General features: G+C 46.7%; 1 protein-coding gene across 2 annotated transcripts; it reads right to left on the bottom strand.

Annotated features, from left to right (window-relative positions):
- Positions 1–50,731: 50,731 nt before the first annotated feature.
- On the bottom strand, positions 50,732–211,230 carry COL5A1 (collagen type V alpha 1 chain). Of its 2 annotated transcripts, none has more exons than XM_074846323.1 (66): positions 210,929–211,230; positions 173,515–173,682; positions 167,219–167,432; positions 166,418–166,580; positions 139,194–139,325; positions 137,292–137,438; positions 136,919–137,167; positions 132,522–132,674; positions 132,157–132,213; positions 128,080–128,121; positions 127,748–127,810; positions 119,402–119,476; positions 117,772–117,864; positions 114,752–114,808; positions 114,539–114,592; positions 113,834–113,887; positions 112,952–113,005; positions 110,507–110,560; positions 109,534–109,587; positions 107,617–107,661; positions 104,733–104,786; positions 103,459–103,503; positions 102,774–102,827; positions 102,108–102,152; positions 100,861–100,914; positions 98,458–98,502; positions 96,832–96,885; positions 94,778–94,822; positions 93,612–93,665; positions 91,835–91,942; positions 91,160–91,213; positions 90,009–90,062; positions 85,411–85,455; positions 85,115–85,168; positions 84,134–84,178; positions 82,995–83,048; positions 82,383–82,436; positions 78,888–78,941; positions 77,274–77,381; positions 76,992–77,081; positions 76,847–76,900; positions 76,099–76,206; positions 74,256–74,363; positions 73,589–73,642; positions 72,917–72,970; positions 72,638–72,745; positions 72,488–72,541; positions 72,292–72,399; positions 72,101–72,154; positions 71,613–71,720; positions 70,466–70,519; positions 70,046–70,099; positions 69,535–69,588; positions 69,058–69,111; positions 68,236–68,343; positions 67,742–67,795; positions 67,590–67,643; positions 66,095–66,202; positions 65,569–65,622; positions 64,854–64,889; positions 64,005–64,058; positions 63,366–63,624; positions 62,837–62,949; positions 60,680–60,748; positions 56,555–56,788; positions 50,732–53,797 (listed from the first exon to the last, which is right to left on the bottom strand). In XM_074846323.1, exons 1-66 carry the CDS (start codon positions 211,026–211,028, stop codon positions 53,651–53,653), a joined length of 5,514 nt encoding a protein of 1,837 aa, XP_074702424.1. In that variant the 5' UTR covers positions 211,029–211,230; the 3' UTR covers positions 50,732–53,650. The 2 variants fall into 2 exon arrangements, with proteins under 2 accessions (XP_074702424.1, XP_074702425.1); XM_074846324.1 differs by lacking the exon at positions 60,680–60,748 and adding an exon at positions 60,557–60,625.
- Positions 211,231–276,924: the final 65,694 nt, after the last annotated feature.

Genomic DNA, 276,924 nt, shown 5'->3' with positions numbered 1-276,924 from the left:
TTGTATAAATTCAGTGAGGACGCCTTCCCATCTTTTTTTCCCTGAAATTTTGCTGTCAGGTGCACCAGGGTGAACCTTTACTGAAGACACAGATGTTGAAATGCTCCTTAAGCCCAGCTCTGCTGTTTGCTGCTCCATGCACGGGCCTCTCCTGCAGAAAACCATGGGAGAGCAGGTTCCCTGCCTGGTCCCCCCAAGCAGCGTATGATCATGCTGGTACTGCACAATTTCTCTTTGCTGGGATGCCAAGAGATGCCCCACACCGAGGAGGGACTCTCCCCAGGCTGCCAGCCTGGTGTGCTTCAGCTGATTCACAGGATCCAGGGTGGCTCTTGAGAAGAGCTGGGAGGTGAAAGTCAGCTCTGGCAGCACTGATACAACCAGAGGACAAAAGCAAGTGAACTCCATGGAACAGGAGAGATCTTCCACTTGCAATCATTTGGACAAAGTAGTAGGAGAATTTCAGCAGCCCCAGGCTGGATATGATGATGCCAACAGTCCTTCAGCCCTTGTATTTATCCTCATCCCCTGCTTGTGACACCAAGGAGGTGTGGAGAGCAATCTGTGCCTTCAGAAGCAACCACAGATAATTTGCACAGTCAAAATCCTCACTGGGGTGAAACACGCCACCAAATTCATGGGACAGGTTTTACAGCAACTCCTAGGGAGACATGGCTATTTTCATTTGCTTCTGCTGATGGTTGAACTTGGACGAGCCACCCAGCAGCACAAGCCACCCTTTTCCCAGCACAGCTCATCCTCTCCAAAAATCCCTCTGTTCTCCAGAGGGAAGGGCTGTGCTACCTGGTGGTAAATACCCAAACTGAGTATTGCAGTTGAACTACACTGGACAACGGGTCCACCAAACACGAACCCCAAGGAGACTACTTCATGGACCCATTTAGGGATATACATTTATAAAATCTTCCTGTCTCCTCCTTCCCTGTTCGTACAATCAGTGAGGCCAGATGGATCTTGTCCCCTCCTGGGGCCGCAGGCTCAGCTGATGTTTTGATGGTGGTCCTTCAAGGGCTGCCCAGTGTAAAATTGATTTTCCAAATAGACCCAAACTATTGATCTCTTTGTCAGAAAAATGTCAGGGGGAGAGATGCCAGGCACAAGCATCGCTGTCATGGGGCTTCAGAGTGTGTGACAGGAGGGCTCGCTGCGAGGACCCCTCTGGGAGCACTCATTCAGCATGTGACAATGGGTTAGTAGCATCTGATACTCGAGGAGCAGGCAATCTATCCTCAGAGGAAATCATACCTGTGTGATCCTCCTGAATAGCCCATTTCATCCAGACAGACTCAATGATAAACACAGGATGTTTTCTTCTGGCAGGCGGGATGCCACCGTGGCTGTCCGGCTGTCCGTGCAATTCCTCTTATCTTCTCTTGGGATCCCAGCTACAGATACTGGGGGTGAATTTCTCTACTGGTGGTTTTTACTGGCATCAACCCAAAAGAAGGCAAAACCTGGTGTTTAAATTGGCCCACTCTAGTAGAAGATGCTAATATGGGCAGTAGGGGTGGAGACACCTGAACAAAGCTGTACATCCAGCCTGCCTGGGGTCACTTAATGTCCTTTTCCTTCCCTTACAAAGTAGACATACTCTTGGAAAATATCCCCCTTTTCTTGCAACTTTATACAGCACGTAGTCCAAAGTGGCTCTGGGCCATGATCAGGCAGTGCTGTGGTTCAAACAGTAAAGCTAAATTAATGCACTTCCTCCTGTTAGGTTACCAACTTCTGCAGCATCCCTGGTGAGGGTGCGGGCTCAGCTCTGCTCCCTTTCCAGGGGGACAGGCACCACAAAGCCGTACGTGCTGCTTTAAGGCAGGGCTCCATGTACCTCGGGCAGAGCATCACCATAACATGATGCGGCAGTTGCTAAGGTAACAGCACCAACATATTTTTTCATGAATAGCAAAGCAAATTGTCATGGAACAGTAAAACCCACATACGTTGCCAGGATATATGGTTCTGTTGCCCCAGGGTTACAAGTATTTACAGGCTGGTTTTGGTTTTTTTTTTTGCCATCTTGAGAAATGATCCTACATGTGCCCATGTACTGTTTATGTCCAGAAACATCTTGTTTGCAGTTACCTTTGTCCGCTCACAACAGAGATACCAAACTCATGCGGTGCTTTTGGCCAATGTACGTGAGCGGACTTCATCTGGATCTTCCAAATCACCCCCATGCCTGAGCCTGCTCTTTGCTTTGCTCTTTGGCTGCCCCAGCTGAACACATCTTCAATAATTGGCCCCTTAATGCCTCCCCATTCATGTTGGTGGGTTTTCCATTTGGTCCCAAGGTGGGAAGCAGCTCTTGGGGGCTGGTTTCCAGCCCACAGCATCTTCCTGCCAGAGTCTCTGTTGGCTCAGCCCATCCTGAGACATCCCCTCCCCACCTTCACCACCTGCAGGAGAGCTTCTAGGGACATGCGGAGTCATGAGGATGGCATGGAAAAGCCATGGATTAGCCAAGACAGAAAGGTGATGACACCCCCAGGTGCCATGCAGAGTTGGGAGGAAGGAAGGACCATGAAGCAGGAATAGGGCTGGAAACGGGACCTGAGAAGTTTATGCTCTTTCCTCGATGCTGGGCACAGACAGGTGGCTCAGGGCGAGGGACTCAGTCGTGCCATCGTCAGCAGGTGGTGGGGAGCAGAGCTGTGGGGTGTCAGCAGCAGCCTCTCTCTAGGAGGGACATGATGCTTTGGCAGATGCCTTCCTGTAGGCACCGTGGCCGCCGTCTGCTCACATCTTGGCTGCATAATGAATGTCCACATGGACACTGGAAAAGCTGCCTCACTATCTATCGATACCCTGAAGTGCTGTAAACAACTTAGGCCTAATTTCAGCTGATTTCAGGCAAATTTCATGGATTTATCTCCTTCTCTGAGGACCTGATCTCTTGAGCAGTTGGTTTGGAGCCAGACGAGGCCACTTTCCATGCATTTTCACCTCCCATCTCATCACTGGGAATTCAAAATGTACCCAAAGGACAGAGGAGACAGGGAGGAAAAGCAAGATGCATGCATGCATCTGAAAACATGGCATGCTTTTTTTTTTTCAAGAAAACATCTCTCATTCTTTGCAGCTCTTCACCTTCCTGCTCAGAAGTGGGTTGAGGAGCAGACACCGCCAGACTTCAATTCATCCACTAATGCTTCAGGGAAACCAAGTGAGAACAGGTCAGAAACCAGCAGCATGTGTGAGGAATGGTAAGAACCAGCCTTTTCCATCAGAAAGGAATAATACAGCAGCTGAAGAAATGCAGAGATGCAGAAGACAAATAGTAGGAAGGGAACTGGAAAAGACAGACCTAACGGCAAGAGAAAAAACAAAGCCCATCCAGGTTCATTTTTGTATCATGTTTGCAGCTTGTCTCTTTGTTTGCTGCACTGAATCAGCACATGGCTGGCAGCGGTGAAGAGGACGAGGTGGTGGATGGATGTGTGAGACAGCAGCCTTGGTGGGATCCAGTCTCAGTGGGATCCAGCCTCGGTGGGATCCAGCCTCGGCACTGAAGGAAATTCTGAGATGCAGAGTCCTTTCCACACTGCCGCATGAAGTCTCAGACGACCCCAAGGCAAAGTCTGCCATCAACCGCAGTGCCCCAGGCAGGAACAGATTTGTTACAGTCTTCTCCCTGTCATTTATCTTGAGGTCCCTTTTCCCAGTGCAAACAGCATGCAGGTATTTTGCCTTTGTGTCCTAGTGACTTCCCAGAGCCTTTACAGGTGTATCCAAAATTTGCAGATGGTTGCACAGCTAGTTCCATTAGCAGCACTGTGTTTTCCTTTGCTTTCTGGTACAGTCGTATTTTTTCCCTCATCAAATGCTTCAGTCCAAGCCTCACAGTTGGAAATTTTGTTTTGCTGCTTTTAAAGAGTAGAACAGTGCCTTTCCTGGCCTCTTCATTATTCAAATAATTCAAGGACCTGAGCAAGAGAGATAAAACCCCATGCCAGGCAAACCTGGCGCAGGAGGGTTGAATTTTCTGAAGCAGCCGGTCACAGCTCCTCTGCAAACATCGCCTTCCTTCCCGGCACTTTAAAGTGGTTTTTGCACTTGATATATTCTCTCCGAAAGAAAGCGAAATCCACATTAGCAGATTTTAAAGGGCTTGAAGCTTCCCAGCAGCCTTGAACTCACACAAGGATCAATGCTTCATGATAACAAACTCGTCTGCTACCCAAGCCAGGCAAAACCTCCAGCATATTCCTGGTGTTTCTGACACCTGGAGAGAATCCTCACTTTATACCGTATTTTCATATCAACAAATGGGGTCAAGGAGGATAACAACTAACATCAGAGACTCAACGAGCCCAAGTCACACAGGGAAGATTGCCTTGTGCAGTTTAGCAGCCTGATCTCTTTCAGAATATCACTAAATTTTGCATCCTTGCTTGAGAAGCCCCTTGCTTGGGAGAGATTTCAGCAGGAAAAAATAGCTGGAAAAGGTGAGAGTCAAGTAATTTTGCAGAGTTTATCTCTTTCTTTTTATTTGTGGTACGCAGATAACAGGCTAGCTGACTGCTTTATGGGGCTTTGGTGTGCTCTCCAAGAGTTTCCGTGGTATTTCTGGAGGGCAGCTATTAGATGGAGAGCAGTATTTGCTACCATTCAGGGTTCTGCCCTTTCAGATTTTTACAAATCTTTACTAGAAAGATGCAAAAAGCCTCAGACAAAAAAAAAAAAAAAAAAAGAGGATAAAATAAAAACCAAAAACATAAAAAGAAAAACAATACATTCCTGAATTTCCAGAAGTAATATTGGCTCATAGGGAGAGAAGTGCAGACAACAGCTTATGTTGCTAAAAAAACAAGTTTGCACTGTTTTGGGTTCAGCGTTTTAGCCAACTGCTAAGAACTTTAGAGTAAATCTCAGCATTTCCCAGGGCCCAGATTGCATATTGGACCATATACCCTGAAATGTTTTTATTTAATTTGAGTCCACATTATGCTGCCTACATATGGTGACACACACATTTCATTTTATGTAGCAGATGCTGCTTTGCTATTGGGAATGTAATATACTGAGTACATTATAGTATCATTTGGTCTAGGGTAACTACAGGTTTTTTTTAACTCTGATTAGCCTTAATTTTAAACCTGATTTCCTGAAGAAATGAAGCCTATGACATCCCGCTCTGTATGCATGGTGGTGTACGCTGTACACCCATTCGCTTGTCCATCATTCTCCTATTTCTTTAGAGCTCGGGGGCCAATTTCAATGCAGTATGGGAAAACCCAGTTAACTTCTCCTCACGCTGCACAAAATGACTTCATATGGGAGATTAAGTTCACGGTGCAGGTTCATGAGTCCTGGGAAACCACGCTGACATAGCACTTTCCCCTAAACCGTAAGCACTTCTGGAAATTAAAGAACTAAGGGTAATAAGGCCATTCTCCAGCAGCACCTGGGAAGAGGTCAGGCAGGCTGAGCTATTCTGCTCTGCATAGCAACAAAAGCCCATCTCAGTTTTAATTAGAAGCTGATTAAAGTCTACAAGTGATTTCAGCTTTGCTGACCTGCCTTCTAGCTCACCCTGTAGTCCCCCAGTTTGATCCGCAGAGACCAGTTTGCCATTCCAGTGGCCATCGCACCGGGGCAGTCCCGAGTCCCGGCATCAAAGGGGTGATGTTTGGCCACAGCTCTGACTCCATCCTGCTGATTGCATTCAGCCCACCCACTCTCATTTTCAGACGATTTCCACGGACTCAGCAGAGCCCTTTCAGGAGGCAGCGGGGCGCAGCTGTGACTGAAGCGAATGGCACTGGGAAAGCCAGGAGATGTTTTTCTGCAGCTCATGTTGACGATGCTCCACACTTGTCTGACAGTCCTCAGCAAAATATCACGGGAGCATAAATAGCAGAAGAGCTGCACGCCCGTGCTCACCGTTCAGCTGGTGCAAACAAGAGCTTGGTCCTTCGTTAAGGGACCAGACATGTTGGGGGCCTCCCTCCATGGATCTCCAGAGCTCAGGGCACAGTGTTTGGGGAGCAGGCCTGTGTGCCACGGGCCAGCAAGGCAAGTGGGAGGACAAGAACTGGCAGCACCACCACTCTGACCTTGCAGGGACCCCCCTGCCCTGCTGCTGGGCTGCTGGGACCTCAGCTGGCCTGTTGGCCATGCCCACTGCAGCAGAGGCGATGCCCGGGCTGATGCCAGGCGCAGCCAACACCCCGGGCTCTGCACAGCCCCGAATTCATGAACTCTGCTGTGATACAGTACAGACTCTGCCAAGAATGGCCATAAACAGCACTTAGTGATGCATAATATATGAAAATGGCTCATGCTGAGCTTTTAGATACAGAAGGATTTTTTTTTCTCTTAATACTATTACAACATTCTCCTGCAGCCATGGAAGCACCATCATAAATATTTAAAAGAAGGTTTAAAAGACCCAATCTGTGCAGATTGAATATTTATGGCCACCAAACCCCTGACCTTTAGATTTAGGGTACGGCATACATAAAACAGCCTTATTAAACTGTACACCACAGGTCAACCTGGGGATCAAATCCAGGCTGAAATCTCCTTCTGAGCATTTAGCGTTTTTAAAGTTCCTAGTGGTAAACAAAGAGAGTGCAATAAATAGGAATTTCAGCTGGGGGAGAGGAGGGGTGTGCAAGGGTGCGCAAGACCTGTGAGGCTACCCCGGGCCAGAGACCTCCTCCCTTCACCTGGGGAGCAGCCCAAATTCCCCGTGGGCCTCAATTTTCCAGCATCTGAAGCAGAGCAAATAATAGCAATGGGGTAAACTAAGAAAAGTTGGCCAAGTTGTTGAATACAGAGAAAAAAGCACTATCGGGAATAACAGGAATTGCTTGTGTTTTTGGAGAGTTTCCCCCAGCCAGCTCTGCTGCCTTGGATTTGTCCCGCTATGGTGCTGAATCCCCCGTAACACAAAGCTGGGTGTGCTCAGCCAAATCAGGGCCTCAGCGCCTTCATTCAGGTTTTTCCAGCAGACCCGCTGCAGTTGAATACTTCAATCAGAGCCACTCAGAGATTTTCAAAACCACCATGCTTCCCAGCTGGCACATACGTTTTTTGTTCCGTTTCTTGAGAATTATGACTCACGCTCAGTGTTTTCAAGTTAAAGCCCCACATTCCCTCTGCTCGCTCAGCTCGTCAACCCAGCGCTTTCCTCCCCAAAACCCCTGCCCGAGGTGGAGCCAAACCCACCCCAGAGAAGGATGGAAAGGGGGACCCCGCTTCATGTGCTGCCCTGCACCCCGGGAACCTCCTCCCTGCAGGCAGGTGCCAGTGCTGGGCAGAGGGTGCTGGGGCTGGGAGGACAAAGGTAGGAGCTGCTGGGAGCCAGGATGGGACCTCACACCGGATCCGTCATGGAGGCGTAGCAGAGGGAATGCACAACATCCATGTATTTGGGGTTGGGTGTTTTTTTTTTTTTAGAGTAAGGCAGGAGCCTCTCAAGAGCTCAGAGACCCTTCAGATCTATTTGTAGTCAGGAATTTGAAATGCTCCTCTGATGTATTTGCATATTTAAAAATAAGAGAGAGGCGAGAAGCTAAAAGGGAAGAGTTTGTGCATGGCAAACACTGACCTGCAGAACACAGTGCCCACAGGGGCCACAGAAAGGTGGCACCTGATGAAATCCCATTCAAGCCACTGGAAAAGATGAAACCCATGAATTTTAAAATCTCTTTTTGTTTATTCTTGGCTTACTCCTGCCTTTTTCCTTTTCCTGATTTTTTTGTTCTTCCTCCCACAAGAGAAACCTCCCTTCCCCGCCAGAGCCCAGGGCAGGTTTGTGCTGCCTCACAGACAGGCAGGGCTGGGGCTGCAGGTTCAGGTTTCTGGCAGATCATGGTCTAGCTGGACCGTGTGTGCCAGAGCCCATGTGTTAAATAACCCAAGCCCAGCATGGAGAGCCCAGAGCAAGGCTCAAGTGCCATTTAAAGCTTAATGGGGTTGGTAACAAGTGCTGATGGTTCAGTTTGGACAGTCACATTTTGAACTCATTTGCAGTGCGATGCCAGATGAGCACCACTCAGATGCCACTTACAGTCCTGTGGTGAGAGGTACTGCAGGGAACGTTTGCAGCCAGGTCTTTGTCCGTGCTGCCGTGTTTCCAAGTGCAATTTTCAATTTTCCCATCTAGCCAGTGGCCAGTGATAATCAAAGGGGCAAATGTGCTTTTATTGTTTTTCTGATGACAAGTTTTCCATGATTCGTGTTCACTTCTGCGAGGCGTTCCTGTTCCTCTGCCATAGCGCTGCATTAATTGTGCTACTAACGACTGTCTACCAGGTGTATGTCACAAATTATCCATGGGAACTGGACGTCATTTTTCTGACATTCCCAGATTTGTTAGCTGGAGTCAATCTTACTGCTACTTTAGCTAGAAAATAAACAAAAGCACAGCCAAGCTGGCTGCCTGCCTATTGCTAGGAACCTGCTGGAAAAGACAGAAGATCCAATATTGCAATTAATAGGTCCACAGGGGTGTTTTGAGAAGTGCTTCAGTGTCTTCACTTTACTCTAACCCTTTGCAATGCCTTCAGTGCTTCCTTTCAGACTGAGCCAAAAGCTGCTATGGATAATCCCTGAGCTTCCCAAGCTCACTCCCCATGGAAACCCACCAGGATCTGCCTTTCTTCTCCTATTCGTGCCCTCCCAGCACTGCTGGAGCTCAGAGGGCTGCAAGGGGAAGCAGGGCCAGCTGTCTCCACTCGGTTCCTTGTAGAGACGCTGGATCAGAGAAGTCTTTCGCCATCCCAGGCCCCAGCCACGGGTCCTTTTGTACATAACCAGGCAGCAGTTATAAGTGCTCATGGGCAGCCAGGGTTTGAGCAAAGGAGCAAGCCTGGAGCTTTTGACTTGGGTCTTTCTCGATCCAACCCCTGTTTTTTGCAAACCCAAGGAAATATCCTTAAAATCTCTTTCCTCCTCTCAAATTTGGATGGTGCCAGAGTTCCTGGGGGTGGAGCTGGCACAGAGGCAAGGCGGCTGCTTCGCCTTGTTTCCCCAGGAAACTCTCCCGCCTGCCAAATCAGCCAGTGATGTTTCCTGTAGCCTGGGGAGCCAGAAGAGAAACTGTAATAATTATTATCTTTGTATGCAAATAGTTGAGAGATGTTCAGATGGTAAGAGCTGCGCAGACCACAGAAGGCCTTGGAGGGTGTAGGAAGGATTAATTATTGAGAGTGGACATAGGATGTAGAGAAATGTGTGCTGGCTTTCGTGGGTTAAAATTGTTGGGGTGCAGCTCTCACCTGGGGTGAAAAAGGCAAATAAAACATCTGAATAGGTGGAACCAGACCTATTCATGTTACTAAAGGATCTGTCCCTTTCCTGTTGCTTTTGGGAATCTCTTTAATAAACTTTGCAGAGGGAAACATTTTCTCAGAGCCATCCAAGGGGATACTCTGGGGAATCTTTGGCCCATGAGAATTTGGGAACGGTCTCGCTGCTTTGCTCCCTCATGTGTTCAGCAATCTGGTCTCCTATTCCAGTTGTTTTTACAGGCTTTCCTTCACTATATCCCCATCTCTGAGCCTAATGGTCTCCATGGCAGGAAGGGAGCTCAGGGAATCGCACCAGTCCCTGGGGAACCTCCTGTCCCCTCCTGCTGCCCCGGGGCTCGTACTGTCGGTGCTCCAGCTCCCTGGGTTTTTAGCACCTGCCTGGGAAAGGGCAAGGAGCTGATGGAGTTAAGCCATTTGCAGGAAGGGGGAAGGTTATATACCTCATCAAAGCAAACCTTTATGGGTGTTTGACTAGCAGCTGTTTGTAGGCACTTGGCACATTAGCAGAGATGCTGCCATTTATTGTGCAATCATCATTTTAAACCTTCTCATTTTCTTCCCCTCACTCCACAATAACCAAAATGGAGCAATAAAAATCCAACCTGAGGGGGACAACTAATCGCTTTTACAGTTTGTCCCTGGGCCTGATCTGTTGGCTGTTGGGAAGTTGGTGGGGAACGCGAGAGCTTGTTTGTGCTGCCTGGGGAGGGGGTGAGCAGCAGAGGGTCACCCCAGACCTCTGCTGCCATCCTGCCTGGGGTGTCAGTCCCCCAAGGTGGGACCCGAAGGGGAAGGGGCCATTTTGGAGCAATCCCAGCCAAGTCACCTGGTGAAACCTCTCTGGTTTGAAACTGGTCCTGCTTCCCTTTTCTGCCCTCGGGGAGAAGAAAGAGCCAAGACCATGAAGAGAGCTAAACTGTTGTTTTCACTGGCTCAAAGGCACTCCAATAGCTGAGTTTTTTAAAAATTAAATGCTTGCATCCAATTGTATTTGCACTGTGTAACGTCCTTACCCAATGCAATCACTTCAAATCACTGTTCTTCAAATCCTCTGGGGCATCTGCAGTGAACAGAGGGCCCAGGTCAAATATAAACCTTCTGGCTTATTTGGGAATGTGTGTGTCAGTGCTACCATTGCATTAATGAACCATGTAAATCATAGCCAGTTGTTAAATAACGGAGGGGAAAAGGAGGAGAAGGCAGAAAGGACTTTATACCCTTTACACAGAGAGCTTTGCAGCTACAAGAAAATCTGTGTCAGCGTTGCAACTTGCCAGCTTGGAGGACATAAGTTTCCCATCCAAATATTGCTTCTTCAGAGACTCTTGCTGCTCCCAAGAGATTCAGTGGGAACTTGTAAAGCTCAACTTTAGTCTGCCTTTAAAGGCATTTAGAGAAGGCTAATATGAATGTGAATATTTTTAGTTATTAAAAAATAGAAGAAAAAGGTATAGAGAGACAGGTTGCTTGTCTTCTCCTTTAAGCTTTCCCTGCAGTGCTGGGATGAAAGGATCAGACTCTACCGTCTGTCAGTGACTCCCAAATACACAGCGATGTTTCTTGGTTTGTCAATCACCCTCTAGCCTGCACATGATAAAAGCCCAGTCCTGAAAGGAGTTTCTCAGTTCCACATAATGAACTGTTATTACTTTAATATTAAAGGGAAAGAGAGGGGGTAACTGGGTAACTGAACATATTGCTTGGCTGGAAATGTATTTTTTTTCTGGCTGTCTCCCTTTCCTCTCCATCTGTCCCAAGAGTCAACGTCCTCTCCATTTCACAGCCCATAACACAGCCCTGCGTTGCAGACAGGCTGTTGGATTTGCCGTTTCATTCCTGCTTGGTGGGATAAACCCCTTCCCACCCCAGGCATCGGGGCTGACTGCTCATGGGCACCAGCTGAGGGGCCACACTGGAGCAGACACGTTATTTAACAGCCAGGGAGGTGTAAGATACTGCAATTAGAGCAGAATATGTCATCTTACCAGGAAACAACCTGTCCAGCCCTAAGACGAGCACCCACCGTTAACACATAGGTACTCAATGTTCAACAGTTACTGTATGGGAAGTGATTTGGGGTTTTTTTATGCTCTGTTTTTCACTGCTGCTCGTGTCACCTGTAAAAAGTTAATATTTCCTATCCATTTTATCAAGGAGACTTGACTGTGTTTCATCTCTGGTGCTTACCTGTCCAGTAGAAATCTTTATTTGCCGCAGATGGGTTGAAATCATAACGTAGCTTCAGTTCTCTCCTCTCGATGCTCCTTTCCTGAAAATACAAAGGGGATGGTATAAGGCAGAATTGTAACCATAGTTATCATTTATCTATGTCGTCTTTACTAAATTCATCGTGATGTCCCTGCCTGCAGTTTGGCTTGGGTTACTATTGGAAATGGTGTTTTGGGAGCTTTTTGTTTTGACACCAGGTGACAAAGCAGGTGAGCGAAAAAATAAACAGTTCATAATGATCCTCGTCTATTACAAAAAAAATAAATGGGTTCTTTCTAATACTAGCTTAAAATATTTCCATTTTTAAATGCTGTCAACAAAAAGGAAGGAATTGATTTTTTGCGCTTATGCAGATGACCATCAGCCGTGTCCCTCCCACAGCACCCACGCTTCCCTCTGGGCTGCGGGTGCCACCTAACACAGGCACCGCAGTAGCTGGTAAACGGAGCAGGAGCCTGCATTGCACCCCCAGGTATGAACGTGCCAAGCAGGGAACAGTTTGGTTCCGGATCTGGGTCTGCTGAACTGAAATACACTTGAAAAGCTTTGGAGAAACGGTGTCTACAAGACGTGGGTTGGGCTGACCAGTGACAAAAGGGACTCAGAGTCGCAATGAATCATCCCAATGCACGTGAGTAAGCTGGTAACATCGCGCCCACTACAGAGCTGTACATCATCTGTGCACTGGTGGACGCATCCTGCACTACCCTGAGCCAAAATATCCTGCTAAACACAAGAAGAAAAATACATTAAGCTCATCCAACAATACAGGGACTGTATTTTCACTTCTTTCCTTATTCTCAGCGTTAGATTGCTTACATCATTTACCAGAGCTACGGAGGAGATGTGTTCGCTTACACTGGCTTGCACTAGGTCAAATCTGGAATCAGTCATCCACGGGGTAAGGAGTGACGATATTTCATGCCCAAGTAATCTGCCTTGTGAAAGAAATGAAGCTTACATGGTGCTTGGGCTGATCTGATCCTTATTTCCTGAAGAGACATATTTCCAGTGCTCATCATCATTATTAACACAAATGTTCAGAACTGCATGCACCAGACGGCTGCTAGGAAACATCCGCTGCAACAGCAGCCTGAGTGAATTCAATTTGCCCTGCTCTAATAGCAGAGCAGGTCCTTGATTAGCCAAAGTGGAAGCTGATAGATCAGGGTGGCTGGGGGGATAGCAGCCTTGTTTCTGATTTTGGCTCAGCTGGCTGTGATTGCCCATGTGTTCCCGACTCCAGGGCAGGGCAGAGCAGCTCCACATTGTGAGTACAGCATCTGCAAATCCCCCCTTTTTGTGGGGACCAAAGAGAACGAGCAACAGAACAGCGATGGACTTGAGCTTCCTGGTCCATGATGGAGATGTTGGCTGGCCATCAGGTTTCAGGTGGTTATACCTGCATCAGGAAGGACATCAAAGCAGCGTGTCCTTTAACATGCTCTTCCAGTCAACTCCATACAAGAAGACCCACCAGTTTATGTCCACGTCAGGGCTGTGCAGTGCATGTTGGTGATTAGGTGGGAATGTAGGTAGAAGCGTGGCCAAGGTGTGGTTGTCCATAGTCAAAAAAAAGTTGGAAGAGCACTGCTTATTTCAGAGAGCTCAGAGCCAGGCAAGCGAAAGCAGCTGAAAATAAAAACCCTGCCCAAATGTTTTTTCCTAGTTCCTAACCAAGCCAGCCTGCTACTGCATCTCTGGAGCAGTGCTAATCCTCTAAATCATCCTCCCTTTCCCATGACAGATCCCAAGTGAGATGAATTGGTGATTTAGGAAGGAGGAGGAAAACAAACACAGGAACTGCAAAAGAAAGTGGTTTTACCAGTTTTCCCCTTGATTAACTAATGCTGCTTGTACACTAGTTTTCTACAGAGAACATGGCCCCAGTCTGAAGCCTAACGGAGCATGTTGGCATGTGGGACATGACTCGATTTACCCAAGTTGGCTTCATCACCAACACACCTGCAGCAAAGCCCCCATTTGTTTCCCTTAGCTTCCCTCTGACCAGTGGTGCCTCGCTGCATAAAACCAATCCATTTCCATCTCTGCCAGGCCCACAGTGCTGCTGCAAGTTTGTCTTCCTATTTTGAGGCTGACATTTGCAAATATATGTATTTATATATAATCCCTTCTTTTGCTGAGGTGTTTTTTTAACCAAGCTGGAATGAGACAGATATACATTTTTTTTATTTAATAGCGAGATGCCATCAATGCCTCAAGCTGCACATTTTGCTTCTGCAGGAGTCAGGTATTTACGTGCCGGAATAATGAACCATCAACTGAGTTGCTACAGAGTGACAGGGACATTCTGCATTTTATGGCTTTTTGTGAAAACAGTCCCCAGTCAATAAGTACAGATTTTCTCAGGAGGAGAAGACCCTATTTGCAATTGATATTTTCAGGGAAACAGTAAGCTCTGAGCTGGTATGAATCAGGGCAACAGCACAGGGTGAGATGTCGCTGTGTCGGAAATAGCCAACGATCAGTTCAATTGATCCTCATCTAGATGTGGTTCTCTGGGACCTGGAGTTGGAGAAATGTAATAACAACATAAATTTCTATTTTCCCAGCTGAGATTAGTGGCTTTGAAACTCCATTACCTTACCCTTTCGCTGTGATTTCGTTTTAGGGTTTTTTTGCAATGGTTGATGCCTAATGCCAAACACCTTGTAGGCATCATCCTCCACTCTGGCGTGTGTTGGTGGCAGAGAGACATCACCCCAAGGGGGTCACAGCTCCTCTGCACACACAGTCCAGACCCAAGAAGACATGAAATTTCCACTTCTTGAGTGATTCTAAGACTTGCAATGGAGCAAAAGAAAGGAAGGGCGGAACCAAGTTGAAGTGTAGCGCAGGGGTTAATAAAACCTGCAGCAATAAAACGTTTTGAAATGTTTAAGATAAGAAACTATTGTTTGCTTCCAGGCTTGCAGTTTCCCTTATTTTTCTCCCTCTTTGAAAGATTTTAGAGCAGTAAGAATTTTAAATACATCCACATAATGAAGCTTCAGACAGCAAACAGGATTAAAACCCGACTCCAGAAAAGGAAAGGAAGTCAGATTACTTGTCAAAATTAAATTTGCCTTTGGATGCCATTACTTTCTACATTAAAAAGCTCTGGGGATTAGGAGATAAAAGAGCTAAATCCAATCTGGAGACAGGCTCAGAGGAAAATGTCAGCCAGCCAGTAATCCAGGCTCTTTTCTCTAATAGGATCGTCCTGAAGTCAAAGAAAGTGAGAATAATTATTTAATTCCATTTTGGAGTCTGGCTTCTTTATCGACCCGGCTCAGCATTGCTGTTTCAGTGGTAAATCAACTGGTGGCACTGACTTCACTGCTCCCAGCAGCTCCACGAGCAGTTTGCTTTACCCTCCGTGAAAAACGGGCCCCGCAGGTCTTTGTGTCATTCACCGACGGATTTAACCACGAATAAACCATGCCCAGACGAGGAGCAGGGAATGGTCCATCTGGAGCCAAGCGGGTCGCCTAGGGGTAATTCTTCACTATAGCCCATGGCCAACAGTAAAAGTCGTCTCCCGGGTATTTTTTTTCTTTTTTAAGAGTAATAAATAAACATGCATATTATGCTGAAGCACAAATGTGCCGTTGCACGTCCTTGTGCCATAACCACCAGAAAAGCCCGACGCTTTCCATCTTCCAAAGACCCAGAGGGGCAGAGCCTTTTCTAGCAGATTCCCCTTCATCTTTTGAAGTACAGCCACGGAGCCAAAATTACAGTCTGCCCCAAATATCCTAGCACCTAAAAGACTGTAACCATGGTTGCACAGTTATCTGCAGGCATGGTTATCTATACAGACATGCATGTATTGACTCAGAGGATGATTTAATTCTTCAGCTTGGTACAAAAGACACAAGAAGCCCCGTGCCATCTGACACACTGATGGATTCATGCCAAAGTTTTCTTTAACCTGAGCACTGGACAAAGCTCTTTGGCTACCACTGTGGATGGGAATTAGCAATCAATAAACATCAAAGTGTGTTAGGGCTTAGTGAGAAACCGCACACGAGCAGGGCTGGTGGGCACGTGTTCTGGCTGCCAAACCCAGGGAGATCAGAAGATGGGCTGTATTTGGTCTTGTTTAATGCAGGCCCAGATAACCCTGGGAGTTCAGAGGTGCACAAGAAGCAAATGCTAGATATAAGAGTGTTATTTTTAATAGGAGGAGAGCAGGTGTCTCTGGAGAGCTAGAGAGATCCTGCACTGGAGTTCAGCTGAATGTGTGTGTCAAACTGCAGGTCAAGAATTATTTATCCAGAGACACTCTACTCTAAAAAGGAATCCAAAAATAGGCTTGGAAAGAAGCGGTAGAACTCTACCATCAAATAGGGAAACAAAGGCTTTACAAGACCCCAATGACTTTAGGGCTGGAAAATGCACCTTCTCATATAGAGAGGGCAGCTGTGCAGCTTGTAGGTGATACAGAAGATAAGTAAATGTCTAACAGGATGAAGAAAATTGCTTTTAAATCCTTCTATGTGTTTGCTACATACTCTTCTCATTCAGGCACACACCGGTACTCCTGCCCCTGTCAGGGGCTGCAGGGACGAGAGTTGGCGATGCCTGCAAGGGCTGCCTCCGAAGGGGGCTGCCTCTGAGGTGGTGGTGACTCTCAGTGGCTAGTGGTGGCCAAGAGATTGGTGCTTCCCGCACACCAGCCATGAAAAGCACTTTCTACCAGGACATCACAGGGGGCTGTGCAGGAGCAGGGCTGACACCCCCTCCTCAAGGCTCCAGCCACCATGGGCACACTGAGACAGGCCAAGCAGCTCCTTTTCATTCTTCTTCTTGTTTTCCTAACATGGTTTCTCCCTGGCCAGCTGCCTAGGGAAGCCTTGCTACTTCCCAGCAGTCAGCGGTGACAGGTAAGTGCTTGCACAGGGATGTGGAAGGACCAAATGTAGGTCACAAGCAATTCTTTGCTCCCCACAAGGAGCATCTGCCAGTGCTGCTGACTGCCTCAGGGCAGGAAAAAAAGCAAACAACCCTCCACATCACCTCAACCCCCAGCAAAGCCAGAGCCAGAGGACCTCCACCTCCTCCCTTCCAAAATTACAGAATCATCTAGACTGGAAAAGACCTTGAAGATCCTCCAGTCCAACCATGAACCTCACACTGACAGTTCTCAACTCCACCAGATCCCTCAGCGCTGGGTCAACCCAACTCTTCAACCCCTCCAGGGATGGGGACTCCCCCCCTGCCCTGGGCAGCCCATTCCAACGCCCAACAACCCCTTCTGCAAAGAAATCCTTCCTAAGAGCCAGTCTGACCCTGCCCTGGCGCAGCTTGAGGCCATTCCCTCTTGGCCTGGCGCTTGTTCCTTGGTTCAAGAGACTCATCCCCCCTCTCTGAACCCTCCTTTCAGGGAGTTGTAGAGGGTGATGAGGTCTCCCCTCAGCCTCCTCTTCTCCAGACTAAACCCCCCCAGTTCCCTCAGCCGCTCCCCATCAGACCTGTGCTCCAGACCCTGCACCAGCTCCGTTGCCCTTCTCTGGACACGCTCGAGTCATTCAATGGCCTTTTTGGAGTGAGGGGCCCAAAACTGAACCCACTCATCGAGGTGCAGCCTCACCAGTGCCGAGTCCAGGGGTAAGATCACCTCCCTGTCCCTGCTGGCCACACTATTTCTGATACAAGCCAGGATACCATTGGCCTTCTTGGCTACCTGGGCACACTGCTGGCTCCTGTTCAGCCAGCTGGCAATCAACACCCCCAGGTCCCTTTCTGACTGGCAGCTTTCCAAGCTTTTAAAGACCTGCCTCTATCCTTCAGATCTTAAATATCAGCATGTGCAAGTGAAACGGACAGCAAGGCCATTGCCACCACCTTGGCAGCCCAGGTCATGCCCACAATGTCTGGAAGGGCTGGACTCTGCCACCCATCCCTCCTGCAGACCAAAGCACACCCGTGAGCAGCGCAGGTGCTCGGCCCTGGGAGGACAGTGCAGGGAGAGACGTACTACTCGCCACATTTTTTTCTCCTTTTGCAACCAAACTCAGCATCTTAGATGTCTGAGCCTGATGGGTATGTTAATTTATACAAATAATAAAGGGCAGGGAGGAGAAAAACTGCAGCAAAGCTGGCCAAGTGGATGCACTGGAAGGGTTTCTGGAACCAGCAACGTGGATTTAATGACAGAAGAAATTGGGTGACACGGACCTACTGGGATGCCATGTCCCTGTGCCAGCCCTGCCCTTCCTGCTTTGGCGCAGGGAAGTAGGCCCTTCATGCCTGATGCATTGCTTTTTTTAATTAAACTAGCTGTAGGGAAATATAACATTTTCCTTCAGTAATTCATCCCCACGGCTTCCCTATTTTGTCATTTTAATTAAAGCCAGCCCCAGCCACAGTTTGGATGTTTGCAGCAATTAGTATTAAATCAAGCTCAGGCCTTAGGGACTGGCCCCTCTTTTGCTTTTTTGGGGGGTTTTACAGCAAAAAACAACAGGGTCTGAGGCTGAATGAATGAAAAAAGCAACACTGCCGCCAACACAGAGACTTCAGGCTTCGTTAGGGAAGATTTTAGCTCAATTTACTGAGTTCCCACTGGCTTTGCTCATGTGCTCGAGAGAGGTGGCCAGCTTCAGGGCTCTGATGGTGAATGTGGGGAGAACCAGCTCCCAGGGAACTTGGTGTTGGAGGCAGGGCTGTGACTGCCACCATCTCCTGTGAGCAGCTCACAGGTTTCTCTGAGATGGAGAGCAAGCAATGGGGTTATCATGCCCCAAAACTCAGCCTTGGGGCTCCCATGGCTGAGCTGAATTTTTAAATTAGGTATCTCAACTTGATTTTTCTTTGGAGAAGAGCCAGATCTTTGTTTTAATTGTCTTAGTAAATCCACCCTGACCCCTCATGTTGCATATGCAGAACAAAAGACAGTCCCAGACCTTAAAACATAAGGAGGTGAGGGAGCTGGGCGCTCCATTACCTGCTCCAGGCAGATGATATCTGATCCAGCTTTGGCCATTCCTCCCTCCCAGCACGTGCCCATCCTTAGAGCTGGAATTTTCCTTAATGCCTATCCTGAACCTTCCTTTCTCCAAGGTTAAATAATCTGCCCAGAGCTGCTTTGATCTTTGACAGTGTTTTAATCATGAGCTATAAGGTATTCAATGTTTTTCTTAAACCCACAGCTTTAAGGCTAGGTAGTTACTTGGAAATCACACATTTTCCTTTAAAAAAACCTTTGTTGTTAGCCTTTATCATGCCAGAGCAAAGGTGGTAAAACATGATCTGTGCATCAGCTAATGGCTCGGAAACAAAGACAAGAAGGAAAGAGAAAGGAACCCAAAAAGGATTTCCTAAATCTGATTTTTTTCACACAATTGTAAGATTTCCCTGTTTCTGATTCAGAGTATTTCTGAACAGTAGCACAATGGTGCTCCATGTTTCTGGCAACTAGCAGTTCCCAGAAGTTACTGTGCTGTCAGGGCACAGCTTCATCATTGCCATAATCTGAATTCCACTCCCAGCTGTTTCTCAGCAGGGAGCGACTGCTGGAGGTGAACAGGGTCGGAGCCACCTCCGCTGCCCTCCTGACCCACCAGCAATCAGTCACCCCTTAGCATCAGCACCCATCCCTGCAAACCCCTAAGGACTCAGATCATTTTAAGAGCCTGGCCACCCTGGTGGAGACAGCTGAGCCCTCACCTCCACATCTGCCAAGGAGAGGAGCGCAGCGGGACTCCAGCTGAAACCAGGCTGGCAGGATGCCATTACCCAGGTAATAAAACTCAAACCAAACACCACATCCACTGGCTGAAGGCTAAAACCAGGACTGTGCATGTGTGTGAATGTTAAACTCCCCGAGGATGGCAGGTACCTTCTTCTGACATTGCAGATAGGGGCATCTTCTGCAGCACAGGAGGATGCTCGGTGCTTCGCTGCGGCACGGAGGTAAGCACGCCGGCCAAGGGGGGAAGCGAAAGGGAGGCAGCGCTGCCAACTCCAACTATCTGAGCAGAAGCAGATGGAAGAAACAGGAGGAAGTATTGCAGAATGAGTCAAGATTGTGATTTTGCACAAGGGAAAACTGTTCTTTCCAAAAGCAAAAAAAAAAAAAAAAGTAATCTTGTCAACAAGTCCCTGGATCATGGAGACCACAAGCCTGTCACAGGCCCTTGCAGGGACACCTGAAATTGCCCCAGCTTTTTGCTAGATCCAAGCTGCAGTTCTGCTGAAAGCATGCACAGAAGTAAAAGTGATGAAAATCAAGGGATGCACAGGCAGAAGCAGGATTTGTGCTTCTGTTTCTCACCCCGTACATGGTACAGGGAGAAGAGCAGCCACAGACAGTGGTGGTCGCCCCTTGCCCCTGCCCAGCTCAGGCTCCCCCCTGCAGTTCTCACCTGCTTTAGTGAAGGTGCCCACAGCCAGCCACTGGATATCTACTTCACCTTGACCCCTAGAAAGTGAGACAGTATATGCAAAGGCAGCAGTTGAAACCCAAATACCAAGACCCCAGAGAAATAGCAGCCATGTCTAAATGCCAAGCAAAGAATGAAAATATTTCAGCAACAACTGTAGCCTCTAAAGGGAAGGACCAAAATTCTTGCACCAATCTAGAAGTGCAGAAAAACCTAAAACCTTCTGCTTTCAGCCACTCAGACTTATATAGCCTCCTTGGTAATGACTTGGTACTTAATTAATAGTCATTAAAGTTACTCATCACACCTGACTCAGGCTTGCCTCTGACAAGGCTGCAGAGGCTTTCTGCAATAAAAGGCGGTTTAACCCCTTCCCTCCCCAGGATCTCTGAGCTGCTCCCTGCTCTCATCCAGCCATCAGCAAGTGCCTCTCGGGGCCTCCTGTGCACCTTGGGGTGCTGCATGTTAGCATCAAGCTCCTTCCAGTTGTTGGGAAGGCTGTGGCTAATCTGGGTCCTACCCCATGTCTTGATGTCATATCTGAAACATCAGGCCATGAATCTGCCTGATGCAAATGTTTTTTCCCACGAGCTGTGTTTCTGCCTGTGCCCTTTTGCTGCATCACACCCAGCTTCCCCCAAGCCATGACTGTTCTGGAGGGGGGAAATGGGAGCCTGTAAAGCCAGGGAAGCATCATGTCAGAGCTCTTTCCTGCTGTCCTGTTTCTAAGAACAGTCGATCCCAGAATCAAATCACTCTTTGCTCTGCCACAGGAGTGCTGCAGCTGAGGGAGGGGGCAGATGCAGCCCCCAGAGCTGCAACAGGGCTGAGAATGCAGTGGGCTTGCAATGAAACACCCGGCACTGAAGAGCTTACTGAACTGACCTTCCCGGAGTTTAAGGGCGAAGGGATGCATCATGCACATCAGCACAGCTTTATGTGAGTGCTACAGAAATGCTTAAGAATAAATTAAATGCATCCAACTCCCCTTAGGACGACAAATCAATCTCATTTGCACGTCTCACCCCCAACTCTCAAAGTGCTGATGCTAGGAGAAATTTCCTCTGATTTTCCCGTTTTCTCATTGTCTGTCCTCGCAGACATCTCCCCAGACTCCCTCATCAGAACTATCCTGAACAGCCATTATGCCAATGCTGTGCTGGGAGGATGGAGCTGAACCAGACCCTGTGGAGGAGGGTGGGCACCTGCACACATTTTGCCACGTTCTTGGGGTACCACTTTGTGCACAAACTCATCCGCTGCTGCTCCCTCCACGCTGCCATCCCCAGCGTCCGAGGGTTGGCAGCTGTTGTTCATGGACTGTCCCACAGGATCTCTCCCCTCCCATCCAATCTAGCCAAGAGCTCACACATTTCCAGTGGGTGAATAGGATTCCGTGATAATAAAACTCAACTTCCTCCTGCTAAATTTGGATATTCTTGACAATGACATGGCAGGAATCAGCTATTCTCGTTAAATTAGCACTGGGACATCGTTCCCCTGTGATGCTACTGCTGACCAGAAGGGATATTTCAGTATCTTCCCATCTACCACATTAGCAGTGAAAGCTGACCCTCACATCAGCCACTGTAAAAACAAGTTCTGCAGAGACTTCAGCTGCAGGGACACTGTGCTTTATTGCAAAGGGATCAGTTTTGCATTACAAAGGCCAGCAAGGAGAGCTTTCCGTGCTAGGTTCTCCTGGTGCTAAGATGAGCTATAAACTCAAGCTGACTGGAAGTCTAAAATATTAATTGATCAGCCTACTTCTGCTGGCCACGCAGAAGTAATTGCTATGGAGTAAAACAGAGAAAAGATCCATTTATATCTCTCAGGGAGTATTATTCCCCAAAGGAAATTAGCACTTCTCTCCTAAATAGAGACTGTTATGATTTTTAGTCTCAATTTGTATGCTTGACACACTTTTTTTCTCCTTCTCTCATCCTAAAATGAGCATACCTGCTAGGTAAACAGAAATGCGTGAGAAATGCTAAAGAATGGGAAGAAACGTAAATGGCAAGTTCTTATCACACGTACTAGAGAAATGCCGGGAGATACAGCTCTCTGGTTACCCATGGAAGAAATCTGTAGGTGTAAACATGTGCACATACAGAACCAATTGAAGGTTAAAGCTGAGACTCTTCTATGTAGGTCAGGTACGTCTCCAGCGTGGGATTCACACCGGTGAGCCTCAGCGAGCAGCTGAGGTACCCACCAAACATAAAAGTGCTGCCTACGGCTGTGTGTGCCAACGGGACTGCTGGCACAGGAAGCAAACACCCAACTGGTATTGGATTTGGAGGGTGAGAGAAGACACCAGCGGGAGGGAGGATGCTCTCTGTGCTAATGATTAGCTTGGAGGAGATAAATGTAGTTGGAACCCCTGGGCATGCACCCTTTGGTTGAGGCACTCTGGGAGGTAAAGCAGACACATTTCTGGGATTTCATCCTAATCACTACCATTATTACTTGTCTACTTCCAAACTGAAATGTGGTTTATGGTCAAGAAATCTTTGGCCATACACTGATGAGGTCTCAATTAACTGGAGCCAGCTAGGAAAGGACTCTGGAACCCATTGTGATTATTTCCATCAAAACATCTGGTTGAAGCACAGCTGGAACAGTCTGAACCTGAAACACCTCCCTGGGACTGCAGAACCGGGCAAGAAGCATCCAAAGGGATGTGTGATATGAGCAGGGTGCAAATTTTGTCAGCAAAACTACTTTTTAGGAGCAAGAGTGAGAGAGGTCTTAGTGCCTTTCTCCTCGCAAGCTTAAGGCTCTGGGCACACTCCCCAGCTGGCACCAACTCCCATCGACAGCCCAGTTTAACCCTAAGAGACACAGGGGGGCATTTATATGCCACTTTCCATGGAAAAAATATTTACACACAATGAATAAAAAATGATGATGTAGTATCGGCTTTACGGGCTTGGCTCATTGGTAGGGAGTAGGAGGAAGCCTGCAAACCCCAGCGTTCATTACCAGCCATACATCCTCAGCTGTTGTATGTAATAGTCTGTTCCTAATGAAGCTTGAACTGAAGCCAACGAAGTTGTACAAATGTAAGGGAGAGGAAAAAAACCCAGGCCTTGTGCTTCAAGCCTGCATTAAATCTTGTCTGCTGAATAAATATTAAATATTACAGATCATTTTGCACCTGTGGGTGATGAGAGGCAACAACGCTGAATGCAGCACCTGCTGTATTTCATGTTTAGGCCTAGCACACAGGGTATCCAAGAGAAATGTATTGGAAAATATAGCTCTGCACATGTTGTTAAACATGATATATATCGTACCAAATTCTTCAATGCTTTGGCACAGTCTGTTGAACCGCTCTAATGAGGAGGAGGATGGTCCTTTACACAAAACCACTAGTTTATGAAGGTGGACTTTCTACACTAAACGTGACTGATATTTATCAGACTAGATCTGGCAGCTCTGAGTGTGATTTGGAAACTGCAAATCACTTAGTACATTGCCTCCAAAACCAAACTAAATAAATCCCTAAGGAATAACCCAGTCCACAGCCACTGCTTTCACCAAGCTCTTTGGTCTTGACATGTTTTTACCTGCAGTTATATTACACTGGTTCTACAGGAGTATCTGTCCCATTTTTAAGTGTATCAGCTTTCTAATAGCGATGCCCCAGTTTTATACTTTTCATTTCCCCCTCTGAACACCAGTAGAAAGGAAGGTGCAATGTTGTCAGAGATATGAGCAGAGAAAGAGTATTTTATATGGCTGCTCACCTACTGCTGTACATGCACATGCAGAGCTGGGAGTCACTGGATGTCTCTCTGCAACCCTTTTTTCCATCAGTCCTCGATGATGGGGGACATTTGCTGTGGGTTTCGGGGAGTTAATCAGAATTTCAGACTGGAAATATTTTTTGCTGATGTTCATGCTCTGAGAACTGAGCCAAAAGCTGACAAGCAGTTAATGTCTCCTGTCCACTTGAAACTTGAGTGGAGAGCTGTACCAGTGTAGCTTAACAGAGGAGAATTTAATTGTAAGAAAAACTCAGACTGGCTCAGGTTGTTCCTGGGGCTTCATCAGACACAACTGAAATCATTAAGAGCTTTGCCAGTGGCTTTATCAGGTGCCTTATTCAATTTTCAGCTGATCCAGTAAGAGCTGGCCTTGCTGCTGTTGGTTTCTGGTCCTACCTTGGCACCTCCTCACACTAGAGGGGTCCCTGGAGGTCTCAGGGATGGGTTCCCTACACCCAGGAGCTGGGCAGATTATGGGGGCCACAGAACACGGGTGCTGCACCGGCGTCTGCCTTTCCATCGCTCTCGAGAGGAGCAGACCCTTGAAGGCAAGACGCAAGAGCCCCGTGTTTACTCTGACCCATTTGCCCATCAGGTGAAGAGCAGAGCAATGCATAATCCTCTGTGACAAACAGATTTTCCCCAAGAATCCCATAAAGGACTTGGAAAGGACATTTATGGCTTCATAAAGCACTTTGCTAACGACTTGCTTTACCACTGCTAAATCAACTGAAATCATTTAGCGCTGTCCTCTTGTAACTTTCCACATTTGGTCTACAGGGGAAAAAAAAAAAGAGTGCTGACATTTGCAAAATACAGCTCAACCCATATTAGATGGTGTTAATTAAAATGACTTGCTGGGTAATGAGCTACAAAAAAAAAAAAAAAAGGAAAATCAATCAGAGTCTTAGAGCAATTAAAATCCAGCTAGCCCTGCTCTGCGCCGGCGTGGGCAGCACCAGCTGCTCTGGCCGTGGTGGCACGGGGCTCACCATGCAGCTGAGTCTGCACCGCTTCCTTCGATGAATAATCCTTTCCACACAACACCTCCTTCATCCCTGCAACATGATATGATGGGCCTCACGCCTTCCGTGGGATTAAACAACTCCCGCGGGTGTTCCCGCAGGCAGGAGGAGCAGCCAGGCGTGCTTCGGCAAGGCACTGGGCGCCGGTGAGCCTGCATTGAGGGAAAGGAAATGCTTCTGCTGCCCCTTTTTTCCCAGCATTTCACAGAATCACAGAATCATCTCGGTTGGAAAAGACCTTGAAGCGCCTCCAGTCCAACCATGAACCTCACACTGACAGTTCTCAACTCCACCAGATCCCTCAGCGCTGGGTCAACCCAACTCTTCAACCCCTCCAGGGATGGGGACTCCCCCCCTGCCCTGGGCAGCCCATTCCAACGCCCAACAACCCCTTCTGCAAAGAAATCCTTCCTAAGAGCCAGTCTGACCCTGCCCTGGCGCAGCTTGAGGCCATTCCCTCTTGTCCTGGCGCTTGTTCCTTGGCTCAAGAGACTCATCCCCCCTCTCTGCACCCTCCTTTCAGGGAGTTGTAGAGGGCCATGAGGTCTCCCCTCAGCCTCCTCTTCTTCAGACTAAACCCCCCCAGTTCCCTCAGCTGCTCCTTGTTCCCTCCATCCCCTCAAGCAGACCATTTCTGTCACTGCTGGAGACCAAACACTGGTCATGGAGGCGGCTCACAGCACCGAGCCCCTCGGCTGTCCTGGCTCAACCCCGCTTCACTCACAGCGCACGCTTCAGGACCTGGCTCCCATCAATACCAGCAGATGAGTCAAAGGATGTTCCAAGAACAAGAGGAAAAAAAAAGCAATGAGAGGGGAAAAAAACAGACATTGTGAACTAAATACACTGCTTCATCGCCCCAAAAGGGCCTTTCAGGCAGTTAGATTGTAGTGCAGATTAACAGCAAGGTGAGCATTTTATAACATCATTGCAGGCACTCTGTGTATCTGAAAACTGAATTACAGAATGAAATGTAACCACATCTCCAAAGTGGAGGATTTCAGTGCTGTATTGTGGAGCAAAGCTTAGCTGAGTATTCTCTAAGCATTTTGCAGCTTCTGCTCCAAAATTCGTGTAAACATCTGACTTAGTTTAAGTGCTTCCTTAATACCAGTGCTTTACTGAGCAGGGGCCTATTTCACAAAATGCAGTACAAGGCTTCTGCCTTCTAAAGCTCTTATTAAGTGTCAGAACAAAATGGGCAAAACTTGCTGGTAAAAGGAGCCCGACTGACAGCACTGGAGAAAAGTGGCCTTTATTCATCTTCTGAACAGGTATATTCAGGCAAGCGGAGAAAAAACTCTCTGCTTTTCCCAACCCAGCCCTGGAGGACAATATGCAGAGATAGAGAGGAAGTTTAGTCTCACAGGCTTGCCACCAAATCCATACAGCATATAATAAATAACAGTAATGGTCCTTTTTCATTGATTCTCTCTTGAGACCGTCATCTGAGTTACCAACCTGGGGAACCGCAGCAGGGGCTTGGCGGGGAGAGCTGGCAGCTACAGCTCAGCTGGGCTGAGCAGGGTCTCCCAGCAGTCATGAATTTTAGTTAATTCCCTCTCAATTTGAGTTTGGCTTTGAAGCAATGCTGCAGAACCAGAAGTTTGTATTTCCAGACTTATTTACGAGACCATTACATGATGTGTCACACACCGAGTCCAAAATATTCACATTTCACCATTTTAACTGTGTTGCTAAAAGAAGGGGGGAAAGAGTTAAAGCAGAACCAGAAGATGCACAGTTTTTTCCTCTCTCTAACTCTCATCATCCCTTGTGTATTCAGGCACACCCTGGAGATAACATACCTTTCAAATTCTGAAATAAATAAGTTATTACTGCACAACTATCTGAGAGCCTCCCCAGTCTCCTCCCCCTGTTCTTTCTTCCCCAGCTGTGTTTCTTGCCCACACAATGGGAGCTGGGGCAGAGCTGACCGAAATCAGCAGGAGGCTAAATAGGGAGAGGGAAGAGCATCTTCTGTTCCCAGTGCCCATGGGAGAGAGCTCTCCTCCCATCTTACACTCGTTCCCATTATTCTGCCATTAACAATGAGGCACAGCTGTGATAACTATGGAGGAGGAGAAGCCCTGGATGGGGCTCCATAAGAAAGCCTTTCTCCTGCTCGCACACACAGCAAAGGAGAGGAGAAAATTCCTACTTGTTGTCAACAGCAAAGCAGGCACCGTCAAGGGGACCCAGGATTTTGGCTGTCAGCCTTCGGGCTGTTCACCAGCAACAACTGGCATCATGGCATGGAGCCTTTTCCTCCTAATGTGGACCCAAATAACTGATAAGTGCTGTCAGAAAAGGTTTGAGTGAAGGCAACTCTACCAACAAGCCATAAGTAGAGGCTTTTATTTATTCCTGCAAAGCCTCTGGTGCGTGACCCTGTGAATCAGAAGGATGGTCACATATGCACTTCAGATTTAATTTTCTTAAATAATGTATTGTTAGAAAGGATGAGAGCTGTGGAAGTGCTCTGGCAAGTCTGTTTGTGGTGATATACTGAAGGCAGCTCTGAAATGTCATCGCTGCAATACAGCTCTTCAGAGGACAGGGCAGATCATCGATCCAGATTTAAGCCTATGTAAAAACTGGATCATGTGCAAGAACACATGTAGCGAGTTGTTATGAAAACTCCTCCGCCTCCCTGCTGACAGTGATAAATATCCCTGAATTTTCCCCAGCGAGTGATAGGAGTGCCAGCCTTCATGCTGGGGAAGGCACAGCCAGAGAGGCAAGTAGGATAGCAAATCAGGAGTGAAGTGGACGGGGTTTTTAGAAAGCAAGGGGGATCTAGCCAAGAGGGGATGAAGTGTTTTGACAAAGCTGGATACCTACACGGGGCTGGGTGAGCTCCGGGTGCTGTAGTCACAGGCTGGAGCGTGCTCCGGCAGCTCAGGATGGATGCGACCCCCCACACTGCAATATCACAGCGCATCAAGACGGGAGCGAGTTCGCTCTTCACACCTCAGGAGGACTGAAGCATCTCCCCCGCACTTTTACAGCCAGCAAAAATGTTCACATTTTCTTAAAGGAAGACACCGAGCAAACAAATGGAAGTATAAGCTATTCATCACTGTCTGAAAAGGATTCTCTTTGACTCTTACGAAGTTCAAAGGGTAAAATGCAGAAGAGGGCATGCTCGGCTGCACCTGAGCTGCTTTTGGAATAGCTCTGCTCTTGGGATGTGTGTGCATTTTTAATTATCTGTGTTGAGAGAATGTGTTTTGCTAACTAGAAGATAGATGGGAGGATAAATATAAATCCCTTTTCAGAATGAATTTTTACAGAAACCAAGCCAAGGTTTGTGCACACCATCACTTTTACATCCAGACTTGAAAGACTCCAGATCTAACACAGGGACTCCACAGTTGTCTCTTCCTCACTAGTTTTCATTTTTTGTCCAAAATGTAGCACAATCCAGTTCTGTATCCCCCCAAAGCACTGGGCACCAACATCAGGAGCAGCAGGGAAACTTCGGCATGTAACTACCATTGAGGGGGGAAAGGAACCATCCTTTCTTGTGAACTTGGCAGGACTCGCTTTAGTAAAAAGCAGTAAAAAAGTGCCTTTGTCATTAAAAAAAATGTATGGGTTAAAGAAATCAACAGAGATATAGATGCCAGAGGAGCCTATTGCCTTCAGAAAACACTTATCAGCATCTTTGTCAGATGGAAGCCTTATTTTCCTCTTTCTTCATAAAATACCAAAGATGATGGGATGCAGAAATAAATGATGAATGAAAGGCCTTAATTAAATACAAACCAAGAGGGACTTGGGGCACTGTATTTTAATTCAGTCTTCTGACAGCACTTCATAAGCCTGAGGACAATGTCTTACTCGCATTTTGTAATGCAAATGAACTGCTGCACTAGCAACCTTCACCCCCCCTCAAGAGAGAAGATGGGAGAGTTGAAAGCTTTGGAAAAAACACCTCTGAGGGGCCAAGAAGCATTAGCCATTTTTGAGAAAAATGCTGCAATGAGCAGTTTGCTTGGGCTCCAAAAGCAAAACCATGTGAGCTGTGAACATCTTCCCCAGCCCACCCTGGTTAGGTGGGATTTTCATGGGAGCCGTCTGGAGCAGCACAGGGAAATTCAGTCACCCTGAGAGCAAGGTCCAAAATGAGAGGTTGTGGGAGGAGACATCGGGGAGGAGACATCGGGAAAAGGGGCTTTCTGTGCCCATCTTTTCACATCAGAAGATGGGCCCTTTCTGTTGGGTGGGTCTAATCAAGAATTGGGTGCTCAGAGCCATGTGAACATGTTGGTCCCAGGCACCACAGTGCAGCTGGTGCTGTCAGAGCAGATGCCTGTATGTGCAACATGAATCCGGGCAAGATGCAGAAAAAAATATGTTGTTGCCTTCGAGCATGAGACATTCACCAATATTTAGGGTCAAAAAACCCCATCAAAGTGATAAGAAATGTCTTCCCAAATACTTTCAGAGCCTTCATATGTTCTACCCAAAACACCAAGCCTTTACACCCATCTGGGGCTGACTTGAACAGCTGCTCCCTGCAACTGAGACAGTAAAGACAAAAAGAAAAGGATCAGCCACTGGTGTTGGACTATTCCACTATAAACATGCAGCAGCCAATTAAAACATTAGCCCAGTAAGACTGCAAAGGTGTCTCCCAAAGTAGCATTTCATCTTCAGTCCACATCACCGTACAGCGCAGGAAGAGAACTGAAAAAGCATTCCCTCCGTGAGCTTTTTCTTTTCTTTCTCCCCTAGTCCTTCCAGATCTAATAAACAGGGCTAATAGACAGCTACATCCAAAGATTTACTGCATTTAAGCCTGACACAAGGATTCAGAGATGGAGCCCTTAAGCGCTGATTTGTATTCAGCACGAGCCGTCAGCTCGGGGAGCAATGCCAAACGCGGCGCTGAAATTCCCGATTTCACAGTGGAAGACTTAAAAGGCTACAGGCACAATGTCATCAGAGATGGTTTGAACTCATTCATGAGTTTTTTAATAAGACTCCAAAGCTCTCCATTTGGGTTATGGGGGGATTTATGGGTTTAGAGAGGAGCTGTTCTCCATACATCTTCTCAGAAGCTCAAACAGGAGGAGAATAACTCTGTGGGAGACAAATGACAGTGGCCATTGCTGGGGACAAGGGAGCTGACTCCTGCAGCTGGATGTGCTCCTGTTCCCAAGTCCCCATCAGGGCCTGAACAAGTCTCCTCTTTCCCAGACCAGCCTGGAAGATGGAGAAAGGGTGGAGAGGCAGAATGCTCATTCACAACCCATTTGGTGTTCTTGTTTGCCCCTGGTATGTTGAGCCTTTAGGCATTTCAAGAAGCCTAGAAGCATTTCCAAGCCTTTTTCTTCAGCTGCACCGTCAGGAACCAGAGCCTTTCTCCCATACAATCCCAGGAGCTCACTGATTTTGGGGCATCTCACAGAGCAATCAACGTCACAAAGCTTTTGCAGGATTGGGGCTAATTCAGGCTCATACAATACAGAGTCCAAGGTCCCACTGAAGGAAGGGCAGGTACCATTTGCATCCCAGCATGAACCCATCTCCATGTTCTCCTTGGAGGCTGGGCAACTGGTGTCCCTGTCGCTGCTGGCAGAGCACAGCTCATCGAACGCTGGAGTCAGACTCGCTACTCATCTCTGGCAGACAAACTGACAGCTTACTGCTCTATCATCAATATTAATCAGCTCATTAACAAAGGCTTGTAAAACCAGTCCTAGGGATAGGGGGAGGGGAAGGGGAAAAAAAAAGGGATGAAATCAGCAAGCCAATCTATCTTTGAGATTTTTAAGCTTTTGACTATAGATTTCTTTCTTCCACCCAGAGCCAGCCAGAGCAGGGAGGGGGCGAGACCTGTGCAGTAAAACAAATCAATTGATGAATTTTCTCCATGACATTCAGGGGCTGAGTCCTGGGCTAATCGTAAAAAGGCACTGCCAGAGGATTTTAATAAATCCCTTTAATTAAGTGATATGTTTTAGAATTAAATTATGATGAAAACTATAAATCCTTTCCCAACAAATGGAGTTCAGTGTGCACAGCAGGAAAAGGGCATTCCTCTTCTTTTATCTTTCTGGTTTTTCCACCCCTTAATACAATAGGATTCAAACAATTAATTATCAAACAATACAGGAAGCCATGTCATTTATCACCCTGCAATCCAGTCTTTTAAATTAGGGGGATTTACCCTTGCACTAACAAATCCTGTGCCAGCAGAATAGTTTACTTTTTTTTTTTTCTCCTCTCTGAAGGACTCTGGGGCTTTGCTCCAAGGTAGCATACCACAGCTGAGGATGGGGCAGCACTGCAACCACCTCTGAGTGCAGGTGGCCCAGCCTGGGACCTCACCATGGGATGCCTGAAGAGCGTCCCCTCTTCAACACAAGCAGAGTCCCTGCCTGCAGCTTGCCAATGCCCCCTCAGAAACCTCAGCTCTACACATCACCCCAGCGCGGTGTTCAACCAGCCAGCCCCAAGCATATACGAGCAAAAGTGTTACTCATGCCACTGAGCACAGTAAAATACCCTTATACACGAGGCATTTACATTGGGAGACCACAAGAAGCTGGCACAAGGTAGATGGGTCACTTGTCCCTGCCTCCAAGAGACTCTGCTCACACACCTCATTGATAATCACAGTCAGCAGCAGCACCAAGACCTGCTCAGCCCGGCTTTGGCAGGAACAGATCAGTGTCCTGCTCCTGCCCTCTCATTGATCCCTGGGCACGCAGCAGGCACTTGCTTGTTTTGCAGTACAAGGTTTCATGAAACGAGAAACATCCTTGTGGGACCAAGCTCAGCACCTTGCAAAGTCCCATGGGAGAAGTGGGCTGCCATCAAGCAGGAACGTGCAGGTAGAGCAAGAAGAATCCCCGGTTCATTCACCCCTGACCAGACCCAAAGGCACGGGGAGAGGAGCTCCTTGCTGTAGGAGGGTGGTTTGTTAGAAGGGGGCTGGTACTGAAATGGGAATCATAGGGGGATCCAGAGGAGGGAGAAGTGTGTCTTGCTGTGATGCTCACACCACCCTTCCCTTGCATCTGTGCCCCGTTGTGGCTCTGCTGATGTTGTGTCTCAATTTCTGGTTTATCTGGTAGATTGAATAGAGCTCATACATACAGTACAGGGAAACCTTGAATGAGGGCAGCTGAGAGCAGGAAAGAATGGAGTCGCATGAAAACAGTTTGGGAGAAAAAAAATAACGTATAGAGCAGTGTGCACAAAGCTTTACCTGCTCGATGGGTTGCTTTATCAATCACCATTTTGTTGTACAATGCAAGAGCTGTCTTAATGCAGCACAGAGAGTCAATAAGGATGGGAAAGAAACTTAAAAAGAGAGATTGTTCCCCAAGATACAGCCTTGTCACAGTCGAGGCAAACAGAGGCTCTTAGCATATTTACCTTGCTCCACCCTCATTAGACTTGCTGCATAAATAGAACTGTTCATTTTCTTCTTCCAGCCAGCTCACCTCCTCCATTGGGATATCAGTGCAAACAGCTCAGGGTACCAGGCCATTGTAATATCCTTTTCCAAAAAGGCTGACAGTGATTTCAGGAAGAAAGAAAGAGAGAACAAGAAAAAAATCCAATTGGAATAGCTGCTGAAAGGTAGTAACAAGGCAAAGGCAATACACAACTAAAATAATACAGTACTGAGAAAACAAAGAGACTAATAATAGGAACTTTCTTAATATTAACTTCGCTGTTGCTATAGTAAGATCAGTGCCCTGCTGTTATTTCTGTAATCCACAGAGACTGCACCAGGACCAACAATAGCACTTACCACACAGTCATTGCTTTCACTTTTAAAAATGTTGCTCCATCACTAAGCAATTTACTCCCAAACCAAGCAGTGTTACAGTCAGTTAAATTTTTGTCATGAATCTTCTTCAGACAAAAAGTACTTCAGGGTCTATAAACTCACAGAATTTTTTTTGTGTTCATTAAAAAAATACCGATTGCTCTAATTAAAAAAACCCAAACTAAATCTTGATAAGTTTTTTCAGCTTCCAGCACTAAACCTTCTGCCTTACCTCTACCTGACTTCAGAGGAGCAACGTACCTGAGGAGAGTTTCTTCTCAACCTTTCACAGTTTATAAGGAAAAAAGCCCCAGCTGGATTGTTATGGGGCAAAAGCAATCAGGATCCTCACCTGTTGCAATCCTGGTTTACTACCATGTGTCTCAGAACTGACCCTCTCAAATCTTGGTAAATACTGCAAGTCTGAATACTTTTCAAAAGGAAACAAGACACAGGTAGCCCTGAGGTCTCCCACCCTGGAAACGTTTTCTGGGGCTTTTCCTTTACTTTGCCATAGGGGCACTTTGCACAGGGACATTCACCAGTGTCACCTCGGGGTGGCATGTACATATGTAACCTCCTTATTGCTCAGCAGCCCATTGATCTGTTGCTTCTCTGTTTCTGGCAAGATGCAAAAACCTACAGGAATCACAAGAAACACTAAGGTGAGAGAAAGAGGAACAGAAGCTGCTGTTTACCTGTCCCTTAGTGAAACAGAGGGTCATAAATTTCCCAATTAAAATTCTCTTCAATGGCAATTGATGAAACATAACTTATTGCTGGTAAAACACAATTATTTTCAATAATTAATATACAAGACACCTCTAAGAAAGACAGAGGTCTCGTGGAGTGGAAGGTGCAATTATTGTTTCATTAAAGATTGATTACATGTGTGGCCAGTCATTTGAATAATGGTTCTGCTGACACCTTAAATGGAATGATAAATGAGGTTGGGTCCACTGCTGTGACTTGATGCACAAGTTGACTCATGAATGCTAGTGAACAACAGCAGCATCTTTCCAGCCCAAAAGGTCATCTGAAATATTAAAGAGCTGAAGATCAAGTAACTATGAATAAGGTCAAACAGAGTGTTATGGTGACAGGACTGAAATTAATTGAGTGATAATTGTCCTACATTTACGCATTCATTTTTATTTTATTTTTGTTATGAAAGGAATCCAAGGGGATGTTCTCACTCAGAAGGGAAAGGCAGGGTGTTTGTAAAGAGCCACAGCAGAACAGTTTCTCTGCTCAGAGGGAAAAGGAAAGTGCCAATTTTAAATGATGGGAGTCATCTGGAAAAGGGTGGTTGACACCATTGCTTGTGGGAAAAGTGCCATGAAGTCTCTAGGAGGGAGAGGAACCACCTCTCTCCGATCAGCAGAGCCTATGGGTCACCCTCCCGTCTCCTTGTCAAGCAGGACCAGATGTTTTGGGCTGGCTCCTCTGGGGAGGGCAGAAATGTGGTGGCATTTCTGAGGCTGCAGCATGGCAAAACCTGGCAAAGGCTCAGGACAGCAACCCCTGCGTGCAGTGCTCATTAGATCCTCCATGGGCAGGTCTTCCCCCACCTCAGCGATGAGCCTGGTGGGATACTCATCATTCCTGCCTGCACACTCTGCTGAGCAAGGCAGATCCAACCTCCCCGGGCTGGGGCTGGCAGCCTGGGGGTTTGCAGGAGATGGAGCCCTTGATTTTCTTTCAGTAGCCATTGGCAGCCACCTACACATTGCACATCCCTGTACCTCCAACTCCCCTCAAAGGAAACATGAAAGGAAAGCATCCAAAGCACATCGTCTTGGGGAACAGAGCGGGGGGACGCATTTGTTACTAAAAGCACAGCTCACAGTTCAGCCCCGTGCTCGGGGCCCGGGAAGGCGAGCGATGCTCTGTGGGTGTGCACACCGAGGGCTCGCTGCGGCACCGGTGGGAGGGAGAGCAGCCCGGGGGGTGTGCTGCAGAGACACAGGGAACCATCGGTGAGTCTTCTTCCCCCTCGCCCGGTGCTTCTCACAGGCCCTTGCACTATCATCGATACTGATTGTGCTTGAGACAAAAGGATGAAGCCCACGATATTTTGGCTGTAGCATCCTTGGATGGTTGCAGCTGGAACAAGCAGAATGGGAGGTGAAGTGGTCCCTTCTTTTCAACGGCAAAGTGGGGAGCAAGCCAAAGCCAACATCCCTCTGCAGCCAGCAAAGTTTGCAAGGCAGGAGTTACAGTAAGAAAGAACAAATATATGTTGGAAGTAAGTGTCTTAATTACATTCATGATCGGTTTTGCCCTAGACTATAGCACTAAGGAGACCCTCCTCTATCAAAGTCAATTAAATGGTTGCTATTCTCCTAAAACCCAGCAATAAAACAAGAGCTCTACATATCCATTAAACTGCAGTACACATCCATTAAACTTGCTTTTGCTGCTGCAGTTCATTTACTGCCAGGTTTGGACTTGATTCTGATCTCATTTACATGAGTTTTACCCTGGTGTAATAGCAGAGACTTTACAAAGTCAGTCTGGCTGATTTACTCCAGCCTGGTGCAGACACTGACACAGCTACAAAGGGGATGAGACAGATACTTTCGTTTCAAAGACCTGCAAATAATCTTTGTGCATCAATAAACCCAAGAGATTAATGATTTGATAAACAGCCAGGTTATTCTACACACACACACACACACATACACACAAATCTATATGCAACTCTTGAAACACATTTCTCCTGAAGATAGGAAACACCTTCAGGAAGTTTGTGCAGAAGAGGAGCACTGTCTGCATGCTCCTCCCATCCCCTCGGATGCTGGGAAATAGAGCTGGAGGTGGCAACAGAGGGTGCAGTGCTGGGGCTGGCTGGGCCATCTACACAAAGCTGATGTCCATGTGCAAAACAAGCTTCATTCCCAAGTTAGCAGCAGAGCAATCCTGAGCAGGGAGCCTCCAGGCCTTCAGCTGCACTCAGCTGTCAAACAAAATCACTTAAGAAGAACTACAGGGGTTTTTTTCCCCTTGTATGAAACTTGGCTGGGAGTTTGCCTGTGTCGAGAGGAGTAATGCCCTTAAGTTTGGGGCTAAGTTTTTCCTGTGTTTTATCAGATACCAAGAGCTTTACTAGGTCTTATACTCTGCTCCCAGCCATGCCAATCCTTTTACAATAAACCTTCAGAAAAGCATCTTGAGCTTCTTCCCTTTACCGAGACTGAAATCCCTGTCCCACTTCCATCCTCCCAGACCTCTAGTAGTGCCCCGGGCACAGTAACTGTACGTTTCCTTCTGCGTGTTCAGGTTTTATCATATAGACGGTGCTGGGGATGATGGCTGTGATGGCAGATATAGCTCAGCCACCAGACACGGACTGTAGCACATCCAGAAAGTTTAACTTTTTATAACTACTGCCGGTATTTCAAAGGGAATCTGCTCATGCAGTGCAAGACAAGGGGTTGAAATTATCAGCACTTTAAAGATGCCTTTGCTTTCTTAAGGTTTCCTTAAGAAGTCTCACGGTAGTTTTCTTAAAAGGAGCTGAAGATAACAGGGAAATGGTAGAAAGGTAGAAAAGGGAAAGGAGAAATCCATGTTCGCCTGTAGGCAGAGCACAGGGGAAGTCAGGCAGGCAGGGGGACACTGTCACAAGCCTCCACACATATTAAAAGCTTGTGTCCCTGTGGCTTTCATACAAAGTTGGGCAGACGCCTTTGAAAAGAAGATCCATACATCCCAGCGGGCACCAATACCTCCATCCCTTTGCCTCTCTGGAGACTGTCCACCATTAGCTGCCCTGTTTCTCACTCCCCTGCTCCAAGGAGCCGGGGATGCAGAGACAGAAATGCACACGTGAAGGTAGAAGCCAAGGACTTCTCAGTTTTGAATGTTGTGCTTGATGTGCCTTGGGGGTGACCCACGGTTATGGCTTTCATTTTGCCTTTAAAGCAGCTGCAAGCACAAAGCTATAACGCTTCGTGGCAATAAGCAGGGCTGTAATGAACCTGATGATAAAGAAAAGAAAAGGTCACCACGCCCTTGTCTATTAACATGGCCCTGCAGAAAGACCCAGTGCCTAATTAAAACTGTGGGCTTCACAGCCAGGAATACTAATCCTTACATCTGTAGTGGCCTTAATTATCTACCTCTGTGTGCTTCTTCATGAAGGGGAAAACCAACCCATATTCAATCTAATTGGCTTAATTTTTATAACTATGTTCCCCCCTGGGATCTCTTTCTAAAACAATTTGGACTGTTCTTTCAATATCCTTTTCTTATAGCCTTATGATCATCTCATTCATTCTAATTTGGAAAGAGACCCCATGAAAGAACAAAAAACCCCGAGTTTCTTTTGGTTTATGTAGTGCATGATGTGAATTTCCTGACAGAAAGACTTCTGGGTCTCTTCCTAATCAATCCTTTATCTTTTTATTCCTGACTAGGAATTAAAACTACATTTTTAAGGGAGAAGAAGAAGAACAAAAGCAGCAGCGCTCCAGTATCTGTGGTAGAGTCTTCTCGATTTTAAAATCAAGATAGGTTATTTTTGTAAATTAAAAGTTCAGCTTCAAAGAGGAATAAATTCATAATAAACACAGGAGGTCTCACTGGTCTCCCCCTGCCCTCTAGTCTGAATCTCGGTCTCCCGTTCTCTGAGCACTCCAAACCCTCCAGAAATACCTCCCAAAAACATGGAGTTTACAAAGGGTTTTAGTCTTTCTCCTTCTCAGTTTGGACTTTAATTATTAAAGACAAAAAGGGGGGAAAAAAAAGAAAAAGTGAGAGCTTTGAGATTTATAGCTTTCAATAAAGGCTCTGTACACAGTGATTTACACAGGCACAGCAGGGCTCTGACTCCTGAAAGAAAAATGTGTGGGACTGTATGATTTATGAACACCCACCTGGCATTTTCAAAATTCTTATAGCAGCGAACTATCAGGTCAATAACTCTGTTAGTGATCACCACTGGGCATTAGGTCAGGTAACAGACCCATAACATACACTTTTGTGTGTGTTTATTTACTTTTAAAAATCACATTACCATCAGCAAGGACACGCTACGGGCCATGGACACAGGGGTATGTATCTGCAGATTCCTGATCGCAGCTTTAGGCTTGTTTTCAGGGCCAGCTGCTTGAAAGCCATCAAACCCAAGTGTTTAATCTGGCTATTTCAGCTTCTCAGAGCAAAGTCTCCGTGGCTGGCAGATGCTGACCCCAGTCCTGAGACACACCACCAGATGGGGAGCTGGCGGATGATGCCAGAGGGCTAGATTTTACAGGTGCCTAAATCCCTTTCAAAATTCTGGTCTAAAAGTGTGATTCAATTCTTCTCTCTTCAGTTATCTAAAGGTAAAGCGACTAGTTTCAGGTGTGCTCTTATCCTGGAGTCCCTCAGCTCAGCAGGGGAAGGAAGCAGCTTCTGGAAGTGTTTGGTCCCACCTGTCTGAGGAGACTGCAAACAAACTCCAGTACCTGATGCCTACGCCAAAAAGGATGTATTCCCTTTTTAATCAATTCTGCAACATTTCCATACCCTTGCTGTATAGGGGACCACATCTGGGAGTGTCACACCGGTAAATAACAGCAGAGGGAAAGAATAATTTAGTGTGCGAGGCACGGGAGCTATGAAAAGTTTCCAGTGAAGAACTGAAAAGCAATGGGGAGTTGATGAAGATGAACAGGGAGGAAAGCTGACTCAAACAGAGGTGTGATGGTGTGGAGGAGACATGTGGGATGTTGAAGGAAGAGGAGGGCAAAATGCCCCAAATTTCTCTTCCCCTCTGTGGTGATGGGCAGGAGACCCATTCCCTGGAAATACACACTTCTGCAAACGCCCCGGTTTGCTGGAGCTGGAGCGATGACAAGTTATGGTGTGTGAGAAATCTTTAAAACATATTGATATTTATGGGACATAATTTCATTTGCAAGCCATTACAGCAAACCTCAAGCTGGGCACCAAGCTGAGCGCTGTAATACTTTCTCCTTCTGCTTCTTTTCCCTTTCCCCCACCCCTCCTGAAATACAAGGCACGCCTTAGTGCTGAAATATATATAGGCAGCCTAAAAGCAACAGAATAAATGAGTCAGCAGCATCCGAGTTCAGGAATGAGATAACTCCTTCGAGCAAAAGATGGTGTGAACTACGTGCCATAGTTAAGCTCTGAAATATCAGCCCCATGCCGATGGTTCCTCTCCAAAGGAATATTTTATTTTGTTTTCTTGGAGGGAAGCAAGCGCTGCTGGTCCTGCCAGCGTCGACGCGGGGCGGAAGCTCACGGGTGGGGACAGATGGACCCGGCCGTGAGTCACGGCGCCGAGGCTCCTCGCGGCAGACGGCGAGAGGGAAAAACAACTCCGCGGCGTGGCAATCTGCCCGTCTTCCCATCCACACCAGCAAAAAGTGGGCGAAGCTGTGCAGGAGCAGCCCCTGCGAGCTGCCTGTCCCCCTCGCTGGCTGCACCCAGGGGGCCACCCCCCAACTTGGGGTACCCAGGAAAGGAGCTGGGTCAGGTCCTTGCATTGTCCTCGGAGGGAGAATTCTCCGGGTGGATGGAAGATGAGCTGCTCTCAGCCCTCGTCTCTGCAGCGCTGGATTCAGCCCTGGAGTTTCAACCAGAGGAAATTGTCCCAGAAAGTGTGGGGAGATGATAAAAAAGTCATTTAGCACCACGCTGGGGTACACGCACACAGGGGGAAAGGTGCAGGGGAAGAGGTAATCAGTTAGAAATCATTTTTAGCAGAAGTTTCATGATCGTTAGCATATTAATGAAGTTTTTAATAATATGTTAACCTTTCCTCGTTCCTCCACCCTGGAAAATCACACCACTTCTTTGGTTCAGTGAAAAGGGCTGCCCTGGGGGGTGGCAGTTCTTCCAGATCATATAGTCATTAGATTCAGCATAAGAAATAAGATCCTCTGAAAAATGCTTCTGGCAGCTGAAGGTCCCCTCAAATCGTTGGGATCCTGTCTGCAGGGCGATTCCCCCCTCTGCAGCTCAAGGCCCAGCTCCCTTCTCAGGATAATCTCCTTTTTTATTTATTTTATTTTGTCACTGGCATTTATTTATTTTTGGTGGATTTTATTTTCCATAAGCAAACATGACTGGGTGAAAACTCAGCAGGGATAATAGATGCTTTATAGGTGCCAAAAATAAAATATCAGCAGATGCTACACAGGAACTAAAGGTGTTAAAGAGCTTCCGCTGCTCTCATGCTCCTCAGGAAGCGCCGTTCCTTCCTTCTCTCTGAAACTGTATTTAGTGAATGAAACTGTAGTTTTCTCATACAGTATTTCATACAGAAGACTCCAGTTACTAACCAAGGACGTGTGCTAAGGCAGAGGAGATCTCTTCCTCAGTCTCGGAGAAAAATAGCTTCGGATAAAATTGATTCCTTCGCTCCTTAAAGCCTTTTATTTCACACAGGTGGCTCCTCCAGCCTTTCCCGAAGCAGAGTCAGTCCAGGCAGACAGTACAGATGATTACATATTATTTCTCCTCGCTACCATCGTTGCCACAGGCTCAGAAATATCTCCTGCATGCAACACCAGTCGTAAAGGTCTAAGTTGAATCCTAAGCTCCGGACATGCCACAGGATTGATGAATTCAGCATCGGCCCTGGCCTGGTGGGTCGTGTAAGCTCCTATAATTTCATTTTTCCTGCTGTGATTTATGACACAAGGTGGAAGGCCCTGCTTGTGTTATTTTCGAGGAAGGTGCTGATGGTTTGAAAACAGCTTTGCACTTTGGGACTGAGTTGACAGGGAAAAAGAAAACTGCACTAACATCATCAGCAGCAAGTTGTGAGATGCCGTGCAGCTTTGCAGAAAGAAGGGACGTGAAAATTTCTCACCAAGTCTCTTAGAGTTGTTGATGGCAACAAAATTTCTAATCTTTTCTTGATTGCCTGTCAACCAGAATTATTCATCCTGGTTGAGCAGATATTTGCAAGGATGCATTTCTTAGGTATATAAACATATGGTCAGAGGATCCGTCATAGTGATAAATTAATCTCGACAGATTTAGAAAATCAGCTACACCCCAAATCTGGACAGAGACCAGGAAATTCTCATCTTTGGGGGAGCCGGAGCCTCCTCACCTCTGTGCACCACATCGCAAGAGGAACCTGCCCTGCAGCCGGCACATGTGAAGCAGAGCCCGTCTCAGACAGGAGATGCAGTCTGGGCTCCCACCGTCACCACCAAAATGGGTTGGGGACCACTGGGACCCGGCGGTTCGGACAGCAGTAAATAACAAATAAACCCAGTCTAAACAGAAAAAGATGTTTATCCCCTGTGGCATCCCACATAACCTTTGTCACAGCTGGACCTCCTGAACATCATCCTGCTTGATTAATATAGACCTGGGAGGTGATTCACCTCCACGCACTCTGATTCTGGAAGCCTGGCTCTGAAAAACAAGGGGAGCAGCGAGAACCCTGTCACAGCCAGGATCCATGGGCCGATAAAAACGCAACTCCGCATCCTGCGTACGGGAACAAAGTCCTGTTCTAATGAGACTAGAGGAGGCCACGAAGATGCTCAGGGGGCTGGAGCACCTCCCCTGTGAGGACAGGCTGAGACAGTTGAGGGGGTTCAGCTGGAGAAGAGAAGGCTCTGGGGAGACCTTAGAGCGGCCTCCCAGGACTTAAAGGGGCTACGGGAAAGATGGGGAGGGACTCCTTATCGGGGGTGTAGGGATAAGATGAGGGGTAACGGTTTTAAACTGACAGAGGGGAGATTTAGATTAGATATAGGGAAGAAATTTTTTACTGTGAGGGTGGTGAGACACTGGCACAGGTTGCCCAGAGAAGCTGTGGCTGCCCCCTCCCTGGAAGGGTTCAAGGCCAGGTTGGACGGGGCTTTGGGCAACCTGGGCTAGTGGAAGGTGTCCCTGCCCGTGGCAGGGGGGTGGGACTGGATGGGCTTTAAGGTCCCTCCCAACCCAAACCATTCTGTGATTCTATGGTCTGATCCTCAGCTGGTGCAATGGGACATGGTGCCACTGGTGTCACTAGAGCATCAGTGCTCTGCACCAGCTGGGGAGACGTCTAAGACTGGCTTTATCGAGTGCAGTCAAGAAAGCATCTTTATGTGATCCTCTCTATAAATCATCTATACAGTGCCTATAAATCTCATCAGTCAAAGGAAGCAATACTCAATGATTTATTTTTACAGCTGACTGAAAAATTTTCCTCAAAGCATCTCTTTCAGGAGAAAATGGCTTTTTAACAATATGGACATCTGGCAAAGTTTCTTATTTTGAAGTTTCTCATCCAGAAAAGAGCAATTTCTGAAGATTTCTGGAATTTTAATGATGAAAGGAAAATTGAATATTTTGTCTTAGGTTTTCTCCCTCTTTCTCACAAGAAAAGGGATAAATGTATTTCAAACCCATTTCATTTTTATTGTCAGTTATGTTTAGGCTTCTACCACACTGGGGCTGCATTACAGGGCATCCATAGCATTGCATCATGCAGAAAAATCTCTGACCCAAGAAGTGTACAGTCAGGCTTGAAATTTAACAGATGAATTGTGAGGAAAAAAAAAAAAAACAACAGGTAGAAAAAGCTGGAGACTTGGGGAGGGCAACAGGCTGGGACCCAACCATGCATTGAAGCCCCTTTATCCACTCCCAACTCCTTGTGCCCTTGACCGAGGCATTTAAACCATCCTCTCCCCAGCTGCTGCGGGAAGGGGTAAGGCTGTTACTCACATCTGCTGCACACTCATTCTTGCTCTCATGGCTTCTGTCTCTATTTCCTTGTCCACGCATTGGCCCCTATTTACAGCCAAAGTCTTTCAGGGCTGCTGCAATAAACGATAATTGTAACTATATAATGAGATTCCCACTTCCCCCCCCCCTTAATTTTATTTTTCAGGCTTGATTACTGAACTCATATTTCTTCCAGATAATTTACACTATCTTGGCTTCAAACAAATGGGCAGTTTATTATCTGCAATTGGCCTCTGCAGGAGGACTGTGGCTGTTCTTGTACTGATGGGTTTGAGCTCTGGGTTTTTTTTACCTCTGAATGATATTTCTAAGCCCTTTCCTGGGTGAGGAGAGATAGTGCATTTGTTATTGATAGAATTTCCATTTAAATTGAGGATGTTGCTCAGTGCAACACGTGTACCAGTTAAACGAGACTCTTTCCTCCAGCAAAAGGCAGCAAATTATATGAAGAAAAAAAAAATGTTGGGAAGGGGAGGGGGGGAAAGGGAGAAATCATAAAACTTAATATGAAATCCAGCCGGGTATACGCCTGCAATAAAACATCTAGATCTTAATAAGGCTGTGGGTAAAGCTTGGATTACACGCCCAGCTTTATATGCTATCTGCTATTCAGCAGCTGCTTCTCTTGAAAGCTCCCTTCTCTGCTTGCCAATCTGATTAGCTCTCTAGAAAATTAGAAACAAAACAACATGAAATCTTTTGCTTTTAAAAAATAAATAGAAACGCAGCCATGAGAAGGGGTTTGGATCAGCCCCAGAAAAGCCTTTTCAAGTGGATAATGACTCCACGGGACAGACATTTCAGGTAGATTTCCTTTTAGCCACAAATTGTTATTTGTACTGGAAATTAAAAGGAGGGATCCACTGAACAATAGGAAAATGGATCCTGACGGGGTCTGTGAGTCCTTTCCAGGGCTCCCCCTGGGCAGCAGAAAGGTGGCTCCAGAGCAGCAAGAGGAGGATGAGTCTCCTCTCCTCCATGACCACACACCACCAGCTCTGGAGTGATGCCTGGGCTGGGCAGCTTCTTGCAAGTGGATTAAAGGGGTTCTGACTCCCCACTCAGCTGGAGCCAGCTGGGCTCTTCTCCTGAGTTAAAACACACCAACACAAACCGGACCCCGCAGCTCTGCCCTTGCAACGTGCAGCCTTCCACTGGGTCACATACTGCAGCCCCCAGAACGGGTTCAGGCTAATCCCAAGCTCAGGTCCAGGACATGGAGCCCACTTACTTCAGCAAACCAAAGCCAGGCTGGTGTAACTGGTGGCCTAAAGATGCTCCTGTCTCTGTTGACTGGCAGCCCTGGGTAACAGGCAGTGGTTATCCAGAGCACAGAGGGTGTAAGAAGCAGCTTGGTTTGCCAAGGGTGGTTTCTAGCCACCAGGACCCTGTGCTACTCGGTGGGATGGCTCATCTCCACCCACCCTCAGCTGCTTTCTACTTCTAATCAGGAAAAAAAAAAAAAAAAAAAGTCTTGCAGTGAACCAGACTTACCCATCTCATCTATCTCCTCAGCTCTGGGCAGCTGGGGCAGGACATGTGCATGCCAGTACAAGTCCCATCATCCTGCCAAGTAGAAAATACCCATGCAAGCCACTTTAATCCCTGCAAAAAGTGAAAAACAGCCTGCATCTGCTCCAGAAATGCGTTTAGGCGTGGACTCAGCTGGCCAGGCTGTCCCTGCTCTGGGTGTGTGACCATAAGTTGCTTTCTAGGACTAATGTGCTGAGCCATGTTTCTGTGCTGGGCTGGTTTGTTCCTCCCAGGCAGCACAGGATCCATGAGAAAGGCTCTTTTTTTGCCATTTGCAGGGTCACCTCTAAGTCTAAATCACAGGTGTGAAGTAATCAGCTCCATATTGTACGTTGGCGGTTGCTACGGGGGAAGCAATGATTAATTTATCACCCATTCCAAGATCTGAAGAAAGATAGAAAGAGAAAGAGAGAGGAAAAGAAAGAAGAAGACGGGGAAAAAAAATTCAGAATAATTCTGCCCAAGCTGCACAGGAGCATTATTTACAATCCAAAACTTCCACAACCATCTGAATGTAAAGCAGAATCACATCATTGATAACATTGTGCCCTGATCAGAGGGAAAAGACATCTGAGAAGGAAGAGGAGGGAAATGGCATATTTTCAGCTAGCTGGGGAGATTGCAAAGGGATTTTAATTCCAAAGATGCTGAACAAATTGCAGATGAGACTCTATGAGAATAAATTGTGTCTGCTCATAGATCAGCACAACTTGATTTTCTCCCCTTTGAGTGCAACGGTATCAATCTTTAGAGGGGAGGGAGTGAAAAAATCGAGGTGGCAAATGAATTATTCCTCACACCTTTCTCCTTACATAGGAGAAGAAAAAAAACTTGCACTCTCACAGCGTGAACCAGGAGTGCTGTTTTGCTGGGCAGACAGGCTTTGGCAGAAGAAGCAGCTGAAATGCAAAGCAGGAAAGAAAGCGGGGAGGGGAAAGGAGATATTTATATACAATAAATATTTAATACTGCTTAGTGTTTCCTCCTGAAGAAACTTATAGCAGGGATTAATTTTTACACATTCTGTCTGCTCCGCTAACGCCCTTCAGCAAGGTTAATCTTTGGCCAATGCAAGTTTGAAAATTAAATCCACGGTGGTGTACAAACTTCCTGAGTAGTTTGATTCAATTTCTTTCATTTGCCACCAAAATGATATATGCATTTCAAATTCACAAACGCTTCCTCTTAGAGCAGATAATTCATGAATAGACGTTCCCCTCCTTCCTTCTCCCCCTCTCTCCCTGTTGTGTATCTTAATTAACGTTTCAAGTCTGGCAGTTTTTTGATTTCCTTTTCAACAGGGTCTCTGATCAGCCTGCTTGAAAGGAAAACCTTAAAGAGGGACAATTTTCTTCTGGTGGCTGCTCCTGCTTTCTCCTGAAATTCAGCATCGTGGTGGTAGCAGCAAGGAGCAGCTCTGGGCTGGGGTCCGACCTGCAGCGGAGATGCTTCAGCTCTTGAGGAGATGGGGGCTGAAGGGAGGCACTTTTCCAACCAAGATTTCCTTCGGGGACCCCCCAGCAGACATTTGGATGTGAATTAGCACTGCGATCCCAAAGAGACCACACTCTTCACCACGCTTGTGTGTGTGAACAAGAGACCACCCATGGCAGAGGGACCCCACTAGCAGGTCACGGTCCCTGCTCAGCTGCCCGGGTGAAGTTTTTGCGTTCAAAAAGGCACAGTCAGGGCATCTTTTCCCTCTGGGTCCCCAGGCGATGGCACAACTGCAGCAGTCCCCATCCCTGGGGCTGCGGGGCAGCGCTACAGCCCAGCATTCAGTTTTTGCAAGGCTGAGACCATGGCTTGGCCACACTAGGGGATGTCCCCAAGGTCAGGCTGGCAGTCAGCACCAACACGATGCTCAGGGAAGGGTCCCCCAGGTGCAGCCCACGGCTCTGCCCTGACTGAGCTGAGGAAATGGAGAAAAGGGAGAATTTGCCGAGCTAAGGAGCAGCTGACAAAAAGCCAAGCACAGTGCAGAAATTTTTCTGCAAAGAAGAACATCTCGTTGTCAAATTAACATATTAATAATTAGGCAGAATGAGAACGTTAAGTCCCAATGCAGGGCCCGAAGATGGCATGTTTGCTCTCTGCATTCAGCTGTGTCAAGCAGCAATTCCAGGGGTGCCTCTGAGCATGACAGCCTGTGCCTTACAAGATGTAATTTTAGTGCTTCAGAGCTCTCTTAGTTATGCATCTCTTAAAAAACAAGCATGTTGGCTTTTCTCTGAAGGAGAAAAACAGCTTCTTCTTTAGGGTTTTCATGTGTTTGATTTCTTTGGGGTGTTTATTTTTGCTCTGGGCTATTTGAGAAAACCTGTTAAATACAAGCATAAATTGCTAAGTTTTGTTTGCTATGAAGGTAGAAACACATAGGGCCTGTCTGAACTATTGAGTTTGTGCCTCTGGAGAAAATCACTTTGCTGCCATGATGCCCCAGGATGGAAAAAATTTGCAGCCAGAGAAGTTACAAGGAATAAATGAAATGGCAATAGGTGCCATAAATAAAACTGCAGCACATTAACGCTCCCCCCCGCTTTGGAGATCAAAAGAAAAACCAGCTTTCAGTGCTGTGACTTGGGGAAAACGCAGTGAGAGCCCCAAATCCAGCAGGTTGATTATGTGCCCAGAGAAGATGCTGGTACTGAAGCTCTCCGTGATGCGAGAGGGGACCACCATTCCCCGAAGCTGGAACCGCCGAGGGAGGGAGGAGTTAAGAGTAAATCATTTCCAAGGCTGTAGTGATCCAAAGGATTGCTCCATGGTGCTTTTGCCAGATAGTCCTGGTGGACCTGGTGATTTTGCAGGGATAATCCCCAGGTAGTTGCGAACTGTGGCGCAGCATCCCGCTGCTCTGAAGGAGAGAAGGACACCAGCCCAGGGGGGAGCACCACAGACCTGTGGCCCATCCCGGTACTTGGCTGCAAGCACTGAATGCCAAGGCTGTTATTCAAGCTTTGTGTTTTCCTGTCATTGCTCAAGTCATGAAGCTGCACTTTTGTACTCTCTAGCGTCAGTAGTGCTTCCTGGTTGAAATCAAAGCTTCGATTAATTCAGATGTCTTGAAAAGCGTTAAAGCTCCACGATTTTGGGTCATTACACAATGGCAGGAGAGCAGCACTGGTTAAACAGTGACAGACAGATGTTGTGAACATCAGCCCAGGCTGGATTCAAAGGTTGCTCCTGCCTTAAAGAAAAATACATGGAAAGAAAGCAGAGGAGAAGTAAAAAACAGAAGTCCCCACTGCAGTGACACGATGATTTATGGGTAATTATGATAAAACATTGCTTCCCACCTGCTGCTGTCGCACTGTGCAGCATGGCAAGGCAGAGGGGAAAGTGGAGCAAAAAGGGAAAGCAGAGAGGTGGCTGTCAGACGAGCTCAGACTCAGCCCTCAGCAGCACCAGGCGGCTGCAGGGCCGCATCCTGCCCCACCACCCACTGCGGCACTGGGCAGAGCCTGTGCATGGGCTGTCCCAGCCGTGTGAAATGCAACTTTCCTCTGGAGAGAAAGGGACAGGTCGCACAGTGCTGGCAGAAGCAGGGGTTGTTGAGTATTACAGAGCCTGAGTGCGCCTGACAGCCCTTGCAACGATAATTCCTGTTACTGCTGCAAGCTGAGACGTCGCTGAGCGTTTCCAGCCACGCCGGGGGTGAAGGTCCTGGGCACCGCTGCTGCCACAGCCCTCCCCCAAGCCCCGGCGGAGGATGGGACGCGATGCTCTTGGCAGAGGGACCCCAGGCTTGCAGTGCCCAGTGACACAAGGATCAGCCTGGTGCGACTCACTGCTGCGGCAGTGGTCTGTCCTGCTCAGGTCACCCATGAGAAAATAAAAATATCTGGAAATTGTCAGTCTGGTGGAGCGCCTGGCTGGCAGGAAAGCCAGAGCAGTGAATTTGCAGTTCCTGTGCAAGGTGTTAAGAGAGAGGGGATACATTTGGCTTGCACTGTATTAGCTTTTGCTGGAGACTCTGTAGCTTAATTTACAGGTGGTGGTGAACTGTCAGGAGGCATCTCCAGCTCACTTGCTCTTTCTTATAGAAAATCATGGAGAGCTTTTGTTTTTTTCCCAGAGCTCTGGGTCAGATCAGTTCTAGTCTTTTGATTGAGACATTAATAAAAAACCCAAGTCAAACCAGGCCCAGCTGGGGAGAAGATGCTGGACAAAAAGCAGCTGAACAATGAAAACAGCTCTAGCTTGCCTTGTATGCTGCAAAAGCCTCACTCTACCTATGCTTTACATATTCTCTTCATGCTAAGGCACATTGCTCTCCCCTTCTCATTACAGCCTCCCACTTTGTCTTGCTGTTCCTCTCCTTCCAGTAGAGCTTTAGTCACACTAAGGAAGCCCAATACTTTGTATAAATCACCCATTCACAGTTTGTCTTCTAGGTTGTCTGCCCAAACTCACCTAGCCCAAAGGGAAGAAATGCCCAGGATCTGCTCTCTAAATTTCATCACAGCCAACACCTCTTTTTTTAGCTGATTTTATTTTTACCAGTCTCATGTAAACATGGTATTTAAGGAACCTGGGGGAGCATCGCTTTGACAGATAATAATAGAGCAGGGTGCATCCCAACCAAAGCTGTTGTGTCTTGCAGAGAACAAACGGGGTGTGAGCACGGCGTGTCCCCGCACGGCGCAGATTGGGCTGGGAGCGGTACATGGCAGAGCTGCACCCCCGGGCCCCTTCCCCACCCGCTCCGAGGAGCAGCAGGAGCGCGTCCGTCACCATCAGCACAGCCCCAAGTTCAAGCCTGACTGGAGGGAGCTGCCTTCTGGAAAAGCTTTGCACCGTGCGAGCGATGGGTGCAGGGAGCTGCGCTCCCCGCGGCCTCCTGCCCCACAGGTAACCTCTCAGTGGAGTCTCAGGTGGCTACTACATGGCTGAGCTTACCCTGAAGCCTTTTTTCTCTGCCCCACTGCTGACTCTTACAAACCATGTAGGGATGTGCTGTTTTAAGGGCAGTCACTGCTCCACCAGCTGAAGCAAGCCAAGGGGCTCCGAGAAACAAGACAGGGAGCCAACAGATGCACAGCTAGCACGAGGACCTGTGCCCCTTCCTCCAGAACAGGACTAAAAAATAAACCAAAGAATAATTCCCATTTTACAGGCAGAAAGTGAGTCATGTAGCAGTCCATGTTTTACCTTTGGAAACAGCCGGGAAGCAAATGTACACATCCTTGTGCTTGGGTCAGCTCAGGTAACTGGATGGGAAAAACTCTTCAGGCTTCACCTTCTTTCTTAATACAGAGAAGTGCATAAATCCCAGCCTAGTTAAGCCCCTGCCTGTTAGGAAAAAAACCACAGGCAGAGCAAAGCAGACACTGGTAACCTCACAGCTACCCCTTTCCCTGCCCAGGCTGCCTCAACTGTTTTTAAAGGCTGTTGGAAACACAGTTGGGCTCAGCTGCACTCGGTTAAGTCTCAGCCCCCTGAGTTGTACCGGGGGTGGGTGCTGCTCTGCTCCCCCCAGGGCTGATGCGGGTGCTGAGCTCGGTCCTTCTGCTCTCCCTGCTGCATCCAGAGGTTTGAGCTGCTGACCCTGACCTTGTACTGTTTCAATAATCTACTGCTTTCTGTTGTGGATCTTCCAAAAATTACCCTCTGTATTTCACCTGGCAGAGTCACTGCATTGTAGCTCTAGCACTGAATCACAGACTTTCTATTATATGAAAAGAGATTAAAAATATACCACGGCTTTTGTATCTGGCAGTGCCAGAAACAGTCAAATCCTTTCTCAGATCTTTGCTTTTTCCTAATAGCAGATCAAAGCTCCTCTCAGCAATGAGACTCTGAGGCATTTGCTAGAAGCATTTGCTGCAACCAGCAATGATCCAGTGCAAATCACAACTGGCAAGTCAGCAGGGATGAGGTTAGTGTCACCTTGAAGCATCATCAGAATCTAAGTTAAATCTTTCTAGCCCAGTCTAAGTAAATAAAGCTATCTTCCCTCTAATTTATTCCTGCAGCTGTGGTACCTCTGCATTTCTGAGGTCCATTTGGGTGAAGATTTAGACATAATACCCCAATATTTCCCCAAACTACTGTTACAAGCTAATTATATACTTAGACTAAAGAACTTTGGTTCCTTATCTGAATATCTCAATCTGAGATCTACCACTAATTGCAGCCAGGGAATGAAAGGGAGAAGCTGAGGGGACACACAACTTGGTGTGGTCATTGCAAAACTCTGTGGATAGAGGTGGGTTTGTGTACACGTGTGTGTTTGTACTGTACGTACCTGCGATGTTGCAAATATGGACACGTTTTCGAGGTGCAGGCATCTTCTTGAACCTGCAAACCAGCAGCACCAACTGAATGATCTTTGCAAGAAGCCCCTGAGAACTAGAGCGATGCAAACCCAGCAGCAGTGGCTGGTGGTGGCAGGCAGATGCGTGCAATTTCTTGCAATTTCCAGAGGAGCCATCATCTTCTTGCACATCCCTAGAGTGAAACCCGCAGGAGGAAAGGAGGAGAGGATGAGCCAAGCATCCCCCACGTTGCTTCCCCCAGCACGTCCATGCAGCAGTGCCCTGGGGCTGCGACGTGAGTTTGGGTGTTGAGGAGCTCACCAAGAAGCTGGAGAAATAGCTTGTTTCCTGAACTCGTCTCAGGGTGTGAAGATCAGCCAGAGCAAAGCTGCGGTGCCAAGCAAAGACCCTTCAGGTGCCGTTGCTGCTGGGGTGGAGATGGTGGAGAGCTGGTGGCCACCGGATCTTCTGGTCTAGAACCCAGTCGCTGTTATCCCCAGGTTGGATTTTTGCACTGTTGGGTCAAATAGAGTTTCTCACTGAGAAAAAAAAAGATTCCAGGCCTGGAAATTCTCTCTCTGATGGGTTTGGTTTATTATTTTACAGTATATATTACCTTTAAGCACTTTCACCACTCCTCCGATGAACTCTTCAGGCTCCAGTGAGCAGAGGGGTCGTGGGGAAATCACGCTGCAATCAACTTGAAGAAGACATTCACATCACGTTGGTTTAGGTGGAAACAGTAAACTTGATTTATTGAAAAAAATCTATTACATTTATTCCTTTATTACACAGGTTTAAAATATTTAAAAATAGCTCTTATGGGCATTACACTTAAATTTTATGACATGTTTATTGGACTTTGAAGAAATGTACAATATGTCATTTGACACTATATTTTAAAAAGGGCCTTATGTACTAAAATTTTTTTCCATAGGTTTTATTTTTCTTATCAACATTTGTTCAAGTCATATATATTAAGGGAGGAGGGAAATAAAATTACACAAAAAGAATGTCTGCAAATACAAGTAGTAATTTTATTGCAATATACCGTAGCTAAGTGGTCTGGGGAAATCGGAACAGTTTGGAGCTCAGTACAATTACAACACTGTGGAATTCAACAGAGGAATTTTTTTTTTTTTCTTAAAGCAAAGAAATAAGAGGAAAAATAAAAGAAAAAAGCTCCCTTGATGAAAATTTATAACAGAATCACATGACCTAGACAGACGCACACGTGTGTACATACATCAATATATGGCTTTTCTGTTGCAGAGGAACGTGCAACCTTTTCTGACCTTCCCACTGTTCCTGAACAAGGCTCTTGCCAAGGTGACTGAAAAGCTGAATTCTCCTATATATTATTATATACTCCTTTTCACTGCTTTGCTGCCGGAGTCTGCAGTTTTTAGGGTAGCACCTTTTTTTTTTTTCCCCCCCTTGAGTGGAAAAAAAAAATTTGAGAGAACACAACAGAAGAAGGGAGATGGATGGACACGGCTCTCCCAAACCGAAAAGCACCGCGCGGCATCGCCGCTCCCTCCAGCATGGCTTCACCTCCCTTCCTCGCTGCTGCTGCTCTCTGCTTGGGAAGGAGGAGGGAAAAGACATCATATATAGGCTTTTCTTCACAGTAAATGTGATGTCTTTTCCTTTATGGTGAAAGACCCCCCTTGGCTCAAGCGTTGCTGTAATACTCCAGGCCAAATAATAATAAAAATAACATCCTGCAACATCTATTTTCCAGCTGAGAGGTCTAAACAAGGAAAACGGCCAGGGAGAAAACAAACAAACAAACAGAAAAAGAAAATGGTGTCAGCAGGTTGCGAGCTGAAAACGCTGCATGGAAATAAAAAAAAAAAAAAAAAAGCCATCCTGGCAGAGCCACCGTGGGAAGACCAAGAAAACTGCAGACTCCCGGGAGCGCTCGGCGGGCAGGCACCCCCACGGCTTCAGCATCACGTCAGGACATCCAACAAATACATAAATTAGCACCACAAACATTCAGCGACTGAGTACAATCTGGTATGGTTACCACCGTACAAAATGCATGAATATTCTTGGGGGGGAAAAAAAAAAAAAAGGAAAAAAGCTGTAAGCACATTTAATACTTTTTCTACATGGACTGTATAAACTAGCGCAATACAATTAAGGAAAGGAGCGGGTCCTCTACATAACAAATATGAAAGTGGGCATGCATTTATAAATCAAAGACTGTAGCAAAAGCCTGCAGTCTGTGTTGAAAGTGGCTAAAAAGCAAAGGCTGGTGGGAGATTGGCCAATGGCAGGGTATCACCAGTGTTGTATTAAAGTTATTCAAATAGATAGCACCACAGAGACATGTAAAAATAAAAAGCACCTTTTTTTTTTTTTTCTCCTTTTCTTTTTTACACTTTATATTCAGAGAGGACAAATGGATTTCCCCTGCCACTGCAATCTGCCGCTGGGAATGGAGTTTTTTAATTATTATCATTATTTTAAAAGAATGCCAAAGGAAAAAAAAGAAGAATTAATTTAAAACATGTATGTTAAGATAAGCAAGTGTATAAAAAGGCAGAGACTCAAAGCAGATCCTGCTTTTAGATCAGGGTTTTGGAGAAATCTTGGTAAAAAGTGGTTTTAATTTCCTTATTTTGAAGCAAATCATTCCAAAAGACAGCTGTGGCTCGGAAGGCTCATTTGACACTCACTGGACCCTCATCCTGCAAAGACTCATGCCTGCGCATAATTCCAAGCCCCTCCAGATCCAGGCTTGGGGTTGGGAAGAGGCAGGAGCAGTGGGGACGTGAGCTGCCGTCTTCATTCCCAGGTGGATGCTCGGCTGGGATGGTGGGAAGGGTGGTAGTTTTAATACAGACAGGGTCACATGCATGTTTTGAAGCCAGAAACATTCAAACATTTAAAATAATATACAATACAAATATTTACTTACAAACATACAAAAATATAAGCACCTTTAATACACGGGAAAGAGATGCCCAGTGTGACTTTTAGCTATCAAATTCATGGGGTTAAATTTTGTAAAATGTAGAATTACATGATTCAATGGAGATATTAAAAATTCTGGAAATGGCCATGACGTCTACTTGCTAGAGCTGATCCAAACCTCATGGAAGTCAACAAAATGCCTCCGATGAACTTCAGCAGGGTTTGGACTGGAGCCAGGACTGCTGGGACTTCAACGTCAAGCTGAACACAGGAGTTTCAAGTTTTTTCCATTTTTTCCTTAGAAACAAACAAACAAACAATAATCTATAGACAAGCGCTTGGTATTGCTTCATGGCAAGAAGAAGAAGAAGTCTTTGATGGCGGTGGGGTCTGCTGGGTGGCCGTGGAGCAGCAGCGGTGGGAGCAGCGGTGGCGTGGGGACAGGTCTCCAGGCCACGCGTGCGGCGGTTGGTCATGCGATTCTGCGTCTGTCGTGGGAACGGTCCTCTCGGTCGGCGGTTCGGTACGTGTGGGCGTGGTGGCACAGAGGAACTTGGGCAAAACGAGGAACAAAACAAAACGGAAAAAAATAACCCATCGCTGTCCAGTTTCAGAACGTGCATGTGACAAGGAATTCTTTTTTCTTTTTTCTTTTTTAATTAATTAAATGGCGCAATGAGGTTACGAGGTTGCTCATTTGGAGACTAGTTTTCAGGTGGCTCTTAGCCCATGAAGCAAGCTGGTCCCACCTCGAATCCAAATTTCTGTGACGCTTCTCCAAAGTCATTGAACATGATGTCGACTATAGGTACTTGCTCTACTTTGGGCGTGTTGATTTCCAGGATAGTCTTCTGATAGCCCTTCTTTGCCTGATGGGGAGAAGGAGGAGAGAAAGGAGCTCTGATGATGCCTCCAACCCAACAAGAGCAAGTTAGCATGAATGAGCGTTCACCAGTCAGCTGGGAATACGGTGACAATCTTGCCCAGGCATTTTCTGAGCTGAATTAGAGGCACACAGCACCCAAACACGTTTGCCCTGCAGCTTTAGCAGATCTGCTCTCAAGCAGGATGGTGACCACGGAGCAAACCCCTGGGAGATGACCGTCCTGAGCCCAGACTTTGAAGCAGAAGCTGCTGCCACGCAGATAAAAAGACACTAACTCTGCTGTCAGCACATCTCAGAGCTGGAACAGGAGCCTGGTAAAATTGTTGCGGCTGTGGTATAGTTGTTTTCCCTCCCTGAGGACACGCATGGGTTGTTGAGCAAATGTGAGCGATTTAATTTGAATATATTTGTTTGACTATTATCCGAGCTCTACCGAAAAGATCACATTTAAAGTTTGATGGAATTCACAAGGTGATGTTGTCTTTTTATCGTGCCTGGTAGCCATACAGTTATTTCCGAAATATAAATAATTATTAGAGGAGCAGAAGTGCACCCGAGGGCATACAAAGCTGCACAAACAAGTGAATTTATGGAGCAGCTTTTGGCTCTACCTCACCCTCTGATTTGTGCGTCTCAGAAGAACAGGCTATATCACAGCTACTGAGAAAGGGCTGTAAGATCAGGAAAAACACATTCAAATAATGGCCTGAACATTAGCCCTGGAGATCTGCCGGCGTCAGCTGCCACGGCCTCCATCACGGGTCCTACCAGCACCTCTGCGGCAATGCCGCGCCGGGCAGCCCAACCTCATTTTTCACATGGCAGGGCTCAATCTTAAATATCCTGCCTGTGATCCAGAAGGATGGATCTACCAGGGTAGCAGAGATGGTACAGGAGATGCAGAACCTCTTTCTGTAAAGCTGAAATAAGCTCCCTTGGCATATTTTACCTCCTTTTTACAGCCTACAGAACATCTCTTGCAGAGAGGAAGGACTGGGGCACGCCGATTTGGAAGCGATGCCCAAAGCTCTGAGCCAGGAGATGACATCTCTGTGCCCCACCACCACCCCGGGGCTCGTGCAGCCTCTCCCGGTGCTCCCGCACCGCCGGTGCCTGTTGCTCCCGCTGCTTTAGTTCTTCTCACAGTCGTTTATTTGCAACGCTGAGCCTGGCTGCGCTAATGGCCGCCTGTGAGAAGCAACCAAGCAAATAAACTCAAAGGAGCTACAGTCCTCTTTCCATGCAAATATCCCTCGTTAGGGAGAGGAACGCAGGGCACCTGAGCCAAATCATTTAAACCAAAAAGGTTTTCAGCAGGCACATTTGCCTTAAAAATGTGCAATGTGTGATCTTGCAGCATCCCTGAGACTGAAAAAGGGAAAGGGAGGGGAAGGCACTTTTTACCGAGGACACGTTGTGTTAACAGGAGATATGAAGTACTTGAGGATAAACTTCCCCATGTGGCTTCTGAGTGTTTCCAGAAGCGGGATGGATGCCCTTTCCCTCTCTGCGAGAGTGTTAAAAGAAGTGATTCTAACCTGATTTTTCTCATTGCTCCTACAGTAAAAAAACGTGTGTGTGCCAGAACTGAACCACCTTCATCGCAAATTATGTGGAGGGCTTTTTTCTGTCAAACATCTCAATCTTTCCGTCCCGTGGGCTTCAAGCACTGCAGTTGCAGAGGGTGAGAATTATGCACGCTTTTGCACCAGCAAGCTGGGCCTCAAAATAAATGCAAGCAGCACCCGCTTTGCCAAATTTTTAGCTCCTCAGGGCAGATTTTTCAGAGCTCAGTCCTGAATCAGCCACCCAACAGAAGGAGGTAGAAGCAAAGGAGGATGCTGGGCCCCTTTGGAAACTCTGGCCAAAGCAAATGTGAAGAGCAGCACAGGGAGAGGAGGGCTGCAGCATAACGCCTGCTTCTGCTCTCAGGGCAAGAAATCAGAGGGAACAGAGCTAGAGAGGAAGACGCTAAAGACTGCATTTGAAACGCGAGCAGAGATGCAAACCTCTGCCTCCTGCGTCCCGTAGCTTCATCTCATCTTGCCATAGAGTCAGGCCTTGCTTGGGTTTGTCCATTCCCAAGGGCACAGGTGGCTCCCATGAGGGGCAGGGGCTCACAAGCACAAACCAAGCGCCGTGCTGGGGCTCCTCCGGCAGCTCACGGGGACACTGGGCTGGACCTGGGGGCACCCCCATGACCAGCACAGCCCAGAGCCCTCCTGGGGCTGCACGCAGCAGCGTGCTGCAAAAAACCCCCAACCAACTCAATGCCAAACCCTTAACGCTTTGCCTCTGAGATTTCCCGAAAGCACTTAAAGAATTATTATCAAAGCCTGAAAAACTCACACGGAACTGGGTATCATCGCTCGCCTCTCGTCATGTGAGTAAACCGAGGAAGAGCAAAGGCAAGGGGGGACATTTAAAAGCAACCAGTGGTTTTAGGCAGGTCCCTCTACGCAGAGCCAGCAACAAAGCAAATCAATCTGGTTCCTAGAGGGGCTGCAGCCTCCCCTCACCTTGAGTAGAATCATGTATTCCCAGCACAGGGAAGAGCAAACTTGATGCCTCCCATGCTGTGGACAACCCTTAAATCAACTACATCAGCAGGCACAGGAAATTTGGAGGCAATTTGCTCCGAGGTAGATGGTGCTGGACACCCAGGGGAGGGGGACAGACACCTCCAGCTCTATCTATCCCCTTTTGTAGGGACCGGCCGAGAGCAGTTCTGCCCACGTACCGCGCAGCCGTCGAGGGTGGCTCGGATGTAGGGGTTGTTGTCGTAGGACATCTCCTCATCGTTGGAGCCCAGGAAACGGATGGCCTTGTCGTAGCTGTCAGTGGTGGCGTCGTGCCAGGCTACGGACTGGTAGCAGTTGTAAGTGATGTTCTGGTGGGCCGAAGCGCTCAGGAGCCGGAGGAAAGTCATCTGCACCACTCCGATGGGGTTCCCGTCCGAATCCACGTAGGAGAGCTAGGAGAAGTGGAGAAGGGGAAACACTGGGCAGTGAGGGGCAATGCAACAGGTCTGGGGGGCTCTGAGGAGCACCAGTCTCACCCATCTTTATTAGCCCATGTGTGGGGCTCGGTCTCACCACCCTGCTGCCACGCTACGGGCCCAGGGCTGCTCTGATCCTCCTGCGGCCAGGGATGGCTACCAAGGGCAGTTTGTTTCTCTTGATGGTTGCAAGCAAGGTAGGAGGAGAAAGGAAGGGGGATTTCAGTGCAGTGCTAAGCACATCTAGGGATATATGTCTCAAGTTTAAGCCAACACTGAGCATACTTCCTCAGCTTTTGCAGGAGAGAGAAAGCAGATTTCTCTAAGGGTTTGGGGCTTTATTTTTCTGTCCTATTTGACATGATTTTCTGACTGCTGTGAGTATTTTGTTCTGCACACACCAAGGTATTTCCCATTCATTTTTCCTGGCCACCAACACACTGGCTTTTAAGCAATCTTCGCACTTATCTGCAGCGATACTGTTCCTGCTGATAAGGACTCGGTGCTGCCCTGGTCGGCAAGGCTACGCTCAGCTAAAGGGAAAATGCATTTGCTGCCCTAAGGGCACGTCATGAAATGCAGGGCTGCACTGGCACAGGGATTTGCTCCATTCTGCACATCAGGCTTCTTTTCTCCCTTGGAGAACGGGATCTAGAAATACAGTTCTGCAAAATGCGATTTATGGAAACCCACTTCCAGCACCTACAGAATTTGGGACTTTCTGGGACTTCCTCTCACACCCCACCAAGGAAGCCAACGCACAGTAGCACGGTTAGTTTGCATGTATAAACTGACTGTACTTCAGGTGGCATCTCCAGCCATGGCCAAGTTACCAGAGCTGCTGTTCATTTCTGTCCTCTATGGACAGTGGGTTTCTTTAGAAATGACCAGGAGAAAAATACAGGCAACACACAGAGTGCAGTGTTCTTCAAGGTACCATGAAACATCGGTGCAAGCAGCTGCAAACAGTAGAAGAGATTCATAACCAGACAATAAAATCATGAGTAAAAAGATAATAAAAATAAATAAATATACCAACCGGTTGTCAGGATACTGTTGCTCTGTCCTCCTGAGAGTTAAATATGACTGACCATGAGAGTGCCACACATGCCAGAAGGAGAGCTACCAGAAAACCACCAGGACGTGGAAGGAAGGGGACACAAAATGCCGACGACTTGGCACACACCCAATGACACGTGGCATCACTGATCTGCAGGACCCACTTCTTTTATTTCTTATTTGTTCTTATTTCAAATCAGTGCTTGGTTTGGGAGCCTGACTGCATGTTACAGGGCCTCGGTTGCTGTTCTGCCTCCACAGATTGCACAAAGACCTGTCCCAGCTTTGCAACTGGAGCCCCTGGGAACTGGTTGTGTGCATAAGGCTTGCTCGCAGGAACACAGTTTTGCAAAAATCAATCCCTCTGTTTTCTCTGTGATAGTATTTCTCTGTGGCAGATGCCATACGGCTATGAAGGATAACAGGACAGGATGGGTGGCAGGCCTTGTTAGAGCTACTGGGAATTGTGTGTAACACACACAGAAGGAAAGCAGAGTCCAGAAGAAAACATCTGCGACCCTTTTACCTCTCTAAATGCAGTTTAGCTGCATCATGAGAAATGGTAAGAAATCAGCTCCAAGTACTCTGTGTCATTGATTAATGATGGTGTGGAAGCATCAAAACAACACAGTTTCTTTGTATTTCATATTTACTCCGTTCTTATTTTGGATATCCCCAGAAGAAAGCAAGCATCTTTACAGCTGTGCACCTTGTGCAAGCACTGAGATTCATACATCAGCAGCCTGCACCCTCAGCAGGGCTGAGCAGCCAGGTGGAAATCTTCCCCTCGGCTTCAGGGGTCCCTGTGGGCTCAGGGCCCCCAAGAGACCATGTTCAGGCTGCGTGGAAAGACACCAGGGACCTTCTCCATGGAGTAACAGGAGCAATCCTGCACCCGGAGGGGAAACTCAAACTCATTCATCCCGCCCATCTACACACAGATTTCAACTCATCTTGGATCCAGGCAAATGTCTCCCCAGTTTACCTGTCTCGTGGTTCCAAGTACTGTCCGGGGCAAAATGAGAGGTATTTAAAAAAAAAAAAAAAAAAAAAAAATCAAACTTTACTTTTATGGCTTATGTGTTTAACTGGTTTGTGGTTTGCTTAGGCTGATCTTCTACGTGCTGGTGGCTTTTTTCCAAACAGAAAATGCAGGACAGGTAAAAAAAAAAAGCAAGAAAATGGCAACACAGAAAGATGGAAACAAAGGGCTCCAAGTAGTACTGAAATTCCTATTTTAAAAAAACAGGCCCTAAGCTCTAGGTTGGCAGTTCAGCCTCTAACACAGCTGATAAACAGAGTGGAAAGAAAAAATGCAGAGAAGATGGAGAAATGGAGGTACTCATAATATGAACTGATGAAGTGCTCTGTAATTAAGCTATGAGTAGTTGCCCTCCAAGGAGCTGTGAGGCTGAAGCCTTGGCTTTGCGGCCTTATTCGATAATGCAGAAAAGCTGCAGAAGCCATGTCCTTCTTGTGGGCAGAATCACAGCAAAACGTGTTTAGTGGCGATGAAATGCGGCTTAGGAAAACAACGCCGTGATTCTCTTTGTTGTTTGCCTTTTAAGGTGGAAGTTTGGGGCACTGCAAGAAACCTCTGCCCTGGGGAGAGGATGACTGCACGAGGCAGCTCGGCGCGGTACGTCAGAGCATCTCCTGCTTTCAGGGACAGGTTGGTTTTATCCACTGGATATTTCCTTCTTCCCTAATTCTCCTGATTTGACTGAGCTCATTAACTGCATCCCCCTAATCCTACAAGAATTGATACACACGCAGGAGATTTCTCTTGCTTAAGGAGACCTGGCTTACACTGAGCCGTTGCTGCTCTGACATCCCTGACCAGGGCTCGGGCTTTGTGGGAGCAATCTATCCACAACATCAATGTCCTGTTACAGGACAAAATACCAGAGCTTTTTCTCTGTTTTACACGTTGCTGTCTTGCTTGCTTGCTGACATCAAACACTGTTTGACTATATGACAGTTCTCCTCCCTTGAAAAAAAATCCTTAATTGTGACTAAGTCAAATTCCTGTCCCCCAGGCTTGGCAAACACACATGGCTTGAAATCTTCCTTTAAACCAGTGACTTCTGCGAGTGGCAGGGGAGCCTCCAGTGTGGCTCATCTCCAGTGTGGGTGATGAAATTCGTATTTTGAGGAAAACCTGCCCCAGACCAGAGATGTGCAGACTCACCACCTCAGCCCAGGCACCAGCGAGCACCGGCTGCGACAGCACTGTGCCCAGCTCCGGGCTGAAGCATCACGTTAGTGGTCTCAGCTCTTGGGATAAGGCTACACATCTGGGGAACAGCAGCACGGGGACACCCAGTTTGCCCTTGCCATAACAAGAACTGCTTAGGAGACAGCAACAGCCCCACTGTAGGATGCACCCCGCTGCAGTGCTCTGCGGAGACAGACCTGAACCAGCTCCAGCTCTGCAGGGTCCCCCCCCAGCACATCAGTGTGTCACCTTCTAATTCAGGGGGAAGCTGTTACCTGCTCCTAAGTTTCCAGCAGACTGGAAAAAAGCATCCCCACTGGGTTTTGTTTCTTTTTCAGTATTCCACCTTAAATGTTTTTACTGCGACTTGTGATAGTTATTAGTCCAGCATGCAGAGCGCAACAGGTCTGGCCATACCAAAGCAGATGACACGCTCCGAGGCTCGAGGGCCGAGGTTAGCCACTTACCAAAGACCCCCGCTTGTATTGACTATACCATGTGGAAGGCTGTTCTTTGGGCCAACGAGCCATTTTACTCTGTAAAATATGACACGGGTTAAAGAAAACAGAAAGCACCAAGATGCATCTTACCAGTTTACCGCGCTTGAATTCACTGAACCAGGAGCCTGGGTTTTCCTTTGGCCAAGAAGTAATTCTAGCCTAGTTTGTGGACGGCAAGGAGGAAAGAGAGAAAGAAGAAAAAAAAAAAAACCAAGTTACATTCAGTTCCAGAAGCAGAGTTTGCATGTCGTATTGAAACTGTCTAACTTCCTTTAAAATATTGTCTTAAGCTTTATACATGAGTAACAAGACCAGTCAGCAGAGCCCAAGGTGCTGGCAGCCCCTCAAGCAGACCGGGACGGCGCGGTGCTGCCCAGCACTGCCTTGGCACCAGCCTCCTTTGCTAAGGGCTAATGGTCTCTGCCTCTTAGATACTTTGGATGCAAAACCAGCAGTGCAGTCTACTGGCAGGAGAGATAAAAGGAAAGAGAGAGAGGAAGAAAAGAAATATCAATGGTAAAAGATGCATTGATCTTCACGGGAAGGCTGGGGTGGAAAAGCAATGCTGGTAACGGAGAAGGTTGCTGTCACTCTAACGCCAAATCCAGATGCTGTGGGGCTGGGAAAGGCAAAGAATGTGATTAAGGAAAAGCCTCTGCCTGCCTCCTGTGTTTGTGCAGCAGTAAGGTGAGGCACAGGCAGCGCATCCTCTGCAGCCGGTGCTGGACCATCGCACGTGATGGACGCAGGGGGTGACCTTGACAAGAAATGAGCTGTCGGAGCATCCTTTATGGCAGCCCCATCTAAGCAGCTGAATCACTTTGAGTCAGAGCACAAGGAAGGAGCGTGGCTGCTGTCTGCTCCCTTACCCTCCCACAAGCTCCCTCACTTCTGCTGTAAATCTCCTCAAAAACAACTGCCAAGATATATGCAGGTGTCTTGGGATTGTCCTTCCCTTTCCAGTACGTGAACCATAAAGCAAGTCAGTGTGTTTCTGCTGGGTTAAGGATGGACTGAACGGGGATATGGCTTAAACTCTGCTGTGGCTTATAATAAACCCACTCAGCCAATACTTAATGCTGGTGTGGTAGCTGTTTTCTTTCCTCTACATGGAAAAAGAGCAGGCTGAAGCTTTTTCTTATTTACAACAGTATTGCAGAAATGTAGCGCAATTTGCATTTGAGGAGCATTGCAGCTCCACAGTGGACAAGACGGGGCCAAAGAGCCACTCGCAGAGTCAGTGCAGCAGGAGCCTGAGCAACTGTAAGATCATGGGCAGACTCCACTTTTTCAGCTGTCAACATTTTGAGGAGAGCCACAACAAATTAATGCAAAGGAGAAGACATTCATCTCCTATTTAAACAGCCCTAACAAAAACTCAAGGAAGATTTACGTTGCATGTTATTTGTCCTGTGCTGGCACATATTTCTGGGGGATGAAATTCAGCAAGCAAAGGGCTTTCACTGGAGTGAACAGCTTTGTCTGCACCTTTAACAAAGCTGGAGCACAACTGTGACACTGAGAGAGCTCCCCCACGCCACTTTGCAAGACTTTCTGCTTGGCCAGTGCGAGAGCTGGTCCCCAGGCATCAGGGAGAGCAGCTCTGGAAAACAGAGTGCAGGGGTACAGGACAAAAATTATGAGTATGCTTGAGCTAAGCACATCATTACCCAAATAACTTCATCAACCTTGTGCATTGGTGGCAGGAAGAGCACTGAGGCTAGTTGCAATCATTTAGGATCATTTACCCACAAGAAACCCGGGGAGAATGACAGGAGATAAACATTTATCTGCTCTGCCTGAAGACAGAGTAAGGGTAGAGGGATCAGCGGTGCTTATGCATGCAGGCAGCAGAGCAGCAGCCCAGCTGCAGGAGGGAAGACAAGGAACGAGTTAAATGAAGCTCATGGGGAGCTGCAGTTCCTGCACCAACACACACTTCTGCCTTTGTAAAGCAAAGTAAAAAAAATTAAGGTTTTCGCATTTATTATGCCTGGGAAATCATCAAAGACTTGTCCCACATCACAGTTTAAATCTGACTTGCTCAAAGAAATTCTCTTTGTAAACATATTCCTTATTATTTTAGAAGCCAACATTGAGTAACAAAGAAATGTTCTGGGTCTTTAATCCTTACTTGCTATTGTTCAGTTCTCCTGAAACTGACTGTCTATGAATATTCATATTAGGAAACAATCTCTTATCACCATGTAATAGGGGAAAAAAAAAAAAAAAGTTGTGTGGACTTACTCCTTCAGATTTCTTATCAGGGAAGATGCAAGTCTCTCCACCAGCTGTGAAATTACAGTAAACTTTGAAAGAGTCCCTGGAACATCCTTGGTTAGGATCAACCCAGTATTCACCTGGATGCACGAGAGGGAAGAGAAGGGAAGAAAGAATCAGCACTGCGAAGGAAGGATGATGGGCACTTCAGCAACCATCTTACCAGGGACGTTTCCTCTCTGTCATTGGCTACTATTTATACGTATTTTTTGGAAAACTGGTTATGTTCCAATTCTACCTAATACTGTGGCACCTTACAGGAATAACTATTTTTCATCATATATCCCCATTCTTAGAATATTTCAGTTGGAAAGGACCTACAAGGATCACCTAGCCCAACTCTTCTCTACGTAATCCTTTGTCAGCCACATTCCTCACGGGGCACCAGGGCCAGGGACTCCCCACATTACTCCTCTTCCTGCACTTGCTTGTATTCACTGTGTGGAGCTGGGAAACCCCCAGTGTTTTCCCTGCACCCCCTCTGCCCGGGACACACCGTCTGGGAAATCAGGGTGACAGAGCTGCAGATCCTTGCAGGTACGCGCTGGGTTATGTTGAGTGCCCAATGGATGCTTCATTTGCTCAATTTCCAGTTTCAAGGAATTCAGCGAGCCGAAAATTTCCTCCATGCCATCTGCATAGTCCATGTAGTTGTCAGCATTTCCATCGTCCACCAGCTGGCTGGCGTCAATGTTTCTCCTGGTCCTCTTGGAAGACTGGATGGGCAGTGGCTGGATGACTTCTCCAGGAGGACCCTGATTTGTGGGGAAAGAAGATACAACTTCTCATTGCTCTGGCAGTGGGGAAGAGACAGAAGAGATGTCTGAAGTAGCCACCAGTGCTGAGAAGCAGCAGTACAAGATACACACGAGACAAGTAAAACACTCAGAATGCTACTGATAAAAACCCTGGCCACCAGCCTTGAACATTGGGTCCATTTCCTCTCATCATCTTCCCATTAGTATCTTCTCCCTTCGCATCCTGCTTTGCTCCCCAGCATCTCTAAGAGATGCCAATCCACTGCTAGGACTCCTGATATGCTGAATCTTTGCCCAGAAACCTTCTACTTCCTGACATTACAACACCCATTAAATCTGAACCTCATTTCACACTTCATGTGAAGGGTTCTACTTACAGGAGGCCCTGGGGGCCCAGGAAGACCCGATTCACCCTTTGGACCTGTTGGACCCTGGGTAGAAAAACAAAGGAAAAACATATGAGTCACTCAGGAAAAGCATTTGTCACTTATATCACAATCCCAAACGTTGTTTCTTTTAATAGTTTCTTATGGCAAAAACTTTTTTCCTGTCCCTTCAGGCACACAAAAGGAGTCTCCTTGCACACCCCCCCCCCCCCCCAAAAATGTTTATTTTGGTTATTTTCGATGCTTAGGTAAAAGAAATCAGCCAAATGCTTGGGGTTAAACAGTCAAATTTTGCTTAGGCTTCCTACAGAAAAGGAAAGATCTTCCAATGCATGAAAATGTTAACTCTCCCAGTCAATTCAACAGTTCTAAAAATCAAATAAAATCTTAAAATTAACAAAACATTGAATTCTGCATGGGAAAAAGACATTAGGAAGTTGCCCAAGAGGAATTTTTAGCTGCCTGCATAGGAGATCTGTAACATGAAGCTTGCTTCAGTGTCGCATTTCTCACAGAGCTCTTTGCTTTTCAGCTTGCCACCTCCCGCTTCACAGTCTATTTTTAATACCCTTCACTTTACAGCAGTAGGTTTTCTCCTAAGGACTATGCACTGGATTCCTCCATATGATCTTTGCTGCACTGATGTTCAACGAAGTACAGTGTGTGCAACAGAAACCTCTCCCAATTATAATTTCTGGGCTTAGACAGCCTGAAAAGGCTGCATTTGCTACAGTCATCTTTGGCTAATTGCCTTAATGCCACTGATGTGGAGGAGTCGCAGCAGGTTATGCACTTAATAAGAGCTCCTCAGCCTCTTCGTTTAACAATGTCTATACTCACTGATGATCCTTTAGCACCTTTGGGACCAGGTGGACCCTGTATAGAGAAAAATACAGACAGGAGTCAGTACATTTCCTAGCAGAGAAGTCAGTCTCTCCTCAGAGAGAGACAGAGTAGTGTTATACAAGGCAGGGTTTTTTTTAATCCACTTCCTTTCTGTTTCCACTTTTCACATCCACTTGAGTTCGGTATTGCTTTTATTTGCCAACATACAAAAAGCATTTGTGTCAGAGCAATCTGTGTCAGCGCTCCACACTCCTGCCCGGATGGGGACTGGAAAAGCTGCTGTGTGAACAGTGTAACCTGGGGCTGATCCTGGCGCTGTGCTAAGGACACCCAGCAATAGCAAATGCTGGTCGCCCAAGTGTGCAGGCTGCAGCCTTTGGGCACCCAGTAAAAAAAAATGCAAATAGAAAAAGTGCAAGAAATCACCGTGTGATTGTAGATAATCCAAAAGAAAGGGGGTGGGCTAATTTCCCTGCCTTGCTCATGCCATGCTCCCTGCACCCAGCTCAGCTCCTGCATCACTTCCCAGTACTCCCGTAACTCATTCAAGTGTTTTTAATGGGCTCAGCTGGGCAAAACCATTCCCGTCAGCATCCTCATACAAGGTTAGGCCAGAAGGACTGTGCTGGGTATATCTGGGAGCACCAAGGTGACTCCAGAAGGACTGTGTAGCTCCTGAGGAATTCAAAGATAATTATTTGTCACATACCGGTAATCCTGGTGGCCCTGGAGGTCCAATTGGTCCAGAAGGACCTGTGATACCCTGAAAAATAAAAGCAGGACAACATTGATTTGCATGCAGCAATGCTGGCCTATAACTATACAACTAACATCTGCTCACAGATGACCAACCAGTTTTGGAGGACTCAATTCGAATCTGGAGCTTTAACTGGTTTTTAAGCATGTGCACGATCCAGACAAGAGCACGACCAGGGAATCTCATCTCTTATTTAGGCACACAGTTACAAAAATCAGTCCTCTAGATGCATATTTAATGTTACCATCCCTCCAAGTCTATTCAACTCTTTTCATACAACCCTTGAGAATCTGCTTTCCACTAAAATGGGTCATTTTGGAGCATCTCTACATTTCACATGTAGAATAACCCACGTTTATATAGAAAATATTCCTCAAAAATTAGCAAGAGTCTCCTGCCAAGGTTGACCATCTCTGCTCAAGGGCAGCAAACCTCTCAGCTCAAAGCACGTTCCATGATGGTCTCATGGAATATTTACCTGCTCTCCTTTGGGTCCTGCTGAGCCCTGGGGGCCTGGGAGACCTCTGTCACCCTTTTCCCCCTGCTCTCCTGGTGGTCCAATAAGACCAATTAAACCTGGATGACCCTAGGGGAAAACAGCAGATGTTAATTATGATCCTTCACTGGAGGTAACTGAACACCAAAGCTACGCAGCAAAGACATTTCTAGATACAACCAAAATATCTAAGGTGATAGGAGTTTGCAGCTATCCCTGACACCTGGAAGTGGCAGAGCAGAGCAAAGCACTAGCTTTTTGCAACAGAAAATGCTACAAAAATAGAAAGAGAACTGCTGCACTGGAGCGCCTGCTCATTTTGTGTGCTAACGTATATTACATAAATTTCTACAAGACCGAGAATCACGCCCTACAGCAAGCCAGGTGTCTGCACTTCCCAAAGCCCTCTGCTAAAGTGCCTGAGTTCAGGCAGCCCCGACAACTAGAGCTGCCACGGACCGCAAGGCCTGATGTAGGGGAACGCAGAGATTCAGATCACAGAATCATTCAGGTTGGAAAAGACCCTTGGGATCATTGAGTCCAACCATCAGCCCTACTCTACAAAGTTCTTCCCTACACCATATCCCCCAGCATCTCATCTAAATGACCCTTAAACACATCCAGGGATGGTGACTCCACCACCTCCCTGGGTACCACTCTTTCTGTGAAAAGTTTTTTCCTAATGTCCAGTCTCAACCTCCCCTGTTGCAGTTTAAAGCCGTTCCCTCTTGTTCTATCGTTAATTCCCTGTGAGAAGAGACCAGCACCAACCTCTCTACAATGTCCTTTCAGGTAGCTGTAGAGAGTGATGAGGTCTCCCCTCAGCCTTCTCTTCCTCAAACTGAACAGTCCCAGCTCCCTCAATCTCTCCTCACAGGATTTATTCTCCAGGTCCTTCCCCAGCCTCGTTGCCCTCCTCTGCACTCGCTCCAGCCCCTCAAGATCTCTCTTGTATTGAGGTGCCCAAAACTGGACACAATACTCAAGGTGTGGCCTCACCAGTGCAGAGTACAGGGGGACGATCACCTCCCTACTTCTGCTGGTCACACTATTTCTAATACAAGCCAGGATGCCGTTGGCTTTCTTGGCCACCTGGGCACACTGCTGGCTCATGTTCAGCTGCTTGTCAATTAGAACCCCCAGATCCTTTTCTTCCAGATCCTGCGTGTCACCTCGCTGCCATCAGTGCTGGCGATATGGGGATGGGAAACCCAGTCTCAGATCCAGATGGGCAGCAGCACACGGCCACTGACAGCACAACCCGGTTCACCCCTTGGGCCACACTCACAGTTTTCCATCTCTCCTTTAAAGATATGTCCAATGCTTCCAGAGCACGACAGCACGCGTATGGGGCTGGTGGCACTCCTCAGCCTTGTCATGCCAGCTGCAGGACCCCTCTACATTGATTTTTTTTTTTTCCCCCACACCCAGACATAGACATCAGGTCATGCAGCGAGATCGTGTGTGCCATTCTCACCTTCTCCCCTTTAGGGCCAGAGTCTCCTTTAAGACCAGGCAAACCCGGTGGGCCCTTTGAAAGACAGAGGGGAAAACAAAAGAGAGAATGAATTAATGTAAAATGCATTCACCCATTTCAAAAACTCATGGAATTTGATGGTCTAGACATACCATTGGGCCTGGAGGACCATCTGGGCCAGGGGATCCTGGAAGACCTTGTTCACCCTGTAAAACAGTGCAATTCCCTCAAAACAATCATTCGTGACAGCAGTGCCCCTAGCTGGGATATTCTGATTATTCACCCATCCTCATCTGGTCCCTGTGCCAGGGAACATTTGCCCTGGCTTCTCAGAGATGGTGAAGGCAAAAGGATTTACGTTCCTTTCATGCTCAAATCTCTACTGGAAAAGGGACTTTGGAGGTCATGGAAACTCTCACCCATGGAGACAGGTGAGCAGAGACAAGACTCAAATAAAACACACTGGGAGATGACATGCACCATTATATTATTTCCGCTAAATATGCTTTATCTGCTGTCAGGCATTTAAGCATAGACAGAACACTGGGAGAAAGGCATCTTCCGAGGCAGATGGGTTACGGTAAAGCACCAGGAACAGCCCTGCCCAGAAGCTTTCGCAGACTTTGCTCAGTTTGGGAATACTCACAACTGGGCCAGGGATCCCTCGAAGGCCATCGGGGCCGGGCTTCCCTGGAGCACCTTGGGGACCAATTGGACCAGTCTTCCCAGGAGGTCCTTCCAAACCAGCTTCACCCTAGAAGCAAGAGGCAGCATGGTTTAATTTGCACTAGGGCATTAAATGATCTTAAATACATTATGGCTGCCACCAGGATGTCACTGCATGTAAAACTTTCTGTTCGTTGATTTTCCTACTGCTTCCTACCCCTTATGCGCTGAGGACAAGTCTCCAAACTCCTTCACTTTTCAGCCTTGCCTATTTCTGCTGATTTCCAGCAGGAACCACCCTTTGGCTGCGAGCTCTCTGGAGCAGAAAGCTTTCCTGGGTTTGGTCCTGGGAGATGAGCTAGCAGAGGGCATCCTCCGCCATCAGCGTTCCTGTGGCTGCCACAACAATTGGATCTATCATTTGCAATCCCACCCTACATTTCCCCACCACCCCTACGAAAACAATCACGCTCCAATAATGCTGTGTTTGCCCTGGGAAAGGATGTAGGGCTGTGCACACTGTATGCTTTACAACACATTAAATTGCCAAATATGGTACTTTGTCATTTCAAAACAAGAAAAACATTCCCATGACCTTACCAAGCCCTAATTATCTCCACAGAGTTCGTTAAAAGATGAAACATAAGCTTAGATTTGAGGCCAACGGCCCCAAATTCAGGCTAATTTGTTGTAACACACAGCAAAATCAAATCACTGTCTTTCAAACACCAACACTGTCAGAGGGTGATCCTTTTGGCACAAAAAAGGACATAATAGAAGTGAAATTCCATTCAGCTCTTACCTTGGCTCCTTTCTCTCCTTGCCTTCCTTCGGGACCAGCTGGACCAGGAGGGCCCTAGAGAAAGTACAGAATAGATGCAAAACACAATTAGATCACACCGATCTGAAATGGTCTATTGGAATTAGCAAAACGATGCTGCAGCCCCAGGGAAAAAGACAAAATGGAGACAAATATCTCTGAAAAGCTTTTTAAATTAGTTTCTTGCTAAATGAATCCCTGGGCTCTGCCAGCAAGGCAGGAAGAAGAGGAGCACCTCATACTTGCACTTTCTTTTGGGTGTTAAAATGTCAAAAAAAATCCATGGGATTCTGTTGACAACTTCCCATCAATTTCCAATAGCTGTGGATGGAGCAACAATTTTTTTTTGTTTATTTTACACGCTACTGCCTTGCATTTACTGTAGACCTAGTAATAACATCAGTTACAAAAAGTCAATACAAATACATTTGGAAAAATGCTCCTAAACAATCAGCTTACCCTTTTTCCTGGGGGTCCGGAGGGGCCTGGCTCTCCTGTGGGACCAGGGGAACCCTAGATGGAGAGGGGAGGAGAATAAGCCATAACTGCACCACAAGACACGGGAAGGAGGAGCCAACACGTAAAAGTCGAGTCAAGATCTAGAGTTTGTGCTAAGCCAAGGTGTGGGCGGCCAGTACAACTCCTGACACCTCCTCGGGGGTGCAGGTGGTATCTTGTTTTATCCCTTCCCACCATGAAATACCATAAGGCAAGGCGAAGTTAAAATGAAAGACTGGATTTTGTTTTTCCATAAGTTAATTTTTGCTTTCAGGATGTATTGCTAAGCAGCCTGGATGGATGGCAGCAGCCAGGCTGACACAGACAGGAGGGACAGGCATCAGGGGACCAGCGCAGCAGAAGCTGGTGGGAATTAGGTGCTGTATGTCCTTCTGTGTTAAAAGTCCTTGGACCCGCACATGGAAACCGTGGGGACTGACAGGGAACAGATCTCAGCTATCCAGTTACTCACGGTCTGTCCAGGTTCGCCATCATCACCTTTGTCACCAGGGGGACCATCTTGACCCTAAAAAGAAGAAAGAAAGAAACAAGCAGGTGTATTTAGGGTATGAACACAGTTAGCAGAGTACATCAGCAGCAGAGGTGGTTCAGCCAGTCTTCACATCACCGGGCACCATCCCTTCCCATCTCCTGTTGAGAACTCTGGCAACAGCAAACATCCTGTGTTAAATACTGTAGATAGCAGCATTCGTGTAGCTACTGCCCCAAAGGTTGTAGCATGGTCAAACAGTCTTTTGGTGGGACTTCCTACTCTTTTCCAAGTAAAGGAAGAGTAAATGCCAGAGGAGCTGCTGGTGAATGAGCAGCACAGTCACATTCCACTAAACCAAGAGGAGGAACCTAACTGCCCTCCTGAGAGACAAACACTTACAGCTGGACCAGGTTCTCCAGGAGGACCAGGATCACCAGGGAAACCAACGGGACCCTGCAAAGAGAGAAGAAGGATAACCCCAAGTCAGAGATATTGCATCTGGAGAACCGCAGAGCACTAGCGCCTGGTACCCCAGCGACAACACCGGGAGTCACCCTACAGAGCAAAACCCCAATTCCCCACCCTCAAACACAATCCCAAATCACATCCCATCTTTAGCATCTTCACTAATTTCATCCTCTCACAGCCACCAGTTCAGCTCTGCATCCCGACTACACAAAACTCCAGAGGCAACACTGGGAGTTTCATCTAGTTTTTCATAAATACATTGGACAAGTGACAGTGAAATCCTCGCAGCTTTGGGGTATGTGCAGATTAGAAGATTTTGCTTTTGCTTACTATATGATGTGTAACATTTTTCACACGAAGATCTTCTCAAAGCATTTAATGACTAAAACACTTCGCCATTCTTCTCCATACAATGTCTATTGTGTACTTCAAATGATTCCAAGACCAGCGTTCAGACAATAGGCTTCAACCAATAACACAGTATCCCAAAAACCCATCTGTTAAGAGAGATGACTAACTCCCCTGCCTCCTCTGCTGTTTCATGCCATCTTTGCTTATCGCATAATAAATGTCTTCAGCCAGCAAGCATCAAAGAAGCCGGCAAGATAAATACTGTACCATTGTCATCTGGTATAAATCAGTATAGCTTCTACTGGCTTCAATAGAGCTACAGCAATTAGCATCAGCAGGGATCTGACCCTAGAGGTACAACTCCCAAATTCACATAAATCTCCTCTATGCTGTTTTGGAGGTTTTGCTCTGGTGCAGAGGACCTTGGCAATACATAAGATCAAGCTCAAAGTAAACCTACTGCAGGCCCTCTCCATAGGGGTTAGTTTTCTGATAGCCTGCTAAAAGGACTAATAATTCAAGTATTGCTGGAAGATATGGTACAGCTGGGTCTTTTCCTCATTAGCAGCCTAAAGGAGCAGACTAAAATCCCATATCATTAGAGGCAATTCTCTGACTGGTAAACTACTTCGAATTTCCACAAAAATCTCTGGAAAACATCCTTTCATGCAGAAATCTTTGCTGGGCAAGACGAAGCAGCACTGCTTGGACAGGAGGGGGTACTTACAGGGCTGCCTTTGGGACCATCATCGCCTGGTGGACCTTTGGGGCCAGGTGGACCAGCAGCACCAGAGGGACCTGCTTCACCTTTTTCACCTCTTTCACCTTTAGGACCCTGTAAATTTAAAAGGGTGTTTCTATTATGCAGAAAAACAACTTGTGAATCTCTAATTAGCCTTTAATCAGTTCTGAGAAAGAAGCTCTATTTGTATCTCAAGACAGGAGGACATGATTTAGCAGTCCCCTCCCACAAAGATTAAATGGTGTTCATGTTGTTCAGTCGTGGGTAGCCCATATTCGGTGACTAAACGTTCTACTATAAATACCCAGTAACACGGCGATGTGTCACCCGATCCCCAAGCCAAGGACATGGCTAGTTCAGCCCCTGCAGCCCCATCCTTGCCTCTCTGACACCACTTCAACCCGCTCCTCAGGGGCACCACTGAAGAAAAGCTCTTCTCCATCAGAGCAAAAGCCACCCCGTAGCGTACTTACCGGGAGGCCAACCTCGCCAGGAAGACCAGGCTCACCAGATTCACCAGGTTCACCCTGCAGAGGGGAAAAGAGGATGAACACACTTATATTCCTTGCAGAGTGCCAAGTTTTCTGCTGGCATAGCAAAGTCCCTGCATGAGTGTTGTAGTAAACTCCTGCGGGCTTCAATCAGGTTGGTCTGGATGTTTTACCTTTTCTCCTACTGCACCAGGATTTCCTATTCCCCCGGGAGGACCCTGTGGACCATCTGCTCCTGGTGGTCCAGATGGACCTCTGGGTCCAGGTGGGCCTGGCGGGCCCTGAGAGAAAGGGGAGACAAAGTTAGGGCATGTTTCTTGGAGCAAGGTCTATGTCAGTGATGGAAAAAAAAGTACAAAAGCATCTTACCATTTGCCCAACATCGCCTGTTTCTCCCTTCTCACCAGGTGGTCCAGGTAAGCCCTGTGGAGATGGAGGGGATGAGTTTTAGCGGTGAACATCGCAGGTGGAGCCCCAGCTCTCACCACCCTAAGCCCCTCCCTTGATGCTGCAAATTACCTGCAAGCCCACCGGGCCGGGGGGACCAGGGAAACCTCGGGGTCCTTCATCACCTTTCTGACCAAAGAGGCCTTGCTGTCCTCTGGGACCTGGCTCTCCATCGGCACCCTACGAGGAAAGGGTCTATCAGCAAAGACACGAGGTAGATGCAAAGCCCCATCCCCACCACCTCCTGCTGCAGCCAGAAGCAATGTCCTACTCGTGTGGGGCATCAGCAGTGCTTCCCAGGAGATTTTATGGTAAGAAAGGGCATTTCTGCTAACAGGGGACAATACTCACAGCTGGGCCAGGCTGACCAATCGGACCCTGCGGGCCGGTAGGACCTGGTGGACCCTGTCATGAAACAGAAGTGCAATGTCACCATTAGGATCACAGAGTAAAAAAAAAAAATATCACCTGGAAAACGTGATGCCCTTCAACACAGCCTCCATTAAACCTGTATTAATTCCCAAAACAGAGAGGGAGGACAGGGTCAAGTTTCCCTGGACACATCAGCATCCCTAAGCCCTGGTGCCAACGGCACGGCAGACGTGTCTAAATGCATTTTTGCTCCAGCAAAGCAATATCACACCACTCGGTTCTCTCCAGATACTTACGTGTAATTTGTTTTTCATTCCTCAGGCTCTGAGCAGCACATAAAAGGTGCTTCAGGGTGCTGCAAGCAACTAGAAAAGGAACTACAGCTGAACACCCAACTTCAATGGCAAGGGCTGCTAATGTTTCACAGATTTACACAGTACATGGGTCACATGGAAACATCTCCGTGTGCTCCTGGGAGCTGGAGACTCACACTTCAGGCACTCACTCTTTCTTACATCTTGTGGGTATTCGATGAAGCAAAGGAGAAGATGAAGCAATGACAGAAAGAAATTATATCCTTTTTTCCAGCAAGTCACACAACAAAGCTATGCTCCTCCATGGAAGAAGCTATGACAGCTTCACCCCACTCACCTGCTCCCCTTTGTCGCCCTTGCTGCCCTTCTGGCCAGGCTCCCCGATCTCACCCTGCCAGGTACAAAGGGGCACAGTTAGTTCACTTGGTGACCACTTCCATATCTCAACATTCAAGCAATAGCCCAGTGTGTCTGCACCCTCATCCCAAAGATGCCAATTCCCACCGAAATACGCCAGGAAGTTCTGAAAAAGGCCAGAGATTTGGCTACTCTAGGTGTAACCAAACTCTTTTACATCCCAAAACTTTCCTTAGCTGCCAGGTGATACAAGAAGCATCATTTTGCAGACCTTGTTAGCAGCGATGAGTGATTCATTCCAGCTAATGTTTTCTAAGAGGCCTCCAGTCCAGAGGGGCTTAATGAGAGAGTGGGGAAAGGTAATTAATTTGGAAAGGCCAGGCACCCGTGGGCAGGCCACCTGCTACAGGCTTCGGGGGAGGCTAACTGGATTTCAGCAAGCGGTTTGGCTGGTGGAGCACACACAGCCCCGTTTGCCTGCTGCTCCCCAGACCGGACGCTGCTGATCTTGCAGGATTGCAAGAGCCATTAAATATCCTCGTGTTACGACCATCCAACCCAATGCGGTGGACGCATCGTGGTGGCAACGGGGCACGTGGCCCAATTCCTTCCCAGAGGGACCCTGCGCAGCAGGTTGCTGCTCCCACCTTGTCTCCATCCTCTCCGGGGGGGCCGACAGGACCTGCTGGACCTGGCAGTCCCACCGGGCCCTGGATGCCGTCCCGGCCGGCCGGTCCTTGAGGTCCCTTCTCGCCCTGGAAGCAGAACAAGCAGGCAGGTCACACAGAGCTCTCCTCCACCCTCCAACCAACCCATTACATCCCATTAACATTTTATTCAGCTGCTAATGACCCCTGAATATATGGGCATTTATAGCAAAACCAGTTTCCAGCTGATATTTCATCAGTCTCTCTCTGTGCTCGCTGTCTGAAACAAGACAAAATCTCTATCTCGAGAGATAAAGAAAGAACAAACAAATCTAAACGGTGAATACCCAGACCACAGCTGCAATTTCACTGCTATAGCAATATAATCAGATTTTATCTGAACTCTCTGCCATCTCTCTGGATGACAAACAAGACCCCAACTAATTTTTATTCCCATAAGCCAGTTTTTACTGATTCCGGTCCGAGCTGCTCGAGGACTCACTGCCTGCTCCCCTCCCTGGCTGATCCCCAACTAACGGGGGTTTCTCAGGAGGCTCTGAGCTCCCTCCTGAGCTTCTGGACAAAGGAAAACACCTGAAGTGAAAAAAGCAATCTCTGCTGGCCTCCTGCTTAAACATCGACTCGTATTCCTCAGACCTGGAGCCTTCAATCACATTTGTTTGTTTATAGGAACGGTATAGTGAATATTTTTCAGTTTCCTCGTACATAATTTAATTGTGGCTGAATCCTGGGTGCTCTCTTCTGAATAATCAGATGTCACATAAATTGCCTATTCATCTATCCACTGATACATCATATAGGTACTTAGCAGGACAGATGTTCATAAAGCTGATTCACCAGGAAATTCTTGCCTCTGGACTAGCTGCTGGAGTTTCTAATAAGCCAGCAAATGTGGAATACAGAGGCTGATAAACACTTTTGATATCACCATAAGTGTCCTCATGTAGTCTGAAATCACCGATGCCAGTATTTGCTCATTTTGCGGGGTCTGAAGCTGAGCTTAAGTTTGCGTCAGGCAACCCAAAAGTCCCTGCAAAACCATTTGGGCATGAATTCAAGTCTCAGCCTTCCTCCTCGGGACTGTCATGGTGCTGTGCTCTTCAGGGACAGAAATAGTCATCCCAGCCCACTCCCTCCTGCCCGCACGTGACATTTCACGCTCGTGCCTGGGGAGCGAAAGACGTGAGAGTTTGCGCGGGCTGGCTGGTGAACGCTCAGGAGAGGGACCATATGGCAGGACTCAGCCGCGCTCTGCTCGGGCTCCTGCCGAGAGCAGCTCTTTCCACGGGTGCCAGTGGGATGCCTGGGAACACGGATGCTGCGGCAGCGTCCCAGGAAGTGGAGCCGAAACCTCTGCAGCACCTTCCTGTGCTGCCCCTCGGCTGGGGCAGAGTGAGGGTAAAGATTTATTTGGGCTCAGTGGAAATTGCTGCTGCCACTGCATCCTTGTCAGCAGTGATGGGGTTGGCTCACTTCTCTGCCCAGAGGCCTGTCCTTTGGCTGTTGTCACGAGGAGGTCACACAGGCTGTCATTCCACCTGCTCAGTCCTCAGCCCTTCTCATTGCCTGAAGACATTTTGGTCCCTGAGATCACATCCATTTTTGATAGCACAGGTGTCACAAATGGGAGAGTTGAGCTGCTAACATTCAGTGGTTTGATGCACCCGTGATGAGAAAAATCCTTTCTAATTGAATTCCTCCTTTTTTTTTTCTTTTTAAAAATCTTTTATACACCTACCCCAGAGAATGTCTCCACGCTCAGCTTCCTACTGTGCACGTTTCTATTTGACCCACAGCTGTTAATCTATAAACTGGTACTTACTGGGGCTCCCTTTTCACCTGCAGGTCCCGGAGGTCCCTGCGGGCCAGGTCGCCCTGGCAAGCCTATTGGGCCAGCTGATCCCGCGGGGCCACGCTCGCCAGGAGAGCCCTGTTTGGAGAAGGAAAGAAGCATTAACTGAAGTGTTGAGCTTCATCTATATACAGACAGAAAGAAATCCAGCAGTAGGATGCTGAAAATGCATCGTCAGTAAGTGAGCACATTTGATGGGGTGACTGCCAAGGGATGATTTGGTACCATCAGCCTAAGGGGTCCTACAGATCTTTTTTTCAGTTAAAAATCCCTGGAAGGGCTGGGTTCTCCTCTGGATGGTGCTGGGAGCTCAATTCCTGGGGGCATATTATTAGCTTGGGAGCAAGAGCATGAGCCACTTCGTGCCCAATGCACCAGTGGGGGTTGGATGATGAATATTTCCTTCCAGGAGAGCTGCACTGAGCACGAATCTCAAGTAGGGACCATTTTCAGAGGGAAAGCAGGTGACCTAGAAGCCAAATTCTTGATGTCCTGAATCATTCCAGTTCCCTCAGCTTGTCACGTATGTTCACAGCTGACACCACAAAATGACTGAGCTATTACACGCGTGTCTTGTAAAATAAAGCAATATCCAGCAAGGCGTTAGTTAGTGTAAAGGAAATAATGGATAAAGCTCCGAGCTGTGACTAACTCTCCGTTTTGGCTTGTCAAGCTTGTAAATGTGTTAGGTGGTGCCTGTAAGGGCAAGGATACTCACTGCTGGACCTGGGGGGCCTGGGGGACCTTCGTTGCCTTTCAGCCCTGGAGCACCCTGGAGAGAGAAAAACAAAATCATTTTGGGAGGCGGGTGCTGCACCGCCTGGGCTTCCTTCCCCAAGAAGGACCGAGCAACCTCTACTCACAATGGGGCCAGGGAGGCCTCTCTCTCCGGGGAAGCCTCGCAAGCCCGGGGGACCGTCCTTCCCTGGGAGGCCGGCGGGACCAGGGTCGCCCTGCAACGACAGTGGTAAATAGCTGAGGATCTGCAGACTCCAGAGAGACCCAGCTCCTCCCTCTGGGCTCAAGTCGCAATGAGACGCTGCAAAACATCATGGCTTTTCTGATTCATCCCTCTCCATCTCTGGGAGGGAAGCAGGCGTCCAGGCTTGCAAGGAGGGTGAATTCAGCAGGCTGCTGGTCCCTACCTTGGTCCCTTCTTTTCCAGTGAGGCCAGGAAGACCTTGTTCACCTGGGGGACCAGGAGGCCCTGGATGTCCCCGCTCACCCATCGGCCCAGTCTCACCAGTTGGACCCTGAAGAAACAGAGATCGGGGAGAAGGTGTTGGGTGTCAGCAGAGCAAACAATGAAGGTGCAGGCTGTCAGTTTATTCCTTTAGGTTGCAAGGGGATGGAAGATGCTCCTTCCCTTAGCTGTCCCCAGCAGTGCCACCAGGAATCCCTGCAGAGATGTCTCCTCTGGTATCTACAGGCACCTTATTTTGGAAGTGGGCAACATTGCACTTGACAGTCTAGAGGCATTGGAAACCTCTGGAACGAAAGTGTTCACATAAATGAGGTATTATTACTACAATTATTATGCTTTGGTTTTTTTTTTAATTGAAAACTTCCTAAGTACTCTACAATCATGCTGATTCTTCCTTATATGGGGCATAAATAATGGATTAGGCTTGTACTACACAGCAATTACTGACTGTCTCTGTGCTGTACGTGGGCACTAATAGTGACGAGTGTAACATAAGGCCCAGTGCAGAAGGTTCCCAAGTGGCCTATTTTGGAGGAGGACAAAAGCCATATGCACAAGACTATAACGTCCCTGCACGCTGGTGTCCACTGGGACGGTGGTTGTAATTCATGTCACGCTGCAGGGTGCCACTTAGTGCGAGCAGAACGATAACACTGTGATCGCTCAGCAACCACAGATCACGCTAACTACATGCAGCAGAGCCAAATAAAATTGCCACAGAACCTAATTTGCACTTGAGAAGACAGACACAGTCAGGGAATTGCCCCTAATCAGGGAATTTACAAATCAGGGACTTTACGCTATCATTAAAGAGGACAAATTAATTATTCTCTAATTAAAGAGCAACCTCCCCAGTAGTTCAGGAAAAAAGACTCAACCCAAAGCCAGTCCTACTCAGTCTAGGACTGCCTACAAAACTGATCCACGAGCCTTACGTGCCTGTACTTAAGGGGTACAAATTCTGGTTGTGCAGTTACTATTTCCAGATTGCAGAGTTATTTGTGACTAAAAGAAAAATAGCCCAACTCTGACAGAACCTGGCAGTGCTGTATATTATATTAGAGGGATGCATTTCTTCACAGCGACATGTAAGAGCCCTCTTGCATCACACTTACACTGCCCTGAACACCCCAGCAACTGTACAGCCCTTTGTGACCTTGTTTAACTCTCTGCCTGGTAAAGGTCTTTTAGTCAGGTTGTGCATAGCTGGTCTCTCTCTCACCTTACACCAATTTTACACCAAGGTAGCTCTGTTAAGTTCACAGGAGGCACCTTCTTTACAGCAGCCTTCGGGCACATTGCCTAAATGCCATCCTAACACCCTGACAAGGTGGGCTGGGACCCACTGGGGTATTTCACACCCTGACCAAGAATTTCAAAGCCATCAAGCTTGCTTCAACATGACTTTGCCTCCCCTGGAAGAGGAGTCTCTGTGCTGTACAACCTGTGGTCCCAGCAGCTCCAGCTGAACCATCAGAGCTGTGAGAGCCTGCTGTGCTGCCCCGGTGAAGGGGAGCTGCAGGGGGCTGGTGCAAGCAAGAGCATTTGTTCTTACCTGAGGGCCTACAACACCAGGGGGTCCTGGAGGGCCGGTCTTGCCTTGGAAACCCTGTTAGAGAAAGGGAGAAGAGAAAGAGATGATGCTTCTGCCAAGGACTACGCCAGCAAGGGTCACAGACTGCCACCCAACTGCTCCTCCTCTGGTGAAACTACTGACCAGGCACGGGTGGACACCCGAAGAGAAACAAGAAATCAAACAGAAGGTAGAAAATAAGTCTTTGTACATTTATACAAGGGTGAAACAGAGGAAGAAAAAGGGATTCTCAAAGCTCAGCTCTGCTGTTTTGATGGAGCTACTGTGATTTGGCTGAAAGACTGGCCATATATATAAAAAAATTTGTTACACTCATAAAACCTACAGAGGAAATCGCTATTAAGAAGTCAGTGCAAGTTTCTTCATGCTGAGCAATTCTTAAAAGCCATTTCCTTTCTCCCGCTTCCCGTTCTGGTACTGGTTTAGGCTTAGCTCTGTTTTAGGCTTAGCTCCCAGGAGCTCAGAGGCTGGGTGACCATCTTCCAGTTTTGGCACCAGCAGCACCAATCTCCAGCCCTGCCAAAGCCCACAACCCACCAGCCTTGGGGGCTGAGTGAAACTTTATTTCCTTCATCAACATCTGTTGAAAGAAATCACAAACGTGTTTCTCTCCAAATGCTGATGAGTAGCAAAGTCTCCATGACAGCTACTTATAATGACATTTTGAAGAGTGACAATAACGAACTATCACCACTGCAATTGTTTAGCTCTCCTAAGCCACTCTTTAAAAAGCACATTAATTATCATTCTTACTATAGCATGCTGACAAGCTCAAGCTTGAGAAATGTCATTTAGGGCACACAGGCTATTTTGTCATTGCCACAAAAGAGGATCAGATAAATCCCAAGCCAACGGTAATGTGTCATGCTAGAAAAAATACTCAGTGCTATTCTAGCTGTCTGCAGATCACAGAAAATATCCTGTCATTGATGGGGAAATGGCAGAACATCTCTGTGAAATGAATGTACAATTTAAACTCTTATCACAGAAAAATATTTCAGCCATTTCTGTGCATGACTTTTCGTATTAATCTGAAGAAAGGGGTTTCCTTTTATCCTGTTTGAGCCTTGGGCACAGAGTTTTTACAATTTTTCATGGTTTTTTTAGATCTATTCTTTGTAAATCTAATATGGTCAAATATTTCAGCATCCTTCAGCATGCCTGTTTGCTACCAAACGAGAAGTAAAATAAAGGGAAGTATCTGACACACAGATTTCAAGTCTCCGTTTTCCTGCACGAAGGTACAGAGTGCACTGACAAGGCCACTGACGTGGAAATAGTATTTAATCTGGTTTTATGTTTCTCTCCTTGCTTTTTGGCACTGTGTGAGGAAAGGGGGACATAAAAGGGACTTCTGCTACCTGGGTCTGCACATGTCTGCAGGCACCCCAAGAGGATGCAGGGGAAAGTGATCTCTGCAAGCTTGTTCATGGCATGGATTAACAAAGTTTTTGTTTTCTGGAAGGATTTATCTGTGATAGGCAAGCTACTGCTGCAATGACTGAAGAAAGCTTTTAGGGAGTACTTTCAGACCCAGAATAATTGAAAGCTCATTCTCCATTCATATTCATGCAGACTTGGAGTTTGATGCTTTATTCCAGTCTCAAAAGTTGATAACAGCAGATGCAAGCAAAGTTTTTACTGCTTCTTCCAGTTTGAAGGTAGGTGCCCTGGATGTTATAGGTAACTCAATGAGGGAAAACTAAATGTGACAGCCAGGCTCTGGCAGGTGAAAACTCTTCTCTTCACCTTAGAGTTAATCCTGACCTGAGGATTGTGTGTTTAAAAATACCACAACCATTGCCTTAAAGTCAGTTTTATGTAGTATAAATAAATATCTGGTGCTGTGCTGAGCAGTATTTGCATTGCCTTGCTTAGCAAATGCCAGGCAAGTTAATTAAATTGTTGTGTGATAAGTTGAGGGGAAAAAATGCATCATGTGCAAAGCCTTTTTAATGCTCATTTACTAGGAAAGGCAGTGGAGAAAAATGCAAAGCTGAGTAGAAGAAGTTGGTTTTTGTTTTTTCCTGTAAAATAAACACAGAATGAAGAGTCTATTTGCTAACATGCAGCATGCAGTGTTGGGGAGAAGGACATACCAACAACAGTGAATGAGCCGGATCGTAAACAGCCAAGGAAAAAGAATAAACATCCCCAAAAATGCCAAACAGAAAGATACTAATTACTGCATGCAGAGGAACACGTGGCAGAAGGGTCATTTTTGCTTGCATCAAGCAAAAAAGGTGCAGAAAACAGACCAGAGACGCACGACAGCCAGGGTATCATACCTTCCACATGCCTCATCGTTCTCCTTTGGTGAGAAACAATGATTACATCTGTGCAACAAAACCTTTTAAAATGGACAAAGCAGTATGCGTACGATACGGTGAGGTGCCTAAACAGCCAGGAGCCGCTCCCTGGGTTGCAGCAAGGGATTATTGCTGGAGGGGGGCTTAAGCAAAACTTGGTGAAGCCCTTGTGCATAGCTTTGGCTAAAAGGCAGCGTCAGCAGAGATGCTGTTCTTACTCAGGTGCTGAGGTAGCGGCTGATAGACGACTGTGCTGCAGTGACTGGGGTGAACATAAAAACTAGAGCAAAACCACTGCACCCCTCATCTTGGCCAGGAATTGCCTTTCTCTCAAAACAAGCACTGCCAAAACCAGGCTGTAGATCTTCTCTGCTGCGCAACAGTTCTTGGTGTTGGCCACATGGTGCATCAAGAAGTGAAAAGCGTTTATTTCTCCCCATTGCAGGTTCAAGAGGAAATAAAACTGCCCCTGACTTTGCACAGGTGGGTGCGGGAAGCTGAACTTGCAAAGGATGGAGCCCATCTTGCATGGAAAATTTCTGCTATCACAGCCCTAAAGTTACGTCTCTGGAATAGAGAGACATAAAACCTGCACCTCTCCAAAGGACAGAGTGGGAAAGAAAGCACAGAATTTACCCGTAACGCTCCAAAGAGCAGAGGCACAGCCTTCCCCCTTGGGAGGGCAAAGGGAACAGCGCTTCGGTGAGTCCTTGAGGTGCAGAGCCCAGCTGCAGGGGGTGCTCAGAAATCACCCCCCAGCTGCTTCTCCACCTCATGAGAGCAAGAGTCACTCCAAGTGCCAGCTTGTGCTGGTGCTGACCCAGACTCAACCCCAGCCAACATCCTCCCACCTCACGAGGAGCTGCATCTTGCAGCACCCGTCACGGCAGAAACCCAACAGCCTCCAACACCAGTCACCGGCATCACTACATCTCCAGCCTCCAGAGAAACCATCATTAGACCGACCCATCCTGCTCAGAAGAGGGTTGCTTCTCATAGACCATCCCATGCAGCTGGAGAGACACAGACCTTCAGGGAAACCAAATGTGTGGCCACATCTCCCCAGCTGCACAGAAGGGTTTAGAAAAACCAACCGGCAAGACGAGACTCAGGACTAATGATCTGCCCAAGATTTCTGGCTACTTACGGTTTCTCCTCTCTGTCCGGGGTGACCAGGCAATCCATCCTTCCCAGGAGGACCCTACAGCAGAAAACCAGAGTGAGAAGGAACATCGAATCAAACCTGCTTGCCTCCTTGCATTAGTTCCCATCCATTTTACAGTGAAACAGGGGTGCTCAGAACCCTAAAAGTTCCATCCCTTTCCCACACATCTCTCAAAGGAAAGATTTATCTTACAGGTCCAGAGCGGGAGCGAGCTGTTCACCACAGGGAAGGAAATCATTCCAAAAAGGTTTCTGAGGTTCCCCACCAGTGTATAATAATTGGAGAGACAGAAGCGTTACTCTTTTGTGCTGTCCTCCCAGTATACAGAGGGAAAATAAAGAACAGAGCAACCATGAAAGATCCTAGTGATATTGAGTCATTAGGAAATGAACATTTATAATGAGCCACAATTTACTTGGCTATTTAAAATCTTAAACGATCGGGTTATTATCATGATGTCTCAGTAATGCCTTTTATTGGGTACGTCACCGCTTGTCAGAGAAGCAGCTAAGACTGAGCTGGCACAGGCAATCACAGCTGGATGGGAAAGACTTTATGTATTTCTTTGCATGTTCTAGAAAGAGAGTTACTTACAGGGGGGCCTTTTGGTCCAGGAAATCCAGTCGGTCCTTGAGGCCCTGGTGGTCCCTGGGATGTAAAACAAGCCAGAAAACATGGTTAAGGAACCTATAACACTTTACTATGAAATACCAGCTCTGTGTGAACAGCAGATGAGGACAAAGATATGGAAAGCCAGCTAATTCTACCCCAAAGAAATGCCCCAAAGTGCAAGATGCAACTGCACGGGGCCATCTCTTGGAAAAAATGCATGGAGAAGTAAGAATCACTGGGCATTTTTAAGCGAGTAGCCTGTCCAGCTGCAAAAAAGCACTGCAAACTTGAAGAGGGCTATCAATCACTTTGTGTCCTTCCCTCCCAGTGCTATGAAATATAGGTCTTTTCCCATCCCAGCTCAAGTGAGAGTGCCTGGGAGCTACCAGGTCGTGCAGGAATGAAGGAGAATAGAGCCCAGTGGCTTTGGGGCCAGCGCTGGAAGGCAGCTGATGCCCTTCAGAGCGCTGCTTCCCCGGAGCGGTGTCAGCAGCAGCTCCCCCCTCGTCCCTATGGCCACAACCAGCAGATGCAAAGCAGGGACTAATTTCATCTATTTCTTCCCTGGGCAATTTTGTAGGAAACTTACAAACAAAACCCAGAAAAAAAAAGCAGAAATTGAGGCAAAAAAATCATGGAAGGCTCATCGTTTCAGTGTTTTCCACCTAGCATGCTGTAATCTGGAGAAAGCAGCACGAGGTCCTAGAGGACCACCGCCCACAAAAAACCGGAGCTCTGGCTGTCTGCACAAAACCCAGGGTGACTTTTCCCTTTTCCCACGGAGTGATGCTTACACAGGACACCCAAGGTCCCATTCGAGCATTCCCTGGAGAGCTCAGAAAGAACCTAAGGGCTGTAGGTGACTTGCGAGACCTCTCTCCACACAAGCATGTTCCACCTCATATTTCTAAACAGATTTTTCCTTGTTACTGACCAAGTTATGCCAAGTTGCACCCTAGCTCCAGCAAGGAGCCCACCCCTCTCTGCTTAACAGGGTGCTTGGTAGGATGCTCACTGCAAAACCCCTCGGCACCACCCCAGCCCTGCAAACCCGCCTCGGCTGTCGTGTTAAACTAACAGGCTTGGATTGAGTCCTGCTTTAGCGCCACCAAATTCCTTACCCTTTCGCCAGGAGGACCAGGGGGGCCATCACCACCAGAGTTGCCCTTTTACAAATAAATAAAACAACAGACCGTTAAAAATACACATATCACCATTGCAGCTGCTTTGCACAGACTTCAAATGGCACCAAGCCCACGGTGGCACCACACCCCACCAGCTCCCCCGGCCCCTCTCTATTAATAATTCTGTATCAGGAGCAGCATCCAGTGACAAACAAGCAGCTGCTCATTCCCCCCACACTGCTTAATAAAAATACAGGAAAGATAACGTCAGTGAGCTCAGGATATTTCCACCAGATAATGGCCTCCCTCTGAGAGATAAATGCCGCCACAAAGACGAGGTATTTATCAAAAATTCATGCCGACACAAAGCCAAGACATTTATTTTTAAAGCTGGCAGTGCAGTGGTGACAATGTCTCACTACAAAAGCTTTGCTTCCATCACGCCCAGCAATTGATGGTCACTTAATCGGTCTCTGCAGCAGGTTCTGGAGCTGAGCGTGCCTCCAGATTGGCCAGGAAAAAAATACCTATTTTGCCCAGTGACCAATTGTGGGCACACAGTGTGCATGCCAAGTGGCTCAGCAAGGTGCCAAGGTTCTGGAGACCAGCAGCAATATGTGTCCCTTTGTCCACGGCACAGCCTAAGGCCTTGAAGGTGGTTCAAATGCTACTTAAACACCAAAAAATAGGGTTTAGGGGAAGCGTCAGTGGATTGTAGGGTTGTACTGGTGCCTGACGTAGGGGTGCTCCCTCCCCTTCTGGTTGCATTGGCCCTTAATTCGTGCACGCACTTGATGTCCTGCTGCAACGTGGGCCAACACATTTTTAGGACCTGTGCATATACCTTATGGTTGGGTTACGAGTCATTTGGCTGGGCAATGAAGATCGGGAGAGAAGGGAAACAGAGGGTAACGAACCAGACAGTTTCTTAGACCAACACTTTTTAGGACAATTCCAATAGGCTCCCCAAAACCTTACCTTTGGGCCGGGTTTCCCGGTGCTTCCCCTAGGGCCTCTTTCCCCACGTGGACCCTTAAAAAGACACGAAAGATGACATTTTTAGCCCTTCTTGCTACCCACAGCACTCCACTGTGATCAGGCAAAGCACCCAAACGCCTGAGCTGCACCGGGTCAATGAGTTGTCCCACCAGCAGCAAGGGGATGGCAGGAGCCTTCAGCCAGATCCTACCCAGTGAGGACACAAATCAGATCCCACCTTCCCCTGGCCTCAAGAAGCTTTCAAAATGCACAAGAATGAGGAAATGGATCATTACCGTTGGACCGCGCTGCCCCCTTGGACCTGGTTTGCCAGGTGTCCCCTAGAACGAAAAACAAGTTAAGAGGAGTTAACAGTCAGCATCACAAGCTGAACTCACAGCAGATGAACCTGCAACGGAGCCTACTGCACGCAAACTGCCGCCCGAACCTCCCCAGTTCTCATGTGCAATGAAAAGGACAACAGCAGATTTACTTTAGTCTTCTGATTCTTCTATTTATTTTAATTTATAACGCTTGGGCGGGTCTGGACAGCAATCCCAATGCTCAGATGACATCTACCATCTGAGGGAAGGAATCTCTTAAGAAAAAGTATCTCAAGTCCTTTAAAACACCACACAGACTTTCACAGATGAGGCCACCCACTTGAACCATGCAGTCTCCTAAAAAGCCAGCCAAAACACCGGAGCTAGCAAAAAAGCTCTTCAACTCTGCCACCCCAAAACCTATAATCCCTTTTCCCACTGATCTCTGCTCGTCCCTTCACCCAATGTGGGGAAGGGCTGGTCCTCACCCCAGCTGGGAGCAGGTCAGGCTGGCTCACACCGATGCACACACACGTGTTGTAAGACCTATGCTGTTAAATATTTAAGGAATGACAGCAGCAGAGCAGGATTCCTGCTCCGAGCAGTTATTTTACGCCACACAAGCCAATTAAGCTGCCCCACATATTTACAAATCTTTCTTCATCTCTGTGAACTTTGTGCTAAACAAGTAATTTAAGACACTGTTTTGCAGCAGCGACAAAGCAGCAGGCTTATGAGATCTGACAGATGCATTCGGCTTCCTGTAATGGGGGACTGTGATTAATTCTGACAGAAAAAAGACAAGGACGGCTGGGTCCTAAATCTGGCAGAACGTTAAGCTCCGTTACCCTGTGCCTAAAAGAAAAATAATTGCCTAGAGCTTGGTCCCTGAACACGCTAGTTTGGCTAGTGTCAGGTTACAAAAAAAAATTCCAATGGGTTTAACTTTTGTCCTTTGGACCTGCAGTCCATTATTGTTACCAATCACCTGTTAAAGGAAGGAAGAGAAAGATTTGCTTTCTATGTAAGGAACACAGAATGCTTAAAATATCACTTGCCATTTTCTGCCCCAAATCCATCATCTCAGAATCCTGCCTTCTCGTATTTGGCGCTCATTAACCAGACGAACATAAAACAGGAGCTGGAAAACTTTACAATCAACTTTCTTCAAGCTACTAAAATTAGTCCTGCTGAATCCTCCTTGTTCTGCGGCTCCATTTAATAAACCCTGCTGGCATACCTTTTTTTAATTAATTACAAAAATCATTTTAAAGTACTCCAGCTGGTTTTCCTTTAGCTACAGGAGGCTAAATTCAAAGCAGGTGGAGATGAGTGCGTGCCACCTCCCTGCAGGTAGCCCCACACACTCCTCTCCCTCTTCCTCAATTCTATTTTTAAGCAAAATTTTCCCCGGCTTATTGCTATCATTAATCATGCATACAGCACCATGTACTGTTGTGAAGAATTTATATAGCACTGTAAATATACACAGACCTATATTTTTCAAACAGGGATACTGAGGGAAAGGCATCTAAATTCAGATTATTTTCTAGGCACCCAAATAAATGGTTGGATTTCGGTACCTCCACGCATCTCCCGGGCTCTGTCAGACTGGGAGAGCAGGGAGATGTATTACCCTGTGCTAATGGTAGAGGCCTATTAGCTCTAAAAATAAGACCGCTTATTCACATCTAACTATTGATTTTATGATCAGGTTTTGAAAACACCCAAACAAGTTCACCTGAGCTCACCTCTGGCTGTGGGCAGCTGGGTGAGAACAGGGCACGGTGACGAGCAGCCGCTCGCCAAAACTATCATGGTATTTAACAAGTCACACTCATCTGGAAACACCAAACATTTTTTTTTTTTTTTAACCCATTTTTAACTTTGCCAGCCCTTTTGTGCAGCTGAACAGCCAGAAGCTGTGGTTTCAGGTTTAGGCAAATTTAGTGCTGCAGGCTCTGCCAGCACCAAAATTCAGCTGCCTGCACTGACAGGACCCGCCAGTACTGCTCTTCTGCCTTTGGTTTTCACCTTTATTTTTAATTATTTAAAGACTTGGAAAGACTACTTGTGTTGCTGAAATAATGAGCTGGAAAGCTAATTTCCATTCCTAGAGGATGACGATCATAAGAGAAACGTGTGATTCATATTATTTTGGACACGTAAACAACTGCGTTGAATACCGTAATAGTAATACTGCCTAAAAAGAAAAGACAAACAAATGATTTTTGGTTCTTTCAGCTGTAAATTGGGTTGCACAATGCTTTTCCACAATGCACTGGAGAAGCAAATCTTCAAAACTCTCTTTCTTGACTATATGTGGACATGCTCATAAAAATAGCAAATTTAGTGGCCTCAGGAGAAACAGAGGGGGATTTATCAAGTCAAACTCAACGAGGCTTAAATTAACTTGATGGTCTCCATTTGGTTTGGTGCAGTGTGATCCCAGCTCAGTCTATTGTTCTATATATAATTGCTTTTCACTTATTTCAAATAGGATACTTGGGAGCAAAAAAAAAAAAAAGGGATGCGAAAACAGTTACTGAAAATCAGAATTTCTGCTATTCTTAAAAAATTTTCAAGCTGGGCTCCTTTTACTGAAGGAAAGGAAAGGTTTGATCATGAAAAATCTCTCTCTCTCTCACATACAAATACACTGATAAAACTGCAAGCTGCTGGACTGGGTGTAAAATGGCAGAAACGGTCCAATCACACAACGAAGAGAAAAAATAAATTGCCATAAAATAAACCAACATATTTCTATTTGACAGAGGCATGCCAGGCCATGCTCCCCACCTTAGGGGCTGGGGTGCCAGTCCTTGCCCCTGCTCCCCATGAGGCACACAAACCCCCTCGTTTCACCCCAGATTCCTGTCTTCTTCCTTTACACCAGGAGCGTGGGGCTGCCGGCGTGGCGGTGCCAGCCCCACCGCAGCGCACGCCGGAGCCCGTCTTGGCCCAGACACACCTCAGCTTCCAAGCCAGGACAACAGGAGCTGCTCCATCTCCTTCCAGGCTGAGCTTGAAATGCAAAAAACCCTTCTTCAATTCCTAAACTGAAGAAATGTGTGGCATGCCGGGGCGGGGGGGGGGGGTAACTAAGAATCCTCACTACCACCTTCTAAGAGCACAAAGCTCATTTAGAAAAAAGGTGAGAAAGCTGATTATTTTTTTGTCTTTTCTTGTTTTATCATTGCTTGGTCCTGAAGCTGGGCCCCTTCCCAGCATGTCTGCTCCCTCCTCAATCCCTTTCAGGCTGGACATTGCCAAAATTCAAACAGCTTAACCCTTGGGTTTTTTTTTTTCCCCATCTCATAAACAAACCAGCTCCTGGCACCTGCTCAGCTCCCAGAAGGGTTTCCCATCCCACCGGCCTGGCTCTCCATCCCACCAGAATAAAATTAGCAGATGGAGCAACAGGGATGCGGATGCTTGGGGATGCAAAGCAGCACGGCTCTGCCTCGCTGCCGTGTTTTACACTACCCGAAAATCCAGCCCAAGGATTTTATTGTTGTATATTTGATAAGGCGGGTGGTAATTATAGGGCTACAGTGAATTCAAGGCTGTCGTGGCAGCTGCCTTATTCATGGCCTCCCTCCTCCTGCCCAGCCGGAGTGGAGGGAAGGGAGAGGATGCTGCATTTGTAGTTCAGAATGAAATGAAAATTATTCAGTGGAAAAAAAAAACAGGAGGGGTGGATATAAACCAAATTTCAGTGGCATGATATTAATGCAGTGCAAAGTGATTTATATTTTCTGGGCTCCTATCAAACACGTCTGTTAGAAGTCATTTGTATTTAAATGAGAGTAAAAAGGAAACTAATTCCACTTGCTCTTCTCACTCCCCCGTTTTGTCCCTGTAACCAGAGCTGGTGCAGAAAATGGCTTTATGTTTTTACTCTAAATCCCCAAATTCAAGCATGTCTTCCACAAAATAAAAGAATCACCAGTGTATTTAGACAATCCCTACCTGAGAGCAAAGTCTATGGAGGTGGGATAAGAGGTAGAGACAAGTCTGGAGGATGGAGCCCCCAAGTTTTCGGGGTGTTTATGAATGTAGAATAGCTCCACTTATTAAAAGGAGGAACTAGTAAGAGCGGTTTCAGCTACGCATTTTCAATCTCAAGTCAGACTAAAGAAGATTCTTGTTTCTTCTGAACAGATTCACCCATCTCTAATAATTACTGTTAATTAAAAAGCACTTCGTGCCCTGAGCAAAGTCTGACAGCGCGGGAAGGATTCAGGTTCAGAGAAATCTCTTAAAATATCTTGAGGGAAAAATTTCCAGTGTTTAATTGGAAAGCTGCTGTCTGCAGAGCTGACTGTGCTATTACTGGCATCCTCCTCTCCCAACAGCCGGTGCCGGGAGCCTCTCGCCGGTGCTCGGGAACCTCATCCCGGGATGCGAGCGGGTGGGGTGACCCTCTTTGGGCAACCCCTTCGTGCAAAAGCACCCAGAGCACCAGCTCAGCAGCTGCCTGCAACGGGGCATTCCCCACGTCCTGCCCAAGGACCTTGCTTTGGAGAGGAAGAAAAATCAGCCAAGCGGCTAGACAAAGCGGCTCTTACCCGTGTGCCCTTCTCTCCGTTGGCTCCTGGAAATCCTGGGAAGCCGATTGAGCCCTTGGGGGAAAGAGCAAAGAGAGAGAAAGCTGTTCAAGACACTGAAAGGGGCAGCTCTGTCCCTCCACACCAGGCGCCCGCTGGCCTGGAATAACCCCCAGCGAGCGCCCGCTGACGTCTACACCTCCCAATGGTTTTTTTTTTTAACCTTCCTTTAATAAAAACAAAACCGAAGACAGACCCGAAATGACCTCAGAAACTAAATTTCATCCAAAAATAACAAAAATAACGATCCATGCCTCATTCGGAGTCACTGCAAAGGCCCAAGCCCATGGTTGTGCTGGGCGCCTGGGGAACAGGCAGGCTTTTGTTTTTTAGCTCCTAAGTCACTATGTTGCACATGAAAATTTAACTCCTGGCTTGTTCCTTTCTGATGTGAGCGCCTGGAGAATAGCTGCTGCTGCTGCTGCTTTTAAAATATGAATTAGTCAAGGAAACACAAAAAAAACCCCCTACCCCAGATATAAAATGCAAATTAAAAAATAAACCATCAACACCACAACCAGGAAACAATCTCTTGCAGATAATTATGTCTCCAGTGTTAAACAAGCCTGGTTTTTTTTCAAGCAATGAACATGAATAATAAAATATGATTCTTTAAAAAAAAAGTTAACAAAAACATAAGTTCCCAAAGCCTCCAGGGTGTGTAAAAACTGGGCTGCAGCCTTAGCCTATGTAGTGGAATTCACAGTTTTAATTTAAAAAGAACACTTGAAAATGGCCCAAATGAAGGTGGGCGTGTAGAGAAGATACAAAGGATGTTTGCAAATCTACAAATGGCAGTTTTATTTTCATTTCAAGGAGACCCTGATTCATTAGCTATTCTCCTTAATTAATTAGTTAACGCTAGTGCAGATCTTTGAAGATATAAAACAAAGAGAAGGACTATGATACCTATTACCAGCATTTTTACCCATTTATAAATTTGTCCTGCATGGGTGGGAAGGAGGGAGTGTGCAGTGGGAAATGCTGCTGTTTCACCTCATCCCATTAGCAAGGAGCTGAGCCCTCTGCACGGCACCATCAGAGCTTGGCCGGCGTCCGCTGGGCTCCCCGCACACCCCGCACCCCTCGAGGACTGAACCCGGCCGAGTTACCTTTGGGCCCTGCCTGCCCGGGTAGCCGGGCAGTCCTGGCACACCGAGTTTTCCCTGAAACACAAACAAAAGTGTGTTAGTGTGGGCAAGAGAGACCTCACGAGCAGCTTCATGTTTGCACCAGCAGAAAGGGGAGATGTGAAGCGTGGAGAAGTCAAGAGCAACGCAGGTATTACACGGATGGAATAAAGCTGTCGGGGCACTGCGATCATCCTCTGCCCTCCCTGGGGGAAGCCCAGTGGCTCTGATGCAGACTGAGCACTGTAAATGTGTCAAGGAAACTAGTAGGGAACAGTTACTTTTTGCTACAAGTTTTTTTCAATTGGATGCACCTAGAAATTAGACTGGAGTCGACTTTCAATTTCTCCATTTTTTTTCCTCTGGCCTTTTTTTTCAAGACATTGCACCCAAGCAGGTAACACTGAAGACACCAATGTCTCAGCGTGCTCAAATCATGCCACTGCAGTAACACCATCTCCCCTGGGTCTCCTCTGGTCTCTGTGTTGAACAACTCAGGCCAGCCTTCACACAAACCTCCCACAGCTCCTCTTCATCCCTCTGCCCTAAACCTCCCCCCCAATGCTGGGCACTGCCCTGACCACCCACCCAAGACACCCGAAGAAAAGGGGGTTTTGCTCTAAAACATCCCTGGGTGATTCCATCCCTGAGACTCACCTTCTCTCCAGCAGGACCAAGAGGACCGGGATCTCCATTGGGGCCAGAGCGACCTTTGGGACCTTCAGGACCATCCTCACCCCGAGGGCCAGGAGGTCCAATTTCCCCCTGTTAATCATAAGACAAGCGTTGACGAGGCAAGCAGGGTGTCTGCTGACAGCAGTACCCTCCCGGCTGCAATTAGATACTCCATGGAGCTGCTAATACAACTCTTGGAGAGAGCTGGTCTTCACCAAGAGGCTCAGACGAGACCGTAAATTACAGAGCATTATTAGAGCACCAAGCTTTCATTCACAGCCTGGCCATTATCTCCCACAACAGCCGCCTTTTCCTGTGCCCCAATTATCCCATCTACATGCATTGCCTCTCCACCAAAACAGCCTTCATTAGCTCTGATTGCAACCCACCCTTTTACCCATCTCCCTGTTCCCAAATTGCAGTTTGATGTGCAAGCAAGCCCTGGGAAGTGTTTAATTGAGGGTTGAACCAGGCAACTGGAGAAGAAAGACTGGGCTGGAGTTTTTGTGCTGAAAATCATTAGGAAATCTGAGAGCGGAGAGGACCAAGCTATTAACTTGGAATTGTTGTGACGCTGCAGGCTTTGGCACACAAAACAACAGTTGTCATTTTGTCACGCAGGGTAATAGGAGATGCTTCCACGCTGCGAACACAGGCAGCTGCCTTCTCGCTCACCAGAAGCTGGGTGGATGCAGATTTATCCACGAGGCTCTCGAGTACCCCTTGTCCCTTCATTGCTCGTCATAAAGCACAAAGAGCTTGCTTGTGGGAACTAAAGTCATGAGCTTTGTTTGAAGGAGCTTCTGCCTATCTGCCTTTGGTGAGGACAGGAGTCACCTCCCTGAGATGCCACCTTCAGTCTTCCTTCCTTGATGAGAAGTGGGGGCTGGGGAGGTTCCCAATTATTTTAACTGTTCCATTACACAGTTAAACACCAGAAGAAATAGAGGATTTGACGTCTACTTTTACAAGCTTTCACGCAAGGCATTCATTTTTCCTTTAAACATGGGGATGAACGACAGCAGAGCTCTCCTGATCCCCAGGAGGGCTTCAGAGCTGGGGAGGGGGGGATGACACACCAAGCCCCAGGCAATGCATCACTCAGAGAGGGGACGAGGACAGCCCCTTGTCCCCAAGGGCTGGGCGTGGAGGACAGACAGACAGACGTGCTGCAAAGCCACGGGCTGCAGCCACTACTTGCATCTGAGTGTGGTCTGGGGTTTCTGGAGGTCTGAGTGTTCCACTGATTTTAAAAGCTTTTGCGACCAGGCAAAGATGTGAGTCTAATATAACACTGCACCCCCCCGGCAGCTTTCACAGTGCTGCTTCAGTTTCTATTAAAGCGTGTTCCTGGCAACTTTACGCTTCACATTGATGGTATAGAAGCACATTAGGCTCAGCAAATAAAGATGTCTACCAGACTCTAAGTGTAATATTACAGGGGAAAAGAGATATTGGAAATAAATATATGATACAGCTGGATCAGGCAGTATTCTTAGCAGTCAAAGCAGCAAGGCAGGGTCCTCTATTATCATTCATTTTTATTTTACCTTCAGGGTGGGATTAGCAAATTTCGGGATTTACAACTGCTGTGCTTGAGGTGAATGTGAAATTCCTGTGTTCCTGCCTTGAGATAGGACATGCCAGAAGGACTCTGACAGGAGTCCACCTTGCTGCTCTCCCCGAGCCATGTTTGCATGATAACACACGGGCTTGAAAGGCAAAGCACTACAGGATCACATTGGTCATAGACTCTTACCCGGTCTCCTTTGATGCCCATATCACCTTTAAACCCAGGGAAGCCATCTTCACCCTAAATAACGGAGAGGGGAAAAAATAGACAAGGTATATAGATGGAAAAAAAGAAAAAAGGCTTCTCTAGCCTCACTGTATTGCCCCTATCTGCAGAGGACAAGATTAGGTCCCTGCGCTGCCCATCACATTGGCTTCTGCAAGTCTTTAGTGTGCACAAATGAGCATGGAAACCCAGCCAGGCTGCGACTGCCGAGGTCCCCAAGGGATCACAGCAAGTATTCCCTACATCCCATTCTGGCTGCAAGTCAAGACAGCAAATCTGGCCCAATGTGAACACCACCACCTTGCCAGTACTGGGAACCAATTATTTCTGAAGTACAAGTGGTTTTATTTTCATGGAGAATGTTTTACACCATGCTTCGAGGCAACCTCTAGGACAGTGGCAATATTTCTTTCAGCCGAGAAGGTTTAATTGCAGAGCTCAAATCAATAATGTATTTCATCCTACAGCAAATGTCTCATAGGCAATGAAGACACAGTTCCCAGAAAGACTTTTAAAGTTTGGAAGGTCCCTGCCAGGACTCCCTAGCTAAAACCACCAGCTTTGCTGCCGAATTGCTGGGGGCGGGAACAAAGGAACATGGATCTGTTTATGGGACGAGGCAAGATTTTTTTCCACCTTTCCTCTTCCTCTGGGAGAAAACAATTGCATCTTTGAGAACGAAGAGATAGACTGTGTTGACTTTCTTATTGACTTGGATTTCACAAGCTCTGATGACGAGGCTGTTATCCAGCTGTAACACACCACAAACCCTTCAGCTCCACTGAATCACTCAAGCTGAAAATTTTGTCAAGAAGAAATCATCCCGACACTGGACCCTGAGTTATCAGCAATGGCTGGCCCCAGCAAACAGCTCCTGAACACGTCATGGAGGCTCAATTACTCCCAGGTCCAAGCTAAGATGTGGCAGAACATCACAGCAGGTACCCAGCGTGCGCCTGCTCCAGAAATACAGAGGTTACACCAGTCCTTTGGGTACTCAGCTCCCTACTCATCTAAGAGAAACCCCCGTGCAGGAGAAAATGCCATGGGGAGCCTCCTGAGGGACCAGTCTGCAAAAATGCTCAGAGGCTGTAGAAAATAAATCCAAATGCGCAGTGTTAACTCACCTTTTCACCTTTGGTGCCTTTCAAACCACGAACACCATCTGCTCCCTTGCAGAAGATAAAACAAGATGTTACAAGGGCATAAGTAAGCTTAAGAGTGAAGAATCGTTAATGACAGTGATTTTTGCTTCCTCTGATGTTGATGATGGTATCTCTGCAAACTGTGATGCTCCTAAACATATTGCTAATCAAATATCAGCCGCTGACATCTGACTTTTGGGTTACCAGTGAGTAACCTTCTAGTCACAAACCTCTGCCGACTTGATTTGACAGGTGGGGTTGGTGGTCTCTGCCCATTCCCTGCCCAGGAATTATGTTTCCAGGGATAAAACTCACTATGAAAAGTTTTTCTGCGTATATTTTAAAAACCCCACAACATTTCCACAAATGCCTTGCCAGCATGCTGAGCTCACTCAAGTATTCACAGAAAAAACAGTGTTCAAGCTGTGCAGGGACACTTGGGAAGTGAATCCATTTTAAAATCTCTGAGCACATAGCCAGAGATTTCCGTGCTGCTCTGCAGTGGGTAGCAGCACCATGTCTAACATCCCCAAAGGTTCAGCTTGGCTCTTTTTTACCATGTTTTTCACCTCTGTGCATGCACAATCTTTTTTAAAGTACATTTAGGCACCAAAAGGCAGGAAAAAACCCAGTAACACAACTGGCGTGGGCATTTGTGACATGGTGCAGAAGTCCTCCAAAGCTTTACCAAGGCAATCAGTCCATGGTGTTCAGCCTGGAGGTGCTGGGTGTGGTCAGGATCTGGCCTCTGCATTGCCACCAGCCCAAGCCTGTTGGACCCCCTGCATCCCATCTATTCTGCCTTTTAGGATAAAACATCACCCTCATCATCTACACCAGCTGTACTGTGCAATGCAACTCTTACAATAAAAGACAAAAGCTTTTTTTTTTTTTTGAGGAATAATATTTTGCTTGGGGTATTTTTATTTTTTTCTTCCCTTTAGCATGTCAAGAAAAAGTATAATTAAAAGTACATCAAAATTTGTGCAGCAGGACAGGGTAAGCAAGGCAAGACCTAGGAGTTATTTATAGCTTTTAAATGAGATGCATTTTTTTCTGAACTAGAGGATCATGCAGTTAACAGAACGCTGCTTGTAGGAAGCAAAACCTTGTGTGTACGTGCTATGGTTTGGTGCATGACACACTTTCTCTAGATCGCTCTAATGTGGAACAGTTCCACTTTAGTGGTAAACACAACAACAAACCATTCCCTAATGGACCACTACGTCTCAATCTGCAACCTTGCAAGAAATGAGATGAAAGCTTGCTTCGGCTAAATACATCCCGCTTAAGTTTTGAAGGCAGAACAGCAAATAGGTTTCTGCTACTGAAAAAAACGTATAAGGGGGTTTAAGAGGGCTTAAACTTCACTTATAGTCAGTACCCAAGCCGTGCTAGCGCAGGTCCCTGCAGGTTCACTGGACCTTTGGGATGCTGGATGCATCTGCACCTGAACTAATACATCTTGATGGGCAGAACAGCTTGAGCTGAACAGGGAAAAAAATACCCACTGCCTTCTTATCAGCATGCAAGTGCTACAGGCAGCAGGAGTGAGGAAAGAGCTGGAATTCAGTCTAGTGAAAAAGCACATTGCTGAGATGCACAAGCTTCGTCTAACAAGGTTTTGGATCAGGGGCATGAAAAGCTTGCTTTGTTTTAGTAATAGGCTATTTTGTTTTATTAACAAGCCTTGTTAAAGTCTTCACATTCTGACTGAGATTTACTTTGGTTGTAAACTGGAAACGATTGGAATGGGACTGAGCCTTGCTCACGAAGAATTAAAAGAGAAATCTCTCCAAAGCACTGAACGGTGCTAGGAGGGGTTATTGGAGAGCAGGGCACTTGCAATCCTCACAACCTGCGAGAAGATGCTGGACCAAGGGTCGCTTGAGCAGTAAATTCGGTTGGTTACTGAGGTGGCCCTCAGAGCCCTGGGAAGGCATCTGGGCCCACTGGCAGTGTCCACCTCCAGCACAAGCCAGAGAACTCGAATTGAACAACCAACACCATGGACACAGTTTCTGCATCCTCTTTACCTTGACTCCGCGTGGTCCTGGATAACCGATGGGGCCCTGAGGACCTGGCGGACCCTGGGGGGAAGAAAATGCAAACAAAAAAAACCCCATCAAAAATCAACACAAAGGTGCAGTAAGGAGAATGTGTGGAACACAAACATCCCAGACATCTGGCTGCTTCAGACAAGGTGGAAATGGCAGTGGCCAACTGAAAATAATTCAAAATAGTACAGTGCTACAGAAACATCACCTCGAGCAGGTGCACTGGGCTGAGCCAACAGCAAAGGGCTGTATGATAGGAAAGGGGGAAGAGAAAAGACAAGACAGCAACAACTTGTTAGAAAGGGGATTTATACATGAGATTGGTGATTTGTGTTTTGGATTAAAGAAAAGAACAAGTTCTCTGAGAGAGGAAGAACATGTTCTGTTGTCTCCCCCCTTGCAAATCATCCTGGTTTTGCAGTAACGCAGCAGAGCTTGTGCTGCTGATGATCACAGAGAGGAGCTATTGCTTGAGGCACGAGCCTGGGGGTGACATCCTTTGGCCTCAGCTGTGTGGGAGAGGAGATACTCACAAAGCTCCTTTCTGGCACCAAGAGCTGCAAATCCCCAGGAACACCATGAGCTGTGCTGGACACGGTGCCCAACACACACCCTGCAAAAACTCTCCTTCCCACCCTCACTGCCACGCTGTCTTACACCTGAAAATAAATCACGTTCTTTATTGATCCCAGTTGGCTTTTATTTTGCTCAATTACCTAACTAAACAAACACCCTTCCACTTCTCCCAGCCCGAGACAATTTTTTCCAGCCTGGCAGCCAGACAAAGCCAATGGGTCCACCAGAATCCCAGATCTGACATGAGCGTTGGCTGGAAGAGACCTGCACCACCAGCACTGCTCTGAAACCACCTCCCTGAAATCTGCTGAACACCTCCCAGCACGGGGAGCACCAGCACAACCACTTATTGGCTTCTCTCATTCTGCAGAGGCCAACATTTGAGTTTTCGGCCTCGTGTGACGCCAGCTGAGCAAACGGCTGTGGCCGTGGGTTGGGCTCCGTGCAGCACCCGAGCAAGGCTCGAGCGGACATCCATCAAACCGGACTGTGGTCTAATCAAAGACTTTTGACAAATGTAATGTTTTTCAACTGAAGGGGACATAGTGGGAATGCAGATGGTAAATCTCCCGGACAGATGGATGACTGTATAATTCAAGGACTCTAGCCTCCAGCTATATTCTCAAATATATTGTTAAAGAGGGAGGGGGAGAGGATGAAAAAGGAAGACCAGGAATATGAAAAGTTATTTTCTGCATTCCCCGTGCCACAGAGGATATTTATTTGTGTCTGATTAAGAGAAGGCTTCCCTTCACAGTTTCAGTTTTCATGTCCGCTGGGCTATGGGGTGCTGCTTGCCAGGAAAGCTGGGAGGAGTTGAGAAAAAAAACAGCCCAAGCACCAGGAGAGAATCCCAAGCTGATGAAAGCTGGGCTCGGCTTTCAAATTTCAACAGGGTTTGCTTCTTGCCACCTCCACTGACCCCATCCAGTGGCCCCCTGGCCATCCCCAGAGCCCCACAGAGATCTATCTCCATCCAGCTACTGAGACCTTCCCCTTAGCAGTGATAAGGATCTTGTTGACACCTACCTGACTCCCCTTCTCTCCAGGAGGACCTTCCTTGCCAGGATGACCCTATTAAAAAAAGAGACAAAGAAAACAGGGAAATGGGTTTAGTACACACCTAATGCTTCAGAAGCCAACAAGCCTGCTCAGGCAGCTGTGATTTATTTGTAAGAGAACAGCAGTTCTCCAGGAAGCTCTTACTGACACAAGTAGCTTCCCTGAAGCCAGCGTGCAAGGGTAAGCTTTCCCCAAAAGGAAGAGACCTGCATTTGGGTCTTTGCTGGTATTCTACCTGGCTATTTTACACTTTTACTCTTCACCACCTTTCAGCAGAGAAGCACAAACCATTTTGCAATATTCTTCACATATTAGAACACCTGAGTGAGTTCTAACAGCAAGCAGCGTATAAAGTTTGCAGATAGCAAAACAGATAAAATCAAATCTGTGTGTTAGCAAACTTGTGAAGGTCACAAGATGCCCAGACTGGTCAGAGACCCTCATTAATCTCCTAATTCCTAGAGTCCATTACAAGATCTCATGACAAATGCCCAACTAACCTGCATCCCCATTAAACGCTGTCTGGCTGGACACTGGCCAGCATTCCTCTTGGGATTTGATGCTGAGTAACTCAACATCCAAGGGTTTCCAACACATTCTCATTCACAGCTTTTAGAAGCCTTTTGCTGGGATTGCAGTCAGTAGAAAACAAAAGTGTGAACTGCCTCTGATACAGCTTGGAGGATTAGTGAAAAACAGGGGAAATCCATGAAAGTAGTTTTTAGTCTTGATTTCCCTACTGTCAGAACAAAAGTGGAGCCAGGATGGAACATGACTTTTTAGTTGGCAATGTCTGTACAGAAGCAATAAGCCTCCACGAGGGCACTCACTGCACACCCAGGGACCTTTTATTTTATAGAGATGATGAAAGCACATCCAGCTGCTCTAAAGCCACTAAGTCCTTCTGCACTCAATGGTTTCTTTACTTATGAACTCTCCTCTAAATACACAAATGACTTCCTATCAATTTAACAAGGACAATCGTAAGAGTATTTTCCATCATCAGTCTTCAGAATGGGAATGTCAGACAAGCCAGATTTTATAAAACAAGCTGGTTTAATAAAGAAACAAAATGACAGCTGTCATTTTTACATCAACAAAATGTAGGAGAAAACGGAATATGAATTTGTCCTGTGAGTTTAAATGGCACCAAAAGCATCAGTGCACAAAGGGGGTCATATAATCGTGCTCGCCTTCAGCTCCGGATACCCCTCTGCACCGCAGGGGAGGCAAAATGGAAGTGCAGCAAGATTTCAAAAGCCTTTGTCCACTCTGCACTAAATCATCACCATTTTCAAAATGCTCATCTCCATTACTGCTACTAAGAACAAAAATTGATGAGCAGCTTGGCTGGCTTTTGCAGTGAGATGCTTCGGGCCCTCAGGGATTTTCAGATATCTTCCAAGACCAATTTCTATAAAGAGAACATGGGTGGGTTTTTGTCCTTGGAAAGAGTAACCCATATTGCTCATAAACCTACAAACTGTCTGCAAACTACAGGGCTACCTGTGGCCAAGGACTTGTGTCCACGCACACCCACACGTGCTCAGCTTGCAGGTTTCATACAGCCTTCAGTCTGCGTAAAAATAGATCTGGCGTCTTCTCCAGCTGAACTTCCCTGGAGGCTGCTGCAGGAATTTCACATCAAAAGCTACAGCTTTAGAGATGTTCTGGGCTTTGCTTTAGCTGCTCTGTTGACTCAGCTAACAATTGTACGAATGTTCAAAATGCCCTCTGTAGGAATGATAATCCCAGGGTGGGAAATGTAATTTTTTTTGCCATGTTCTGCATTTGCATTAATGGAAAGTAACTATTTTACATTTGTCACTCTTAAAACCAGGTGCCTCTGAGGTGTGTAAAAATGAGAACAGGTTTAAAGGCCAGAGATTTTTAAGATCAATTTCTAGAGCAAGGAGCAAATTATGTTTAAAGTAGGATTAGGAGGAAGCTGCAAGAATACAACACTGACAGGCAATTTCAACCTGTTCTTATCACCGTTCTGCAGCGGTGCCCAGGAGCCCCGAGCAAGATGAGGACCACCCTGCGCTAGTGCTGCCGTACGCATCAACACACACAGAGACCATCCCCACCTCCGTGAGCTGCCAGCCTACGTAAAACAGAGAGGAGAAACAGGAGGAGGGGAAACAGAGACCCAAAGAGATGGTGAGAAGTACCTAGTGCTGCGCTGCGAGGCCAAGCAAAGCTTGGAGCAGGGACTCAAACCCTTCAACCCAGCTGAAACACGGGCAGGGTGAACCTGACCTTGCAGGCTCATGCTTCACAAGCCCGTGGTGCACCCCAGGGTCATGGGTGCAGGATGGGGCCCCACAGCCCTGGTGCCAAGCAGAGACCCAGGAGAGGACGACTTACCGGAGGACCATCTGCACCAGGCATGCCAGGAAGACCGGGTTTGCCCAGCGGCCCCTAAAACCAAACAGAAAATCAACAGCTGCAACGGTGGGAGTCTCCAGAACATCAGAGGATGGGGCTTTTCCAACACATTTCTTGCTTTTCCTAACTGTGAGAGGCGAGTCTGTTGGAAAAGCTGTCGTGACTTGTAGGGAGTCTGCTTATTTCTGTGGGCAGAGTTGTTCCAGCATCCTGGGATGCTGCGGTGTTAGTGCCAGCACCTCACACATGCACACAGCAATGGGAGCTCAACGGGAGACGGGGCACGAGGCATCAAGCTTCTGTCCTGCTGAAAGAGCATGATGCTGCACACGTGTATAAGCACACGTTGGAGGATATAAAACTATGGGGCTCACTGGACCAAGACATGCCCATTCTTTGGTGACAAATGGCAAGGCGATTAACTGGCAAAGGAAGAGTGGAGCTGCCCCAACTGACTTGTGCTTGCTGCTTTAACACCATTCAATGATCACCTTTTTAATTAAGCAACCCCCTGATTTCTCACACCACGGAGGAGTGCCACTGCTGCTGCGAGTGTGTGACTCAGCACTGAAACCCGAGAGCTCTTTATCTGGCAGAACTGTTAATGTGCTCCTTTGCAGGAGAATTATTGATAATTTGAGTCCACCCCACGCTGCCAACACAAGCAGGGGATTCTCCTGGTGCGCACGCCGGGACGCAGCTCAACGGGAGCTGAGCAAACACCCGCAGAATTACTGCTCTGTAGGCAAAACCGTTCCTCTTGTTTAAATCCTGATGGTCCCAGGTCTGCCCGGGGGGAACCGAGGCCAGCACCTACCCCACGTCAACAGCAGCGGAAAATCCGAGAGAGCTGGCACAGGCAGGGAGGAGGCAGAGGGAGGGGATCTCAGCTGAGCAAGCCAGATCTACAGGCTCTTCCCATTACCATCCCGCTCAGACTTCCAGGCATTTAGCCCACAGAAAAAGACAATTTTCAGTCCTCTCCTAATGTTTTACCATAGCCTGCTTTCAAAATGTTTCTCTTAAGAGGGGAAATGAATGCAAATATTATGAATTAGAGGTAAACCATGCTTTCTTGTCTCTTCTGTCTGGAATGAGAGGCATTAGAATTTCATAGACACGGCTGCAAACAGATGTTGCATATGGGGCAAAGGAGCAGCTGAAGTAGCAAATGCATATTAATGACAACAGTTGTCTTAAGTCAGAGCTGCAGTATTTAAACGTACTTTCTCTCCTGGGGGACCGATCGCGCCTTGTGGACCTGGAAGACCCTGTGAAAAGAAAAAAACCTAGGGTCATTAAGGAACAAGTTATTCCTTCCAATGCATTTTGGCAGTGCCTCAGCTGAGCATCATTCTAGTGCCTGTGACGGCTGGGGATTTCCCCAGCTCCATTCATTCTCAAAATGTCTTGTGAGAGACTATAAAATTTCATTTTTGCACGGCATGCCTCCTCTGGAGAGCTGCACCGCTCCTCTGTGCGCAGCCAGGCTCATCCCCGGGATGGAAACAGAGATGCTCTGAAGAGCAAGACTTGCCGAGAGCCATGGAGAGGGCTGACAGTAAGGCTTGGATGTCTGTATTACCCATCTGGCTCCAGAGCAACTGGACCGTGGGATGCTAAAAATCAGCCATGAGCCACAAGATGTGGCTCGGCTGACGAAGAGACTGCTTGGACCTGGGTTTGGCTTTGCGTTGTGGCAACAAAAGCCAGGTGAGAACCAGGGGGAACTGAAACTGGGAGCATTTTCAGGAGGATTTTGGGCCAGTGATGTATCAAGACAATTCCCAGCAAATCTCCTTATTGCTGGTCCCATCTCTGGTGGGGGAGCGAAGCTTTTTCAAAATTATCATTCCTTTTTCCTATCCATGGAAAAGGAGTTTTCCTCTTACCTGAGCACCTGGGTTACCCTGCTGTCCTGGGGGACCTGGCTCACCTTGAGGACCCTGCGAGGAGACAAGGGCAGAGCTGAAGGCAGGAGAGGTGAGAGCGGAGCCGGTGCTTCCCCAGGCAAAGCGGGTCCTGCTCCCTGCACAGCCCTGCACCCTCTCGCAGCACCTTAACACCCTCTAACCCACCACTGGTAACTGGGAGCTCCTTGGAAAGGGAAACAGCTTCTCTCCACCCTGGGATAGGGAGGGGTGAAGTTATTTCAGGGCACTCACTTCTCTGCACGGACACGCAGCCCAAGTGAGCTGAGCAGGGCTTTAACACAACCCGGCTTTGCATCGGCTCTTCTGCATGGAGTCCATTTCATCCGATTTGCACCAAGTATGAGGCACATAGAGATTTTTTTTTCTTCTCCGTTAAATTACTATATTTTGATATTCATTAGAACAGCACACATCTCGATGAAAATGTTTGATCTTTCATGGGGAAATAATGTGTAATTCCATCAGAAATTATAATAAATTAACATCCATTTGCTGTAAGAGATACTCTGTGGTTTTCACAGGCTCTGACAGGAATCTAGACCAGGCTAAAAAGCAATTAGCAAATCTAATTTAATAGAGTACATTTTACATTTCCCTCTATATAATATCTGAACTGTCTGTAAAATTTAGAGTGAAAACTTACCACATTCCCCTTGGGACCTGTTTGTCCATCCATACCAGCCACACCCTGAGAAAGGATTTAAAAAACAGCACTAAGAAAACATCTAGTTATTTAGCACCACAAAAGCAGAGAAATTGCCATAAAAATAACAGAACATCAGGAGGCCCTTTGGACCGTGTGAAAAGGGAACAATTTTCTAAAGGTGTTTAGTAAAGCAGCCAACTCGAGGAATCCAGTTTACACTTTAAAAAGTCATTTCAGTGTTTTCCCCACTGGTTTAACCTGCCTGTGAGGCAGAATCAGCACCAGGTCAAGCAAATCCTGGCTAAGTACCACAGCTGGATTGCCCCCGTCAGCGAGCAGGAGTGGAGCAGCAAATGAAAAGGAAAAACTGGACAAAAGACCTCGCTCGGGATGCGAATGCTTCATTCAACAAGGCAGAGGGTGACGGCAACGGGGCTGCGCTGCCTCGTGCCAAAATGAGGATTTGACTCCAAAAGGCAAATGGGGTCAACCACGCCCTGAGCATCTTCATTAAGGGGGTAACATGGTACATGGTCAACTGGAGATGTTCTGCTGGGGCTTCTCCCACAACCGTTTTTCTCTGGAGGGGCAACTTATCTAGGTGTAACGGCATACTTGTGCAAGACGAGATGGTTTTGGAGCAGATCCCGACCCCTCATTAAATTTCAGCAGGACTAGGAGCTCAAAGCGAAGATGCCTTCACATCCCAGGAGGGGTTAAGGGCTTCGCAACGCTCGCCATTAAACGCTGACCCCTTTAGCTCTAGCAGCAGCCCAGGTTTTGGTTTTTAAGTTCTGGGACTTCAGCGGGCTGCAGTGATTTACGGAGAGAGCCCCTGCATCAGCACTTCCAGCCGCACATGACAGATAAGTTGACTGTCTCCTGAATAAAAAACGGCACCGTTCTTTCCTCGGCTTTCATCCGAAATATGAACAAACTGCTTTAAAGTCTCACCAGCCCTCAGGCAAAAGTTAATAGCAAAGCCACTGTGTTAATAACTCTCATTCTTCCCTTTCAGCCTGAGCAAGGCATTAATATTTACTCAGGTGGGCCAAATCTTGAGCTGCCATGAATGGACGTGATGCCACTGAAAATGGGGGAGAATACAGACATTCAGCTGTAACTTTTTTTTGAATACCACTTCTTTTCACCGCACAGATGTATAAAATTATGCAGCTGTATTATCTGCTTGAATGACAAATGGGGACAGGGTATTTTGTCCAGAAAGCTCAGCTGCCTGCCTGAGGAGGGCAGCAGCCCCAGGAACTCACCGGTGGCCCCGGGGGTCCCGGCGGCCCCTTCGGTCCCAGCAGTCCTCGGGGTCCCTGTTGGGGGAAACAAATGGGGTTAGAGTTCCCGGTGCCCCCCCAGGCTGCCACGAGCATGGAGCGGGGTGAGCTCATGCACAGCTGAGCATCGCTCTGCCCGGGGAAGCGTCGGGGCTGGCACGGCAACGACCGTGCTGGTTTTGCAGTAACAGCAGTTTTCTTGGTTTACAAACTGGTAAGAGAAATCCTGTGTGCACATATCCTTGAATTATAAAGATAAATAATATAGGCGCAGACATTTATTCTTTGGGTTGGAAGAACGCCCACTTAAACCAACATTTTTTTATTAATTTAATCATATTCCTGGATTACCCTGTAGTGCACACAATGATGCAAAACACTTTGCAGCCAAGTCATTCTAGCTGGGGAGTATTATGAAGAACGACCTGATACCACTAATGGATTATTAGGGTTAGCATTTCAAAATCACTCCAGATTTAATTTTTTATCATTGGCAATCTATACATCTCAGCAAGGCTGGAAAAGGTTTTCAGCCTGCAGCATAAATGTGCATTTTCAAAGGCATTTGGTTCTTAAACCTTAACCAGTCAGGACTCCTAATGTCACAGTGTTTTCTTTCCATTTCTAGCTTTCTCACCAGATTTAACCTCACACATCATCTTCAGGAAAATTGGTAGGATTGGAACATCACATTGAATAAGCAGAGTAATGGCTGGAGAATTGTATTCATTCAACAGGAAACTTTGAAAATCACATGCCAGCACCTCCTCTACCTTGACCCTTCAGGTGTGTTTGTAGTAAAAGAAAAGGGATGGAGCCTCGTGCGCACTCAGCTGCAGATCTGAAAGCTCACATTTTAAATGGTGGCCCTTTCTCAAATTAGGGACCACAGGGGAGCTCTGGGTATTTACAAGGATGGTGCTCGTTCACCGTCACGGAGGAAAATTGGTTTTGATTGATGGGCAGTTTTATCTGTCTGCCCAAATATTATACGTGCCTTTTTATGATGCAGAGAGGACAGAGGAGTTAAAATGAAATGTTACAGGATAAAATAGGAGACATAAGAAAGTGTCTGATCTTGGAGACTGCAGGGATTTTGATTGTGCAGAAAACCCGCATGTTGCAGCAAAAACTGGATGCATCAACCAAGTGATCTGTCCCAGCCACTGGAGACCTTCACAGGCTAAAGCCTTGCATGCTGAGCCCCAGGCAGGGCAGAAACTCTGTCTGCATCAACTGGAGATGGGAATTGGAAGGAAATGGAGCAGGATGAAGGGAAACAAATTTTGAAGTCCCACCACTAATTTCAGTTGTCATTAAATTTGGAAAGAACCTCTTTTGGCTCAGGGGAGAAAAAAAGACAAACATGCAGATTTAGGGTGTATGTATTTATGACAAAATGTTTCCTGTGATGCAGTTTAAACCTTCACTCTGGCCATCACAGATATTTTTCCTCATATTGCTGAAATAAGAATAAACTTCCCTGCATGCATTATCATCATTTAAGTTCCTCTTTTGTTACTGTGTTACCTGAGCACATAAATGCTTTTAAGAAGTTAATAACCCATAAGTTATTGCTTAGACATGTGCTAAGGAGATAGCTGAGTTGATTAATCCTTCCCAGAAGTTAATCAGACATCTCGTCTATAATTTAGTTCCAGTGAGTCCTTAAATGCCAACTCTTCCCTTTCTCACATGAAGTGTGTCCAACAGTTCTCATCAATTACTCTCAGGCCACCATGCTGGGCCTTAGAACAACAAAATAAGACAATTTGAAAGCAAAGCCGATAGTAAATGATAGATAGTTAATGTTCTTTTCATAACAAAGGAAATGCATTTTGGATTAAATAAACAGCCAACAACTGTACTACATACAAAAATCTACAGACAGCCAGAAGCAGAGTTTACCATTGCCAGTAAAGTAAAAAAATACTTAGCATTGGGGAAAAAAATGCTTTCAGAGTCACAAATTGACAACCCAACTGTTTCTTTTCGGTGGGATACTCCCCGAAAGCACTGCTTTGGGCTGGTCAGGGGATTTTTGTTCAACACCACTAGCATCTCTTTTTAACTTTATCAATACTAGGAACTTCCTCCTTCGCTAGCCCTGGTGTTCGCAGCATGTGGAGGCCCAAACGTTGACAAACTCTGCAGATTTATGAAGCTTTGTGCACTGTGAACAGAATATTGACCCCACTGAAGTGAGCGCAAAAGTCCTCTTGAGCTGAATGCTGCCAGGATTTCATGTTGAGATTTAAGAGGGATCACTCACACTGCACAAAACTAAGCGGGCGGACGAGGGAACCGCATGGCTAATTGCTGCCATTGCCCGAGCGACAGCAGACAAAACCACTTCTCACTGGAGTTTGGTATGAACGCTCCTGAAGGCTGTATTTCACACATGCCATGCATCATTTCTACCCTAGCCTTCTTACCTGAATCCTAAATAACACTTCAGGAAGAAATGTACATGCAGGAAAGGTATGAGACCAATCTAAGCTAAGCTTCACATTTAAAATTATAGGGTTTAAAATTCCAAACGCTAGCCAGGGAGCTGTCAAAATCAATAAGGACTTTGCTCATTAAAAGAATAAACACAAAAAGTCAACCAAACAAAAAAGCCCAGAAAACATCTCGTCTTCTTGGTAGCCCTCTTAGTGGGAAAACAGAGTTGTTACAGCAAAGGTAACTCTCTGAACTGTTCACACAGATGTTCAAGCAGGAGAAACTCAGTCCCTGCAGGACCTCAGAGGTCTTGCTTAGCACCAGAAGAGCTGCCCCACAGGACCCCTAAACCACAGTTATCGCATCAAGACCTTGACCAAAGCGGTGCTGCTGTACATCAAGGCAAAGAGGAGATACTCACAGGTTCTCCAGGCAGACCTCTGGGTCCGACTTCGCCATCGTCTCCCTGCTCAGCAGCAAAGGCGCAGAGAGAAGAGGAAAAAGAGACAGAACAAACCAGTTATACTTCAGCTGCATCACAGGTGTTTTATTCTTGTGCAATAATAATCACACAGAAAACCAGCTTTGTTGGGGTAATCATAGAATCGTTTAGGCTGGGAAAGATCTTTAAAATCGAGTCCAACTGTTAACCCAACACAGCCAAGTCCAGCACTAAACCACGTCTCTAACTGCCGCATCTACATGTCTTTTAAATACCTCCAGGGATGGTGACACAACCCCTTCCCTGGGCAGCCTGTTCCAACGCTTGACAACCCTTTCAGTGAAGAAATTTTTCCTAATATCCAATCTAAACCTCCCCTGGAGCAACTTGAGGTCACTTCCTCTTGTGCTATCGCTTGTTACTCGGGAGAAGAGACCGACCCCCACCTCGCTACAACCTCCTTTCAGGTAGTTGTAGAGTGTGATCAGTCTCCCCTGAATCTTCTTTTCTCCAGGCTAAACACCCCCAGTTCCCTCAGCCTCTCCTCATAGGACCTGTGCTCTAGACCCTTCACCAGCTTCGTTGCCCTTCTCTGGACACGAGATAATAAAAGGGTAGCTGTGCATAAGGAAGACCTCATAAGCCTGGAGACTCATACTGCGTGTGCAGCATTTACCAAGGATTAGAAATGCTGTAAGGGTACTTCAACATTCATGTTGATGTTTATAAAGATGGATTTTGCTAATATACAAGATATTGTAGAAACAATTCAGAGCACGCAAGTCAATAACCGCATGATTTAGTATCAAACTGAATGGGAAGCCAGCACAGGAGCACTGCCCCGGGGAACGTGATTTAGCCAAATTAGTCCATGGGGGTCCTCAAATAAACCAGAAGCAGCAAAGGGGTAATTGCTCACCCCTCCACTCCCATGTCCTGCTGATGCCCCACTGATCCCCCAGGAGTATTAGATGGTTCCCCTGTATTTCTTTTAAATCATCTAAAACCTGAGGCTCTTTCTCAGGAGATCAATAGCAGCCAGCCCTTGTACACCCTCCTCTTCCGCTGATAAAATTCATGTTCTTCCCAGTTATGCCCTCTGAGCTTCTCTCCCCGCACGCCTTGAAAGGTTTCCTTTTCTCTCTAGGATGAAAGTTCTCCAGACGCTTGTTCTTCCACCACAAGACACAGGTGTGGTCTTTCCAATTTAAAACCACTTCACAGCCACAACTAATTAATCCTCACAACCTCATGGTGAGGAAGGTGTTATTGCCTGTGTTTTACAGAGGAAACCAATAGCCAAAGGTGGAAAGAAATCATGGAGGGGGATTAGAGCCTGGGAAATCCATACTCGCTCCTCACAGCTATGGATTCAGCATTTTCAATCTCTCCTCTTAAACCAGCCCTTCTAGACCTGTAATCACTTAGTTTGAGCTTTGCTGAAGGCCTTCGATTATTGACTAAACAGTGTGGAAGGAGAAGTGAATAATTTAATCTTTAATTCCCACATCTGTCTGGAATTTCTATTCCCCAAGTCTTGCTGCAGTTTCCTGGATCTTAGAAAATCAGAAGTGATAGTTCACACACCTAGAGGATAAACGTTTTCCTTCTGTTATTTTTTGATTTTAACAAAAACTGAGTTTTCTAACCGGATCCTCAAAAACAAATTCCTCTTTTCACTTTTATTTCCACCCCCTTGCTCTGCTTCCCTCTTGCCATGGTGACCCGCAGCATCCCCAGGACACAAGGACGAGGTGCTGCCGCTGCCAAATGGCAGCAGATGACATACTGGTGCTGGCTGCTCTTGCCACGTCTCTGGCTGATATTGCATCTGCTTCTTGTTTACAGGAGTTAATTACGAATTCAAAGGACTGCTGAATCCAGAGATAGACTTACCCTCTCCCCATCCTCTCCAGGTGCCCCTGGGGGTCCATGGGGGCCTGGCTCACCCTATAAAGAAACAGCAGAAAAGCTTAAGAGAAGGCAGAGATTCTCTGGCAATAGAAAACATGAGGTAACATTGAGAAACCAAGCAACAGACTTGACTTTTCTGTCTGCACCATGTGCTGAAGGTACTCATACCCTCGCAGTTCCCATCTCCCTGTGCTCTCTGAAGCTGCAGCCCCTTCTCTACCTGCTCAGGACCATGCGTTGGCTCCAGCACTGACAGACTAATGTCCTCCAGGGTCTAGAGCTCACGGGACTGACTGGTGACACCTTGGCAGGGGTCTGGGAACCAAGCAGGCACTGTAGCTCCTTCAGGAGAGGGACTCAGGCTCTGCAGGTGGTTATTGCTTTACCCAAGGCATGTTATTCCATTTCTGGCTGATTAAGCATCTCAGGCACCGTCTTCCCTTTCCTGTGTAGCTTGTAATCACGATGCAATCTCTGCTGTTCAAACACTCCCTTGCTTTATAAAGCAATGGCTGCACTCTCTAGGGAGGGCAGGCACGAACAGCCTGCCAAAATAACCGACGTCTTGCATTTTTTTCCCCATTGTTTAATTATAAAGAGAAGAATCCCATTATAATTTCTGGCAATTTCCATCCACAACTGCACTGTCTAAAAGCAGATTTGCCTCTTGCTTTATTTTTCAGTCTGTGTTTTATTAAGGCAATTTTTCTCCCCCTCCTTTCCAATTTCAAGCAGTCCCAGAAGGACCTTGCAGCTTCCCAGGATGTGAATGGCGTGCCTGGGAGGGATGCTGTGACATCCTGCATGCTCTTACGGGACACTCATCCTCTCCTAATTGCACCATTGTAGCTTGTCCCCAGCAATAGCTGCCCTCCCCCCAGCACCTCCCAGCCACCTCCTCCTGCCAAGGTTTCATTACAGACCGTGGCCAGAAGACAAGTGGAAGATAACTTACTCTATTTCCCTTCTCACCAGGCAAACCAGCCAAGCCATCAAATCCTCGGTCACCCTAAAAGAAAAACCAGTTTAGTACACATTTCCACCTGCTGTTGAATATCTTTCCAATTTGTTTCCCTTCTGTGTCAAGGAGGGATCGATTTTCTCCCTCAGACATTCAGCCTTCGCCTCCCATCAGACCAGTGATGATTTCAAAGTTATGGATTAAAAAAAGGAAAAAGCTCAAAGTCATTTTACCTCGTCCCTCTTCCCTCAGCACCTACGGTTTTAAATGTTTTTTTGTGTGGATTTCAGAGCTTCTCTGGGTGACTTCTGTATGATCTAAAGCATCTCACTTCTGGACAGGTTCTTCTAGTCCATTTATTTATTAATTCCATGGAATTACAAATGACAATCCACTGGTGAGCAAACTGGACACTAGTATTGCCACGCCTGCCAATAGGTCCCCAAACACCACCTTGAGCTTTACTACGATCCATCCCATACATCCTTTTAACCCTCCTGGACACTCCAAGGAGACAAATATCTACACAAATAAATTCTGGAAAATGTCTTAATGAAGTCAAGGTCAGAAGACAGCTCTATTTTGACCTAAAAAGGAATGTCATCAGCTGGTAAACTTGGCAACTTCACATGGATGCTTAAGGGTATTGCGAAAGGGGCATCTCCATGCTACCCTGCAAAGAAAGAGCAGCCTGCTCTGCCCGACCAGCCACAAAACCACCTGTGAGACCGGGATGTATAGGGGATATATAGCCCCAGACTACTCGTACTGGGAAGGCAAATCAAGGCAAGGATAGTTCCCAGCATACCTCTCTTCTTATACATCTCCAGTAGCTCCTGCCACTGTCTACTGCTGTAAATGCAGCTCTGGGCCAAACAGAGCTTTGGGCATCCTTCTGGGGAGCATGATGCCAAGCTCAAAATAATGAGCTCTGCTAAGAGACCGGGTGTGTTAATTTGTGCTTGGCACCGTGTTGAGAAAGTCATGCAACCTCACGCTGGCAGAACACAGGCAGCGCTTGCCAGCATCTGCCTGCAAATGACCATGCCGAACGTCCCCTGAGTGTGCTCCTCATGTCCCCTGCCCAGGTCCGTGGATGCTCCCAAAGGAAACAGGCAACGGCGAGAAGTTCAAGTGTGAGGGAGAAAAAGCAGAACCCCATTAGTCCTAGAGCAGGCGGGCAGCAGGAGCCTGCCCTCCCAGGGCTTTCGCCCGTGCCCATGCAGCTCCTGCGGGTTGGGATGTGGAGAGCTCAAGGGTTTCTCTCCAAACTTGTGCCCTGTTACAGGTCTCCTGTGTGCTGGGGGGAAATTGGGACAGGAATGCAGAGAGACAGCCTTTTCCTGAAAGCCTCAACTCTTTGGAAATATGAGAAGAGACAGGGGCGTTTGAAAATTGTGGGTGACACCATCTCCTAATGCCCAGGGCAGAAGGCAGCAAGCACCACCCAGTAGATAGATAGAAAAGTCCCTTTTTCTCTGTAAAGACATGAAGCCACTTGCATTTTCACATACTAATGGTATGTGAAAATAGCACCAGCTCCTCCCTTCCACAAATCTTTTACCTATTAGCAAGGAAAGTCGAATACACCTGAGCGGATTGGAGGACAGATAGGTCTGGCCAAGACTGGCCAAGTTGTACCCAGCTCCTTCCTTCTGGCAGGTCCTAGAGCATCGCTCTGTCTCTGCTCACAGCAAATTTCCTTCTCCTTTCCAGCTCTGCTCATTATTCTGTTTTCCCTTCTTCCCTGGCATCCACTCCTTTGAGGGCAGTTGACGCTCATTAAAGCACTTTACTGGATAAATGATTTGGAGTCTCCTGTCTCTGTATCAAAACCCCCCATCTATTCCAGCTTTAAGTATCTACATAGTAAAGTACTTAAACCTTCTAATACATGATTCCCTGAGCAAACTTTCTCTGCATTCAATTTCAGTGGAACAGCTTCTTTCTTGCTTCATAATACCAGCAGATCACAGCTGAATGAAGGGATTTTGTCTCAAATAAAAATACAGGGCATTAAAATTCCTCACCACGCCTTCTACATTTTCTCACCCAGTTAATAGGTTTTTTTTTTTTGGTAGTTATATTTTAGGACATTTCCAACCGCTCATTCATGTTTGTTTTTCATAATTGGGATTCCAAAGTATTTGTTCTACAACTGCAGCCAAGGGAACATATTTCATTCTTAAGAGGATCCAGCAATTTAAAAAATTTGCATGAAAAAAGAAAGGAAAAGAAAGGAAAGATTGCTATTCTGCCTTCTAGGTGTGTGCTTAACTTCCCTCTCTCAAACATGGAGCTCATGACTTCACAGGAGCTGCTGGACCATTTAAACAACCTCCTCCAAGCAAGGTGGGTTCCTTCTGCCAAGGGCCCCTCAGTTCATGCTTGCTAAAAAGAAGATGCAGATTCCAAAAGCACATAAATACGTGGCGCTACCTTTGGTCCTGTCTGGCCTGGCATTCCCCGGGCACCGTCACTGCCAGCTCGTCCCTGCAACAGAGAAAAGCAAAGTCAAATACAAAGGGTAAGGCAGGACCGCAGGGACATCTGCTCTTTGGTCTGTGGCCGAGTGAAGTTTTATTTAAGTCGGATCGCTGGCTGGGGAGCAGCTTCCCTTGGTGAGGGAAAAAATGCTGGTCTGTTTTTGAAGCAGCACCCCGGGCTCAGCCTGGTGCTAATGAGGGGTGTGAGACAAATGGCAACGAAGCTGCTTCACTAGATGGGATGCTGGGACATGGTCATTGATTTTAATTTGAAATAATTATCTTCCAGCACATTTTAAGATATGCTAATGATGATGTCTGCATATTGAAATGAGATACTTTTTTTTTTTTTAAGCAAGCCAGAAGTGGGTCACAAAAAAGACTTGTTTCTTCCTCTGGCAAGCCGAATCACGACAAGCCAGAGGATGGAGTAAAATAAAAATCAGCATCAGGGATGTCGACAGAGCGAGTGAGCACAATTTATACCGGCTTCAGCAACCCTCGGGGGACTGGATCCTCCTCGCACACTACAGACTTGGGGACTGTCCAAACCAGCCCGGAGTGTTTATGCAGCTACAGCCTCAACGCCACAGGGCAAAAAATAAAAAATTAAGACCAAGAAACTTGCAGTTCTCCCCACACCGCCCGGCTTTTAACTCTCATCCTCATTTGCGTCTGCCCAGATGGACAGAGAACTCCTGGACAAGCCACCGGCTGGCCGCCGGCCTGCTCTTGTGCAACACGCTCGGTGCTCAGAAATTGTTTGGCAGCAGAAACAATTTCTAGCAGAAATTATAGTTAATGCAGCCGTCAGCGCAGCTCCCAGGACACTTACCCTGCGGCCTGGTTTTCCTGCTGGACCAGGAGGACCCTGGATGCCTCGTGGACCCTGCAAGACATCAAGGAGAGAGGAAGAAATGCCATCACCCAAAGGCACAACAGACGGACCCAACGCCTGCTGGCATCGCAGACCAGGCGCTGCTGGGGCTGTCAGGGTCACCAGGGCTACAAAAAAGGGACATGAATCCCTCGAGTAGAGCTCGTGGTTCAAAATACACAGGAAAGGCTCAGGACTGAGCATCTCTGGACAGGAATTGCATGAATTCATCCACGAGGAAGCTTTTGCCCTGCAAGCAGCTCCATGTGGTGGAGACAAATCACTGCCCTCACCATTAGGAAATAGGAACTTTCCCTTAATGCAGGATTTACGGCTTGGAAGAACAATTTCCTGAGCATTAGCGAACTCCCCACACTCCAACCTGTCTCATATTTACAGGACTCCTCCACGGATGTCTTTGCAGGAAAGGACTACCACCTGCAGAATTTTACATCGTTGGCTTAAAATTATGTCTTGAGTCTGCATTTGGATACATGAAGGGACATTTACATGCAAAACAGATGTTCCCACACCTTCCTACTTTCAGCTGGCATTGGGTTACTGAATTGTTCCTTCACAACAGCCTCTAAAGCAGAACTGGCTGCTCCACGCCTTCCTTTCCCCCCCCCAGATCCCCCGGTCGCCCGATTTGCCCGTACTCACCTGAGGTCCCATGTCTCCAGCTTCTCCCTTTAGTCCTCCACTGCCTGGGGGTCCCTTTGGACAGAGAACATGATTTATTACATTTTTCCCCAACAGAGCCAGAGGGAAGCTTCATACCATGTTAAGAAAGAGCCATTCATGCAGGTAACCCAGAGCACCCACGGAGCCAGCGCCGGCTGGGTCTGCTCCGTCCTCGCTTGCCCGTTCACTTACCATGGGGCCCGGCCGCCCCGTCAGACCCATTGGACCCGCTGGTCCCCTCAGTGCCAGCTGCAACAGAAAGAGAAACGTGGCTCAGTTGGTGTCTCTGCTCCATCGCTGCAACAGCACAAAGCCACCATCGCCCCAACATCCACACGTTCTCTCCACACCCCAAGAACTACAAATCCTTGGAGCAACGTTTGTACCCTCTGTGAATTTACCCAAAAGCATCCAACTTGCTGCCCCACCAACTCCTTTCTGCAGCCACAAAGGGGCAAAGCCCCCAGACGGTGCATGGGTCTGCTGAGAGGACATATGGACCTTCACCCTGCCTGCCTACAGGCATCCTCACCCCTTACACCAACTCTGCACCGTGCACATAAAGTACAAAACCCCTGTACAGGTGCGTGTAGACACACCCTGGCCCAGACCCAGGGCAGATGGAGGGGCGAGGAGCTACCTGCATTTAACCAGATGAGAAGCTGCCCCTGCAGGTCCGATTCCCTTTTCCATCATCACATATAGCCACAATAAAATGGATGCTTTTGGCAACAAATTATTGAAGGTAAACATCAAAACTTTGCCTGGACAGGCTTATAGGGGTTTGTTCACATATATTTATGATCTTAGTTCAGTTTAGGAGGATTTTTCTTTTTCATCCTAGGAGTTTTGGAGGATTTTTTTTCCTTTTTTTGTTACTATTTAATATCCTGCAAACAGAACGACAATTCTATTTGCAACAGGGGGCTTTTAGCTCAATAATTAAGGAGTCATGTAACCATGCATCAAGTCAGTAATTTCCATGGTGGGTAATGGGGCTGGTCCACACTTTAAAACATCCCTCGGACAATTTGTTCTCTCGTGACAATTCAACACTTTAAAAGAGTTGCAATTATCTGTGTACTCCAGTAATTAAAATCTACCCGTGATTGCACTTGGAATGGCATAAATATTGCACAAATGCTAGATTATGTGGCATCTTTTTACAACACCCCATTAAAAGGGAAATGCTCTGAAACACTGCTGGCTGGGACAATGTTCAGTGTCTAGTGAAAGCCAAATTTTAAGGGAATAAATCAACCTAATAATGCAATTAACAACAACGGTAACAAGAAAAACAAAGCCTCAGAAAAGGAAAGAAGATATCCCTCCACCCTGCAGGACTCTTTTTCCATTCCTGCCATATCATGTAACTTCCCCAACAAAAGAAATGTCATTTATTTCCCTTTCTGCTTTGGTATCAGGGTTTTCAGCTGACAACAGATTGAAGTTAACCAAGAAATGGAATTTTTCCTCTATGGAAATATTCAACTTTTCCATTCACAGCCCAAAAGTCCCCAGGATTTATCTATATTTTAAATTTTTCCCAAAAATTGAAAATTAAAAAGACAGAGAAAAGGGACTTTGAGTGAGGGGAGGAAGGTTCTTTGTTTTTTCATAACAGTCACAATTTTCACCAGGCAGAAAAAAAAAAAAAGAACAAGAACAGAGAGTCTGAGAAAGCAGATGCTTCTCATGAAATGTTCATCTGGGCAAAACCTCTATTTCCCAGCAAAATAAAATGCTGATGGAAAAACTGTAGGCAGCCTTGAAATTAAGACTGACAAGGTAACAACAGAAACATAATCCACCAACATTATTCTCAAAGCAAGGTTAATGGACAGGAAAATGCAGTGGCTAGTGGCATCAGGGCCCTATACTCTCCCTGAATATGTATAAAATCAAATTCCTTTGTAAGAGAGGAGTTAGATGGAAACCAGAATAACCCCAGCTAAGCCAAACCCCTTGTTGTAAACCTAAAAGGGGCACGTGCCTCCATCTGGGTGGAGACCCCAATGGACTTTATTTCATTCAAGGGTGAAATAAATTGCTTTTCAGCCTATTTCAGCAGACTGGCCCAAAAAGTCTGAGCTAAAGCGACTGCCAACAGCTCTGAATAACAGACTGGCTACATCCGAGCCACATATCCCAGCTGCAGACACATGTGGGCTTCGGACCTGAGGAGCACACCTAAGCTCTGTCCCCGGATGACTGCATTTGGCAGGGAGAGAAGCAGCACCCCCAGAGCTGTGTCCCTTTGCAAACTGCCTCCCTAAATTATCTTGTATTTTCCCCTTTACTGCAAGGGTGTGCTTACAGCCAGGATTTGGTCTCTCCTGGGCAAGATCAGGGCAAACACAGCAGGAGGGCACTTGTGGGGTCCCCGCGTGTTCCCTTCTGCTGTAATTGTGCCTCTTGCATCTCTGCTTTTAACATGTCAACGATTAAATTTAACTTCACACAGGCACTCATGGAAGAAAAATTTTAAAGCTGTACTGGCTAGAAATTAAGTTTTATTTTGAACAGATGACTATGAAGCCTTATACATTAAGGTACTCATCTAGGCAGGGAACAGGAGTTGCACTGGGAATGTGCACAGCTGATCTTGTTTCACCAGCAAACCTACATAATGACCACCACCAGGAATTATGTGATCATCAATCAATAAGGTCATACAAGGAAAAAAAGGTTGCATGGATAGTCATCATGTATTTCCAAATAAATATATTAAAGAAAATTGCAGTCTGCCTGTTGAGAATCATGGAGCTGGGAACAGTTTACATCTGTGACATACATTTAATTATTACAATTTACTGGGAAAAAAAAAATGAAACAAAAGAAGGAAAGAAAACCCCTACAGCACATACCACAGCTGTTCGTATACTCTCAAAACTCTCAGCATAAACACTACTGAAGCCAAGAGGTCTATGTCTCCTGGCACTGGCTGAAGGCCTGGTCTGAGGTCTGCAGGCAATTTAAAACCATGTTTCTAGGGCCTAGCCTACTGCTGGCCATTAGGAAAAGGCCAAGTCATCCAGATGTCATCACCTCAAGCCACACAAGCAATTCCAACTTAGATGAGAGGCTGTCGCCACCACTAGCACTATGGATGGTGCAACTATGAAGACATCTCCTCCGAGACATTTATTCTGGTCCTCCTCTGCTTCCTTGGGCACCTGCTGCAAGAGACATCCCCACCGCCCTTCACTTACCCTGGCCTGCTGCAGGATGGCTTGGGCTTGGGCCTCCTGGGCTGACACGAGAGGTCCTTTAGAGCCAGCATCTCCTCCTCCACTAAAGCGGAACTGATAGGAACAAGATGGAGAAAGCAGGTCACAGGGTTGCTGTCCCTCACCCTCACGCTAGCCTCGCTCCTAAACAACTCTGTTCAGCATGACTGACCCAACCCCACCACTGTCCTTCCAGACCATCCACCGCATTCTCAGGTCACCCAGCTCCCAGGCACAAACCGACCGTTTCCCACGTCTGTACCCACACAGCAAATCCTGCCAGCTCAAAGTAACGCACAATAAGAGGGATTGTAGGCTCTGAACTGTAAGGACCTCACACACCACCGTTTAAACAAAATGCAAAGTTCTCACAGAGCTGATATTCCCCGTGCGGATGCTGTTGGCCAGGAGACCCCCGGAGATGGGGTTGCATCAGGTTATTTGGCTGTAGCTGCCTGTTTGTCCCAGGACAAAGGCTGTATTTCTCAAGTGTGGCAGCACACTTCAAAGAACAGAGTTTGGACTATTGTTCAAGCCAGGATCCTTCAGCACACAAAGGATTTAAAAAAACCCAAGTATTAATGTTTTATTTTCCCAAACTTGAAAGGGAAGGAGTTTAATGTTTTCTTCTGCCTCTTCCACCCCCAACAGCTACAAGCCCACTTTCCAGGACACACACCCTTCTCCCGCCTTAATTGCATGTGTGTTTGGAGTTTTGCAAGAAGGACTCTCCAGGCTGCAGAACCTACTTGGACGGCTCTTTCACCTCCATTTCACCTCCGCGTTTCTCTTGGTTGGCGCTAGGTATATGACCACATGAACTTGGCAAGCAGATTCAAAGATGCAATTTATAGGCCTACGGTTGGTTACTGTAGGGGCCAACAAATGTATTGTAGTGGCCAGCTAAGCTCCATGTTGAGCACTTGGCCCAGGCTGTCCTAGGCACCCTGCCAGGAACCTACACAAGTATCACCCTACCATTTGGAGCCTGTACAAGAGTGTTGCGGTTTTTCACTAAAGACTCTTTCCTTTTGGTACCTAACCACTTATTTTCAGCAGCTGGTTTCCTTAGGGCTTTCTCACATCAAAGCAGACACAAAATATAACCATTCCTTCAGCATCCCAGAACCGAGAAGGCTGACTCGGTACTTGCTAGCTTCATGTAGGAGAAAAAAAACCAATGCAGATTAACCACTGGTCATCAAAAGAGAGTGGTTCATTCAGGTGCTTACAATTTTGGCACCTGCTTTGAAGAGCTGCTAGAGGTTCCTCACTGTAGGAGGGAGGGTTCTGCCTGGAAAATGGGCCCTTGGAGGTGTCTTCAGTTACTTTTTCATGACTTTCATTCTCCAACACCATGCCCAGTCAGAAACACTTAAGCTTATTCATCGCTTCTGGAAATTTTTATCTACCTGCCTTGTGCTTTTGACCAGTGGAAGAAGTTACAGTGATTTGCAAAATGTAAACTTACAAGGGGAACCATCCGGATCCATATTTTATAATGTGTCCTTGGTGTAAAAGAGATGGGAGACTTCTGCAAGAACAGGCACTAAGCAGTAGCAAAGCAAAGCCAGACTCATTTAAATGCTTTTTTAGCTACGCTTGTACTTACAGGCAACATAAGCATTGTCCCTGGTGGTCCTGGTAAACCATCTGCTCCTGGAAGACCTGGGCGACCGGGTGGTCCCTACAAGAAAAATAAAAATAAACTTCTGTAGTGCCATTTTAGTCAGATCCATGCGTAAGTAGTCGTGGCTGTAAAGGCATATGTCGTAATATAAAAGGCTCCCTATCTTGACAGACAGGCATTGGGCATGTAGACATCCCAATGTCATGGTAGATTTTCTGGAAGCACATCTGTAAGCACACATAATTTTTCTTAGTAATTCCCTCTTCTTACATCCTGGTCCTCATATTTCCAGGGTCTGCCATATGAAATTTTCGAGCGAGCAATAAAAGTCTCTGCAATGTTCCGAGTTAATGGAATCAATGTTTAGCTGCGTCTGTTAAAACCCATATATGTATATGAAACTTCATAACTCAGGTCAGCGAGATAGAAACGTGGAAAGATAAATACATTTCTGTACATGTTAAGTCATCTGGGTCGTTCCATTTTTCTCTCTTCTGTCTTTTTTTTTAGTCTTACTTCCATCTACAATGGAGTGATCCTGTCAGCGGCTGTAAATCAGCAAAACTCTGAGGATCTCAATGGAGCTGTGCTGATTAACATCAGTTGAGTATCTTTAACTTGTACTAAAGAAACGAGTATGCAGTAAAAGATCTATTGATGAAGCTATAAATAATCAAATATGGCCAATTTTCCTAAGACAGCCCATAGATTATTTGCATTCCCAACTGTGTACTTGGCAAAAAGTTTAAGTTAACCCAAATTTGCACATCCATCCAGCAATTCTACATGCAAATGAGGATGACATCCAACTACTCAGTGTGCATGCCTAATCGCAGTTTTCACACCAGCTTAAGGAGCCCAAGGCAAGGGTGACTTGATCACGTCCCAGTGAGGCCGAGAGCAGCCCTGGTGCTCTTTTTATGGCCAGACAGGACTCCCTGGCTAACGGCTCAGGCTTGAGGACTTGGACACTCCCCTATTTAGTAAACACCAATAATAAATCTATCTGTGGAGAATCCAAAGCTCTTGGAAGGGCAAGCAGCAAAGATCTATATGAGTTCTCACTCTCTTCAACCTGCCTGAAGCCCTCCAGCCTGTGCAGACACCAAACAAAAGTAAAAATAAACTCCTGCCACAAATCACAGACATACATGGACAGGCTACAGGGACACAGAAGAGCCAGATCTTGCCCGAGAAAGTTGCACACTCAACCCACAAGGCAAAGAGAGGTGGATAAAGGTGGGAAAGGGAGGAGGGAAAGACAGGCAACAAAGTCCCTAAAAATCAGAACATTTAAAAAAACCAAACCACCAAACCAAAACATTTGAAGCGTTATCCTTGCCCCACTGCTTCCAGCAAGATCTTGGTGCATCTTTTTGCATCTCTCACATCTCTTTGTTCCCTCTTCTTCCCTTCCCTCTATACCATGTTCAACTAACATTTCCCCTCCCTCTTAAAAAGGAACCCAAAACATTCAAGCCAAAGTTTCAAGCCCTAAATTAGAGCCCAGCACCAGGGTGGGGGTGAAGAGCTGCCACTACTCCACCCTGCCCATCGCTCCGGCTGGGCTGTGGCTGGACCTGCACCACAATTACAGGGCAGAGCAGTGCTGCGGACGAGGAGCCGAGCTCTGCACCGCAACCGGCCCGGAATAACAAAGCTGCTCCCAGCGCTGCAGCAGACAGCGCTGCAGCCAGTGATTTATCAGCAAAAAAAAAAAAAAAAAAAAATCCAGCAGCTCCCTCAGCGCCAAAGGGAGACTGCATAACACCAGCCCATCCATTTTTCAAGACAAGCTCATGATGTTACATTCATGCTGTTTACTTAGTCTGGCCGACACCGGAGTCCCTGACTCTGCTGATGAGGTGCAGAGGGCAGTCCCATCTGTTGGAGCAGAAGCACAATAAATAATTTAGGCCAGACTCATTTTATATAATAAACTTTCTTCCCTCTTTCTCTTCTCCTTTAACTCTGGTCCTGCATATGATGGATCAGCAATAAGCTTGTTTATCTCTCTGTGTGTACTCTGACTGACAAATGTTGATGCAATGTTTTTATACATAAACGCCTCTTTTTGTTTCAGGTTGGGTGTGTGAGGTCTTTTCCTTGCGGGGTGGAGCAGCGGGGGGCAATGGCATGGAGGAAAATCAAACCCATAAAGCACTTTGTACATTTAAATTCATGAATGCCTTTAAGAAATGCAGCATGCCAGACTCTCGGTCGGTATAAATCTGTGTCACTCTCATTATGTAAATAGAGATTTGCTGATATATAGCAGCCAGGGATGGGGACTTCAACTTTCATTTGGTGCAGTGCTCTAAAATGCCATGCTGAGTGCAAACACTAATGCAATATTTCAAGGGAATGTTTAAACTGAAACCTCAGTGTGTTAGTGCTCAGGCTCCTCGAGTAGCAGACAGTGATGGAGCAGTGCCCAGCAGCCACAGTACTGAAACTCAAAATTTGTTTTAAGTGTCTCTCTCTAGGATTATTCTTCTGCCATTTCCAGCCCTGGTCAGAAAATTATGCAGCAGATGATCTTTCTAGGGGTCCTCTAGGTAAGGCAGCCCTTGCCATCTGATGGAAAAAAGGGCACTCTGAAAACATCAAGCCTTTCAGAGCCCCAGAAAGGATTTTAGGGATCTGTTACACTTCTGAGATGCAAAACTGTCCTCAAGGGGACTAAATCCACTGGGATGCAATGACTGCTTGGTCTTGGAAGATAGAGCTATTATTGCACTGTGACCAGCCTTCCCCCAGAGCCATGCTGACTGAGCACCCCAACACCCCAGCTTTCCACACACAACGAGGTCGGTGACAGACCTGCAGTTTGCCCTAATGCTGCAGCTCATCTTCTTCAAAGAAGTAAATTTACCCACTTCCTTCGTTCCAGTCTGGTCTCCCAAGTGCCATATTTCCTTCTTCCCACTGCTCGAAGAAACCTGCCTAAGTCATCCTAAACCATTCCCCCGCCCCAGACGAGTCCTCTGAAACCTCCCACAAACAGGCTGCTCTGCAGCTTTGTCGGTGACGCCAGCTCTTCTTCACGTTGTAAAATAACTGGGATAAATGAAAAAACTGACATCATGAATAAAACAGAGCTAAATGAGTGTTGGCCAATATTAACATAGCTGAATATTGTTGGTATATTAATTCAGTGCACCTGCCTGATTGCAAATAAAAAGTCTTTCTATCAGATGCAGGCATAGGAAACGTTCTTAACTGTACACATATAAGTGTCATGTAAATTCATGAGCTATGCGCAGGGTTAATAACAAACAAATTAAAAGAGGAGCAGCTCTAATTGAAAAGGAGTATTTTAATACAGTTGCAGTTCCTGGCTCTGCAAGTTCATCACTTCTCTGTGCACAATATGTTGTATTACATTCTGTTCTGGACACTCAGAAAAGCAAGATGTGCCGTCTGTGCTAGAATGCAAATTACGCCTTTCATTTCAGGGTGTGGAACAACATCATTGAGGACAGTGTGTCTGCTGCTGCTTGGCTTTGGTTGGCTTCAAGAGAAGCCTGGCCAGCAAATGTCTGCATCTGCCTGGACAAACAGCAGAAATACTGACTCCCTTGTCACCAGAGTCAGCATCCATCCTGCCAGGCAACTGAATTCTTTGGAGCAGAAGCAGCACATCAAGGGGAGAAGAAGAGAAAGCTGGGCAACATGTAGGACCCATGCAGGATGACGACCCACCAAGAACCTGATGAACCCAAACAGCTCTTTTGACTAATCCACTGCAAGAGGCAAAGACCTTGCCCAGCTTGCCCATCCTCTATGAAGTCTGGCACCCAAGGATGCAGAGGCCTCCCTCGGTCCTTCTGCCGGAGTAGTGCAGGAGGAACCGGGACTGCGGGGTCTCAAGGGTTAAGCCAACCTCTGAGCAGTGGCCCTGGCTCCTGGCCATGGGCTGAGCCCGCAGCTGCGTATTGACTTTCTGAGCTCGCAGGCACCGATCGATGGAGCAGTCAGGGCTTCTCGTTCTCAATCATGTCACAACCACAAGAAACATTATTACTGTTCCATCAAAAAACAATAAATACACCAGGAGTGTAAATGAGGTGGGGGTCTTCACAGCAATGCTCCAGGGGGGATGCAGGAGCGCAGCGGCCAGCAGACTCCAGCCAAGTCCCTGTGGACCAACAAGGCAACAAAGAGCCTTAATTAAAAAAAAACAATGCACCAGGGCCCAGGTTAGGGTCATTGCCACAAGAATGCCCCAACACCTGAGTAATCTCCTCAAGTACACCTTAAAATCGCAGCAGACACTTCCCAGTGCAGGCCAGCAACGATTTTATTTCTCTCATGGGTTGTGTTTTGCAACATTTGTGTCATAGGGCTGGGAAGCGAATAATGAAGGTCTGGAGCCCGCTGGTTGCTTTGTCCTCCAGCAGCCAGGAAAGCTGGGAACCCAACCCCTGCTGCCCGTGCCCCCGGGGAAGTCAGCCAGGCCCTGGGGTGTCCCAAACCCACCCAAGGGGATAGTAATTTGGAAAAGCACCAAACTGCAGAGGGGCAGTTCCCCATCCCTTGCTTATTGCTGACGAGCAGGTGGGATGGAGAATGACCTCGATGGGTGGAAGAGGAATGACGGCAAGAGCAGCGCTAGGGAAGGACGATAGCTCAAGGGTACAGCAGACAGCAGAGGGAACACAGCTGGATTTTAAAAGCCTAGGGGAGAAGAGAGAGGTAAAAAACAGCTTAAAAATAACACCTGTGAAAGTTAAGGCTCAGCCTCCACTTAACCCATGCAGAGAGCCAGGCCAGGAAGAACTTAGGGAAAAATACTCATCCTTTCTGTCTAATTGGTGCTTTTATATTTTGATACATCCCTTCTTGTGTCCTGGTGTATAAACACACTTAGTCACCTCCAAAGGTGCCTCAGCTGGTATCGCTGTGCCCACAGCCAGGCTGGGAGTAAGATAAAATGAAAACCAGAGGGTTTGATGAACACCTGATGGCAACCACAGAGGAAACCATGGCAAATATCTGGCACCACTCCAGCATTAAAAATGAGGCTGAGGTGAGATCCTTGGTAGCGCAGAGATCTTGTTCTGATCCTCTGCAATGGAGTGAATTCTCCCTGCTATTCTTTCTGGGTCTTAGGTTGCTCAATTAAGACAGGAAAAGAAAGTTTAAAAAAAAAATATAAAAAAAGAGATAAGCAAGGCCACAACACAAATCCTTAGCAGCAGTTGTAGGAATTAGCTGTGCTAAGACACATCAGAACAGCACAACACTCCTTCTCTATCCAGACCTCCCCATCTGAACCTGAGCATTGACTCTTCCCACCTTGTCTAAGCAGAATTCAACCAAAACCTGCCAGAAGAGTAGGAAGCCCTACAAACGCAGAGAGCCTGGGTGACCCCAGCTTACCCTCCCCAGGCACCCAGGAGGCAAACAGGATGCAGTTCCCCATCTGGAAACCAACTGTTGGATCGGTGGAGGATGCTGCGGCACATGCGAGCCTGCCACTGGTAGCGGGCTGCCTTATCTGCCAGAAAAACATGCTCAGGACCTCAGTGATCAGATTAGGGAAGCGTTTGCTGATAAGCGCTCCCTTCCTTGGGAAGGTTTTTTGCATTCGCTGGGTGACAGCAGCGGGATGTTGCGTGTGCTGGTGCATCTCCTGTGATCTGTGTCGCTGCTGTTCTCCTCCCTCCCGCGCTTTCCAGGAGAAACTCTGGAAAAACAGACCTCAAACAAAGCCAGCCTTCAGAAACCAACCTGTAGGCACGTTTTTCTGGCTTTTTGCTGACAGGACTGTCGGGATGCCTCACAGCACCATAAGCCACAGGTGGAGGCTGGCGTTAGGGCTGCTGGGAGCCCCATTCCCCAGATGAAACAGCAGTACACTAGAAGCTATTTTGAAAGCATATTTGACTGCACTCAACATCACAATGCACCAAGGCACCGAAATGGTGTCAAGCTCCAAAAGCTCCATTTGTTTTGCTTACACAAACCTGCAGAAATCAATGAATTTACTCATGCGAGGCGACTGCTGCTGGTACACATGTCCCCCCCGTGCCGCTGCCGCACCAGCCTGCGGTCCCATGCGCCGCTCCGCTGGGCTGCATCGAGACAGGAACCGCTCTCCTCCTGCCAGCACAGCCCTGATTTTGGTGCTCCATCACCCAAACCAACATTGCTCAAGGGCTCTACATGCACTCCTCTAGTTTCAGACCCAAACCGAGCTGCTCTGACAGCTGAGGCTGAGCCCATCTCAGCCTCTGTGCAAAATCAGAGCCTGTCTGTGCTATGGTGAATCACAGAATCATCTGGGTTGGAAAAGACCTTGAAGCTCCTCCAGTCCAACCATGAACCTCACACTGACAGTTCTCAACTCCACCAGATCCCTCAGTGCTGGGTCAACCCGACTCCTAAACCTCTCCAGGGATGGGGACTCCCCCTCTACCCTGGGCAGCCCATTCCAACGCCCAACAACCCCTTCTGCAAAGAAATCCTTCCTAAGAGCCAGTCTGACCCTGCCCTGGTGCAGCTTGAGGCCATTCCCTCTTGTCCTATTGCTTGTTCCTTGGTTCAAGAGAATCATCCCCCCTCTCTGCACCCTCCTTTCAGGGAGTTGTAGAGGGTCATGAGGTCTCCCCTCAGCCTCCTCTTCTCCACACTAAACCCCCCCAGTTCCCTCAGCCGCTCCCCATCAGACCTGTGCTCCAGACCCTGCACCAGCTCCGTTGCCCTTCTCTGGACACGCTCGAGTCATTCAATGGCCTTTTTGGAGTGAGGGGCCCAAAACTGAACCCACTCATCGAGGGGCGGCCTCACCAGTGCTGAGCACAGGGGTAAGATCCCTCCCCTGTCCCTGCTAGCCACGCTATGGCTGATACAAGCCAGGATACCATTGGCCTTCCTGGCCACATCGCTGGCTCATTATCAATCCCCCCCCCCAGGTCCCTCTCTGACTGGCAGCTCTCCAGCCACTCCTCCCCAACCCTGTAGCCCTGCTGAGGGTTGTTGTGGCCAAGGTGCAGCACCCGGCATTTGGCCTTATTGAAACTCATACAGTTGGCCTCAGCCCATCGCTCCAGCCTGTCGAGATCTCTCTGCAGAGCCTCCCTACCCTTGAGGTGATCAACACTCCCACCCAACTTGGTGTCATCTTCCACTAGATATCAGGCCAAAATTCCCGCTGGGTACAGGGCTGGGAGCAGCGTGCAGCATGGTCCCTGTCTGCCCAAGCAGCTGTGAAAGGGTCCCCACTTGCCTGGCTGCCTCTGCCGGGAAGGGGGAATGAGCTCAAACTGTGGGTGAGCAAAGGGGAATAAGGAATGTATTGGTACAAGGGTTGTCTCAGAGACTCAGCTCAGGCAGTGAGGAGAGCGGGTTTTAATTTTCAGCACTGCCAAGCCCACGGATGGCTGCTTGGATGGTGCTTGTGCACCACTTACTGACCTGAGGCTCAAGTTCAGCAGCTGCCAGAGCACAGGTCATTCCTGATCCCAGGTGAGAACTCAGCAATAACGAACAGATACACAACTCTGAGCAACGCGCTGTGCTAAACTGTGGGATCTGGGGCCACAGCCCACAAAAGTGCTTGGGAAGGAGGAGGAAGACGGTGGCTTCTGTAGGCAGCAGTTTGCAAAACAGTGGCTGCTAGGGACAAAACTGATTTAAAGTAACAACAAAACCCAATACGCAAAACCTAAGTTACTCCATTGCTAAAGCACACGCATCAGCCTCCTAGGGCTCGCCTGGTACAGACCAATAATCCACGTACAGAAAAGGTGAGGTGCTGCACAGGAGCCACCTTCCCACCAGGAGCAGTCTGGGACACAAAACGAGCATAAGGAAATCCCAAAACAGGGGCGCTGGCGTGACCCCGGGACCAGCCTAGACCCAAACAAAACCAAACCCTCTACTAAGACTCACACCACCAGGTGGAATAAGGACACAGAATCACTGCTGAACTTCATTTTATTGTGCTAACAGCTATTCTGTGTGTTTGCTCATCCTCTTTTCCCAGTGCCACAACCCAGTTCCCACACCAGAATGAGCAGCCACGAGCCAAAGGGTGCAGACAGGAAGCAGAGGGTTTGTCAGCCTTAGTCTTGGTTTTAACCTGGAGAAAACTGCTTAATGCATTTGACTAGCTTGGCTGTGTTCCCCAACCTTTTGCCCCTGGATACAAAGGTCTGCCCTGTAACCCTACCATAAGCTCCTTTTGGGGCTGACTCAGAGGAAATTGCTATTATAGGATGAGCAGTTTTTCAGGGCTCCAGTGATAGACCACAGTCCAACTTTGCACACACAAAATGACCCAAGGCTTCAGCCAAAGAGGAGAAAAACATGGGTACTCACTCTCTCCCCAGGGTCACCCATTAAGCCCACGGGTCCAGTTGGTCCTGGAGGTCCTGGAAGGCCCTAGCACAGAAAAGACAGAAAAAAAAATAAGCCACTAAAGGAAAACGTGTTATTATTTGTAACATATTTGTACAACGAGCAGGAAAAGAATTAGAGCTTTCTGTTTATTTTTGCACCAGAAAATCGACCCCGAAGCGCTCTGTACACATGCGTGGCATATGGAAGCAATAGAGCCAGGGAACAGCTGTGTGCTGAGCCCTCCGCGTGCGCCCAGCACCCCGGGGCCACACTCAGCCTCCGGTGCAAGGTGTAGACAAAGTGCCACTTACTGCTGGGCCTTCGGGACCAGGCGGGCCTTCCACCAGCATACCCTAAGCAAGAGGAAGAAAAGGAAAACAAAAGTGATTAGCAAGGCACATCCTCAAAGTGACTTTGACTACAGGGCTGGAAAGCCCAATGCTTTATCTGTCCTTAAATATTTCAGGTCTTGCTGCTAGGTCTAAGCATCTCAGAGCTGAAGGAGATGGATGACATCTCCTGTGTCTCTGCTGCCACAGGCACAAAAGGCACCGCCCATTGGAAAGCCAAATACTATTTGAATCACACAGGGCATGGCAAAACAGCCCTTCCCCCCCCCGCCCCTCCAAGCCCACCCTCGCCCCAGCACAGGGTCACCTTCCTAAGCACAACCTTTCTCCCTCAGCTCACGGCCAGGCAAGGGGCAAATGCTGGGGCACATCCAGCCCTGCTAGCGCTGGAGTGGGAGAAGAGCTCCTCTTCAGGAAAAAGCTATTTCTAGACCCAAGAAGCTTAAAAAAAAAGTTAATAATCAAATTGCAAGGGTTTTTTAAAATTACTTTCCCAGCAGACTGCATGCTGTGATTTACTCTGTGTACCTAGGAAATCACTGTGTGGGCAAAATGGTAGAATAATGTTATTCCATTCCTTTTAATCTAAATATTTTGTCATAACTTTAAATCAGGTCTATCATGTACTCAGTAAAATTGAGCGCTTTTTTTTTTTTTTCCCCCCTCATGGGTATGTAAGAGGCAGGAAAGAAACCTCCCAATAAACCTGGCAAGTGCTTTCCAGAAGGCATCACGCTGATCTGTTGGGAAGAGCCCCATAGCAAGCACGGCCCTTTTATCTCTGGACCAGTGACCGTGCCCCCAGGTCGAGCCTAAGCAGTCCCAGCTCTTGCCAAGCTCATATGTAGCCAAGAAGGACATTTATCCTATGAGCTGAAATCAGCCTCTAAGAATCTGTAGATAAGCAGTCGGCTCGTATGGGAGAAGCCCAGAGGAAGCAAGTGCAGGGACTGGTCTCGGGTCATCTTTAACTGGTCTCCTGGGCACAGGCTCTGGTGCTAAAAGCCTCAGCTGACTCCACAGCAGCCACTACAGCAGACAGGGCTGAGCTGAACAAATCTGAAATGTCTAGAGGAGAATCCAGGCATTCCTGCCCCAGAAGCCACAGTCTCTAAGCCCAGAGGAGCAAAAAATAGGGTAAAACATGTTGCCATGAACCATCCCTGCTTCCATTAGTGGGACGCGTGTTTCTGCACCACTAATGCACGGCCAGCACTATTTTCTGTCTTTCCCAGTGTCCGTACTACTCATTAGCACCTCGTTTAAAATCTGGCTTCCGCTTCATTTGGATGTGTTAGGGGAAATTTTCTGCTGCTGTCATCACAGAAGTGCCTGTGCAGTCGTTCTTCACCAGTAAAGAATTTAGGTCATGGACTTCACCCCGTGCCCATTTTGCCAGCAGTTTCACTGTCTGCCATGGAGACACTGTTCTCTGCTGGGTGGGAAGCAGGGATGAACCCCACATGACATTCCAACCTGCACCAAGTATGAGCTATTTGCTGTTGGAGGCTACCAAGAAGAGGCGAGCTATGCTGATGGAGAAGGCGGCCCCCAGGACATCCACTAAGCACCGGCTCCGTTTCAGACACGCGATGAGGACATTGCACAGGAAACCCCAGAGGTCCCAGCAAACCTTTCCCCATATGGACACCCCAAGGTCCATCCCTGCTGAGACCAGCGATGGCACGTTTTGGTGTGGCAGGCTCCAAAACAAAAACTAATAATTGTCTCTGGGCTGGTTGCAGAAAGCCACTGCCCACGTAGGTCTCCCCAGGACATTTGTGGGCTGCTGAGTGCCAGCATTACCATGGTCTGAGCATGCACAGCGCTGAGGCTCTGCTTCCCATGGCCAGCTGCAGAGCCTCGGGATGCTCCTCCACACAGGGGAAGAGTCTGGGCTAATTAGCCAATTTGCAATGCAAACATCCTTGGCATCTTCCCATATTTATCTGTTGGTTTATGTTGAGCTCTAGCTTTAGGGACATCTGGAGATTCTCCTCGGCAAGAGACCTCCACTGTTTATATGACTGCTCATCAACAGGAGCGATGGAAACGTGGGAGGGTTTTGGGATCAGGAGGATGCCACCGAGGGTGAAGCAAGCAAACCATGGATTTAGGACCGTCCCAGGGGAAAATGGGGTGTTGCTTCCACTCAATCAACACCCAGGTGCCACCCCCAAATATCACAGAAACAGCCCAGAAGCTGGCAGCAACACACAAAGGTGCCATGCAAAGGCTGATCAAATCTCCCCAGAGGCAGGTGTGAGCACCAGGGGCCCCCTCAGAAGGAGAAGGAGCTTTGAGGAGGCGAAGGCAGAGCTGGGATGGGGGGTGCCCCAGCCATCCCCGGCTGCATCCCTCCTCACCCCGCGCCTGTGCTGCCCCACTGCCTCCAGCGAGCGTCAGCACAGAGCAAGGATTGAAGGACAGGCAGTTTGAACGAAAAGGAGAGAAAATCCAGCAGAATCCGACTTCTGCGTTTGGTTTTTATTCCCTCTCTGCTGCAGCTCCCATCAAAAAAAGAAAAAAAGAAGAGAGCTAAAGAGCACAGCAAATCTGAATTTCTCTCTGCTGAAGAGGAACCGCACAGAGAGGGAGAAGGCAGCATTTGGTCTTGTTTACTTTCTGGCAAAAGCTATACATGCTCCAGTGTTTTGAAATAGAGAAGGCGGCCAAATTCTTTCTGGGTGATTAAATTTAACTATTTTGTTCACTTTGTAGCATTTCAGATTGGTTCTGGATAGGCAGGGTGGGTTTGTGCCACCGTCTTCATGGGGTTCAGCTGCCCCCCAACCTTCCCACACCTCCGATAAGCAAAAATCACTCGCTCCTCCTTTTGTTTGCAGAGTGAGAGCAAGACCCAGAAAGGAAGAAAAGGAAGGAAAGGTCAGAAATGCTTTTGTAAGACCCTTGTTCAGGCTTTTCAAGCCCTGCTGCTGCACCCCAGCTTCTCCCTGCCCCCCCCTCCTGCTATCTGTGAAAGTGTCAGGCAAAGAAGGAAAGGGAGGAAGAATTAAAAAAAATAATGGCCTCCGAGTGATGGGAAGTGCCGCTGTGATGCTGGGCGCTGCGCTGGCCCTCTGCCAAGGAAAATTAGGTTAATTGAGTTGCTGGTGTGCAGCGAGTGTGCCCTTTGGGGATGAGGCTCCAGGGAGGTGATTGCAAGGACCCAAAGCCCCGTTTCCAGCCTGGGGAGGAGCAGGCACGGGGGTACCTCAGCATCCTGAGACGTCATGAGGGACAGACACACGGTCATCAACCAACGGCCACTTGCTCTGCTCAGTGGTCACCTCTGAGCAAACACCAGCTGTCCCCAACGCAAGGGGAACGGCTCCAGCCCCACCTAAGGGGGTGCTCAGTTGGGCACTCACATTTTTTGCAGACTGGAAAGAGCACAGACAGTTTATAACTGTTCTTTAGAAAGAAAAATAACCTCAGAAACAGGCCAGGGCAGAATCATAAAGAGAGTGCCAGGTTCCACTCCCAGGTCAACACAGAGCTTCTCTGAAAGTGGAAAGCTGGTGGAACCCTGGGGCAGGCGCAGGAGCAAACCCCTCTGCAGCTGTGTGCAGGGAGAACCCTTTTATTTCCACAGAGCTGAACCCATTAGTTGCACAATTAAAGCCGGCCCCAAGCTGCAAGTTCAGGTCAGGATATGACCTGGCCACCGGCTGCGGGCGCTCGGGGTAGCGGGTTTGCTGCCGAGCCGGGGGCACTTCCAAACCTCTGGAGAGGTGAGACATGCCCTCTGCCTAACGCTTCAATTCTAAAAGGCCTAAGTTTTATTTTGGTAAATGAGAGATTTCATGGGAAATTTTGTACTTCCTCCCTAATTTAGGTCGCTTCTTGAAGTTTAAAAAAAAAATAATTACAGTATTTTATATTAAAAAGTTTTTAAATGAACCAAGTAATTCTTCCACGGGAAATTTTCTTCCCAGCTGTACCACTGAGCACCAAGCCATAACTAACATGCCCCTTGTGCCTTTTTCCTTGGGAAAAAAAATCCAAAACCACCAAAAAAACCCAGATGGTACTTACCGGCTCAATAATCGCAGGCTCCCCTTTCTGTCCTTTCTCTCCCCGGGGGCCGCCGATCTGTAGCACACAAGGGAAACACAGAGGCAGAGAGTCAAAGAGGACATCACCCGCATCAGCATCACCGCTCCGAGCAGGAACTGGAGATCCTGGGACAACTTCTGCAACCAAAGGACTGCTGACGTTCACGTAGAAAAGAAACGGGGCACCCTTCTCCTCGCCTTGTGCTAAACACGTGCATTGCAGGTGGATGACTCCAAGCGAGATGCTCTCGCTGGTTTTTAAGCTGTTAGTCTCTGTGCTATAAATTCTGGGAAGACAAACATTTTGAACTAGGCTTACCCTCGATGGAAAATTAACTCTCTTACCCCTTCGTAGATGGTGTCCTGGTTAGCGGGCATGCCGGGGCCAATATCAGGAGAGACTGTTCGGTCGTAATAGTTATCATAATAGTTCCCATCATATTCTTTTATTGTTTCCTCAGTGAAATCTTTATCCAGATCCTCTCCTCCTTGAGCAGCCTGGAAGCAGAAGAGCAGCAACATGTCAGGCTGCAAACACTGGAAATTTAAGGGGAAGACTGCGGTTTCTGCAAAGTGAGGATGCTTTATAAAATAGCTGCAAATAAAAAGCACAAGAAAGGTTAAATTCTGGAGTTATAAAGTCTCCAGTAACCTCCAAGAATCTTCTCCAACGGCAGGCAAGAAGGATGGGAGGATCTTTACGGCAAAACATACACCCTGGCTTTCCCTGGGATTTCTCTGTCAACCCCTGAAATAACACTGTGAGAGTAAAAGTTTGAGAAGGGAAAACAAAACACAGCACAAAGCAACAGCTCACGTCAGGAGGATCCCACAAACGCTAAAGGTCTAAAGAAACAGGGAATGGAAGTTTCAAACTTCAAGCCCTGCTCATCCCTCACAGCCTCAGTATCAGAGACACTGGATTATTAAGCGTAAAAGGTCACGCGTCCAGTTGCATATTTAAAATGCACATCAGAAACACAATGTGTCATTATGAGTACCCGATTACAGGAAGAAATGTGGAAAAATGCAAGTTCGCTTCTACAAAAACCTCCTGTTTGTTTAGTCTGGGATCCAAGTTGCGATTGTGCTTGTCCAAAGAGCAGAAGCAGAAATTTTTGCAGATCCGAGGCATTAATCCCTGAATCCTTACAGCAACAGATATTATGGACCACAAGCAAAGACATCTAGACAAGCATCAGAATTTCCTTGCTCTCTCCACACCCCTGTGCTTTCTGCAGCCTGGCAGGCAACTGTCTCTTGGCACCCTGTACTCTGAACAGCCTGATAAAGAAGAACACGTGCTGATAACAGATTTTTTCTTTTGTTTCTTTCCCATCCAGGTAATGACCAAAACGGTCCATAAATTGAATTACTTCCAGGGCTTCCCAGAGAAATAATTTCCTCGCTTCTATGAATTCAAAATTAATTACTTAAATGCCACCACCACTCGCAGACCTTGTTTCTGTGCCAACACTGCTCAGAACCCTTAAGCATGAGCATCTCCATCTGAATGCAAGAGCTTTTAAAGTAAGAATAAGCCCTAGTGCTAAGGCGATCATCACTCTGTCACCCCATCTTCTTCTACCTCTGCAAAAAAAAAGAAACTATAGTTTGGCAATTACTCAATTAGAAAACTTGGAAAAGTTAGTATTATTTTTCCTTTGTATCATTCAAATGGATCTAGAGCTATCACACACATCTTGAATCCCATTTGAAATCTTTTATGTATGTTTGCTCTTTGAAACCTTAAAACCTGTTCATCTTGGTATTAAATTTTTGGAGATAACATAGAAAGCTTTCTTTGAAATGAAAGGCAAAAACGTCTGGTTTGATATTTTGATTAAGGTCCCTAAGTCAATTTGCATGGAAAGATAGGATGTTTTGAATAACTGGGCAGAGGAGGAGGAAAGTTCTCCATGCTGAGATTTGCAGGTGCTTTGGAGAAAAACCAAAAAGCCTAAAAATAATCTCTTTAACAATGTTGTTAGACAACCTGAATCAGAAAACAGTCCACAAAGAAAAGAAGAGGTCCAAAAAAAAAAATAAAAATCAGTGTGCAAAAGACTGGGATAACAGCTTTGTTTAAATCACCTTTTAGTCTTCCCTTTAGAGAAAGCGATGCAGATATGAAGCCCTGGTATATGCATCTGGACAAGTAAAGCAAACTGCCTGATGAATAGCAGGCAATGAACAAAATATATCTGTCCCCAGCTCCTCTTGTTCATGGGAGTATTGCTACCTACTAAATCTCGGAATTGCTTCACTGGCATTTATCACAGAGTTATTAGCCATAATGAAACCCAAGCCCAGGAGAGTTCAGGGACTACGCCTGCCTCCAAAACCTCTCGCACAGGCTCCACAAAGTTTCACTTGTGTAAAACTAAACCCCCTTTTAATTCCCACTGCAGGAATTACAGTCTCCCCAAAACACAGACAGGTGAACTTCAACAGTGCAATGTTGCACCCCGATTTTGTAGCAAAGTCTGTGAAGGGATGTTAAAAATGACCCTTCTGCACCAGGCCAACATTATTCTGTTTGACCCCATGAGCAGTGCCAGGGCTGGGCAGCTCAGGGGACTCCCAGGGTCCCAGCCCAGCTCTGCCCCGCCGCACGCTTGCATCCCTCTGCAACAGCAACGGGGCTCCAGCTCCAGCCAGAAACCTGGGACTGCTTGAAATGATGCCACACTTACTCATGACCACGAGCGCTATTCTGTTTCCTAAACTAGCCAAAAAACTTATGAGGGTTTTTTGGTTTTGGTTGGGTTTGATTTTTTTTTTTTTTTTAAGAGCAAATAAACATCTCCAACCACTTCAGCAGGCTGTATCTCCTGCTGAAACCCTGTTTCTAATAACAGGTATTAAGCAGGCAATTACACGCATGAGATCCCGATCCTCACTTCCATATTCCTCATAAAGCAGCGTGGTCTGCTGCTGAATTAAAGGATTCTGTTTCCCCAGGAGTTCGTGGCTGCAGGCAGGGCCCTCAGCTCCCCCTCCAAGGTGTAAACCCAAAATCCATATCCTCTTGGGTATTTTTTCCTCAGGCTGGCACTTTCTGGGAGTCTTCCCTATGTCACACTGCATTAGCCTTCGTCTCAGTGCACGGGAATCTCCTTCAGCCAGGCAAGTTGTGTCCTTTTCTCTGCTCATCAGCTGAAAGATTCACTGGAGCTACCTCCCAGCCCCGGGCAGTCCTACAGCCCTCCCCATCTAAACGCTGGCTCTTGGAGCTGCGGGAGGTGGACAGTTTGCACTCTCTCCCCGCGAGATGCTTTGCTGAGAACAAGCTGAGCTTTCACATAGGAAAGCTTCACCGTGCATTTCCCTACCTGAACTTTCCTCTTCTTCTATTTCCTTTCTTAACAACTAAAGCGCCCTTGAACCTCTTCCTTTTCCAATTTTTTTTAAGGTCACGCTACCCAGTCATTAATTCATCTCTATTAGAAAGTTCAAGCTTGGCCAAAGATTTCTGGCTCTTTGTCAGGAAACAGAAAAGTTTCCCATCCACGGGTTCCCTCAGGTTTGCGCTCGCTTCCTCGATACGCTGGAGCCTTTTCTGTTTCTCTCTGTGTATCATTTTGGGCTGCTCAACCTCCTCCTCCACCGCATTTTTTTATCCTCAGCTGGCTGGACTCGATCCCCGCCACGCCACCGACCCTCGGGGCGGCTGGCTCCCCTCCTGCCTCGCTCCGGCTGCTCAGTTCTTTGCTTGGACACTTTCCCTGACACTTTTCATTCAAGCTTCCAGATCCAACTCCAAATACATTAGCCAATTTTTGCTGTCTCTCTTGCCACCCTCCAGCACCTCCCAGAAAGCCTCAAGTTTTGACAGTCCCATAACTAAGTAGTTCTTCTCCATTTGAGGAGGAACCACAAAACCTTGTCGAGTCCCATCCAGGAAACATTATCCCACAATCAACTCCCCTTGCTGATGCTCCTAACGAAGAATTGCCTCATTTAGTGTAGTTATCTCCTTGAATAGCGAGCTACACAGCACGCAGCTGCACAACTATTTATCTCTAAGGATGAGACCAACGTTCATCTATTTGAGGACCAATATAAAAGGCAAGAACTGGGCAAGTCTTGAGAACAGAAGAGTCTCAAGTGCAACATATTTCAGTTGAAGCATATTAAAGCGTGGGTAACTAAAAATGTAATCGCTCCAACAGAAACATCAGCTGTGGGATCTGGACTGATCTCATCTTTGAGCAGATCCGTGCACAAAATGGAGGGACTCTCCCTGTGTGAATGCAGTAGTTTACAATCAAGGGTTTGTCCCAGCGTTGAAATGTTTTGGGTTTTTTTTTTAAATTACAATCTGAAAAATGTAAAGATGCTATTCAGTGGGAATGACAAAATGAAAAATATTTATGTTCTCCATCAAATCAACATTTTAAGCATTCATATTAATAGCTTTGAAATAAAATGCTTTTACTTAGATTTTAGCACCATCCCTCATTTTTCTTTTTGTCAGACAAGCACTTCACACAGGGAAATGCAGATATCAATATGAACAGATTTTTCCAGGGGAATAATCCTTAACCAAGTTCTAAATATCTGCATTCCACACCCTGAAATATCTGGAGTGAAAATATTTTACAAGAAGCTTCCTCTTCCAACAGCTGCCCAAACTGCTTAGAGTTTTACTATAGGGATGATCACATCTCCTTTGCTCTCAAGGCTATGAAATACCAGAATTAATAAAAAACAAAGTGAAAAATAGTCATTAAAATTACATCGGTCTCATTGTAGGTGATGACGGTACTCGTGGGGAGTTCAGCTTCCACGGCGTTTTCAGTGAGTCCGCCCTGGGGGTCCACTTCTTCAGGGTAGTTGACGTCTTCGTAAGGGAGAGGCGTGAAGTACTCTTCATTAATGGTTTCATAATTGTACTCATCCACGAGAGGGTCATCCACCGTAGCGTCCTCTTTTGTCTGCTTGCTGGGGTCTCCTCCATCAGGCGACAGCGTGGGGGCAGGATAATCCTATTGCAGAAGCAAAACGTCAGAATCAGAGAAACAAAAAGAAGATTGTGCGTCACCCTCCACCTCCCCTTCTACAAAGGTGCCACTTATCAACCGCATCTTTGCCAAGACCCTGCGTCGGTACCTGCTTGTTTTCAGGTCTCTCTCCAGCAGCCACTTCGGGAGTGCCGGGTTTGGTGGTGGGCGCTTCTGGCTTTACAGCTTCATCAACATCTTCGTAGTAGGGGTACTCGTAGTAGTAGGTGTCACCTTCTCCCTCCCCGTCAGTGTACTGCAAAGAGATGAGAAGTAGAAAATAAGCTGGCAGCATCCAAGCATGTTCCTGCCAGCTCTTTTAGACATTATTTCATGTCAATGGGGCCATGTCGTGATGCAGTGGAATCTTTCCCTTCTTGGTCATCAGCTTCTATGAAGCCTTCACCAAGAGCCTGGCTTTGGGCTGCTTTGGCAATGTCTGTGATTTAAGGAGGCTCCCAATCAACTGTTGGTCCTGTGCGTTCTCCCTTATCAGAGAGGATGGACCTACCCTGCAGCAATTCAGTCACCCACGATAACACAATTAAAAAAAAGAAAAAAACTTTTTTTTTTTAACCTCAGATTGTCAAGACCTCCCAAGTCACACATCTGACATGTTCACAGAGGGGAAGAAAACACTTGAATCACACAGCCACTCTGAGAAGCAGGGATGCTATTTCACTCATCCAACTGCACTAATAGCATCCGTGTGACTTCCCATCCATCCGTGGCCTGAAGGCAGAAGGGCTTTGAAAACAAGATATTTTCAGTGTTTTCCACAAGGCGTCAGTCATTCTTCAAAATGAAATACAAACAAAACATTTGGTTACAGCCGGGCATGGCAAATTTCTTCGCCAGTCCATTGCTCTCACTGGCAGCAGATGCTGGCGCGTGGAAGAGTTATTCTTACACAGAGCAACACAGCTCTAAGACAAGCCAGCCCTTGTTGAACTGCTGGCTCCGAAGGAAGAGTTTTATTTTCCTACTACCACATATTTTGACCATACCGACATCTATTTTATTTTACTTATTTATTGTTTCTCCAGAAGTGCTGGCGGAGCGGTTACGGCACTTCCCTGGGACTGGGTGGCCGTGCCTCGCCTGTGAGCATCGCTCTGCTCCCCAGAGCCCTGCTAGGCACAGGGTTTTAATTCAATTCCAAAGCTAAGCCAGAGCAGGTTGATGGCATTACAGCTTCGCAGGGATTCGGCAGGAGCCCGCAGATCTAAGACCAGCTGAAAGCAAGAGAGCGCATGGACTGGCAAATTAGACCAAGAGAGCAGCCAAAATGCTGAGAAGCAGCCGAGGATGCCAGACACTTTAATTGCTGTGAGCTGAGCCTGAGACCTCTTAAAATGTCTAAAATTCAGGTGATGTTCTTCTGGAAATCAGCCACACCCAGACATTTCTAATTGAGGGGCAGAAATTAAAAGGTACCCTGTATCAGTCTTTTATTCTTTTCTTTTTTTAAAGAAAAGATCTGAGGCTAACTCTTGGTAGAAAAAATACTTAGCACAGCAGTTCATACAGATGAGCTGGGAGCATTTCTGCCAAAATGTGATTCAAATGTCAAATACATGGGCAAAAGTGCTTCCCCCTCCTTTAACACCAGTTGTTTCAAAGAATATTGAAAAAAACCTACTTAATCTTTTTACAAGTTCAACAGTAAAATTTGAAATTTAGAAACAGGTGTCTGTTTTGGACAGGATTCGACCTGCCAGGGAAGGTCAGTGTTTCACACTCAGCTTGGGTTGTCTCTCCTGCAAGTTTCTGAGCTCCAAGCGAATATTCATTTCAGTCTCTGGAAATGGGAGGAGCGCAGAAAGGAAGGGAAACTCCCGAGAGTGAGAGCCAAGACCAGAACCTGCAAATCCTAAAAACCAAGCTCTGTCTTGGCCCTTACAGATGAGTCGCAGGGAAACTGAACGGGAGGAAGAAGCTGAACGCATTCGCGATATGGAGCTGGATGCTGCTGTCCCAAAAGCAGCCCCAAACCCTGCAAGAGACTTACGTATTCATCTTGATTGGGGTCCTGGGACTGGGGGGAGTCGGGGATGGCAGTGTCGCAGTCGGGGCTGTAGTGTTCGCAGTAATCGTGGGCTGCTCGGGGGTCTGCCACGATCAGCAGCTGCTGGATGTCACCCTGCGGGAAGGAAAGGCAGAGTGTCAGGGGAAAGGATGGTGAACGTGGAGCCACCAGCTCGAGAGCACAGTCGAGGGGATAAACACCACCAAGAAATGAAAAGCAAAACACTTGGCAGGGCCACCTCCCTGACACAGGCGTGTTGCCTGAGATGAGCCAGGCGAAACCCCTCTGGGTCCAGGGCCGGGTCAAGCAGTCGCTTATCCCTGGCTGCTCTGCGAGGTGTGAAGCCACCACACTTCACGCCTGGTCCCAAATGCACCTTCCCAAAAAGATAACCACCTCTGCAGAAAGGTCACCCACATACCTAGAACGCAGCAGCACTGATGGCCCCAGGCAAGGTGCATGCAGTAAAAAATAAGAGATAAAGGGCTCTATGCACCCCAAATCAGCAGTGTCCTGTGGGCAATAAAAAATCTCCTTTCCTGCCTGGTCCCGTGCAGCTCTGCAAGGCTCCAGAGTCTTCCTGCCCAGTCCAGAAAGCTCTTTACTGGCCTCAAAACTTCTCTGCTTCTCCCACCCCATCAACTGGTCTCATAAAAGACATCACACCCCCTTTCCACATCTTGCCTCACCTCAGTTTTCTACCCACAACAGAGCGGCAGACACAGAAAGAGATTAGAAATGCATCTGATAATCAGAAAAAGAGAAAAGAGGGAGAGTTTGCAGTGGCTTATTGAAAACGAGGTGCAGAGCAAGCTCATTAGGCACCGAGGCTGCTTAATGGACTGCTCTCTATATAGCATACGAAGCGTGATGCAGTCACAGCCCAAAGGTCAGAGCAGAAATCACTCTTTAGTTTCCTAAAGAATCACTGCATTGCTTAACCATAATGCCAAAAACCAGTTTATTCAGTAGACAGTTACATAAGACAAGACTTTACTACTTGGATTATTAGAGCTGATATTTTAATTAGGGGGAAAAAAAAATCTTATTTAATAATAGAAAAACATGGCTAAGGCATCAGGGGAAAAAGAAGGAGCATTACAGCAAAACTGGGAGGATGACTTGGGCACATAATAGGAACCAGAAGCTCTGAACGGAGCCTGGCCAGACCAGCAAACAGCCCTGTGGAAAACCAAAGGATATTTTTGAAAATATGGGCCAAATCTGTCTTCGTGCACGTAAACTCCACACGGTCCAGCCGCGGGTGCCGCTGGGTCCATAGGGAGCTCAGCCTCCCACGTGCACATACCATTGACTTCACCAAAAAAAAAAAAAATGCTTTTTAGATTTTTGGCAGAAATCCACCAGGGAAGAAGGTTGCAAGGACCATGTGGACCTGGCCGCATCCTGCCTGGCTCTGAGGGGCAGGGGCAGCTTGCGGCTGCCTGGGGTTTCCCTCCTCGAATTCCAGGTTATCGCATCCATCTCTGCAGCAATTCACTGTAATGTCTGGGCAGCTCTCAGATGCTACGCAAGCTATCCTAAAACTGAGCATTGTTTTAAGCTTATTAGTCACTGTTTCCTGCGAATAACCTTTACAAAATTAGCAGAAGTGTCTGCAAAGTGGTTTTCAATTTTCTATTTTAAGAGAAATAGTCTTTCCTTCCCTTCCCCTCTTTTTTTTTTTTTTTTTTTTGAAATAAATCCATAGAGTAGTTCTGTCATTACTGTACTGGCTTTTTCGTTTTCGACGTGACCACCAAAAATGGGGACACAGTACTGGGAAAATAGAAAATGCCACATTTTTGTCTCAAAGAACATTTCCCATTTCCAGCCAGCTCTGGTCACCACCTGACAACATGACCTGTTTGGGGAACTTGGCCATGGTGTGACCTAGAGGACATCACCCAGCCCTGAGCAGAGACTAGAAGGAGCTGGGGGGTGTTATGGGATTACTCCCAGCACGTTTTAGCATCCCTGTCTTCAAAAGCAGTTCAGAACAGAACAGGCTGCCCCTCTGGAGCTCCCTCCAGCAGAGGATGCCCAACCTGGCCAAGGCAATTTGCTTAAAGTTGATGATGCGAAGATCCTTCCAGCTGCTATTTCTGCACACAGGACCTCAACCACCCCCACACCTCATTGACACCTGACTTAAGCCATTTGGGCCCTTCTCTCACTTAGGTGGTTAAAGCACCCCAGTTTCCACAGGGTTATGGAGAGTTTCCAGCACTGTTGGGATAAGCTGAAATAAAACAGCCACAAAAGCAGACTTGCTACTTGTATCCGAGAGGCAAGGAAGGAAGGCTGAAAGCTTTTTCTTCCTGATAAGGTTGGATTTACACCTCAAGGAGAGCTGATAGTCTGGATCCTATAAGTGACCAGGACTACAACTGTGTTTCCTCAGGGAATAGATAAAGCAAAGAGACACGTTGGCTAAACACACTGCAAAAGGTTAAGCGGAAGAGAATTTGCTAAGGCTGAGTTTGCTTTTAGTCTCAGCTGATGGCAGCTCCTGAGCTATCCATGGAGAGAAATCCTGGCTTCATCCCACCCTGCTTTCCTGCAGAACAACAGGAACTGAGCATCCTCTGGGTCTGATGGCTCGAGGCACTGGCAGCACCTCTGAGTACATGGAAAGACATCACCTGCAGGTCCCAGGAGCCACGGGCTCAAGTCTTGGGGCCATGGTAGAAATCCCAACCTCGCTCAACCACCAAAGGACAGCATTGACCCAGCAGTTGCTGCTGAGTGGGGGAAGATGAACAAGAGAAGCTTCCTGCTAGTTCTGGGTCAAGAACCTGTGAAAATCAGTGCATAACTGAATAAATTTGGTACGCAAAGGGTGCCAGGAAAAAACGTGAGCCACATCAGACTGCTCCTTCAGAGCTCACCACGCTTCATGAGCATCATTCAACGTGCCTGCTATTTTCCCATTTCCTTTTCAAACCCAGTCACCCTGCCCAGCAAAGTTCATCCTTTTCTCGTTGTTCCAGCAGCAGCAATGCAAGCATGCAAAAAAGAGTATGGAAAACCAAATGCACCCAATTTTGGAGGAATGAGAGGCCCAGGGAGCATCTGAGCTTAAGTACACTGACACAGGTTGAGCAGCTCAGTGGTGGGGGAAGGAGGAGAGCTCTCAGGGTTGCTAGACCATTCATCTTTGTTTCATTAACAGCAAGTGCACGGCACTGGTGGATACCCCGTGTTAACAGTTGTAAAAAGCAGACAGGAGTGAAACCTTGTTAGCAAGATTCCCAGTCAACTGACCTCATCCCTCAGTGCAAAACAATAAAATGGGCTAATTTAGCCTGTAATAAAAAGCCCCACTATCTGAACTTCACAAAAGATGCACAAAGCTCTGCTGTCAAGAGCCCCATTTCTTTGATTTAAAAAGCCAACTTTAAATAGAGCAAGCCGTGCTGGGAGGTTCGCAAGCCTTTTGTGTCCTCTCAAGTGTGTTCCCGCTAATAAATTTCACCAAGAGATAGCTGCCCCCAGCCCCAGCACGGGCTGACAAAGGCAGCCGCCAGCTCCGCTCCCTTTCCTCACTCAAGTGTCTATTTGTTTCACTGTTATGGTTACACAAAACACCCAAGCCTCTCTCCTTCCTATGTCAGCATCTGCTTTTTTCAGCAAGAGCAGCGATAACGAAGATACCATTAATTTCCTCCCCCTCTCCACACACATGCAACAACTGCAGATTTTCCACAAAGCCTTTGTAAGAGAGAGAACTTACAATTACACTAAGAGAGTGGTTTAAACACTTTACCAGCCAAGTCATTTAGGTTTTTAAGATTTATTTTCAAGTGATGCTCAGGGGGCTGGAACATCTCCCCTGTGAGGACAGGCTGAGAGAGCTGGGGGTGTTCAGCCTGGAGAAGAGAAGGCTCCGGGGAGACCTTAGAGTGGCCTCCCAGTACTTAAAGGGGCTACAGGAAAGGTGGGGTGAGACTCTTTATCGGGGGTGTAGGGATAAGATGAGGGGTAATGGTTTTAAACTGAAAGATGGTAGATTTAGATTAGATATAAGGAAGAAATTCTTTACTGTGAGGGTGGTGAGACAGTGGCACAGGTTGCCCAGAGAAGCTGTGGCTGCCCCCTCCCTGGAAGGGTTCAAGGCCAGGTTGGACGGGGCTTTGGGCAACCTGGGCTAGTGGAAGGTGTCCCTGCCCGTGGCAGGGGGGTGGGACTGGATGATCTTTAAGGTCCATTCCAACCCAAACTATTCTGTGATGTAAAGAGGTATTCGACTCAGGGAGCAAGTCAGTAACACAGTGGTATTGCTTTGAAGAAGTCACCAGCACGGTGTCCTCCAGCCCCAGCCACCCATGCAGACAGTGCAGTAAAGTCCTCTTTTGGCATGTGACCAAGTTGGGCACATAGGCCTCAAGAAAGTGCTCCCATAACTGCAGCAACTTCTTAGCACACGGAGGCAAGGGAGAGATGTGTTTTCCTGGTTTGACAAAAAATTTGGAGGGAAACAAAGGTCCATTTTTGCCTGAAAATAACCAATATTTCATTCATCAGAAGAGGTAGTTTTAAAAAAAAGGGGAATAAATCACATTTTGACCTTTATTCCTAGAGCTTCTTGTGAAGAGGAAGAGGCAGGACAGCACACTGATGAAAATGATTGTGAATTGCAAGGCTTTTATTTGCTCCAAACAGATATAAGTGCTAACTATCAGGACCAGTAAGAATCTCTCTGACATTTATGGTAAAGCCATTTATGCCTGATGACTCATTTGCTTTATGGATTAAGTTCCATCAAGCCAGTTTAATTCAACTCCCCAGCCAGCTCCCAGACAAGACTGGAAAAGCTCTTCTGGAGCATTTTTTAACACTTATTCTATATGTGTGCAGAAATGTCACATCACTTCCAATGACATCAACTTCAGTAACTTGGAGAAATTGCTGTGGTTCAACAAAACAAACAGCTGGCGAGGATAGTCTGAGTGATTTCATCTGGCATTGGCAGCAGCTCCATAAATACTGGGATTCTTTGGGGCTCTCACTGCAACGCAACAATAATTAACTGGACTGTTGTTTTAGTGCATTACCCCAGAAGTTTTAGATACTCTTCCATAAGAATAAATACTGCTTGATGTGCTTTTTTTAAACTCCTACATTTAAACTGGATAACCACAGGTCCAGGATATACAATCGTAACACAAAAATCTCAAAAAATAGTGGAAGTAATTGGGATGTTGCCGAGTTTTATTATGACAAACTCCCTGGTCCATAAACGCAAACCCAGTTGGGTGGCTTAAGAGTGGCAGAGGTTCAATGTAGCTCTATGATGAAGTAAAAGCTCAGTGATCCCAGCCACCAGCGAGCTTCCAAAAAACCTAATCCCCATCTCAGAGACAGCCTGCCAGCACTCAGATGTTCCACTTGATAAAATCTGTCATCAGCACTTGCCCATGGATGGAGGATCTCTGCTAAGGACAGAGCAGCTGCCCTGCTCCAGGCTCCCAGTGGCTCTTAGTCTGCACAGGTTGGAGGGTAATAGTGGGACTGAAGTCAGTGAAGAAGGAAAGCAAGGGGTGACCCAGATATCACTGTGCCCCCAGCTCTGCCAGTGTAGCAAGACCCCAAATCAGAGGTACAGTAACTGCTCAGAGCATCAGTGCATCCTTTGTTGTACTGGCATCACCCCAGAGTCCCAGAAAAGAAGCCAAACTGCAGCAATGGGGTCAGACGAAGCCTCATCACCCCCTCTGGCCCCTGTACCTGTGTCCTGAACCCCTCTCTCTGGCCAGCCACAGAGAGGAGCAAGCTCACCACATGAAGCAACTGGTACCTAAAGGGCATCCTTTGGGCTTCCAAAAATTTTGCACTACAAAATGGGAAGGCAATAGTTGAAGGTCTGACTCAAAAAAAACCCAAAACAAAGCCTGACTTGCACGCAGTCATGAGTCAGCTACAAATACTTGGTGGTTTGGATAAACCCAACCCGGATGTTTGCTTCCCCATCCTGCGCAGAAGGGCTGCAGGAACGGACAGGGCAGCTTTGCTGAGAGACCTTGCTATTTCCCCTCTCGGGCTCCAGTTACCACAAGAATGGCTCCCTCTGGCTTTTGGCACTCGGATAGGAGCCTATTCTGAGCCCTTTTTAGAAAAAAACAGGTTTAATTAAGCAGAAAAGGGATAGAAGTTTCACTAGAACCAAATATGGCTTCAAGGAAAAACCTCTCAAGGGCTGGTAATAGTTTCCCTTTCTCACTGCATCTCCATCTGGGAGAGGAGGTATCCTAAGAAGCCCTGCTCCCGTGACACATCAGCGTGGTACTGCATCCACACCCCAAAGCTAAGCCTTCACCATTTCTGATATTAAACTTACCAAACACAAACTACAGTAATTATCTGGACAACCCACATGCCTCTCTCCCTGACCACAGCAACAAGAAGAAAATAAGCCCTTTGGCTCAAAGGTAATTAACCTCCCCAGTAATTTTCAACCTTTATTTTTTATAATCCCAGGGAAGAACCCAATTTCCTATCACGCAACAGTCCATTAACTCGTTGTTAGCCCTGGCCACTGGCTTTGCAGGAGCAGGGCAGGGAAGCGTGTCCCCTCCTCTATGCCTCTTCCCTAAACCCTCCCACCCTCCGCTCCGAGCTGTCCTCAACACCCCGACCTGCTCCCATGGATGGAAAACAAGGTCAGGCAACGCCACGTCGTGCTTCCTCCATCCGTAACTGCTGGATCCTCGGGTCAGCCACTCCATGGCTGTTTCTTAGAAAAGAGGCTTTTCAGAGCAAGGGGCTGTATTTCATAGGCGCTTGCAGAGACCACAGCACGCTGTAGGTCTGTTGGTGTAATATCGCAATACAAGTTACAAGCACTTTAGCCAGAACTCCTTACAGGAAGGGAAGGACAAGCGATTCTCTAAGAGGAGAACAAAAGCCAGATGGCTTTGCTAATTCTGGAAAGCTTTCCTGAAGAAGCTGTCACTCTGCCAATACCCAAATACCAGTCAAGGATTCGAGTCATTAGCAGAGCTGGAGACACCAATATGAGGTTCGCTTCCAGGCAGCTACTTCCCCCCGACACCTCCCCCCAGCCCCAATAACCACACAATGTAAATAATGCCCTACCCTAATGTCAACACTCCCCCAGCAGCGGCCACAGCCGCCAGCGCAACACCGAGCACCCTCTGCACTTGCTGAAGCAAATGCGAAGCCAGAGCTTATACCAAAGCCCTTTTTTGTTTAAGTGACAACGCAGAGCTAGTTCCCAAAGACAATATACACAGTATTCATCAGCAGGATGCATTATTTACATGACAGCGCTTTACAGGCAATGGATGGACCCATCCACCATTCCAGTTTCCTATCCTCAATGGGAGAAAGATTTGCTTGCCTTTCCAAATGGCTGAATTTGTCAAGCCCATTAATCATTGCTGATTTCTTCCTGCCACTTTCCCCGGAATTCTTACCAAATTCAGACAGCCTAGAGCCCCTTTGCTCTCTCCAGTCTCATGTAACATCTCTACAGTCACCCTTGCCTCAGCCCTCTGCTACCCCGGTCCACTGAACCATCACATCCTGCCCCAAGAGCTTCTCATGGAGGGACTGACAATGCCCTGAAGAGAACAGAAAAGGGACAAGATGAAAAAACCTGACCAAGCTCAAATGGACATTTAATGATGGGGCAAGAGCCCAAGCTGAGCTCCAGACTCACCACCCAGACCACACGGTCCCATCCTCCCTGCACCAGCCCCCCATCCCTTCACTGCCAACATTGATTCATCCCCAGGCACGTCGCCTAATTGAAACCTCCATCCTTTCAGAAGAGACATCTAATCACCAGTTTAAAGATCCCAAAAAGCTCTGGGGCTGCTTTATGCTTTGAGGCAATTGTACTTCACCTTATTCAACCCTGACCCTGACTGACTGAAGGAGGCTGCAGTGCTCAGATGAAGCATTCCATGTGCATCGTAGTTTGTTACCCTGCAGCTCCCTCCGTAAGCCATAAACGAGCGTTGCTTCCAGTGGGTGATGTGTCTTTCCTACCTCAAAGCTGATGCCTAGACCTTGGAAGACAGTTTTTGTTCAACAATTTACCAAATGGGTGGAAAAACTCAGATAAGGCAAATTAGCAACCTGTCATTGAAGATCCAGGAACTTGGGGGACACAGCATGGAGAGAAAAACAATTCTTAAGAAAGAGGCAGCTTGGAAAACAGGTGGCACTGGCAGAAGAACAAAGAGCATCAATTCTACAAAGTATTTACTGGGAGGCCATCATAGCACTGTGTTTCTCCAGGGTTTTTGTTTCAGAGATGGAAAAGCCATGGCTGGGACAGGGCAGCATCCCTTTGCGGGTCCACCCCACACAGCTGTGACACCAGTGGGGCAGGACCCGCAGAGCCGGGCTGCACGAGAGGCACAACTGCTGGCAGCAAGGAAGATTTTCTCTAGCAAATGGGAAAATTTAAGCTAGAAAAAAAAGCAGAAAAAATCTCAAAGGTAGACATGGCCAGCAGAGCAGAAACAGTGGTTTAAATCTCTTGTCCTTACGACGCCGGCTGAGAGGCTCCCGCAGGAGCATCCCAGGTCAGGCAGCACAGGGCAGGAGGCAGCGTCCATCCCACGCACGTACCGGGGGACGTGTCCAGCTTTCCCTTGACTCATGTCTGGTGCTGCAAACCACCAGACATCGGCTGTGCGCTCCGTAGACAGCACTGCGAAGCCGACGAGTACTTTTAATAACTGCTGCAGCTAACGGCACAAGGGAGCGGGACCCACCCAGAGAAGAAATGACTCCTCAGCTTCTGTTTATCCTCACGCCTTACAGCTCTGTGCAGGCGGCCTTACATCAGCCGCTGCAAACGTGGTGGCATCACCATCAGACTGCCGTTCTTTGGAACAGAGTATTTGCCAGCTTTGATTTTCCCTTCCACTGCAAGCTCCCTGCTCCCCTGCTAACCCAGGCCTCTCTTCAAAGCGCTGCCATCCAGGGGGCCAGCGCTCTGCCATTGATTTATCTGCATCCCTCCTCTTTTGAGCGAGCACAAACACCGTAACTCTTTCAACGGGATGGGAAGGTACGCCCAGGGCAAAGCAGCAGCCAAGCGGTAGGGACTGCAGAAAAGAAAAAGGCAGCCAAGATGCCTTAAAAAATAAAGCAAATAGAAAGACCTGCTAAAAACACCCGAAGAGACAGATAGCCTTAAATCAACCACCATCACGCTCAGACACTCAGCTCCACTGGCTATTTTTATATATTTACGTCTGTTAAACAAACCACAATTTATCTGCTAGGATTTTTGGGTGTGAAACAATCAGTTATGGACACAGAAAGCAGGATGCGACTGAACAGCTTCCCCTACTCTGCGGCCGCAGCCTGGAAGGACGGACAGACAGGGAGAGGGGCTGCGTAGACTGGGGTGACAAAAGGCTGCTTTATATTCACTCCTTCTCTACAGCCTGGCCAAGCACTGTGGTAACACAGGCAAAATAACATGAGAGGTTTCTGCAGCTATTTTGCAAAGAGAGGAAAAATAATAGCTCACAGTTCAGTTTTTTTAAAGGAGGAAAAAAAAAAGGAAAGAAGAAACCCCTGACAGTCCCACCTCTCTCCACCCCAATAAAGAGAGGACGTTACTCTCAAATTTCATTTTCCTATTGTAGAGTCAGTCTTTATATTTGCAAAATGAGCATTTTAAAACGTTTTTATAAATTGCGTGTTCTGGGCAGATGGTCTGAACCCCCCCAGCAGATTAGAAACATATGTGAAGAACAAGGAATCTAAACCACACGATTTTATTAAACTGCATGACTTCTAGTTCAAATTTCATCACCTTGAAGTAAATATTTTCTCTCTAAAGTAGCAGCTGCATGTTAGGTTACCCATAATAGATGTTCATGTATGTACACGCAGGCATACATGCATGCAGGCGCCCATACACGTGTGTCCCATGCTCGCTGATAAACTTCATAGATGTCACTATGAGACCACACGGCTGAAGCTGATTTTGCAATTTTTCTTTTAAAAAGAACCTGCCTGTGTGCACACACACAATTTAAAAAAATTACAGCTGCAAGGGTTCCAAAACTTCAGAAACACCAGATTTAATGTTGCATGCCCTAAATCTATCACTCTGTACAGACATATTAGCATATAGTCTTTAATTATTAACCAGGAACATGCTATTTTTCCAGAGTACTTCCACCTCATGGGATGCATGAGTGACAAGGACGCTTTCCTCTGCAGCCCCTTTGCATGATTCTAAGCTCCACTTTGCACCCACAGTGTTTGCATACATGTTTTGCACATCCATGCATCATATCTAAGCATATATATTTTTAAGTGTGACATCTATAGATGCATATGTTAAGCACTGCTGACTTAAACAAGCTCCTCCACAGATAGAGGAGGAAAGCATCCAGATTTGGGTACTTTTGAAAGACTCTTGACTTCCTAATGATTTTGTTTCCACTTCTGGCATGGGACATGTACCCTGCTAAAGCCTGACATATCCCTAGCAGCTTTCCTAAAGCCAGGGCTTAATCCTTATCCCTGGCCTCTTCCTGTGAAAGCTGGGACATGTCAAACGCAGCTATCACCGGGTGTTTACAGAGCGCCCGGGCATCGCCTCCGGAGCGGAGCACACGTTTCCTGCTGGAGCACCGACTGCACGCCACGTCCGCAGGGATGGACCCGGCCAGCACAGCCTCAGGAGCCCACACCAGAGGCACTGATCTTACCACAAAGCGACCTGCAGCCAAGAGCAGGCTCCCTGTCCCACCCAGCCCTTTAGAGGACACCAGTGCTCTCTGCCAGCCCTGAACACCTCCTCTGAAGGGCTGACCCAAGCCAGCTGAACATGTGCCATTTATCCCCCCCTCAGTCACCCAAGCCAAGCCCTAATCATCTCTGGGATTTCCATCACCTGCAGCAGATGCAAAGCCAAGCCACAAGACCTGCTCATGGTACCCACCAGTGCCCTGATTTCAGCCCCTGCCACGCAAGAAGCCCACACCCTCAGGCTGGTGAACACCAGCTCCAGGGGGACCTTAGGGCTGGAGGATGAAGAACTGTGTCCATCTACAACAAGCAGCCTGCTGTGGTTTTCCTGGCCAGCTGGGGACCATCCTCAGCTCACACTGTTCTCCTGAGAAACCATTAACAGATCTCCTGCAGTAACACCTTCCCCAAGAACAGAAAATGGGCCAGGAGCTTCAGTGGCTCACTGGGTCTGAGTCACCAAAGGCCCCAGAGGTTCTTGTAGCTGTGGGATGGAAGCCTTGCAATGCGATTTATCTAGACCATGCTATTAACCAGGCTTGACTGGAAGAAATAGCTCCTTTGCTGGCTTATTTTTGAGCTGCTGGCTGGGCAAAGGTGTTCCTTCTATTTCAGGGGAAGAGTGAAGAAAAAGGTAAAAAACCTGACTGCAGAGAGCCCTTCCAAAGTGACTCAGTTTTCTTTGGCTGCTCCAAAACTCTCATGAACATGGTAAATAGTCTGACTCTCTTTTCCCCTCTCCAGTTTTGACTGAAAAATAGGAAACTCAATTCTGAGAAGGGCTGGAATGAGAGAAAAGCAGGTTTAGACTGCATGCAGGGCCAGCTTGGCAGAAGGACTTGGCACGTTTACGCCATCTCCTAGGGAATGTGCGAGATGTTAAGGTCAGACCTGGTGTAGGTTCTCAGCAGACCTGATCTGTCGTTGCTCCTTGTGTGGGATCTTAAATGTTGCCTCCATTCAGCTAGGCAGAACCAGTTCTTGCATTTTTTACCAGCACAAGGAGTTAGAGCAGAACTGGGACTCTCCCTACAAGGATCCTACCTAGAGGAAGGACTTGGAGTAGAGCTGTTGTATGCATAGCCGGCAGGCTAGAGGGAAACACCTTCACCAATGAAACAACCCAGCCTTCTGGCCACCTCTGTAATTACAACTGCTAGCAACTAAATATTCATCTCTTGTGTATACCAGAAACCGCATTGAGAGTTATTTAACTTGAAGGTTTAAACTAATACATTAGGAAGCATTCTCCTCTAATGAATTCATTAGGACAGCAATACATTTTTTTTGGCTGGTTTCCCCTGAAAGCAAGCCATGTGTGATCTCTTTGTGCAGCCACAGGTGTGTCCGTCTATCTCAATAACTCTTGAATCTGATAGCTGATTTCAATCACTTTTGACAGAGGAAAAGGCTCAGGATAATTAAACTCCTATAAATGTCATGGAAACAGACAGCTGGGTAAAAGAAAGGCATCATACAAGTCCATTGTCTGAGGGGAGGCTTTGCAGTGAGTTCACATCTGATCCGATACAGGCATGCACAATAAGAACACATCTCTTCAATGTTCCTACCATAAGAAAAGTTGAAGCAACCACGAGACACAAATTAGAAGGAATCTAGACCTGACTAATCTCAAGGCATCTCTGAGATTCCCAATTCCCACAGTAACTGGAAAAAGATGAGCTGAAGCACCACAAAATAAGCAGTTCTTGTATTTCTGCCTATACATGGGAAACACCCCACCCTCTTCTCAATTTTCCAGAGCCAAGAAGAATGGAGGAGAAAACCAATCATCTCCAGGTGTCAGCTAACCAGCTCCCCTGGCAGCTCTCAGAGCAACATCACAGGACACAGCAGAGCCCAAGGATTTGTTGCGACCTGTCATCAGGTGCTGGCCACGTTCACACTGGCACTGCCACCCAGGAAACCTCCGATGAGCCTTTACTCAGAGCAGCTTATCCATCTGCACAACAGACTTGTAACCATAACTGGCTCTCCAGCAAACACACAAGGATCAAACCCTTAAGAGTTATTTTTTCCCATATGACCACACAGCAGCTTGTCACTCTGTGATTTCTGCCTTCAAACTCTTCATTTGGTAACTTAAAATCAGCATTTATGTCACACTCCACACAAATTACAGCCTTGATCCCTAAAAATAGAGGCCCCACAATCACAAGCTCTGTTGTCACTGTCTTTACATCTAGTCCAAACACAACCTTTATAGCATGGTCGCTATAGAACTGTTGGGTTTATTCCTCTCCAGGTTACAAATGCTTAGCCAGGAATAGTGTAAATCTATAGGATAGCTTTGAAAAGAATGCTTTAAAAACAGGTCAAAAATTGTACTGCTGAGGCCACAGGTATTCTTCAATAGATGCACCCCCCATCCGTTTACAATATTAATACCACCAGCTGAGAGCGACTTCATAGCAACAGATTATTGAACAAAAGTTATCAGATACCTATCCAAAATTTAGACTTTTTTTCCTCCTTTTAAGTTACTGTCCATTCTATAGTGTTTGCAAAATAACAAGCGTGAATAACTGCTCAGCAGAAGTTTTTCAAGCCGTTCCTTCCGATTGTTTTCCAATAGGAGCCGATTTGGCTCAGGTCTATTCACACAGTGTGGTTTTGTTCCCTAATTGAAGCATCAAGTCAGATTATGCTTCTGAACCCTTGCAAGTAGCAAATTAGACTATTAAAAAAAATAATCTCTTAATACTTACTCATAAAGTTTGCTTCTATGGATGTGCTTAAGCAGGGCAACTCAGGAGGCACCTGGCAGTGGGCTTTTGCAACTGTAGCCTCCTCTTGCCAGTCAAGGAAAGAAGTTTTCATGCAAGGATAAAATAACGGGACAGTGTGGCAAGGTGGTGCTCTCCCTGACAGCCATCACAACTGCCCGCTGTGACAGCAGGGCTCAGAGCCCACTGACCAGTGATGTCAACTGCTGGGACAATCTGGGAAGGTACCAGAACCAGGCAAAGTTTGGCTTCACATCAGTGGTTGAAATAAAAAAAAAAAAAGATTTTTAACCTCCTCTGCATGCACAGCCTGACAGCTGCTCCTGTGGCTCTCTGTCTGGGTGCTCATCGCTTCAGCAGTGCCCTGAGAACGGCGCGAGGGGACCAGCACAGGTCGGCATTGCCAGAACAACAGCCTAAAGAACTCACATTCAGGCCCACTAGAAAGCTACATTAAGTGATAGCCCGCACATTGTGGGAGGCTTTTACATACAGGGAGGATAGTGTCAGCCTAACCTTCCCCTGTCCAGCATGGAAATTAAAAAAAACTAAACAAACAAACATGAAAGCCCATCCCAGGCCTCTGAGAAATGAGTAGGACAAACTGAATGGATGTCATTGTCTATCATGATCTGCCAGCCCTTTAACTAGCAGTTAATAAAGCTGAGAGGGAAAGAAGATGAAACAACAAGCAATTTTGAAATAACACCCTCATTTTGCATCTGGTGTATTCCAAATAACACTGCCTTTCTGAAGCATACGCTCGATATCCTGCACTCCATAGAACAGGCTGAAAAAAGGTATTTTCTCCATTCTCCTCATTGCATTCATTAGGAATGCCTGGAAGAAACCCAAGTCCCCATTTGCCCTTGTCCTCCACTGCTCTCTGAGCACCAGGTAGCCCAGGGCAGCCCAGCTCTCCATCACCAGTGCCACCTCTCTCCAGGTCCCAGTTGTCACCACCTAAAGGTCACCCCCATTGTTGGGTCACCACCCAACACACATGGCCCCAGCAGCCCCACAGCCTGACTGGTGTCCCCATCTACAGTCAGAGGGTCAGTGCCCTTTTATCCAGGCTACGTTTCTCATACAAAACAAGGAAATTGCAGCGTTTTCCTTGGAGAGGAGATGCAGCCTAGAGGGGAGAACTCAGTCTGAAAACTCCACGTAAACCCAAATTAGAGCCCGCAAGGCTGCCCAGCCTTCCCATTTCTTCTTGTGGTCCTACAGACCTGACCACACTCAAGTTCCCTATTTTCTTTACCATTTCATTTAGTGCTGCGTTTCCCCCATCCAACTTCACCTCCTGATGTCACTGCCCTACCAAGGGCTGATCACACTGTTCCAAGTTTCCTCTCTCCATCCAAATCAAATAATCCACTAATAACCCAGCTAAAGGCCTTGCTTTTTCCTATAGAAGTTATTTTTCAATGACATATGTGTGAACCATAAGGGATAGTTTAAAAACAGATTCTCCCTCATTACAAGCTGCGGCACAGCACATCGCGGCGTTGCTCTTTTGTGTCTTCCCCCTCCGTGCTGAACGATGCCGTTTCCTGGCTCCGGTTTCACGTTGATTTATTTCCCTTTCATCTATGGAAAATTAGGAACGAGATCAGCTTCTGCTGGCTGCGCCGCCCACACGAAGCTGGATACGCCAGCGTATTGTAAGGGGGACTCTCACAGTGGAAAATATGTAGTAAAGTGAAGCTCTTGGCTTAAGTTACATATTTGAAAAGTCGCTGTTGGAGCTGCGCTGAGCCAAAGTGGAGGCAGTTGCTCAGTTTTTACTCAGCCCTGTGTAAACGGGGTCGTGGTGTCTGCCTGGGAGGTGTTGGTCCCAATGACCCAAAAAGCTTTGGGCTTCACGCCCACCCCTGGCTACGATGGCGGTGGGGGATGCAAAGGAAAAGAGAGGGTCTAGGGAAGGTGGTGAACAGTCTCAAGAGAAACTTGAGCAGCAGCCTGTCTTGGTACGGAAAAGGAGGTGGCAGGAAAGAAATTCAACCCAAGGTCTCCATGAAACATCTAGCCATGACTATCCATGATGGTCAAACACAGCAGATGGCATTTCACAGCTCCACCAGACAATTCACACCACTGCTACAAGGGCAGGAAAAGCAACCAAGGGCAGTCCCATGCTGCTGCTCTGTGGATTTCCCATCCTCTCCCCTTAAACACTTCCCAAACTCCAGTATGAAACCTCAGGCGAGCCTTCAGGCAGCTCCAAAGCCCATGGCTCATGTTGGAAAGCATCAGCCTCCCCCAGTCTGGGCTCACTTCCATCACCAAAAGGTGGCTCTTGCTTCTAGCAGCACATCAGGGCTTCCTGCTCCCATCCCACAACAGCTGGAGCTCTTCTGAGTACTAAGGTACCTAAAAGCTGCACACCCCTTGCTTTTACTCCAATTTTTTTTTCCTCATAACTGAATTAATCTGGAAGCTGATTTCTCAGCTCCACAGGCAGGCTTTCCACCCCCCAACTACCACAACCCCAAGATCCACCCTGAGGTTTTATCCTCAGCCCTCCACACCGAGGTGGCTCAGGATCAAGGGTTTTGTATACACAGAGGCTTTTAATCAGGACTTGGAATGTTTTCTGCCCCAGGAGGTAAATACAGAATCCAGGTTTTATGGATTAAAGGGAATAGGGGAAAAATAGACCTGGCTGCCAAAGTTATCTCAGGATATAAGTGGGATTACATGCTTAGCCATGGGGATATCTGCTGACACACACAGAATTTAACTTAACACCAAATTTTGGTTGGGAAAGAATTTTCCTGCATTTGGCAGACAACAATCACCAAGCCATGGAGCACTGAGCAGGACACATCTGCTGGGACCACCCGAGAAGGAAGTTTTTATGCAGGTTCCTATTGCTATTTCCCAGCAAATTTGGCCAGGAAAGAGGTGAAAATGGATAGCTGAGCTAGTGTGCACACATAGGCGTAACACCTCTCACCCATACGCTTTCTCCCTCTTTCTCCCGGGAAATGGACTGTCTCCTTGCTGATGTTCACACATCTCTCACCTCCACGCTCCAAAGTATTTCTGCAATTACATTTCAACGCTGTTAATTGTCCATAAAAGTTGATTTGTTTGGTTTTTTTTTTATTCCTGCAAGAGAACCTCTACGCAGCATCTCCCATCTCAAATTCAGCATTCAAAAACTCTTGCTTTTTAAACACAAACCCCTGTGTAGCTCCCATAACAAAGCTAACTGGGCATGACCCAAGCTTTTCACCCCAAGAAAGGGAGCTGGGTTTGCACACCCTATGGCCTGAAGAGCAAATGGGAAGTTCAGCTCAGAAATGTGGTTATCTGGACAAAACCCATTAAGGAACAGGAACGGATGCAGCGTGACCAGAAGTAGCTGAGCATCACAGCTCAGATTTCAGTAGTCTAAGCAGCAAGCTGGAAGAGGGTAAATATAATTTGCAGATAAATTTGCTTATGCAAGGCATCAAAGCCTCAGGAAAACCTTGCTATGTTTGCAGACATTCCAGAGCAGAGAACAGTGCACAAAAGTAATATTCACCACAAATTCTCTCATCTCCCCACACATTTCGCTTCAGTGGCCAAAGCACTGTTTGTTCAAGCAGACTTGACCTCCTGAACCACAGCCAGTATGTGGCTACGTGTGGAGAACAATGAGCCCACGGTTAGAGACTTTTTTCCGTGTTCTTGGAGGGAATAGAAAACACACATACACACAAACACACATCCAATATTCTGCACAAGTCATTAGGAACACCCTCTTCCAGCTCCCATCCCCAGGGTGATGTATTTATTGTGAACATATACATTCGATCCTGCTCGGCTCTGTCAAAGCAGTACACCTGCACGCTGGGGATGTCTGGAGCAGGCTAGGATTTTCCTTTGGGCTTTGGCAAGCAGCCCAGACTGCCTCAAAAAAAATAAAAAGGCCTCACCATGTGTAAGGAACATGCGTTTCATTTGTTCGTACCTAAATGACAAGGGAATGGGTTGAACACAAAGTCAACTAAGAGGCTTCTACGTTAGGATGGTCTTCTCTATGCTGGATTTAAGTCTGGCCTTGCTGCAATTAGAGGCTATGTACATGAAAACCTAGCTTAAGGAAATGACAGACTTCAAGCAGCGCCCTGCAAAGGCAAGTCAATAGAGATGAAAACCTAAATTTCAGAGAAACAACAGCTTGGGCACTGCCAGGTCAACAAGGACAAACACACCTTCCTGCCTGACCTGCAGAGCTCAGTGCTCACCATCCTCTTCCTCAATGCAATGGCTTTACCACAAATTTGGCTCAGATGAGCCTGTACTGCCCATAAGTTTGCTGCAACAATGCAAATCAATGAAGCTTTTTGTACATAGAAGAGGATTTTGTCCTATGCAGAGGCTTCGGTCCCAGAAATTCACTTTTATGCAAATAAGACTAATTGGTGTGTTACCTCCCACATAGAACAAGGTTCCCAAATTAGCAGGGAAGGGGAAACATGCACTGATTTGGGCCAGTGACACACTATCGCTCTCTGCTCTCAGTAATCACTTTTCCATATTGCATAGTGATGCTGCCAATAAAGTTCAGCTGGAAACTTCTCCCCAATAGCATGAGTATTCGGCTTTTCCCCCATATGCAAGCTGAGGAAAATCATCTTTCCCAAACCTGTCCATTTGCTCTCCTCTTCAGTGACTTTTAACACACTCTGGGTCCCTTTGTGGTGCCCTTTCTGCTCCTGAAGCCCTGTCCTGTTGCCCGCTCCCTGCAGACAGCCATGTCCAAAACGCCACTGTAAACCTTGGCATGATGTCACCAGAGAGGAGCAGGTTTCCAGCATTACATCACCCTGTCTGGGCTCAGCAATCAGCCTTCTGGCACCTCAGAGTTTCCATGGAAGAAACCAAGCCCCCTCCTTCTTCCTCCCACTATCCAAGTGGGGAAGCAAACTACAAACGAAGCCATCAGCTGAAAGAGTAATGACACTACACCTAACAGCATCCATCATGTGGAACAAGCCTGCCTAGGTTGCTGCCTGCCAGCATTTAAATACAAAACCCTGCCAGGTGAATGTCAGGAACAATCAGATAATTCTGCTCCCCAAACCCCACAATCCCCGTGGTGGATGGAAATTGTTTTGAAGGATGAGCTTTGCCTTCCAGAGACCACTTAGTTTTCCATTAGCAGTTGCAATGGATTACCCCACTCTGCAGGAGGTACCCCAGGCCAGAGGAAGTTGGGCAACAACCTGCCTGTCCTCTCCGTGCCATGGCCAGCAGTGATGGAGCACGCTGCATGGTATTGCTTAGCATCTCTCCCCACTGACAGCTCCCACACAGCATCCTCACCCATGCCCTCCAAAATGGCAAAAGCTCACCCAAACCAACTAACCTGCAGGAGTCCTTAGAAAGGCAACCATCAGGCTCCCAACTGCCTACTTGGACCATAACAATTTCTGATTTCAGTAGCCCTTGGAGTCACGGCACATCACTGCAACCACTGTCCGGGAGCAGGCAGAGAAGTCAGCAGCTCCTCAGACCGGGGCAAGGTCCCATGTCCTTCACCAGCCATTCACACTGGGCATTAATCCTGTATTTTAACGAGTGTCAAGTGCCCCGTATCCTCAGCATTCACCGTGCTTTGCTAACAAGATCGTGAGGAGGGACCCCTCAACAAGCATTGCTCGGGGTTGGTGCCTTTTCCCATTTACAGACACCACCATCCCGTTGCTGTGCCCAGGCTCGTGACGGGCGAGCAGGGCTCTGGCAGACCACGGCTCACCACTGGGTTCCTCAGTGCTGTCTGATGCTGCCAGCGCTCGAGATATTCAGCCTGTACCCAAGACAATTCTATATTAAACAACAGGCAAAGCTGCACACTTGCCCACAGGTACCACACAAATGGGACTGCAGTGAAGCAATGATTAAAAGGTCCTTAAATCAGGATGACACTGAAAGGACTAAATCCCTTTTCTAGACTAACAGTACACACCAGCACCAAGGCCAGGACGGGCAGCCAAGCAGACTCCTGTTAATGCTGCCAGACTTCCTGGGATTCTTTCTCCCCATCTCCTTCTATGCAGAATCCTCCTTTTATCTCCTCTGCTGGACACGGGGAATATGAAGTGCTTCGCAAAGCCACAGCTTCCCCTTATCGCTACCTCAAATAAGACCAGTAGGGTGTAAGGGCCATTGCTCTGCCTTATTTTTTTAATTACAGCACACAGCATGTATTACTGATTGCAAAGATCCAGAGGAAGATTAGTCACATTAACCAATGCAGGTGTCAAACTGAAATCTGGACCCCCAGTCAGAGCCCATTTGGCACAATGTAATGCTGGAAATTAGAAGCAGCCCCCACCCAGTAAGAGACATCCATTGCCTGAAGGTCACACTCAACAGCACCCATCCTGAGACACAACCTCTGCGGGTCCTCCTGCAAGACTCAGGGCTTGACTGGACAAACTGCAAGAAGCTGTGAGACCACGCAGCTTCCTAGACTGATGTTTAACTTGACAGTATTAAAATATAAATGATGCACTGCATAACTGTTAAACATCAATAAAAGCACTTCTATGGCCCGTTTGAACAGTAAAGCACATCTCCCCACACGCCATATGCTATCAGAGGCCTGAAGGCATTCAATACCAGCAACCTGCAGTAGCTATCTACACAAGCCAACGCAGCTTCTTTTACAGTTTATGAAATGGAATTTACCACTGACAAAAAAAACAAACCAAAAATCAGAAAAGTTAAACATTAAATATGTGTATTTTGTAATCATGACTAATAAGGCTACATCATTACAGGCAACCCTGACCCAGTCACAAAGCTTGACTGCAGTCCAGATGGTTAAACTGCCAATTATCCAGCAAATCTAAATGAAAAACAAGAGTTTCAGCAAAGTGTATGCAAACAATTAATCTGATGTTTCCACCCAAACCCTCACTTTCCTTGCTGGCACCTGACAGATAGAAGTCAGATGAAACGGCGTCAGTTTAGGATTGAAATGAAACCACCTGAAGCACAGACTTTTACAAGCTGTTTTGCAATTCTTATTCTGGATCCAGTTCTGCCCCTCCCGCGGTACAGACACACTGATAAAACCAGATGACGTCCCTGGGCACCTGTGTAAGACGATGCTGTGTGTGAGACTTTGCCAACTGGAGCCAAATATCACATTTGGGTTTTGATTAGACTGACTGCATTGCTTGGACTCTGGCACAAAAACCTCACCATTAATTGCAAACCCATCCAGAGGCATAATCTTCAATAATTGTAGACATTTTCTAGGCAACATTGCTCTTCTGGAAGAGCCTGGTTCTGTGATTTAATCCATATGTCTCAAGTGCACCATTTTGCTAAAGAGGATCCCTTTGAAAAAACAAAAGCAGAAGAAATGACGAGAAAAACAGCAACTAAATGGAGAATTATTAGGAGACTAGGGAAAGCTACAGACATCTTCAATAAAGAACCCTATTGCTGGCTCAGAACGTTTTATTTTCCATCATCTCACACCATGGTATATGCTGGTGGTGTAAAACATCGACTCTTTGCACTCCCTGAAAGGCTCTACAGCAAAAGAGGTGAAATCAGATTTGGCAGGGCCAGGGAAGCAGGCAGCCAGAACTGTAAATTAGCTTCTTTCAACAGTCTGCCGAGGTAGGGAAAAATACACGGGAGCATGTATCTGTGGTGCATCTTGACAGAGAAAGTCAGGTTAGTAAAAAACCCTAATTAATTTTAAAAAATGCTTTTTAGAAGTTAACAAAAACTTAATTAGCATGAGCTCTGCTCTGATCCTTCCTGAGCCTCTGGGCTAAGCCCAGATCTTGCAAAACACGATGGGTTCAACACACACTCATGAGAAGCCTCATTGAGCTCAGTGGAGCCACTATGATGCTTCTGGTTTGAAGGGATTGGGGACTTTGTTGCTTCTCCAGTAAACAAATAAATAAGTGTTCCCGCATGCTCCATACCTCACCACAGCAGTTTGCATTTGCACGAGGCCCTCCTGCAAATGGGAACAGCAAAACCAGCCATGCTGAGGCAAGCTCCATGCGAGTCAGACATGGATTCAGACCTGAAGCTCCCACAGTATGTTTGCCCCCATGAGCTGAGAAACCCTGCAAATTTTGTAGTTACCACCAATCTGGCTTTTCCCAAAGCCCACTGTACTAGCTTCTATGTACTATTGCAGGAGGATCACTATTCGATATGTTAACAGCAGATCTGCCTGCAAAAGGGGGACCCTAAATCTCTCCATCCTCAAATAATAAAAAAAAGTGTGTTTACACGTATAGGAACCTATTTTCATTCATACACCTTTTGCTAAAGCAAAAGCTATGGATTCAATCTTATAACCTTAGAGGTGTCCAGGAAAAATAACTTTAAGCATAAAAGCACTCTCCAGAGCTGGAAATGATATAAGCCAAGAGCATGGGAAGGGAGGGAGAAAACCCTGACGATAGTGAAATGAAATCTGGGATTATCAACTGCAGTGATAATTGGTTTTTTAAGTGTAAACAAGGCAGAAGATGAAAAGAGAGTTGGCATTTTAACCCAGGAGCAACACAGCACCTGAACGGCCCCAATGTCTCAGCTAAGAGCATTGAAGTGTCTATTCTGCTTTGTCTTGTTGTGCCTTGAAACATTCAGCAGCCCTAAGAGCACCTCTGGCACCGTGCCCGGGCTTTCTGGCTCGCCCCAGCACAAATTGCTTTCCCTCCATTTCTGATGTCTTGATTTCACTAGTGGTCTTCAAAAACACAAAGGAGGAAAGAAAATAAAAAGCACTATCCTTTCAGCATCATCCAAACCCCAGCAGCACACCATCTCTCATCCCAGGACAAGCTCTGGCATAAGCTAATAGCAAATACTTCGTCAGCTCCTCACAGTTTCACTGCGTTGGCAGAACAGTGTCCGCAGGTGTCCGAGACCCTCTCAATTTGCACCTTGTTTGGCAGGATCAGAGGAAACCACTTGGTTTTACAGTACCAACTAGACCAATGAGACACAATTACAATACTCAGCTGGACAAAATAAGCTCCTCTTGTCTCCAGAGGAGCCAACAGTAAAGGACATACGCCTTAAAAAGCAATATACACATGCACTGAGCTTTTCCACTTATGGGAAAACTAATTTAATCCACACCAATACCAGACGCTACTGCAAACCAACGTTATTTCCAGCGGGTCAAAACACCAGTTACCTTGTAGAGCAGTCCTACACAATTTTAAACAGGTAAACCAAAAATAATTTACATTAAATGTACTTGCTTATTATTAAGGTATCCTCAGCAGTTTTACCAAAACGTACTCATATTTTTACCCATGTTCACACCACAGTTTCAATGATGCCAATGCTAGCTCTGCCAGCCAGGTGCTGTACAGTACTTCTAGCAGCACAGCAGCCTCACACAACAGTCTCTTCCTGACAGATCAGAAGACAAAGCAGGATATCCAGTAGAAATATGAAATACGTCACTATCTGGGACTTTGACAAGATCTGAACAAGTTTCACGTTGTTCATGTTCACTGTGAAGCGCTGGTCTACACAGTAATGCTGAGCAGCAAAACAGGGCTGGGCCATACACTACTGCAGGAAGCAAACTTCTTTCTATGGCATTATGTGAGATGCTTCAAAACACCATTGCAAAGGGGTTAAATTCACCTAATCCAGCCCAGAGGCAGTAACATTTACCTGCCACAGACATCATACGGCCCTTTCCACGCATAAAGATCCTCCAGCTGTAGGTTATGGGATTTCTCTGCTCACTGCTGTAATACAGCCACTTCTAGGACTGAAACACAGTACCAGTGACCTTACTAAGCCAGGATCTGAACTTTGTTTCAACCCACATCTGCTAAACCAGAATGACTTCTTCAGCCCAGAGCCAGCTGAACTGTTTTTCCACCAGACCACCCTGACAAACAGCAGGTTGGAAAAGCCAACCCATAGGGAGGTGCCATCCGTGTGGTCCTGGGCCATGGTGGTCAAATGGATTGAGCTGCACGTTGTTATGGCTGAACATGTCAAAGCTTTGCCAGGTTTTGGTTAGGGGTGGGAGAGGGACCATATTCAAGCCTGATTGCTCACCCTGAGGGAAGGAGCAAGCCCCAAGGAAATAGGTGCTGTCCCCTGAACACAGCGACAAGTTGTGCATGGAGCAGAAATTCCTTGGCATAAGCATCTCCCAGGCACAATCTTGGAATGATGAAATACCACAAAGCACCCAAATAGCCCATGGCCATGGTTGATGGGTACGATGTGCAGCAGAAGCATATGTATAACAGCCAAGTAAACCCTCAAGCAAGCAAAGCACTGGCCTGACAAGCGCTCAACTTATTCTTGTCTCTTACAGCCTACCGAGGATCAGCACAAAGGCTGACAGGTCAGCCCTGGGACTGACACACTGCTGCCAGCAGAGATGGGCTCATACTTCTAGTTTCTAGTCATCCACACAAGAACTGATGGGATCCTGCACTAAAACGTGACTCCTGCAACAGATCGTGGGCACCAAACAGGCAGGTCCTGCCGTACATCACTGCAGAGTGGAGGCAGGAGCGGGACCATCATATCACTGGGATGTTTTGGAAAGTCTCCCTGGGTTTTGGGCAGAAGATGCTTTGCTCTCTAGGAAAGCGACTTTCCCAAATATCATCCTCTCTCTATTCCTACATATAACTATTAGGCTGTGCTAGGACTTGGTTTCTAATGGACATTTAAAAAAAAAGCACATCAAAAGAAACAGTTAATCCCCCTAAAAATGAGATAAATTCACATGTCTCCTGACTTCCTTCCAGTACTGCTGTAGCCACAGGAACACTGCTTACTACAGCCTGCAGAGAGAAAGTGTTTATCCTGCACCATGGGCTATTTCTTTTCTCTTTCCCTCTCTCCCTGCAGAAAGCCCTTCGCTGTCTCACAACAGCATCTTCTCACTCACAGCTTGAAGCCAGCCGCCACTTCCCAACCCCGGCGCGAGAGCCTGTCCTGACATTTGTAAACTTCTGTTTTGAACAACAGCTCAGCACAAAACTTAACTTGTACAACCTAGGCTCCAGGCTTGGCCCCTTTTCAAAGCTACCCAGCATTCCCCCAGCCGTACAGAGATCCACACAGCCTCCGAACTAATTGAATTTTAATGAGAGGAAGTCGTTTTTCCACTGGAAGAATGTTGTGCTAGAGAAATATTTTGAAACTCCTCTAACCTTTCCTGCCAGGCTTTTTCTGCCCATCTGGGCGCTCAATCGATGAATAGAGCAAAGCTGCTCTGCTTGCGACCCCAGCTAGACCTGGAGCTTAAATAATTACAACTTTCAAAACAAAAAGTGTTGGTGTTCTATTTGATTTCAGTCCTGACAAGGAGTATATGAATTCCCACTACTTACAGCTCTTGCTGCTTCATGCTGAGACACAGACTAAGCCCTCCCCAATGCTGCCTTCCACTCCACTCCCAGCTAACTGGGTTATTCTAATTTCTGGTAAAAGTGACAAACATGTAAGAGTCATGCAACTCCATGGGTGCAGAAAACACTGGGGAACAACTTGTTAGCTGAGGTTTGCAGAGCAGTTGCCTCCAAGACAGCAGTGGTTTCATCTCATCATTCTGCATTGAGTCTAGAAATTATCAGCCTTCCAGGAATACATAACTTTAACAGTTTTACACCCATTTGCCATTGTTCTGATCCACAATTTTCCTTAAACACTTTCTGCTTAGCCTTGCAGAAAGAAGAAAGGAGGGGCCAAAGGAAATTAAGTTGCTGAGATATGAAGGAAATTAAGTTATAGTCCACTGCTTTAAGAAACCTATTAATTACATTTAGTTTAATGCTGCTGGTATCTTGATGACTATGTGTGTGGATACACTGAAAACCCTCTGTCTGATGAGGATGACAACAGAAAAAAGGACAAATACCAGAACTAAAGAATTTTTTTATATGCATGCTGTATAATATCAGTACCTGTGCTACAAGACAGAGCAGAAAGTACTTGATAACTGTCCAGTTCTCAGTAAGTGCCTGCAGCGATCTTATAGCTGCATCTTGTACCCAGAACAGGCAACAGGCTCCATGGGACAGGAACACTTGCTCCATTTTACCCCATCTCCCAAGATCCAGGAGGTTTCACAAGCTGGTACCCCTGGATAAATCCTTTTCAGCAAGGGGGAAGGGCTAACAGTGGAGCTGGGAGAGCATCGCCACCCACAAATGTGAGTTCCCTTGCCCTGCAGAGGAATCAGTCCTAAAGCCAGGTGAGCACTAAAAGCCACCTGGGAACATCTCAAGCTTCAGGGGCAGTTACAGAAATCGCGTTACTTTGCAAAATGAAGAAGCAGTCTAAAGTGCAGGTTTCTTATCCAGTTTGGATGTGATACCAAAGTCTTTAAGCAGATCTACTAGATCCCTGGGTCCAGTGGCTCCCCAGAAAAGCTCACCACTTTATGTAACAACTCCACTTAAAATACAGCATCCACTGCAACTGCTGGAATTTTTGGCAGAACATCCAACACTTGTGAAAGACACTCCAGTGCCCATTAAACCCAGTTTTTACTTTCCATTTTAATTGTTAAACTTCCTAGGGAACGTCTATTAATTTAACACAATTCAGAGGTTCAGCTCTAACTCTGTAACTGGGATTTTGGCAGCAGTGTTCAGTCCATGCATTCTTGCTGTTTACAGCAGACCAGCTCCCAGATGTTGGCGATGTTAAACAGACTGGAACTTTCCTTCTGAGTGACAGCAAAATGCAGATGAGAGCTGGCTTCGCTACAGCTCTGATTATCCACTGATAGATGTTCCCCATCCCTTTGCTGGGTTGGGGAGGCCCATGAGATACAGCTCTTCCTCCACATAAATGCAATAAAAGTAAGGAGATAGAGATCAATAGGTCTTAGTTTACACTTGATTGCACTGGCGCTGATGTCAGGGAAGCAATTCTAGCTTGCAAGAAAGATCAGGGTCAAGATTCTCATACCCATGAAAGCCTCAGAAGTGCAGCAGACCACAGAAGTTGAGATTGCTAGTGAAATGCATATATTAAACTAGCTGCTGAACTATGGGAAGAACTTCTACCATATGTACCTTGTCTATAAATAATTCTCTATCCCTGCTTAAGTCAGAGGAGCTCATGGGAACATTCCACCCATCATGATTTTGGTTTGCTTTTTAAAAGCAGTCGCTGTGTGGGAGGTGACAGGGCTGCCAAACAAGCTGTCAAGGAGAGTCCCCTTACATCATGGTGCAAGAAACCAAGAATCAATGGCCAATGCATGAGAAAAGAACAAATTCCTATAGTCCCAGAGTAAACTGTGACTTGCAAGGGAGCTGCTTTCCTCAGCCTTTATTTACTGCCCCTGCAACTTTATCTAAATCATAACACAGGGATGAACGAAAACCTTGTGACCCCTTTCCATGTTAAATGAGCTGAGAGCACAAGAACTACACCTACAAAACCCCAGTGCAGGGGCTCAGCTAGAACCCGAACAAGGACATGAAATCAGAGAACCAGAGGAGCTCACTTTGATAGTCATCTGGCTCTGTTTTCATCCTTACTACAGAAAGTATTTACCTATTTGAAACAAAAACTTTTAAAAGTTGCATACAACAGTGTTCTATTAGGAAAAAATCCAATACAAGCTTCAAAAATGAGCTGTAAATACCTTGTCAGCCAGAACCCAGCTCATCATCACTGTAGAATACCTCCAGGGCTGTTCATTGTGTAACTTACCTCAAAGACTTCCTCATCCAATATCCTTGTGCCAAATACAATGATGCCATTGACGTCAATAATGGGATGGTCACTTCGGTCCAAGAACTTTGTTATTTTCTTTTTACAGTCCAAAATCAAGGTGACATTTTTCTTCTGCACACTGATAGCTACTCTGTGCCATCTAGAAGGACACAGTCCACAAATGTGTTAAACGAGGGCTTTGGGTTCTTGGGCTTTCAAGAACAAGACAACAATTGTATAACAATGAAGCTTTCATAAACTGATGTCCTGCAAACCTTCATGCCAGCCATCATCTGCAAACACATGACAAGTCATCCTTGGGCAAACCCTAAAGATTTCGTTTGAAATAGAAAGGCTGTATTGACAGATGATGCCACTCACTTCTCATCCCTCCAAAACAGGTAGGAAAGCGCCAGTTCCGGCTTCAAGAGGCAGAAGAAAAAAGCCACACCAACAACCCTCTGGCTACCCCCCTTTTCCACCCTCCTTCCATCCTGCAAAAGATTCAGGGTGGATTTTGCAAGACAAACTGATTTCTTAAGGCTCTTCGCAGCAAAAGTCAACAGCATTCCTATCCCCATAAGTGTCAGACAATTTGCACTGACTGGCAATTCACACTTTTTATATATGCAATATTTATTCAAAGGGCAAAGTTCAAGAATGGGACACTTGGCAGTAGTCAAAGGTGTGTATGTACATTTATATATACATGACTCCTATTTTATACAACATTCAACATGCTGGTATTGATACAATCAATGTACTGTTTTTTTCCTTTGTGCACAAAATTTCACTTACTTGCCATCTGCTAGGTTAATGCCTCTAAAGAGAGGATAGTCTTCTGGGCCTGGCTTTCCTGTATGGTCTTCATACAGGAATACAGGAGATCTACCCATCTCCACACCAATTTGCTGGATCCCTTGCTCATTGTAAATTGAGATCAAGAAGGACTGACCTCCTTTCTTCGCTTTTACAGTGGTTAGAATGGAGAAGTCCTCTGGGAATGGGGAAGCTGGAGTGGAAAAGCAAAGAGGTTAGTCAGGTTTCCTTGAAAATTAATCCCTACAGAAACAGTCCTGTTGTCTAATAACCCATGGGGAGACCTCTGGTTCATCCCTCCAGATGTGTGCACATCAGCAACCATAAAAATTTATATAGGGCAGCATCTTAGTTGCCAAATGAGGATCTGACTTCCCCCCAAAGCCTATTGCTATACAGGGTTGGGATGGGCTGCAGTCATCAGCAAAGCCAGTGCGGAGCAGTGTCCCCCCCCAAGGGCTACCTGCTCTGAAGGCACATTAAAAACCCAAGTGCAGAACTGAGCATCTTGGAGGAGCATTCCTTTATGATCAGAAAGCTTTTTTCCAGCTCTTACTGAAGTCTGTCAGAGTCAAAAGCCACCCCACATTTGAACTTGCAAACGAAAGGATGACAAGGGGTCTATTGTTTTGGGATGAGACCATAGTGCTGGGGAAACAGAGGTTTTAAGAAAGCTGTTGGTTTAAATCTATTCTTTGCACCTAACCCTTTCTTAGCATGTCCTAGAGCTTTTTAGGAGATAAGGCAAAAAACTTTGTTTCATATATGATGAGGTACCCAAATTAACTTAAGATGTCAGAGGGACAGAAGCATCCCATGCCAGTTAGGCACACACAATATTGAAGGGTTTTATTTAAGGGAGTAGGGAAGTTGCATCAGGTTTTGTCTATTCCAGATGAGAACAGAGCATTCTGTGGCTTTGGCTTTCAGGGTTGGTGCAAACAAAAATCTGAAAACAGAAATATATCCGGCAATCCCTAGGAGATGCTAATTTGTCTGTGTATTAAAAATCATCTAACAAATTTCCTAGCTTTTTCTCCACTAGGACAGCAAGCCTTCCTGATCTCAGGTGATTCTTGTCTATTTTTGCAAGTTTTGGAGGATTAGAGCTATTGAAGTATAGAGCAGATTCAGTCAGTACAGAAGCAGTGATGCCAGACAAACACATTTGAAGTTTCAAGTCAATATGGGCATCGAGTCACACCCTGCGCAGGATACAACTCCTCCATTTGGGTTTTCTCTGCCCTTCAGACTGGAAAGATGAGCCCAAACTGAAAAGCCTGGATGCACATCCCAAACTGGACATCTTAAACACCAGAAGCATTATTCAGGGTGCTTTGTTGATATTATTGGAGGTGGCACCCGTTGAACAGAGGGTACCTACAGGGCATAACCTCCTCAGATGCTGCGTTTCAGCAGCATGAGACTTGCAGGGTATCTTTCCTTTAAGGTCCAGGCTTTCAAAAACAAGGATTGCATTGTACCGCTGGGTATCTGCTTGGGAAATCTTAAACCCCGGCAGGGCAGGGTAAAGTGGGGCAGCCCCGCCATGGTCACTGTGGTGTGTGTGCTGGGACTATCGACATGTGTGGCAGCCAGCAGCATGCGGGGAAGGGAACACCACAATGGATCATTCTTAAACTGCAGATGCATAGCCATATAAAACCACAAAAAACATCAAGCTCAGTGCCCATGAGCTTCAAATAGATTTTCTTCACCCCTTGAGGCTTTTCTTAGATGGTATCCCAGGGCTGCATAAGGGATTTTGACCCAGGGAGGGGACCAGGAACATGGGAGTGGGGAATTCTTCCAACCACAACAAAGCTAGGAAGTTCAAACACAAAGAGGCCATGAGCTCACCCTCTCCTCTTCTGCCTGGGTGTTGCTTTAAGTTTTATTAACAAACCAGTGTTTTAAATGCATCTAGCTGCCTAGCATGGGGCTACACTGCTGTGTGGTGGAGGCGGCAGAAGGCTGGGCTGCATGAAAAACCAGCACTGCTACAAACAGCTTGTGCAAACAGAGGACACCGAGAGGGATATCTGAGGATACCTACAGAGACACACACTGTTTGCACCAAGTTAATATCCCTCACCTTAGTTAAATAACATTTGGAAAGAAGCATAAAGCAGTATTCTGGATAGAGGACTCGCAGTCAGTAATTAAATGCCATGATTATAGCCTGATTTCCCCCTAGGACCCAGACTCAGATACTTGGCAAATGCAGGCAGTTGATTATTGTGCCTCCCATAGGATGCACTGAGCTTTATCTCCCTCCTGCTGTATACAAATCCTCCTGTAGAGCTGAATCAAGACCATACGCCTTCCTGGTTCCAATTACAGGCTACAGTTTTGGGCCTTTTATGTAAAATAGTTCATGTCCAAAATTTCATTATGAATCCACAATACAGTACCTTTCAACTTGGACAAGCTGCCAACTCATTAAAAAGCTGCTTTTAATTTTTTTTTTCATTATTATTAAAATGTCTCCATGGTGATGTGAGTTTCTCAACCCAAATAACCATAATGGATGAATTATAGCTGACATTACTCTGTTACTGCTCTGCTGTCCTGGCAAAATAACAATGCCTTCACTGTCATAGCTAGAAGTGACCCAGGCTATTGAATGATGTATGAAAACGCATCCACACACACAGCAATACTAATAAATACATCATCATAAATATATGAAGCACACAGAAACTGACCCAAATCCCCTTAAAGACAATGGAGACATCCCCCCAACAACACGTTTGGAATTAAGGCCTTATATTCGATTCCCTTTGTCAAATGAGCTCATGCTGAGCGATGTTGCACATCCATCTCTTCACTTAAGGGCACTGCACCAATGCTGAATTTGGATCAGCATCGCTCTTTTACTCCACGGCCAAATCCTTTCATATTCACTACATGCAACCTCCTGCAAAGCAGCAAAGGGTTAAGACCCCAATTCTGCAGATGGAGCCATGGAAAGAGCTGAGGAGGGTCCAGGGTCCCTCCACCCCACGCTGATACCATTAGCTTCACTTGAGCAGATTGCATCTGCGGTATGGCCCAATATGCAAACCAGTAGAGTCAGGCTGAGTTTCGTCTTTCCTGAGCACCACAACCATGAATTAAAGGCTTTTGTACAATCTCATGGTCTTCAAAATTGGGACAGCTAGGACCTTCTTCCTAACCCAGATCCAAACACAGCCTAAAATAAAGAGCCCTGCTGCTGATCTGGGAAGAACAGGAAAGCTTTAGCTGCTTAATAGCACAAAAAAAAAGTCAGCAAAAACAATGAGCTGAGCCAGTTCCCAACACAAGCACAAAGCAGATCTGTTGTGTGAGATGGTGTCATTTCCAGAGCCACTTTTCAAAGCAAAACAGCTCTTCAACAGTGTCACCAACTTCTGGCCTTTTTCTTCATCTGAGAAGACCGAATTTTGGAATAGCTTGTTTTCCTCAGAGATGACTGTTCAAACTAGAATAGAGATTTTTGAGCTCTTAAATATATATATGCAGACACCCACAAGCAGTGTGGAGAATACAGAGTTTGCTAGAAGAATGCAAATGACATTTTGCTAGCTGCCACTGAAAAACTTTGCCTTTCTTGCCTCTGCTGGAAGAGCACGGTTTTTGCTGGGAAGCAGAACTTATTTAGGGAGCAGGGACAAAGAGCATCTCAGATTTTCTCACTCTTGTGGGCTTGAAAAAACAGACAAGCTTATATATTTTTATATATATATATATATATCTTGCTTTACTGGCTGTGGCAGCAGAATGCAAAGCCCATAAAATTACCATCTTCGAAAAGCACCGACTTCTAATTAGCACAAAATATTATGTGTAGTGTGCATTTGCCTAGGGTGCTCTATAGCAGAGAGGGAAAGTTCTACTACAACCCACCCGCCTGTTAACGTGAAATCACTAAAACCACATTTCCCCTGGTACATCACACTGCAATTACTTTATCTCCTCTCTCATTCATTTGGTGGTGTGAGCTGAAGTCACATCTAGTTATGGAGATGTACTGAGAAAACATCTGTTGATCCGATGGAAAACACTGGGAGTTCTTCTCTTTGCTCTGCCCTTCGTATTTCCTTAGCAAGCAGCAGAGAAGACTCAATAACTTCAGAAGTCTCCAGAGAGGGACAAAGTTGCTTCAAACACCCCATGGTTGTCCAGATGATGAAGTGATTGAAGAGTTGTTTGATGACACCAAGGAAACACCACTCAGGTCTTTTCACCCAAAGCAGTCAGTAGATGCAAACCAAGAACTCAATGAGGCCATACAAGATACAAGGCAGGACAAAAGCAAGAAAATCTCCTACAATGCCAAGTTCTCTCCTATGACCATGATTCAGCTCTGCATGCTGTCTTGCTGGATTAACCTTTGTCATAAGTGGTGTCCATCCAGTCTCCTTACTACATTAATTAGCCAGAATACTTCATCCTTGTTTTTACATCTTGGGGTCACCACTGTTTGCTGGCTTTCGTAACACAAAGGTGGTCAGGCAAGATTTCACAGTGGCTACAGCAACTACTAGGAAAGCTCTCAAATCCATCCACTACAGTTGTGTATTCCAATCTGGAGCCATTTCCTTCACATACTTCTGAGTTTGAAGATATCAGTCGGGCCAAAATTTCAAGTCATTTGAGATCCATGGAAAGAGTATGTGAAAGCTTTTAAACACACACTGGTTAGGTTGAGCTGATCTTGCCTTGGGACAGGTGGACGGACTCAAGGGCCACTGCAGGGCCCTTGCAGACTGTCCCTGGGATGAATATTCCCCATATTCACAGGCACAATCCTCCGTGACGTGAAGGCACAACCTGGCAGAGGGGTGCAGTTGGGCACGTGATTGCGTAGTCAGAGAGGACTGTCCTGCCCTGGGCAGCAATAAAGACAAGTATTGGGGCTGTTCTGCACTTCTGCAGACATTGAAACAGGGCTTTAGGCAAGACTGAGCAGCTCCTTCACTAAGGGTCGACCATGCGATGGAGAGCTACCAGCCCACAGCCCAGGCACAGCTGCTCTCATCCTCACGTCAGGCTCTCTGCTCATATGCAAGACACAGGGTATGCTCCTGCTCACCACAGATTAAATATAATTCACAGCAGGATAACAAGGAAGTCTGAAAATAACCTTAGTGATAACACATGTAATGAAGGAAATACAAGACTGGAGATGCAAGCACATATCAGCAGTCCAGCCTTGGAGTCCTCATTTAGGCCACTGACAGGCTGGGTCTGACAGATACAGCATGTTAATTAGAAAGCATTGGTAGTGGCATGCCACATTACCTCCGATTTAGCTAATGCATTTTGTATTCTCTGACAGACACCAAAGGAGAATGTGTGTGTCTGTCTGTTTTGCTTAAGTCATCTACTGCTTCACAGGTGAGTTACATGCAGCGTCTTTCTGCCTCATTGCTAGACCTTCCTTGGCAAAAGCACTTTTCTCACCAAACCTAGAAAGTCCTACCATGCCTAGTCCCAGCATCCCTGCACTCCCCCAGGATACAGCAGCATTCTTGTACAGCTTTGGAAGGAAGACTTCTGATGGTGACTATGTGTTCAAGACTGAAGCTCTCAGGCAGTGAGTAGTTCGGGTCCGTAATGTGTCCAGTCTTTTTACAAGCACATTTTACTCTACAGTAGTGACTGTCCCTTGGCCTGAAGGATTAAACTCCAGTACATCCTCAGTGTCAAATAAAACAGTCAGTAGCCCACATGCTCTTCAAGGGCTTTGTGAACTCCTGCATCTTAGTGGCTTTCTCCAATGAACCTCCAATTTCTTCAAACAACTTTTCTTGGGACATCTGTTCTTGTGGGGCAGTATTATTTTTATATGGTGATTATTTGTGTTATGAGAGACACCGCAGCCACAGAATAAGACCCTACTGTGCTTGGCACTCCACAAACACAGAACAAAACAGTCTGCATTCCTTTGCATCTTCCAAGTCTCTCTCCCCAGCTGGATGTCACTGTGTGATAATGAGACAGTAGAAACTTTCTAACAGGAGGGAACAGATGTATGCATTGGCCACATCTTCTGCAGTGAAACCCACCACCACGTGCAAATGCAGTGATAAAAGAACAATTACTGCAACATTATTTGATGGTTGAAAGTTTGCAGCCCCCTGAAACAGCAGAATCAGTCCCTGCCAGGGGAGCATGCAAGCACACTTGGAAAATGAAGGACTTCTGCAGTGCCCTATGTGTGCCTGCAGAATTTGAGAGCCGGATCAGGTATTTCTATACGACAAATAAAAAAGCTGTGGACTCACCAGGATACAGCTGCTTTGTCGGTGCACTAAGCTGAGCATCTTTTGTTACTCTATAAGCAACATCTGCTTCTTTTGAAGATCTTCTGCTTGTGCAAAACCCTGTTGTTTTTGTTATACCATCAGGTAAATTATGAAAATCTAATACCTTCAAGAGGTCTGCAGGTTCAGCTGTAAAGAGAAAAGGATAAAAGAATTAGCAGGCAACAGGACTGGCACTTGCTTAGATCCAAATCAGTATTAGCCTGTATCACACAAATCAATCATCACAATTTTAAAAACAGATGAAATATGTTTTCAATACATCTGCAAATACAATGTTAATACCAGCTTCAAAGCTAGGATGCTGGTCAGAGACACTAATTCAATACAGAGAGGAATAGTTCATCAGCTGTCTGCACTAGGGCAGAAAAGAAAATATACTATCTTATTAGCTACAGTAGTTTTATTTTCTGGATGTCTTCACCCAATCTCCATCATTCAAGTACATCCTGAAGATTAAGCATTAGACAGGAAATTCATGATCCAAGAGAAAGGCTTTAAATCAAGAAGTTGCCATCACACTGATGCAAACGTTTCCATTCTTTTTCAAGTTCGTTGATTCAAAAAGTTATTTGGAAGCAAATACCTGAGCAAGCTTCCCGGAGGGATTACACCCACCCCCTCACCCCACTCCTGATGCAAGACAACTGCATGTAAATCCACACTCGCTGGAATAACAGGTAAACCCCACAACCATGGGGCAATTTTATGGCAGCACAGCATCCCAGGAAGGTGCTCTGGTGCTGCCAGCAGGTCACCCAGACCCTGGCAGGGTTTGTGCCCAGCGTCTAACCCTGCCCAGGGTGAAGCAAGGCAACACGGGGCAGGGATCCAGCACAACTCCACCACAGGCAGCCAAGTGCACCCTCTAACTCAGCCCAAGCAAGACCCATCAAATAATTCCCCCTCTCTGCCAGGTTTTCCCCCTTGTGACACTGGGATTTCTGCACAACCACCAGCGCATATAAGCATGCAGCTGGACAGCCAACAAAACACATATGCTTCAGAGAAAGAATCTGCATGGGCATTTTGACTAATGACAGGAAGCAAAAGGCTCCTTTCCTCAACAGCCCTCCTCAACCACATCCCATTAGGCTCATATCCTGAGGCTCCTGCTGCTGCAGACATTAAGCTAGTTAATGAAGAGAGCTTGTCTGACACCCAGCACTCCCCACGCCAGCAAAGTTGGGGCTGGTTCACCTCCAGATGTTCAGGTCTCTAGAACACCGATTAAGTAATGCAAGTGATATATCTCATTAACTTCCTAATCTGGTCTTGCTCACATCAGGAGAGATGGTGTCTCCAGAAGTGGAATAACCAGATCTGACTTTAAACGCCTAAAAGAAATTATTTTGAATTTTGACTTGATACTCGGAGCAATGTGCTGTCAGAAATATGAACCACCCAACTCAAATCTCTACCAGTGCTCAAAGCAAATGTCTGCCTGACAGCATTTAGCCTTGCCCAGACAATGTATCACAGCTGTATTCTTTTGCCACTTGATCCATTATTTTCCCTGAAGAGGGATTTTATTCAGATCCTCAAGAACAGCCACACATTAGATAGTCTGATGTTTGCAATGATACTCAAGACTAAGCCCCTGGGCTGGCTGCTCCAGCTTCCATCAGGATCTCAGGGCATCTTGCCACGCTGTGCGGCCAAGGGTGCAAAGCTTATTACCAGCTCCCAGGATGATCACAAATAGCCCAACTGCATTCAGGAAGGTGCATGGCATCACAGCTACTGAAAAAAAGGACACATGTCCCCAAAGGGCACCAAAATATAGGAAAAACAATCTTGCAAGGGAAAAAAAATTGGCCTCGTATTGGAATCAAGTATATTGCTAGAAAGACCGGAGAGGAAAGAGGGAGAGGATTTGCAAGGGATGTGCCACACGCAAGTGGTTGCATCTATGGGGAAGGGCTACAGCATGCACACCAGCACTGAACACAAACACCCCAGCAATGGAAAGAAACAGCATGAACAGATCTTTTACAATAGGAAAAGTTTTAGTTACCAAGATCAGCCTAATATTTGCGTGGAAAATTCATGTACGTTATTAGGCAGTTTTTAAAAATTTCCACAATCCTGAGAAGTTGGGCCCTCACAATGAGAGATTACAAACACACAGCAAATCCAAGTCTACACTGCAGATAATAAACCAGCTGAGAAAGTCTGGCCTGAGCAGCACACAGCTGTAATGTTTCCTCATCTCTCATTCTTGTTAAACAGTATATGGATGACACATTTGTCTAAACTGTCCTTGCCACTTGGATCTTCCCACTGCCTTTAACCGTGTTCTATTTCTTGCAGAAATATATCTGCATACATATAGTCCAAGCTGTGTTTAAGCAACTAAAATTACAATAAAACTCCAGCTCTCCTTCCAGTTACCTCCCTGTGCTCCAAGAGATTCAAATCAGCCAGCTCCTAAGCTGCCTCCAACATTTATTTAGGGAGGAGAGGGGAAAAAAGGCAAAGGCAAGGGGGAGGGGATGTGAATTCCAGACTCCTGACATCAGCCTGGTCCCCATGCCGGGTGCAGAGGGATTTGAGCCTCGCTCACAGCACTGCATATAAACCATCCCTCAGAGAGCGGCCACGGTGGGGCTGAGGTGTTTGCAGGAACAGAAACGTCTGCAGAAGAACCCATTGTCTGAAAACTCAGCTGCTGTTATAACAAAAACTGTGTGAACATCATCTCCTTTGGCAAGGGAGCCCTGGCTGACACCAGAGCCAGTCATGGTCATCTCGTAGGAAAGTGTAGTGCTGGATGAGTTCAATGGTGCTCATGGTCACGATCTTATAGCTAAAAATTGGGCAGTGTATTGACAGGAAGGAAGGGTGACATGAAAACAGAAGGTTTCACCAGCTCTATACATTAATAGAATGATACCAGTTGTAAGCCATACGGCAAGTGCTTGCCAAAAGCTCCTGCAGTAGTTATGGGCATTTGAGGGAGCTGGACCTCCTCCAGAAGGGACCGGCCACAAGCAGGGAGCAGGCTCAGCACTCCAGCCCCTGCTCAGAGCCCTCTGAGCAACCCCCACCCATCACCAGTGCCCTGGTGCAGCACTTCTCGTTTGTAAAGGATGATTCAAGCATCTGCCTGCCTCCCTGGGCTGCTGCGAGCCTCCAAACACAATATGCAATTCATCTTCATTTGGAAAGAAGATCCTCTCTACCTCCGCAGCTACGATGGATTAGGTCAAAGTGAGATATTAAAGTAGAATAACAGTCTGGGTATTGCACAAACTGCAAGCTATGCAGGTAACCAACAGGAGAGGAAATAACCTCTGTCTATGTATGTGCACAAGTGTCTCACCTCTGCTTGCTCCTGGAAATCAAAGAGGAGGTGAGGAGCCAGCTGAAGCCCTACAGACCACTCATGTTGCACTTCACCACTAACAGCGTTCGTTTGAGTATAATTTAAGCAGCATGAAAGTCTCCAGCTTTTTCCAGAAAGATGAACTTCACACAGGAGCAGCTCTTATTCCTGCCCAGCTAATCAGTTTGTTTATTTCCCCTTGATTTTTCAGCCAAATCTAAACTCAATCTCCTGTTAGGAGCTATGACGGCATTGTACACAGGAGGACAGAGACCAGACTGACCAAAATCAGGCCCTACAGGGTATTCCTTACAAGCTTGCACTGGGCTTGGCCTTCATCCAAAAACTGAATTAGCTGTTGCTTTATGAAAGCTTTTTTTTTCCACTTGCTATTTTATGAATAACATTACTATGCAGCGTTACACACAGGATCATTCTTTCACTCAAGATGCCCAGGGCTCCCCAAAGAGACTGGCAGCTCAGTCCCTGCTGTGCCAGAGTGGCAATATACCCAGTACACAGAGAGGCAAACCCCAAATAGCCAAAATTAGACCAAAATCAGAACAGAGGCTGCCCCAAAAGCCTGCACCCAGCAGCATGTAAAGCCCTTGAACAAGACAGAAAAGGAGCATTACTTCCTATTCTAACAGAGTGGAGATGAATGACTTGCTGATGAACCAATAGTGGCAAAAGGAGGAATTAAATCCCTAATTCCTCCCTGTCTGATCAAGGCTTTAACCACAAGACCAATCTTTCTGTGCTAATCTGATTCCTAATTATTTAATTACCTATTAAAATCTGGAACAGAGGCAGATAGTACAAAGTTTATAGCTACTCCTCTGTCTGCAGTGGCCAATAGCTACTTTTTCTTTCTTACACATCAATATTAAGGCAAATCAGGAGCATTCATTGAAATAAGCTCTCTGGCTTTGGGCTGGGCACAGGCTCCAATCAAAAGAGGGTCAGTGTGGCCATGCCCTGCCACCCTCCACCACAGCCACACCACCTGCTCGGACTCAGCTGTGGGATGCAGGAGCAGAAATATCCCCAAGGAACTCAAAAGGAAGCCAGAACATCGTTAACATCTGAGTATTAGAGCACACTGAACACCCTTGCCTGTGGGCAAGCCCCATTTCCAACATGACTGGGCTGTTCATCCTCACCTCTCCTTTCCCTGACTGTTGTTTAAATTACATTTTAAGAGGGAAAGAGGTCTTAAGCCCTGCTGATCCTTCAGGACATGTGCAATAATAAACAAGGATTTTTTTAAAATGCCATTACACTCACTAGTCAGAGCAGAAAAGGGGACAACCAGCCCTTGCTTAGCAACGGCAGTGAAGGTCAGATAAAGACTTTTTCCATGCACCATCTACCACACAACCATTATGCAAAGGTTAAACAGTTTGGTTTCTCCACAAAGCTTGATATCAAGCCCAGACCCTTCTAGTTTTATCTTCCCTGGCCCAGGCATTTTGCTTTGCTTTCAGCCAGTGAAAGCTATGCTATCCTCGATATTTCTGTTCTCATTTCACTCCTGGGAGGGCACACGGGTGTCAGCCCAGAGAGGGAACATGCCACCAGTTCCCCGCTCCTCTCATTTCATCACCCCTTGGCTGTTCCCCAGCTTGATGTTCTTAGAAGCAGGATAGATCAGTAGGAAAATAAGACATTATTCCCCCCTCCAAAAAAAAAAAACCAAACCAGGAACCTAATGGAAATGGTGCTACTGAAATTCAGTGTAAGATGGACCTGCAGCTTCTGTAGACCACATTGAAAATCCCCCCATATGCAGCATTAGCCAGAAGTCATTAATCTAAGCCATATTTCTGCCTGTAATAATCATCTTTAACACCTGAAGCAAAGCCCCTGAATGGGCCCCAAAGCACTTTATCGAGCGTCAGGATATGTAAGTCGCTTATATGTTACTTGTGGGTATCTGCATTTCCAGTGTCTGAAAAATTACCGAATTACAAATAACAAACCTCAAAACAATTCTCTCTCCCGTCATTTTTCAAGGTCTTTAATTAAATCTTTATCCCCAAGGAAATCCACAATACTTAAACTTGCCACCGAGTCGAAGGCTGCAGCTATCGTAGCCCTGCAGTGCTGGTGACAGATGGTCTCCGGGGCCGCCCTGATTTACACCGCGGCACTCGGAGGCAGCGGCTCTCCCGGGTCACCCTGCACAGCCCATCAGGGTGAACTGAGCAGCACCAACACGCACTGGTCAAAAGGCAAAACTAGGCACTCAAAAAGAGCATGGTCTGAATTCCCATGAATTATAAAGTTTAAATATATTTATTTTCCCAACTATATACAGTTTAATAAATCTGTTATTAAAGTCCAGTTATGCATGAGAAGTTTTATAAACCTGTTCTGAAAGTTGCCTCCTGGTTTTTCAGTGTGATCTTCAAGCTTTTCCATCTGCCATTTGGGTGGGTTTGTTGTTTTTTTTTTTTAAGTGAAGAAATCACATGGCTCCAGGAGCAAAAGCTTTCAGAAAAAGAGAGGAAACCCCACTAGATATCACAAGGCTCCTCTTACATATCCCAGCTGGCAATGCCATGACACTACAGCTCAACTGCAAGCTTACCAGGGCATAGGTAGCACAGTGATAACAAGGACTCAAAGGCAATCCAGACGCCCCAAGCCACCCGCCAGCCCCCGGTGCCAGTGCCCAAGCAGAGCTGGGTCCACAGCATGGGGCTGGAAGGAGCAGAAGTGCTGTTTCTGTAGCAAAGGGAGAGCACATCTGGAAAATCCACCCCAATTCTTAACGGTTCTGCTGCACTCATTTGACTGCTAGTGAAAGGCTCTGGCTTGACATCCCCAGAGATCAAAGCCAACCCTTTGAGACCATTTGCAGTAATGAGAGCAGCAGATGAGTTCCCACACCATGCCCAGCCTGTTCCTTCCTCTGAGGGCCTGGGAAGACCACGTATCCACCACTCAACATGAAAACTACTTCCCCAGTCAGGCCAGTGTCCTGACTGCGATGGGAGCTGTACCTGCAGCCCTTTGCATACTCCAAATGAGTTAAGCACCTAGATCCACCTCTTCCTCTTCAGACCTCTACACATTTTCCAGTGGAGCCACAGAGGATGCTGTAGCAAAAATTGGCGTATTGCTGAAAACAGATTTGCTTTTCTAACTACCTTCTGGCTCATCTCACTGAAATGGGTCAGGAGGCCCCTGAAGATCTCAGTGGACCAGAAGTTGAAAAGGTTTTAGCAGAGCAGTTTCAAAGTTGCACTCACAGCACTGGCACTGCCCAGTGCAACGTGCTGTCCACGAGACAAGAAAGCAGCTGCATTACAGCTGTGTCCAAAACTGGGCTTAAGAGGTCAAAGCCTTCCCCTTTCACTATCTACCACTGCCATCTTAAGGTACATCTGTAGCTTATTCAGTCTTACCTGACAAGATCAAGAATGCCTTCAGCATCTTCACCGAACACATTCCTAGAACTTAGAGGCAAGAAAATCCCCTTTCTTCCACTTTTTGCCTTACAATACCCTTCAAAGGGGAAAAAATTCCTCATCAGCATCCTGAAACACACATTTATTGTGCACAGTTGTATTAACGCAATAACCAAGACATTTGGGTGTCTGGAGAAGGGGTCACCATCCTGTAACAGTGGAGAACCATTCTTCTATATTTGGTTTCATAACATCTAAAGGGCATCCAAAGACCTTCAGGACTTAATGACACAGCACTTAGTCATACTACAGTTTATGTGCAATTATTGCCAAAGATTTGAGGTCATAAGGTGAAGAATGAATAAGCATTTATGTTCCCAGTGCGTTCCAGGTGCCCTCTGCAACTCTCTCATCATTTAATATGTAACCCACCAGCCTGGATATTTGTATCCCAGCGTCACATCACCAGTTAAGCAGGTTTACTGGGAAGCAAAGACTTCCTAGATGAACAATATAAACCAAACTTGCCATCTTGTCACACAGCAAGTAGTGAGAGTAAAGTGAATAAGGATTACTTCAAGAGTAGCACCTCCTTGAAAAGTGTCTCAAGTCCCACAGAAAGGTGGAAAGAATCATTTTCACAGAAAAAGCAAAGCAATACACTGCAGTTAACCTGCCCACAATTAACCAACTGGCTTAAATTGCCTTGCTTCTCCTGCATGCAGATCTCTAATGGGCTATCCAGGCTGGCTGGAGTGGCTCTGCCATGCCCACCCTGCTGTCCTGGCTCCTCAAAGTGGGTGACTGGACCCGAGTGTCCCAGCCCCACAGCTGTGCATGGAAGCTCTGTGCTCAGACACCTGCAAGAGCTTTCCTGGATCTCCCTCCCTCCTTAGCTACCCATCTCACTTAAGACCTTCACCAGGATAGTTTCATACATTTCAAAGCCAAAGGGGATCACTGTGAACTGATGTAAAACAATAACTTGAGTCATGTTCAGTAGTTGAAGAACAGGGATTTTTTCTTTCTGATGTAAAGGCAGTAGATAAAATGAGAGATTAAATAAAATTAATAAAAGAGTTGGATCTTGGGCTCAACTACACCAAGTTAAACCCAGTGATCTAAGAATTGCCCCAGGTTTCCATCACCATCTTCAAGAGGAGAATGCAACCCAAGCTTGGGCAGATCCAGCTCCTGCACCCAGCTGGGCTGCTGTCTCACCCACACAGCCTTGGCCAAGCCAGTTAGTGCCAGGTGACTCAGTAGACAGGGTGGATCTAAAACTCCCAGCTTTAATGAAAGAATCACAGAATCAAATAGGTTGGAAAGGACCTTGAAGATCATCTAGTCCAACCATTAACCTAACACTGCCAGTTCCCATCTACACCATATCTCTCAGCGCTATGTCGACTCTGAAGGTCCACTTATGCCACCAGAACACCTACTCGTTAACATCCCCATCTCTTAAGCCAGAAAAGTCACCAGCATCTGTGTTGCAAGATATAAGAGATCATTTTGTAAGGCACTTTCAGTTACTCAGATGACATGTATGAAGTTATTATCGTATTTCCCCTAATTAATATCAATATATCCTGACCAAATATTAGGCAGAGCACCTAATGTCTCACTGCATTACCTTCTCAAACAGGAGATTCTGCAGGGCTGCCTGAATGCACAGCAAAACCCATTCCCAGGAGGAGACAGAGGAGAGACTATTGCATATTTTTAAGGCAAAAGGTGATTTCTAGCAGAAGACCAAAAAGCCCCTGAGCTGCGAGAGGTCAGCCCAGGGTGCACTTGCACAGTGGCACCACGGAGACTGGGGACAGGAAGACCCAGCTGTGACCCAGCAGCAGCCCTGTGCTTTAATCCCAACCCGGGAACCCCAGCCAAGGTCGGGGTCCCTCCAGGAGGGAGCTGAGCCTCTGCACTGACAGAGCTACTGGCAGGGCACCATGCTGGCTGCTTCACTGCCCTGCGTGAAAACAGGCCAAACACAGACCCTTTCCCTTCCATCTTTACCAACTTTTGATTCTTTAAATACTTTTCCAAGATAACCGAGTGTTTATTTAGCACTAAGAATAAGCTATTTCCTTTGGAGGTCCAAACTCCGACCAGCAAGGCAGAGCAGAGTGTGCAGGAAGAAGGATGCCCCTTTTGTTGCGTTTGGGGTTTCTCACTCCCCAGCCAGCTGCCCAGAGGTTGAAATGGATGTCTTGGTTTATTCTAGGAATTAAATAGCAAGGGGTAAACACTCCTGTGCTGAGATCCATAAGAGACAGCCAAACGCAGATGAGATCTGGAAGCTGCTTCACTTAACAATATATTTTTATGGAGTCTCCAGGTCATGCCTGTGGGATTTCAATAATTCCTACTCCTTATCTAAACACTTTTCACCACTGCTGACCTCTGCGCTGCAGCCCTTGGATAACTGACTTAGACAAGATGGCAGAGGCCAAGAAAAAATAGATAAAAATAAGAATATAAAGCTCCAGCTGCCATTTCTCAAGCATCCTTTGGATGGATTTAATACAGTCCCTTAAATTCTTCAGCATCCCAGCAGCCCAATAAAACAAAATGATATTATTGGGCAAAGAAAGGCATTTTAAGGAGAAGAATCGAGGAATCTGGACTGCAGGATTGAAGGTATAAAAGTTTGTTCCCTAGGAAGGGGCATAATACAGAAAAAAGTGGCCAGCCACAAAAGGGGTCAGATACTCATCTGGTGCACATCAGCTCCTTCCAATAGCTGCAACAGAGCTGTGTCAATTCACATTGCTCTAGATAGCCGAATATTTCACCAATGACTCATGTCATCCCCTTATGGGGTTTTTTTTTTTTAAAGGCCCAAATAGTCCCAACTGTGAACAAAGGAAACCATTATGCACAGTCAGATTCGAAAGATCGTATGCATAATCCCAAAAGGGAAAGAAAGAAGCCCAGAACTGATACTGGAGCAGCTCTGCAAGACTACATTAAATTCAAGGAATCAAATAATCTTTGTTCCTTTGAGCATAAATCTTTTTTTAAAAAATAATCAATCATTTGGGTTTCTAACAAAGCAGTGGTGTTAGCAGCTAACAGCAAGCAAAGAGCTGGCCTTTCCTCCACAGAATATAATTAAACCACGCAAAAAAAATCTCTGCTGCAAATGCCATGCAAAACTTAGACACAATGCACAGAAGACAGGCAAGTTTGAGATTTTGGGGGAAATCCCAGCCCTGTTCAAGAGCAGCAGCTATCCCATTCCTTTTAAAAACCAAGGATTTCAGATTCTCCCCTGGTAGGAGAAAGAAAGTAACAGCAGTAGAGGGCTGGCCCCACGAGCACAAGGATTGCTCGGTGGAGGAAAGAGGGTGCTGAAGGGTCAGGGAGGAGGACGGGCTTTCTTCTGGCATCAGAGCAGATCTGGACAGGGCGATTCCCACCCTGCGCTGGCGTGGGAGCCAGGGCATCTCTTTCCGTGGGCCAAGAGAGCGGCCAAGTGACACATCCGTCACCGGGACGTTAGGGACAGCCCCCGCTGCGTGCCAAGAGCATATGGGGAAGAGGCCCCAAAGGAGGGGCTTCTGCCCCTTTCAAGCTGCTGCTGACCCCCATTTCCACAAATCCTGGGAAAAAGTGATGAACAAAATCCAGAGCACAGGGAAAGGGCAGTGGTGGGGTCCCCAGAAGGGCGGGTCTGAGGGTGCCAAGCCAACGCAGAGCATCCCTTTCCCTGCTCATGGGCAGCCTCCCCCATCCCTGCCAGGATCACTGGGATTTGCACGAGATTTTACCAGTTGTCCCCAAGAAGTGGGCCACAGCATGACTCCTTCCTTCCACCCCCCTCCCCGCTGAAGCAAACCATCCCATCCACTCCAGAGAAAAAGCACAAAACCTTTTAAGGCAAAGCCCAAGTCAAGCCCTGCCAAACCCCCAGCTCACGCCAGCGCTCAGAGACACTGGTCAGTGTCGGAGGAGATTTTATGGGCCCGTTCTGACAGCAGGGTCAGAAGACTTAGGTGAATCACCAGCTTCCCAGTCGCCATCCTTGCCTCTGCTCACACACCCGGGCTACAGCGGAGATGCCTCGCATACCTCCCTGCCCACGGCTCCGATCCCAGCCAGCCCTGCTACCCGGCTAGCCAGGACCCAGGGGGAGTTTTCCAATCCCCCACCAGTTGGATTGAGTATTTCTGGGTCACTGTGACTTTTTGGGGAAGCTTTCCCGCAGAAGTTTGATTACTGGCAGGAGTCTTGCCCTTTAAAGAAAAACTAAGGGTGAATGGAGTCTAAAACTTTCAGAGTTATTAAAACTACAAACTCACACACTCAGCAGATCTGTGAAAGGAAACAGTGACGGAGCATGACTCCATCTTCTGAATGATTAACTGGGAGGTCTTAAAGAGAGCGCAGTTTTAGGAGCAGTTTCTGAAGGCGAGTCATAAAGGATGCAAATTCTGTGCAAGCGAACAGGCACTCTCCTTCCCTCCCACTCCAAGACTGATTCCTTTACTCAAAACCCCTCCTTTAAAATCCTTGCAGGGCCCCCGGATTGCCTCAGCCCCAAGGGAGCAAGCACATGGAGCTGTACCAGCAAGAGATGGAAATCACATCCAAGGGGTCTGTCATCCTTCCCGAGCAAAATCTTGGCACAACCTTTTGAAAAACAGCTCTTCAGGTATAGCACTGAGGTTTTCTAAGTTGAGGTAGGGAAAAAAAAGCCCCTCTGATGGGAGAACTGTCCCCTCTCTGCCTATGGTACCTCATGCTTTTCTGCAGGAACCAGCTAGTATCTCCACAGACATCTGACCACATGGCCCAGCTTGGTGACAGGGAGGACTTGATGTCCATCAGCAGCATCTCTTTCACACTGAGCCACCCTGACACAGGGCAGAGCTCAGAGGTCAAGCCCAGGCCCATGTGTGCAAAGCAAAGCACTGCAGGGACCACAGACACCTCAGCATCACTTGGGGACCTGAGTCACACTCCACTGTGACCAGGTTGCACAGTCAAGGCAACCCAACTAAACTACAGGTTTCCCTTCAGGTTAGCGACAGCTTTAAGCAAAGCATTATCTACTGCTTCTATAAGTGATCATCATTTTCTGGCTGGGCCTTACAGGATATCCACTGCCATTCCCAGCTGCAGCCAACACCCAGCTCCTGCAGCTCTCAACCAGGTGCATTTGAAGATGGAAAAGGAAAGGAAAGTTCAACCTTTTGTCTTCGCTCTAAGCAGTGCCATGTGTTTCCAGATGACCTGGCACTTGGACAGCATTTGCATTTTCAAAGTACTTTGTAACAATCAGCCACTGCAAAAATTAGGGCCTGATCTTGCAGCACATTGAAGTCAACAGAAGTTTTGCAACCAGTTTTAATGGGGTGCAGAACAGTTACTCCTCCAAGGAAGCAAAAAGCTGGCATGCTCACCTCCCAGACAAGGGGGAAATAATACATGAAGACCCGACATAACAACCTCTTAGTCAGAGCAAGTGTAAGCATCCTCCCTCAGCCACTGCCAGCTGCAGTGCACTGCCAGGGCCACCATCTGCTCCAGCCTGCTGCTCCTACATGCTGCAGCACATCAGAGGGCACCTTTCTTCCTCCTTTTGGTACCCAAAGCTACTTGGCATTGAATCAAGAACAAGAAGGGCATCACCCTTTGATGGAACCAGGGAGACACAGATCAAGGCAGTGGCCTCCCTCTGCATGACATCTCTCAAAGCCTCCCAAGCAAAAACCTTCCAGAAAGAAAACCAAAATTCAAACAGCTGAACTGTAGTTTTCCTGCAAAAGCAATACTGTGCAGCCCTCTGCGTTATTTAAGTGGGTGACCATCTCACTGCATCCCAAGGGTGTCACTGAACACTCACAGACATGGGATGGGAATTGCATCAGGCAGGCTGGAGCCATCATATGCAGACACACAATCATGCCCTACACCCAGGAAGCCCCAACCCACCTACACTGGATGCTTACAAGCACCCAGCAGCCTACATGCACGTCAGGGCAGTCTGGGAACAGAACAAGCCATGGTCAGGGCTTTTTCCCCCTCCTCCTCCTCCCACACTAGTGGCTGGAAGCACAGTGAAGTGCATCAGGATGCACATAAGCATTATGGGATGACCAACACCACACCTCTTCTTGACGCTTCAGGGTTTAAAAAAAGCTCACAGGGCCACTTTCTAAACGAAAGCCTGTGCCAAGGGAAACAGGACCACTCTCACAAGTGCAAAGGATTATGTTCCCTCCCAGCATCTTCCAGCAGTACTCAGGGAAAACAGGAGATGCTGATGAGGTACCATCAGAGCAGGTTGTGCAGCAGCCATGGGTGGAGCTGCTGTGGTGCAAGGACACAGGGGACGAGAGGTACAGAGGAACAGGCAGCATCTTCTACCATCTAGACCAACACAGCCTGGAAAAAGCCACCAAAATGAACAAGCTTTGGGCAAACATCAGCCATTCTGGAATAATACCCTCCCCACAGCCTTCCCAATACTCATGCCCAGCCCTTTAATGTCTGTTGTGGTGCTGCAAGTGAATTGCCCAACCATGAGCTTAATTAAGCACATTAACACAAGCACCTGCATAATTACAATCATTTCCACCATGGTAAACATTACAGCTACAGTCAGGCTGGCAATCAACATCAAACGGTTGGCACATCACATCAGCCACTTAGAGGAACAAAACCAGAGGGGTTTACTGCAGGGCACTACCCCACACCCATACAGGTAGCCCAGCTGGGATGCTTCCAGAATAGAGTCATTTAGGAGCTAAAGATTCATTCTCATACACTGTGGGGTTTTCAGCTGCCCATAAAGTTAATGAGACCAAGCATAAGTAATTTTTATTTTTAAATATTTCGTTGGATGATTTTAACAAAGCCCAACACTGAATTACTTCCAGCACTACTGTACACTTGAATATTTTGACACAGGGAAAAAAACATAAAACCAATTCTTTCTCTGATGTTTAAATCAATGAACTCTTAGCATTTATTTCATAGATATATCTGATTTTCCTCATCAAAACTGTAGCCAGAAGGCATTTCATATTAGTATCTGCTCGACTTCATGAAATGTGTTTCTGAAGCTTGTTTTCCAAAATTTTCTCAGGAACATTAGTTCCTTTGTGAGTTTATATAGCCCACATCTGCACAACACAGGTGCTGCTTTCAAGACAAAAGCAGGAGGAAGATGCAGGCCCGAATTAACCACCCACAGCCATGAGTTTCATCAGTTCTCAAACACCACAAACCAACCAACAAGCTGTGATGCCCTCAAGGGGAAGTCTACAAGCATGGAGAAATTCACCACTTCAGTTAGTAGTTCCTGATGATTTTCTCAGTTCTAATCCATATTTATTCAGCAGATTCCCAATTAGGTGTTTAAGTGGATTTCTTTGTTAACATCACCAAGGAATGAACATGATTTTACTTCAGGCCAACTGAGGGGTTTTTTTAATGGACCAACTAGAATAATATATAATCTGTTGATGTCCAAACATGCAGAGGAGGCAGCCCATCCAAATACAACACTCCAGCTCCCATTCCTTTCCAATTCCCAGCCCCATTATAAATAAAACATGAGTACATGGTGTATTTCACTACTGCCCAAATTAAGAAATGGCACATCCTGAAGTTTTGCATTAAAAGCACAGGGTTCCTCCCCACCCACCCAGAGTCCCCTGGCCCAGGCAGCACCAAGTGGTGGAAGGGGGTTTATGACCATTAACTGAGCACATCAATGGCATTAGGGTAATATCAAGAAACTCCTGTTCAGCCTTGACTGACCTTTGTGATCTCTGACCCTAGATCATTAGGGGAGAAAGCCAACCCATTAACCCCCTCCCACACTCAGAGCAGTATCTCCATTACAAATTGCTATCAGGAGCCAAATAGGAGCTAATTACCCAGCACCAGCCCCCTCTGCACCATCCTACCTGTGATGGGAGGAGACAAACCCTCCCAGACGCAAAGCCACCATCAGAAACCATCTCTCACTTCTGTTTCCAGAGCTGATTTAAAGGCAATGATGGATTTTTGCTCATTATGTACAAATATTCCTATAAGATCATGGCCTCCTCTGCTCAAAACCCACAGCTGCCACTATGGTGTTTTGCAGCAGTGACCCAGTCACACAGGGACAAGGAACTGATTTTAGAAAATTTGGGTCACAGCTGCATGATCATTTTCCCCCCCTTCAGATATTTTCTGTTAAACTGGTTACAGTGTGATTTGTACATTGACTGTTCTTGGAAGTCTGCTGCATTTAATAGCTGAGATGTCATTCCAGGTCTTCTATTATACATGAAGGAGAACTCAACCCAAAGATAGCATCTGAATTGAAATATACTACTATAAAAGCTAACAAGAAATATCCAAGATACCCATCCAAAAAGCTTTCCCAGCACTCAAACTAACACTGGCCCAGACAAATATTTACATAATTATTCACATGGGTTTGTTTTAAATAAAGAGCCTTTTATTATTATTACTTTGGCATCAACCATCTAATTACAGTCCAATGACAGTTACAAAAAAAAAAATCACTGAGTTTTCCCAACAGCACTGACAAGGAGAAGTGGTACCTGAGTGATGGGCAGCACCAGAGCTGTCCCTGCCCTCCTCACTTAGGGAAATCAGGAGGGGGGACTGTCAGAAAAAAGACTATATCCCTGCAGACACGAGGGGATGGAGGAGGGACAGCTTCTGCCTCTGGCTGACTGTGTGCTGGGGAAATGGAAAACTGATGGGCAAAGGGTAAGAGGTCTCCTGGCAGAAGTGCCTGCTCATGCCTGGTGTTCTCAGCTCCAACGCCAGCACTATGCTATGACACCAGACTAGTCACTTTTATGCCCCTCTGCTTTACACACTGGCTTTTGGGACCAGCCTTTTCCTGAATGTGTGCAGGCTACCCAGCAAAGTGGGACTCAATTCTGAAGTCCTCCTGTAGCATACAAAGCTAATGTGGCTAAAAGTAACCCACTTAGCACAGAGATCAAGATAAATGCATGCCAAGGTACTTATGGTGGTCTTTACTGAGAATAAAAACGTGCAAGACCCAGTTTTAAGGGTGAGGTTTCAAGTATACTCATGAAGTGGAAGAAAAACCACTCCTGGCTGGCTGTAAGAAACCACCAAGAGATTTGTTCAGAGCCACCTCTGTGCACGCTTCCAGATCACACCGATGGAGATCCCCAGGGCTCCCTGCACATACAAGCTCCTCTCATCAATCCAGTTATTAAAATGGCCTCTTTCCACTGCTGGAAAGGAACCAAACTGGTGACACCAACTCCAGCTTCTCAGGTGCCTGCAGGGACCATGCTTCAACAGGGAGCACAGCAAAGGCAGGAGAGCCAATGACAGCCGAGCACAAGCTGCAAGAGCAACAGATCTGCTGGTCTGCAGCCCATCTCCTGCCAGGAAACCTTACAGCTACTGCACAAAGCACAGCTGGAAGAGGTCCCCACACTGCATCCTTTACGACTTCTCTACATGGCCACTTTTCCCTGTGGCCTGGCTCAGGCATTCAGCTCTCAAATTCACCAATCTGAGCAAATAGTCAAGTTCAGCACATAAATCCCTTCATGCTCCTGAGCCCCTGGAAAGGACCTTCCCCTCCTGACTTGTTTTGATGAGTCCCTGCAAGTCCAACCTCCAAGCCCCATCACTGTTTCAGCTGCTGGTTCCTAAATCCCTTCCAACTCTGCCAAATTTTCTAAGAAAAGACACAATATTCCCATCACAGCCTTGCTCACAGGGAGGGACCAGCGACCATGCTTGCTCCTGGGCACAACCCTCGTTTTGCACATGTAGCTCAGAGGTTTGTCCATCTCACCCCCCCCACTGCCACATCATGCCACCGGCTGACATCTAGCAATGGATGGCTGAAGTACATAATCACTTGCTGAATATCTTCTTCCTTCTCTTCTCAGTTTTATTGTGCTCCTGAGGCCTTTTGAGCTGGGATTCAAGTTACTGAAGGCAAGACAATCCATCAGAGCATGGCTGAGTGAACAGAAATGAAGATATCCAGGGCCATAAAGCTAAGCTAGAACAGTAAGAAAAATTTCTCACCCCTCCTATTGATCTTTCCACCCCAGGACAGACATGGAGACGAAAAAGCCAGCAAATGCTGTCTTTGGGAAGCTGCTACCTTCACCATACAGAGGCGGCACTGAGAACTGGTGCCTCATCACTAGTTGCTTGGTCAAACACAAGTCTCTGTACAAGATGTTCCTGGGGAGCCTGATGGAAAGGTGACCCTCTGTATTTGCATTCGCAGGGAGAACTTGAATCGCTGTGAACCCATTTAACTCAAGTAAGAAAGCAATTAGTGCTCCCTCAGAGTAAAAAGGTAGATAATAAATATCAGGTAACCTTCCCATGGACCAGTCCCAAAGCACCAATAAAAACATATGAAAAATGTATTTTCTTCTACTGATTCCTTTCCAGCTAATGCATAGAAGCAACTAAAGATCTCCTTACGCAATATTCAGCCAGCACGGTGACCAGTGCTGCATTTCTTTCTGTAGGTAAGAAAAGGGCTTTGTATTTCAGTAGCTCTATCTCCAGGACATCTTTGCTCAGGCTGTAACCAAAAAACCTTGCATCTGGGAGAGGTCAATTCCAGTCTCGAGCTTATTTTCACTTGCCTGGAACTGGTTCAGTGGCATGACCTCTTAACCATACTTGGAGGTTTCAAGAGCTCAATCACAACTTTGATCAGTCAGCCCTGTAATATTTGCAGACTGCTATAATGATGCTTTTTGTATCCCAATACATATATACTCCAAGTGCTTTCAGGAAGTTATACTTCTGGCTTCTTAACTGCAAGCAACTGACTTAAATGACATTGAAAAAGGAGCTTGGCAGACAGATGAGGTGCTTGGCACTGCTGTGGGGTGAGCACTGCTGCAGGCAAAGCCAGCCAGAGCCTGGCAGCAGCAGGATGCTGAGACCTTCAGACCACCATTGCCTGCTCCTGACAAGCAGCTGGGCAAAGTCTCCTTCCCAGGCAGGGAAGATGAATAAAGCACCAAACAAACAGGGTGATATAAAGGGTGGCACGTGCACGCTCTTGGCAAAGGGAGCCAGTGGGATTAACGTCTGTCTTTCACACTTCCAGAGAAACTTAGCCCACCCTTTGCACACTCAGCTGCAATTCCCACCATGTTTTATTTTCTCTGCCTTTTCAGTCATGGTCAGTGGGCAGGAGAGGGAAGCTCAACAAGATATTGTCCCCCTTCAATGCAGGTTTCCCTCTCCCAGGTTGTCCATGAACTTGTTGAAGTCATAGTTCATGTAGTGCCTTAAACCCAAGAGCATGGATTTTGAGGAATTAGCAGTATAAACAATAAAAGACAGACATAGGGACTCCGGGTGTAAAGAGTGATGATGCATCCAGATCTGAGCTATTTCAGAGCTCTAACTGGGGTCAGATACAACAGCAAATATGAAGAAGTCTTGATGCTGCTTTAGGAAAAGATCAAAGAAAGAAAATTGAGTCTCACTGCCAGCAGTAGTGAAATGCAATTTTAATCCCAAATACAGACTCTTCCTCACATTTCAGACTAAACCAGAAAATAGATTAAAGAGATGCTGAAAGATTAATTTCACTGCAGGGCCACTCTCCTGATGTCCCCCAACCTAAAGTGGTGCCAGATTTGGAAAGGAACTCAGAATTTTATCAAGGAACAAATACTTCAAGTTGTTGTGAGTTTCCAGGGCACAGACAGCTACAGACACCCCGCATTTAAAGCCAGTGAAGTGCAAAAGAGCAACACCTTGATATACTGGCCAATAAAAGCTGGGCTTTTTTGGTTTTGCTTTGATTTTTTGCTAACACTGAAGAACCAGTTTTCCATCAGACAACTGAATTCTCTAAGGGGAAACAACTAAACTCCGGCTTTGTAAATAAAACTGTTTAGCAGAGCTGAGGTGTTTTGCAGAAGCTTAGCACAGCCATATGCTCCTCACATAACTCTTCCAGGCCCTATTCCCACTGAGAAATCGTGTATTACTTTGCTTTCAAACAATCCCAGTATGTTCAGTGGCAATTTTCTTAATAAGGTAAGGTGATAAGGCTGGCAGAATCTGTCCCTAAGAGATGGGTAATCAAAAAATAAATTTGTATAAGAGAACACAGCACAACAAGCATTCATTTACATGATGTTGAGCAACATAATCACAGCACATAAGAGACACCCAAGCTAGATCTAACAGCAACCTCAGGCACCTCCAGCAGCAAAGTCAACACCCCAAGCTCCAAGAGTGAGAGACTCAGCTCCTGCACTAAACTGTGCAGCCCCCAAAAGCCATTTGGCTTCAAATGATCGATCCAGCATAGCTACACTAAGTGTAGATCGGTATTGATGTGTGCTCTACCCATGTCTCTTAACTACAGTACAAGCAGAGCTCACATCATTCTCACCCTTCCAAAGGCTGCAAAAATGGAGCAGGTAAAATACAGATCAGTAAAAAGCAGCATAGAAATCAATACCCTGACATATTAACCACTTTTTAAACTGTTCTCTCTGTAGCATAAGACATTTACCTTGACATTATCCCCTTTATTTGTTTTAAAGGCTCACTACATTTCTTGCTAAATTTATTTTCTTCCTTTATCATAAGCAGGATAATACAAGTGGCCTTCAGCAAGGTCACAGGAGTCAGTGAGAGATGAAGAGACAGTTCATCTGCAGCTCTGAAAATTAGACCATAGTGACTTGACCAACCAATAAACTTCCCCTTAATGACCTATGTTAAACATTAAATGTTAATTAAGCATGTGCTTTATAAGCCTTAAACTGGAATTTTTCTTCTGTCACTGCTATTCAGTCCCAAACGCATCGTAACCTTCCCTGCAAGCACATGCAGGAGAACCTGCCTCAGCTCCCGAGCCATTCAGCAGACCCCTGTAATGATGTGTCAGTCATCCTATGAGGATGGCTACTAGCTTGCCCTACTGCCCTTTAACAGTTTTTAACAAGATCCCAGGCTGTTTGGAACAGACCAGCTCACCGAGCAGGAATCTGCTTGCACACACTGTCTACAAAAAGCAGCTGTTGGCCACCTCCATCCATGCACAGCCCAGCTGGGCAGCCCCAACCACCCGAGCAATTCCCACATGCATGCAGACCTGGGTGGGGAAGTTTTATGTTTGCTTCTTTCCATTTCTTAAAGGAAGATTTGGCAAGAAACACACCTGCTTTTCAGAGCAAAGCACACTGGAAACCACATCTCACCATTGCCCCACTCACCCGTCCTTCCCAACTCCATCCTCTGTCCCCAGGTGAGTTTGTCCCACTCCAGCACAGCTACAAACAGAACCAGTACTTCCACCCCACAGCTAAGCTGCTCTCATCTCCCTTGTTCCTCCTCACTTTCCTGATTTAAAGGGCAGGGGGAAAGAGACCCCTTTTTCAGGCCCTTGATCTGCACAGCAGCAGAACACTGTCTGTGGCAAACACCTTCTGGGTTTTTTTCCTCCTAGAGAAATTGTACACCATCTCAAAGTATTGATTTTAACTTTAGAAAGTGTCATGGTTAAACAACATACAACACTGAGCTCCTCTTCCAAGCACAACTTCGCACTCTGAAACAAATAAAAGCATCATCCAGGCAAAGGCAACAGAATGAAAGAGCCCTTTGCAATGCGAAGGGATGTACAAGGATGCTCTGGAAGGACAGCTCACTATCCAAAGATACATCTGGAAATATTGCCAGTCTACATCGCACCCTACCCATGCATCGTGGTACCCACTCAAGGCAGCAGCACAACCGGCTGAAGAGCTGGAGGCAGAGGGAGGAAGAGGCAGTAACTTTGGCAGGGGATGAAGCTGGATCTGCAGAGATGTTCTAAAGAAGCTGGCTGACAGGATGAGTAGCAGTACAGCTGGGCACCATAAAGGTAGTCAGGTGGCTGAGGGATGCTGCCCCAGCCTGCACTCCAGGGTGGTCGCTGAAAACAAAGCTGGAAATGTTTTCCCAGATAAGTCTGTGTGAAGACCAGGGCTTTGATCTGCAGCAGAAGAGGGATTTTTTGATTAATGAGATATTGATGAGGTGGGAAAACAGCTTAACTGTACATAACCAGGATACCACAGAGCAGATCCTCACGTGGTGTAAATCAGCATCACTCCAACAAAATCCTAACAGAAGTGGGCAATTCATTGCAGGAAAATATCCTTCTCCTACATGTAGGGAAACCACAGTCTCAGCACATGACAGTCAGTGCACGAGAAGTTATCAGGTCCTTTGTTTGGATATGATCCTTGAAAATCAGCCAGGCACAATGAATGAAGATGCCACTGAGTAAGAAAATTTCAAATTCAATAATGACAACAGTATTAAAATACCCACGGAGGCGAGTATTTGAGGGAGTCACACAAATAGCTGCCAGCTTTAGGCAAAAGCAGATGGAAAGATAATCTGAGCTACAAGTGTGCAGTCCCATCCCCGGGGAGCCTTACAACACACAAGTAGGAAATATTTGGGAAAGTTTGGAGTCTTGCAATTAAAGTTCCTTCCAACTTAATCCAAAGAGAGAAGACTCGTGTGAGCCAACACAGCTGGGTATGTACAGGTAGAAAGGGAGCCGAAAAAAAACTTTTCAAAATCTTGCTCCCTGCAGTAAAAAGAGGGGCCAAAGGAAAAAAAAAATACAAGCAGGATCAAGTCTAATTAAAGGAGCAAAAATAAATGACAGCTAGAAAAAGGCAGAGACTATTTTCATACAGAGCAAAGGGTCGCTGGCACATATTTGCAGAGCCCCAATACCCAGAAGGCAGGGAGAAAAGAGGTCCTTTGTGAGAGGGATGGGGAAGCATGGGAACGCAGGAGCCCTGGGGTAGCTCAGAGGCATTACTGTACTTCACACAAAGGAGAGAAACAATAGAGGGCAAAAGGAGACGGGGCTGTTTGTTTTTCTGGGTATGGTAGGCAAGGCTGGGCTCTCAAAAGTGTTGGGAGACACACTGGAAAAAGTGGCCACTGAGGAAGAGTATCGGGCCCAGATAACAGCCTGAGAGGCATGGGAACCATGAGGTTAAAAATGGGGGAATCCTAAATTAATCATAGTTAGAAATTCTCTGATAACAGCTATTTGCCTAAGGTAAGTGGCAAACTGGCCATCTGCTTAAATAAGTGCTGCAAGGCATCTTCTGGAAAGAGGAACAAGGGTGTTTGAGAAATGCAAAGGATTACTAGAGGAATTACCTAGAAAAGCCCTTACAAGAACACGCTCTCTTTTTATAGGAGGCAAAACGCAGGGTGGAAACCAAACATTTTAAAATACATGCACAGCTACTGTTTCTATGAAGCCTTTCAGCTCTGCCTCTGACCCAGGGGCTGCATGAAATACCAAGGAACTCCCTGGAGCTCTGCACAGTTCCCAGAAGCAGGACAGCCACGATGCAAAGAGACCCCAGGATCAAACAGCAGTCACCAAAAGCTACATTTGCTGTCGCTCCTTCAATCTCAACAGCACTGTCTTCAGACTCAACCACCCCTGTTTCCAAGAGTGCCAAGAGCTCAGAGCTGCTAAGCTGAAATTCAGTCCTTCATCGCCCTACCTTGGGCACCCAAATCCAGCTTTCACCCCCAGAGTTTTGCCAACATCTAACCAACTCTCTACAACCCCTGCCCAACTTCTACAATTCCTATCCCCAGAGACCCTGAGAACTTATCAAGACTGCAAATAATTTTAAAAAGCCAGTAGCATCCTCTTGCAGAGAAAGTAGAAGGGCAAAAGATACAGGTAGATATAGAGCTCACTGGAGTGCAATGAGAGATGCCAGAGCAAGCACCAGGATACCAGCACTGCAATCACAAGGAGGACAACAGCAAGGCACTTCCCAGGCAAGCTGCTGCATTTGTGCCATGCACGGCAGAGAAGAAATCCAACACAAAGTTAGTCTTTCACTCACCAAGCCATTCCTTCCCCAGGAGACATCCCTCCCTACCAAGACCAAACACAGCCTTCCCCATGAAACCACATAAAGACTGGTCATCCTGCTGCAAATCCAGATCTTTACATTGTCTGGAGTCACAGCTCAGTAATTGCATTTCAAGTCCTGGAGGCTGTTCCTGCTATGGATTGTGCAGCTTCACCCCGCACTGGTGAAACGGAGACAAGAATCACTCCATCACTTCAGTTCAAGTCTGGTAGTAATTAATTTCATTGAGTTTGACATTTGAAATAAATGAAGTAAGGAACATGCTTCCACCATCTGGAAAAGTGCATGCTGACACTTCCAATCATTTGTGCATCCACTCGTGAATGTGTGTAAGTAATGTTTGGTATTTTTACATATAGAGAAGGTAAATGACACATCAAGGCATCAATCCATGCAGACAAGTACAGCAGGCCAGCACCACTCATCATACAGATGAGAAAAAGGCATGTTGAGTAGTGGAAGCAGCCAAATGAGGTAAGAAAATATTTGGGAAACTGGAGACAAGGCAAATGCCAAGAAGAGTTATCAGTATATTTTGAGAAGACCAATTTATACATGGAGCATGCTTGATATTCTCTCCATCACTAAAATAAGCAATATATGGAGCACTTTGTACTAGGGTATACACAATAACTTAAAAGTAATCTGTGTACATTTTATATGCCCTCATTTATTACTCAAAGGGAAGACAGGCTTTTCATAGCTGCAGGAAAGCAAATTTTGTCCTTACAAAAGTGCAAAGAGGTCACTTACACTATGTTCCTCTTCCCTTCATCAACACGCTGAGATATCTTTTCCAGGACAAGTAGAAGGGAAGAGACATTCCCTTTGACATTAAGACAGACATCCTAGAAAATATAACATCAGCTGCATGCAAGGCTCAAACCCATGAGAGCATGGAAAGGGCTCTGCCCTTTCCCAGTGCCATCCTGGCTCCTTCTGCTCATTCCTGTCAAAAACTATCAGGACATGCATGCAGAGAAGTTCCAGTTGCAAGTCCATCACTACACGCATGGATAATAAATAGAATAAAATTATTTCATATAAAACCCAGGACATTACAGGTCAAATTTACCACTGTGTCAGTTCAAAGCAGCCATAAACCCAGTTTAAGCATTGCTGAGGTTGGCAGCATGAAACAGTTTAACCAGGACCAACCGGCCTGTATGAAAAGGCTCCGCTAAGGCTGGAGCTGCAGTGCACACATCAAGTCCTCCTTGTCCCAGCCCTGCACTCCTGCCATTGGGCTCAACTCCTGTTTCTGCAAACATCCGAAAGAATCCTACTGCAGCCCTCCGTACAAAGGAAAAGGGTTTCTGCTTTTCACACCCAAACCCTGGTGGAGCATTAGTTCCTCCAGTGGCAACTGCCTCCTCTCCAAGAGGCACTGACATCTCGCCTTCGAGCAGCTCCTGCCCCACATCCATCCTTTCCTCCGCTCACTCTGAGAAGGTTTATACATGACAAGATGCTTCTGAGCACGGTAACAGAGCTCTCAGCACTGCAGGATGCTCTCAGACCCACAAGTCTCACCTATGCCAAGTGTGCCACATTCTTCCAAACTGCTGATCCCTCACTTGGTAGATTTGCCAGGGGCACAGATGAGGACTGTGGCTTGTCTAGAGCAGGTTATTTCACCTCCCAAGTCCTCTGATGATTATTTCTCACTAGACTTTACTTCCCAGAAGAATTTTCCACATGCCTTATTTAATCCTGTGTCAACTGACATTACACAGGCATGACATACCTGCCTGCATTAACATCCCCTCTGCTGACATTCACTGCTCACTAAAATGGAAAGAAAAGTGTTGGAACAGATTTGTTCCCCCCCAAATACGTTTCTTGGGGCACATGTGCAGCTTTTGTTCCTCAGTATTAGAGTCCATCTCAGTTTCATAGAAGCTTCCCCCTCATCTCCCACATCTATTTTCAGCCTTTCTATTGACTAAAATTTCCTATAATATACTCTGGGGCTGGGCATTTCACCACCATCAGAAAAATAATCAGATTGACCCCACAGGTCACAACAGGGGCAGGTATATGGGGCCCCAAATCCCACCCAGGTTCCTTAGAGGCCACATGAGCTAAAGCAAAGATGTGGCAGGTTTCACTCCCCCAAAAACAGATGTTTCAGCTTCATCCATATAAAGCTTAGTCCCAGGTCACAAATTGGCCAGCTCTGCTCAAGCAGCACAGACTCAGCTATTTCCAGCTCGCAGGAATCGTGCTCATTTTAGCAGCATGGCTGTTCGTTATTTGGGATGAGTGTCCCCAGGGCAAGGAGGGCCCCGGCTTGTCTGGCCAAGGCTTTGGAAAAGGGAGCTGCAGGGAGGGAAGCACGCTGGGTTACTCAGTTACTCTAAATGTGCAGAACATCTTTAACTGATGTTCTGACTAAAAGTTTCAGGGCATCTCCGAGTTCTTTGGTGTGAATTTTTAAGTACCTTCAAATAAGGAACCCAAAGTTCTTTACAGACATTTCCACACCCAAAACAAGCTCCATTTTTGGTTCTGGTTCATATTTCATAGGAAAAAATCTTAATCAGCTTGGTGTTATCCAAACCTATTCCCCATTGCCACAAGAAATCACACAGCATTTTCCTAGGCTGAATCCCAACTAGTATTGTAAAATGCTCCATAAACTGCCAAAAAAATGCAGGCCTGTGGGCAATGAAAGCAGCAAGTCAAAAGCAGTGGTAGAAAAGAGATGAAGAGTCGTTTTGTGATTTAGGCCTGATGATGCTATGCTACTTCACTGACTAAATTCCCAAGGTCAACAGGAGTCTGGTCCCAACCCTGCATCCACCCACAGCTCCGCGTGGGCAGACTCCTGCAACAGCGCAGCGGTGCAAGAGCTGGACACACAGCCAAGAAGCAAAAAAAATCCTGTCTCTGCCCAGGCACAGGGCCCTGGGCCAAGACAAAACTCAGTGTGTAAGCTCCAAAGGGTCAGACCAAAAATCCTGGCCCATGCACAGGGATGACTTTCCCCTCGGTGCACAGGAATCCCTTAAGCAGGGCCCACGGCTGCGTTCGGAGGTTGGGTAGAGCACCACATCCAGCATCCTTGGGCACTGCTGCCTGCCAAGGGCTGCAAAGCTGCTCGGCTGCACTTTCCCATTTAAGGGTAAAGGGCTGATCCTGCCCAGCACTTAACTCTGCTCACAGGGAGCATCTCAGTCAGACCCTGCTGTGGGAATGTGGCTGGAAAAGAAAGAGATGGTGAGGCACTACAGAGGACTTAACCCTCCGTGCTGGCTCTGGCAGAAGGGTTACGCATGCCTGCTGCCTCTTCTATCCATAGTCTTGTAAGACAATAGCCTCCAGTGCATAAAGGCTTCACTGCTTCCTGATATAGCTCTTTAATTACAGAGCACTGGGAAAATTGATGTTTCCAGAGCAGATATGGCCCTTATTGTTTTTCTGGTTTACATCCTGCAGGGAATCAGGACTAAAGTTTAAAAAAAAAAGCCAGAGCCAATTATAAGCACTGGGGTCTGTTTGCTCCTCCTCCCAGTCCCAGCTCCTGAGGTCAGTAGGGAAAGCATCCAACAGTTGCAGAAAGACAGATTGTTTTAATTTAAACATTTGAGAGAGAGGCGGAGTGAGGGACTTTCTCCCAAAGTGTAGAAGACGTGATAATATGCCTCTCCCGATCCCTGCAAGACCTTGCGAGAGAACATTCCTAGCAGTTTTCCTATATGAGCACTCACCAGCATGTGCCAAAGGCAGTGACCAGGATGAAAACTGCTTCCTCCTCCCACCCTCGCATCACTTTTGGAGCACAGAAACGATGAGGGGATTCTTAGGGATCTGCCCTCCCTGTTACAAAAAGCAGAATATCCAACGGGATCAAGAGAAAAACATCAGCCTCAACAAGAAAAGCATCTGCAGCCACAGGGCTCCAGGCGAGTAATCCTTTATCCTTCAAGGAATCGACAGCTTTCCAAGATGAGACACTGAGCAGCCCATGGTCAGGGAACAGATGCTGTACTGCAGGATGGACAGATTTGTATCTTCTAGGGGAAACCCTCCGAGGGGCACGTCCAACGTGGCTCCTGCCCTGCAGCAGCTCTTCCTGCGTGGTGGCTCCCATGGTGTCACACCCCAGCCAGCACAGAGCAGCTTTGCTGGTCCTACACCTCTCACTACCAGAAGCTCTGTCCTGCCTGCCAGCAGCCAAACACACCTACCACCCACCTCATCTATCTGCAGAAATCTTTAATTTCCATGCAATATCAACACAAGGGTTACACACCCAATGCTTTCACCACACAATCCAGGCACAGTCCTCCCATGTGCATGGGCTACAAGCCATCAACTCCTGCCTTGCTACAGCCCGCAGTCAGCATCACACTATTGCATCATTAGCAAATGAGTCCCAGTTCCCAGTCATTTGATATTCAACACAAATTCCATGTGATTTTCAGCAACCTTGGATCAGAGCTATACTGGCAAATTCATTTGAAAGTTGTTTATGGAAGTGATCTTGCATTAGGTGGGCAAGAAAAATAGTTGGCTTGGTTTATTCTCCCCCATCAAAATACACCTTCAGTAGAAAATCAAGATTCTAAAGCTTTAGTTATTTTTTGGAGGAATATCTGTTTTACACCAGAGGATTGACTTCAGAACAGAAAAATCCAATGGCTAGAAATCAAAAATGCAAATATTTCTATGTACTGTCTCTCAGGATTCATATTCTGCCAAAATACCGAAGCAGTGCTTGACAATATGCAGGAGTGTCTGCCACAGCACACCACCATCTCAAATGGGCTGTGGATGTTTCCTTTCCAGGACAGTGAAAAGAAATTAGCCAAAATTCTGATAACCCCAGAGGAGGGTGTTTCAGCCATGCGAAAAGAGAAACCCGTAGGTACAGGAGCCTATGACTTAAAGGAACTACCCCATTAAAAAAAAGCATTAACAACTTCTGAACTGGCTTCTGTTTTCTGGCCTCCTGGCCACCACTGCTGTTTTATTGAAATTGCCCCAGCAGTATCAATTAAAGGAAAATTCTGGCCAAGTCCCCATTCTATCCCACCCACTTGGCATTAACCCATCCACAGCTCACTGCTCCCCTTTCCACACGTGCAACCCACGAGCCACATTTTTATTTTCAGCGCTCTGCCAGCATGGTTAACCAGCTGCCCGGGGCTTGTCGAATGAAGCTTTTGGGACAGAAATTAAAAAAAGCTTAACGTACAACTGGGCATTTACTAGGGCCAGGGCAGGGGTGGGCCCCTGCTTATCTCCAGGTACCCTGCAGACACCCATCCCACCGCCCTGCTTTGACGCTGCAGGTTCCCCCAGGATGGTGCAGGAGCCAAGCCAGGACCCTGCTGACACCCATCGCTCAAGGGACTTGTGTTTTCTCACCAGCATTTCAGGAGATACTGTCCCCATGACAGCACCTTCACAACACTACTAACCCTTGCTCTAAGCGTTGGAGGAAAGCAGCCAGGCTGAGTATTAGGAGTCTCCACATTGATTTGGAGGCCTTTTCTTCTGGGTACCATTGGATATATAAAGAAGCTGAGAACAAGAGCTTACTAACCCTACAAGCTCCAGCTGTTTGTTTTGCAGAACAGCAGCAGCAAGCCCAACGCTTCCAGAGAATCACCCTGATTTTCTCTACACAACCTACATCAGCAGCTGCTTTTGGAGGCCCTGGCAGCTACAACTGCCAAACCCCAGTTCCAGCCCCTTGCTAACTTTTAGGTGCTTGAACACTTCAGTAGATCTCAGCTGAGATTTACTCTTATAACTCCCTGAAAGTACGGTGAAACAGAGCTGTTTGGCACCATCTGAAACACCTCACTTGGAAGCTCCTTTTTTTCCATTTCTTCTGAGCCGAATGACACTTGTATTCACAGTGACTCATCTCCTTGACCTTTCTATTCACTTTTAATGGTGCAAGCTGGAAATAAGGGCATACAAACAATGCATTCATTATTCAGCTGGTGAACTGCAGCCCTCAGACCAAATCTCTACCCTGCAGCAGACGAGAACACACAGAGTAGGTATCTCATTCCAGCACATCTAGGATGAGCCCCCTCAAAGACCACACAAACCCACTGCTTAATTCATATTTGAGGGGTGCAGCTGAATGAGCTGCACCAAAAAAAAAAAATCAGTGTAAAATGCTGCAGGAGTAGAAGAAATCCTGGGAAACTGGCAGTGTCATCTCCAGGAATTCAGCTGCAATGAATTCTTGCTTAAGTATTGTCTTGGAAACAAAAAAGGGGGGTGGAGGGAAGAACAGCAGAGGAAAAGAGGCCAGCGAGGCTCTCCGTGAGGATACATGAGCTCAGCCAAAGCACAACTCTTTCCTGTATATCCATACTCAAGAAATAGAAACTCCAGCTGACATGCAAATGAAACTAAATCTGGCCACTAAAACTGACTGACAGTCCCTTCAAGCAGGGACTCCAGCAGACCCCTTAGTGACCTTTCTTCTCTCAGAGTTTCCCCCCATCAACTTCTTACAGCATTTCCAGCAGAGCTGCAAACTCCCCTGTCCTTTGCAGTGAAGTGCAGAAAGGCAAGGAAAGAGCTTTAAACTGTTTCTTTAAAAGCTGAGCCAGGAAAAAACTTATTACTTTATCTACTCTGAAAGCATTAGCATCTCCCTGGCTGCAGATGCACAGCTTGATCCAGGCAGGGATGGCATACAGGGTCATCCCAAACTGACAGATTTAGCTGCATTTAAACTAGGCAGATTATTCAGGTGTTCAGCAAGCTGCAGCTTCCCAAGGAGAATGAGAGGTCCCCCAAACATGCACTCCATCCCTCATTAGGAAAAGAGGGTACCTAGTGCCTTTGGGTGACATCCAGACACTGTTCAGACTAATGAAAAGCTGTCCCTGAGAACAGCAAGACTAAGGTTTGGCCTTCAACTCTTTCTCCAGTTAATCTAGAGCATCAGGGCTGAGCACCACAACAAATACAGCATCAGGCACGGGAGACTTCAAGACATCAAACTAAACCCACAGGGATGAATGCACTTAGCCCACAGCCTGTGGCAGAGCACTCAGCAGCAAAATACGCTGGAATTACTTTCTTGCATCAACAGAACAGCTGAATGTCACCACCCCAAAGTCAGCTGAAGAGCAGACTGACATCAGCTTACCTGGCCTCCTGTTCCTGCCCACAGCACAGGCTTAGCATGCAAAACCCTGCAGGGATACCCAGCTTCAGGATACAGCACCCCACTTTATTTGCATTCCTCCACCTTCTAAATGTTTTTTTTCCCAGTAAACTGAAGCATGTGTGTGGCTCAGATCCTCTGCCTGCTTGAGATTTCATTTATAGATCTAATGCTTCCAAGTCAATATAACAGCATGGTGCTCTGTACTATACCCCATCATATAACCTGCAAGAAATCTGTCCAAATCTGAAGATAAAAACCAAATAACCTTCTGGATTTGCAAAGTGAGGCACTAGTGTTGCTAGACAGGAAAACATCTCCCAGAAAGGAAAAGTATTTTTAAAGTAGAAAACTCCTAGACCACAACCACTAACATAACCTGAGGCACAGGAATTGAAAAGAGACTCTCAGAACACTGCAGTGCCTGGAAACACACATCTTGTTGGCATATCAGAATTTGTGTTAAAGCAACACCTCCATGCCAGGTTCCATACAGGCAGACAGGGTCAGGCCCCAGGGCATGGGAAACATGGGGACTTGCCTAAGGGCTGGGAGAAAAATCTGCAGCAGAGGTTAGGAATAAGCACTGATGTAGCTCATTCCACTCATTCAATCCCCAAACTATCCTTCTTCTCTCCAGTTTATTACACAATCTTGAAGGAAAACTCCAGCATTGTAAATACATTAATACCATTTTCGTCGTTTCAAAAAATGACATCTCTCAACATTGTGAAAGCTTCCAGATGATGCTAAGAATCCTGTCGGCTTCTGGAGAGAAAAAGAGCCCAGACTCAGAGCAACCAACCTCAAAAATGCCTTTTGTGTAGCTCCTTCATTTATTTATTTTAGTTCTAAAGATTTTCCAGACACATCCATAGAGAAACCACAGCATCATTTGGACAGTTCACTCAGTGCTAGGCTTCATTTCAAGAGCCTTGAAACTTGCCAACAGTAACCCAGTGGCTAATTATAACATGTTGCCAACTTAAGTTTTTTTCCATATAACATTAGATTTTAACAAAACTTTTCCATTCTTTCATGTCTCAACTTTTTTTTCCTGGTTTCACTCATTCTTCCCATACTGGAGTTTTCTTTGTTTCACACAAAGATTTTATTTTGAAGAAAAACTAACAGCTCACAAACTCTGTACCTATCACAAGCTCCAATCTAGCTAAGTAAGAACAAAATCTTTGATATGCAGCAGCAAGGTCAGGCTGCAACTAGAGAAGACAGTCCCAGGAGCCCCTCTCAAGCAAGCCAGGGGGACAAAGGAGAGGGAATGTGCTGCCTACATTAACAACAGCTGAAGGTGTAAGTAATGAACAGGCAACACCAGGAGACAGAACAGTCTTAAGGATCTGAAGATTGCATTCTGCTTGCCTTGGTCAAAGATTTGCACCCACAGCCAAAACAAGGAAGCTGCTAAGCTCAGGCCACTGCTATGCTTCGCTGATGCTCAGCCAAAGGGGGACAGCCAAACTCCATCAATGAAACCATTTCCTGATACAGATGTGGGGCTCTCTGCCTTCCCCAGAAAGCAGAAGACAGTGTCCACCTGGAAGGGTTTTCCCTTTCAAAAAAATCTTCTAAAACCTTCCCAGAAAGCCACCATGCCATTGAGCAAGGAATAAAAACCTACCAGCATCTTCAGATTGCTATTCCTGACATCTCTGTACAACAGCAGCACTCCAAAGGGGTCATAACCAGAGAGAAATCCAAATAAAAATACCAAAAGCTGAAAAAGGCACTGAGCAGTCCTGATCCAGAAGGACATAACCAATCACTGAGAAGCATCTACATCTCAGCAGAACCAGAGCTTGGCAGGAAGAACAGGAGGAACAGTGCCTCTGGTTGCATCAGCCCTCCCTTGGGGCTCCCCACATCAGCTGATCCAAGGGGGAACACCCTTTGTGGGGACAGGGTCTCCCAGCACAATGCCAGTACCAGATGCTACTGCTTATATCAGACTTGCCACATATCCAAGACAGATCATCACACTCCATAATAAAATGATGATAAAAGTCAAGGACCTACGCAGATAGGGCAGGGAAACCAGTGGTGATTATCAAACTGAACTCCAGAATAACTCATGTGTGCACATACCTCTGTGGTGACACTGACTTTTACTGTGGGACAAATCCTGCGGATCTTAAATTTGACCTAATTCCAGCAGATGACTGTTTAAGGCCTCAGCACTCCCAAAATATCCTCAACAGCAGCAGTGTCAGACCTGCAGCAGACTCAGGGCTTTCCTAAATGCGTGATGAGTATAAGTCTACACTGGATAAAAGCACAGAACAGGGAGTGGAAGAAGTCTTCCTCAGACTTTTTTCATGTGGAGAAAAGGTGTGTTTTGTGGTTCGTTCCTGGTTTAGTTCCCAGACAATTCCACTCTCATTTTAAACAGCAGTTTCCATTTACCAAAATCTAGGTATTGAAGAGTTATAATCATGTTTTCAACAGAACTCAAGTAATGTTTTACACCTTTCTCTGCACAATAATTCATTTTATAGAATGATAGCTGCATCCTGCGGATAAAACTCCTGCTAAACAAAGCAGGCAAGAGCATACGTGGGCGAGTGTGTACATACGTGATGAAGTGCCAAATTTATACTTGTAACCCAGCAGGGATTTCCCCTGTCTTAGGAGCTGCTGCACTTCAAAGTCACTTCACACAAGAGCAGAGCACGAGCTCCAAGTAGCATTGCTCTTCCCAAATCACCCCAGAGCTGGGCACCTCCACCCCGAACCACAGACTGGTCCTTACTAATGCCAGTGCCACCCAGCAGGACAGAGCAGCTCCTAACTCAACCCTTTGGAAGTCCTTCGAGGCCAAGCAGCCCCCACCAGTGTCATCTGCTTGAACAAGGTATTAGACCCATCTCCGCACCTGCAGCGTTTGCTGCCATCCAACAACCACGGGGGCTCAGCTCCCCGCTCTTCCCAGCTCCCACCATTCTCCAGACATATTTGCAGGCAACCACGCAAACACATAAATAGTAAAACCATGAATCACCATGGTGATACCTCATTTGAGCACTTTTTTTTCCCACATACACTATCTCCCCAGGGGCCAGCTGGCCTGTCCCCCCTTCCCTCCATCTGCCCTTGTAGGTTTGCTGGGCCAGAGAGCCCCTAATCCTCAATCTGCTCATGTGGAAGCATTCACAGCTGTATTGCTCCATGCAGTTTTTCTGAGTGTAGACTTTCATGTTTACACAGAGTAATTGGCATCCATCCTCCACCTGCTTTGGGAAGGGCAGCACCACAATCCAGCCCCAGCATCCAGAGAGTATGAGGAGAGCGAGGCCACAGAGCAGGTTGAAGAATCAGGGTGTAAGCAAATAATAGAAAAATTAGTAGTTAAAAAATTGCCAGTTTGCTTTACCTCTACAGAAGGGAAAAAGCCCAGGCTGAAGAGCATTTTCCTGGAAAGTACTCCCACAGATTTCTGAAGTCCAAACAAAACTCAAGATTACATAAAATGCTCCTATAAATGGTACTTCACACAAATGCCTCTGCATTAGTGGCATATGCCACAGCAGTGCCTTCTGCTTCTCAGCATCTGTTGCCATGCTTTGTCTCATCTTAAAGAATATATCTGTAATTCAAAGCAGTTGTAAGAACACACACTCTAAGCCTATACCCTGAAACCAGGCTGCAGGACAGAAGGGGAAACTAAGTCACCAAAGCAGAGATGGACAGACAGCATCAGGACCAGACATCATCTTCAGTGTCAGAAGAAAAGCAAGTGGGCATGTGCTACCAAGAGTGACAGGACATCTACACAGCATTAAGGGTCTGCGCCTCTGGGCCAGCGGCAAGGATTTCCACATTGGAGCTCTGAGAAAGAGACAAGCTACTTCAAAATTAGAACTGTTACACCAAACATCACATACAGCACAGCTGCTGGTACCAGACATACAGGAAAACAGCACTCAAATTAACTTCTCTTGGGACCCACAAGTAGGGTATGGCCAGTTAAATAAGGCTCACACTCCACACCTGCACCAGAGGTGGGAGATCAGAGCAGGAGCCACGTTACTGAGTCACACCCCAAAGGCTTCTGATGGATTAGTACATCCCCTGCAACACTATGGTGTGACTGCAAGTTATCCCAAGACAGAATACTACTAGTTCGATTTGCTCTACACTTCAAAAAGGAATGAACCTGAAAAGTCCACCTCTTTCAACAAAATGTAAGGGGCAGGGAGAGTAGTCATTTAAAATAAGGATGCACATCCCCTTTACAGTCCCTCCCTACTTGTTCTAGGGCAGACTGTCTGCAAGCAGTAGGAGTAACACCAAGACGGTTTTGTTTATTGGATTACTCTTGCTCTTAAAAAGAGGTTTTATATAGGAGGATCCAGTATTAGAGATCCAAGCTAGCAATGCCAGCAGCCAAGTCCACACTGCTGTCCCTCTTTGTACACCAAAGATCAGCAACTCCTCAGCAGGTTTTGCCTTAGAGCTACCCCTAAAGACCAAAGACAAATTGGGATTCCTCCAGTCTCCAACACATTATTGCCCAGACAACAGTGCAATGCTTCATCCTGAAGAGCTAAAGTTCCCGTTAGCTTTGGTGGGAGCCGACAGAACCGGCTGCTTGACCGTGAGGCTGACACCAGCTCCCGCACCCAGCACAGCTACGGCACCGCGGGGAGGCGAGCGCAGGAGCAGCCTTCAAAAACCACCTTGAAGGGAATGGTCAGCAAAGATTTTTTTCATTTTGACCCCAGCTTACATAGAAGAATAATATATTACCTCAGCTGAATGCCTCCACTGCATCCCCTGGATGGGGCATGTCCAACAGCTGGGTGCTTTTAAGTTACAAAGTCCTGTTCCAATCTGGCAATACATTGACAGCATAATCCAGGTTTTACACTGGAAATCAGATCTGCCATCAATTCCAGACTTATAAAGTCATATGTCTTCTTGTAAAACAATATCAACACTTTTGATTGGCAAAATATTAAACAAAACACTTCTAACTGGCTGGATAAAGATTTTTTTTTTTAGCTCATTCTAGATGACTGGGGAAGAGCCAGGGAGAGAAGCAACAGATGGTAACAGGATACTTCATAATTTCCAGCATTTTTATTTCTTTTAAAGGGCATGCCATGTATTCTTATTATGCTTTTCTTTGCCACTAAAGGAAACTGCTGCTTCCAAAAATCTTCACCCAGAAACCTGATTCAATTTTATAGGGATTTGTAAAAGCGGAGGCAGATTCCAACTTTGTCTGTGGGTTAGATTTTTGTGTGACATCATCTGTTAAAATATGGGAAAATCTGAGCTGGAATGGCAGTGTTCAGAGGCAGTTCAGTTCGTGTCGCCTTTGACACTGCTATTTCTCTATTTTTCTAGAAACCCTCTGCAAAGTGTCTTCCCCCTTCTTTGGAGCCACCTGATGGATCTGCTTCTGAAGATTACAGAGAAGATTCACCTCTCTCCAAACAGAGAAACTAAAATGAAACTGAAACAAACAAACTGAGCTGAAATAAAACCAAAGAGAACTTGGAAGGATTTAAAAAAGAGCTACAGAGAGCATTAGTCAATGCCATCAGCTGTCCCAATCTGACTCCTCCCTCAGCCAAATTATTTGATGTCCTATTAGGAGGCTCATTAGGAAAACTCAAAGCCTTTCACTGCAAGAGTCATTACTTGGAGCTGCACATTAGCCCTACAAAATCTCTCCAGCCACCCACCACAGCATTAGCTCCGGCCAGCCCTCTGCTTCCTGCAGCTGCAGCCCACAGCTGCACCCCGAAGTTTTAGAAAAGTCACCAGGTAACTTGAAAACAGGCTAAAGGTCTTACACTGAGGCTGTCTGAAGGATATATACCAACAGGCAAAATGCCCAAGGATGCTCCGGAACCATTCAGACTTTAGCAGAGACAAAAGTCAAAGGAACACTTTGTCATCTTTCCTTTGAAAGAGTTGAGACTGGGAATAATTCAGTTTTCAACTAATACAAAGTAACAGAGCAGCCTGACAAGCTGGCTGCGCAAAAAGGGAGCTCAGGATGCACTAGTATCATTCCAGTATTCTTCTAGTCCAGAAACTGCTCTAAGTCTGATACTTTTGCCACACAACAAACTCATGGTAGCTCCGACCGCTGTTAGCTTTTCCTGCAGTGATGTTCTAGAGGCATTTTATTCATTGACTAGCAACTTATTTTCCATCTTGCTCAGACTTTGCAAGCACACCATTAATGAAAGCATTCCTCATACGCCCACCTTCTCTTCCTTAAGGTCATTTTAAGAGCATCAAAATTGCAGTAATTTGCAATCATGCCGCTATATACAGAATCCCACACGCATTTGTCCTGGTAACACACAAACCACCCTGCAAACACCACTGCCTGGGCTTCCCAGGAAAAAATACCCAGAGCACATAAAAATCAAGCATGAAAACTGAATCCCAGACAGCTCTGCTCTTCGGGGCACTTCTCAGTTTCTCGAGTTACCCTGCAGAACTCCATCTACTTTAACTTTTTAGATTTCAAAATCAGCCTTGCCAACGAACCGCTTCGCAGTCTTCCCCTTGAAATACAACGTAAGACCTCAGAGCGCCGATGCCTCCAAGTGTCCACTACAAACTCAGAAAACACTCTGAAAACACACAGAAAACTTTTCCAGCAAACCCACAAGTCTCCATCTGCCCTCCTCTGGCATTTCACAGCCCACCCGGGGAAGGCAGACATTTGGAGAGCAGAACTCTCGAAACAAACCCAAAGCCTCCACTTAGGGAAATAAAGTGCTTAGTCCCACTCCTGCATGACTGTAAAAAAAAAAAATGACATTCCAGGGTTTTTCTGGCTGCGTGTCTAGTGCTGTTGCACATCTGGCAGTTCACAGAGCTTCCCTCTTGCTCCACTCCACAGCCACAATTTTAGGGAGAAACCCCTGCAAATTGGGGCTGGCGAGGCGAGGGGACTGAGGCAAGCCTTGGGGTCCCCAGCAAAGCTTTTGTGGACCGAGATCTGCCGCTTTGATGTGCAGAGGGGAGAGCAGATTACTTCTGGACAAAAAGTTTCTTCTCCTCAAGGAGGAGGAACTACAAGGCGAGAGGTTCCCAGTTGACTAAATATCTAGTCACATATATATATATGCAGATATATAAAGAACTAGAGCCTCCAGAAACACACATCCTGACTTTTGCTCCAGAAAAACGAGCCCAGCAACAGGCAGCTCTGCTCTAAGAAAGGCGAATAAAGTATTGTTTTAAGTTTTTTCCCCTTTTACGGGCCCCCTGACAAATGGCATTCAGAAACTCGGGCAGCTAAAGGAGGTTGGGTGGGTTGGTATGGTTTGTTTTTTTGTTTTTGTTTTGGGTTTTTTTTCCTTTTTCCGGAATGCACCGAGTAAGAAAGGACAAATGTTTTGCCCCTGACAAAAGCCACCTCGCCCTCCCCACCCCGCACGGCTCCCCCCGGCCCCGCACGCCGCTGCCACCCGCCTCCCTCCCGCGGCCGCCGGGACTCGCCGCCCCGAGGTCCCGGGGATGGGCGGGGGGGGGCTCGGGGGCCGCTTACCTGCCCGGCCGAGGGACAGGGCACCCAGCAGCACCAGGGCAGCGGGTACCGACCAGCTCCGTATCCAAGTGCGCCTTTTCCACCGCGTGTGCGTATCCATGGTCCACAAAAAACGGGGCACCAACTCGGGACAACTCGGGGGGGCGGGGGGGAAAGGGCGAAATAAAAAAAAAAATATATATATATACACGCACACAAGCGAAGAAAAGCCACTCAGACCCCCCCCGCCAGCCCCCCCCGGAGAGCAGCCGCTTTATAAAGCCATGGGGCGGGCGGAGGGCTGTCGGGGGCTCCGCCGCGCTCACTCCCGGCCCCTGCCTGCTCCTGCAGCGAAAAAACTTTTCTTTCTCTCCCCCCACCCCCCTTTTTTTTCCTTCTTTTAAACCCAAGGCAAGAGTTTGTCAATCTCGGAGCCGCGCAGCAAATCAGGGCCGGGCGGTGCGGCCCCCCGGCCCGGCCCCGCCGCCCGCCCCCCCACCGCCCCCCCGGCCCGGCCCCGCGGCAAGTTTGAACGCTGCGGGGCTGCCCCGGCCCCCAAAACCGGGTTTTCCTCCCCTTTCCCTACAGGAATTAGCACCAGGCGGAGTTTTCTCTCCCTTTCCCAGCCCCCTGCTCTTTCCGACTCCCGAGGGAGATAGGGCCCGGGGCTTGTGGAAGCATGAAAAAATGCAAGGATTTGGCAAAAAAAGTGAGGCCGCCGCTACAAAACGCGCATGCAAAGGGTAAAAGTGCAAAAGCAGGAAGGAGTGGAAAGGGAAGGCGGCATCCCCTGCCAGGCTAGCTGGGCGGTGGGGTGGCAAAACCCTCCTCTGGCAGGCAAGCAAGGAGGCCAGCGAGGGGTGAAAACGCTGCTGGGACCCCCCCCCCCCCCCCAGCACAGCTTGTCCTGGGGTCCAGCCCCAGCACCTCTCTGCTCCTGAGGCTCTCCGCCCCGCACATCACACTGGTAAACATCAACTTTAAATGGCTTTGTTTTGGCATTGTATAGCAACAGTATTAGAACAGCACTGAGAAAAAACAAACAAACATCAAAGCTGATGTGAGTTCCCCAGGCCAGATCCACCTCCAGCAGTGCCCTTCCCTCGGGTCCCAGGAGAGGACAACCCTCACACTGTAGGACTACGTGGCACAATGCTGTAGACCCCTCAAAACCAAGATCAGGTTATCTGGAGACCAGAGAAGGAAAAACCACCAAATACAGCGCCCTCCCGTCACTAAAACTCTTTGAAGACACTTGCTGGTATCAATACTTGTCAGTGCCATTAAAGATCCGAACATCACTGCTAGCACACATCCAGGTGACAGCCCCAGCTCCTCTGACTGTACTGATTTTCACAGAGCAGCCCTTTCACCTATAGATTTATACCCTGAGCCACACCAAAGCATCATCCCAGCCCTCCTCAGTCCTTGCAGAGCAGCATCCTTAAGGCCTTCATCATCCACAAGAAAAAAAAAAAGCACTGCTGTCACCTGAACAGCCACACTGTGCCTACCCACACTCTAGTCTTTGTGGGCTCCATCATCCCACACTGCAAGAACCTGGGCTGTCACTGGCCTTTAACATATACCAGGAGGGCAACGTTTGAGCTCGGGGTCACTCATCCTGTCTCTACTTTGGGCTGTCTGATGGAAGAGCTCAGCACAACAGGGGCTTCTGTTGAGCTTTAGCTAGTCATTCAGCATAAATCTTTGACCTGCTGGAGAGTTACTCGGATGGATAATTGATATCAAATTAACACATCAAAACCTACAAGCACAGGAGGCCAAATCCCACCAGATCAAGCAAAGGGAAAGGGGGTGCTCTCAGTGCACTCAGCTTGCAGCCTAATAAAGAAGTTATCTAGTAGTTCAGTTGAGAAGAGCTGTAGGAATTCTCTCCCTTTACCACTGAACCTGTTGACATGCCTTCCCCCTCCTACCAGCCTCCCCGTGAAACTGGAAAGGCTGGAGGATGAGCCACACGCAAGAAGAGATTCTCTGCTGAAAGAGCCTTTCACCAGCGAGGCAAAAGGCAGGTTGGCTGCAAGCCCCTGAGTCGGGAGCTGGGAGGAGACACGCAGCGTGCGTGTGCTGGCTGCAGCCACGTGGAGGGTGGGTACGGTGCCAGTGGCACTCCCGGGCAAATCTCTCAGATGAAAGCCCCTTCCAGTTCTTGCCTTTCATGAGTAACCAGATGACTAAAGGCTGGCGAGACAAATGAAGTGATGCTCCATATCCAGGAGGAGCCTGGAGGCAAGTTCTTCCAGTACAAGTAACACCTGTGCAGCCCTGCAAACACCACTGCAGAGCACCCACTGGATGAGCCCAGCAGTGACAGTGGCCATCACCACCGCACCTCCCTCCTGCTTTAAAATATCCCACTTCTCACAGCAACCATCCTTTCTGCGGGCTCACAGCTGCCTCTGGTACAGGGCAGAGCTGCTATTCCACAGCTCAAACACTGGATGAGTGATGCTTTCTCTCCCCTCCATTTGTATGGTCAGTGAGGCATCTCCAGCATACGGAACAGCTAAAAGCACCAGCAGACCCTGTGGGTTGCAAATACCCTCCCCCTTGCCAGTAACCCTTCTTATTATGATAACAAAGTCATAACTTGATCCACAATATTTCTATGGATGCCTGGTCACCCCTGAGAGGCACTACCAGCCTCACTGACAGAGGTGGTGTCTGATTTCAGCCCCAGTTACACAGATGCCAGGATCCTGGGTCTTCTCATCTCAGACTGGCATTTCTGATCATACAACCAGCTCATTGTTTTGCGATGAGACCCTGTTTTGTCTTCTCCACCTGCAAGTGAAAATCCCAGTAACACCTGAACACTGTAGCCAAAGTGTTGACAGTCCCTGCCCTTCCAGAGGCAAACAGCTATAGGAAGGGGGATAAAGCACCAAAAGCACTGCAGACAAGGGAATAAAAGCAGCTCAGAGCAGTACACTCTTACATACCACCCATTTTCTGAGGGCTCTCAACTCCAGAAGCAAGACAGATTGCCCAAACCTGGACCCACATCAGATACAAAACAACTTTGTTTTACACCAGTTGAGAACCTGGCCCAGGGAGCTTTTGCTGAGCAGTAAGCCTGAGTTTCCAGGTGATTTAGGAACTTGCACAGACCTGTTCGCCCCTCCTTGACAATAACAGAAATACAGAAATAAGCTTGTAATGGCAAACTGGAAAATTCCAGCATCCGTGTGCCAAATTTAAAGAGGCAACCTCTGAGTCGGAATAGGCCAAATCACCTGGTGGTGCAAGCTCTGAGTAGGTTCACATGAGCTGGGTTGGTTGACACCAACTGCAAATCCCTCCAGCAGCCAGTCAGGGTAACCTCTGAATAACCAAAGGAATACATTGCAGCAGTGACAGATGGCCAAATATCTTGAAGGAACAGCAGTTTATAGAAGTATTTTCATGACTAAAAGCATCTTGAGCCCAGCTGGCTGTTGTTTATAGGATTGAGGACACATTTGTGAGCTCTCCAAAAAAAAGCTTAAGATACATAGGTTGAAAAAGTTTAAATCATTTATATGCTATGAAACCAGACATGATCATTCAGCCAAAAACCCCAAAAGGGCATTATACTGTAGTCTGAAAGTAAGTATTGGGATAATCAGAAAGAATAGCCCTAGGTGTTACTGATAACCAATTACACCCTACGACCAGCTGATGAGAACAGGCTGAAAATGAGACTCTTTGAATTGCCTGAGCTGTTGTATAAATAATCAGGAAAGACAACTGCTCTCAGGAATGATTTCAAATACTATTTATGAAGAGCACACATCTAAAAAGACAACTTTCCTCTGCAATCTTACAACCTGCCTTTATTCTTTGCAAAGATATAAACACAGTTGCATCCCTACCCCTAACTCCAATTTTATGATTTGCCTTATGCTGAAGTCACAATCCTGACTTATGATCTCACACCTGTCGCCATGGAACTGATTGCTCTCAATTTCAGCTTAAGAAAAAAAAAGAGAATTTAGTGCTACTGAAACATTTTGGATTGAGACTAGAAAAATAACACTATCCACTTATCCACAGAGGAAGCACCACATCTGGTATCCCAAAGCTGGACACTGTCTCAAGCCTCAGTGCTCTGTACAGTCTCTAATCTGAGCAGCGTTCACTGTATTATCCAGGACTGTTCACATCCATTCCCACTCTCTTGAAGAGCTGCAACGCAGCAGCAGCTTCCCCAATGCCCTAAAACCTTCCTGAAAACACTGTTGTGAACAAAGGCCATCACAAATCCATATTTATAGAACATGGTGATGGGTAGCACATCAACACTGATACTGCAATACTTTGAGCTATCAGGGGATCCCAAACATGTAGAGCAGATACTGTTATGTTCTAGTTAGACCCCAGGCTGGCTGATGACATGATGAATAGATCCAACAGGTACCTCCCAACTGTGGAAAATGTGCAACTCTTTCTAGAGTTAAAATTTTTTCTTCCAGAAAAACACAAACCAGAAATAAAACCACCACCACTCCTGTGGTTAAGCACCTGTTTTGGCTTTGCAGGCCAGTTTTCTTTACAAAAGAGCTACAGTCCTGTGGAGTCGAGGAGCTGGACAGCCAATTCTCCCCGATCCCAGCTGCTCTGATGGAAATTCAAATCTGATTTTTGCCATGAGGTGGCACCAGGACAAGCCCCATCAGTGGAAAGAGCAACCAACACAAGGTGGGGCTTGTTTTTTGACTATGAAACATTTAAACATACAAAGAGGTTTGTTTAATAAAGGAAATAGCATTATAAAGAGAACAGACTTTCCACTCCTCCTCTTTTTCCAGTGTTGCTGCCTTCTCTTCACTTTCATGTTAATAACTCCGAGCCTTGTGTTTGAACCATACTGATCTATTAAATGCAAAAGGACAAGTTGCACCATGGTGCCTATTGAGGAGGATGAACTCAGTTCATTTTCCTCCCCTTTCATCTGGTTCTTCTCCATGCCCAGTGCCAGCCTGGAAGACTGGTAGGAGTTGCCATTTCCTCTCCATATCCCTGTTTTTTATTTCCTCATGCCCTATGATCTGCGGTCAGTGGCCCAGGCTAAACCCTATATAATCTGTCTAGACTTCAGGGAGATAATCCTTGGTACTATGGAAAGTGTTATGTTAAACCACGAGGCTGCACATTAACAAGGACCTGTAACTTACCCTATGATCTTCGCAAGGGTCAAAAAAGGAAGACCTTCCCAAGTGACTTGGACTAAACTCTCACTGACCCCAGTGAAGGTTTCGTGGAATATTGACCACATAGTTCATTTTCTAGCTCCAGTTTGTCCATCATAATCATGTCTGAAGATTAAAGGTGAGCCCAAACCACAAAGCTTATGTACAGGTCCAAAATCACTCAGCAACATCTGGCTTCAGGGGCTGAGCTTGGGTGCCCGTTAGGAATATTTTCATCTAGATCACTGTGGTGTCCATTTTCAAGCCTATCCACTGGGAAGGCTTTTAATGTTTTCCTCAGGGATGAATGGGGATGAGCAGGAGTCAAATGAACAGATGACAACGTACTTCTCATGCACCTCCCCTTTTTGGATGTTAATGGTGATCACAAGTTTATTTAACATTCCATCTGCCAGGACCACAATACATTCTTTTCAGCAACTCTTAGGTTACAGCAGTTTTTTCCCCTCTCATTGTTATTCCAAAAATGCAGATGTGCAGTTTTGCTGGTAGAGCCCAGTTTCAAGAACTGAGGTAAAGGCAGCAGGGAGGAGAGCAACATTTCCTGAAATGATGACCAGGACAGACGACAGCTGTGCTCATTTCCAGCAACTTTCCCCCATTACCTACCTCTTCAAGCAATCACTGTGCCATTTTTGCCAAATATTCCATGCACAGTTATTTGATATTAGTAAAGACCATCTTTGGCAGCTTGTAAGCATAAGCAAGATTTGGTGTTGTACTAAGGAAAAGCCAGCAATTGATTTTCTCCTACCACATGTAGCTACAATTAGCTTCTGTGCTCAGAGCTCTTTCCTAATGAGAGATGTGCTAGAATCCTACCCAGGAAAGCCCCAAATCCAAAATATAAATTGCTGGAAATCCTGGGATATCGGACTAAGTCAGCAGAAGTTGTAAATCTTGATCTATAGGATATGGAATAACTTTTGCAAGCATGGCAACCCAACTTCTTCCCTGCAGAGCTTTCTCAGAAAGAGCCATCTCTAAAGACATCTGTGCAGTTGGGGAGGGGGGGCATTACAACAGTTCCAAGGCTCTGTACTCTCAAAAGCAGCCCATGCAACCTGAATAAGTGCTACCTACACACATGTGAGGGTACAACACCAAGCACCTAGAGTTTAGGGCGTGCATGGGATTACTGCATGAAAATTAAATAGCACAAAATTCAGGTTAAGATGTCAGGAAAAAAATCCTTACATTAAGATCTCCTCAGCTATGGAAGAGCTGTTAGACTTCCCAAAGGAAGTGGTGAAAAATCCCATTGCCTGAGTCACATCAAATCAGTCTGGACAAATCTATACGCTGCTGGGAACAATACTGCCCTGGCATGAGAGTGGGTTGGATGACCAGAGAAATCTTTTCCACTGATGGTTTCTGTAACTCAGTAATCCTGAAAAAATTTGGGTGAATTTCACAAGAAAGTGTGGTAACACTGCTAAGGCAAGGCTCATGGCTTCTGCTCCCACCATTGAGCAAGTGGGTTACAGCCTTCTCCTGCCTTTGCTGGCACATACAAGATCCCAGCAGGCCTTCTGCCCATTTGACCTGCTGACTGTGGTACACTCTTCTGGACAAAGAATGGCATTTTCTAGGTTTTCAACATAACACAAGCTGGCAAAAAAAAAATCACAAGTGTTTTTTTCATCCCTATGAGCAGTAACAATACAAAAATTTGCATGTTCTACATATGTCCAAGCACACCCCAAATTAGCATAATTTATGAATTATTCTACCCAGGTCTAGTAACTGATTAAAGCATCCCAATACATTTCTGTTGCATCAGCTGATGGTCTTTTCATCCCCTAGTCCTTCCTCAAAAAAAAAGAAATAGAGCAACTTAAAGCTTAGAGATTTTATTTTACCAAGCAATTTTCATCCCCATTTTCCCTTTAATGTTTCTGTCCATTAACCATGTAACACAATTTCCAGGCAGCTATTTCCATTTATAATTTTGTTGCATTAACTACACCAAAAATGGCACATTCCGTAGATTCCCCTTTGATTTCACAAGATTACAGGTTCATTCCACTGAGGGCTTCTGGAGTGACAAAACCCTTCATTTTGTTGTCTTTTTCCCCCCTTGTTGAAGTAGTGGTTTAGAAATGATGAGAATACAAGGATGCTATGCGCACCACCCAGCTATCAAAAGGCAATTCAGACAACAGGCAACAGTCTTCGTAAGTCTATGCTACTTTCTAAATAGAGAGGGGAAATAAAATGTCAGGCAAAGCAGTCATTTTTGTGGATGAATCACTCAAGGAATCCAATCCAGCTACCAAGTGGTCTCTAACATGACTAATTTTTACTTCTGTCTGTTCAGTGTTTCCAGTAAGTCACCTTTACAGACGCATCAGCACCTTTCCACAAGTCCCCACAGTAACTTACTCCCTTCTCTTCCCCACTGATGAGTTTTCCAGTTTGGGGAGCTCTGGGGAGAGCCAGGCAGCATGGCCAAAGGTAGAGACCTTGGCCAGAACAAGGTGCCAGATCGTTAACATTTTTAACTAGACACAGTGCTCGTACATCCAGATTACACACCAATATACCACCCTAGATCACCCCGCCGCCTGCTAGCCCTGGTTCATGCTCCAGTCTCCCATTTCAGGTGGGTTTCCAGCGTGCAGCACCCACATATCCACCATATTTCTACAATAGATGCTCAACTGCTGCTTGGGGGATGATACCGTCTAGTGCTGGTGCCGTTCTGTTGCATCTACAGTCTGAAATTGTTACCAGGTTTTACAGCCATCAAACTGCAGATTGCTTGGCCACCTCTTACAGGGTGTCTTGTTTAATTATTTTTTAAATACAAGCCTGGTTTTGTTCCCAGTTCAGTTCCAGACCAGAGCAACATCCTAAAGCCTCTATTTTTTAAAATTACTTTTACATTTCTCAGACACCTTTGAGGAAGTCCAAGGAGTTTTGGCCACACATTGTATCTTCAAGATCAGCAGCACAAAATACTCCACCAGCATTTCACATCCCTTTGAGGATCTGATCCAGAAAAAACAGCCCTAATTGTTCTTTCCTGTGGCATTAAAAAGCAACTGTGTCAGGGAACGGGTAGCAGACAGACTATGGTCTGCTGTGCTTCCTATCTTTGCATTGCAACTAAACTGTACCTTTCAGAAAACGTAAGTTACCCAGCTATGCGTATATACACCATTGGCTTGCCTTTTTTTTTTTTGCCTGCAGCCCCCTCCCCAGAGGGTGGGGAGATATCTGGGGGCGCTTATGCTTTCTCTGTAGGTTATAACAACCTTGCTGGGTTAAAAGGGTTTGCTGCATCACCATACCCAACTTCAGAGTGCAATCACAGCCACAGCTTTGTCATTCCTTGCAGTTTTCTCAGCCCTGGGAAGCAGCACCGTGCTTGTTTGGGGTTCTGCAGATGTATAGAGAGAAACCCCCAGACATCTAATGCATATAGATAACCCCTAAACATTAAGAAATAGATAACTGCATAATTAACATTTGGGAAAGATTAAGTTGGCATAGAGATTCATGTGGTTCTGATTAGCACCAGATGTGCATTTTTTTTTTAGTGCTGGCCATCACAATAGGAATTTGGCAGTGCATCCCAGAGACAGGAGGGCTGGGAGAGAGGCTGGAAGACTCAGCTGGGTCCTGCCCCTTCCCTGGGACCCTGCCCTGATGGCTGCTCACCCAGTCTCTTCCACCTCTGAACACCACAAAACACAGCCTCACAGTGCTGCTACAGATTTATTCTCTTCTCAAGTCTATTCAGGTTTGTACAGACACATCAAAAGCACAAGGCTACAGCAAGCCCATCCCAAACCCTCTGCTAAAGCAAGGGCACCAACTCCAGACTATTCTCAGCAGCTCGCCTTCCACAGAAGCAAAGTCCCTCTGGGAGGGCAGAGCACTAGACAGCTCATTACACCTCCCAGCTGTGTGGCTTCCACATTTATGGCTGTCTTTAACCCTTTCCTGCCCCAGTGCCTTTTATTTACCTATCCTACAGCTTGTTTTCCCCTGGCAAGACTTCCCCATAGCTGTATTCATAAATCATGAGGCCAGAGGGGCTCATGTTTCACAGAGGCCATGGGGCTTCAATGAATTAAGTCTTGTTTGAACTAGAGTATCTTTTTTAGCAAACCAAACAAACTTCTTGACCTGACTTGTACTACAGCAAAGTGAGCCCAGAAAGAACTCCAGGCTGCAGTGGGAAGGTATTTTGCTTGAAAAGTCAAGTATAACAGCTTCCTCGTGGCACTGCTGAGAGAATGGAAGATCTGAGGAGACACCCTCATCTCAGACACATTCTACTGGGTCCAAGGCTCATTTATGTAAGGGCCCTTTATACCCTTCTGGCAGCCCTTAAATTGCTGTCAGTGCCTTCTTGCAGTTTAAGATGCTTTTCTTGGTGTCATGTTTGCTCCCATTGAGCAGTTTTTCTCCCCCTTGGTCCCTGGCTTCAGCAGCAGAAATGTATGTATATGATCCAGATCAGACGCTCAGCTGATTTAAATTGACATAGCTCCAACAAAGGCAATGAGGCTTCACACATTTATGCTCACAGCATCCCTACCCCCATGCCTACCTTTAAATGAAAAAGTCAGCTACTTAATCACCAAGCCTGACTGCGATTTAATTTCCAGGGTGACATTAAATCTTATTGCTAACTGGACTCTCATTCTACAGTCTTCCCCAAGACCCACAGAAAATTCAGTCCTCCTCCAGAAATGTTTTTCCATTCAGACAACAATTTATTTCCAGCTCATACACAGCTCTCATCAGGACTCCAAACACTTACAGATCAGTTCTATAGGCAGTGCCAAGTAGCCAGCTGCGTAAGTGGGGCTCCCATGACTTAACTCATGCAATGTCAAACCTAAAGTGAGAAATTCTGGGACTATTTGCCCCAGTCCTCTGCTCTGCTAAACCACCTATTGGCTTGAGGGATATTTTAGCAGGGATTCCACTTGTAAGGATCTGTGTATTTAAAAAGACAGAAGTCTTCAGATGAAGGATTCAATTGACAAAGGTCACCAGCAAACATGACTAATCCATTATGCTGTTAAACAACTCAACATGCAGGGGTTAATCAATGCTAGCCCAAGGTCTAATCCCTCTTTCTGCTAAATAACTCACTGAAAACAAACTCTGCCTACTAATGTTCTGGAAAGGAAGATAAATGCATACAAGGCTTGAGAAGGTTCAGTTTTCAGAGCTCTCCGTTACTATAAAGCCTGACTACTGTCAGTCTGACCAGATGTTATTTCCATCCTTGCGAGGATATGGATTAGGGGAGGGTTGCCTGGCGCTCTGCCAGCCTACAAGAGTCGAAGCCCTGGACAACTCCTCAACCTGGGTTGGTAGGACTGTCCTGCACAGACAAAGCAAGAGTCGCTATTCCCTTGGGGGGTTTGTGCATATTCCAGACCCCTATTTATAGCCATGATTTGTGCTTTTACAAGATGGTAATTTCATGCTGCTCATAAATCTTCCCCTGAAAACTGGTATTTGTAGGTCAGCAAGGAGAGGAAGCCAGCAACCAAAATTGCTGAACTTCTGCAGAAACTGTACAATTGGGCCACAAACACTGAAATGCAATTAGAAGGAATCAAAGAACCTTGTGTTGTCTCCCATGTTGGAAGGGGACATGTTTGTTCCATGAGGATCAGCGGCTGCTGCCTACACATTGAGGAGGTTGTTCAGGATCTGGGAAGAGGGTGACAGCATTTGCTTACCCAGCGGATACAGCTTACAGCCTCAATATGCCAGCCAAGTTTGGACTGGCAAGTCACATCACTGACATTATGTCATGAAAGTGTTCATCCCTGTCAATTTTTTTGCATTTCTTACACCTCTGGGATTGCATTTTCCCTCCAAAGGGAACAGAGACTCAGCAGAGGTCATTTCCTTTGACATTTAAAGTTATTGGGAGGAAACTAATACTAGTTTAGGCTCTACAGTGTTGGAAAACTCAGAGATATGAATGTCCTGTGTCCCATTGATTTGGGGGGAGCCTTGCCCTTGGAATAAGTGGCCACACAGAGCTACTGCAGGTCATGCAAACTTTTAACAAGCAGGTATTGCAAGCCTGCACCCTTGAGAGGCAGGGTCTTGGGTATCACATTTCTTTTTCCCTGTCAATGCTTCCAGCACTACTAAGGGAAACCCTTTGGGCTATTCCCATCCTTGCATTCATTAAACCCACACTGCACCACTGAAGTAAAATAGCTTTTACTCCAAATGCCTTGTTACATGTAAACAGGCTTTTTATAATTAGTAAAGAGGTGTTCAATTCCTCAAGAAAAATTATGAAAACAAACTATTTTCTAAGTTGCATCCAATTGCAACAGCACTTCAACTTCCAAATAACTTCACTTTTAATTGCAACAGTTTTGCTTTCCTCTGATTAGCAATAAGTGACTTGCAGGATGTTTGGTCTTTGGCTAAGCACCCAAAACACTTTGATTTTAAGGTGATTTTTTTTTTATATATGCCATTGGAAATTACAAGTTTCACAGAATAGCTCCATAGTGGATTTCCAAGCTGATTCTTTCCCTCTGAGCTCTCCAGGACCATCTATAATTTGATGCACCCAATAAAAAAATATGATTGCAAAGCAAGGAGTTAGTCCAACACCAAAATTCTCAAAAAGAAACTTAAAAAATGAAGTCTCCTAAAGACCCTGCACCTGACCTCTGCTTAGTTACACCCAAGGATGTCAGTGGAACTACTCGCAGCCAAAACAATCCTGTTGCCCTATGAACTTCTTTGAGTTCATTGAGTTTTTTAATGTGAAAAAGCCCAGGTGGTGGGGCCTGGGATCTGAATAAGGACAGTCATTCAGGGAAAGCCAGAATTGCACTGCTACACACTGGCTTCACCATCCTTCCCTGCACATTTGAGCAGCAGACAACGCAGTCCCCATTTCCCACCATCAGCACTGGAGGATCTCAGCTGGGTGGGGCCCCATGGATGATGGAGGGGAGTTGGGATCTCACCCAGCAGCTCTGTCAGACCCTTCCTGGAGCAGGAGGCAGCAAATGTGGAAAGCAGATGTGCGAGTGGAGGAAATCGGGTTTGCAGAAGACAAGGAAAGGAAGCACAGAGCAGCCTGCGGGAACAGCACCTGTCCTGCTAAAACGACTTGCATGCTCCTAATAAAATGCCTCTGCAGCAGAGGGCAGGCACACCAACCAACCTGGTCCCTCCCACATCCTCTGCTAATTTGTCTTAACACAGCAGGAAGCAGTCTAGCCTCTAAGACACCGAGAGACCTCAGCAGGGACCAAGCTGAGGACTTCCAGCAGCAAGATGTGCATGGCTCCTGCCTGAATTGGTGGCTCTCCATGAGAGCCAAAGGAAAGAGCCTTTTGCCTGAGTCACTGGCATGGGGAAGAAACCTAAAGTATTTCCCAGTTCCTCTACTGACTCTTTGATGAATCAAGCACTGAAGTTTATCAGCAGTCACTGCACTGGCTGCAAAACTACTTTTGTTGAGAAAAGCACTGAATGTTGGATATTTTGAGATGTAGTACCGTCTACCCGATCTGGAGCACAGACTTAAACCTGGCTGCCTTCTCCTCCCCAGCTGTGGAAGATAAATGATAAGTTTCCACAAGGTTTAGTCCCAGAGAAGCAGAGCTTGCCAACTGCAAAGGAAGCAAACATATCAAAATCATTCTCAGACAGCTCTGAAAAATATCCTGTAAGTCTTTCACCTGTAACTTTTCACTTGATCTACTACAAGGCAGGATGAAGAAAAAAAAATCAGAAGTGGCTCTTTTAGGTGTGAAAAGCTGTGGTTTAGTTCAGTACTAGTTCTGGAGTACAGGAGTGTTGGTCATAGGTGCATGTGTAGTGTCGTACCGAAAGCTGTTCAGTCACATCATTATGAAGTTTAGGGTTTTTGGCATATTGTAGAGTAGCTGAACTGTGTCCTAATGCTAGGAGCATCACAGATGTGCTGGTTCAATCATTTCCCAGTAAAGTTATATGCTGACCTCTTCAGCACCTGCATTCTTGCATCCCCAAAGGAATAACTAAATACCTCTGAATATCTGTGTTCCTCAAGTCTGTAGTTTAAGCATGGATCAAGCAAATTCCTCAGGTTGGAAACACAATTATGAAAATATCAGTCTGGAGTCCACTGTAAATTCATTATCCCCCACACAAATCCCCATGGTGTAAATGAAGCCAGACAAGCCCAGTTGCTGCTCTGTTCTCCTTGCTACAGTCCAGATTCTCTCAGACAATTACGGGAGGAGATACCAGCCTCCCAAGGGTACCATTTGAAAGCCCAAGAGCAACCCCCCAACCCCAAGAGTGACTCACTTTGCTACATTTGCTTCCTGTGGGTCATTCTATCACACACATTATCCCCATGGGACATGACAAAAAGTCTGGCTGGTGGCTGTTTTATTTACTGCCAGCTGCAACTTCTCCCACGTGCTGCAGCATCTGATACATGAAGTCTGATAAGCTGGATACATGTCTTCCTTATCATCCTGCTCTGGCTTTTCATTTACTGAAGTCCCATGAACACGGAAGCACAGAAGAAATAACAACTTCCAATATACAGTTTGGCCTTCAGAGACACCGAGTATCTCAGTTCGCTACAGACATTCAGCATGTGGCAGCACAAGTATCATTTAATAGCAGAATTGAGATCAACATCTGCTGCTAAAAATGTCAATTCAGTGTAACTGAAGTTAATTCACATGCAGATCCTCCCAAAGCAAGACAAATATGGTGATTTGCGCACAAAACTGAGCTTTGCCAAGAATTACGCATGCAAGAGAGCAGAATCAGCATTTTACACAACGGCAGCAGCAGCATCACGGGAATCAAGAACGAGTTTGGGGTGAAGTTTGGGCCATTTGCTCAAAACCCCGGGGGCAGATTATTTGCAGAGTTTATCCCAGCAGCTCTGAAGGAGTGGTGTGCAGTGAGAGCACTGGCATTAAGAGAAACTGCCTAAGAGAAGAGGGCAGCTCACTGGGTCATGGACCCAGGCACCCTGCAAGCATTGTCTCCAGGAGAGCTACACGGAGGTGGGGGCACTACCTGTCCGTGCAGCACAGGCCCAGAAGAGCCTCTCCTTTCTTCTCATCAATTTATACCCTCGCAGGAATCCAGCTGGAAGCAGGGTGTGCAAAGAAGAGCCCTTGAGCCATTGTGGCCATCACAACCCTCTCCTTGGGGCTCTCCTCCCAGCAAGGACCTCTCCCCTTCCCTTGCAAGGCTCCGGCTATCAACAGGACCAAGCATCACTATCATTTCTCCTGCACAATAAAGGTTTACAATATAAACAGTGTGTTTTCATCATTGTGCTTAAGCCAAGTGGCAATTAACCATACAGGGTTACTCATCCCCTTGCTGTCTATGCTATAACATGGAGTTGACATTATTAGTTTAAACAGGAGCTCTGTTGTTTCACAAATGCTGCATTGGCATCAATAGCCCTGGGGATGAGGAAAAGAGCTGCTCTCTGTAGCCATCACTCCCATCTCTTTTAAAGCACAGTAATATGAAGACGAGATAATCTATGGGCTTTGTTAGAAAAAGGAGAGACTGCAAAACTCTAGCTTTCTATGGCTTTTGATAATTCTATAAGCATCCCTGCCAAAACCCCGCTCTGAAGCTGTCAAATGGCCCTTTGTAGACATACTGTCCCCTCTGGGGCACTCACCATTTGTTTCTTCCAGAGAGCAAGAGGCATTGCTCCAGTGCTCCCCCTCCCCATTCCCAGGTCCAGCTGTCACAGTGACTGCAACAGCTCTTGGGGGCCTTAGAGGGAACCATTTCCAGCATGTACTTTGGAGGAGTCACCAGTTCATAAACACATCTGTGCCAGTGGAACAAAACACCATGCCAACCGTTACTGCCACAGATCGTGAAATAAATGAATCTTTCTTGCCACTGTGTCATGGTTTTGCCTCGTTACACCGCAATCTTCTTTCCAGCTCAGTGTATTTACCTGCATAAACTGGAACTAGTATGGAAAGTCTTGGCATTCAGAGGTGAGAGACAAGGCTACTGCTACACTTCAGGGAAAGGTGGAAAAAAGAAAAAGAGGAAAGTGCCATCACAAATGTTTTTTCTCCTGAGCCTATTCAAACCCTGCATGCAAATTTGGAAATTCAAGTTACATTGGTTCTAGTGAACAGGCATGAATGTGCACACAAGTGAGCAGTGTAGGTATTTCTTTTTTACATCCATAGAAGAGTTAAGCATGAACATTTTCAGGATATTTAGTAAGGTTAACTGAAAATAAATCCCTTTCAAGAAAAAGAACAGCGCAGTATATCACCTTCCTCCTAAGGGCTGAATTACTTCTGGCTTACTATGTTCATCACTTATTCTGTCCAGAGGTTTGACAACAGTGCAGTTACAGCTGACAATACACACAGCGTGAAGAACCAGGGCCAAAGCTCAATCCCACTCTGTGGGATACAGGCCATAATCTTAGCTGCTGACTTCCAGAATTAGCCAAGCTATTTGCATTTCTCATACATACCATGGCTTTCTTTTGACGCAAGAAGAGAAAAAGGGATTTCTTCTTGCCAAACACATCTTGCAGCTAGAAGACATCATAATGAGTCTACCAGCTCTTCAACACATGAGAAGATATCATATGGAAAAAGCTACACTCCTTGAGACTGTTGGACAAGCCTTACTTTCCCCCCCCCCCCCCCGTTAGGCCTGAGGTGGACACCGGGAACAGCTGGGATGTTGTTTTTAAACAAGAGCAACCAGTTTAATGAAATGTGAAATTTATGAGCTGGTCAGCCCTAGGAATAATTAAGTTCAGGGACCCTCTGGGATCCAGAGGGTTTCTCAGTAATGGAAAATCAGCTGTCTTTCTCTAGGATCTATAGGCTGCAACAAAGAAACCCCTAACCCCTTTGGGCAGCCCAGGGACTGATGTACCACAACTGGCATCATGATACAGAGGTGAAATCCCAGTTGTGACCTGGAATAGCAAAATCCCAGCACTACACAGCTGGCTTTTTCATTTCTCCTGTGCTTTTTTTTTTCTTAACTGCCTCCAGCAACATGAGCCTGGAGTTTTGTGAATCAAAGCTGCAGCAGGAGCTCCGAGTCCAGTTTTGACTCAAAGAATGTAAATCCACCAGCAAAATTGCACGTGTGTGGAGGCACCGGTGAGTGGGGAGGGAAGAAGCCAGGAGGTGAGGATGGGAAAGACCATAGTCTGCATCCAGGGCGAGAGGAGTGCAGGATGAGATAAAACATGCATTTCTACTATACTCCTTTCAGTTTAGTGGTTGGTTGGGTTTGCTCATTTTTCACATGGGCAAACAAACTGCAATATTCTGTAGCAGGAATGGACCTACAATAGGAAAAGTTGCCATGCTTGGGCTTTCCGAGGCCATGGCAGAGAGTGTGGGATGAGCAGGGGGTAGCCCTCCCTCACCACTGCCAGCAGAGAAGGGCCTTCCCTTACAGCCCTGCTCCAGACACCAGTTTACAGAACAAATAAATACATCCCACAGATCAGGGCAGCAAAGATCAGAGCTCAATGCTACACTGAGCATGTGTGTCTACCGAGTGCCAGAACCTCCCCTAGTACTCCTCCAAAGCAAAATAACAGCAAAGCAAAACAATAACTGTAATAAACACAGCAGCTTCCAAAAGGGACAGATTTAGCCAGTCCCAGATAATAAGATGTGTCTGGTGCTCACAGCGCTGTCCTCTTCACTTATCCACCAAAACACAAGCCAACATTTTGCAAAACCTTTCCCTAATACAGCTGGTATCGCACAGTATCCAACCACCTCAACACAGAACAGCTTCACCAGCTCCTGGGATGTTCCCAACACTTCTCAGAGCACAAGTGCATCTCTCGGGGTCCTGCTGCTCCTAAACCACCTTCCCTGGCAATGGCAGCTGCACTTCTGCACGCTCAGATGCGCAGGACTGCAAAGAGCAGGAGCAACCAGCCCTGCAAAATATCATGTTCCCAGCTCCAAGGGGCAGCCTGAAAACCAAGCACCTTCCAAAGCTGTAAATTGAAATGGTGATTCAAACCAAGGAGAGTGGCCCAGGAGCTGCTGGGCCAAACCTGGTTCCCAGAAAGGTTGGCCAGCCCTCAAGCCAAGCAAAGCGAGGGGATTGCTGTGGCTACGCTGGCTCCAGGCCCAGGGCTGGGGCTGCATTTTCCTGCTGCATGCAACTAGATCAAGACCTTCACTGTGAGGCTGGTAATACCAACGGCCCTTGGGCAGGGAGGATTTGGGAAGCTTTGCCAGCCTGACCCTTCTGCAAACACTTCCAGTCCCAGCTGCAGGGCTCTCAGCTCTTTCAGATGCTTCTGCAGTCTAAGAGCAGCTCTGCCACTCTTGCCGTCACAGGAGAAGAGAGGTTTTTCCCTTCCCCGTCAAAAAAGGTCCCACAAATCTTTAAGAAATAAATCACATGGTACTTTTGTGAAAATTTAATACCTGGCATTAGTAAGGAGCTGCCAATACACTCTTATTTTTGAGACAGAAAACAGTCTTTTCAGAAACCCCAGTGTAGTAAATTAATCCCAGGAGGTAACAGACTGAGCTTTTGCTACTGTAAATAGACTTTTTCATTATTCTGGAGCATTTTGAGGCCAAAAGACTGTCCCAACATATTGGAAAGTGTAAGTAACTGTCTCACTTCTCTGCAGAAGAGGAACATTAAACAAGCAGAGCAAGACAGATTGATTAGTTCTTCCATTTAGCTGGCAGGGTCTAAAAAGTGACTGTTGTTGCCACTTCAACTTGTTTCTCTTGCTGGGGAGGGAGGACACACACCCCAGAGTCCCCTCACACACGGTGGAAAGAGCTGGTGCTGGGAGGACAGAGGTCCAGGTCCATGTTCTCAGCATCTTTAGGGAAGTCAAACACATGGGGCTGGTAACCACCAACACCAGCTGAGGAGATGCCCATGGGTTTTTTTTTTTTGCTCTCAGCTGAGGAGCTGCCCCAGGGTTTTTGTGTGGTTTTTTTTTTTTTTGCTCAGCTACAGACACCGTTGTCTCTCTTGGCTAGAAACTACAGGGTGACACTTATGCAAGCTGTGATGAGAACTATAAATGACTTTTCAAAACCCTGCTCATACTTTTTCCTTTTTTTTAAATTAGGAGGTACATGTGCCTCCTGCCTTAGAGCAGGGTGATGCACATGCTTTGTCCTAGACAGGAAATAATTTGGGGGAACTTTAAGCCCTCTCTGCTCCAATGAATTCAGCAGCACAATGAATAACATGCAGCACAATAAGCATCCTCATGTCTTGGCTCCAAGATGAACGCATCAGTCTGGTCTCCTGTGCAGCAAATGTGCATTTAGGAGACAGCTTGCTGCAAACAGACCTTTAAAAAGCAGAGTACTTACAGACATTCGCTGCACATTTAGGGGCTTCATTAAATTACCTGTGTAGAGTCATTCAGCTGATGGCCATAGGATTACAGGGTGGGGTTCCCCCCCCCCCCCAGTAGTAAGATGTCTGGCACAGTCCTTTTTGTTTCAAGACAAGCGTTGGTTTACAGTTGGACTCGATCTTAAAGATCTTTTTCAACCTAAATATTTCTATGATTGAGACAAAATTTTCATTTCTCTAAACCATCTTTTGTCTCCCCCCCTGTCCCTTTCTTAAATTGTGGTATGGAGATGCCAAGCAATTTATAGAAAGCTCATATTATTCTGGAAAAGATTAAAGAATTATTTCAGCATGAAATCAGAGTAAGAAGCTATGCAAGATTGGTAATGGTTAACAAAGATTGACTGTGAGGCTGCTCGATAGGGAAGTATGAGCTCGAAAGGCACAAGGCTATAAGAAATCTATAAAGCCAAGAGGGAAGGGACTATCACAGGGGAGTGGGTGAGCCTGGCTGGGTAAGGGGAGCTGTGCCTGACACGAGCTGCATGGTGTGACTTCAGATTCACTTCACGTGTCAAAACCTGATCCCAAAGTCCTTGTTTCAAACATTAGCCCAGTAAAAAAAGCAAAAATCTTCAATTCCTATTTTACAGGGGATTGGAAGCAGAGAAAAACAGAAGCTCAAAGGGCAAGACTGTATCCTGAATAGGATTTGGGGTCAAAACCAGCCCTTCCTCTCACCTTCCCTCCCTGCTCCTAGGCAAACACTCCCCTCTCCCCAGCCTGGGGGGCCTGCTGTCCTGCACCAGTACCAACCCCCACTTCTTCAGCTTTTTTCCCCCTCCATGTCCTGTGTGCACACAACAGACCACCCTGGGCTGGGCACAAAAAAGCCAAATAACTGCCAGACCTCCAACCTCAGCAAGTTGGATGGGGGGCCAGACCCCAGCAGGATGGGCTCTGTCCTGACCTTACCAGGGCAATGGGTCCAGCAAAGCCCCGGGGTTTGAAAATGCTGCTGCAAGCCCAGGCACAGCAGCCCCACAGCCACAGGGCCTCCTGACAAGCAGCAGCTGTACCTGATGCAGGAGCTCAGTTTCCATCTATTTAGCAGTACTGCAGAAAGTGCTTTTAAACCGCATATTTTCCACCAACTTCACATTTCCCCCTACAACTTCTCAATTAATTTCCCCAGGCATTTAGCATCATTTTCAAGGGCCTGTTTGGCACATGATGTCAGACAGGCTGCAAGTAATGTCATCCTATTTCTTCTCACTCATATTTTTACTGACATCCTTTGTACAGAGCAGCCCTGATCCCACCATCCCCAACTCCCAGGTTCTCTAGCAGACACCCCACCACTTCCTCGTGCTGTCTCAGGGATTGGGAAGACCCCCCAGAGGTCAGAACCCCCCCATTCTATATTTATCCCCATCCCTCCTCAAAGCCTGCTTAGACTTGCAGTCTGCAAGGGGTACTGTGTGAGAACCACCAAGCAAAAGAGATGAACTTTGGCTTTGATCTGAGTGAAGAGAAGAAGCTTCTCATATGTCAAACACAAAAAAAAGCCCAACAGATGGACCAAGCATTTCTTCACTGGTGCAATCACAGTGTGATCAACACATTAGTGCATCTCAATGTGCATTCACAAGCAGCATGAATTAATGACAGCTTCTCACCTGCACATAAATGCAAGTATGTGAAGACACTCAAGAAACATTTGGGAGAGAAACCTGCAGCCATCAGCTTTGCAGTCTGCAAAACTCAGCTCATCTTCAAGGAGAAGCTGGTAATTATTGCTAATAGCTGGAACTAATTCACCATTGATTGGGAACACAAGAGACACTTAAAGCAAACCAATCCTCTAAGTGCATCTCAGCACCAGCAGAGCTACAGAACCGCCAGTGTTGTGGGCACTCCAACCCTCCTCCTCATTAATTCAGAGCTACACATCTTAATAGTTCATAGAGATATTTGCTTTTACGTTTTCCTGGGATTTAAGGAGTTTTTCAACTCCAATCACTGCATCATGTTAGAGCTGCTTAACTCTCCTCTGCAAACAATTAGAAACAGTCATTTCAGATTATTTTTAATTAATGAGGAAGAAGGCATGGTGCCTCCAGTCCCCGGAATGCTAGTCTGTGGTTATGTCAAATTATTTTTAACTGTTTAGGCTGAAAACTGTCTCCTCCCCACATGAGTATCACCCACTGCTCCTCGACAGTTCAGCTGGACCTCAGCAACCTGCACCAACCTTCAGGCTGAGGCTACAAATGAGTTTTCATTATTTCGGGTCCTCATTCACACACAAGGTTACAAGCACAGGCATTGTATACATGTGCTGACTAGAATTCTGATTTTGCCACCAGCAGTCAATGGGAGTTTTCCCATTGACGAAGGTATAATCATTTTCCCATCAGCTTCAATGGGAAGCATGCATAGCTCAGTGGTTTCCCTTCCCAGGGATCCCAGCCAGCTATCATTTGGTTTCAATTTAAGTGGATTCACACCCCTTGACTTTAATGTGGCTTTGAAATTCAGGTTCAAGCGAATCAAACTAAGCTGTGAGCAATAAATATCACAACCCAAGATATTTTGCCTTCTATCGGTATTAAGCAAAGCTAAAAACCCCAGTCGTTGGAAAGTTCATTATTATATTTCTAAGGCTACTATTCATTCACAGAAATAGTTCTTCTCCCCTAATTAAATCTCACTTCAGCAGAAGTTAAAGTTTTCCAGCTAGTGGCAGCCTGTGCTCTCTGAGTAAGGTCAGAGAAAAGCCTCTACACGCCAGTGTAGCCTGGGGAGTGTCCTCAGCCCTTTGGGTTACAAGATCATAGGACAAAGCAGCACCTTTCAGCTTTACATTTTACATTCTGTGCAAAATAACGTACCAGTCTATTGCTGGGGTGCTGCTATAATACAAATGCATTGCTTCCACATAAGTGCACTGAGATGAACAGCTCTTTTTCACACTAAGAATACACACACAAATAGCACTTCCACCCATTAACAGCCTTTTTTCTATAGCTATAGGCAGGGGTTTGTCTGTAATTTCTAGATCACCCACTAGCAGACTTGGCCTGATTCAAGCTATAATATTCAACCAGCTGTTTCAACAGGACCACTCAGGAATTTTAGCCTGTCATTACCCACAACATTCAACCTGGCCCACATCAAAAGCATACAGGCTTTTTTTAGATCAAATGCACAAGGAACATATGAAATCTCTATAACAAAGAAAATGCTGCCTTTGCTTTCATTCCCAGGTGGGGAGCCCTCCCCAGCTCCCTGTGGCATCTTCTGCACCAGGAGCTGGTCCCAGGGTCCCCCAGACTCCACAGAGTTCCCAGAGAGCCTTTCCCACCTTCAGGCTTGCTGATGATCAGCATCTTCAAGGTGCTTCCCAAGGATAGCAGGCTTGAAAAAAAAGACTGATGTTCTTCAGCAGCCTCACAGGAAGCTGTTACCAGGCATGTCTATGTCTCAGCTTATCTCTACCTGCCCCTGCCCTACCGCAGGCAGATAGAGAAGGGAGGGCTACCTATGGGCTCCTAATAAAGCCCACTCCTGCTTTGCTCAATCACCCAGAACTGGGCTCAGCTGGCAGCTCAGCTGTTAATAATGTGAAACTTCAACCACCTGCTGCTTTTTTCCTAAGCTTGCCTATTCCAAGGTGTTTCCTGTAAATCTTTCTCTCCTGTCGTACAGCCCTTCTCCCCTGGCAGAGGTAGAAGCCCTGCCAGCTACCCTGCCAGAGCAGGGCTTGCACAAAGCTCGGACCTCTGCCAGCAGGACAGGATAATGTGCCATGGGATTTGTCCCAATTGCCCTGGAGTGGGCAAGCAGATGCTCTGCTGCAGATCCCTTGATGGGAAATAAAAAGGACGGTTCCCCCCAAGGCCCTGCTGTGCTGCAAGGGAGAGCAGAGGTGTCAGCCACCACTTTCCTGGCTAATTTCTACATCAGGGACGCACCTTCTGCAGACACGAATTTCCACTGCGGTGTAAATGAACGCAGAATTGTGTTTTATTTCCAGCCAACTGATGGCAACTTTTCCTCTCTAACATCATATGTATAATTCATCACACGGTGACATTTCAGGGCATATCAACTCTGTAGCTGCTACCGTGTCACAGCTTTACAGGTTCAAGAAGTGTCTGTTCCTTTGCATTTCTCTTCCCTTCCCAGTTGCCATGTTTCAGCATCCAGCCATTTCGCTGTACATCATTAAACTCCCGCTACGCTGCAGCCCAAAGATGGCTGCACATTGCAATGCCAAAAAAAAATCCCTTTGTGTAGTCAGCTTGTAGTTCTTGTAAAGCACCGAGAGGCTGGGGGAAAGGCGCCATCATAAATCAACATTCAGTTGGAGATTTGTGCGGCGATTACAAAACCAGGTCCCAGGTTAATGGATAAAACAATATATACACTTTAATGAACCAACAGATTGCCGACTGTGCAATTTTCTGTTTGTGTTTACAACTGTGCGATGTCCCTTGGCATCGGAGCTCAGATCACAACAGAAACCAGAGATATGGTTAGAGCGGGATGATTTATTTATGTCCTGCCCATATGGACATTTGCCCACGTGTAGGATGACAACATCTGCATGGATCTGCGGGGTTCGTGGGCCACCCCTGTTTGTTGTGTGTCAATGTGTTTAACTTACCAACACAGTGAATACGGGGATTTATTAACCACCCCGAGCCCACCTTGCTCTGTTGCAGAAGCAGCCCTTGGCACAAAGTTGAGGCCAGGGTTATTGATGCAAGGTGGAGGTTTTTCCTTGCATTTGCCTTGAGTCCCAGCTGGTTTTTCCAGGTTAGTGTTAGGAAGCCAGCAGCAACACCGTGTTGTAGAGTGCCACGGAAGTATGGAAAGCACGAGCCTTGGTGCAGAGTCCACTCGCCCTCCCTTAATTTGCCTTCTCCCTGCCTGACATATAATCCTCAGCGCTTGGTTTGTTTGGGGCAGGTGGTCCCCCTCCCTCCACATGGGAAGCAGGACCCTCATGCGGCACCAACTGCGTGTGGGAGCATGGAAAACAGGCATGGGAACCAGCTGCAAAAATCCCACTTCTGGGCTGGCTCCAGTTTATGGGCCAGGCTCCATATGTTCAGTCATTCTCTTCATCTCCAACCTATTTGTACTCGTCAGGTGCTGCAATCAATGCCTCATCAAAGCCCTGACCTGCTGATCAGTGGCCACATCTGAAATTTCCTGCCACCACAATCATGTTTCAGCTGCCTGCTGCTCCCTCCAGGGCTATAAATGAGATAAGAGAGAATATATGTTGATCTAGCTGTAAATGCACTTGTTTAAGTCAAAACCTGAAGCTACCTTGCAGGAACAGCACTAGAATTTGATCATTGGTGACTAAAAAAATGGTGTAAGAAGCAACCCTTCATGTCGCCTCCCATACAGAAGAAGGGATGAGATCTTGGTTTCCAAAAAGGTTTTTGTAGGGTTGCACCCTTAGGAAAATCGCTGGCCACCAACCCCAAGCCTTACCTTGCTTCCTGCCAGCTTTGCCCATCATGGAGAGGATGGACTGGGTTTACTTCTGGAGACATGATCTAGGACTTGCTGCAGGGGGACAAAGCAGGTCTCGGTCACAAAGCAAAACCTCACTGATGAGTGGTGAGGAACCCAAGAGCCTTGCTGCCCTGGGTATGTCAGGCTTTAAGTATTTTGTGGGTCTGCATTGGAGAAATCCCAGCATTCAGAGATGAAGGGAGCACTCATCCGCATGCACGGGAAGAGCGTGCCAGGGATCAGATCCTACCACGGAGCAGGGCTTGGCCGCCAGGCTGGATAAGCTATGCCATGGTGTGAGCAGAAAGAAGGAGGTTTTTTTTCCTGTAAAAACATCCATCACACCTTTCAGTTGCTCTGGCAAGTGCTAAGTGGAGGATTTGATTTCTGGTACCCAAACCCTGCAGACAGACGTGCTTATAAACAAGCTGATGTTTATACTTGTTTCGCTCTGCCACGCTTGAAGCCGAATCCATCGCGTCTCTCCAGCACAATACTTTATTATTAACTTATTAATAAAAAGAATGGAGGGAAAATAACTCTGTGGGGAGAGGTAGAAACTTTAATTTAGCAGCTAAAGACTTGGCTGCGCCAGCTGGAAATTCCTGGAGTTATGAACATGAGGTAATTCTGACGTAGGTGAGATGTGAAGGTGGAGTATGTCCTCGGAGAAGGGTTCAGAGCCTCCGTGGCACTTCGGGCTGCACCTCCTGCTCTGCCACAGCCACAGCAAGTGTTGTGATGGTCCTGTTCCCCCCCCCCAAACCCCTCCCATCCCCATCTCCCCCAGGAGCTCACATCGGACACAAGTTTGGTTTTTTCCTGCTGGGGCTCAGCCCTCCAGCCTGGACACCCCGGAGAAGTCACCCTAGAAGAGGGAGACCAACCTGAAGGCTTCAGCCCTGCTGTTTGCTGTCACAAGGGCACACACGTGTCCTCTCCAGGACTGGGGCATGAAGGTCGCCCATCAGCTTTTATACTTTTATTTGGAAACGGGACAAAGCTCAGGAGCAATTATGATTTGTGTTATAGCAGCACACACAAGAGAGCAGCTGTGTGGTTAAAGGCTTAGATCTGGATTTCATCTCAGCTCTGCCACATGTTCTTTGCATGACCTTTGTCAAGCTGTTTAATTGCTCCGTGCCTGGGCTGGTTGGCTGCAAATGAGCGAATGGTTCTTTTCTACCATTCCTTATCTCACTTGTCTAACTCGCATCTAATTTTGGTCCGGCAGCTCTCTCTGATCATGCATGTGCTGCATTGAGGGTCCACAAGGAATCCTCCAATTTCCCTCAATAAAGGAGATGAGCAGGCGAATCACCTGCAGATGAAGAGCTTCCTTTGCTAAAGCAGCTCAGCTCGTGTAGCCCAGCAGAAGCGAGCAGAGGAGGTACAGCTGGGGAACTGGACGTTGCTTACAGCGGAGCATCGCAGGCAGTGCCCCTGTCTCCAACCCGAGTGCTGTGGGTGCCGGCTGAAGGCAGCGGGGGGATACGCACATACCCCCTGAGAATAAACGGTGGGGAAAGCTGGCACTCTCAGAGGGGGGACAGCAGTAGAGGCACACAGCGGAACATTTTACTTTTATTGAGATCCCTTTCCAGTGAGCTATCAGCAACGATCACACGCACTTATGTCCAAAGACCATTGCAGAGTTTACGCTTCCTGGCCAAATATGCATATATATATATAAATGTACATATTTGTACAGGGTGGTGCACTCTGCAGCACGGGATCATTCAGAAGAGGTTTAAGAGAGGCTGGTGGGTCACCAGGGACCTATAGTGGGCTCCTGGCTGCAGAGGCCTCCAGATGCTGATCCATATATATATATAATGTTCCCAGTCCTGCATCATTGCTTGGCACCACATATCAAGCAGCTGATCTTCCAAACCCGCCCAGGACCATAACCTTGTGGTGCACGGCAAGCACGCAGCCCCGCTCTGCTGCAGTTCAAATCCACAGCTTCCCCGTCTCTCTGCTGAGCTGTGTTTTCCATTTACCACAAAACCATCTTCTTTTTAAATTTTATTTTAACTTTATTATAATTTTCTTTAAGAACACTGTGTCTTCAGCTGGCTTCAGCATTTAAAGGGGACCTTGTGGTACTATTGGCTTTAATCAGACTTTTGGTAATAATGTTTTTCTTTCTTCAACTATTCCCTTGTTAAGCTGCTGCTTCTCCCCCTTCCAAATCATGGCAAGTTCTGGTGAAAAAAGCACTGTGAAGAAAATTATGATGTACCCATCTTTCTTGAAGGCTCCTAGGTTATAAAATAAATGTCATTCTGGGTTGTGGACAGCAGCCTGCGAACTGATGTTAGAGGAGGGAGCACACACAGCTAATACAGACTTGGAGTGATCTGTGTCCCCCTCTCACAAAAAATCACCATTTAAATACCCAGATCTGCACAATGAAGCATGACGGCAGGAGTTTTACAGACTGCTTTTACTGCTCAAAATTGTCCCTCCGCTTTAGGAAGCCTTGGCTTGTAAGAAGGATTTTTGTGACTCTGGTGTGACCGAAAGATAAACATGCTCCCTACAAACATCCCCCCCTCTGGAGCCTGTGCCCAAGTCACGTCGATGCTCAGAAGTGGAGGATGCAGCCAGAGCTGGTGCTTCCTCAGCAAAGACGAGATTTCCATTTTATACTTCAGCAAGCAAATGCCATTCCTGTTCATTTCAATTGAGGAGCAGCTAAATAAGAAGCAACTCAAGTGAGGATAATTGCTGGCTGGTAAATAGAGGAGGCAGAACTATTCCAGCAGACAGTACATTTAAAAATTGAGTCCCTCACAGTTATTATATGATGATTTTATGTGAACTTTCCATTTTCAGCAGGGTTTCTTGTAAAACCTTGGTAAAACTCCCCCAGCAGAAGGTCCAAGAGCACCTTCTTGAAGGCAAGGCTGAGCCAAGGGCTGGCAGCTCTGGCGCTCCTGCCATGAGCTCCACGGGCACGAGGGAGAAGAGGGCAGACGCTGCCAAGACCAGAGCCCTCTTCTCTGGTCCTGATCCTGAAAACATTAGTGACAATGGGGGCAGGTCCTCCAGCTTTGCTGAGCTCTGGATCAGCTCCTCGATTTGAAAGGGAGGACGCAGCTGGCCTGATCCAGGCTGCACTTTTGTGAGCTGACAGAGGGAGAGGAGCATCCAGTTCTCAAGGAAATAAAACCCAAGTAAAGCTTAAACAACGGATTTGGGACTAGGCTCAGGTTTTTGTCTCCAAGAATACCTACTGGCTTGCAGAGCAACCTGGCAGCTTTCCTTCTCTGTATAACACACAGCTTGGAAGATGACAGCAGTGATAACATGGGATTCCTTAGCAGATATCGGGTGCCAGCCAGAGAGCAGTATCCATCCCCTGTGACAGCTCTCGGAGTGAGCGGGACAAATGCAAATCACATCCAGTTTTGTGGCTGCAACTCCTGTGTAGTCTGCCAGCCAGAGCTGGCATCGTGCTGTAATCTATTGAGCAAAGCGCCTCAGACAGTGGTAGATCAGAGCTCAGCATGGGAGAATCATTTTCAAAACAAGTTATGTGTTACATTAGCCTCGCTTGTTCAGGACCAGCTTAAGGAAAAGAGCTGCCTGAAATTAGATATGACAAAGCAGCACCAGTTTCCCTGTTTTGTGTTGCTGCGGGGAGTGTGATTTCTTTTTAGCCCGGAGAGATGTTAAATAGAGAGACAGCTTCAGCTGATGTAAGCCCCGTCAGAAGACTCTGTGATTGGAAAAAAATTCGCTATTGCAGGGTCTGCAGCGGATCTGAAAAGGTTGGATTCACCTGAACTTTCCAGGGTCACCCAGAGCACCAATTCCTGACCAAGGATTTGGGATTGATGAGAGTCCGAAGTGGGGTCACCGCCATGTCCACTGTGCTCAGAGCCAAGCGGTCCCTGTGAGATGCTGGCACGGGAGGAAGGATGCTTGTTTCCTTCAGCGATTTTGATTGCATTTTCAACATTTCTCAAAGGTGCAGTGTTCAGAGAGCACCTCTTAGCATTTCATGTACCCAAACAAACAAATTACTTAGGACAACTACCCAAGTGCCAAGTCCCTGGGTGCTACTCTGCCGGCCACGAGAGCACGCTGGTGTTAAGAATTGATTTAACCATAAAACAGGGGATGGGAAACAGGAAAAGTCCCTACCCCCGGTACAAACCCTGTGCGTGGCTAAGCTGGAATTTGCTCCCACGTCAGTGGAGGAGCCAGACTCTCCTGTAAACAGATTCCTGTGACTTGTGCCTCGGGCGCTGTGGGACTCCTCTTTTGCAATATGCCAACTGGGCTTGAAACACGCCACTTTGCACAACTTGCTATTGAAGCAGAAGGGGCCGTTCCAGCTACCCACCCTAAAAAGTCAGTGGTATCTAATTCACTTCTCTGAGAAGGCTTTTGGAGACATGGCATATGGAAGGCACTGTAAAAATCCATCTTCTGCTCTATAACCCATGTCACAGCACAAGCTAATTGTCTATCAATATGCCAGGTTTTTATAAGACAATTAATTCTTCTGCACTCAAAGGAGCATACTGTGAAAGGAGAAAATAAGAGAGTTTCTTTGTTGTTTTCCAGCTTATTTTAAGCCTTTCCTGAATCCATGTTTGCTTGTTTTACCTGTGTTTTTAAAGCATTCCTTGGCCCATGTGGCATCCTGGTACAATATTGAGTATTGAATGAGAAAAGTGACTGTTCTGTGTCTGAGGAGCTGGTGCTAAAGGAAACAGAGGCAAATTAAAAAACTAGCAACTGTGTTTCTTCAGAGGAAAAAGAAGATTTTTTTATGTGCTCAAGTGCAACAGCACAAGCAAGCAGTGCTAGATTCTGATTTTGATTAATAGTTGGCTAGAGATAATCTTAAACTATTGGGGATTCGGGAAACAGTCCTCCAACACTGAAATCTTGGAAGAGGAAATCTGTCTGTGAGCCAAAAAGCTCAAGCACCAGCTTAGAAACAAAATAAGAAAGCAAAATTGATGTGGACAGAGTCTCAGCTGGTGACAGCAATACTGAAACCTGTGGAGCTGTATGGCATCCACGGGCAGCATGTTCGGCTCAGAGAGTCTGAGGGCTGATGTCCTTGGACTTGGAAGCAGGGAAGATCATTGGGTACTTTCTCCGTCTGTTGTAAGGTGACGGTTTGAAATGCATATACTTACATCAAAGGTTTAAAAAATTCCACAGCCATGAGAGCCCAGGCAGCGCCCACTGCAGCCCCTGCGCCGATGGGGGCTGCTGGAGAGGAGCCGGAGAGGAGCTTTCCTGGGGGGCTGCTTTTGTCCTTCATCTCAATAGATTTTCTCCACATGGAGGTTTGTACCTGATTTGAGGGGCATGGCTCTTTTCTAAACTCATTTCTGCAGCTGGGTCAGGGCTATCAGTCTATTTGGGCCGAATCTCAGGCGGATTGTTGCTCCATGGAAGAGAAAAAGCTGGTGCAATCAGCCCCCCGAGCAGAGCTCCAGCCCATAACGAGCAGGCACAGCACAGAGGACCCAGCTGCAGTGCAAGAGACCCACGGAGCAGCCCCAGCTGCCTCCAGTTTGTTCCCAGTCCCACACAGATGCCATTAAACACACCAGGCAAAACAGCAAGTGGGTTTGGTAACCAGCATCCGCCGGCGTCTCACTGATTTGGCCTTATAACAAAAGTCGTCACATTGGAAGCTGAACTGAGAGCAGTTGAGTCTGGTGGTGTCCAAAGAGCTGTCAAAACCCCAGCGAGAGCCAGTCTGGAGACCCCAAACCCCGACAGTGGGTCTCGGGGGACTTGCCCGTATCATGCAGCTTGCTCTGAGCAAGCCAGCATCTCCACCCCAGTCTTGATTTAAATTCTCCAAGCAGTTGGGGATGCATTATATCCCTGGGGAATCTATTCCAAGGCTTAATTATACTCACTGTAGGAAAAGGATGGCCTATTTTCAGCTTTTATTTGCTGTATATGTTTCAGGTGGTGCAGTGAGGAGGAAGAGCTAAGATGGACAAAGTGCTGTGAAGATCATTAGGAAGGTACACACAGCTAGGGCCAGTTTTTTCCCTCTTACACAAAAATAACTCCCTGAGTAATATTTAAGAGCTTTGCTCGGGTCTCTGAAAGCAGGACTGATCTCAGCTGATTTCGTTCTCAGACAAAAAAATCTTTTGAAAACCATGTGGCTCTTCTCACCAAGAATTTGGACAATTATTTCCCCACAGAAATAAAGTCAGCGTTGGTACCTCTGTACAAATAAATCAGCAAGTGAATGCAATTGTGCAAAGACACATCAGTATACCTCTGTGATGACAGCAGCAGCAAGGTAGATTTCCAATTTTAGTTTTTCAAGAGAATATAATCACCAGGAATCAGGAGCAAGACTGGCTTCCAAAACTGTTTGCACAGCTTCGTAAGAAATCTATCCGTTTGCTTTGTCTATAAATCTCCTCAAAGATACAGAGAAATCTCAGCACGCTTGATCCTTTTTCTGTCTTGTGAAATCTCAAATCGTTAAGAGGGAAATTCCCTTATTTGTCTTTATTTCTTAAGCATGGCCAGTTGTAAAGTTTCTAATGATAGGGTTTCTTTATTTCATTAGTGTACGTTTGTGATAGCTAATAATTGTGATTATGACTACATGTATTCAAGTTTAAGAAGAGATCCCTTATATATTACTTTCCTTTGCTTCCGATATTAAAGACATCTGCTTTTGAGCATGAAATAAATGTCTTATTATAAGAGAAGGACTAGAGTTAGAGCATAGGTTTTATTCATTTCTTAAAAATTGTAGCCAATTATTGAAAACGTACTTGCTGAAACTTAGCAAATCTGAAAGGAGTCTATACCTACAGCACAGCTAGTCCTCAATATATTTATTTAACAATCTATTGACATGTATTTAACCTACCATCAGAGCCACTGTTGGGAGTAGGCAGGCAGCAGCAGGCAGGAGCCGAGCATGCAGGGTCCGTGCTGTCGCCCTTGCCTGCTCCTCCCTGGGTCTAACACTGGCTCTGCTGTCCATCTGTCCATCCAGATCACTATGGATCGCACATCGAGTGCTGAACAACTCCTCTGCACCCAGGTTTGTGGTGCAACACCCACCTCACCCAGGACAGGTGATCTTCCAGCACTTGCAAGGGACCTGTTCTCCCATATCACCACAGTGCCCAGAGCAGAAGGGACCTTTCTCCACACTCCCAGTTACAAAGCAACTTGTTCCCGTCAGGAATTCAGGGAGATATCTACCCACGGGAACCATGAGTGTCGCGCTCAGATCTCCCATTCGGGGCTGACACAATTCTGACACTAAAAGGGGCATCAGCTGCTCCTTCTCCTCCCTGGAATTCAGCATCAGGGACCTCCCCATGGGCCCATCACCCCCAGTGCCTGGCCCTGCATATCCCAAACTCTGTTCTAACCTGTGCACGGGGGAGAAGACAGTCAAAATAAACAAAGCAGCAGCATCTGTGCAAGGGGAAGGGGAAGAGGAGCTGCCATCTGCCGCAGGCTGGCTGTTGGGTACATCCCACTGCTCTCCCGCATATCTCTGCCAGCTCCAAGTTGAGCACGTGCTTCTCAGCCCTGAAATCTCCCATTCATATAAACTCCTTTCCCAATTTTCTCCTCCTTGATGCTAGGGCCGAGGGCTTTCTCAGAGGTGGGTCCCCGGGAGCGAATACTCCATCTACAGAGAAGTCTTGTGATGGAGGAGGACACTGGCCCATGGGCTCCCAGTTCCTCTGCAGGGCAGTGACCAACTGCACCCATAGCTGCTTGGACCCACAAAGCAGAGCTGGGGAAATGGTGTTTTGGAGTCATTCCCCCCCCCAAGCCCAGCACTGCGGAATAGGCTGTGCCCAAAATTCCTGTGGCACACGCAGGCTTATGTTGGCTTGTTCAATGTGAGCTGCAAGGGCCAAGGCAAACAAAAGGGGAGAAGTGATTCTAATTATTTGATGCATTAAGGGCAGTGACACTTCCAGGAAAAACACAAGGGGTGAGATGAGGTTTTTTTCTTTTATGTGTTAGAGCACACGTCTTTTATTTTTTTCTAGCTCCGGTACAAAGCATCATTTGTGAGCTCTGCGCAGGGATGCAGAGGATAGAAGGCAGCAACAGCAGCAGAACTGGCGGCTGTGTGGATGCCGCCTCCGGGAGAGGGGTGAGATGTGGATTCACGGGGAACCCGCTGTATTGACAAAGGAAACATTCGTCGCAGTGCTGGGGGAACTGTGCCCTTAAAGGTGGGAGCTTTGAACAGCGCTGCTACAAAGGTCCCCATTTACTGTGCATCAGCAGAATTCAGCTAAGCTGGAAATTTCCCAAATAGATCTTTACCTGCAGCAGCGCTGCCAGCCCCAGCCCTCTGGTGGGGTTTCAGACCCTTCTTTCTGCTTTTCTTTGCAAATTTTAGCAGGCTGCTGTAGCAGCCTGGGGCCTGCCAGGGTGTTCGACCCAGTAAGCCCAGCTGGTGCCTGGGGACCCCTCCTGTTCCAGCCCCTGGCCCCCCTGGAGCAGGGATGGCTGCACCTCCGTGCCGGACCTGGTACATGGCCTTTCGCCAGTCCAGGAGTACACACATGGAGAGCAGGGCTGGACCCTCAAAAGAAGCAACAGCAAAACTGCAGTGATACAGTGGTGCACATGAAATACCCAGACAAAGCTGGGAAGGGAGCCAGCCTGGGCAGAATTAAGTCCATCAGGTTTTTCTTGCTGTCCTTTTTGGTGGAGGTGCATTTTGTTTTGTGGATGTTGAAGGATGTGGCCAGTGGGGAAAATCTCAACTGAGCCTCCACAGAGAAGAATACTATGGGCCAAAAGCCTGATGCTCATTTGACCACAGCCTCATCCTGCTTACGTGATTGAGCATCTTTCCCAAGTATCTGCTGCCTGAAGTCTAACACCTCCCTCCTGTTCAACGCAAGGACTGTTCTTCTCCAAAGAAGCCCCTTTGAGCATTTTAACGGTTGGACTAGATGATCTTCAAGGTCTTTTCCAACCTAGATGATTCTGTGATTCTGTGATATCCTTCTTTTTCAGACAAAAAGCAGCTTTGGCTCACTTTTTGTTCAGCCATTTCCCAGAAGCGACAGGCTGTTCCTTTCCTAGTTTGGCAGGACAACAGCCACACTGGGGAAAATCATGCTTTGGACCTACCAAGCCCTAAGCCAGCGGTGCCGAGCAGCTCATTGCATGCAGAAGTCACTTGGCTCAAGGGCAAGAAGCGGCTCAGCACGTGAGCAGTGTGGCTGTTAGAGGGCTGGTACAGTTAGGCCTGTGAAGAAGTAGGCTGTGTCAGTAAATGAGATGAGATCCTGGTGAGGACTGGGATTTAGCGTGCTGGCTGGGGCATGCCTGCTCACTTGCGTGCCCAATATTCCCCCCCAAGTGTGTGATGAAGACCAGTGACAGCTATAATACTGTCCTGACGTAAGGGAAAGTTAAAGTGGAGCCTGAAAGAGCTGTGGGAGTACAAAACTCCAATCTCATGCTGCTGAGAAAAGCATCCCCTCTGCAGACATTTCTCATTTCTGTGGCTTAACCTGGCCTCTGCCTAAAGCAATGGTTCATGCGGGTAAAACGCATCCTCTTCTGCAGCTCAAGCGGCTGCACTCCTGTGCAATGTCTTTCCAGGTCAGCGAAGTGAATTTAGCACCAGCCAGTGGCCCTTGGCAAGGCAGGCACCAGGCAGCTGCCTGTGAGCCGTCGGTATTGCAGGCAGAGGGGCTGCTCAGCAGGTGAGTGATGGCGAAGGGAAACCACACAATCCCGGCAGGTACGTGCCTGTCCAGGGCCGCTACTGCCCCTCCTAACGCAGCCTGTCAGAAGATATTAATAGCAGCGTTCAGCTCCTCCAGTACCTTGCAACATCCTGCTTCCAGTTCATTTGCATCTCCCAAGCGGATCTCACACTGTAGCAATTACTTAGCAAAAAAGGATACTAATTAAAAGGCTCATTAATAAGGTAACTGGAAGAACCACTTATCCAGAGATCTCCCTTTGACAGCGTAAGTGCAGAACAAACGGGGAAGCGGTCTGGGAGTAACGAGGTTGTCCCTGATCTTACAGGTACTGAGGGAGGAAGGGACTGCATGGTGGGCTTTGCCAGACGAGGTTTGGGAGCCCCTGCAAAAGCTGGTGACCCAGCAACCAGAGGTTGCTATGAAATTCAATCACAGTCCTGAGCGGTGAGCTTAATGCAGAGCCTTAGCGCTGGAACTCGATGCCTCATTATTAATATCAGCATAAACTGCCTTAGGCTGGGGTAGATAATATTGATTTGAGTCAGGAGCGTTGCTGGGTTTAGCTCCAGCACAAACTGGACCTTAGCCAGGTGAGCAAGCACCAGCTGCTGCGAGGGGAGGGTGAGGATCCCTGTGTACCCTGCACTGAAAATTGGGGAAATGGGGAAAGTTGTAACTAAAATGCTGAGCAGTTCTGGAAAGAGGAAGAAAAAGAAAAAAAAAAAAAGAAAGCCGTACATGAACTTCTATTGTGTCAAGGAGCATGCCGGTTGCTGCAGCAGGAAAGCTGGGGGATAGCCAGCTGGCCCAAGGCCACCAAGGCCAATCTCCCAAGTCCCCTTGTTGCAGACCCATGTGCGAAGAGAATGAGCAAAGGCAACTTGTTGAACAAGGAAGGGAGGAGCGTGAGGAGGCTGTGAAGTGCTGTTAGGGACACAGCTGGCAAGCCACCCGTCCATGCAGGCCGACACATCTCATTTTCCATGCAAAAGGGCCAGGATCCACTGGCCAGACAGTCCTGCCTGCAAGGAGCTGGGTGCAGACTAGAAAATAGTTCACAAGAAGGTCAAGTTTCTGGCATGCTGTTTGGCATGGGCTGTCCAGTGGTGCCTCCATGGGAGCCAGGAACACGTATACTGGGAGCTAAAGTGGAGGAGACAAACCCTAGTCCTACCAGAAACTGCAAAAGCACAGGCATGTAGAAGCAAATGAGTTTTCTGGAGAGCTTTTTCACTTCTCTTTGGGCCACCGTGGGCCAGCCTTTTCTTGAGATTTCTCAAGCTTTGGTAGGTGGAGAGTGTGGAAGATGGAAAGGTTGGAAAGAAATAAAACTTGCAAGGAAAAAGAGAAAGCAAGAATTTCTGACCATTCCCATGCATCTTTTTCCGGGTTGTTCTGTTAGATTTGGTTGTTGCTATTTTTATTTACATGGCTTCAAATTGCTTTCTCATTCGTGAAAAACATGTGCTCTGTCCTCGGTTCAAAGAACAGGGGAAGAGGTGGGAGAAACCCATCAGCCCTCTGTGCTCACATCCCTTGTTGACAGTGGAGGGGAGAACGTGAAGCTGGATCCCAGAGGAACAGGACAAGGAAACGTAAAGAGGAGGGAGCTGGGCGTGTTGGGGTCAGAGGAGGAGAAGGCGAAGTAACGAGCAAGTTTCCTTGCAACAGAGGAAGATCTTCAGTAACAGACTGATGTGGAACAGAGGCCCTTAATTACAGAGGAATCTGGGTCTTATTTAGTGTTAATTCAGCCCTGGGAGCAGGAAAGGCATGTCAGGAAAATGAAGGCGGCTTTTTGACACGTGCCCTGGAGGGAGGGCTCAGGTGCTGGGGTGGGGGGTGCGAATGGGTGGGGGCCAGGGCCAGGCAGGCTTTGCTCCGTGATCGCAGGGGAGCGTCGGGCTCTGGCTGTCCCTGGAGCCTTTGCTGGGGATTTGGAGAGCACTGTGCTTTTGGCACGTTCGGCTGCTGTGATCCAGAAAGTCCTCCTGTGGATGGTTAAGACACCCAAATCCCCTCTGCAAAGATCGTGGTCTTTTACCAGCAAGCCTTCCTCTGAGCTTTGCACCTGCAGTTCCAGACATGCCAAACCCTGAGTGCCTTAGGAAAAAAAAAAGAGAGTAGAAAAAAAGAAAAAGCTCACAGGGTCACCAAGCTCTCTTTAGCAGCAGAGTGAGGCACCGAATTCAGGGTTTCTGCCTCCACTGCTTCTAAAATCAGTGTGAGTGAGGGTGGGGTGGGGTCAGATGTGAGACCCCCCTTCCTGCCCCACTTTTTAGGTGCCTGGTTTAGGCTAAACCTAAAGAAGGTGTGCAGAAAGGGCCAGCTCAGAGGCTTTCACCTCCTCGCTTCCGCACTCCTGTATGGCAGGAATCGTTGAAGAACAGCTGCCGAGCCCTCAGCAGGTGGCATTTCATGGAGTAAGGTGTGTTTGAACGCTCCTGGAGGCATCCTCTGCAGCGACAGCTGAGCGAGCTGCAGCTCAGGCGCCATCCGCAGCAACGGATGCTGGGCAGGGGGTGGGTGGAAAAGCACCACTCCAGTCCATCGCAGTGACTTTAAAGGACTTTGGGTCAGGCCCAAAGCAAACACAGTAAGTTGCATGTAGAAAATCAGACATGCAGATTGAGGGGCAGCTTTTTAAAGCCTGGATCTCTCAGGGCACTCGAAGAAAAAAAGCGCAAAGTTTGTATTTCATTGCCTCTGCTTGCCTGTTTCACCTCCACATTTTACTGATTCACCAGAACTTTCTGAATACAGTTAATAGCATTTTTAAGTGTTTATATTTGCACTACTTATGTTTATTAAGGAAAAGCTGCTTTTTAATATTGGACCTTTCTTTTTCCTTCAACTGGCAAACAACTCCCAGAAGCTTGTACTGATCCTGATCAGATGTCTAAAACTTTCCACGTATGATGCCAAATTAACATCTCTGACTGTAGAAATGGCTGTGGATAAGCGTGCGTATATCTAGGAAAAACAAATGTTAAGGAAAAGATACACAGAGCTGTGTGTGCAATAAAAATGCCTCTCTACTTCTCCATTAGAGCCATGCTGAAATGTGAGATGGAGGGAGTAGGGAGCAGGAGGGTGAAAGTGGGAGAGGAAGGATCCTGCTCTGCCCTCACTGCCCAGATCCAAGTGCCCATGGTGATGCCAGGGGGTTGGGAAGGGGAAAGATTTGTATGGTGCAAGAGAGGAATGAAAAAGGGGGATCAGTAACCTGCATCTCCATGAAGGCTGACACCACGCTTCTGCTTTCGAAGGTAATAAATAAGGGAAAAGCTCCCAGAGCAGTGGTTAAACCAAAGAGAATTGGCAAATGGCATTCTCTAATGTCTGCTACCTTTAAAAACATATGTCTCTGAAACATAAACATTGCACAGGACTCTCCGAAGGTCTTGTCTGGTCCCTGCTCAGGGAAGGCAGTTGGGGCCAGGGGAATTGTGGCGCAGGGTGGGATGGAGGGCACCCAGCTCTACTGCACTCCCCTTTGCAAGGGTGCGGTGGAGATGGAGCCAAGGGAGAAGGTCTCCTGGAGTTTGCCATGAGCTGCACCCCATGCCCAGGAGCAAAGGTAAGTGAAGGTGAGGTATTGGTCATGGCACAACTTGCTGAGAGAACGCAGCTTGATTAAACCTGTTTATTCCCCCTCTTATGGTTTCTCCAACAGCCGTTTGTGCCTCCATCAAGCATCCACTTGCATTTTGTTATCCCCAAATCCTTTCTCTGCTCTGGGGATTCAGCAGCTCATTAAAAGTGCCCCTCTGTGCTGAGGCAAGGCAGCCTTGTCCCCAGTTTGCCACCATGTGCCAAGCCAGACACAGCAGACTTGAGGATGAAAACTGTCTTGGCAATTAGGCATGTGTGTAGGAGCCCTATTCATCCTCCTCTCATACTGATTCTGCTGATTGGCTAACCAGGTGTTGATAAAACTGATGCACAGTTGGGGAATGTTACTCATCCAAAGCTTGGCACCTTCAACAGAATATGTCATGGGAATGTGGAAGGCATAAAGAAGGCTAATTTCTACATGCAGAGCAGCAGCGTTTCAGGGAGGACACAAAATTCAGCTGCAGACTTATAAAGACTGTGGCTGAAGGTGCTTGCTCAGCTCTCACATTCTCCAGAAAGAAAAACTCCCTGCTCTTAAGTACATGCTCAGTCCAAACTACCAAAGCTTTCTCACTCTGCTAACTCCATCCTAAAAGCATGTCTTGCCCTGATGACACCCCCAGCTTATTCACTGTCCCAGTAATGGCATCACAAATTCCCAGCGTGAATGCCCACGGGTCCCTGGGACACCCCTTACTCCCTGGTAGGGTGTGTCTCCACGAATACACATGGATGGAACTGCCAGCACCACGTCCCTGCCATGTCACCAAGGATTCAGTTCGCAGGTCGGTCACATGCAGATGAGAAGATCTGAGTCTCCATGTGGCACCCGTCCGCCCGCAGAGCACCACAGACCAAGCTTCAAAGTAAGCTCTGCATCCTTTTCACTTCTGAGCAGCATATGGTCCAGAGCAGAGACAAATTCCACAGACGAGGTTGCCATCTGGGCTCTGTCCATCTGTACTGAAGCATTTAGCTGCAGCTGATGAAACATGAGGGCTGGAGTTGAATTTTCCAATATCTCATAAATGTTTAGCAAAACTATCCACTCAGTGTTATGCGTTTAATAAAGTTTTTGTTGTTGTTGTTATGTTCTGCATTCAGAATAATGCTTGATGAAGCATAGAAGCAAGCTCTGCTTTCATTTATTCTGGGTTTCTAGAGGCCATACCCCATATTCCTGCTTGTGGAAGTATGAGGAGAAGATGGTCTGTAATTTTAATTGCTATTTAAAATACCCATAAATGAAATTGGGCTTTCTGTCTGGTTGGTAAGCTGAGCTGTTGGCAGATGCTTCCAAATGCCTCATTATAAATGCAAACAAAACAGGGTTTTTGCACTCAGAAATTTGCCAGGGGATGCAGAAGAAAGTAATAAAGCCCTTTTAGGTGATTCACAGGGCATCCTCCAGGAGAATGAAAAAAATATATATTTACCATCTGGTACAATCAGGTGCCTTTCAAAATCAGCAAACCCCACCCCTTTTTCCTCAGAAATATCTTCATGAGCAGGGGACAGAGGCATCCTTGGAGGTATCAGGGTCAAACAGCACCAGAGGAACGAATCTCTCCTTTCCCCTCCATATTCTGTTTCTAATTTACACTAATTATGTACATGTTATTTTTAATTTATCCCGTGACGAGATTTATCCTGTGGTGAGGAAAAGGGCTGGTCCCATGGTTACAGCAGGGAAGGGGGACTCAGGTTGTCTGAGCTGGGTTTGCAGTTACGCTGGTGGCTGTTTGCCTTTTCAGAGGGAGAAATCGGGTCCATCCCTGTAGGGGCCCAGCAAGGTTCCTTCAAACCATCTGATTCTCGGGCACTGCCATTTCCCTTACTGCAGAAACAGTGCTAACTTATAAATAAAGGAGATATCTCCCTGTTTAAGAGCCAAAAGCCATTGCATAAGTGGTTCTTGGCTGCGCGGAGCCGTTCGGGTCAGGCGAGAGCCCCGGAGCAGAGAAGGTGAGCGGCAGCCCCGGCGGGAGCAGCAGCAGCAGCAGCAGCAGCTGGGTGTGCAGGAGCAGATGTTCTGCAGAGGAACGTGTCCGGGCGATCCCAAGAGGGACATGCCTTTTTTTTTTTTTTTGCAGGGCTGGGATGATTCTGATTCAGCTGGACAGCATCTCCTATGCTGCAGAGAAAGGTTCGCCGCATCCATCGACTCGGGTCCAAATACAAGCTGAAAGCAGGTGGAGGCAGAGCTACCTCAGAGGCCACGGTCTGGATAAATAAATATATCTCTGCCAAGATGCTTTCAAGGAGTACGTTGGCTCCTGGGGCTTAATTCTCCAAAGACAGCAATTAGACTGGAGAATGCTGTTCACCCCAGGAATTACAGGGAGCTTTGACTTCCCAGTACCACTGAATTTGTGTTTGCCACACTGGATCTCCTCCTCCCTGGTTGCCAGATATCTCTCGTTACAGGCCGCAGTGTTACAGGTACCACGGCAGCAGCTGTATCTCCTGCTGAAAAGCACAGCACAGTCAGAGGACCATTGCAATAGGAGGGCAAGAGATGGATGGATGACCTGGGCACGGCTGGCCACAAAAGCCATGTTGAGGTCCCACAGCTCCCTTTACACAGAGTCTTTTCCTCCCTCAACCAGCCCATGCACTTTTCAAAGCACCCAGACAGCATTCCTCTGCCTCATGAACGAATGAAATCGGCTTTTCCAGAGGCTGTCTGCAGCCCAGATGCATTCAAGGGACAACTGGGCTCCTCTTTCCAGGAGATCCTTTGATCTCTCCCTGAAAACGGACGTAGAGTTATTATTTCCTTTTTTCAGTATGCATTGCCATCTATGGGAGATGCAAAAGATGTAGGACATTTGGTTATCATAACACAATGGTTTCAATTAGCTGAACCCCCCTGCCCTCTTTTAAATCAACTGTCCTGCCTATCAAAGATGTCGTGATGGCATCTGGGGCACATGTTGTGACTCTGAAGCTGAAGAGGTTCTTGTGAGCCTCATCTTCCCTTTCTGTGCTGAGATCGTTCATGGAAAACATGCTGTTTTAATATATCCCAAATTAAAATGTCATTCAAAGATCTGATCATTATGGATGCCAGGATTTTTTGTAAGCAGAAGCCAGAGGAGGGTCACAGAAAATAGTGTTGATTTGTTTTGTTGCTTTTTTCCCCCCCTTTTTCCTTTCTTTTTTCCTCACTACTGGTTTCACATCATGGAGAAGCTGGAAGATGGTTCAGGATGGCTCAAAAAATGGGCAAACCATGAGAGATTGTAGCAGGCCACGCAAACCAGCCGTGCCTGCATTCCCAAGCACAGCACTGGACCATGAATGGGCCCAAGGGCTGCACTGGGGTGCCAGGACACCAGGACACGAGGACACGAGGACATGCTCCACGCCACGACCTCAGATCACCACCTGTGCCCATCCCCAGTGTCCAGCCAGCACTTGGCTGTCTCTCTCCAGTGGATAGTTTTTCTCGCAGAATCCACATTCTCTTTCCTGTATTTGACTTGGCATTCAGGAATTCCCCTCCCCTGCCCAGGCCCACCACTCCCCCCAGAGCAAACACTCGTATCAGCTATCCACAAGGCAATTTCCTCTCTGAACGCTGCTCGCTGGAAGTGAAGACCAAGCTGCCATGCAGTAGCCTCCAGATGTGTTTCTCCTCTCCCTTCCCTTCTCTTTTATTCTCCTCCACTGCAGCAACAGAGCTCAGGAGCTGAAACAAACCTCTTTGATCCCAACTCCAGTGATTCTTTTGCTGCTAAGAAAAGCAACAGTGGAAGCAGAGATGGAGAGGAGCATTGCAAGTTCCTGGAGATGTACTTTCAGTGTCCTGCAACCCCTTGGGGAGGACATATGTGGCAATGTGCTGCAGACAAGAGTGACAATGGGGAGAGGAGGTTCCCCAATTTGTGTTTGCTTTGCAGCACCTACATGATGCAACCACCATTCCACAAGCACAATTTTAGACTGTGAGTCAAGCTTCATGGAGGTTTTGCAATCATCCCAGAAGCATGTTTGATTTATAGTTAGTTTCCACCAGAACACATGGAAGGACACTCCAGCTCTGTTAATAATATCTGGAAACAGAGGCATTATGCGGTGAGGGATTCTCACAACATAAATTAAACTGGGAGTCCAGTTCTCATGCGTAGTGCTTTCTGGAAATTGGACGAAATGATGCACGCTGTTTTTTCCTTGTTACTTCAATCAAAGAGCTCTCAGACTTCAATTAGCATTTAGAATAAAATTGGAGATAGCTTGATCCAGCCCCTAGATTTAACTCAAGACAACTCCAAATGCAAACTGCATTTATTGGTTGTCTCTCTGAATGCAGACACATGACTTTTGCTCTAATTAAACATGTTCAGTCTCTAATTCTGGGGAAGAAGATGAAGCTCTATTAAAAGTGATGTTTCATGCTCGCAACAGGAGAGTAAAACACAGCAGAACCTGCTTATCTCTGCTTGGATGTAAAGACGTTAATGGAATTTTAGAATAAAATAGAAACATGGCCCTAACTTACTGTCCATTTCTTCTGACTCTAATTAAACAGATCTTAATGGGCAGTGAGCAGGGCTTGTGTAATTCTCTGCTTGTTGGACTACCTAGAAAATTACTGCACTCCCCTCTGGTGCCTAGTGATGGCCAGTTGTGGGGAGAAATATGCCACCATGCCCTCCTGAGATACCTACGGACAGATCAGGGTAAGGCAATGTGGGCCATGCCTTCTCCCACATCCCTTCTTCCAAGAAGCCATAATCCCTTCTGTTTGTGCCCTCATTTATCCCCTCCTTTAGGATAGCATCAGTAAATCGTGAGCCTCAGGGGTGCTTCATGTGTTACTGGTGCAGCAGAGTCAGTTGAATACTGCAGAAAAATTAATTCTGGAGGTTTTGTGTTAATTATAAATTCTTAATCAGGGTCAGCGGAGTCACCCTCTCCCTTTATGCTCGCTTTGCATTAGCTCATGGGACAATCTCTGTGGTCGCTAGTAGATGAAAGTTGTCAGGATTGCAGGGGTGATCAAAGCCCAACTCATGAGCAGGAAGGCAAAGGTGCAGCATCAGCACGAGCTGCTTGCTCCGGATAATTTGACCAAGAGCAGCGATGGTCATTTGCGTGTGCATGGAGGGCACTCTGCATTGTAGCTTCCAATTAGCTCATATTTTGCTTTGCTTTGAAAGCATTTGTCCTGGAGACTGAGAACCTCAACACACACACACAAAAAGAACAAGCGGAGACTTGCTGAGTAAAGGCTCTTTCCAGAGATGGGCTGGATCAGAGCCAGAAACTGGTAGGAAAATAAAGTCCAAATGATTAAGGACAAGCTCTGAAAACTTGACCAAAAATGTAAGTTAAAGGCTGTGAGAAAGATTGCTTCACCATGAGGAAAACTGCTGAACTGGGATGGTGGGAGAGCAAGAAATGCAACAGGGGCAAGGTCACAACCATGACGTTTGCTCTCGACCCGCCTTGCAGGGAGAGGGGGACCCACCATCGCATTTCTGGGAGAGAGCACAAGAGTAAACGGGTGACTCAGTTCAGATCATCCTTAGCTCCAGGGTCTTCTCTTTACTCCATTTGTCTCTTTTTGGACCAAGCTGAGTACATCCAAGAGGAGAAAATGAGGTGGATGGACCCTGTGAGACCTCCCCAAGGGGGGTTGGACCTGGATCAGGCACATACTGGGTCTCTCACCCATGCTCCCAGTATGTGCTTTGGGGTGGTTCCCATTCACTGGCTATCCTACCCTGCACCCAGGAACCACCCCCCCGGCAGAATTTTTCCCCCCAAAAGACATATTTTCTTGGAAAGATTTACATTTTACAGATGCAAACTATTTTCTGAAAATAATAATTTTCAATTGGTTTTACTGCTGAATCCCTAATTTCAGCACAGTTTTCAGGATGATCTGGGTATCCCCGAGCTGCTGGGGACAGAGGCTGGTTCCTGCCCACCACAGTCAAGGACAGTTTTTCATACCAGCTCCCACTGTAAAATTTAAACACCGGGTTTTTCTTCTGCGGGAGATAAGCAGCTGTGGTAGTTTCAGGCTCAATTAAGGGTGGATTTGAACATCAGGCTGTAACAACCAATGCTGATTTTGCTTTTTGGCAATTTAGAAATTGTGGGAAAACAATCAAACTTTGTTTTGAAGACCTCCTCCTCCTCAAGTGGAATACATCTGCCTGGGTTTGAACAGAGTATCCAGGTTTGAGTCCAAGCTTTAAAATGTTTGTTCTTTTTAAGTAAAAAACACAACCTAACAGATTTGATATTTTCAACATAAAATATATATTTGTTTGCTGGTTCTATAGATATATAGATCTACAGCTTGTTTCTAACAACTTTCTATTTCAAAATAACTTTGAAAGTTTATCTTTTCTGAAATGATGAAACAGGTAGGTTCAATACACTTTTTCAAAGCTCTCTAGTATCTTTGAATCTGCAATTTCCAGTTGAAAAATCTTTGTGAGAAAATGTCACCTATCTCTAGTAACTATTCAAACAAATAACAAGATAGAAAAAAACAATCTAATGGGTGTGTGTGCTGCATATAATCATCTCCACATACAGGATGTGCTGGGAATGTTTTCATAGCTGGAGAAATAGAAGGCTGCTTCTAGGAAATCATCTCCTCAAGGCACAGACTATATGAAACTCCACAGACTGCGAGGTTTTCTGACGTGGACTACACTGACTTGAGAGTTGAGTAAGAATGAAAGATTGTGCTTTAATAGACCAGCAAGATCTTAAGTGACACCCAAGGTTTCCACAGCAAGAGAAGGAAGCACCATATCCTTCAGCTCACAGCAAAAGAGGTAGAAGAGCAGCAAGAGATGATGTGTTTATAGAAACATCCCCAAGCCTGGATCCTTTCCAATGCATTACTCGGTGTGATGGAATGTTTTAAATAGCTTTTTGAAAATGTATGTTGAAACACAGCTCCATATGTCCTGTGTCATCGCCTTTGTGATATACCGCATGGCCCGGGTCCGAAAGGCAGAGCCAGGCTGGTAACGCACCCCTCGCTCCATCCTGCTTGGAGCTGAGCACCCGCAGCCTCCTGCCTGCCCCTCCTGGCAGGGGACACGCACATTTTGTCCCAAAAGGTCTATCTCTAGTGAAGTTCCAATGCAAACCCAACTGTAATGCTTGCTACGGCCCAGGTCTGCAGCACTGCACGGGTGGGAATTGCTTTGTGCCTAAGCTCATATACAGGAAAACTTGCAGCTAATCACCTTTGTCCTAATCCTGCTGCAACAGGGAATAATTAAGGTTGTTTCAACAAAATGGGAGAAGAAATGGAAGTTGAAAACCTGAAGGTAAGAAGCAACAAACCCTGAAGGCACCTGTGCATGTGCTGAGCGCTGGCACTCAGAGTGATGGTGCAAATTGCCTTTTTCCCTCCTGAATGCGCAGCCGACGGGTGCATTGCTCAGGGCTTGAAACACGTTAAATAACAAGCCCTTTGCCTTCGTGGCCTCTTTGCTTCATTGCTTCCAGGTACCGGCCGGGTCAGCTCAGGCCAAGCAAGTGGTGCTGGTTAACAACTGGCATCAGCTGAGCAGACAGAGCACTTGAGAGTCAAACCCAAGTCCTGGTGGGGATGTGTCTGTCTGTGGCAGGGATGGGACCTGCTCACCCTGCTGTGGTCCAGGAAACCCCAGCACGGAGTTATTCTGCTTTCTTCCATCAAGGCTTTGCTTTACACTTTGTGCCGAGGCCCCCTGAAGTGGTGGAGATGTTGTGAGTCCCTCCAAAATTCATCCATGGGAGGAAAGGTGGTGGGATGGATCTGCTCTGGGGAGAAGGGGTCCCCCGCCAGCCAGCCAGCCTTTCACCCCAAATCCTGAGGCAAACTTGGACCTGGGGTAACTGCTCTCGCTTCCTGTTATTTAAACAACAGCCTCATGTTGAGATTCCACCGATAAAGTCAAGGCGATGCTTTTCCAGGCAGCGAGATAAAAATCCCTTCTGAACTTGCAACATCTTAAGTTATCTGGGGCTACTGCAGAGATAGAAACAACTTCAAATAGATGGAATTACAGTGTGCCTTTACAAGTTATTTTGCTGTTTCTTCATTGCAGAAATAAAACCCTTTGTTCTGTCAGATAAAAATGTGCAAGAAAAGCCAGTCCTTAATACAAACTCTACGCCTGATTATTTCTTAAAGTAAACAAATAAAACAGTATTAAGAAAATAAATTGAGTTTTCCAAGGATAGATATGAACATCACACATTTCAGGTTGCAGCTAGGGGTCACGTCCCGTTATGGCACGGTTTTTGGGTAGGGGTGGTGGTTGGGGTGTCCGACAGTGGGAGTGGAGTTGGATTCCTGACCCCCCCAGAACTGGATTCAGGGTCTGATTTCCCAAACTGAGTTTTGCTTCTGCAAGGGTGGGTTAATCCAGACCTGGTGTCCAGACCACCGTGCTGGGAATACGTCAGGGTGTCTGCAGGAGCTTTTTTGCTGAAGTGACCAAAGGTCAGAGGTTGTGACATTAAAGCTGCTAGGAATTCTCCATCAGGAACTTTTAGTTCTTTTTTATTTCTCATCCCAAACTAAAAATCCTGGCAGAAAATCTTATCCTGCGTCTTTGCTCTCTTTCTCCTTTGTCATCCTTTTTTTGCCTCACCAGTGAAACAGAGTTCTTTCCATTAGGAAAGAAGCAATGGAAAAATTATGGCGAGAGAAAAATGAAGGAAACTGGTTTTCTCCCCATTGACATGTTGGATCTGTAGCAGTGATTAAAGAGAAGTGGCAGTTTCCAAGGAACCTATGACGTTATGTGTCTAACTTTCCAAGGAATTTGGGTGCCAAATTCCCTCCAGATTCCCGAGAAAAGCACAGCCCAGGTGCCCGTGTAAAGAACAAGTAGCCCTGAGCCTTAACAGCTCTCCTTCCTTTCATGTCAGCAGCAGACCTGCTCAAGGGTTAACGGCGTCTTTAACTTCTATCAGGCGGATTGCGACTCAATTTTACACTTCATCTCTATTCACAGAACTCCTATTGATGTCAATATCCTGTTCATTTTTTTTTTTTTCCTTTTGATGTTTGATTTTCTCCTGCTGGCTGTGTGCATGTACACAGAGGCTGATCAGAGTATATGACATTTATTTTAACAAGGGAGGAGAGGGAATGGGATGTTTTGTCTCGCGCAACATCCCCTGCTTTGTGAGACGAGGTAGCTGTCACAAGATCTCCTGCGTTTCGCATATGGAGTATACAATTACTTGGCTGACAATAACGTAGCTGTTAATTGCAGAGAACGAAGCCTGCCTGGGCTGTCGAGGGAGTCGAAGCCCTGCAATCCTTGCACAGGCTGAGGAGGTCTGGGGAGGTCAGTGAAGCAGTGCTGGGATGCGGGACACATTCCCATCCAGTGGCGATTCCTAGTGACCGAACACGCTGCTGCCAGCTGTTGCTGCGGCAGATCTTCATGGCAGGGGGATTACCGCTGCAGACTGCCACGTCTGTTGGCAGTCTCCATTCAACAGGACTTTGGAGGCTGAAATCCTCCTCCCTAACAGCAGGATGGTCACTCCAGGTTCAGGCTGAGACTCACAGCTGCTTCGAGTCCAAACTTTGTTTTGATGGATGCCCCTTGGATGAGGATGAGAAGTTGGATTTGCTATGTGCTCTTTCTACAGACCAATCTTGATAAAGTAATGCCTTTTTCCCGTGGCACAGGCATAGCAAAATGCCATAAAAATATTTCATAAAATTGGTATTGATATTAGCATACCTGAATGGCATGAGCTGTATCCAGGCAGAAAAAATTGGCTATGAAAATCTTCCCTAATTTTGTCATATTTCTTGATGCAATATTGCCAGCTTCAGAGTTTGGAATTCAAAATTTGGGTCCAGATTTCCTTTGGCAGTGACTTCTTCAACTTAGGATGGGCTGACACAACTGGGGAATGAAAGCATGTACTGAAGTCTGAGACAATTTGGACTCTGCTCAGAATCCACAAGTTCAGCCCATCTCTTTGGAAATAATTTCCTCTGACGAGGCATGCCTGCTCGGACTTCTTTCCTCTGGCTGTGGGGGAAGAAGGGTCGGTGTCTGGGAGGACAGACGTGAGACAGTGCACATTATGGGAGTGCCATGCATTCATACTAACACACGACTAGTCGGGAGCTTGTGCAACCAATGGATGTTTGTTTTAGTCCTGTTGGAGGAGGCTAAGACAACCTTCCCAGTGGTAGCTGAGCTAATAATAATTTAACAATGTGCAACTGCTCTGTTTATGGTAAAAATGCTGACCACATAGTGTATGATGGTTTTCCGTGCACTGTACCTCACTAGGAAAAAATGCAAAACCCACGAAGAACAACTGAAGTCTGCAGTTTTCCCAGTCCCCAAATCCTTTTCCCCAGTAGCTGGAATGTTTCTGATGTGGCATTTCCTACAATCCAGCTCACGGGCCAGGAGCTGCAGGAACACAGCTCAGGAGCAGGAATAGATGGAGTAGACTCCATCTCTGAGGGCTTTCCCCATCCACTGATTAACAGAGGCAGATGGGAAGTTGTCCTTGAGACAGAAATGGGGGGGATATAACCACAGCCCTTCCAGTAGCAGACTGGAGAACAGATCTGCAGTCTTCTTCAGCCTGTCATAGCTTGTTTTTATAAATTACCCGCATCATCATTCAATTTTAAATCTCTTCTGTGCTAAAATCACATGCTACAATCAATAAGTCAGCGTGTCTACAAGGCTTTGGGATTCCCCAGGGAGAGACAGGGCATTTAAATAATAATTAGATCACTGTGAGACCAGATACTTCTCTCTCTTGATCAACAAAGAACGCACCATCTTTCTACACACAGCTGAAAAGGAAAAGATGATGATGACGATGATGATAATATAATAATAGTAGTAATAATAATAATAATTGCAATGGGTAATATTACAAATTGCTATGCAAATCTGCCAGCCATCAGGAAAGCATTTTACCAGCCTCTTTCCATATTATGGGGTTTAATTAATGTGATATATGGACAAACATGTATTTTATTTCCAGAATGGCAGTTGTAATTTCCTGAGGCTTGGAAACCCAGATGGTTTTGAGTTTAGAATATATAAGGATTTGTTTTTAAAGAGTATTTCAGTAAAGGTTCGAAGGGGGGTCTTTTTACTTAGTTCAAAGTTTAATTTGTGTGCTTTCAGATGAAGTTCAGAGCTTCTGATCAGACGCTTGCTGGGAGCAGGGATAGTGAAGGGCTGAAATATGCAGACAGCCACAGGACAATAGCTGTGGGAAGCCTCGTCTGCCTTTGAAATGAGCTCTCATCCAAGGAACCGGGATGGTCCCAGGCTGGGAGAAGCCTAGGATGCTGACAGGCGATGGGAGCAGGGATCATGGCCCTCGAAAGCGAGGCCCAGATTCAAAAATAAACCTCGCCTTGTGGTGCAGGCTGCCCATCCACCATCATGGTGTGGCACTGGGAGGGTTCCCATACTGGTTTTGAATGATACCCTTGAGATGACACAGTTAGAGAGCTCCTGGGGTTAGTCATCCACAGGCATAATAAGGATCCATTTCATCTTTTTCCCTGGGTTTTTCTGCCTTGTAAGGGCTGGAATAGTGACTCACGTCTTAAGTACATTAAACCTGTCTTAATGGGCCCATGGATGGAGAAATCATTAAGGAGTTGACAACATCTCTAGCTCAAAAATCAGCACACACTGAGTCATTAAATGTTCCTGCAATCTGGATGCAAACCACTTTGCTGTATCTCTAACCCTTTTTCCCACCCACTTTTTTGCGAGCTTATGTTTCTCATTAACTTTTTCAAGTCCCACCACCTCCACAGAGCTGTCATGAAGCATTATTCCAGATGTGCAATGCCATCCTCTTCTTGATGCTGGTTACACATCCATAGGATGAAGCACTTCTCGAAAAGAAAGAGACATTAAACCCAACAGAACAGAGGATTTTAAAGGCCCAGAGGTTCTTATTTTTCTTATCCTGACATCTTTTTAATGCTACTGGTTATGGGAGCAATTGCAGATTGGGTACTCTACCAGGACCAAAAAGCTCCTCTGATTTTCTCCTTCAAGCCCTTTTAGGAATTAATTTAAACTTAATTACGTCTCAGTTAGTGTCTCCCTTCCTCTTCCTTTGTTAGTTCACCAGATCAGAAAGTGGTTATTTGGAAACCTGCTTTCTGCAGTGTGGAGCAAGCTGTCCTACCCCCACCAGCTCCATGCCTTGCAGAATCAGGTTCTTCTGCGGGAAAAATAGATTTTGGCGGAAGTAATTTTGTACCCAAACACTCCAGAGCCTATTTTCTCTAGATCTCTGCAAAATACACCCAAATGTCACTTTTTGTTCTTAGTGGAGTCTGAAGAGTTTCAGCTCCTCTTTCCCAGCAAAATTAACCCTGGCTATCAACTGTGTCTGCATTGGAGAGGCCAATAATTGTAGACTTCTTTAATACAGTTGCATCTGATGGTGAGTTCCTCCTGCCTCGAGCCTTTGTGACCAAACACATGGCTGAGTGATGCAAATGCTAAAAACACTCAAGCTGATTGTCGGTGGAGGGAAGCTGCAGACTCAACTTTTGGTCTGCTCAACAAGTTTAAATAATAGGGCTATTAGGTAACTTGATTTCCAAATCAAGCTGAGTGCCAGCCTTAATTGCAGTGGAGTATTTGTGGACCCGATGCCTCCACTTATCAGGGTGGGTTTTGTGCTGTCACAGCTACCCGGAGCGTGGCTGATTGGGGTCCTGATGCTTTTCTACAAGCAGAGTAAATTGCTCCTAGGTTGAGTGTGTTCACACCATTAGAAAACACGTCCTTCTGGCAGCAGCTCCCAGCCCGGCAGCAAACTTGCTGTAACTTTAGGATGCTGCCAACATGGCTTGAATTGGAAGAAGCTGATCTTCCAATGGAAAGACTCAGTTGCCACTTCGAGTGTCCTGGGGAAGTCATTCCTGCATGACAGTGTTTACCTTCAGAGGGTTTGGTGAATGCTGGGTAAAGAAACTCTGCAGGCTGTTGGCAGTCCTAGACTCAGGACTGGGAATTTTAAGCTACACAAGTGGCCTGAAAGCTAGAAAGGTCTCCTCCATAGGCATAGCAACCCCAAGCCTTCAAAAGTCATGAGATGTCTCAAAATATCCCATTTAATAGCAATCTTGTTCCACTTCTCTCCCCATCCCATACTTCAACCATTATGGGTCTCATTTGCTCTGGGATCATTAAGGATGAGAGTTTCCTATTTTCACAGAAAAGGAAGCAGCTATTCTTCCATAGCCATTGGGGCCACCAGAAAAACACCAAATATCCCAAGACTGTTGCTAAAATTGAGGGTTGACCATGAGGACTGTCCTACCACCCTTAGAAACAACATATCAGATTTTGGAAGCTATGTAAATCCCTCCATACCTAGATCCTCTAAATTAGGACCTAAAAATACAGAAAGCTGTCTAGACGTATTTTAATCAAGAGCTCATTCTTCTTCCGCCTGCTATTTAGCATGTAAGCACCATGGCTGAAATCATCTTCCAAACACAGAGACTTCACTAAATTGCAGGGAGGAGGTACCACCGTATCATTATCCTCCTCAGAAGAGCCTGGTTAAAAATACACCACATATCCATGCAGGCTCTGGTGCTGAGAGGGGCAGCAGCTTTTAGATGCAGTCACCAGTTTAAAGGGATCTTAATTAGGGATAAGCAGTCAGCTGGGATATTTTGTTTTTCAATTTCTGTTTCGTATTCCCTGAATGAACTGTGCATCAGTGAGAGATTCCTGGTTGAGATTTGGGCTTCCATCTTTTGGTCAGGGAAAGCAATGTAGCGCCTTGGAAATCATCTCATTAACGATCACTGGATGTGGTGGGACCTCCAAACTGAAGGAGATGATGTCCTCACCCACAGCATTTTGGAGTGGATATAAGCAGCAGCCATAAAGCATCTGCCACAGGGAAAGAGTCGTGCTTATAGATGTGCTTTTGGTGGCTGCTGTGCGAGTGCCCGTGCCCTGAAATTGTTTCCTGCTCCCTCAAAGTGTCAAAGTGAAACAGGATGGTAAACAGCTCTATTTCTGCTTCTATTTCAAGCCAATGTCATCTTGCTTCTGCTTATGTTCAGTTCTGGAGCCTCAGACCATGAGCTAATTTGGCTTCTCAGAGCAGAGGCAGAAGCCAAATAGAAAGGGAAAAAAAAATAGAGCAAACAAGCTCCCCGTTTTCCAAGGCAAAGGGCTGTGATGGCACCAGCCTGCTCTTTCCATCCAGTCCCTTAGCAACGTAATCCTGCATTTTCTGTGATCACTCCCTGCTCTGAATTTTGCATGAGGTTGATGAGGGACTGGAGCAATCACTTGTGGTTCACCACAGTCAAGACTGTTTTCATGTGGCCTCAGCCTCCTCTGAAGGATACAGTGCTGAGGAATGAGAATATTACGGCCTTCGTGAGCCATGGCATCTCCCTTCCTCCAGCAGAACATTGCATTTCGGTGAGGTAGGAGTGCCTGGTAAGATGTTCCCCTGGCACCTCTTCCAGAACGTGTTTAAAGGAGTCATAAAAGCCCCTCTCCAGCCCTTCTTCCAGCAGCTTTTCTGCTGAGCATCATCCACCTCATGTCCACGAGCTTCTGCCAAGTGCTCCGGCCCCTGGAGAAGCACATAGTAAGGGAGAAGCTCCTGGAAAAATGACTGCTGAAATAGTAAAGCCCAGTAAGAAAAGGGGGTTTTATGCATGTGTTTTGTGTGGTTTTTAGTTGACAAATGCTGAATGAACGTAAATCATTTCAATGGGCATAGTAAAAAATATTTTCACCTTTTAGCATTGTTCCCAGTTCCAGTTCGTCATTCCGAATGGGGATGGAGGATTCTCCCAGAACAGGAAAACTGACTCTTTCTGTTCCTTTTACCAAAACCTGCTCAGCACCTTAACATAAAGCAAATTTTCTGGTAGAAAAATAAAACTTGCAAAAGCCATTCTGAAGGATGGCTCGCAGACATGTATATATATATTGATAAGGGAATTATCTGCCTGCACTGCAGGCCATTAGAACATGATAACTCCCCGAATTCTGAGCACACCTGATGTTTAATTCTCTCCAAGTTGTGCTCTGCGACAACTGTGTTAAAAACCAGGGCTGAGAAAAAATAATCAGTGATGATACCGGCACCAGCCATGCTGAGAGAAGCTCCCAGTGAATCCCCGGACCTGCGCTGAGCCCCACCAGCTTCAGTTCTCTCTTTGCTGGCTCTAGCAGGTGGCCAAAATGTAAAATCAATGCAGGACGGGGAAAGAAAAAAAAAAAGAGACAGTCCAAAACACTGTCCCCTTCTGAAAACAAAGGCCATCAGGGGTATTTTTGTACACTGTTTACCTGGGCCAGTTTCCCACGGGGAGCACGCAGCAGAAATGTAACTTATTCCTATCACCAAAACAGCTGGTCGAGGGCACCTTCTCTCCTGCCTGCACCAGACAGCTCAGATCCTCCCATCTCCCCACGTGAATTCAGACTCAGCCTCTTGCCCAGAAGGGTTTCATTAACAAACAGCCAAGATCTTTGCAGATTCTAGTTAGTTCTGCAAATTCAAGGGCTGTCGGTTCCCAACACTGGGAAAACATCAGGCTCTTGCGGGCTTAACATGGCTCTTTGTTGTAAAATCATTGGAGAGCTAATGGCCATTCATGAACTCGGGAGTGTTGCAACATGATCCCTTTTTTTTTCTGGATGATTTAAGAAAAAGAGAAGAAAAAAAGAAAGAAGAAAGTCTTTTAGCAGAGACATTTCAACAATTCCTTTAATGGGTATATAAACAGGAACAAAATCAAACAGCAATTAGCTGTAATTATACTTTAGCCTAAAAAATCCCACACATGTGAAATGATTACCATAGCAATTACTGAGGGCTTCTGTGCACATTTGGCTGGCATAATCACACTGAGTGTGCCCTTCAGGAGAGAGCAAATTCCTTCCCCTCCTGGTTGCTGGGTTTTCCTCCTCCCTGCGGACCTGCCATCTTCAGCGATGGCTTTTGCAGTGACTGGAGCTAAGCAACTGGAGTGGTGATGGTAACAAGACTGAAATAATGCTGCTGGAGTGAGAAAATAGGAAAAAAATGAGAAAAAAAAGTAATTTGCAGCGCTTGTGTGCGCTCATGGGAGGGATGATAACCGAGGGCTCGATGTACCTGGCTGTGGGTGCTGAAGGAATGAGCTGAGATTCTTGTACCACCTTTGTGTTTGAATGCTGGGCTGTGGTGGCCCAGGGCTGGGACATCCAAAGGACGTCGCATTTTGCCTGGGAATGTCACACCAGGCTGCAGCACGAGGACAACGCGAGGCCTCCAAGCTGCTGTGCCAAAATTCAGGGTTCTCCACCAGGCGGGAGGGGCCAGGGCTGACTAGTCCTTCTTGCAAAGTCAACGGCACCAGCGACAGTGGTGACAGTGTGTGACAAGGCCACTTGTCCCTGTGGAAATGTATTCTCCAGTCAGGTCAGAGCCTGTGCTAGGGCTCACTCCTCCTCCAAAGGCAGCAGAACAGCCGGCAGGCTGATTTCTATTCCGACCAGCACCACTGTTTAATCCTGACTTATGGAGGAAACATATGGAATGTATTGAAAAAATATTGCTGCACTCTCTGCAGCTCCTCTCTCCATCTCCTCGGAGCAGGGACCAGAAATATTAAACATCTGTGATTCTTTAGCCCAGGCTGACTTACCAGGGCGAGCTCTCACCCCGTGGACCACTGCTTAGTCCACCCTGCAGGCACCACGGAGGGACGTGGCATGCATTTTGCTGAGATCAGCCCACTTTGCAGGAAACGTGAGCTACTTTCTCAAGAGGGGGTTTGCAGGTGGAGGCAGAACTGCAGTCACGTCCAAACCCTCTCAAGGCATTCACTGTCACGTCTGGCCGAGCAAAGGCCACAGGTTCTGCCAGCCCAGGCGATTCATCACGGGTGGATTAGTGTCACGGTCTCCTGTGATACCCAGTTTTTGAAAACCTGTCTTTATTAAGTACACTTTTCTTTAAAAATAAACAAAAACAACAGCTCCTTCCCAGCCTACACATTTTTTGTGACCGGCTGCTGCTGTGCAGTGACAACATCCACCCGTGTTACAGCAGACTGTTCTGACAAGTCCACTGCCCGATGAAGGGGATTTCAGTACTGCTGAAGGTTTTGTTCTACTCAGCATGGGACCCAACCTTACCTGGAGTTATCGGCATTTCGAGTCTGCCCTCAGAGGTGCGGGGAATTGGTTGGGTGTCCCGTGCAGACCTCAGCCTGCAGGCAGTTCACACCTCCCGCAGCTGCTGGCATCTGCAAGCCTGGAGGAGACATGCTCCTACTTGCCCCTGAGATCAGCAGGGCTGCTCAGAAGAGATCAGGAGCCAAGACCCAGATCCGCCCTTTCATCCATCCTTGCGTTTTCAGAGGAAAAGGAGAGCAGAGACAGGCGAGAGCGTGTCAGGGTCATACGAGGGCACCGTGGTTTCCAAACACAGCGAGAGCTGGAGCAGCTTCGCTGCCCTACGACAGCCCCACCAGAAAAGCCACTGGGTTTCATCGCTGCCTTGGCCCTCAGCAGCATTTGGGGCTGTCCCAGCTGGAAGGAATATTGTTGGCCCAGAGACCCTGAATTTCACTGTCCTTCAAGACATTCGTGTATCAGGGCTTAGCAGCCAAGACTTAGCTCCCCATGAAACACCCAGGTTCACACAGCCAGAGGACAGGACCCTTTGCCAGAGGCTTCGGTGAGCTGCAGCGGTTGCGGAAGACTGAAATGGAGATAAAGTCCACACTTCTCAGCAGCTGTGATGAGAAAGAAGTCTATCTGCCCCTACCAACAGCTCTGCAGCCTCTGGGACAGCAAATCTCCTGCATTAGCCTCTCCTAGCAAGGCACCAAGGTGCAGAGCTCAGCAGTATCCCCTTTTAAACCCAGCAGATTTATGACTTCAGCATAAAGTCTCCCATTTCTTGAACTCACCCAACAGATCTTATGTCAACTTAACATTCTTTCTAAAGTGCCTGCAGTGTTTATTCAGTCCAGCCACTGGTTTATTCTAGTTAAATATCTGTTTCAGTGTGAGGCAAGTTCATTGCAGGTTCCTATTTCCCCACTGCAGAGCTTTAGGATAAAAAACCCACTTGACAGCTGAGTAAATGACACTGATAAAGAGCTCTAGTTGGCCTGTGAAACAGCTGAGAGATATGGAGCAGAAAACTCTGAGCTAAAGATGTTCATTCATATGTTATATATTTGTTGGTACTGCTCTAGTGTGGACTTTGTGCCTCAGCTTTCCTATGGCTTGAACCAAATGTCAGTCTGGGTATGCTGAAAAAAAAACCCATTTCTTAATTGTAGCTGGGGTTGCTGAGGGGAAAAGTGGCTCGTTTACTTCTGAGGGCTCAGCATGAGCTGCAAGACCCCTGGGATATTTCAAATGGAAAACATATCTGTGCTGCCTCCCAAAAGGAGGAAGAATAAACTGCCAAGGCTGAAAACCCGGGCTCTTTCATGGGACCCAGAAGGTTCCTTAGTATGTGATTGATTCTCCTGCACAGACATTTCTAGATATTTTTCTGGCTTTTAAGTTTAGGAAGAAAAAAGACACCAAACTCAGTGTTCTGGAAGGATTTTAAATTAGCACAGCCCTTCAGCTGTGTGCCTTGTGGTGCTGCCTGACATTCCTCCTGAGAGGTAAAACCTTGTGGTCCATGTGCAGCAAAAGGATGGCAAAATAACCACGGACCCTCCTAAGGACTTTGGGAAAGGTTTGGTTTCCTTCTTGTGAGCTTCTCTGAGACCATTTATAACAGAGCTTTGTGGGTGTGGATGTGTGTTCACTTGGGGTCTGAGCCAATTGAACTCAGTGGGAGTCCTTTGAAAGTCTTCTCCTATGCCCTGATCAGGCCCTGGACGCAGCTTGTACTGAGAATATTCATGGGGAAGGATTTACTTGAAGGAATGTTTTGTGGAAGGAGCAGATTTTCAGAGCGTGTTGATAGAAAGTGATTACCAACCTCATAAATAAGAGCATTTGCACTGGCAGGGGTGAATTAAGTGAAGAGTGCATTAGGAGCGCGGGTCATCCAAAGCCAAAACCGGAGAAAGAGAGTCTTTTAACTCCAAGAAATTGCTCACATGCTATCAATCCTCCCAGATACTTTAACTTACAATCACATCGCCTGGGCAAGCTGCTTGCAACATGAAGTGATGTGGCAGGAGGGAGCAGAAGCTGTGTAGCCTGTGAGGTGCTGGGATTTTTTGCATGTCTGGGTAAATATTAAAGCTCTGCAGGTGCTGGAAGAGTGGGAGCAGTCAGGGAAGTCCCCACTTCAGTGTGCTGCTTCCCAGGAGGTGGGGAAGGACCGTGACAGCCAGAGAACCCCAGGGATGGGGCCCTTCTCCTGTGCTGGGCTGCTTCAGCTGCTCACGCTGTTTGATTGCTCTCCTGGCCTCCCCTTCGCATCAGCTGTGCCAAACATTGAGTGGAACCATCTGATAAAAGCTGGAAGTGTATCAAAGATGTGATTTGAACACAGTAATTTAGTCCTCATCTGCAGTCCAGAATCACCATCTGCTCAACATGTCCTGCCCTGGTTCTTCACCGCTCAGTGAGGACCCTGTACAGCATCTCCCCAGCTTCGTTTTTCACTCCGGTTATAAAATAAACCCAGAAACCTGATTCTCCTCTCATTCTGGTGTTTCTGGACTTTTATTGATGTTAGAAGAGGAGAAGTGAACCCACAAGTTGTTGCACAGCTCATGGAAATATCAGAAAATGGTCAGGGGCCCAGAGGGATTGGTTTATGGGGAAGAATTAGAGCCTGGATGTATAGCTTGGCTCAGAGAGGTGAGTTAGAGAAGCGGACAATGATAGCAGCCTGGAAGGATTTCAAGGGTGTGAGCACAGAGGACTGAGATGAAATATGTGGGATGGTACACGGAGATATAACTAGGAGCAAAGGAATGACATAGAAGAGGGGGGACTGTGCATTATGAGGTGAGCGAGATCAACCTGTGGCCCAGGTTCATATTGTCGCCACGAAAAATTGGAACATATGGATTTTAAATTTAACTAATTGCTTCATTTATTTTGTCGAAGTGCCATTAAACATGACCATTTTTTTGTTAGCTGGTTTGGGGACTTTCAGAACAATCATAGGCAGATGTCGTGTAGCATCGTGCATTGTGCAGTTTTGGGAGCTTAAGGGTCCTCCCTCAGTAAAAGTAAATACAGATAGTAAACTGGGGGATATGCAAAATTTTTTCCACAATAAATTGGTAAGAAGACAGGATCCATACTCTAAAAGATTTTAGTCTTCAACATGTGTGACTGTGGGATCTCATCTATTTTTCATCTTTGACTGCACAAATCTCTATTGGCATATAAAAAGAACTATCTGAGAACGGCTATATTTTATCTTAGCCGAGAGTTATTCATTAAAAAACCCTCTGCATATTCTTACGTCATGCACTGGGAAGCTATTGCTAATTAGGGACAGATGAATCAATACAGATAAAATTAAATCCTGTTTCAACTTTTGCCCCAGTTTCCAAGCGACTCCTTTCCTGCAGTTCGCAGAAGCCGGCCTGGAGTGCTTTGCCTTGTTCTTCTCATGGCTTAGGTTGTGTTTTGGTGGCTCTGGTTTGCAGGCTCAGGCCTTGGCTTCTTCAGAAATACAGGCACTGGGATGCTTTCTGTCCTGCTTAAATGAAAACAAAAAGAAGAGCTGTACATACTTCTCAGCAAGGAAACCTCAGACTGAATAAGTCTCAAGGGAACATGAATATAAACCAAAGCTTTACTTTGCTGCAAAAAAATGCAATTTACATTAATCAAAAACCTCTTAAGAGATTTCCAACCCAGTTTTTACAGACTTGAGGAGCTTTTCAGACAGAGGATTCCCACTGGCTGGGTCTCTGCTGGGTCGCAGTCTCTGCTGGCATCTCTCTTCTGCCTCAGCCGAGCAGTCAGAGCATCGAAGGGCGAGAGGCAGCGCTGCGCTAATCGAACAGGATCTCCTGCTGATACCCACCAAAGCACCTCGCTCCGTGGTTTCTTCATCAAATCTAATCACCTGCAGTCAAAGGAGCATGTGCCTATAGTACAACGTTCAAGGGAAAACTTGGCGTGTCAACATAAGTACATTTACTGCTGATTTATAATCAGGCATGTAAGCGGAAAATCAGGTTTGCAGTGTTCGGATAGACACCAGCATTTTTTCCCTTAGCCAAGCTGAACCCCCAGGCTTTCTGAAATTCATTTATCACTGTGCTCCCAATCTCCTTGGGAACAGCTCTGCAGCAAGCAGAGGATAATTCTATATTCCACAAACTTTCCTCGCCCGCTGCTAAATTCAGGGAAAGCTTCTGCAGTCACTTCACTGACCAGGACTTGCTTCTCCACAAATCCATCAGTAAAACAGCAACAGCCAGAAATCTTTCCTTTTGGACAGAGGGTTGAGCAGTCCTCATGAACAACGAGTGTAGGTGACAGTCCCGTGACAAATCAACGCTTGAGTCAGGCTTCAAGTTCTGCAAGCCAGTTTCCAACACATTCATTTTCTAACAGGGAAAATTTGATATTTTTCCCAGAAAAACATATGCAAATCTCATTTCTCTGTTTCTTGCTAAAACATTTATTTTTGCTGCGTCATCCTCCTCAGAGTGTTAGCAGCTTGGATGTTTTCTGGGACAAAGAGGTAAAGAGAAAGATTCAGAAGAAGGACATATATATGTACATGTCCTGATGTACACATTAGCCAACTCTTGACTAGTGTGTTGTTCTCAACCAGGATGACTCACAAAGTCACATGGCCGACATATTTCCTGCCCAGGCATCATCCCTGCCTCTGGTTAGGGGGATAGACCCTTGGGATGGGACTCTCGTGTTTTGAGGGGGCTTTCCATTGGTTTTGCCATTGGCTGAAACTTCCAGCTGAGGAAGACATTAAATCCTCAGTTTCCACCCCTCTCCCCTCTGAGCTAAGCAGAAAGGCCCTCAGAAAGCGACCCCCCTCACTCTGCACCACGGGGTCCTGCCTCTTGGCAGGGTTTTGCCCCCCATGGCACAACCACATCCCAAAGCATAGTCCCAGCCACCTTTTGGGTCCAGGCATCAGAGAGCATTTCCCCAGAGTTGGGGGGATGCCCGGCTGCTCCAGACCACAACAGCCCTTGGGGGATCTCTCTCACCAGCTTTCATGAGCCCCTCGACCTGTTCCTGCTATAGATCCCAAGCAGCCCACGTCACGACAGCCCGTTTTCCATCGGGGTGCATCCCCACAGGCAAGGACCCAGGCAGGGCGGCGGGGGAGCGCTGCTAACACAGTCGTTCAGTGCGGATGAACCTCCAGGCTTTCCCACAGACTGACACATCGTTGCCTGTGGCTGTTTGAGACAAGATTGACAGCCTTCAAACTTATTTTGGAAGCCTCCTCGCAAATATGTAAAGAACAAACCACAGGAGGCTTCTGCGTTCATCCTTGTAGCATTTGCAACTCAGATGCCACAAGCCAAAGGGAAAGCGATTCTGCTGTAGATGTGCAGGGAAGGGGTCAGAGATGTTTTAGGCAGCTTTCTACTTCTCATCTTGTTTGCAACATATGCTGTTTAAGTTCTGACTTGAGCGTTGGAGCTCCCCTTCCCCTCCAAAGGGGCTCTGTTTTTTTGTAGGGAAAGCAAGAAGTCTTTAGCTACCATGAGCTCACGCCAAGTCTCCAAACAAATCTGTTTGAAGGTTCCTGGTCTGGTAGTGATTAGTCCAAGACAGGGTGGGGAGAGAGAGAAAAAGAAGGGGAAAAAATCAAGATAAGAAAACCTTTCTTGCAGGAATATTGTATTGCGATTATTCAGGGTTTTATTTTATGGATTCACTGGACTCTCACCGTGTGTTCATCTCCAATTTGTCTGCAGTAAACAACATGCCTTTCAACAAGGCAAAAAGAAATTGAAGCTTATTTCAGGCTGTCGCCAACGTTTTCATTCTTGTGCGTGACCTTGAAGAACAGCAGAAAACACTCATTCCCCAGGCATGGTGTTGTCGCCAATAGGGAACGGGCTGGAGGACACCATCTCCATTGACCCAGGGCAACCAGGGATTAAACACGTTCCTGGGGGAATGTCCAGCAAGTGGGTTGGAAGGGCTCTGGCTATGAATTAAATCGATTAGAGTGTTTTCAAAACAGCCTCTACAAAATATCTTGGCTTCTTTATTGGTGAGTCAAGTGGAAGAGCACAAGGAGCATATGGGAATGTGGCCACTACAGCGGCATTTAATTCATCCTGCGGATGGTTTTTTGCATGAAGAGCCTCCCATGAAAAAAGAGTGCAGCGAGCCGGGATTCGCAGGCTCAATTCCTGCCGTGGCAGTTAACAGCTTTTTATGTGGCTGTAGGGAAGAAAGGCTGTAGGGAAGAAATCCAACCTTCGGGTTTCTAGTTCAGTCGTCTCCAGGAGAGGCACGGCCATAGCTCATTACCTGCACCTTCCCCTCTGGACAGCTCCAGAGACCTGGGAATCGACTCCCAACCGCTGTTAAAGCCATCGGAGAGGACGGTTCAGCGCCGGGGCAGCGTGCTGCGGCTCCAGGGCTGCTGCAGCCTCTTGTCTCAGATGCTACCCATGCGGAGCTCAAAATTTCCATCCATCCCTCCAAGCTCTGCTCCCTCTTGAAGGGTCTGATGCTCCATCTCTGCTCTGAGCCCGATTTCAAACCACTGTTTTAAAGAGCAGTTGAGGAGAGCTCCAGCTAGTCTTTCTCTCTGGGTAGTTTTGCTGGTTTGGAAGGACGTTTCTGGCGTGTACCTTGTCCCCGAATCACGGCATCCTGCGGTGATGCTGAGGACAAGCAGCAGACCCTTCCCCTGCCATGCACAGAGGACACAGGGCTGGCCCTTCTGCACTCACACCCAGACTGGCACATCTGAGCGCTCAGTAGAGCCTGGAAGGTGAATTTTGTCTGGCTCCATGCAGAGAGAGACAGTCTCCTTCTGAGGGAGGCTTTGGGGCCATCCCCACCACCTTCGAGCCCTCCAGGGAGAATCTGCAAGGAAAAGGAGCATTTCTTTCCCTCCACCACTGCTTAGAGTGGTGGGGACCCCATAGGGTGGGGAGCACACAGGGTTAAAAGCAGCCCTGGCTCCAGTGAAAGTGATTGTGAAATCCCCTTTGACTCCAGTGAAGCAATTTTCCTACCACCATCACCAGTTCTTCCTTCCCAGGATGCAAGACATGAAGGGCAGTTACAATCAGAGCTGGGCAAATCATACAGATGTTTTATTATGAATATCTGCCAGTCTTTCTGTAGCAAATTCAGTCCTGACACGTGGACGTGTCTTGCAGTTTTGTTTTTGTGAATACTCCAGGGAGCTAATTTAAAAAGCAGGTGTGTTCACCAAAAAAAAATATGATGTTCTGGCTCTGTTGCTGGTCCTGTTAGCTGGGAAGTGGAAGGTAGGAGCAGGAAAACTTTGAGAAAGGTATAGACCCATCAAGTCAGGGGAAAGCTATTGTTCATTGCAGCAGAGACAAGATTTCACCTCTGGAGTTGCTTCTAGCTCTCCCCCAACATGCTCTAGAGAGTCAGTTGTCCTCTTTTTGGTGAAGGCTGCAGGGTCCCCCTGCAAACGTGGGCTCTGTGATTTAGGTACAGCACACTGGAAGCTGGCCTGCAGGTGCAAAGAAAAATGTTAATAAATCTATTGTGTCGCTCCAGCAGAGAAATAGAAACAAAACCTAAACCAGTCACAGCCTGGGAGGTTGCTCGCAAAAAACTTTGCAGACCAGAGATGTTTGCAGAAGCATTCTGAGTAATGTGAATGATTAAGAAATTACAGTTGTCTTTCTTGAGACAACTCAGAAATAAATGCACAAACTAATGGGAGGTTGAGGAGAACTTTTTAATCATTTTTACAGTCATTTGTGCACTGGCAACAGCTTCTGCTGTGTGGTGTCTTTGCTGTTTTTCATACCAGAAAACTGGAAACACTGGGAAAAAAACTGTGTTAGCGCTGATGTTAAGATGCCACTGAAAGGGAATGAGGGTGTGCGAGGAAGGCTCTGGGCAGCTAACACATTTATTCAGGATGAATAAGCCCCTTGTGGTAAACAGAGCTCCCTAATCTCCCTCTCTCATGGTGTAACTACTCTGATGGTATCAGATCTTTGCTATAACTGGCAATTTTTCCTACCAATTACCCGCCGGTTACAGTCCATCTCCCTCTGAAATAACAGGCAGGTCATTAATGTCAAATTCCAATAGGATGATAAGGGAATTTATTGCTGAGATGATCACTGAAGCCGGGGTGATGAATGGGCTCAGAAGGATTTTAGGGTATTATTTCCCAGCATTCACCAGCCAGTTATCTCCTTTGCTCGGCACTTTGTGTCTGTAGCTTGTAGGCTGGCTCCTCTATGGCTTTGCAGTTTGCTTTTAGGGGGTTATTTCTGTATGAGGATGTCCATGTTTCTCCAGGTTCTATTTTTGTTACAGCTCTTCTTGTTTGGGAAATAAGACAATAACAATTAGATCCATCATAGGGATGATGCTTTTGATTGGGTTTGTTGTCCTTGGCACCCTGTCAGCAGACAGGTCTGTGATGAAAAAGGTGCACGTTTAAGGTACTTTAATCATTGCCGAAGTGCCATGTAGGGTGTTAAAATGAGCTGCTTTTGAAGCTGGTGAGGAGATGCAGTTTGTGGATCGGCTCTCCACCGCTGTTCAGCTCCAAGATTTAGGTTGTTTTGCTTCCTTTCCTAGAAATGAGCTTTGCAGCTTTATCTGAAGCTGTTTAATAGCAGAGATGGATCAAAGAGAAAGATCCCCAGCTGCAACCCAATAAATTTGGGGCACAGGCTGATGGTAAAGAAAGTTGTCATCTGAAGGGCTGGTCCAGTCTATGTTCAGTTCAGGCTTTTTAATGATCCCAGCCGTCAGGAGCAGAAAAATGTGCAGCCACTTTCCTTCACCCAGCACAATTTAGACCAGTGGCCAGTAGCAAGAAGCAAAGCAGAACCACGGAAATCCCTAAATTGCTATTTCTGATGAAGGAGAAAAAGAATCCGATCTCTTTTAGCAGCCCTACTAAGCCCAAAAACCTACCAGAAAGCCCCCAGCAGATCTTTACACACAGTTTTTCTCTCCAAGCCAAATTCTTCAGTGTCCTTTTCTCATTAAGTATCTTCTGTTGGATCACTGCAGGAGCAATGTGATGTACAAAGCAGTCACTACCATCTCACAGCAGCTCTAGCACAGACAGCCACTAACAGGGGTGTGTGCATGCCATGGAGCAGTGGAAGAAAGATATAGCTGAGGATGCAGTTTTACAGTTTGTTTTTGAAAAAAAAAAAAAATTATCTTTTTCAAATTTGGAACTGGACCCTGACAGTGTCCTAACAAGGAAGGGCAGCGGGTACTTCCCAGGGATTATAACCAACTGGAAGATTTAACCCTGGCTGTTTTTCTCATTCCTAGAGATACAATCAGGACTAACATGCCTTTTTGTTATTATAACCTGTGTGGATTTTTCTTTTTTGGGCAAAGAAAGATAATTTCCCAATGGAAAGTGCTGCCCCTTTCCCTATCTCTGACTTTGGTCAAGCATGGTGCTGTTCTTGACTGGTGCTCTGCATGCCAGCACAGCCAGGGCTTGCAGCTATGCCAAAGCACAAGCTGGGGTTTACAGAATTTCTCAAAAGTTATCCAATCTTATGGTGGGAAGGAGCAGCAATTAGATATGGCTTATATTTTTAGCTATATTTTTGCTGCTTTTTGCTTTTGCCTCTGCAGGTGGGTAGGTAAGAGATAGGGCAAGCCACATTCAATGAGAAGTCCCCCAAATCTGTCTGAATTCAAACCAATTCAGAAAAAAAAAAAAAAAGTCCATCTGGAAAAATCTTCATTTCTCTAGAAGTAAAAACCTTCTTGTTCCAAAGTGTAAGGCAAATACAGGCCTTTATGATTGAGGAAGCAACTGCACCTCTGGAAATCTCCCTGTGTGTTACAAGGAGCAAATGTAAAGCAACGAAATGGCATCTCAGCATCGTTCCCATCAGAAACCCACCCCAGGTCCTGGGATTGCTGGACACAGCAACCACCATCAAGCTCCAGTCGTTTCTACTGTCCACCTGGCTGCTGGCTGATTTTGGATGAGTCAGTTCATCTCTTTGTGCTCATGTTTTTCCCCTGTGAAGTAGAGATCTTGATCTCCTATAGCTCTGCTCTACACAAAAGGCAGTGGGATGAGTACTGCTCTGCCAGGTTCGGCTGGCCTTTGCTGAAACGTGAGATACTGATGTTTAGAGATCATTAGTCTGATCCAGGTGGGCATCATCTATAATATCTCACAGAGAGAAAAGTCCAAGGTGTTTAGAAGCAAGAGCCCTTGCTAAATTTATATAGAGGTGCAGTTTATACTATATTTAAAACTGAGCAGAGGGCAAACGTTTGATCTGTGTTCAGGCTTTCCCCACTTTATTCTGAAGATAGTCACATTTGGGGATCTGAAGTCTGGATCTAATATATGGCACAGTATTAATAGATGTTGGAAAGGGTTGCTACAAGCTATTACTGAGGCAAAGTAAAAGAAATCAGATGTTTATATACAATTATTCTATTGTGTAGATCAGTGGCTGGGAGAGAGCAGAGACAGTAAAAAGGAAAAGTGCCTTTTTGCATTTGGGGATGGCGTCGAGATGGATGGATAAGGAGAGGAAAGCACGAGGGGCTCAGGTTTCCCTGACATCCCTCTTGCAGAGCAGCGCAGGGGAGACACAAGTCCCAGATCTCTGTCTCCTTCTCAGGGAAGGCAAAGGGGGTTTCCCTGCCCGCGGTGCCTCCGCCGAGCACTGAGCCATGGGTGGATGTGCAGCATCGGAGCGTGAAGCCAAGGCTTTACCCTGCCCGTGGTGACAGCAGTGCCTTGCCCATGGCACAGGCAGCAGACCCTGCTCGGCTCAGGCCAGCACCCAGAGGGGCTGCTCTGCTCTGCGCCGGCTGCAGCAGCAATAAAACAATTTTCAGCGAGGTTGCTCTACTTCTCCTTTAATCCCCTGGCTCTATAGCCCACCCTGCAGACAGCGGGATTTCCAGCAAATCGAAGATGGTGGTTGACCTCCACCTTGACCCTGGGGTTGGCAATACCTCTTTGGCCAAATTTCCCTCTGAAACAAGCATCGTGCTTTTGTTTGCTCCGTCTGAACCCTCTAGCAGAGGTTCCCCAGGCATCTGCGGTGTTGAGCCAGCTTGCACCAGTGGGGCTGGTCCCTGCCCTGGGCTGGGGCAGTGCCTCGTGGCACCAGAGCGTGGTGACAGCCGCCCGTGTCCCTCGGGATGACAGGACTGGCATGTCACCCGGCAGACGGGGAGACACGGCGGCTGCAGCCGCCTGTCCCAGCCAGAGCTCACTCCTTGCTACTCACATGGGCTGCAAAAAAAAAAATCCACCAGCATCCCCAGGAAAGTTCCCAGCGCCCCGGCTGTCCACGCGGCCCGTGGGAGGATAAAAGCAGAAAGAGGGAGAGGGGGGAGAGAGATAAACAATTTCCTACACAGTTGTGGCTCAAGCCCATCTTACAAGAAACACATGGTCCCTGACACAATAT

The sequence above is a fragment of the Strix aluco genome, chromosome 20 (assembly GCF_031877795.1).
Source record: "Strix aluco isolate bStrAlu1 chromosome 20, bStrAlu1.hap1, whole genome shotgun sequence".
Classification (NCBI taxonomy): Eukaryota; Metazoa; Chordata; class Aves; order Strigiformes; family Strigidae; genus Strix; species Strix aluco.
The sequence above is the reverse complement of the archived record's forward strand: the minus strand, read 5'-3'. Positions and strand labels throughout refer to the sequence as shown.

Excerpts from the sequence above, each read along its gene's own strand:
- COL5A1 (XM_074846323.1), bottom strand. The coding sequence starts at position 211,028 with ATGGATACGCACACGCGGTGGAAAAGGCGCACTTGGATACGGAGCTGG. Across the intron at positions 167,433-173,514 it reads GACAAAGCAGCTGTATCCTG|CTTCCCCATTCCCAGAGGAC; the intron begins GTGAGTCCACAG and ends TTTCCACTCCAG. Across the intron at positions 132,675-136,918 it reads TCACCTACAATGAGACCGAT|GCTGCTCAAGGAGGAGAGGA; the intron begins GTAATTTTAATG and ends TTCTGCTTCCAG.